The sequence below is a fragment of the Eleutherodactylus coqui genome, chromosome 6 (genome assembly GCF_035609145.1).
Source record: "Eleutherodactylus coqui strain aEleCoq1 chromosome 6, aEleCoq1.hap1, whole genome shotgun sequence".
In the NCBI taxonomy this organism is placed as follows: domain Eukaryota; kingdom Metazoa; phylum Chordata; class Amphibia; order Anura; family Eleutherodactylidae; genus Eleutherodactylus; species Eleutherodactylus coqui.
Genome location: NC_089842.1, coordinates 146,840,746 through 147,129,103, shown reverse-complemented (window position 1 = coordinate 147,129,103; position 288,358 = coordinate 146,840,746). Strand labels below are relative to the sequence as shown.

At 43.9% G+C, this 288,358-nt stretch overlaps 3 protein-coding genes across 4 annotated transcripts; 1 reads left to right on the top strand and 2 right to left on the bottom strand.

Moving 5' to 3' along the window:
• The first annotated feature begins 65,516 nt into the window (after positions 1 to 65,516).
• PPFIA3 (PTPRF interacting protein alpha 3) lies at positions 65,517 to 206,795 on the top strand. 2 transcript variants are annotated; one of them, XM_066607903.1, is made up of 30 exons: positions 65,517 to 66,018; positions 92,031 to 92,601; positions 109,876 to 109,977; positions 122,894 to 123,058; positions 129,833 to 129,907; positions 129,995 to 130,075; positions 131,214 to 131,435; positions 132,477 to 132,623; positions 134,599 to 134,733; positions 142,377 to 142,460; positions 142,799 to 142,930; positions 145,872 to 145,934; positions 148,040 to 148,119; positions 158,789 to 158,936; positions 165,670 to 165,890; positions 165,969 to 166,191; positions 167,541 to 167,698; positions 172,673 to 172,830; positions 176,135 to 176,228; positions 178,415 to 178,496; positions 180,200 to 180,400; positions 180,670 to 180,732; positions 184,499 to 184,525; positions 184,775 to 184,950; positions 186,259 to 186,356; positions 189,766 to 189,941; positions 192,133 to 192,201; positions 196,490 to 196,661; positions 198,945 to 199,018; positions 203,715 to 206,795. In XM_066607903.1, exons 2-29 carry the CDS (start codon positions 92,368 to 92,370, stop codon positions 199,001 to 199,003), a joined length of 3,645 nt encoding a protein of 1,214 aa, XP_066464000.1. In that variant the 5' UTR covers positions 65,517 to 66,018; positions 92,031 to 92,367; the 3' UTR covers positions 199,004 to 199,018; positions 203,715 to 206,795. The 2 variants fall into 2 exon arrangements, with proteins under 2 accessions (XP_066464000.1, XP_066464001.1); XM_066607904.1 differs by lacking the exons at positions 145,872 to 145,934; positions 184,499 to 184,525.
• A 12,635-nt stretch (positions 206,796 to 219,430) lies between these two features.
• Positions 219,431 to 227,612, bottom strand: LOC136631496 (G1/S-specific cyclin-D1-like). The gene is made up of 5 exons (XM_066605797.1): positions 227,389 to 227,612; positions 224,796 to 225,011; positions 223,144 to 223,303; positions 222,898 to 223,046; positions 219,431 to 221,004 (listed from the first exon to the last, which is right to left on the bottom strand). Exons 1-5 carry the CDS (start codon positions 227,584 to 227,586, stop codon positions 220,855 to 220,857), a joined length of 873 nt encoding a protein of 290 aa, XP_066461894.1. The 5' UTR covers positions 227,587 to 227,612; the 3' UTR covers positions 219,431 to 220,854.
• A 27,661-nt stretch (positions 227,613 to 255,273) lies between these two features.
• Positions 255,274 to 286,983, bottom strand: LOC136632760 (sarcoplasmic reticulum histidine-rich calcium-binding protein-like). The gene is made up of 6 exons (XM_066607902.1): positions 285,968 to 286,983; positions 266,907 to 266,995; positions 262,566 to 262,634; positions 262,271 to 262,325; positions 256,936 to 256,972; positions 255,274 to 255,917 (listed from the first exon to the last, which is right to left on the bottom strand). The coding sequence occupies exons 1-6, from the start codon at positions 286,668 to 286,670 to the stop codon at positions 255,893 to 255,895; spliced, it is 978 nt and encodes a 325-aa protein (XP_066463999.1). The 5' UTR covers positions 286,671 to 286,983; the 3' UTR covers positions 255,274 to 255,892.
• Between the last annotated feature and the right edge of the window lie 1,375 nt (positions 286,984 to 288,358).

Genomic DNA, 288,358 nt, shown 5'->3' with positions numbered 1-288,358 from the left:
GGTGCTATGTTTGGAACCCTCATCTATTGACCACAATAGAGTTTGGCTGCAAAGAGCATCTGCGTATTTTGAGAAGCAAGCATATCAGCGCATTACAGGATAGCCCAATGTGTATTATGTAATGCTTAAATTTTCCTGTGGTGGCGCTGCAGGTAAACTGAACACTTGCTGCCAGGTTTACCCACAATTTACTACTGATCTCTGGGGCTTGCAGTGGGACTCCTGTGTTCAGCTTATTAGGTGAAGACATTTTTAAAAAGAGGACTGCGCATAGCGATGGATACCCTTTGTGACAGCTGTGCCTTTAAATCTTTTGGTAATTCAGAAGTGTCACCCAAGTTCACTTTTGAACTTCCTGTTGTGTTTTTTTTTAACTGTATACACTGGATCCCAGCCATGTATTGAGAAGTGGGTGTAGGTGATTGGCTGCTAGAAAGCTGACTGATGGCAGGAAAGATGATAGCAAGCGAAACATAAACACGTTTATTATGTTTCGAGAACCAGGCAAACCTGATGTCAGAGGGAGGATGCCTGAAATGCCAGAAGCACATTATCCTGTCGACACAATAACTCTATGCTGCAGATAACTACCGTCTGCACTTCACTGAAGTCTTTCCAGTGTTTGCTTTGGTGTGGTCACTAAAAGACCACAGAAACACAGAATCAGTATTGATTTATGACATCATGATATGCACACTGACAATAACAAGTATGGAAAACGGGGCAAACACAAATGCAGGCTGTGTACAATGCATAATGGAGTATCACTGAATGATACACTGTGTCCCCAACATTTCATGTAAATACAGTTTAAAGTGGTTATTCGAGATCTCAAAAGATGAATCTGTAGCAGGGCTGCAGTGCTGTTAAACCTCCATGCTAACCCATCATTGTTGAGTTTGCTGTTTTTTAATACCATTGTATTAATCTGTGCATAATATTGGTCGCTAGTGACCTCTCACATCTCTTTTAAAAAGAAAAGCAGTTATTGGCTGGCCTGGTCATGTGGTCTGGGAGAAGTTCCTGCAGTAAGAGAGGAAGAGGATCTTTTGGGGTGTGAGGTGGCAGAGAGAAGCTGCAGCATAGCAAGGGGAGGAAAGGCAGCAGAGCTGAACAGAGGTAGAGACACAGGGAACAGCGGCAGCCTTTGACTGAGAATGCTTATTGATGCTGCCTGCAAATCTTCACCGAGATAGACAAGAGGAAGCAATAATACAGACTCACAACGCCTGCAGCTAAAGGGACCATGGCTGAGGTTGTTAGAAAGAGACACGGTCCTGGGTCTAGAACTGATCATTTCTTTCCGACTTTGAGAGATTTTTCTTTCCCTCTAAATTACCGAGTGCAGAGACATCAACCTGGGAGAGCCTTTCACAGTGTGATGAGTATGACCTTGGGAGGATGTGGCTAACATAGTTGGCGTGTCTAACCTAGAGGATCTGGCTAACCTAGAAGTCGGGTCTAACCTGGAGCAAGAGAAAGGAGGTGAAAGTAAACGAGGGGCAGAGAAAGAGTGAACAAAAGGAAGAAGTGCAGGATAAAAAAAGAGGGGGGGGGGGGGCAAGAATGAGAGAGAAAGAAAGATGGTGCTGTCAAGTTATGTTGCATAATTGGGTTGCCCATAATGCTTTGGTATACTTATTACATCTAAGTACTATTGGCAATCCATTGTATGTTATAGAAGGTTTTAGCATGTGAAACTACAACTCTGAGTGTGACGTTAACAGGGTAAGAATATGCTGAGTGTATAGTATAGCAAACTAGAATGCTGTGAACGCAGTTAGAAATAGAAAATGCAATGACACTGAGTGACTTACACATGGCGTCCTCTGGACTCTTTCCTTTTCTTCTCTATCTACTCCAGACCTTCATAACATCTTCCCACTAATTCATGCCTCCAAGACATTTTTGGCTTCTTTGAAAATATTAGGATCACACCGATCTCCTGAAAATAGTGCTACTCGCTGTGCCTCAGAAAAAAACTTATACTACAGTTGCACCCCCAAAAAATTGAAAAATACACCATTCCTTCTAGAAATATACTACACTGAGTCCCTATAAATAAACAGCAATCTACACTTTGCCCTGATATAAAATATAGTATACACTGTGACACCAAAACTAAATAATACGCTGTACCGCCAGACATAAATGATACTACACTGTGCCCCAGAAATAAATGATCTTCTTTTCTTCTGTATACGGGTCTGAAGCATCATGAAGACGTCTTTCAGACACATTTCATTTCTACACATTTTCCCCATCCTGCCGCTACCTCCAATTCCCCACACACATTAAAATTTCCTGCACTGTGCTCTCCACAAAATAATAATTTCCCCCATTTTTTGCCCCCCACAGTCAAGGTAGCTGGGATTTCCTTTTTTGCCCCACATAGTAATTCAGAGATGAACATCTGCCTGTTTTGTTTCAGTGAGTTGATAAGAAGTAAGTAATGAGTGGTTTTTCACTCAGTACGCTGTTCCATCGCATGTTTACACTGAATAACTATTCCTTAAAATCATTTGTTTGAGTAGCCACCAAGTTTTCCTTATGGAAACTTCAATTAAAATTTTACATAGGACATATTTAGTTCCACAGAGATTGCACCATCTCTACCCATCCTCCTCCCCATTATGCTCTCGGGGATACCAACAAAGGGGGGATACGTTTCACACATGGTGGACATGAGCTCGAAAGACTATGGTCACAGGTTCACAATCTTCTCAACCAACTGTTTGTGGGTCTGATTCCCAAATCACCTACAGTGTTTCTGCTGGGGGACCGCCCTCTGCGATTTAGATATCAAGCTCATGAACTGATTTAATATGTATGTATGGCTACTAGAATCCACAGCGCCTTTAAATGGAAGTCACCTACTCTCTCCTTCCCAGAGGTGCTTAATAGAATATCCTCAATAATGCTATATGAAAGGATTCATGCGATTAGAACAGACACTATGACAAATTTCCAGAAAATCTGGCAACCCTGGATTGAATGCCTAGAGATCCCAGAGCTACGCCATAATATGTTATCTACTTAAATACTATTCCAGTAACCAAGTACACACAGGTCATATAGATATTTCTAAATGATGATGTGGATTCTTGGCGACCCATTGGTTTAAACTCCCATTTTAACGCTTTTTTCTACCCCTATTTACTTGTGATTTATTAGCCAATGTAGGCACATTATTTTGTATGGCAATATTTGGCCTCCCGCGAGTGGACTTAATGTTACAAGCCTGTTTTATGTGTGAATATAAAACACAATAAAATCCTTTGAAACTAAAATCATTTGAGCATTTTTTTGGCCTGTGTAAAAGTTCTGTTACCTACCCTTTGAATAGTAATGTTACTTCAGGGTCTTTAAGTGGGTCATCAGGAGCCAAACGGTCAGTTTTGTCCATGTTCAACTTTTCAAGAGCAATATATGATGTAAACATGAAACATAGTATGCTAGGCTGAAAAAAGACAAATGTCCATCCAGTTCAGCCTGTTTCCACGCCCCTTGTTGATCGATATGAAGGCAAAAAACTCCAATGAGGTAGAAGCCTATTTACCCCATTTTGGGGGAAAAAAATTCCTTCCCAACTCCATAATGGCAGTCAGAGTACTCCCTGGATCAACACTCTTCAGAGAAAAGTTCCTTCCTGATTCCAAGGCCGGTAGTCAGAAGATCCCCGGATCAACAACCCTTTTGGTTATTTAATGTCCATATTCTGTAATATCATAGCACTCTAAAAAGACATCTAGTCCCCTCCTAAACTCCTCTATGGATTTTGCCATCACCACGTCCTCAGGCAGAGAGTTCCACAGTCCCACTGCTCTTACAGTAAAGAACCCCCTTCTATGTTGGTGATGGAACATTTGTTCCTCTAGACATAGAAGATGTCCTCTTGTTACTGTCACAGTCCTGAGTATAAACAGATCATGGAAGAGATCCTTGTATTGTCCCCTCATGTATTTATACATAGTTGTTTGGTCATCCCTTAACCGTCTTCTTTCCAGGGTGAATAATCCCTCTCTGGATATTCTAGTCCTCTCATTCCATTTATTAATTTAATTGAGTTCCTTCTTTGAATTCCCTCAAGCACTGCAAGGTCTTTCCTGAGCATCGGTGTCCAGAACTGTACACAGTATTCCATGTGAGGCCTGACAAGGGCCTTATACAATGGAAGAATAACTTTCTTGTCCCTCGCTCCTCCACCTCCTTTAATGCACCCCAAAACTTTATTTGCTTTTGCAGCAGCTGACTGGGATTGATTTCTCCAGTTAAGTCTACAGTCAACTAGTACCCCAGGTCTTTTTCCATATCACCTTTCCCTAGCAGTACCCCATTTAGTGTATATTGGTGACATCCGTTTCTCCATGTGCATAACCTTTCATTTATCAATGTTAAACTTCATTTGCCATTTTTCTACCCAAGTCCCCAGCCAGAGGCATAACTTAAAGCTCCTGGCCCCCAATGCAAAACCTGTAACAGTGCCCCCAACTATAATGCTTTATCCATAATACTGGGCTACCTATATGGAGAAGAGACGCATTACGGGTCCTCTAAGGCTTCTGCGCCCGGGTGCAACCGCATCCCCTGTTTTCCCTATAGTTACGCCAGTGCCCCCAGCTTATCTAGGTCCATTTGCAGCCATACATTATAGAAACACCTATTGCATGGATGATACAGGACCAAATGCTGTGAAGGGACACAATAACTCTGGAGCCACATAATGATGCTGCAATTTCAACTTAAATTGCCAACTCAAAAACAGTAATACCAACAGGTATGGACAGTCTGTGATAGCAGTATCACATACTCTGCATACCTGGCAGCAACATGTGCCAAGGGATACAACAGATCTGGCTTTTGGCTTGTGGATAATTCAGGGAAAAACATTGTACACTTTCCAGGGATGATGACTCTGGAATCCGTCCGGTTTGCAGAATCAATCATTAATTCAAATTACGCCACACATGGGAGCTCATTCCTCCTGCCCCTCTTGCTCTTTAGTGCTATGTATGCCTTGTAATGTCATCACCACTCAGTATCAAAAGAAATACCTTTTAAGAGCAGCCTAAAACCATCCAGGCAAGCCCTTTTACACATGCCTACTTTGTCCTACCATGCACTGTTGCCTGCCATCTATAAAACAGTCACATATTTAAAGAAAGAATAACATATAACCATTAAACATATACTAGTAATTATTAGAAAATTAGACTACCAGTGTTTCTGGTGGCGCAATGCGCCACACAGCTGTGCTACATGATACATGCATTATGATTGCCACACATCACACACACAGCTCTACTACATCTATCCTGACCCCACACATTACACACACAGCTCTGCTACATTGTACATTCATTATGATCCCCACACATCACACGCAGCTCTACTACATCCATCTTGATTCCTACACATTACGCACACAGCTCTACTACATGCATGCTGACCCAACACATCACACACACAGCTTTGCTACATTGTATATCCATCCTGGGCCCGTACATGACACACACAGCTCTGTTACATCCTGATTCATACACATCACACAGACAGCTTTGCTATTCCACACATCACCAGACTCCTGGATACAGTGATCAACCCTGGTCATGTGATTCCTGACTCCACCCACACAGGTGATCACATGACGGTGACATCAGAGGTCCTGGTAGTAGCTGCTGTCGGTTTATCCAGTATATAGTACTTTCTACCAAAATGCACAATGGCTCCTCTCACAGCAGTGATGTCACCACAAGTCCTTCAGCCCACCGGATCTCTTTTACCAAACTACACAATCGCTCCTCCCACAGCAGTGATATCAACGCAGGTCCTTCAGCCCACGGGATCTCTTTTACCAAACTGCACAATGGCTCCTCCCACAGCAGTGACATCACCACAGGTCCATCAGCCCACCGGATCTCTGTGGTGTCTTCTGTCAGGACCGCTGAGTTGTGTCTGAGATAACAGCTTAGTTGCATTCTCATTCTGTTTTTTGTGTCCTCCCCTTCCGAAAGCCCTAACTGTGTTGTTCTTCTGTCGGTCAGGCTCTGTATTTTATATATGTTGTAGCACTTTTGATGACATCACAGGGGGGAGCAATGATGTCACCAGGGACGGAGCATGAGAAGCACCAAATACTAAATGACAAGTGGTCGTTAGTAGTTTGATTAACATTAAAATAATGAAGCAATCCTACGGGTAACCAGCCTGTCTGTGCAAGCTTCTACTTAGGGACACTGTTTAGACCATACTTGTCTAATCTAAAGAAATTACACTAGGAAGAAAAAAGATGCGAAGATTGTTGCAGGAAAATGACTCTACATTAGCCGTAGCTCAAGAACTATGGCCGTATCCTCTATAATTTTTGCTCAATACCATAATAACAGTTCTGCTTTTCTTGATTGACAAAAAGTAACATATAAATTGGTGATGAATGGTCATTTCCAAATGGTGAGTTGTACGGATTAAGGTTATCTGACTGTTTGACTGCGGGAAGACTGGCCTGCTCTTCTGAGAACCTCTAGGTCTCAGTGTAATACGAAGAATAAGAAACACATTCAAAAAATTCTGAACACCCAAAATATAGTAATAAATGCCTTTAAAATGTATCACCCAGATAAACAAAAACTATACCCAGTTAGGTGAATGGTATTGAGTTGATTATAGGAGAACAAAACCATTGAAGCTGCAGGAAAAAACCCACGTGTAATGCTGCCTCCTAGTTATTTCAGGTGCCTCCTGTACATTTTGGTAGAGTAATAGGTCCTAGACCTAGACACCACATCAGCTTCCCATAAATATTATTCAACCCAAGCCAACTTCACCCACTCAGCTCATTACTCAACTGGCCCTAGCGGGAAACAGATAAAGGCTAGGTATAGGAGGATCTATAGGATGCTTATTTCACAATATATAAGAGGTGAGCTTAAAGGGGTGGTCTCGCGAAACCAAGTGGGGTTATACACTTCCGTATGGCCATATTAATGCACTTTGTAATGTACATTGTGCATTAAATATGAGCCATACAGAAGTTATTCCACTTACCTGCTCCGTTGCTAGCGTCCTCGTCTCCATGGTTCCGTCTAAATTCGCCGGCAGCTTGCTTTTTTAGACGCGCTTGCGCAGTCCGGTCTTCTCCATTCAGCACGAGCCGCTTCAGTGTGCTCCCCGCTACAGCTCTTCTGCGCATGCGCAGACGAGCTGTCACTGCTCGGGAGCGCGCTGCAGCGGCCATTCTGTACCTTCCTCTGTTAGAGGAAGGTGCAGAAACTGGAGCTGCCCAGCGGAGAAGCCCAGCCCAGCCCAGCAGCCCCGAGAAGCCTCCCAGGTAAGTGATTTGCCGGGGGGGGGGCTGCCGCTGCGCCGGGGGGGCTGCCGCTAGGCCGGGGGGGGGGCTGTCGCTGCGATGGGGGGGCTGCCGCTAGGCCGGGGGGGGCTGCCGCTGCGATGGGGGGGCTGCCGCTAGGCCGGGGGGGGGCTGTCGCTGCGATGGGGGGCTGCCGCTGCGATGGGGGGGCTGCCGCTGCGATGGGGGGGCTGTCGCTAGGCCGGGGGGGGCTGCCGCCAGGCCGGGGGGGGCTGCCGCTAGGCCGGGGGAACTAGCGCTGGGCTCCGGGGCCTTCACCTGGGCTGAGGGTCTAGCGCTGGGGAGCCGGGGGCTAGCGCCTTACCTGCTGCCTGGCGGTGGGCGTCTGGTCGGCGGCTGCGGGGCGTCTGGTCGGCGGCTGCGATGCGTCCGGTTGCCATGGAGACACAGCTGGCGGCGTCTCGGGAGCGCGCACGTCGGGCTGCAGCGAGCGACGGGGAAAGAGCCGGCGGCCATCTTGAGGAAACTTTTATAAGTTGCTGAAACGCTGGAACGGTAAGTACGAACCAGCTAGAAATGTCATTTACAGGGGGGCTTAGTAATGTGTACTTAATGGGGGGGACTGGGCAAAAAAAAAATTTAACTGCTTCCTCGAGACATCTCCTTTAATGTCAAGGTGGAGCTCCGACTGAGACATTGGCCTAAACTACACTTTGTTATGAATTCCAGTCTAATGAAACGTAGCGTGTTACTGGATTAGTAATCTGCGTGAGTCATATACTGAGAACCTCCATACCAGTGCATGAGGGACAACTACTAGATGTTTCCACTTCATACCGTAGCTAAGGTGCCCCCTTTAGGCCCAAGGCCCACGTGCGGATTTTTATTATAAAATCCGCACATGTCTCCCGCACAGGAGATCCGCAGCTCTAGGCGCCTATATGGATGCATTAGCATCTGCAAAATAATTTAGAGTATGTGGATGTGCTTTTTTCATGGCGTGCAAATCGCACGCGCTGGAAGAAATCACAGCATGCTATATTTTTCTGCAGATTGAAGTTCATGGAAGCCATCCAAACTGCGGCACAGCCACAGCTATCACTGTAGACGTGCCGCGGATCTGTGGGAAAGCAGGAGACTTTAATTTAAAAAATGCACTGCACATGCGTCTGGCACGTTGCTGGTGTGTCAGAACGCATTCGCGTGCTGAAGAAAAAAGATCCGACCGACACAGATGAGACCCGTGCTGGTTCTGGACAGGTAAGAGAATGTATTTTCCTGTCCATGTTTGCGGGAATGGCTGGATTTCACTGCGGGATTCAGCAGTGGAATCCATGTGTGCAAGTGAACATGAGGCTGTAGGCCTCATGTCCACAGGTATGCAGGGATTCTCAGTGCAGAATCCCACAGTGGTTTCCAGCCGTGCCTGCAGTCATTAGGCCTAAAATGACATTTTCTCACATGTCCGAATGCGGGTCTCCTCCATCACGGCTGCAGATAGATAGATAGATAGATAGATAGATAGATAGATAGATAGATAGATAGATAGATAGATCTACTCGGCAGAAGGGAAGAACTCTTTCATGGGCTGTCGTTTGGAGAAGGCCATTACGCCAGAAGACCTGAGCAACCAAGTTCTATTACTGTGCCATCGCAGAAGTCTGGAGGTATTTGGCATGTACCACAAATTGTATCTTTGAAGGGGATTGGGTCATGGAGTAAGAATCAAGAGCTACGTCTTATGCTGTGAACTCATCGGTTGTATCCCAGAGTTACCAAGTTAGTGTATGAAAAGATTTTTGAGCATACTTGGTGAATGTTGAATCAAGGAACATGTGACCAGGCGTATTTCAGCCATCAAGGCGTCCCTACCTTCAGAGCCTATTGAAGGCTTGTGCTGATGGGGCCACAATTTGAGCCACATCCAGTCACCGGTAAGCTGAGCCACGAAAAGCACTCACTTAGTACTTATTCTGGAACCAGAAGCCCCAGCAATGCCAGTTGGCATGGGCATGATAGATAGATAGATAGATAGATAGATAGATAGATAGATAGATAGATAGATAGATAGATAGATAGATAGATACTGTAGCTCAGCAGCAGTCAGAAAAAAACATGTATGCTAACTATAAATAAACATAAAATAATTGTAATTAAATTGCAGCCTTGTTTTTTAAGCAACATATGGTATTTTATAATTGTATATGATTTTTTTTTTAGTTGAGAAGACTTTATGGCTTTCAATAATTAACAATCCGTGTAAATACCTGGCCCGGTCATGGGATTGTCTGTGAACCCCTACTTTTCCTGAATGTGTCACAGGGCAATATAAATGGCTCCAGCGACAAATAACCTTAATGAGTCGGCTGCATAAATTGTCAGTTTCTAGGCTGTAGATTTACAAGCTGCTCCCGTGTTCACAGCCTGTGCTTTCTGGGGAGTGGGAGGCTGTAAAGACAGGTGTGACTGCGTGTTTTAACTTGCCACCTCCCCCATAACCCTGACAAATGTTAATAGCTGGAGAGCCCAGGTGGAGAGAGGGAACACGCTGTGATGGGGATGCACTGTCATCAGAGCTTCGTTCCTGAATTAGTACTTTATGGGTTTGTCAAGCAGGAATAACAAGAGCAAAAAAAGAAAGAAAATAAATGTTTGTGGTTGCTTCAGTGCATAGATGTTAGTAGGTGCACCTTCAAAGAAATATTAGCACATGCTCCTCCTGTAAGTGGGTGCTCATGCAAAGCATTGTTAGTGGGCGTTCCTGTTAAGGGGTAGGAACTTCCTTGGACCATTTTATTATGGTGTGTTGCTTTTAAACCTGTTATAACCTTTTATTCTATTGCAGTAAAGAGCTTCATGCAGACTGTTTCTTTACCCGCACCTCATCCTAATTTGTGATTTTATTGTATTGTCTGGTTTGGGTGCAGGAACTGTGGTCACATGACTATTCTGTGCAGGTCCTGTCAGTAATATGATGGTGTATGGTTCTGTGTATGGATAGACATGGCATGCTATTATTGTCAGGCGGGTGGGAGATATCCCATTTTCCCTGTTGCTGAGATGGATAGTTGATGGGTGGGAATTACAAAAGTTTATAACCAATTGCACTTAGTGCCTAGCACTGTTGGGCATTCCCTGTGGATGAGGAAAGTTTCCTTTTAAAGTCGGGTCAGAACATTGTAAGATAGTAAGTAGGGTGTGAGTTAAGGCCCATTTACACGCAAAGACAATCTTTCAAATGATTGAAAGATTGACAGTTTTAGATATCTTTTTGCATAAAACAATAATGGACACTAATGTCCATTAAAGGGGTTGTCCCACGGTGAAAGCGAAATTTTTTTTTTTTCACTTACCCCCGCATTCTGCCCTGTTAAAAAGAAAGCATAGGTTAGTTTTTAAAAATGGCATTGCGCTTACCTGCATCAGCGTTCTGCAGCTTCTTCTTTTCTTCTTGTAAAGATGGTGCCGCTGGTCTTCTCCCACGGTGCACCGCGGGTCTTCTCCCATGGTGCACCGTGGATTTTCTTCTCCTTTCTTGCGTTCCATTGCCGATTCCAGCCTCCTGATTGGCTGGAATCGGCACACGTGACGAGGCGGAGCTACGATGACGACGCGGGACCAGCTCTCCGGCACGAGCGGCCCCATTCACCAGCCAGAAGACCGCACAGCGCAAGCGCGTCTAAAAACGCCAGAAGACATCGAAATTAGACGGCACCATGGCGACGGGGACGCTAGCAACGGAGCAGGTAAGTGAATAACTTCTGTATGGCTCATATTTAATGCACAATGTACATTACAAAGTGCATTAATATGGCCATACAGAAGTGTATAACCCCACTTGCTGCCGCGGGACAACCCCTTTAACACTTAATCATCTTCATTTACATGTGAAAGGGCCTCCTGGAGCTGTTTGCAGAGCACAGCATGTGGTCTGAGCTCTGCACACAGCTCCATTTTTCTCGCAGGGGCTGTTGGCAGAATACAATGTTATCTCCAACTCCCATGGAGAACACGTGCGGTCTCTGTTACCTCTCTCCGTCTGAACGATGCTCACATTAGCAGCCTGGTTTTTAAGCTGAAGAGTGGAACGATGGCAGCATTTGACGCAACGATTACCACTCATATGCTATAATTTGAACGAATTTTGAGTGATAATCGTTGTGTGTAACCAGGCCTTTACAGGGGCTGTGGTGAGTGCTGTATGACCTGAGGGTCAGACTCATTGAAGATGAAATTCCACAACAGTGATAAGAAATTTTGAAGAGTAGGCTGCGATGGACTAATTTCAGAGGGCCACGGCACGTAAAGTGTCATGATAGCGGGTTTGAAGTCCAACAGGTGAGGCAAACCACAGAGTTTCAATCATAGTCTGATTTAATGTAAAGCAAATCTTAAAGAGAACTATGAGCACCATAAAATAAGTTGCTACATAAGCCAGGTCCTGAGGGGTCCAAAAATGTGTTTTTTTAGTTACCCAGCTCTCCGTTCCCACGCTGTCATCCATGGAAGTCGGTGGACAGACATTGCAGCAGGCTCATCTCTGCTGGCTGTGAGCGCAGATTCTCATTGTTCTCTCTTTAAGACTAGGGCTATATGACCATAGTGTTCGTTCTCTATGGAAAAAAAGCCATACAGAAACACACTATTTTTCAAGCAGCATAAACATAGGATTGATTTCTATTCCTATTATATAACAGACTTAGTAGACTGCCAGTCCTCCTCCCATATCCTCCAATCTTGCCACTGTTAACTTAAAACGGATGTCCAATTGTGAGCCTAAAAATAATATATAACTCAATATCTATAGGTGATTCCGAAGGTGCTATTTATTTTCCTGAGTATTTGCTGCTTGGCTTCGTGATAGTTCAGTTCCATTATAGCACAGCTGTGATCTGTGATTATAGCTTTGCTACTGTGTCCGCAGGAAATCTGTGGTAGTCTGGGACCACTAGCTAATCATTGGTTCAGACCACTGCTCCCTCCCCCTGCAACTCTGCCTCTTCAATACCAGTGCAGTGATACCACATGTGTGATTTTTTAAATGTTTTTTTTACATAATAAAGGGGGAAACGTGGTGTTTTGACATTTTTATTACTTTTTTTTACTATTTAATACCTTTTTAACTTTATTTTTGGACCAATAGGGGACTTGAATATCACCACACGTTATCATTCTTTTAGTACACTACTATACTTCAGGATAGCAGTGCATTAGAATTCCTATGAAGCTCCTGCCTCATAGACCACCGTAGCTGGCAGACCCAGAAGCTATATTCAAGCCTACAAGTGTCATAGCAACCCCATCGGACCCCCTTAACAGATCACAGGGGTCCGATGGGTGAGAGAGGAAGCCCCCTCCCACTGTCAGCCTTTTACATGCCACGGTTGCACTGACCACGGCATGTCAAGGATTAAACAGCAGGGATCCGTGGTTACTTTGGTCCCCACTGTTAAAGCAAGTGCTAAGCTATCATCTGACAGCCAAGCACTCACTTTAGCTGGCATGGGAGACCCACGTCAGGCTTCGTCTGAAGCTTCCGCTAAAAGACGGCATGGCAGAATAAAGACCCTTAACGGCCACTGTCAAAAGATGTATGGGTTGTTATTAAGGGATTAAGACTGCCTAGTCTAAATTTGCACTGTTTAACTTTTACACAGTACTAAGGCCCATTTACACGGGACAAGTGTCAGGCAAACAATGCCGGACACTCGTCCCTGCACAAACTCGCTCCCATGCTGCTGCACAAGAGCGACTATCATTGGCTCAAAGTGGGGCAGAAGGAGGACATCTCTCTCCTCGCTCTCCCCTGCCCCTCTCTATTCACTTAACATAGCAGCCGTTCAGTACTGAATGCTTATCGTTCAGCTCATCATCCATCATTTACGCAGCATAAACGATGGACAATGAGCTGAACGATGAACGTTCAGTGTAAATAGCAGCCGTTCAGTACTGAACAGCTTCTATGTTAAGTGAATGGAGAGGGGCAGGGGAGGGTGAGGAGAGAAATCTCCTCCTGCTACCCCGCTGTGAGCCAACGATACTCGCTCTTGTGCAGCAGCATGGGAGCGAGTGTATGCAGGGACGAGTGTCCGGCATTGTTGGCCCCACATTCTGTGATAGACATGATGATTGGTTGGTGTAAAATGTCTATCGATTTGCACTAGACGTATTATGTGTGTTTTGTGACTTCAGCCTAATGTGAAACTCTGCTGCATAAGGAAAGAGTTAAATCACAGTGTTATGTTATTGCTTATGTATTCATCTTGGGTGTTTTCCCAGTCCTCCCCATCCCCCACACAGGATCTTCTTCAACAAAGAGATATCTACTTTCACTTTCAGGTTCGAGCACATGTTTGTGAGACAAAGACTTGCTTATACATTGGACTTGAGAGAAGGTGGGCAGGAAGGAGGGGGGATTCTATATGATCCGACAAATGAGAATCCTATATGTTACTGATGTAACCTGTTGCACGCCCATTGTGTGTCTGTACAATAAAAGGCCCTGTCTGACTGTTTCTGGGCAGAGAGCCATTTTGGATATGAGGCTGATAGCTTGTGTCTAATTTGCTCCACGACGTGTGCACACGATACAATTCGGAAGCGACAAAATACCCTGAAGCCTGCTGGAGAAAATCATAATCCAGATCAGTGGAGTCCCTGGGTGAGCGAGTGGATCTGTGAGGTCACAGCCTGGAACGTACAGAGATCGGCAGATGGCACGCAGAACTCAGGGGCCCGAAAATCTACAGAACACGGTAAGATTGCTTTATGTAAATCTACCGATGTGATCTGGGTTCTGACTGCTAAATCTGCCTGTATCTGATCCAGACTGGACCTTCACTGAAAGACAGGTCTGTCCACTCGAAAAATCACCATGTTACCTGTCTAGGGGTATTTTGTATGCTGTGTATATTATGTCTGAGACGGTTAAAAATTGTGTATACAAGACCAAGAGATAAATTCTGTGAGGGTTAATGTGTCAGGAGGGCGGACTCGGCTGTTTAAGTCTGAGGGAACACGCCAGTGACACGTGCTCCTAGGTAAAACTAGTGTGAGGTTAGGAAGATTTATGATACGTATACTTACCTTTATGATTGAGCGTGTTATGTTCTCATATGTGGAAAGGTATAGCCGTGCTTTGTGACGGCTGGCTCCAGAAACTCTTGGTCATTGAAAATAATTGTCAGTCTCTGTGTATAGCTAAAATGTCCTGTCCAGACGGATTACTAGTAGAGGTTGGTTGTTATAAAGGTAGATGAGATATATACCTTGAGCCATTGTGGTTATTCTCCAGTAATCCCCTCTGTTTGGTATTATAGAAAGAATGTGCAGTGTTTATTGTTGGGGGGAGGGCTGCTGATAAGAGTGAACTGAAAGCTTTTTCCAATTAACCCTTTCTGTTGCCTTTGTCTTTGTTTTGTAGAATTAATGTGCATTGTAATCTGAGTGGGAAAGAGAGATTATATTGGAAGGATTTGAAGAAAGCAGAATTTACTGAATAATGGGAAAGGACCAGGAAAAGTTGCAGAAAGAAATGTTAGGTCATGGACAGATAAGCAGAAATGAGTATGGATAGGTAAGATAGACTGTAGAAAGTTTTCAGAAGATGAGCAGGAAGCCCAGCAGAAAGAAAGGTGTTTTTAGATTGCTAGGAGGAGGTATAACGTAGTTAAGAGATTGAAGAGGAGAAAGCATGTAGGGGGGTATGTGTATTGCTTATGAACAATGTAATGCCTTTGTGTTGACTACAGCCCCTCCCTGTAATGGCGGCCGCGCTTGCAATGTTTACAATCCAACATAGTGTGACTCTGCAGTAAATGTAGTGAGGCCTGCCCCCACCCTGAAGTTACTTCCCCCCATGTGCTCAATTTCAGGGTGTGTGATGTTACTTCCGGTCCCTCCCCATCCGGGACAGGACCTGGCCCCGCCCCTTCCTCCTCCAGCGGCCATCTTGCCTCACCTGGAAGTGCTGCTACTCCTGGGCCCGCCCATTCCTCCAGCGGCCATTTTGCCTCACCTGGGAGATCTGTAGCCACGCCCCTTTCTGCCTCTGGCGGCCATTTTGCTGCATTTGGGAGGCCTATATTCCCCAATGCCACTGTATCCAGTGCTAACATCATGATTGTCTGAAGTAAGGTTTTGTTTGACCAGACTTTGTTACGCTCCAAGATGTGGCCACTTTGGATGTGTGATAGGTTCAGGGAAACAAACCTTTGTGAAGATGCAGCTTGGGACATAGTAGATGACTAAGCTGGTTTATAGTGCATGGAAGATTGGAGTTGATGCATGGGGGGCAGAGACCAGGAATACATGACAGGGGACGCTCTCTCATGTTCCCAGGGGCTCTGTTTTCCACTGCCCGCTTCTCCAATGGATGCTCAGACAGATGATGTTATGGAAGGCTCATACAGATGAAATAATTTCCCTATAGTCACCCAGCAAACTTTTTCATGCAATTTGGTGAAGTAATTTTACTTTTTATGTGAAGAAAGAGGGACTGAATTGCCCAGAGTAGGATGTTAATTCATCCGTATTCTTTAGTTTTTCTTTAAGTCTTTTGTATATTCTAGTGTCAGTTTACACTGAAGCTATAATTATATTCCGACAGGAGAGTAAAAGCTAAACGCTGACCATACCCTGAAATACTATTACACTGGGTGACATAAAATTTGAATTGTGTGGCGCCCCCTTGTGTTAAAAAATGCTAACTGCGACCTGAAAGGAAAAAAAAAAAATCTAAAGGATATTTTCGCTCAGACTTCGCTGCATACAATGTCATCTTGACCTACAAAGTGCTTGTTTTTGTGCCTCTTGGTTTACTAGTTTGAACGCAATGACTCTTTTTCCATTGAGTATTCCGGTTCAAAAGGGGGGAGGCAGAGGTGATCTGGGTCATAGATGATCTAGGTGTTGTAGATCAGCTATTGGGTTTGAAAAAAAAAATAAATAAATGAAATAAGATAACAAGATTCCGAGCCATGTGAAATAGAACATCAGCATGATTATTTAGTACTAATACAGTAAGAAACTGCAGGTATGCAAACAGTTACCAGAACCTCTGTTGATAATGCATATGTTGAGCTTTTTGCAGATGGTACCAGGGTGAGGACTGATGACTCCACATCGGATATGCAGTGGTCACACAACAAGATGTCCTAGAAGCAGAAGCTCTGCCTCCGCATGTCACAGTACAAGAAGCGGAATTGAAGGCCCTCACTGAGGCGAGTAGAGTGGTGAGAGGTAAGACGGCAACCCTTTACACTGACTCCTGGTATGCATTTGGCATAGCTCATGATTACGGCCCAATATGGAAGGCCAGACAGTTTTTTTACCTTAGCAGGACAACCAATTGAGAATGGTGCAGCGGTACAGAGTCGCATGGAGGCCCTACTTCTACCTGACAAAGTTGAGAGTTCGCACCGATTCCTACACTGGAGAGGCGAGAGACGACACCCTCGCTGACAGCGCAGCAAAGGCAGCGGCCCTCAAGCCATGGAAGAAAGCAGAAAGATACTGACAGCATGAGTCAGTGGTAAAAAACTTTGGACATTGACAAAAATTTGGACTTTGATATGCTAAAAGACTTTTACAGTTACAAGCCAGCAAGGAAGGAAAGAATAAATGGACTAATATGGGAGCAGCAGAAACAGGACAGCGTGTGGTGAACAGTCAACAGCACTTGCCCACCACAGTTCCTGTATCCCATGATGGCCCAGCTGATGGACGGAAAGACCCACCTAGTAAACCAGCAATGACGACGAAGCTTGAAAGACGATGGGCGACTTCTGGGTTCTCTGTAGCTGCTGCATCATTTGTCCGGTTTAGCATGATCTATGCCATAGGTGAGTCAGGGCAGAAGTAAATTTGCCACATCACACTTGCCGGGACCACTCTACCCATTTCAGGGATTGCAAATTGACTACGTTCAGCTCCCACTTGTTGGGAAGTATGAATACGTGCTTGTTGTTGTTGATGTCTTTGCAGGTTGGAGGCCGACCCTGTTACCAAGGCAAACAAGTAGGTAACCGCAAAGAAGCTCATGAACGAGGTAAACTGTGAATATGGGGTACCAGAAGGGCCCTACTTCTACCTGACAAAGTTGAGAGTTCGCACCGATTCCTACACTGGAGAGGCGAGAGACGACACCCTCGCTGACAGCGCAGCAAAGGCAGCGGCCCTCAAGCCGTGGAAGAAAGCAGAAAGATACTGACAGCATGAGTCAGTGGTAAAAAACTTTGGACATTGACAAAAATTTGGACTTTGATATGCTAAAAGACTTTTACAGTTACAAGCCAGCAAGGAAGGAAAGAATAAATGGACTAATATGGGAGCAGCAGAAACAGGACAGCGTGTGGTGAACAGTCAACAGCACTTGCCCACCACAGTTCCTGTATCCCATGATGGCCCAGCTGATGGACGGAAAGACCCACCTAGTAAACCAGCAATGACGACGACGCTTGAAAGACGATGGGCGACTTCTGGGTTCTCTGTAGCTGCTGCATCATTTGTCCGGTTTAGCATGATCTATGCCATAGGTGAGTCAGGGCAGAAGTAAATTTGCCACATCACACTTGCCGGGACCACTCTACCCATTTCAGGGATTGCAAATTGACTACGTTCAGCTCCCACTTGTTGGGAAGTATGAATACGTGCTTGTTGTTGTTGATGTCTTTGCAGGTTGGAGGCCGACCCTGTTACCAAGGCAAACAAGTAGGTAACCGCAAAGAAGCTCATGAACGAGGTAAACTGTGAATATGGGGTACCAGAAGTGATTCAGAGTCAGACAGAGGTATAAACTTTGCAGGTGAATGTAGCATGTCATGTCTGCTCTGGTGTATCCCAGGCCTTTTACATACTGTACCACCTTTAGAGTAGTGGAAAGGTGGAGAGACGTAGTGGCACGCTAAAAAGTAAGACACTTAAAAATGACGCCACTTTGGAAAGACTGTCATCCAATAGCCTTATACAGTGTTAGATATGAACCCAGGGGGGATTATATATTATCTCCCTACGAGATTGTTTGGGCTAGCCCCAAGGCTAGGTCGTTACTATCCTCAGTAGTTACAATTACAATCTGATGTGTTGACTGAGTATGTGATTTCCGTTGTTAAAGAACTAACCAAAGCCTATGCACAGGTGTTCTCTTCCAGACTCAGAGGCAGACACTGGGACACATATCTTGCAGCCTGGGGATTGGGTGTGCGTCAAGAAGTTCCTCAGGAAGCACCCTCTTGAGCCCCGATTTGATGGCCCCTACCAGGTGCTTCTGACTACTGCCACAGCTGTGAAACTAGCCGAAAGACTTACATGGATCCATGCTTCATACTGTAAGAAAGCTTCAGATCCGGGAGACCAATCTTAGTTGTGCCAAAGACATTACTCTGGTTAGGGCTAGTGAGAGAGGAGGGTGGCAACTGGAATCCTTAGTCGGAAGAATATGGGGTATGGTTACCTTCTAGTATAACTCGTCCAATGCTCAAGTAGCCGCATATTCCTTCGACTATTGTACTGTGGTCCCGTGTCTAGGCGCAAGATCCCACCGCAGGCCAGATTTAGCTCAGTCCAGCTGGTTATATGACTCATATACCTGGGGAATACAATATGTTCGCGCCACTGATAACGTCTGGGGAGAAGACTGCCGTTATTGGGGATTAGTGGGATGGAACACAGGAATAGACTATTCCTATAAACCGCGAAGTGCCTTAAATAAGAAAGATAGGAGCGGGAAATCCCTAATTAGTCGTATAACCCTCCTTGAGAATAATAAGGACAGCAGGTATTGGAAGGCTGAACTTAGTATGTTGCTTGGTTTTAATGCGGTTTTTACATTAACCATGGGAGATCCAAGCCCGGGGGACGGGGAGACTTATAGTCTGGGGACATACCGGTACGGGAGGACAGATCCCTTAGGGAAGTTTAAAATAAGGGGTATGGTAGATGCAGCGGAATGGAAGCCTTCACTTAGTCCCGTGCCCATAATTAACCCCCTCCGCCGTAAGATAAAGACCTTGACGAACATGATGATCATAGCCGACCCTACTTTTGTGGACACCTTGACAGTAGCGACTGGCTACTCTGACCAGAATCTCTGGTTGGAGTTGATGAGGTACAATGCTAACAGGAGCAACAAGTCTAACTGTCGCGTGTGCGGTAGTGCCCGACCACACTCGGGGATGGTCCCCCTAAATCTCCCTGTAGATGCTGAAGAGTGGTTTATTAGTCTCTTCACGAACATTTCCGCTAATTACACTGTCCGTGAGAAATGGAAGAAGGAATACTCTATAACTACTTAAGTGTTTTGCACTGGAGAGAGTATTACTGACTACCCTGGAAACTACACCTGCCAGGCAATTAGGCAGGGTGGAGGGAGATTTTTGGGGAACTCACCAATATTTCCCTTGTTTAAAAAAGATGAAGAGCCAGTTCCGATAATGCCAACCACATACGCTACCAAAGAAAAGGAGAAATGTACTAGTACTGCGGCCGCCCCGATCTCCTAAGATGGATTGTCAGTGGAATTCCCATTTGCCTAGGGATAGTGCAGAAGACCTTAGGTTCCGGCGAGGGCACACCCTGTGGGGTGTTAACTTGTACAGATAGAGGGTATGGATGCCCGGAAATGAGCCCAGGGAATCCATGGCCTCCCTCTGAGGTGAGGTAGGGATCCCCCCCCTCCTAGGAGTAGGGACTTACGGGCAGTGGGAAAACACTGACGCAAGGGTGAGGCGACCTGGACGTGTTCACCATTAGGACTATCTCCAGGAGGGACATTGGTGTGGGTGAAGATTAGGGAGTCCCACGCCGTGCGTACCTGTGCACGCTACTAGTATTGTAACATTATGCTAGAGCGAGAAGAGAGACCCCTGGTGGTAGTTTTGATCTACACGTGTACATTGACATCATAGGATAGCCAAGGGGGGTACCTGACAAGTTTTAAAAATTAGAGACCAAGTTAAAACTAGATTCGAGTCCATTTTCCTGGTCATTATGGTAAATAAACGTTGATTGGATTAATTATGTTTTATTATAATTAACAGTGGTTTATAAATTATACTAGAGACGCCTTATAGGGACTAGTCGACCAATAGGACCTACCTCGACTATGACTTTTCAGAATAGAATGGCCTTAGATATGACTTTAGCTCAAAAGGGGAGTGTCTGTAAGATGATAGGGGAGACTTGTTGTACCTACATCCTAGACGACACGTGACCCGCGGGTAAAGACGCACTTGCCATTAAGAAGCTGACTGCACTAACTAAAAAGAGCTAACTTTTGGGACCAGCACTCGCCATGGATGAGCGGGTGGTAAAGGATCCTGGCACAGACGGGCGTCGCTGTTGTATGTGAACTGATGGTTACCTTCTCTGTTCTAGTCTGCTGTGTTATCCCCTGTGTCAGAGAGACCTGTGAAACTGATGCTGGAAAAGCCGCTCCCACCATGAGTTTGCTGGATGCATCCCCAGAAGGAATGGACAAGTCCTACACCCCCTTGAAGACTCTAAAACGAACCTTCAACGCGCTCCAGTTATAGGCTCACGCGCAGAGAACTGTGAAAATTAGATAGAGAGTTAGAGGATAGACATTTTAAGGGGGGATTGTGATAGACATGATGATTGGTTGGTGTAAAATGTCTATCGATTTGCACTAGACGTATTATGTGTGTTTTGTGACTTCAGCCTAATGTGAAACTCTGCTGCATAAGGAAAGAGTTAAATCACAGTGTTATGTTATTGCTTATGTATTCATCTTGGGTGTTTTCCCAGTCCTCCCCATCCCCCACACAGGATCTTCTTCAACAAATAGATATCTACTTTCACTTTCAGGTTCGAGCACATGTTTGTGAGACAAAGACTTGCTTATACATTGGACTTGAGAGAAGGTGGGCAGGAAGGAGGGGGGATTCTATATGATCTGACAAATGAGAATCCTATATGTTACTGATGTAACCTGTTGCACGCCCATTGTGTGTCTGTACAATAAAAGGCCCTGTCTGGCTGTTTCTGGGCAGAGAGCCATTTTGGATATGAGGCTGATAGCTTGTGTCTAATTTGCTCCACGACGTGTGCACACGATACAATTCGGAAGCGACAAAATACCCTGAAGCCTGCTGGAGAAAATCATAATCCAGATCAATTCGTCCTGTAGTAAATAAGCCCCTAGAATGCCTTGCATTAAATATTGTCAACTTCTTTAAAGGGGGAGTCTGGGAAATCTGTTCTCACCAATCTCACTGATATAAAATGACGGCAATAAATGAACTGCAGTGTGCAGCTAACGTATCACCAGCACCATTATATTATTGTCACTTTTGATTATGGTGACATGACAGGTATTAGAAACTCAATGAAATCTCAGTACTGAGATAATAAAAACACAGTAATGTCACAGTACAGAAATAATGCACATAGGGATATCACACTATAGGGAAAATAAATACAGTGATGTCAGAATGCAAGGATTATAAATAGTGATGTCACAATACTAGGTGATAAACACAATGATGTCACAGTACAGAAATAATAAATCTGCGTCACAGTACAGGGACAATAAAATCAGCAATTTCACATTATACGAATAATAAACACAGTGATGTCACAATACAAAGAATATAAATAGTGATGTCACAGTGTAGGGAAAGTAAATGCAGTGATGTTGAAAAAGAGAGATTATAAATGTTGATGTCACAGTAGGGGATAATAAACGCAATTGATGTCGCAGTACAGGCTAATAAACACAATAATTCAGAAGAGGATCCAGGATTGACACCTCAGGCAGCAGAGTTTTGCTTTCTATTGTCATGCTGATCAGCTGTCCATTAAAGGAGTATTCTGCTCATTTAATCCCTTGTTGTATTGATGATATATACTCAGTATAGGTCATCAATAGTTGATCAATGGGACCCCTGGCAATCAGTTGATCTCAGCCCCTGCACTCACTTGGAGACTGACAGCTCCATCCACATTAGGCTCAGAGCTGAAGGTGCAATAGAACAGGGGTCCCCAACTCCAGTCCTCAGGGACCACCAACAGGTCATGTTTTCAGGATATCCTATGGTAAGAACACCTGTGGCAATGTCTGAGGCACCGGCAATAATGACGTCACCTGTGCAACACTGAGGAAATCCTGAAAACATTACCTGTTGGCGGTCCTTGAGGACTGGAGTTGGGGAACACTGCAATAGCAGGTCTAGCTTCCATTGAGCTCTATCGATGTGTAGCCATGTGACCTCACACTTATGGTGAGGTCAATGGGGTTATGGTGCTAGTTGCAGGTTACAGTAACTGTGGGTCGCAACAAATCCAACCTTAGTGGATTTTTTGAAACATGTGACCTGCAGTCGTAGCATCCCGTAATCCCTATTGATCTCAATGTGAATGTGAGGTCAGAGGGGTACAAAGCAATTTTTTTTGTTGTGCAACCCCGTCGCTGTGAAAAATCACAATGTGGCCTTTGCCTTAATTGATCAGGTGCTACCATTCCCTTTGTCAAAAGCTACATACATACACAGTCAGACAGTATGAGCTAATCACTGACAGTATTCACATCCTATTTACAAGTGGGAATGGTAACACTCAGTAGTCATTTAGGCATGAGCTACTATCAAATGGCAGCTGCAGTCCACAAGAATACATGCAACTCAATGGTCTGCATTGTACTGCAGTTGTAGCTTCATTGTTCAAAATTAATTAGCTGCATTATAAAAACTCTCTGTGCACATGAGGCCTAATTCATACCTATGCAGGAGGAATAATAGAGGAACATCAGAACATTATAAGTTAAGATATTCCATAATTGTTATCTCATGAGAAAAATGTACTATGATTATATCAATGTCATTAAAAATTAAGTCGTTTTTTTAAAAAATGTATCACATTTTCCTGATTTCTGAAAAAAACCTGACGTCATACGAAATTTTGAAGGTCATTTTCGGAATCTGCATAAAAAAATCAATTCCGATACACCTCTTTAATTAAAAACAACAGACAAAAGTTCCGTGCAATAGATGATAATATAATAGATTCTATATACAGTAAATCCAGGGACTCACAAAAGATGTCTGCTCTGATTGTAGATTTTTTTTTTGCTTTTCTTCTCTATGCAGTCCAGACCACTATGATGACTTCTCCTGATGACTGCATGGTCTACTGCTGAGACATGTTTGGCTCCTCACTTCTGCAGCCACCTTCAGTCTCTATTTCAACACAAGAAAATTTAGACCGCAGACCAGTTCCTAAAATTAATCTAGACCCCAGACTAGATTCTTGAATTAATTCAGACCCCAGACAAGGGCAGGTTATAATAACAGTTCCCAGCAAGATGCAGACAAGCCACAATGATATATGAAGGAAGTTACACAGATGCAAAATACTGGTGAACACCCTCACACATACATATTATTCATGAGTAGGTGCTTCGTATTCTATTTGTACACAGAATGAGGCTACTTTTTTTGTATTGAGGTAATTATTAAAATGTATCACCACATATATGTTCTAATAATGGAAAATGATCTCACCATCTAATGATCAAATCCAAAACTGAACTAATCAATGTATATACCATTAATCAGAGTCATGCTGTTAGATGGCTGCATCTTATTGCACAATTGGCTGTAATTCAGCTCTTTATTGATCAGTTAGTAGTACTATATTTAAGGATGCCATATATTCATATTACAGGGTTGTGGAGTATGGAGTCTGGAGTGCATTCTAGAATGAATCTGTTATTTCCACTTTAGCAGAAGGGGACATGTCTTGGGTTAAAGATGTTTCCTTATCAGTCAATTAGTTCTGTTGTTAGTGCAAACTCATGTACTACAGAGGAAATGTTACACTAATTGGTGACATAAACTGAGCTTCCTGTGACAAGGCAGACCCTCAAATGCTAAAAATAGACATGCCATGCTATAAATAGTATGGAGTAGAAAAATCAGTTCTATTTTTATACACCACTAAAGATTGAATTTTCAACTTGATAGGACAAAGGCCCACAGACTATGAGCAGTCAGAGGAATGACTCTAATTACCAACATAAGCAGAGAAGTCCAACTTGGACTCAGGAGAATAAGGGCTGGTGTGGCCATAGTCAGTTACAAATCACAATTTATCAGATAGCCAAGAATATGATCAGAATTTGATGAACCAACAATTAAAATAGAAAATATCATTTTTTTCTAAGTCAACGGATTTAAACCCATTGCCTCCAATCTAATTAGTACCACAGAAAGGTGTATGTAACATAGAAGCAGCCCATATGGCTGGCATTGAGCTCTTGAGAAGGGACCAAACCTGGGTTAGTCTTGTACTTGTAGTTATTAGTTTCAAGTGATTTGATTGAATTTTAAAGGCAAACATGAGATTGGCATACAGCAATCTTAAGTCCCCTCGCAGAGGGCCAACTATGGCTTACAAGAATATTGTATGCTTAAAGTAACAGTATACTCAAGCATACAGGAGTATGGGTAAAGGCCCATTTAGACGGGATGAATGTTGGGCAAACGATGCCTAACACTCATCCCCGGAAGTGCCCGCTAACGTGATTTTACACAGGAGCGGGTATCATTGCTTCACAACGGGGAGGCTGCAGGATATTGCTCTCCTCGCTTTCCCCTGCCCCTCTCCATTCACCTAACATAGCGGCCATTCAGTACTGAACAGCTGCTATTTACACTGAACTCTCATAGTTTAGGTCATCGGTGATTTTTCTCTTGCAGCGATGGTGCAAAAAAGAAGAATTGCAGCATGTCCTATTTTTATGAGAACCGCGTACGAGAATAGTACATGCAACTGTGCGGAATCCTGCACAACAGCGGTGTCCGTGTTCTGTCCAATGCAAGTCGCACCGGAGAATCTCGGGCTCAACTCGCTATCAGCCTTGTAAATAAAGCGCCATAAAAAAGCCTGAGGGACTGTGCGACACAATGATAGCTCCATAGGTGCTAAAACCGCGTTTAGTTACACTTAGCTTCTACGTGGACTGAAAGAATAAGAGGTCAGGAACATATAACTGGCTATAACAGGAATAAACCACAGGACATAGTCATATATAACAAAGTGTTCTCAGCACAAATCTCTATTTTGATTTATGGTTACCTTGATTTATCTTTGGTTGGCCCTAAATTTCCAGAAGAGATATAAAGTTTATGTAGCAGCCACAAACCTTAGGAGCAGTAAATAAAATGTTCTAAAACTTGCAGATATTGTATCATGTTTCTATCTGTCTAAACAAGAGCCGCAATCCATAGCCAAATGCATTTAGAGTCTGTGGGTGTTCCACATGTTTATTTAAATGCAATCATTTTGTTGATTCTCTATGTAGGAGGTTTCCTGTGGTCAGATGCTTATGACAAAAAAGGGTGGATTATATTGTGGTAACCTAATCTTTAAAGTGATTAAATTGCATTGCATTTCAATCTTAAAGAGTTTTACAGCAAAGGCGGAAGGTAATAGATGCCTTTCTAGTAAAGCAGCCAGAATGGCACAATGCAACAGGAATTAGAGATGAGCGAGCACCAAAATACTCGGGTGCTCGTTACTCGGGGCGAAAATTTCGCGATGCTCGAGGGTTCGTTTCGAGTAACGAACCCCATTGAAGTCAATGGGCGACTCGAGCATTTTTGTATTTCGCCGATGCTCGCTAAGGTTTCCATTTGTGAAAATCTGGGCAATTCAAGAAAGTGATGGGAACGACACAGAAACGGATAGGGCAGGCGAGGGGCTACATGTTGGGCTGCATCTCAAGTTCCCAGGTCCCACTATTAAGCCACAATAGCGGCAAGAGTGGGCCCCCCCCTCCCAACAATTTTTACTTCTGAAAAACCCTCATTAGCAATGCATACCTTAGCTAAGCAACACACTACCCCCAACAAAGCACAATCACTACCTGCATGACACTCCGCTGCCACTTCTCCTGGGTAACATGCTGCCCCCCCCCCCGCACGACCCAGTGTCCACAGCGCACACCAAAGTGTCCCTGCGCCACCTTCAGCTGCCCTCATGCCACACCACCCTCATGTCTATTTATAAGCGCGTCTGCCATGAGGAGGAACCGCAGGCACACACTGCAGAGGGTTGGCACGGCCAGGCAGCGACCCTCTTTAAAAGGGGCGGGGCGATAGCCCATAATGCTGTACAGAAGCAATGAGAAATCCAATCCTGTGCCACCTCCATCAGGAGCTGCACACATGGGCATAGCAATGGGGAACCCATGTGCCACACACTATTCATTCTGTCAAGGTGTCTGCATGCCCCAGTCAGGCCGAGGTTTTTTATAAATAGTCACAGGCAGGTACAACTCCGCAATGGGAATTCCGTGTGCACCCACAGCATGGGTGGCTCCCTGGAACCCATCGGCGGTACATAAATAAATCCCATTGCAGTGCCCATCCCAGCTGAGGTAACGTCAGGTTTAATGCAGGTGGGCTTCGGCCAACAGTGCATGCCCCAGTCAGACTGGGGTTCTTTAGAAGTGGACACATGCAGTTACAACTCTGTGTGGACCGACATCATGGGTGCGTGCCAGGAAGCCACCGGCGGTACATAAATATATCCCATTGCAGTGCCCAGCACAGCTGAGGTAATGTCATGTTTAATGCAGGTGGGCTTCGGCCCACGCTGCATGCCCCAGTCAGACTGGGGTTCTTTAGAAGTGGACACATGCAGTTACAACTCCGTGTGGACCGACAGCATGGGTGGGTGCCAGGAAGCCACCGGCGGTACATAAATATATCCCATTGCAGTGCCCTGGACAGCAAAGCTAACGTCAGGTTTAATGCAGGTGGGCTTCGGCCCACACTGCATGCCCCAGTCAGACTGGGGTTCTTTAGAAGTGGACACATGCAGTTACAACTCCGTGTGGACCGACAGCATGGGTGGGTGCCAGGAAGCCACCGGCGGTACATAAATATATCCCATTGCAGTGCCCAGCACAGCTGAGGTAATGTCAGGTTTAATGCAGGTGGGCAAAAAATTAATTGGATTACACTGTAGGCGAGGGCCCCCAAAAATTGGTGTACTAACAGTACTAATGTACCTCAGAAAAATTGCCCATGCCCAACCAAGAGGGCAGGTGAAACCCATTAATCGCTTTGGTTAATGTGGCTTAATTTGTAACTAGGCCTGTAGGCAGCCCAGTTAAAATAAAAATTGGTTCAGGTGCAAGTTTCGACGCTTTAATGAGCATTGAAACGTATAAACATTGTTTACAAGAGTTATATGACTGAGCCTTGTGGGCCTAAGAAAAATTGCCCGTTCGGCGTGATTACGTGAGGTTTCAGGAGGAGGAGCAGGAGGAGGAGGATGAATATAATACACAGATTGATGAAGCTAAAAGGTCCCCGTTTTTGATGGTGATAGAGAACGATGCTTCCATCCATGGGTGCAGCCTACGTATTGTTTAGGTATCGCTGCTGTCCACTGGTGGAGAAGAGAAGTCTGGGGAAATCCAGGCTTTGTTCATCTTTATGAGTGTAAGCCTGTCGACACTGTCGGTTGACAGGCGGGTACGCTTATCCGTGATGATTCCCCCAGCCGCACTAAACACCCTCTCTGACAAGACGCTAGCCGCAGGACAAGCAAGCACCTCCAGGGCATACAGCGCGAGTTCAGGCCACGTGTCCAGCTTCGACACCCAGTAGTTGTAGGGGGCAGAGGCGTCACGGAGGACGGTCGTGCGATCGGCTACGTACTCCCTCACCATCCTTTTACAGTGCTCCCGCCGACTCAGCCTTGACTGGGGAGCGGTGACACAGTCTTGGTGGGGAGCCATAAAGTTGTCCAGGGCCTTAAAGAGTGTTGCACTGCCTGTGCTGAACATGCTGCTCGATCTCCGCACCTCCCCTGCTACCTGGCCCTCGGAACTGCGCCTTCTGCCACTAGCGCTGTCGGATGGGAATTTTACCATCAGTTTGTCCGCCAGGGTCCTGTGGTATAGCATCACTCTCAAACCCCTTTCCTCTTCGGGTATGAGAGTGGAAAGGCTCTCCTTATACCGTGGGTCGAGCAGTGTGTACACCCAGTAATCCGTAGTGGCCAGAATGCGTGTAATGCGAGGGTCACGAGAAAGGCATCCTAACATGAAGTCAGCCATGTGTGCCAGGGTACCTGTACGCAACACATGGCTGTGTCCTCACTAGGAAGATCACTTTCAGGATCCTCCTCCTCCTCCTCAGGCCATACACGCTGAAAGGATGACAGGCAAGCAGCATGGGTACCGTCAGCAGTGGGCCAAGCTGTCTCTTCCCCCTCCTCCTCATGCTCCTCCTCCTCCTCCTCAACGCGCTGAGATATAGACAGGAGGGTGCTCTGACTATCCAGCGACATACTGTCTTCCCCCGCCTCCGTTTCCGAGCGCAAAGCGTCTGCCTTTATGCTTTGCAGGGAACTTCTCAAGAGGCATAGCAGAGGAATGGTGACACTAATGATTGCAGCATCACCGCTCACCATCTGGGTAGACTCCTCAAAGTTTCCAAGGACCTGGCAGATGTCTGCCAACCAGGCCCACTCTTCTGTAAAGAATTGAGGAGGCTGACTCCCACTACGCCGCCCATGTTGGAGTTGGTATTCCACTATAGCTCTACGCTGCTCATAGAGCCTGGCCAACATGTGGAGCATAGAGTTCCACCGTGTGGGCACGTCGCACAGCAGTCGGTGCACTGGCAGATGAAACCGATGTTGCAGGGTGCGCAGGGTGGCAGCGTCCGTGTGGGACTTGTAGAAATGTGCGCTGGGCCGGCGCACCTTTCCGAGCAGGTCTGACAAGCATGGGTAGCTTTTCAGAAAGCGCTGAACCACCAAATTAAAGACGTGGGCCAGGCATGGCACATGCGTGAGGCTGCTGAGCTGCAGAGCCGCCACCAGGTTACGGCCGTTGTCACACACAACCATTCCCAGTTGGAGGCTCAGCGGCGCAAGCCAGCGGTCGGACCCTGTAGCAGTTCATGGGCCGTGTGCCTCTTCTCTCCTAAGCTGAGTAGTTTCAGCACGGCCTGCTGACGCTTGCCCACTGCTGTGCTGCCACGCAGCGCGACACCGACTGCTGGCGACGTGCTGCTGCTGACACATCTTGATTGCAAGACAGAGGTTGCGTAGGAGGAGGGTGGTTTAGTGGGGGAAGCATACACCGCCGCAGATACCACCACCGAGCTGGGGCCCGCAATTCTGGGGGTGGGTAGGACGTGAGCGGTCCCAGGCTCTGACTCGGTCCTAGCCTCCACTAAATTCACCCAATGTGCCGTCAGGGAGATATAGTGGCTCTGCCCGCCTGTGCTTGTCCACATGTCCGTTGTTAAGTGGACCTTGGCAGTAACCGCGTTGGTGAGGGCGCGTACAATGTTGCAGGAGACGTGGTCGTGCAGGACTGGGACGGCACATCGGGAAAAGTAGTGGCGACTGGGAACCGAGTAGCGCGGGGCCGCGGCCGCCATCATGCTTTTGAAACCCTCAGTTTCCACAAGCCTATACGGCAGTATCTCCAGGCTGATCAATTTGGCTATGTGCACGTTTAACGCTTGAGCGTGCGGGTGCGTGGCGGCGTACTTGCGTTTGCGCTCAAACACTTGCGCTAGCGACGGCTGGACGGTGCGCTGAGAGACATTGGTGGATGGGGCCGAGGACAGCGGAGGTGAGGGTGTGGGTGCAGGCCAGGAGACGGTAGTGCCTGTGTCCTGAGAGGGGTGTTGGATCTCAGTGGCAGGTTGGGGCACAGGGGGAGAGGCAGTGGTGCAAACCGGAGGCGCTGAACGGCCTTCGTCCCACCTTGTGGGGTGCTTGGCCATCATATGTCTGCGCATGCTGGTGGTGGTGAGGCTGGTGGTGGTGGCTCCCCGGCTGATCTTGGCGCGACAAAGGTTGCACACCACTGTTCGTCGGTCGTCTGCACTCTCAGAGAAAAACTGCCAGACCTTTGAGCACCTTGGCCTCTGCAGGGTGGCATAGCGCGAGGGGGCGCTTTGGGAAACAGTTGGTGGATTATTCGGTCTGGCCCTGCCTCTACCCCTGGCCACCGCACTGCCTCTTCCAACCTGCCCTGCGGCTGCACTTGCCTCCCCCTCTGAAGACCTGTCCTCAGTAGGCTTAGCAAACCAGGTGGGGTCACCTCATCGTCCTGCTGCTCTTCCTCCGAATCCTCTGTGCGCTCCTCCCTCGGACTTACTGCAATTACTACTACCTGAGTGATAGACAACTGTGTCTCATCGTCGTCGTCCTCCTCACCCACTGAAAGCTCTTGAGACAGTTGCTGGAAGTCCCCAGCCTCATCCCCCGGACCCCAGAAACTTTCCAAAGGTTGGGCATCGGTCACGACAAACTCCTCCGGTGGGATAGGAACCATTGCTGCCCATTCTGGGCAGGGGCCCGAGAACAGTTCCTGGGAGTCTGCCAGCTCCTCAGAATGTGTCATTGTAATGGAGTGAGGAGCAGCCAGAGGATTCAGAGTTGCGGCAGTGGACGGCGCAGAACTCTGGGTGGTCGATAGATTGCTGGATGCACTTTCTGCCATCCAGGACAGGACCTGCTCACACTGCTCATTTTCTAATAAAGGTCTACCGCGTGGACCCATTAATTGTGAGATTAATCTTGGGATGCCAGAAACGCGCCTCTCTCCTAATCCCGCAGCAGTCGGCTGCGATACACCTGGATCAGGAGCTCGGCCTGTGCCCACACCCTGACTTGGGCCTCCGCGTCCTCGCCCGCGTCCACGTCCTCTAGGCCTACCCCTACCCCTCAGCATGGTGTATTACCAGTAGTGCAGAAACAGAACGCTGTAATTAAATGTGCCGCTTATTGGCCTGTGGTTGGAGGCTGACTTCGCTTACAGAACGCACAGCAGAGCCAGGAAAGAATTTTGCGCAAGCCTGTAGTGAGACATAGGTGCGTATGACTGAGCTAGTGGAATTCACAGCGCAGAAGCAGTCAAGTGTCCAAAGGCCACTAGTAGGCCTTAAGTGTTTTGCTTTTATTTTTTTAAAGGCTGAGCTGAGACAGCACACAGATACTGTAGGCAGCGTATATATGTATACTGTTTCCCTCTGGACGGGATGACGGCGGTGAAGTAACGGGCAATGCAGAGTCAGGAAACACTTTTGCGCAAGCCTGCTATAACACTTAGCTGTGTATTTATTAGGACTACTACCCCCAGCAGACACGCAGTACACTGAGGACGGTCACAGGCAGCCCAAATATATTTTTTTTTCCAAAATTTTTTTGAAAAAGCCCACTGCCTATATAGACAGTATATCTCTTTCACCTTTCCCACTGTCCCTGCCTCACTACTACTGGCCCTATACTATGTAAAATTACTGCAGACTGTTTCCCTCTGAACGGGATGACGGCGGTGATGTAATGGGCAACGCAGAGCCAGGAAAGAATTTTGCGCCAGCCTGCTGTAACACTTAGCTGCGTATTAATTAGGACTACTACCCCCAGCAGAGACGCAGTACACTGAGGACGGTCACAGGCAGCCCAAATATTTTTTTTTTTCCCAAATTTTTTTGAAAAAGCCCACTGCCTATATATACAGTATATCTCTTTCACCTTTCCCACTGTCCCTGCCTCACCACTACTGGCCCTATACTATGTAAAATTACTGCAGACTGTTTCCCTCTGGACGGGATGACGGCGGTGATGTAATGGTCAACGCAGAGCCAGGAAACACTTTTGCGTAAGCCTGCTGTAACACTTAGCTGCGTATTAATTAGGACTACTACCCCCAGCAGAGACGCAGTACACTGAGGACGGTCACAGGCAGCCCAAATATATTTTGTTTTCCCAAATTTTTTTGAAAAAGCCCACTGCCTATATATACAGTATATCTCTTTCACCTTTCCCACTGTCCCTGCCTCACCACTACTGGCCCTATACTATGTAAAACTACTGCAGACTGAGGACGCAATGCTCTGCACGGCCGATATACAAAAAAAAAAAAAAATGTGCAGCACTGCTAAAAGCAACCTCAACAGTACTGCACACGGTCAGATGTGGCCCTAAGAAGGACCGTTGGGGTTCTTGTAGCCTAAAATAACTCCTAACACTCTCCCTATAGCAGCTCCGGCATCAGCAGCACTTTCCCTGATCTATGTCAGAATGCATCTGTGGCGAGCCGCGGGAGGGGCCGATTTAAATACTCGGGTGACACCTGATCTCCCCAGCCACTCACTGCAGGGGGGTGGTATAGGGCTTGAACGTCGCAGGGGGAAGTTGTAATGCCTTCCCTGTCTTTCTATTGGCCAGAAAAGCGCGCTGTCTCAGAGATGAAAGTGAAAGTAACTCGAACATCGCGTGGTGCTCGCCTCGAGTAACGAGCATCTCGAACACGCTAATACTCGAACGAGTATCAAGCTCGGACGAGTACGTTCGCTCATCTCTAACAGGAATGAATTGTGGAGCAGTGCATTGTGGGAACAGAAAGTCTATTCTTATAACATAATAGTAGTCTGACACTTTGGGTGTTTATTTCGTAGTTTTGCCTATGGATGTTTTTTCTTCTTCTAAGAATCATGCAATGATGAAAACAACAGAAATCCAAACATGATCAATGGTGCAATGTTATATGATGTTTTAGCAGGGCAGGTAATGCAGGTGTTTTACATCTTCTATTAATGATTGTCAGAATAGCAGATGTGGACTCTGTGCAACAGACTGATTGATTGTACGATAATCCAGAAGGCAGCACCTGGAGTTTCCTGGGTTTCACCCTTTAAGGCCTCATGTCCACGGGGAAAATCAGGCCCGCTACGGATTCTCCATGGAGAATCTGTAGCGGGTCCCTCCTGCCCCGCGGACATGATGCTAAAAAATCTAAATAAACTCACCTGCAGCGGTCCGTGTCTTCCTTCCGTTGTGGCCGGAAACTTCTTTCTTCGGCCCGGAGGATGTGCTTGGCACGTCGGCTGCGCGCCGCACGCATGCGCTGGGCACATCCGCCGGGCCGAAGAAAGAAGTTTCCGGCCGCGAAGGAAGGAAGACCTGCATCGCCCGGAGCAGGTGAGTTTAATTCAGGCTCGGGTCTCCCGTGGATCCGGATGGCTTCCATAGGCTTCAATAGAAGCCTGCGGGAGCCGTGCCCCCGGGAGACCCGTGCCTGAATAGAGCATGTCCGGATTTTTTCCTGCACGCGGGGCCTGTGCCTGCAGGGAAAAATGACATCCGCAGGTATTTAACTACCTGCGGGTGTCTAATGCATCCCTATGGGTCGCGGGTCCGTGTGCAGGAAAAACGCTGTGGATTTAAAATCTGAATTTGCCCGTGGACATGAGGCCTAAACCCTTCAATTGGCATATGGTATTCCCAGCAGGCACATCCAAGCCATTACCCCAAGAGTAGTCTTGGTTCTGTGGCAGCTGACACAGACAGGTCAGAAGCACCAGGTCAGGAGCAGGCAGAAATGTAGTTTCCCATTTAGTGTGGAATTGTGACATGTATTTCCTCTACCCATGTGCATAACCTTACATTTATCAGTAAAACTTCATTTGCCACTTTTTTGTCCAATCCCCCAATTTATCCAGATCCGTTTGCAACCACATTCTGTCCTCTCTTATGTTAATTAATTTGCATAGTTTTGTATAAACTGCAAATATTGATATTTTACTGTGCAATCATTCTAACAGGGTATTAATATATTAAAAAGAATAGGGTCCAATACTGCCCCCTGTGGACGCCCACTAGTAACGGTAACCTAATCAGAGTATGTACCATTAATAACCACCCTCTGCTTTCTATCGTTGAGCTACTTACCCAGACCAAGCATTCTCATTTTATATGCCAACATTTTATGCAGCACAGTATCAAACACTTGGAAAAGTCAAGATACACAAGATCCAGTGACTTTTCCCAGTCCAGTCTAGAACTTACCTCAACATTACAGCTATTTTCATTCAGGTGCTCGAGTATAGCATTTCTTAAAAAAACCTTCAAAAATTTTACCCACAATAAAAGTAAGACTTACCAGCCTGTAGTTTCTGGGTTCACTTTTCAGCCCTTTTGGAATATTGGCATTATATTTGCTATGCGGCAATCCAGTGGAACACAGACTGTCACTATATAGTCCTTAAATAAAAAAAAAGGTCTATTACATTACCTAATTCCCTTAAAACCGGGGTTTGTATGCCATCAGGACCCAGTGATTTGCCTATTTTATTCTTTTTAAGGCAGTTCTGCATTTCTCCCAGAGTTATACTGTGGACATTTAGTGGAGAGTTTACTTTATAACTCTGCATTTTACCTAAAATTTTCTTCTGTGAATACACTGGAGAAAAAATAACTTGCTTTCTCCTCATCACCCTATACAATTTGTTCTACATTAGTTTTTAAAGGGTTAACACTTTCAGTATTAATCTTTTTACTATTTGTATAGTTGAAACACAGTTTAGAGTTATAAGTCTCTCCTTCTCTCCATCTTTGCTGCTTTCAGCTGCTTTTTACATTATTTTTTTTCCTTATGGGTTTCTAGTGCTCGTACATTGCCTTCTTGTTTTAGTAGTTTAAATGCTTTCTTTTTGTTGTTCATTGTCCTTTTTACATCTTTATTGAGCCACATTGGTTTTCTCATATTCCTAATCATAGAGTTGGAAGGGACCCCCAGGGTCATCGGGTCCAACCCCCCTGCTCAATGTAAGATTCACAAAATCATCCCAGATGTTTATCCACCCTCTGTTTGAAGACTTCAATTTAAGGAGAGCTCACTACTAGAGATGAGCGAGCACCAAAATGCTCGGGTGCTCGTTACTCGGGACGAATTTATCGCCATGCTCGGGGGGTTCGTTTCGAGTAACGAACCCCATTGAAGTCCATGGGCGACCCGAGCATTTTTGTATTTCGCCAATGCTCGCTAAGGTTTTCATGTGTGAAAATCTGGGCAATTCAAGAAAGTGATGGGAACGACACAGCAACAGATAGGGCAGGCGAGGGGCTACATGTTGGGCTGCATCTCAAGTTCCCAGGTCCCACTATTAAGCCACAATAGCGGCAAGAGTGCCCCCCCCCAACAATTTTTACTTCTGAAAAGCCCTCATTAGCAATGCATACCTTAGCTAAGCACCACACTACCTCCAACAAAGCACAATAACTGCCTGCGTGACACTCCGCTGCCACTTCTCCTGGGTTACATGCTGCCCAACCCCCCCCCCCCACGACCCAGTGTCCACAGCGCACACCAAACTGTCCCTGCCCAGCCTTCAGCTGCCCTCATGCCACGCCACTCTCATGTCTATTTATAAGTGCGTCTGCCAGAGGCAAAGCAGGCACACACTGCAGAGGGTTGGCATGGCTAGGCAGCGACCCCCCCATAAAAGGGGCGGGCCGATAGTCCACAATGCTGTACAGAAGCAATGAGAAATCCAATCCTGTGCCACCTCCATCTGGAGCTGCACACGTGGGCATAGCAATGGGGAACCTATGTGCCACACACTATTCATTCTGTCAAGGTGTCTGCACGCCCCAGTCAGACCGCGGTTTTTTATAAATAGTCACAGGCAGGTACAACTCCGCAATGGGAATTCCGTGTGCACCCACAGCATGGGTGGCTCCCTGGAACCCACCCGCTGTACATAAATGTATCCCATTGCATTGCCCATCACAGCTGAGGTAATGTCGTGGTTAATGCAGGTGGGCTTCGGCCCACACTGCATGCCCCAGTCTGACTGGGGTTCTTTAGAAGTGGACAGATATAGGTTAAACTCCGTGTGCACCTACAGCATGGGTGGCTCCCTGGAACCCACCGGTGGTACATAAATATATCCCATTGCAGTGCCCTACTCAGCAGAGCTAACGTCAGATACAATACAGGTGGGCTTCGGCCCACACTGCATGCCCCAGTCAGACTGGGGTTCTTTAGAAGTGGACAGATGTAGGTTAAACTCCGTGTGCACCTACAGCATGGCTGGGTGCCAGGAAGCCACCGGCGGTACATAAATATATCCCATTGCATTGCCCAACACAGCTGAGGTAATGTCGTGCTTAATGCAGGTGGGCTTCGGCCCACACTGCATGCCGCAGTCTGACTGGGGTTCTTTAGAAGTGGACAGATGTAGGTTAAACTCCGTGTGCACCTACAGCATGGGTGGGTCCCAGGAAGCCACCGGTGGTACATAAATATATCCCATTGCATTGCCCAACACAGCTGAGGTAATGTCGTGCTTAATGCAGGTGGGCTTCGGCCCACACTGCATGCCCCAGTCTGACTGGGGTTCTTTAGAAGTGGACAGATGTAGGTTAAACTCCGTGTGCACCTACAGCATGGGTGGCTCCCTGGAACCCACCAGTGGTACATAAATATATCCCATTGCATTGCCCAACACAGCTGAGGTAATGTCGTGCTTAATGCAGGTGGGCTTCGGCCCACACTGCATGCCCCAGTCTGACTGGGGTTCTTTAGAAGTGGACAGATGTAGGTTAAACTCCGTGTGCACCTACAGCATGGGTGGCTCCCTGGAACCCACCGGTGGTACATAAATATATCCCATTGCATTGCCCAACACAGCTGAGGTAATGTCGTGCTTAATGCAGGTGGGCTTCGGCCCACACTGCATGCCCCAGTCAGACTGGGGTTCTTTAGAAGTGGACAGATGTAGGTTAAACTCCGTGTGCACCTACAGCATGGGTGGGTCCCAGGAAGCCACCGGTGGTACATAAATATATCCCATTGCATTGCCCAACACAGCTGAGGTAATGTCGTGCTTAATGCAGGTGGGCTTCGGCCCACACTGCATGCCCCAGTCTGACTGGGGTTCTTTAGAAGTGGACAGATGTAGGTTAAACTCCGTGTGCACCTACAGCATGGGTGGGTCCCAGGAAGCCACCGGTGGTACATAAATATATCCCATTGCATTGCCCAACACAGCTGAGGTAATGTCGTGGTTAATGCAGGTGGGCTTCGGCCCACACTGCATGCCCCAGTCTGACTGGGGTTCTTTAGAAGTGGACAGATGTAGGTTAAACTCCGTGTGCACCTACAGCATGGGTGGCTCCCTGGAACCCACCGGTGGTACATAAATATATCCCATTGCAGTGCCCTACTCAGCAGAGCTAACGTCAGATACAATACAGGTGGGCTTTGGCCCACACTGCATGCCCCAGTCAGACTGGTAATATGTACCTTAATAGTAACCTCGTTGGTGGTAATGTGGTGGTGACTGCGGACCTAGTAGCGCGGTTTTATGTAGTTGGTTTTCGGAATGTGGCCATGATTAAGTGGTCCGTGGCGGGGGGATGGTGGTGGTACTCTCTTGTTGTGTCGTTAAAGGTGAAATTCTTGGACTGCCACCAGACGAACCAATGCAAAGGTATTTGCCAAGAATGTTTTCATTGTTGGAGGAGGAGGGGGATGTTTTGGAGGCACTATGTGTCCTCTCCACGTGTCCGTGGTTATATGCACCTTAACAGTAACAGTGTTGGTGGGAAATGGCCTCGCCGCCATCATGTCTTTGTGAAGCCTCTGTTTCCACACCCCAGTGACATACCATTAGCTGCGGTATAGGCAGAGCCCAGAATTATTACCATTTCAGCGGTAGTATTAGGGACAGGCCTCACTAACATATCACTAGCAGCAGTATAGGGGGAGCGCAGTCTTAGTTCCATTTCAGTAATAGTAGCACTCAAGACAGGCCCCAGTAACAATTCCGAAGCAGCAGTATAGGAGGAGCGCAGTCTTAGTTCCATTTCAGTAATAGTAGCACTCAAGACAAGCCCCAGTAACAATTCCCATTGCAGCAGTTTAGGAAGATAACAGTCTCTTTCACATTTCAGTAGCTGCAGTATAGACAAGGCCCCAGTTACATTTATGTAGCAAAAGTGTAGGCCAACCCCACACACCTTTCTGTACCATGAGTGCAGGCGAAGAACATAGAAATTACAATGATTACACTGTAGGTGAGGGCCCAAAAAAATTAGTGTAGCAACAGTACTAATGTACCTCAGAAAAAATTGGCCATGCCCAACCAAGATGGCAGGTGAAACCCATTAATCGCTTTGGTTAATGTGGCTTAAGTGGTAACTAGGCCTGGAGGCAGCCCAGTTTAACGAAAAATTGGTTCAAGTTAAAGTTTCATCGCTTGTAAGAGCATTGAAACGTATAAAAATTGTTTGGAAAAATTATATGAGTGAGCCTTGTGGCCCAAAGAAAAACTGCCCGTTCGGCGTGATTACGTGAGGTTTCAGGAGGAGGAGCAGGAGGAGGAGGAGGAATATTATACACAGATTGATGAAGCAGAAATGTCACCGTTTTGGATGGTGATAGAGAACGATGCTTCCATCCGCGGGTGCAGCCTACGTATTGCTTAGGTATCGCTGCTGTCCGCTGGTGGAGAAGAGAAGTCTGGGGAGATCCAGGCTTTGTTCATCTTGATGAGTGTAAGCCTGTCGGCACTGTCGGTTGACAGGCGTGTACGCTTATCTGTGATGATTCCCCCAGCCGCACTAAACACCCTCTCTGACAAGACGCTAGCCGCAGGACAAGCAAGCACCTCCAGGGCATACAGCGCGAGTTCAGGCCACGTGTCCAGCTTCGACACCCAGTAGTTGTAGGGGGCAGAGGCGTCACGGAGGACGGTCGTGCGATCGGCTACGTACTCCCTCACCATCCTTTTACAGTGCTCCCGCCGACTCAGCCTTGACTGGGGAGCGGTGACACAGTCTTGGTGGGGAGCCATAAAGCTGTCCAGGGCCTTAAAGAGTGTTGCACTGCCTGTGCTGAACATGCTGCTCGATCTCCGCACCTCCCCTGCTACCTGGCCCTCGGAACTGCGCCTTCTGCCACTAGCGCTGTCGGATGGGAATTTTACCATCAGCTTGTCCGCCAGGGTCCTGTGGTATAGCAACACTCTCGAACCCCTTTCCTCTTCGGGAATGAGAGTGGAAAGGCTCTCCTTATACCGTGGGTCGAGCAGTGTGTACACCCAGTAATCCGTAGTGGCCAGAATGCGTGCAACACGAGGGTCACGAGAAAGGCATCCTAACATGAAGTCAGCCATGTGTGCCAGGGTACCTGTACGCAACACATGGCTGTCTTCACTAGGAAGATCACTTTCAGGATCCTCCTCCTCCTCCTCCGCCTCGTCCTCCTCAGGCCATACACGCTGAAAGGATGACAGGCAAGCAGCATGGGTACCGTCAGCAGTGGGCCAAGCTGTCTCTTCCCCCTCCTCCTCATCCTCCTCATGCTCCTCCTCCTCCTCCTCAACGCGCTGAGATATAGACAGGAGGGTGCTCTGACTATCCAGCGACATACTGTCTTCCCCCGCCTCCGTTTCCGAGCGCAAAGCATTTGCCTTTATGCTTTGCAGGGAACTTCTCAAGAGGCATAGCAGAGGAATGGTGACGCTAATGATTGCAGCATCGCCGCTCACCACCTGGGTAGACTCCTCAAACTTTCCAAGGACCTGGCAGATGTCTGCCAACCAGGCCCACTCTTCTGAAAATAATTGAGGAGGCTTACTCCCACTGCGCCGCCCATGTTGGAGTTGGTATTCCACTATAGCTCTACGCTGCTCATAGAGCCTGGCCAACATGTGGAGCGTAGAGTTCCACCGTGTGGGCACGTCGCACAGCAGTCGGTGCACTGGCAGATTAAACCGATGTTGCAGTGTCCGCAGGGTGGCAGCGTCCGTGTGGGACTTGCGGAAATGTGCGCAGACCCGGCGCGCCTTTACGAGCAGGTCTGACAAGCATGGGTAGCTTTTCAGAAAGCGCTGAACCACCAAATTAAAGACGTGCAGAGCCGCCACCAGGTTACGGCCGTTGTCACACACGACCATGCCCGGTTGGAGGCTCAGCGGCGCAAGCCAACAGTCGGTCTGCTCTGTTAGACCCCGCAGCAGTTCGTGGGCCGTGTGCCTCTTCTCTCCTAAGCTGAGTAGTTTCAGCACGGCCTGCTGACGCTTGCCCACCGCTGTGCTACCACGCCGCGCGACACCGACTGCTGGCGACGTCCTGCTGCTGCTGACACATCTTGATTGCGAGACAGAGGTTGAGGAGGAGGAGGAGGGTGCTTTAGTGGAGGAAGCATACACCGCCGAACATACCACCACCGAGCTGGGGCCCGCAATTCTGGGGGTGGGTAGGACGTGAGCGGTCCCAGGCTCTGACTCTGTCCCAGCCTCCACTAAATTCACCCAATGTGCCGTCAGGGAGATGTAGTGGCCCTGCCTGCCTGTGCTTGTCCATGTGTCCGTTGTTAAGTGGACCTTGCCACTAACCGCATTGGTGAGGGCGCGTACAATGTTGCGGGAAACGTGGTCGTGCAGGGCTGGGATGGCACATCGGGAAAAGTAGTGGCGACTGGGAACTGAGTAGCGCGGGGCCGCCGCCGCCATCATACTTTTGAAGGACTCCGTTTCCACAACCCTATACGGCAGCATCTCAAGGCTGATAAATTTGGCTATGTGCACGTTTAACGCTTGAGCGTGCGGGTGTGTGGCGCCGTACTTGCGCTTGCGCTTAAACACTTGCGCTAGTGACGGCTGGACGGTGCGGTGCGAGACATTGGTGGATGGGGCCGAGGACAGCGGAGGTGAGGGTGTGGGTGCAGGCCAGGAGACGGTAGTGCCAGTGTCCTGAGAGGGGGGTTGGATCTCAGTGGCAGGTTGGGGCACAGGGGGAGAGGCAGCGGTGCAAACCGGAGGCGGTGAACGGCCTTCGTCCCACCTTGTGGGGTGCTTGGCCATCATATGTCTGCGCATGCTGGTGGTGGTGAGGCTGTTGGTGGTGGCTCCCCGGCTGATCTTGGCGCGACAAAGGTTGCACACCACTGTTCGTCGGTCGTCAGGCGTCTCTGTGAAAAACTGCCAGACCTTAGAGCACCTCGGCCTCTGCAGGGTGGCATGGCGCGAGGGTGCGCTTTGGGAAACAGTTGGTGGATTATTCGGTCTGGCCCTGCCTCTACCCCTGGACACCGCACTGCCTCTTGCAACCTGCCCTGTTGCTGCCCTTGCCTCCCCCTCTGAAGACCTGTCCTGAGTAGGCGTTGCACACCAGGTGGGGTCAGTCACCTCATCGTCCTGCTGCTCTTCCTCCGAATCCTCTGTGCGCTCCTCCCTCGGACTTACTGCCCTTACTACTACCTCACTGCAAGACAACTGTGTCTCATCGTCATCGTCCTCCTCACCCACTGAAAGGTCTTGAGACAGTTGCCGGAAGTCCCCAGCCTCATCCCCCGGACCCCGGGAACTTTCCAATGGTTGGGCATCAGTGACGATAAACTCCTCTGGTGGGAGAGGAACCACTGCTGCCCAATCTGAGCAGGGGCCCGAGAACAGTTCCTGGGAGTCTTCCCGCTCCTGAGCATGTGTCATTGTAGTGGAGTGAGGAGGCTGGGAGGAAGAAGGAGCAGCAGCCAGAGGATTCGGATTTGCAGCACTGGACGGCGCCGAACTGTGGGTGGATGATAGCTTGCTGGAAGCACTTTCTGCCATCCACGACAGGACCTGCTCACACTGCTCATTTTCTAATAAAGGTCTCCCGCGTGGACCCATTAATTGGGCGATGAATGTGGGGACGCCAGAAACGTGCCTCTCTCCTAATCGCGCAGCAGTCGGCTGCGATACACCTGGATCAGGAGCTCGGCCTGTGCCCACACCCTCACTTGGACCTACGCGTCCTCGGCCGCGTCCACGTCCTCTAGGCCTACCCCTACCCCTCAGCATGCTGTATTACCAGTGATTTCCCTGCCAGGAAATAAATTGGCGCAAGCCTGCAGGCCAAATAGAATTTTTCCCTTTTTTTTAAAAGGAAAGGCCCACTGACTATATTCAATCAATAACAAATGTGTTCTGTGGCCCTGCTGTGTGTCACAGAACTGCAGTGTTATATTAACTGCAGCAGAGCGGTGATTTCCCAGGCAGGAAATAAATTGGCGCAAGCCTGCTGTTAAACTTAGCTGGCTGCGTATGATTTTTTTACGCTCTCCACCCACCACACACGTACCCAGAACGCTGAGGACTGTCAGAGGCAGGCCAAATAGAATTTTTCCCTTTTTTTTTTAAAGGGAAGGCCCACTGACTATATTCAATCAATAACAAATGTGTTCTGTGGCCCTGCTGTGTGTCACAGAACTGCAGTGTTATATTAACTGCAGCAGAGCGGTGATTTCCCAGGCAGGAAATAAATTGGCGCAAGCCTGCTGTTAAACTTAGCTGGCTGCGTATGATTTTTTTACGTTCTCCACCCACCACACACGTACCCAGAACGCTGAGGACTGTCAGAGGCAGGCCAAATAGAATTTTTCCCTTTTTTTTTTAAAGGGAAGGCCCACTGACTATATTCAATCAATAATATATGTCTTCTGGCCCTGCCTACACAATTCTGTCCCTGTAGTATTACTGCAGGGTGCAATGCTCTGCACAGCCGATTTTGAAAAAAAAAAAAAAGTGCAACACTGCTAACAGCAGCCTGCACAGTACTGCACACGGTTAAATGTGGCCCTAAGAAGGACCGTTGGGGTTCTTGAAGCCTACACTCACTCCTAACACTCTCCCTGCCTAACCACCACTTCTGTCCCTGTAGTATTACTGCAGGGCGCAATGCCCTGCACGGCCGATTTTGAAAAAAAAAAAAAATGTGCAACACTGCTAACAGCAGCCTCCACACTACTGCACACGGATAGATGTGGCCCTAAGAAGGACCGTTGGGGTTCTTGAAGCCTACACTCACTCCTAACACTCTCCCTACAGCAGCTCCAACACAATAGCACTTTCCCTCAGCTAACTCACAACGCATCTGAGGCGAGCCGCGGGAGGGGCCGATTTTTATACTCGGGTGACATCTGATCTCCCCAGCCACTCACAGCAGGGGGGTGGTATAGGGCTGGAACGTCACAGGGGGAAGTTGTAATGCCTTCCCTGTCTTTCAATTGGCCAGAAAAGCGCGCTAACGTCTCAGAGAGGAAAGTGAAAGTAACCCGAACATCGCGTGGTGCTTGTTAAGAGTAACGAGCATCCCGAATACCCTAATATTCGCCCGAGCATCAAGCTCGGACGAGTACGTTCGCTCATCTCTACTCACTACCTTCCGTGGCAACCTGTTCCATTCATTGATCACCCTTCACTGTCAGAAAGGTTTTTCCAATATCTAATCTTTGTATGTTCCCTTTCAGTTTTATTCTCTTTAAGTCTCCTCTCAGCCTTCTTTTTTTGCAAGCTTAACATTCCCAGATCTTTTAACTGTTCCTCATAGGACATGATTTGCAAACCGCTCACCATCTTGGTAACTCTTCTCTGAACTTGCTCCTGTTTGTCTATGTCTTTTTTAAATTGGAGTTTTCAGAACTGGACACAGTATTCCAAATGAGGTCTGACTAAGGAAGAGTAGAGGGGGATAATTACCTCATGCTTTTCTTGATAAATCCCAGAATTGTGTTTGCCTATTTTGCTACTGCATCACACGGTTGACTCATATTCAGTCTGTGATCTATTAGTATACCCAAGTCTTTTTCCCATATGCTGCTGCTTAGCTCAATTCCTCCCATTCTGTATGTGCTTTCTTCATTTTTCTTACCCAGATGTGGGACTTTGCATTTCTCCTTGTTAAATACCATTCTGTTAGTCACCACCCACTGTTCAAGTTTGTCCAGATGTTTTTGAATTCTCTCTCTTCTCCAGTGTTAGCCATCCCCCCTAGCTTTGTGTCATCCACAAGCTTGATCAGTTTACTTTCAATTCTGTCCACTATATTATTTATAAGAATGTTGAACAACACTGGGCCCGGGGAAGACCCTTGTGGTACCCCAATTGAGACATTTTTCCACCTAGATGTGCAGCCATTTATTACCCCTCTTTGAATATGATCACTCAGCCGGTTGTGAATCCACCTAACAGTTGCCTTGTCAATCCCATATTTGGTCATTTAAGGATGGTATGAGATACTTTGTCAAATGTTTTACTAAAGTCAAGATATACTATATCTACTGCATTTCTCTGATCAACCCAGTTGGTGATTCTGTCAAAGAAGGAAATTAGATTTGTCTGGCAAGACAGCCATTTCTTCCTGTAAGGTAGGAACCGCTCACACTGAGTATTTAAGATGTTTTTAAACATTTCCCTTTTATTGTCTGTTCTCTTATTTATGTAGACATTGTCCTAGTCAATAAGCTGATCAAACTTTGCCTTCCTAAAGTTTAGTATTTGTGTAGCCCACCCCCCAAATAAAAATCCCTATTGAAAGAAAAGTGAAAATTTATTATATCACGGTCACTATTTCCCAGGTGCCCCCTGACCTGCACCCCTATTATTCTGTCAGGTCTGTTGCTTAACATTAAGTCCAAAATAGCTGTCACTGGAGTTGGGTCCTGTACATGCGCTTCCAAATGCTAAACATGCCAACAGTTCTTACAGCAGTAGGACCATTGAAAAGCTGTTAAAGGAAGGGTAATTATCTTTAGTTGTTGACAAAAATTTGTTACCTTTATGAGATCCGCAGATTTCAGCTTGCCAGTTTATATCCGGATAGTTAAATTGCCCCATAATAATTACCTCATTCTGATTTGCCGCTTTATCCATTTGCCTCAGCAATAGATTTTCAGTGGCTTCTGTTATATTTTTTGGCCCTTGGAAAACCGTATGAGGTTTTTATTATTTTTCCCTCCATGTATTTCGACCCATAAGAGAATCCATATGTTCATCTCCCTCCCATATAGCTTCCTGTAGTATGGGCTTTAAAAAGGATTTTACATAAAGACAAACCCCTCCCACTTTCGGGTTTTTATGATCCCTTCTGAACAGACTATAACCCTGTAAATTACCCACACAGTCACAGCTTTCGTCTAAGCAGGTCTCAGTTATTTCCACTATCATAATTTTCCTCATTATTACTTCTAGTCTGTTACCTTTATTGGTCAGACTTCTAGCATTAGTCACCATACAGTTTAGAAAGTTTTGGTTATTTTTATATTAGTTGTATCTCTATTGACTGGTCTGCCAGTTCTAACTGTACTAACCCCTTTCACCACTTCACCCCAATTTTCATTACTTAGTCCCAGGTCACTATGTACACTGTTTTCCCCTTTATCTCTCTGGTTGCACTCCCCCTAGTCTCTAGTTTAAACACTCTAGCCATCTCCCTCCACCAGCACAGCTGCATCCTCTGCACTGAGATGCAGTCCATCCCTACAGTAGAACCTGAAGCCAACGGCAAAGTTGGACCAGTTCTCCGGTAATCCAAATCCTACAATAGTATTTTCCTCATCTACCAACTTTGCAAACTTGTTGGTCTGTGCTAGTTCAGGACTAGCCTCCCTGGCACTTTTTCCTCTACCCCTCCTTCTAACTACCACCAAGCTAGCTGTCTCATCATCCTGCACTCCCATGCTACCATTCCCCCCCACATCCAACCCAGCAAGTGTCTGCTTGGTGAGCAGCAAACTCCTTTCCATGTTGTCAATGGATCTCAGTGTTGCAAGCTGCACATTTAGATCTAGGATCTGGGCTTCCAAATGCTAAACACGCTAACATTTCTTACAGCAGTAGGACCCTTGAAAACCTGTTCAAGGACTGCATACATGACACAAGACATACACTGGACAGCATTGTCAATCATGGAGCACATTCTAAATTGGGGTCGTATAGACAGATTAAAGTACTGTATATAAAAATTAAAATAGATAAGCAGTACATAAATACAAGTGACTCTTCCAAAGTCCCTGAATCTAAAGTTGCTAACCTCAAGTCACACACTTAAGAAACAGCACACTTCGAACACAGCACGCACATTCGCTTATGTTTGCTATATATAGCTCTCAGCTGTAATATTCCTCCTTCTCTGCTTCAATATAACTTTTTAATTAGTAAATTAAAATTCATTTTAAAAAAAAGAGTTGTTTTATATGTTTTTTTAAAGTACAAAAGTTTGTGACACCATACACAATATACCTGTCAGTGAGCTTCCTGAAGAATAGATGGACAGGTAAAAGTAAGATTTAAAGTCATACTCCTCTTTAAACATATATATAATCTACATAAATTGTGTCACTTTCCAAATATGTTGCATTACTAATTGTGTTCTGATTGTGATTTATAACCTGCATTACAATCCTTTCTTATTCTCAGCTGCAATCGTAATTCTATAAGTTCCTGGGCTCACGTGTGTTTTTAGGGCTTGGTCTAGTTATTTGCATCATTCTGTGGGCAGTGTATACTCATCCAATGCAGGGGAACCTAAGAATCCTAGAATGCAGTGTAGCACTTTCCACAATTAGATGAGTGTTGATTTTAGCTTCAGCCAGCAGAATTCTGCTTACAGCTCTGGGCTATGGGTAATAAGGCTCTGTACTAAAAGACATATTATGACTCAGGAATTCAATGGAAGCTGTGCCTGTAATTACCAACGCAGGGTGCTGCAATGCAGAAGAAGCTATAAGCATCCAGCTCCATCCGGAATGACAGCTGATTGCCAGGGGTCCCAAATGATGCACCCCCGCCAATCAACTATTGATGACTTATCCTCAAAAGCCCATTTAGCCCATTAAAAAGCTCTGTGTCAAAGGAAAAAAAGGAAAAAAAAGTACACATAATTGGTATTGCCACATCCATAGTGACATCATAACTATAAAATTATCACATTATTTAGCTGCACGTAAATGCTTTAAAATAAAAGAATGCCAGAATTGCTGTTTTTGTCAATTACATCGTGCAAAAAAATAGAACAAAAAGCAATAAAAAAATTGTATGTACCCAAAATGTGGTACAAAACGGTAGCTCATCCCATAGAAAACAGATCTTCAGGCAGCTCTGTTGGTAGGAAAATAAAATAGTTATGGTCCTCACAATATGGGGACACAAAAATCATTTTTTCGTTAAAAAGTTTTTATAATGCGTAAGTAGTAAAACAAAAAAATATATATAGAAATTTGGTATTTCTGTAATCATACAGACCTGCAGAATGAAGTTAACTTGTGATTTATACTGCACAGTCAACGCCGTAAAAACAAAAGCAAAAACAGGGTGGAATTGCTGTTTTTTATTTTTATTCCCCAACAAAAAAATAATGAAAATTTTTCATTATATTGTGGTACCATTAAAAATTACAACCCGTCCCACAAAAAGAAGCTCTCATACTATTATATTGATTAAAAATAAAAAAGTTATGGCTATCAGAAGGCGGGGCTTAAAAAAAAGTAGAAAATAAAAACAAAACAATGCGTCATGAAATCTAAAACTGGTTTTGACACCAAGGGGTTAATTAGTAAAAATAAAATATAGGTGATACATCCCCTTTAAGATCTAAAAATAGCCACCCATCTTTGGCAATGGATCCATGTCATGTCCTGTTTAAAAACGAACTCTCTTAGAATGGTTTTAGGTTACAGTACACTTCTATAACTCTATCAAGAATATGGGAATATAAAGTATGAAATCCTTTTAATGGGTCTAGTTATGTTGCTCTATTTTGCCTGCGTGCACAATCAGACTCACACAATCCCTATTATATTACACTGTAAACTGAGAATTTTCACACTTTGTTATGTAAGATGCAAAATGAAGTAGATTTCTTGAATCTGTCATTAATAAGTTCTGTGATTAGATCATTATGCATATTTAGGGCGCCCACCCACTGGCGATTTTTTTTCCTTTGCGTTTTGCGTTTTTTCTCAAGAGCAATTAGTTTTGAATGTACTCCTGTCCACTGGCGTTTTTTTTTTCAGTCCGTTGCAATTTTTAACATAGGAACTGTCAGTTGCATATGTGTCCTTATTTTTCTCTTAATGCACCCATGAATGTCAATGGAAATTAATGGAAAAAGCTGCGAAAATGCCGCGAAAAACGCGCCAAAAACACTGCGTTTTTCACGCACGAAAATCGCAAATGCCAGTGGGTGGGCGCCCTTAAATGGCTAAATCTGATGATTATATGTAATTAAATGACTAAATCTGATGATTTTTTAAGCTACATTTCTTATATTACTGCGCATGTTTTAATATGGTATGTAAAGCTGAAAAAGACACATGTCCATCCAGTTTAACCTATTTTCCTGTAATGTTGATAACAAGGAAAGTAAAAAAAAAACCATGAGGTAGTGCAACGGCCAAGCTGAGTGTGCCAAAGTGGGGGATACAATGAGGATTGTAAGATTGTTGTCACGGGTGGCTCTGTAATCCCTCCCGACAGTGGCGGTAACAGTGCTCTGCTCAGCTGTCGCACTGTGGCACAAATAACGTAGGAGGGTACATTTTAAGTAAACAGTTGTTTTGTCACGGGTGACACCAGTACTTCAACCTGAACTTCCAAGTGTAGCGATGGTGAAAATAACTTGAGACTAGTCCAGTAGCTTGTATTAGTAAACTGGGAGCATGCAGTTTTACTGAAGCTTTTGAAACACACAAGTGAAATCCACTTAGACTTTGCAGTTTTACAAGGATGTAGCAGAGTTGGAAATGATACAGTGAATTAGCATGATGAAAACAGTAGATTTGCAATTTAAACAACACTTTTCTTCAATGCTGTCTTTGGCTCTAGAGGCTACTTGGTAAAGCTTTCCCCACAGGTTTGATTAGCTGATGGGTTTACTGGGAGTGTAAGATGCAGGTGTTGGATTGGAGTTGAAAATGGTCACTGCACTAATCCTGGCTTTGAATTCACTGGGTAGTTTAACTCTGTGTTTTGTAGAACGATGTCCTCCAACTGGTTTCTCCTCACTGCTAAAAGAACAAGGAAGTGGAAAAGGACCTTACTACCCCTGAAAAGCTTGTTGAATCACTGTGCTCTCGGCTGCACTGCTAATACATCTCCTCCTCCCACCATGGCTCGCTGCAAACTCTCCTCTCCACCGACTGCTCTCTGACTCCTCCTTCACTACCTCGCTCTTCCTGCACTTTCTTCTGCTCTCCTCCCCCTCTGCATAGAGACCCATACTAATGTTTCCCGCTCTGGACTCTCCCACCAATCAGGGGAGGCTTTACATATAGCCAATAGACAACCAGCTACTGCCAGAACCTGGCTCCAAGCTTAGGAAGGGGGAAACAGGATTTCTCCGACGTACAGCACCTTCTATGCCCCAGAGAAGCACATAGTTAGGTGTAACAGGACAAATGTGTGAGACTAATCTGGAGGACCCTCCGGGCCACTACAGTAGAAGCCAATTTTCCTTATTTTACTGTCACCCAGTTGTTACCCTAGGGCCTAGCCTAGGGGGGCAAGTAGGTAAGGTCAGGGGTTGCGGGTAAAACTAGGGACTTCCACCTGCCCATACTCCAGTCATGACAGTTTCTTCTGGAAAAGACTAGGGCTATTGGTTATAGTGAAGTCCACCCCCAATGACTGTGGGTACAGAGAGATTCTGGGCAATGTGGCATTACCTACCATGTGGCAATACTCTGGCACAGCTCCATGATTCTACCAACATGACTGAGCACCATGTCATACAGCACATAATGTTCAGGCTTGGTTTGAGGAGTAGAACATCTGCAAACTTCATTGGCCAGCCCAAAGTCCGGATCTCAATACCATCGAGCATCTTTGAGATGAACTAGAATGCTGTATCTGTGAATGCCCATCATCGACATCACTATCCGAAGTTCTCCTAAAGGAATAGAGGCATACATATAGCATGATTTGGTGGAAAGCATGCCTAGGAGGGTTACTGCAGTCATTGAGGCCAAACACAGCACAACACTGTATTGAAAAATGTGAATAAAATCGAATTTCATCACCATAGAATCATAGAATGGTAGAGATGGAACGGACTTTGAGGGTCATCGGGTCCAACCCCCTGCTCAGTGCAGGATTTACTAAATCATCCCAGACAGATATTTGTATAGCCTTTGTTTGAACACTTACATTGAAGGAGAACTCGCCACCTCCCGTGGTAGCCTGTTCCACTCATTGATCACCCTCACTGTCAGAAAGATTTTTCTAAAATCTAATTTGTGTCTCCTCCCTTTCAGTTTCATCCCATTGCTTCTAGTCTTTCCTTGTGCAGACGAGAATTGGGCTGATCCCTCTGCACTGTGACAGCCCTTCAGATATTTGTAGACCGCTATTAAGTCTCCTCTCAGCCTTCTTTTTTGCAAGCTAAGCATTCCCAGATCCTTTAACCATTCCTCATAGGGCATGATTTGTAGACCGCTCACCATCTTGGTAACTTTTCTCTAAAATTGCTCCAGTTTGTCTATGTCTTTTTTAAAGTTGGGTGCCCAGAACTGGACACAGTATTCCAGGTAAGGTCTGACCAAGGAAGAGTAGAGGGGGATAATTACCTCACGTGATCTAGACTCTATGCTTCTTTTAATACATCCCAGAATTGTGTTTGCCTTTTTGGCTGCTGCATCACATTGCTGACTCATGTTCGGTCTATGAACTATTAGTATATCCTTTTTCACATGTGCTGCTGCTTAGCACAATTCCTCCCATTCTGTATGTGATTTTTTCGTTTTTCTTTCCCAGATGTAGGACTTTGCATTTCTCCTTAATAAATCCCAATCTGTTAGGCCCACTGTGCAAGCTTTTCTAGATCTTTCTGAATATTCTCTCTCTTCCCTAGTGTTAGCCATCCCTCCTAGCTTTGTGTCGTCTGCAAATTTGATCAGTTTCCCATAATTCCCTCCTCCAGATCATTTATAAAAATGTTGAAAAACACTGGTCCTAGGACAGAGCCTTGTGGTACCCCACTTGATACATTCTTCTTCTTGGATGTACAACCATTTATGACCACTCTTTGAGTACGATCACTCAGCCAGTTTTGAATCCACCTAACAGTTGCCCTGTCAATCCCATATTTGTTAAAGGGGTGGTCTCGCGAAAGCAAGTGGGTCTATACACTTCTGTATGGCCATATTAATGCACTTTGTAATATACATCGTGCATTAAATATGAGCCATACAGAAGTTATTCACTTACCTGCTCCGTTGCTAGCGTCCCCGTCGCCATGGTTCCGTCTAATTTCGGTGTCTTCTTGCCTTTTTAGACGCGCTTGCGCAGATCCGTCTTCTCCCTTCTTCTCCCTTCGGCTCCGCTCGGCAGCATCGGCATTTTGGCTCCGCCCCCTTGTACGCATCATCGCGTAGCTCCGCCCCATGACGTGTGCCGGTTCCAGCCTCCTGATTGGCTGGAATCGGCACATGACGGGGGCGGAGCTACGCGATGACGCGAAAAGGGGGCGGAGCCAAAACGCCGATGCTTCCAAGACCAGCCGAAGGGAGAAGATGCATCTGCGCAAGCGCGTCTAAAAAAGCAAGAAGACACCGAAGTTAGACGGAACCATGGCAACGGGGACGCTAGCAACGGAGCAGGTAAGTGAATAACTTCTGTATGGCTCATATTTAATGCACGATGTATATTACAAAGTGCATTAATATGGCCATACAGAAGTGTATAGACCCACTTGCTTTCGCGAGACCACCCCTTTAATTGTTTTCAATAAGTATAGTATGAGATACTTTGTCAAATGCTTTACTAAGGTCACGATAAACTATATCAAGACGCTCATTGAAAATTAACCAAAATGTGGCATCATTGGGTGGAGTTCCAAAACTCTGATGACTATAAGAATCTCTCTGGACAGAACTCTAGGTAGGTTCCCGAACAGGGGTTTTTGTCCAGTTGTTTAATTCCCTCACTTCCACGTCTTATATGCCCTCTCTTAAGGAATATAGGGACCTATATTTGTTCTTTCTAGCCCATTTTTGTTTTATTTTGTCAGTCCATGTTTTTGTCTTGTTGCATTTTCCTCCCCCTCAAACCTTCTATGTTCCCTTCCCTTATCCTTGCTGCAAGTTATCTCCCCCTTCTTATTTCTTTTAGTCGGACTAATGTGCGCTAGATGACAGCTCCTTTTTCGGGGGAATATTTTGGTTTTCAATAACCTAGGGCATTAGTTTCCTGTTTACTAGGTTATTAATTTTGGGGGGGAAAAAAGAGAAAGAATTTATACCTTGATATGTTAAAGAAATATGTACACATATATTTTGTTTTTGTACTCTGTAAATGTTGAATTGCAGTTTTATATGGAAAATATATAAATAAAGAATAAACTATATCCACTGCATTTTCCTGATCAACCCAGTCAGTGATACTGTCATAGACGGAAATTAGATTCGTCTGGCATGACTTGTTTGTTACAAACCCATGCTGGCTCTCGTTATTTACTCCCAAGTACTTGCATACATGCTGTTTAATAATTTGGTCAAAGATCTTACCCGATATAGAAGTCAGGCTTACAGGCCTGTAGTTTCCTGGATCCACCTTCTTCCCTTTTTTGAAGATAGGGACAACATTTGCCCTTTTCCAATCTTCTGGAACTTCTCCTGTTCTCCATGAATTTCGAGTGGCTCAGCAATTACCTCCGCTGCTTCCTTTAGTATCCTAGGATGTAATTCATTTGGACCTTGAGACTTGAATTCATTTAAGTTAGCTAAGTGTTCCCTCACCATCTCTCTGCTTATAGATAGCCTGCATTCTTTTATTTTACCAATAGCACAGGGAAGATTAGTTGATGTTACATCTACTGTATGAGAGAAAATAGATACAAAATAGGAATTTAAAAGTTCAGCCTTCTTAACATCATTCTTAACCAATTCACCATTTTCATCTTGTAAGCATCAAATAGCATCTTTGACTTTTCTTTTGCTTTTGACATACCCCCCAAATCCTTTTGTATTGCTTTTGGCCTCTGTTGCAAGCCTCAATTCATTATTAGCTTTTCTGACACTTGCCCTACAGTTTCTGCAGACCACGTTATCATTTCTATCTATCGACTTGCCTTTCCCTATTGGACTATTTAATTATTTTTAACCCTGTGCATCACAGTGCAGGGCATTAAAGGGAAAGGTTGGATGTAGTAGGACCGCCCTTGTCAGGGAGATAGCTCCACTTAGATAGCAGCATAATTAGTGTATAATAGTGTTCTACCCTTTTTTTAATGTTAATAATAAAAGCGAAGTTTTATCTGATAAAGGGCTCATTCACATGAGCGTATGAGTACAACGCTGTGAGTCTTGCAACGTCGTATGCATCGCAGCCCATTCGCTCTGCCAGCAGAAAGCTGGCAGAGATCACGTACGGGCTGCAATTGGCACTGCGCATGCCCGGCATTCTGATGTCACAGACATACTTAGCGTGACTTTTTTTATTTTCAAATTCCCCACTTTGTGCAGAGCGGGACTACATATTACACACTGTCCATTCGCAGCCATTGTGAAGGGGCAGCAGTTCAATAGGCAGCCCTTCAAGGGCTGTGTATGAAACAAGGAGGAATAGAGCATGCTGCGATTTATTTCTCCTGCCTTTTATATGCAGTGTCCACTCGCAGTTACAATGCAGGTGTGAAGATATCTTCTTGAAAAAGGCACCTTGTAGAGTGCCAAAACGCGTTGCAGTAATTTATTTTGTCTTGGATGTCATTAAAAACTAAGTATATGTTACATTTTTGGCATTATCTGCCTGCTTCCCTATACTGAGTACATGGGTGAGTTTTATTGATAAAGGCTGTCTGGGAACAGCGCTTAGTTGAACATATGTTTTCTACCCTATTCCTCCCTATTAGACTGTTCTACAGGAGCGCCGAAGAACTGTAATTTTGTGTGTAAAATTTATGTACTATTTTTTTGGCTACATGTATATACCCATTTCTCCAGTAGAGTTATTGGGGTGAGTTCATGTGCAGCTCTCTGGATTTACAGATAATACTGTGGGACTAAGGAGCAAGGCTTGTCCGGACTTTGGGTGCCAGAGGGTGGGATCATTTCATTGGGACCCACTTTTCTGGTGCCAGGTGAGTCTGAATATACTTTTTATTGGAAATATCAAGGCGCTGCTCCTGATTTGTATTTTGTTTTCCTGTTCGCATCAGTGTCAGAGCCACTATTAGAACTAGATTTAATGGGAAAAATGATGCTGCATAAATTGAACACCTTGGTGGAACCTGACGAACCCCATTATAAGTCACTGTTGGGTACGGTTATGCAGGACACAGAGGGTGGCGTGTGATGGATCTTCCACTGCATCGTGGCTTCAATTATAAATGGAAGCCTTAATCCAGATGTGAATAGAGCATTATATCATCATTTTCATCATTTGTTGGCCCCAGTAATAATAGTGACCTCCATAGCGAACCCAGTAGTAATAGTGACCCCCATAGTGACTCCAGTAATAATAGTGACCCCTATAGTGGCCCCAGTTGTAATAGTGACCACCATAGTGACCCAGTAGTACTGTGTTTCCCCACAAATAAGACACTGTCTTATATTTATTTTTGCCTCAAAAGAGGCACAGTGTTTTATTTTCAGGGAGGTCTTACCTAGCAGCCGGTGTTTGGGTCACACACGCTGGACTGCGGCGCTGCTGTTGGCTTCCGTGTCTTCCGGCACACCGACAGAAGTAGTTCTTCCTGGTAGCGGGGCTTGACTACCCTGCCTCCAGCAAGCTAATGCTATGATTGGTTAATCGAGCGCCACGTCAGCCAATAAGAGCCAGTGCTCGATTATCCAATCACAGCCATTCATTGAATGACATTATTGATGTGGTGTGACCCGAACCCAGGCTGCTAGGCGAGCATTGTTTTGTTTTTTCTAGTGAAAATCGGTGATGGGCTTATTATCGGGGAAACTTGGTAATAGTGACCCCCATAGTGACTCCATTCATAATAGTGACCCCTATAGTTGCCCCAGTTGTGAAAGTAACCCCCATAGTTACCACAGAGGTAATAGTGACCCTCACAGTGGCCCCAGAATAAGTGTTGCCTATATTAGTCGTCCCAGTAGTCATAATGCCCCCCATGATGGGTCCAGTAGTAGTAGTGCTCCCCCATGATGGGTCCAGTAGTAATAGTGTCCCCTATATTGGCCCTAGTAGTAATAAGTGAACCCAATAATAATCCCAATAGTAATAGCGACCCCCCTATTGGCCTCTGGCCAGCCAGCATCCTTACAGGCCTTCTACTGGTGGTGGCAGTTGCTGCTGAGACTGTGACCACTGACTTCTCCTCTCGGCATGTGCGCTTAATACAGGAGGGCGCAAGCAGTGGGAGAAGTCAACAGTCATAGACTCTGCAATGCTGCCGCTGGACCACAGCTGCCTACTGGGTGGGTGGAATGCCTGTTAGTTTGCTGCACGAACGGAGATCCACGTAAAATAAGGTGGCGGGCCGGATTCAGTCCGCTGGCCTTGTGTTTGACATGTGTGCTCTGATTGGGATTGACAGTTCTTGGTGTTTGACTGCACAGAAGTGAAAAGTTTTTTATCGATTGGAGTTTTTTCTTTGAATACTATTACTCTTAAAATCCAATATCTGCTCAGTTCATGAGTACTGCTGCTGCTCAGTTATCTCAGAGCTCAGTCCTTGGAAGGATTTTAAGTGTGGTCATCAGCAGTTTTCTGTTGTCATGGAAACCAAGCAAATGTCCTGAAAACTGATTGCATGCAAATGATGTAAATAAGTCTTAAAAGACGGCTACTGTTTTCATTGAAAAGAAATCAAATACTGAACGATTCCCGCTGGTTGTGAGAACATAAGTTATAGATAAAAGTACAGGATTGAAAATGGTGCCCAGCAAATAACTGAAACCCAATTAACTAAACTAAATAATAACAAACACGAGGGGCAGGGAATTTATCAAAACTGGTTTACAGGAAAAGAGTTGTCCATGGCATACAATCAAATGTCTACTTTCAGTATCAAAAAGGCATCTGAAAAATGAGATGTGGAATCTGATTCATTGCTTTGGCCAATAGCTCCAATTTCCCTTCGCACCAGTCACTATCAAGACCTCCTGAAGTTATCCTATGGTATCTGGCACCAAGACATTTGTAGCAGCTCCTTTAAAGGACAATTTCAGCAATATCGAGCTATTCCCTATCCATAGGATAGGGAATAACTACCCGATTGATGGGTGTCCAACCAATGGGACAACCACCAATTGGACAAACGGGGATCACATGTCCCCCTATGTGGCTGGCAATGAACGGAGCAGCAGCACACATGTTCAGCCACCACTCAATTCCTGCCGGTTATGGTCGAATACAAGCACTCTGCTATTTCCAGGAGTCCCATTGAATTCAATAGGGGCTGTACCTGTAATATCAACCTGGGCTGCTGCACTACTGACAGCGCAATCTGCACTGTCTGACAGCGATGCCAGGAATCAGCTGATTCGTGTGATCCAAAGCGGCAGACCCCTGCTGGTCATCCATTGCTGAACTATTCTGAGGATAGGTCATCAACAGAAAAAAATCCCCAAAGTCCAGGACAACCTCTTTAAATCTACATCAGTTACTATGATGAATGGAGCATGGATTTGTTCTGGAGTTTCCCCATTGACTTCAATATGAAAAATCAGCTATTTCAGACGACCATATATCAGCTGGGTTTTTCACGCCGAGCCGATATACGGTGTCCTTGTCTGCATGGGGGGGGGGAGGATGGAAGAGCCAGGAGCAGGAACTGAGCTCCCGCCCCCTCTCCGCCCCTCTCAACAATTTGCTTAGCCCCGCACCCATCCTGCCCCTCCCATTGCAAATAGTGGCAAGGGGCAGGAGCTCAGTTCCTGCTCCTGGCTCTTCCATCCTCTCCCCCCCCTGCAGACAAGGACACCGTATATCGGCTCGGCGTGAAAACCGAGCCGATATACGGTTGTCTAAATAAGCCCTAAGGGTGACTACCCACTAGCGTTTTTTTTCAGCTGCGAATTCACTGCGTTTTTCTTTTCCAATTGTCAATGGGACTTTCTAATGTTAAAAACGCAACGCACCAAAAACGCAGGTTGCGTTGCATTTTTAACATTAGAAAGTTCCATTGACAATTGGAAAAAAACCGCAGCGAATTCGCAGCAGAAAAAAAAACGCTAGTGGGTAGTGACCCCTTAATTCATATTGTTGAGGATATTACGTCGAAATTACCCGAGAAAGAAAAGCATAGATTTTTCATAGAAAAATCTGGTGACACAAATCTGTACCAGAATTTGCACATTTTTGTAGATTTCCCAGCAGATTCTCTTAAATTTGCTGCAGAAAGTTTCTGTAGCAAATTCGATCAGCACATCCCACAGATGCTCAATCAGCTTTGACATCTGGGGAATTTGGAGGCCAAGTCAACACTTTGAAGTCTAATTATCCCTGAGCAATTTTTGCAGTATGGCACAGCGCTTAATCCTGCTGAAAGAGATCACTGCCACTAGGGGATATCACTGCCATGCAGTGGTGTACATGATCTGCAACAATGTTAAGGTAGGTGACACGTATCAAAATAGTATCTATCTGGATGTCAGGTCCCAAGATTCCCCAGCAGAACATTACGCAGAGCATCACACTGTATTCACCAGTTTGCCTTCTTCCAATAGAGCACCCCGGTGACATCTCGGTATTAGTGTATCTTGACTCCACTGGAAGTCCTGGTGGAGCCAAGATATGATGATTTTGACAGGGGTTGACGCCCCCTGTTACTGATTGGCTGTCCTGCATTCTCCCAGTCCTCGGGCCTCACAGGTCTTGTAGCCACCGCTGGGCGCCATGGAGGAAGGCTGAGAGGCAGCGCTCAGTAGTTAGGAGCGATTGTGGTGGTCAGCGGACAAGGCCGTGAAGGAAGGGGGGAGCAGTTGGGCTGCACTCTGAAGCGCTAACCAGTGAACTTCTGAAAGTTGTGCTGTCTGGTGCAGCGGTGACCGCTCCTGACTTCAGACGCACAGAACAGTGAGCTTTGCAGAGCGGCGACGGCACCCACGGGGGGGCCAGGTATACTCACGTTTGCGGTTGCTCTCCTCCTGCGGCTTCCCTACACTCATAGCATTGAAGGGTGAAGGAAGGGTCCACAGAGACAGGGACAGTCACAGCGGCCCCTTCCAACGCAGCCGAGCTGACAGCCGGGCCAGCAGCAAATTCTGTAACGCCGAAAAAGGGGCACCAGGGACAGTCAAAGCGTGGCTGCTTACACGCCTGCTACACCCAGCACAGGGAAAAACACCAGGACCTGTGAGCCCGAGAAAGGGGACAATGGCCTGCAGCCAATCATGAACAGGGTGCATCAACCCCCTGTCAAACCCGTTGTATCTTGGTTCCACCAGGACTTCCAGCGGCGTCAACATACACTAATACCTGCCATCTCTTCCCCAGGCAAGTGACACGTGTGCACCCAGCTGTCCACATGACGTAAAAGAAAATTTTATTCATCAAACCAGTCTGCCTTTTTCAATTGCTCCATGGTCCATGATGCTCATATGCAAATGTACAGGCGTTCTAGGGGTGTAGCTAAAGGCTCTTTGGCCCAGGTGCAAAAGTTTAGCGTGGGGCCTCCCCAACTCCACTTCATGGCCATATTTATCTTAAAAGATCCAGGGAACAAGCCTAGAGGCATATGCTATGCTCACCTCACAGAAAAAAACTCCAATACAGCATCTCAGATCTAGTATACCTCTAGAAGTGAAATTAGAATCTAATATCAGATAACAGCTCTACACAGTGATAGTGATTGCAGTGCAGTTACCTCCAGTGATCACAGGTGGCATCTCCTCTAATTGGTGTTGTTCAGTTGAGGTTTTCATCTCTTTTTAGCCCAAAGCAACATGACTATTTTTTTCCAGCCACCACTTCTGCCACTTTTCCAGCCACAGTTTCTGCAGAATTTACAATACAGACATCTTTGGCTTCATGCTTTCCCAGCACATGCCCATGTTATTCACAACCCACCTCCCACCTTTAACAGTACCAATCAGCTGTTACCCCTAATAAGTAATCTCACCCAGACTGCTCCCTAGCCTCTCCCTCAAAGACCACTGCACGTACTTGCCTTATGCCATATGTCCACGGCACACGTGGATTCCATGTAGGGAATCCCCTCGGAATACAGCCCTGCCCACGGCCAGTGAGCCCTGCTTACCTGCATTCCCCGGCAGCGGTGCCAGCGCGGATTCCAATTGCTTGGCCATTCCTTGGATTCAATAAATGACTGAGTGCTGCCTGTGATTAGCTGAGTGCTATGACCAATCACAGGCAGCACTCAGCTGTCATTGAATGAATGGCTGAGTGCTGCCTGTGATGGGCTAAGCGCTCAGCCAATCAGATACAACACTTTCAGCAGGCGGGGATTTTAAATCTCCACCTACTGAAACAGATTCAGAGCAGTGCAGGGAGAAGACAGGCTGGATGCGCCAGAGCCCCAGCACCTAAGGAGAGGTGAATATATATATTTTTTATTTTTAACACATTCTAGGGGTGATATTCAGGGAAGGACTTAGATTTAAAGCCCTTCTCCAAAAAATCGCTGCAGGCTTGCCAGCAGCCTATTGGTTTCAATGGGACTGCAGAAGCGCCGGTCCTATTGAAAGCAATAGGGGAACATCGCGATCCTCTGCCACAACTGTCACAGCTGTGGCAATGGAATTTTTCAGCCTCGCAGGGAGTCCCCTTGTCACTGAACACTGTGACAGTGCTGTCACAGTGCTCAGTGATAAGGGGACTCCCCATGGAGATGAAGAAATCGTCTGCTACAGCTGTCACAGCTGTGGCAGGGAATTCTTTACTCCCCGCGGGGAATATTTACACAGCAGCTGTGGAGAGGTGACTTCGTGTATGTATATATATATATATATATATATATATATATATATATATATATACTAGCTTACCCGTCGCGCGTTGCTGCGAAGACAGACATACATACATACATTCGTTTTTGTATATCTAGATAACAACCAATGACAGCGCAGCTTTCATGTTACCTCAGTGGTATAATAAATAACAACCAATCGCAGTGCAGCTTACATGTTACCTCAGCTTTATAATATATAACACCCAATCACAGCGCAGCTTTCATGTTACCTCAGCAGTATAATATATAACAACCAATCACAGCGCAGCTTTCATGTTACCTCAGTAGTATAAGAAGTAGCAACCAATCACAGCACAGCTTTCATGTAACCTGAGTAGTATAAGAAGTATCAACCAATCACAGCACAGCTTTCATGTTGCCTCAGCAGTATATGGCAACCAACCACAGCACAGCTTTCATGTTACCTAAGCAGTATAAGAAATAGCAACCAATCACAGCACAGCTTTCATTTTACCTCAGCATTCTCAATATCCAGCAATTGTCTTGCGAAACGTTCGTCGTTTTTGCATCATTTTGTAGTTGAACACGCTTGTTCGTAATGCCTTTTGCTTTCAAGCTTTAAATGGAAATCAAACAATCTTTGTCTGGGGGGCATAACTGTCGATGATGCTCGCACGCGCGCCACCTATCATAGGATAGTTGTACTATGCCAGTAATCTTCCCAGGAGTGTACTCAACAACTTCCCAAAGTTTCATGGCGATTGGATGAATGGTATAGTAATGCATAAAGGACAGACAGACAGACATACATTCATTTTTATATATATAGATGACATCAGGAAGTGAGAGAATTAGATTCCATACGTAAAATTTGGACGCTAATTCTTTTGAGCTTGGAATTGAATAATTGAGTTGGGACCCATTAGCTTTTCCTATTTATGACATAATCAATGCTCGTGCCAAATTTTAAGTTTCTATGCCACTGGGAAGTGAGAAAATTAGATTCCGTACGTAAAATTTGAACGCTAATTCTTTGGCGCTTAGAATTGAATAATCGAGTTGGGACCCATAAACTTTTCCTATTTATGACATAATCAATGCTCGTGCTAAATTTTAAGTTTCTATGACATTGGAAAGTGAGAGAATTAGATTCCGTACGTAAAATTTGGACGCTAATTCTTTGGTGCTTAGAATTCAATAATTGGGTTAGGACTCATTAACTTTTCCTATTTATGATATAATCAATGCTTGTGCCAAATTACATCGAGAAGTGAGAGAATTAGATTCGTACATAAAATTTGGACGCTAATCTTTTGCGCTTAGAATTGAAAAATGGAGTTGGGACCCATTAGCTTTTCCTATTTATGACATAATCAATGCTCGTGCCAAATTTCAAGTTTCTATGACATTGGGAAGTGAGAGAATTAGATTCCGTACGTAAAATTTGGACGCTAATTCTTTCGCGCTTAGAATTGAATAATCGAGTTGGGACCCATTAGCTTTTCCTTTTTATGACATAATCAATGCTCGTGCCAAATTTCAAGTTTCTATTACATTGGGAAGTGAGAGAATTATATTCTGTACATAAAATTTGGACGCTAACTGTTTTGCGCTTACAATTGAAAAATGGAGTTGGGACCCATTAGCTTTTCCTTTTTATGACATATTCAATACTCGTGCCAAATTTCAAGTTTCTATGACATTGGGAAGTGAGAAAATTAGATTCCGTACGTAAAATTTGGACACTAATTCTTTGGCGCTTAAAATTGAATAATCAGGTTGGGACTCATTAGCTTTTCCTATTTATGACATAATTAATGCTCGTGCCAAATTACATCGGGAAGTGAGAGAATTAGATTCCGTACGTAAAATTTGGACGCTAATTCTTTTGCGCTTAGAATTGAAAAATGAAGTTGGGATCCATTAACTTTTCCTATGTATGACATAATCAATGCTCGTGCCAAATTTCATGTTTCTACGACATTGGGAAGTGAAAGAATTCGTGACAATGATGGAAATCGAACGCTCTACGTGGGGGGGCGTAACTGTCGACGACGCTCGCACGCGCACCATTTATCATGGGATAGATGTACTATGCCAGTAATCTTCCCAGGAGTGTACTCAACAACTTCTCAAAGTTTCATGGCAATCGGATGAATGGTGTAGTAGCGCATAAAGGACAAACAGACAGACACACAGACAGACACACAGACATTCAATTTTATATATATAGAAGATATTTTTTTTTTAAATTTAAACACGACCATGGCTGATTTTCAGGGAAGGGCTTATATTTCAAGCCCTTTCCTGAAAATCACTCCAGGGGTGGCGGCATCCTATTGCTTGCAATGTGGTCGCTGGCAGCAGCCGCGGCCCTATTGAAAGCAATACTGCACGGACCTGCATTCACACGTGTTTATGAGCGTACATGGGTGTGCGGTTTTGTGCGCACTAATGTACACATACACACACGCTCGTGTGAATGCACTCTGACTGAGACTTGCTAAAGACATAAGAAGGTAACGTTCAGTTTTTACATCAGGTTTACTCCCACACTACAGTGATGTTGCATATTTTTGCAACGGACTGCAGTAAGGGCTGTGACATTACCACAACATGTGAATAAACCCTATAGATATAAAATATTTATAGGAACACATTACCTTGTCTTTTGGGAAACGGATCTGTGACAAGGACAAACTTTTTAAGATGTGGGCACTTATAAGGCATATATCCTAATGAGGTGACTTGCCCTACATAAGGCCTTATTCACACAAGCGTTTTTCCGTGGCTAATTTAGCTGCAATTAAAAAAAAATCGCTACCATCTGAAGCATTGGATTCCAATGCATTCATTCAGATGACCAATTTTTAGCACATAAAAACGTCACGCGCAAAAGACAGAATAGCATCTCCAAATGTATATGCGGACAAAAAAAGATAGGTCTTGCCCTATCTTTTGGCCGATAAACGCTGGCTGCTCCCATAGACTCCATGTTGCTAAAACATAACAGGTGCCTCTATTTAGGCATTAGAAGTAATTCCAAGGTTTTATGTGTATATACACCGCACCAGGCCATGTGAGTGGACGAGAAAATGCTAATTTTAGCTGTGACTCGATCGCAGCTTTTTCCTAGTCATGTGATTTTTGGCTGCGATACAACCAGCCTAAAAACACATCGCCCATATGAAAGAGGCCCAATGCTGTCTTGGCTAGTCAGATTGTGGTACTGTCTTAGGGCTATTTTAGACGACCGTATATCGGCTCGGTTTTCACGCCGAGCCGATATACGGTGTCCTTGTCTGCGGGGGGGGGGGGGGGAGGATGGAAGAGTCAGGAGCAGGAACTGAGCTCCCGCCCCTCGCCACTATTTGCAATGGGAGGGGCGGGACGGGGGTGGGGCTAAGCACTGGTACTTAGCTTCACCCCCATCTCACCCCCTCCTATTGCAAATAGTGGCAAGGGGCGGAGAGGGGGCGGGAGCTCAGTTCCTGCTCCTGGCTCTTCCATCCTCCCTCCCCCTGCAGACAAGAACACCATATATCGGCTCGGCGTGAAAACCGAGCCGATATACGGTTGTCTAAATAAGCCCTCAGGAGCACTGATATCCAAATGTCTCATTAACATATATGGACTGGCACTTTAGGGATAAATTACTGGGTGCAATTGCACTCCTTAATTAGGTTTAGTAAGGGCATCTACTTTGATCATTCCCTATAATCATTGGCATTTAAAGGGGTGCCACAAATCATGAATGGGCAATGACAAGAAACTTTGATATTTTAAAACTCTTGAGTAAATGAAGCAAAAAGAAGGCCAAAGAACCGTCAGAGGAGAGGATCTGGTGAGACGATACCCTGCAGATTCCCCACTAACACTCATTTCTATGCCTGTGTGATTTACTAATATAATGTATTTCATAATTGGGCAAATAGAAAAAAATCATTAAATGGAATCTGTCAACTGGAACTTGCTGTCCAAACTGCAGGCATCATGTTCTAGATCCGGTGGAGCTGAGCAGACTGATATACAGTTTTAAGCTGCATTCCCACGAACGTATATCGGCTCGGTTTTCACGCCAAGCCGATATACATCGTCCTCATCTGCAGGGGGGGAAAGATGGAAGAGCCAGGAGCAGGAACTGAGCTCCCGCCCCCTCTCTGCCTCCTCTCCGCCCCTCTGCACTATTTGCAATGGGGAGAGGTGGGATGGGGCGGGGCTAATTCTTGGAACTTAGCCCTGCCCCTGTCCCACCTCCTTTCATTGCAAATAGTGCAGAGGGGCGGAGAGGAGGCAGAGAGGGGGCGGGAGCTCAGTTCCTGCTCCTGGCTCTTCCATCCTCCCCCCCTGCAGAGGAGAACGACGTATATCGGCTCGGATATACGTTCGTGTGAATACAGCCTGATGGGGAAAGAGTCAATAGAATTTGTATTTTATTCATTTATATGTCTACTCATTCTGAGCTGAACAGTCCAATGGGCAGTCCTATCAGTGATTGACAGCCGCTGAAGAGTCCAATGGGCAGTCCTATCAGTGATTGGCAGCTGTGTATGATTGTATATAGAGGTAGCTGTCAATCACTGACAGCGCCGCCTATTGGACTGTTCAGCTCAGCATGAGCAGAGATATAAATAAATAAAATAGAGGTTATACTTGTTTGGATAACATGTTTTTTGCCTTCCTCTGGATCAACAAGGGAGGATGGAAACAGGCTGAACTGGATGGACATTGTCTGCTTTCAGACGAATATGCTATGTTACTACCGTATGTTACTAGGTTTGAGCTGACAGATTCCCTTTACTAGTTTTTATAGACCTGCAGCACAGAAACTGCTCCTTACTTCCTTTCTTCCTTCTTTACTCCCTTTTTTTCTTCTATTTCTTCCTTTTTCTTTCCTTCTTTCCTTTCCTTTCACTCCTTTCCTTCCTCTCTTTCTTTCTTTCTTTCTTTCCTCACTTTCATTGAAAATGTTATTATGTAGAAAATCACGCTGCTTCCAACCCTTATGATATATAACAGGTATATATTTGATAGGGGAAAATATTTTTTTAAAAATGGTAACATTTCCTTGTTGCCCATCCCGCTAATGGCAAAAATGAAGACTCAAAGCGAGATTAATGGAAAATGGTTTTCGGTCCTTCAATTATGAGGCAAGTGAAACTGGCATTAGAAATGATTTATGTTTCCTCCCTCTAATTAACAAAAAAATTAATTCCAAGTCATAAAACTACATTTTCTATATCCGGCTATGAGCACACATGGCACCATACCATGGCTATGTAGGGCACACGTTCCGACAGCTATAGCAGAAATACCCATTCATTCCCTGGGAATACCCTTCACATCCATTATAGCAATTCAAGAAAACTTGTCGCGCATCCCCGGCTTCCTCAACGTGCTGCATAGGCAGTGCCCACCTGCTAAACCCCCTGGCATCACCCCCCGCCCAGTGAAACACCTTCCCTTTAAGCAACCTCACCACGCTCGGGATGACATCATCCCTTAAATTTTATCCCGCCTCTCCCAGCTTCTGATTGGCTCATCGGCACTCCCTACACACCTCTCCAGCTATTGGTCCAGCTCCATGTCGTTCGAACGCTGTAGCCACGCCTCTGTTAGGGTTTGAGGTAGTGTCAGGTTGGTGATTGGCTGCATCACATGTCCATCACATCTCAGGGGGAGGGAACTGGGTGCCAGGGAGGTCCTGCTGCTGGGCTGGTAACAGGGGTGATCTTCTGTGCATCCCGTTGTTTGGGCGATGTGGGAGGAGCGGGGTGTCAGCTGGAAGGGATGATGGAGCTGGAAGACACCGGCTTTCCTTCCCTTGTCGCCGGCTACCAGTGCTGCTTCAGCCGGGCACCTGCATCTCCGCTCCACAGTCTGCAGCTCTGACGAGACTGGTGAGGAGGTAGGGAGCGGAGAGGAAGACAGGAGACATCATCTAGATACCCAGGGCAGAGGGAGGAGACAGCTCAGTGTAGGGGGGCACAGGTGGGGCAGGGTGGGAGAGCCAATGTAAGGGGCATCTACTGGGCGAGGTGATGAGCTGGAATGCCATACCATGTAATCTTGTAGAGCTACAGTGTGATACAAGGTGGTCATGTGATCAGGGGCTACAATGTAATATAGAAGGAGTAGGTATAATGGGGGTCCTGCTACTAAGGGCCACATAGTCCTCAGTCTGTAAGGAAGAAGTCTATACCCACAGACATCAGCATCGCCCAGCCAGAGCCAGCGGGAGAGGCCCATCTGGTGGAGAACAGGTGAGTTCAGGGTGGGGGATGATGACAGCACCTGTTCACTGATGGAGTGAATGACCCTCTCCTCCGGCTGCAGCGGGTACCACTCTCCCTGTCTGATACCCCATCACGTGGCCGGAGGCTGGATGAGCGCAGAAGAGATCTAGAATAAAGAATTGTATTTTCCAATGTCTGCCCTAACACTCCGCCATGATATTGTTAACCCTATATATGCAGCTGGCTCCTTTAACAGCTACCCCCACCCAGTAGTATAATCTGTATGTATTGGCATCTTTAAGGGAATTCGTCTAGTCTGATCTCATTCGGAAGCTTTTACATCATTCCTCGCTTCATCCCGCACCTGCTTTTTTTATTTGCTCAGCCCACCCATTTGCAGTTTGCCTGTCTCCATTCCCATGAGTGGTTTGCAGGCCCTTCCAGCAGTGAAGGGATTAATGGAGCATTATCAGCTGCCCATTTCTGCATATCTTGCTTTGCTCCTGCCTGATCACATCCTTCTCTGCCTTCCCTGACAACCAGTGTTGCAACCCTCCCCCCCATTTATCCCATTGTATCCCATCCCTTTTATGTCTGCATCATTTTCTTCCACCTTTCCAATCTTGATTGGTATTTTGTTGACATCATTAGATTTCTTTGGATTTTGTTGCCCCATCAATATATATTATATATATGTATGTATGTCCCAGTACTACAATATTTTAGTACGGTCACAGTTTTTCCCAGTCTATCATCTCTTGTTCTAGAATTTGCTGGCCATTGTATCTCTCTTCCTTAGTTTTTGTGTCATGGGAGCCACACCATGTGCACAGACTTTGTTATAGCACCAACATATTCCGTAGCGATGTACATAGGATTTTAATCGCTAAATGTCTCAATGTTATATATATATAAAATCTGTGTGTGTGTGTGTATATATATATATATATATATATATATATATATAAAATAAACTGTATGCACAGCCTAATGTACCATCTTACATTCCTCCTAGATGCTTTCCCTCACTTCCCAATTCATTACATTCCTAGATATGCCCATTAAACTAGGCTGGAGTGCCATTTGCTGCCCTGTAACCCACATCTGCCCTTCTCAGTATCAACAAATTCTGCATCCCCATGGCACTACCCTTGCACACTTGCACAGCCCCATGGCACTACCCGTACACAGCCCCATGGCACTACCCTTGCACACTTACACATCCCCACGGCACTACCCTGCACAGCCCCAAGGCACTACCCTTGCACACTTGCACGGCCCCATGGCACCACCCTTGCACACTTGCACAGCCCCATGGCACTACCCGTGCACACTTACACATCCCCACGGCACTACCCTGCACAGCCCCATGGCACTACCCTTGCACACTTGCACAGCCCCATGGCACTACCCGTGCACACTTGCACATCCCCACGGCACTACCCTGCACATCCCCATGGCACTACCCTTGCACACTTGCACAGCCCCATGGCACTGCCCTTGCACATTTCTATGCATGTATGTGTTCTTTTCCTTAAAAAGATCACAGTTTCGAAGGAACTAGTTTTTTTTCAGCCCAAAGTGATTTATAATATAAGTGGATTATTACGCGATGCAATGAACATATGGCTTTTTTCTGGACTGTATCACATAGCTGAGAATCCCTGCTTTATGTCTGTGGAGTACTGAATGAAGAAGGCCTAACATCAGCGGCGGCCTATTAGCACCATATTGCATCAATGGGCGATGCTAGAAATTGCATCTGTCCTGCTATGAAAGCGATCACCCTCTTCTTATTCCTTCACGTCATGTAAGCAGAGAGCCATCGCTGCCATTTATTTCATGTGGTTGTCATGCTCTGATCTCGTTTAGCTCTGTCTTCCATGGATGCATGGATTACCTACAATGACCCTGCGTTCCCTATAGCCGCAAGCAGTTGTATTTTCTGTAACGGTACTATGTGCAGTTTATCAGCCCCAGCAGATTAGCGGTTGGACACGGTCCTTTTGCTTCAGTGCTGTAATTTACCTGCATATATTATGTTTGCAGAATAGGAGATCTGTTCTGTATTACAATATAGACTTTGTAGCACCCATATGATCAAGCTCTGAGTAATAAGCCGCACCTACCATGATTGTAACGTGTCGTCTCTTTCTGGGAAAGTTGGGTAACGACCAGTGTGGCACGCTGATAGAGGTTGGCACCCAACTCTCCTTGAATCCTGAATGCCAAATCTTGATATGCAGTATTAAAGGAGTAGTAGAAGTACAATTAGAGGGATATGATATTGAGGAGCTGGGTGGCAACCCCTTTGGGACCTTTCATTTGGGAGGGAATTGCACTGCAGGACGCTGCCAAATCCGCAGCTGTGGAAATCCACACCAAAATCTGCAGGTCTAACTGCGGATTTTGATGCAGAATTGCAAGCAGGTTTTAAGCCATTCTCAATTCTGCATCAAAATCCACAGGTTGCCTGCATGTGGCGTGTCATGCAGCCTATTCTGTGAATGGCCCTTATGGAAGGTGTAATAGTGGCCAAGCTTAGGATGTGTCGAAACGCGTTACCTTATGACTAAATGTTTGGATTACTCCTGGTTATTCTCTGAGCATCTCTAGCAGCGCCGGTTCCAAGAGTGTATTTTGTGCCTTCTACGTCCCGAGCAGCACTTAGTGATATGACTGCCTAATTAGACTGGCTGGCAACCCCTGTGGGTGTTGTAACAGCCGTCGGACTGGTTTTCATCTATCTGGATGTGGTTGAGTAGAAATGACCTAATCTTCAGAATACACCTCCACCTTTATAGGTGCTGCTCAGGACGTAGGAGGCACAAAGTGCTCTGTGGGAACAGGTGCTGCTGGAGAGGTTTACCAGGGGTAACCGGAGTATCTCTAAAAGTTTATTCTTAAGACAACGCATTTCAATTCTGATCTGGAATCTTTATCAGGTTGTATTTCATTTTGTCTCTTCTTGGATTACGTCTGTAGCCAGCAGTAGCTGTTCAGTTAAAAAAAAACATATTTTAGGGAATTTCACTTTGACCAATTCCCTTTTATAGTCCATAAAGTGTCCCAAAGGTGAAGGTATCACTTAAAATGACCCCTACTATAGTTTTATGGACACATCTAGTTCTGGTTTACAACCATTGCATTATACTGCTCTATGGCTACAAGTAAATTAGTACTTTTCTGCTTGTATTAGTGGTGAGCAGTGGGTACCCATGTACTTTTAGAGATGGGAAGCCTGGCAAAAATGTCAAGAATGGCAGTGCCTCAGTTAAGGACCACAGTGCCTCTATAACAAGTCCAATCTCAGTGCTTCTAAAATCGTTCTGGACTGCAACATTGTTCCCTAAGGGCTCGGTCACACAGGCGTTTGTACGCGGGTCTGTCAGTTGCGTTTGCGGTCCGTATCTATATAGAACCAATGCTTTTCAATGTGAGCGGTCACAAGTTTGAATTTTACATGTGCACAAATGCATGCGGCAAAAATTATAGGACACCGGTTCGCAGAACGCATGTAATAGCGGCAAACTGGTGTTTTGTGTATTTGAAACCCCTGTTTGACCATGTGCCCAATAGGGCCGGCAGCAGCAGCGCCGACCCCACTTAGAACATATAGTGTCACAGCTGTGGAAGAGGATCGTGATGTTCTCCCATTGAATTCAATGGAGCCGGCAATACGGCCGACTCCATTAAAAGCAATGGGCTGCCGGCAAGCCCTGCATTGATTTTCGAGGAAGGGCTTAAAATATAAGCCCTTCCCTGAAAATCAATCCAAAAATGTGTAAAAAATGTTAAAAAAAATCTATACTCACCTCTCTGCAGCTGCCGGGGCTCAGCCGTATCCAGCCGGCTCTTCTCCTGCACTGCTATGAGGAGCTTTCAGCAGGCGGGGATTTAAAATCCCCGCCTGCTGAAAGGGCTGCTTCTGATTGGCTGAGCACTGTGACCAATCAGAGTCAGCTCTCAGCTATTTAATGACAGCTAAGCTCTAAGGGCTCCTTCACACTGGCAATCGCAATATCGTGGCAAAAATCACAACTTTTTTACCCCACGATTTTTGAGCATTAGCGCTGCTTTATCTTGCAAAAACATCATTTGCACTTGCGATTTTTCTCACACTTTTTTGAGCAATTTCATGCTTTGCAATGTGATAAAAAGGATGCTCTATAGGGAAACATGGGAGCTTAAAAAACGCAAAATGCAGAAAGTTAGGGCATGCTGCGATTTTTTTAAATTTTTTTTTCTTTCTCACAACATTGCATGCTTGAAAACATTGCAAATGTGAGGAAACCATTGAAAATCATTGGTTTCATAATTCTTCATTCTTACTCAAAAAAACGTGCGATTTTTCTCGCAAGTGTGAAAGAGCCCTAAAAGAGAGACAACCAAAATGCTGCCCTTAAAATGCAAACTGCAGTGCCCCCGTCATGGAGCTGGATTGCAGCAGTTGCCATATAAAGCATTATTCTCATCACCATCAGAGTTGTGTTAAAAATCGGGATGAAATAGCACAATAAGATGCCAGAAACCATATTGACCCCAATATAGTCCTTTTGGTTCTTTCCTAAGGCAATTTGGTTCAGCTACTCGGTGCTGTTTTCTTGCTATGGCCTTATGCACACGGCCGTAACGGACTCTGCAAGCGGAATACTGCAGCGGAGTCCGTCACGGCACCCCCCCAAAGACCCCATACTTACCTTCGGATCCGCTGCGCGAAGTCCTGCATGATGCTCCGGCGCCATGTGCAGTACAGTGCGTGACGCACCAACAGTGTCATATGACGCGCCAGCGGCAGGCGGGGCGCGTATTCACTCTATACTTCCGCTGTGCTGCAGCGGAAGTATAGCGTGACGGGCGGCTTCCATTGACTTCAATGGAAGCCGTCCGCGCGTACTCCCACAGCGAATAGGACATGCCGCGGGTAATTCCATGCTGTGGAATTCTGCAGCATGTACATTCAATAGCTGCAGTGAAACGCCGCAGATTTCCGCCGCGTTTTATGCGGCGGGAATTAGGCCTATAACATGGCACAAAAACAGAACCCAGAGGCGTCGATATGAACAAAAACACACTGCAACAATGTATCCATAACAGCCAATTACAGTGAATAGACCCAGACTTCAACATTACTTTCAAGAGAAGCCATCCACAGTGACCGCCAAGAGAACAACCATAGCAGAACCAGACTGGAACAGTGCCCCCGTAGCAACGGCAGCACGTATTAGTGAATACTGGAAGAAGACATTTGCACAGGAAGCATGGCTACTACCTACCTTCTAGATCTGTGGCATTTGCCTCTTAGGATGGCTTTACACAGGATGACTGTCAGGCACATAAGTGCTTTCACACAGGAGAGATAGCCAATCAGTGGATGGAGGTAGAGGGGCTGGGGATCTCTTCAGGCTGCCGGCCTCCATTCACTGTGAACAGGCAGTGGTTCAGAGATGAATGACTGCCTGTTCACACTGAATGAGAACTCATTAGTTGCTTTGTGTCAGTGAGGTGAAATGAAGCGACTAGTGATTATTGAGCGATTTCTCGCTCAGTAAGCTGTCGGGACCTGCTTTTACACAGGACAACGATCTCTAAAAATCGCTCATTTGAATGTTTTGGAAGCCGTCCGATCCACGGCCCTTCCGCATTGGCATTTTAGAAAGGCTTAGGGATCCGCATCATTGCCTAGCGACAGCACGGCATAATCTGTATTGCGCATGCGTGCCGGCTGGCACATCCACAGCACAAATCACAAGAATCCAAACAGGTAGGCAGGGGGCACCGGGCTGAATTCCGCTGCGGTATCCCGCATATGGAATCCAACCTGCCTGTGTGCATTCAGTCTAAAACCACCTGTATTCTCTGTTCCAGACACTTCTAAGGGCTCCTTCCCATGAATGTGTGGTCACAGCATATTATACACGCGGTTATTGTGTGCGGAATACACTGTACTAATTTGGCATAGACTCCCTTGTTGCCACGCACGCATATTGCGTGAAATACACACACAATAAAGATTGCGGCATGTTGTGTCTGTGTGGCATATTACACACGTATACACAGCAAGATAGTGCACGGCGATCAATGTCTCACAGCAAGTACACCATGTCATAGTGTACTTGCTGTGTGCCATGTGCATGTCTTATGCGGGTGGCACACAGCGAATTACGCTCGAGTGAAGCCGCCCTAAGACCACAAGTAAATGAGGTTTATAGAAATCTATGCACATGCTCCCAAAACAAGGCTAGTCAGATGTAGGGAATGTCCAGCTTCAGGTGTGCCTGCACCAAATCTGCCATGTGTGACCTTATAGAGTGCACCTGGAACAGACATTGGTTGCAGTCCACGAGTTGTGACTCCGCCAATGCACTGGTCACTGGGGCTGCAGGGCACAGTAGTATGCCCATCGACGCTTGGCAGAGGCTTCTAGAATTCAGGATCTTTGATTGGTGCTATGGTGGTGCAAACGGTTTACCATCCTAGCTGTTCAAAGCTACTGATTGTCTTCAATTTTCAAAGCAGGTAGAGCTCATGATTGTGTGAAAGGTCCACATTGTTTAAAGCGGTCCTCTGGGACTATATAAATGTTACTAAAATGTCAGCACATATAAGACGCGCTCTAATTAAAGAATTTGGTCCCTAAATACTGATCAGCCTGCTTTCATCTCATACGGAGACGAGGAACATACTTCGGGGTATATGTGCTGTAGGATCCTTCATCCATGGATGAGATGTATGTAAATGAATATTCAGTGACTTGTCTGGCTCTTCGCCAGGATGTATTGCTGGATTCACGAGGGTTAATAGTGATGGATTCTTTTATTATATTGTATGGACTGGAATATCTGGCAAAGGACAACTAAGACAAAAAATATGTGTGAACGTATCCCAAGGCTGGATGCAACAACCGGACTTCAGTGTTTTTGAGGACATTTTTGTTGCTATTTTTAAATAGGTTTTATTAGGTCAAAACTGCTGTGGCTGGATGTGACTGAAGTCTATGACAGGGGATGGAAAAGTCTACGTACAAAGCATTTCTGTCGCTTTTGGGGTGTTTTTGAGGTTTGTAGATTTTTTTTAATACTACATGTGGTGGCATTCTTCACGCTTCTCTATAGAAGCTAGAAAAATGCCACTGAAGACCCGTTTTAGGCTGCCTTCACACGTGTGAGAAAATCGTGCGATTTTTGGAGAGTGCGAGAAAACGCAGAATTCTGAAACCCATGACTTTCAATGGCAACGTTCCCATCTGCGATGTTTCCTTTCATGCCATGTTGCAAGATTTGGAAATTGCTGCCTTCCCCATCTTTCTGCGGTTTGTTTTTTTCTCGCCCATGTCTCTCTATGGCGCCTCCGATTTATCGCATCGCAAGAACTTGCGATGTTCCTGCGATGCGTTGTTAACATTAGCAACTTCTGCGCGCTAGCAATACGTCTTGCTGTCATCAGTGACCCAGCCTGCTGTGATCTCCCATAAATTGTCAACATGTGCGGCGTGACGCCATCCTGCGGTGCTTCTGGTACTTTCTGGGGTTGGGGGGGAAGTAGCTGAGACATGTCTTCTCATGACGAGGATGTTCTTTGGCCTTGGTTGCTGTTGCGCAGATTGGGGCAGGTACGTGAAATGGCGGACAATGTTCCTAGAAGCAGGAGGAGTGGGGTTTATCCTTCGCTGTCCAGAGTACCGGAATCTGCTTAAAGGGGTGGTCTCGCGAAACCAAGTGGGGTTATACACTTCTGTATGGCCATATTAATGCACTTTGTAATGTACATTGTGCATTAAATATGAGCCATACAGAAGTTATTCCACTTACCTGCTCCGTTGCTAGCGTCCTCGTCTCCATGGTTCCGTCTAAATTCGCTGGCAGCTTGCTTTTTTAGACGCGCTTGCGCAGTCCGGTCTTCTCCATTCAGCACGAGCCGCTTCAGTGTGCTCCCCGCTACAGCTCTTCTGCGCATGCGCAGACGAGCTGTCACTGCTCGGGAGTGCGCTGAAGCGGCCATTCTGCACCATCCTCTGTTAGAGGAAGGTGCAGAAACTGGAGCTGCCCAGCGGAGAAGCCCAGCCCAGCCCAGCCCAGCAGCCCCGAGAAGCCTCCCAGGTAAGTGATGGGTCGGGGGGGGGGCTGCCGCTCCGCCGGGGGGGCTGTCGCTAGGCCGGGCTGCGCCGGGGGGGGCTGTCGCTAGGCCGGGGGGGGGCTGTCGCTAGGCCGGGGGGGGCTGTCGCTGCGCCGGGGGGGGCTGCCGCTAGGCCGGGGGGGCTGTCGCTAGGCCGGGGGGGGGCTGTCGCTGCGCCGGGGGGGGGGGCTGCCGCTAGGCCGGGGGAACTAGCGCTGGGCTCCGGAACCTAGCGCTGGGCTCCGGGGCCTTCACCTGGGTTGAGGGTCTAGCGCTGGGGAGCCGGGGGCTAGCGCCGCTTACCTGCTGCCTGGCGGTGGGCGTCTGGTCGGCGGCTGCGGGGCGTCCGGTTGCCATGGAGACACAGCTGGCGGCGTCTCGGGAGCGCGCACGTCGGGCTGCAGCGAGCGACGGGGAAAGAGCCGGCGGCCATCTTGAGGAAACTTTTATAAGTTGCTGAAACGCTGGAACGGTAAGTACGAACCAGCTAGAAATGTCATTTACAGGGGGGCTTAGTAATGTGTGTTTAATGGGGGGGACTGGGCAAAAAAAAAAATTAACTGCTTCCTCGAGACATCTCCTTTAACTAAATTGATGAGGATCTCCATCTCCACTCGGTTGAGCTTCCAAAGTGGAATGATCCTAAACAAGCTCCAAAATGGCTGCTGTTCCTTCCCATTTATGCAGTTTTTCATGTAGAATTTGTGCACATTTGCGCACCCCTATAGATTCCTATGGGGTTTTTGGTGCACAAATGTGCACAAAAATAGAGCGTGTCGCGGAAATGTGCACAAACAAGTAATGTGAGCGAACCCATTGAAATCTATGGGTTCTATTGTTAGTGTTTGCATGAGCGCATTTCCCCGCCTAAAAACGTGCACAAATACGCCCATGTGAAAGAGCCATAAGTGTTTAAAAGTGGTGAGAATAAGCCACATGAGGCTACATTCACTCAGGGAAGCGCGACATTGGGCCGAGAAACTCTGCCCGAATTTTGCCCTTACCAACATGTGTTTTTAATGGCGAGGCAAAGCGTTTTTGATACACAATTGTATCACTTCTGTGAAATTGTGATCCTCGCGATTGTGTTTCAGGTTCGTGAATGGATCGTAAGCATTTCCCACTGATTTCAGTGGGAAGCATCACTTTGTACTGGATGCATTCGCTAGTGTGAATGAATCCATGGATTAGGTTTCATATTCGCCTGGGTTTTGTGCACATTGCATAAAACTGGCGTGAGAATATCGCTGGTGTGAATGAGCCCTTCAGGAGCTAGGCACTGTTGGCGTCTGTTGGCATAAATAGGAATGACATGAATTGAGTGCCAACAGTGTGACCTATATGCATTGGCTACATGGCATCCATGATGGGCATGAGGTAAATGTAAGGGGCAGAATTTGTACAGGGGAGTGGTATTGTGTCTTATTTAACTATTTTAGCCAAATTCAGTGGCATAACTGAGGCATTTGCTTATTAAAAAATAATAAATGAGTAAAAGTCAAATAAATGAGCAGTAAATAAATAAAATAATTATTCTTGTGATAATGTCAAAATTCTGGCTGGGATTTTCCCCCAGAAGGATTAAAGAGCTAATATAGCCATGTACCACCGCTGCTTAGCCCTTCTGTATAGTACAAGGTGGGCCACAGAAAAATAGGCCATCTTACAGAAAATCTGTTTTTGTTGCCCATAGCAACCAATCACAGAGCAGCTTTCATTTTACCTCAGCAGTATAAGAAATGGCAACCAATCAGGGTGTAGCTTTTATTTTACCTCAGCAGTATAAAAAATGGTTACAAATAGCAGCACAGCTTTTATTTTACCTCAGTGCTATAAGAAATAGCAACCAACCACAGCGCAGCTTTTATTTTACCTCAGCGCTATAAAAAATAGCAACCAATCACAGTGTAGCTTTTATTTTACTTAGCAGTATAACAAATGGTAACAAATCACAGCACAGCTTTTATTTTACCTCAGCGCTATAAGAAATAGCAACCAATCACAGTGCAGCTTTCATTTTACCTCAGCAGTAGGGATGAGCGAACGTGTCCGTTACGGACACATCCGCACCCGGACACCGGCTTTGCCGAACACTGCAGTGTTCGCGCGTAAGTGTCCGGGTGCCGCCGGGGGGCGGGGAGATGCGCGGCGGCGCGGGCAGCAGTAGCGGGGAACAGGGGGGAGCCCTCTCTCTCTCCCTCTCCCCCCCACTCCCCGCCGCACCCCCCCGCGCTGCCACGGCGGCCCCCGAACTTTTTCGCCCGAACACTGAAGTGTTCGCAAAGTTCGGTGTTCGGGCGAAAAAGGGGCGGAGCCGAACGTGTTCGCTCATCTCTACTCAGCAGTATAAGAAATAGTAACCAATCACAGTGCGGATTTCATTTTACCTCAGCAGTATAAGAAATAGCAACCAATCACAGTGCAGCTTTCATTTTACCTCAGCAGTATAAGAAATAGTAACCAATCACAGCGCAGCTTTCATTTTACCTCAGCAGTATAAGAAATGAAACCTGTGCTGTGATTGGTTGCTAGGGGCATCAAAGACATTTTCTTTTAGATTCCATAAGGGTATGGTGCCGACCTATTTTTCTGTTGCCCACCCTGTAGTACGCACTACCACACTTCCCTTTACACCTCCCCAACTCCTAATGAAGCCCCCAGTGCACAGCTCCTTCCTTCCCTGAGCAAAAGGTGGAACAGAGGGGATGGGGGGAAAACGGCTCGTCATACATTACACTTGAGATGTGAGCAGCAGAACATGGCGAGGTCACCGTGCGCTGTCAGGAGGAGGACAGAGAAAGCAGCGCTATGTAGTTACGTGTCCTCCCTCAGACATAAGGCTCACACATTGCCTGTTCCCATGATGTTGGGATCCGTCCATGCTGGATATATGTTGTGGTGTTCATTTTAACCCTCCACCTGCCAGGATGCTAGTGCATTCCTATCCAACATGGCGGCCTTGTCCATTGGTATGATGGATGGCTGTAAGATGACAATGCATGTGCTGTCCTCATTGTTAGAGGGTTAATATGACGGTGGCACAGTAGATTGTAGCAATGGCACATGTTATACGTGTGGGGATGTCTGTATGTAATTGCATTTCTTTGATGGTAAGTGAGCATTTATTGGGAGAAGCAAATGACTCCTGTTTTTATGGCAGGAATTACAGGCTTGATGGGTGTTTTTATGGAAGTGTTTGTGTATACGGTTATTGTAGAACAGATGTCCCGGCTTCCAGTAGCGTTTGCATATTATATATTCCCTGCATTTGATTTTACTAATAAACCAACCTGATGGGATTAAAGAGGGTTGGGAAGAAATCCTCCACATCCACTTAGCTCTGTTCCTGGGAAAGCTGGGTGACAACCAACATGGCCACCGCTTTGTCTCTCATAAGGGGTCTCACCCTTCTTTCCTGGAGTCCGGAATACAAATCTGCCACGTTAGGCCGGATTCACACGGTCGAGAAAACTGTGCGAGAGTTGTGCGTTGCAAGATGCACAAATATGAACCCCATTCTTTGGAACGGAGCCATACACATGAGCGATGTTTTCCCGAATCGCACGGCGATGCAGGAAACAAATCACAGCATGTTCTATCTTGTTGCGCAATCTCGCATCGCATCTCCCATTGTTTTCAATGGGGCCGGCGGCAGCATCGCACGGAATGTTAGGGCAGCTTTAAGCTCATGCTCACGACCTGAAGGTTGTGAGATCAATCCCTGCTTGGGTCAGGTAGCCGGCTCAAGGTTGACTCAGCCTTCCATCCTTACATGGTCGGTAAAATGAGTACCCAGCTTGGTGGGGGGTAATAAATACATAACCTGAAAGTGCTGCAGAATAAGTTGGCGCTATACAACTATAAGCACAACTGCGCTGGTCTCTCACTCATATCAAGAGATGGGAGCTTCAAGCCAGTGTTGTCAGCGGCAGTGATCAGTCCCGGAAGTTTCAATGGAGCCGTACATATATATAGTCCAGCGGTAAAGACTAAAGAACTGTTGCTGGCGCTACTTCAAGATTCCCCAGAGGGGTGAAAAACATCTGGTGGCAAGATGGTACCGTAGTACACAAAAGTTTGGTTCCAAAAACTGCACAATGCGTTTTGACACTTGGCTAAATGTCTTTATCAAGTACTTGCATCAACTAAAGAAAAATGACTACATAAGTAGTGAAAAATGGCTCAAATGTACGCTAGTTAATCTCAAATGTAAAGTAAGCCATAACAACAATATATCAACTGTACTTTGTAGTGTTGGACTGGGCTCCCATGGGATTATCCAACAGATGTATCTTCTGTTGGTCTTTGTGGATGGCATATACCCTCTGGCCCTCTCCTTGGTTAGCTAGACCCCTCTAGTTGAATTTCCCAAAAATAAGAAAAAAAAACATAGCATAACCCTATTGGAGTTAGTCTAAATTCTGGGCCTACAAAGCTCTATAATGAGTCAAACATTGACTTCTAAAGTAGCTACCTATAGGTGGCACTATTCTAGTTTTCTTCCTTGTGGATGAGAGTTAATTTGCTTATTATTTCCACAAGCACATTGCCTGTAAGTCTAGAAATTTTCGATTATTTTATTTAATGCTTCCAGTCTGGAATTACTCTTAAAAGCGACTCCATTTCTGGCCCATTATTTTTTGTAAGATTGCTTCTGGATTCCTCCAGACCTTTTTATACACACACTATCCTGCCAAAATTAATTGAACACATGAGCAAGAATCAATAGTGGGGCCTCCTTTGGCCCTCATGAGATCAGATACTCTCTGTGGCATATTTTCTACTAAAATCTGATACACTTTAGATGGAATTTCCCTCCACTCATCCTTCAAATGTCTGGCAAGTACTTTCAAAGAAGATGGACACTGTTCATATTTCCTGCCTCAATGTTCCAGTTCATTCTAAAGATGTTCAGGGTTCAAAACAGGACTTTGCAAGCCAGTCCAATCGAGCAACAGTGTTGGATTTATGACAAGGCGTGTTGTCTTGTCGGGAGCATTGCTGACCATTCCCAGAGTATTCGGCAGCACATTATTGTTTAGAATGTCAAGGTACACCTCCGTTTCCATGGTTGTTGCCACTACAACCAATAGACGAGACTATGCCATGTAAAACGTCCCCACACCATAATGGAACCTCCGCTATACTTAAAGGGGTTGTCCCGCGGCAGCAAGTGGGTCTATACACTTCTGTATGGCCATATTAATGCACTTTGTAATGTACATTGTGCATTAATTATGAGCCATACAGAAGTTATAAAAAGTTTTATACTTACCTGCTCCGTTGCTGGCGTCCTCGTCTCCATGGTGCCGACTAATTTTCGGCCTCCGATGGCCAAATTAGCCGCGCTTGCGCAGTCCGGGTCTTCTCCTATCTTCAATGGGGCCGCTCGTGCAGAATGCCGGCTCCGTGTAGCTCCGCCCCGTCATGTGCCGATTCCAGCCAATCAGGAGGCTGGAATCGGCAATGGACCGCACAGAAGAGCTGCGGTCCACGGAGGGAGCAGACCCCGGCGGCCATCTTCAGCAGGTGAGTATGAAGACGCCGGACCGCCGGGATTCAGGTAAGCACTCTCCGGTTTGTTTTTTTAACCCCTGCATCGGGGTTGTCTCGCGCCGAACGGGGGGGTGGGGGTGGGGTTAAAAAAAAAAAATCCGTTTCGGCGCGGGACAACCCCTTTAACTATTGGCACAATACACTCAAGCAAAAGGCATCTTTGACACCCAGGTACGTCCATCTGATTTGAAGATGAAGTACCGCGATTCGTGACTGCATAGACGGTTCTTCCATTGTTCAACTGTCCAATTACGACGCTCTCTTCACCATTGTAGACGGCCTAATGCATTTTGCTTCATGATGGATGACTTGTATGCAGTGGCATAACCCATAAATCAAATACTGTGCAGCTCCCGTCACTGTCTAACAATTCCAAGGGTCTGCATCTTTTGTTTAGTGTTTACCACATATGACATGCTAATTAGGTACGATCTATTCTACTGATAGGGCTACCTAAATACATTTGGTAGGATATTATACGTGACTATATTCCATATCACGCTGGGTACTTCAGATGAAGACCTAGAGGATATTGTTTTCAAAGTACCCTCATAATCAAAAATATGAACCAAAAGTTGTGATCAAGAAAGCAGTGTCTTTTGAAATGCGTCTGTGCGTTGACATAGTATCAGACGGTACCTATCATTTATAATTTTATGAATTTTTTTAAAATTGTAATTAAAGAAGAACAAAAGAAGTGTTTTTAAGGAGCCGGCTTTTTCTCCTTTGTTGTCACTAGTGACATACCCTGATGAACGGACCCATCTAAGATGTCCATAAGCGTCAATAGAGCTTTTTGTGGGTGGCACATGTTGTTGTGGGGGCATCTGTGGCTTCATCTCAGGAACTTTAGGGTCAGTAAAAAATATTTGTGAAAACATTTACTGTATAGATCATCATTTCGGGAGAGGTAGGGGTTTGGATTTCCAAAATGCTGCGTTATAGGATCACCCCAATAAGTGTGAACTTCTTGGGAAAATTTCATCAACATTCCTACCCAAATGTTTCTGGCGTTCCAGCAATATGTCAGAGAGATAATGGTTCAGCCTTTAAATAAATTGGACCCCATATACATTAGGGAGACAATCTCCCTAAATTCATGCTGTCAATCTGTAGTTTTGCCAGAACGTTCTAAATAATAGTTGAATCTCAAAACTGAACCCTTTTGATAAAGTGATGTCCAGCATTGATTGACCGCTTATCTGCCCAAGATTTTCTGCAGCAACTGCACCACATACTGCATTGCATTGTGGGCCGGGTTCTCTAATAATAAATCATATCTCATCAGCCTCAGAAGCAGGCGCTCTCCTCCAATCTAGGCCAAACAGGCTTTGGCAAGATAACTATTGAACTGTCTAACCATGATATGTTGAAGCGTAATTTACAGTATTTTTTTTCTTCTGCCATTAATGCTGCAGTACAATACATCATAACTTCGTCTGACGATCCATATGGAAGACTCCTTCTGACCCCCATGGGCTTCGGCTTCTCATTTGATAGATGCTGTTCCTAAATGATTTCATTGTATGTCGTTTCTGCTGTAAAGCAGGTGGAAATGTAATGCACAGATGAGGAGAAAGGCAAGACAGGGCTGAGAGCTGGCAGCTCTTTCCGAGGGCGTATGAAATACTGCCCTGATTCCCTCTATGTGTGGTAAGAAAAGAACTTTGAGCATCTCTAATTAACAATTACAGTAATTAGAACGGCTGCATTGGTGAGGAGTTAATTATATTGGAGAAGGCTGCGCCATTCCCTTGTAAATAAACGACTGCAAAAAGCCGATCTGTTCCATTTTGTATTCTGATATCACCGATATAATCACATTGTTTTATTTTTTCGTTTTTAAGTCATTAGAGGCTAGTTTCAATTAATAGAGCCGAGGAATGATAATGCAATAAAATGAACATCCTTATCTCATCTTATCATATTTTCCATTCAGTTGTGCGAAAGTAATGGTTTGCAGGAGCCTACAAGGGAAGAAGGCAACCCGTAAAAAATAAAATGGGCTCCTGTCTGGTGCTGCTGTACAACTTCATCCTAGGACATGGGATAGCATGCATCTGGCGCTGATCTTCCATACTTTGTTTCGCTAATGTTGTGATGTTAAGAAAGTGCGAGGAGCCAACTAGAGTCCTTCTCAATGTGTGTCCCATGGCAAGGCCTGTATAGTGTATGCGCTAATGTTGATACATTTTGGTCCCTAAATCTTCTGACACCTTTTTTCTGCTTGAGTAGCCAGAACTACAAAGTGGTTCTGGATTTCTTGCAGTTCGGTGTTTGTCCCACTAGTAGCAATAAGTCATTAATATAATATACATATTTATTTTCAGCTCCATCATAAAATGGCATTGTTTGGCCTGGGGATTCTGTTTATCTGCTCTTATAATGGAGCCGGAAACTGAATACCTAAGGCTGGGCTCACACGGCCGTAAATGTTAAACGCTGTGGGGGTGCCAGACGTTTGCAGGATGAATTGAGTAAACTACCAGCTGAAATGTATCAGACATTAGTAGAATGTATGCCATGAAAAGTAGCTGATGACATTAGGACCAAAGGAGGCCCCACTAAGTATTAACAGATGAATATAATTATTACTTTTGTTTCATAAGCCCCATTTACACACAATGATTATATCGTTCAATATTCTCTCAAAAGCAATTGTTTGAGTAATCATTGTTTGTAAATGCTCCCATCTTTCACTCTTCAGCTGAACAATGATTTTTAGGTGAGCATAAAATCCATCGTTCAGCCGGAGAGCCGGTAGCAGATACCGCATTCTGTGTTCTCAACAGGCAGCTCTGATTACATTGTATTTAGCTTGCACCCCCTCAGCAGAACAGAGGAAATGTATGCAGAGAACATACCACCTGCTGTTTTCCGCATACAGCTTCGGAGGCTCACTTACATGCAAACAAAGGTAATAAACTGCTAATAGGCATTAGTGCCTATTAGCAACTAATGCAAAATGATCGCTCAAACCGTCATTCTCCCTATCTTTTGAATTAATTTTGAGCAATCATCTTTGTCTGTAAATGGCCCTTTACTCGTGTGTCCCATTATTTTTGGTTAGAATAGTGTTGAATCATATCCTATCTCCTATCAACTCAAACCCAGGTTGATAAGCCTAGGAGTTGTAATAAGCCCACCTCTAACTCGGGGGCCCAGGCATATATCTGTCTTTGTCTGGTGCTAAAGTTGGCCTTGGATGTTCTGGCTCACACTGTTGGAACTCTGTAACTTCCAGAGAAACTACACCTAATGTACTTACCCAAGCTATTGCTGAAGACCTTGGTGCCCAAGATACAGCTCGTGTATGCATACTTCTTCACAGTTTCAGTGAAGACTTCATACCATTCAATTTCCTACCTCAATGTTCTTTCCCTTATAAACTTACCGAGATAAATGGAGAAATTAGTTACATAAGGTGGACAAAACATGGGTATCCTGGAAAACCCAGATGACTTGAAGCGCTGCATGTATGTTCGTTCCTATGATGGTAATTGGAAGGGTGGTGAGCTGTCAATAGACACCTCTGGTGCTTCTTTTATTATAGGAATCCCCTATAAATCTTAAACATGGCAGATCTAATTGTGTCCCAGGTCATACACATTGGTTGATTATCTTCTGACAATCTGATATTAACGTTCTTGGTCCATTTGTGTCCTGATGTCTACTTTTGGGGGAAATAAGGATTGAACAGGTTGAATTTCTACCTTTCCGATCCTTTATGTCTAGATAATGGGATAGTCGGAGAAGATGTCTTGTTCATCCAACATCTATCTTGATGGCCACTGGGGAGGGGCTAGGGACAGGTCCGCTGCATACACATGGATTCTGTCTATTGGTTTGTAGGGTGTCCACTTCTCTTTCTTTCCGTTAGTCTTGACAGATTGGACACATACCAGACGTCATGTACTGCTGGTTTGTGCACTGTGGAGACACTTGCATAATTTCCATTGAATTCTTTATCTTTTTTTTTCCTGTGGGATATCCCTGCTGATATCTGCTGACAGGACATCCTAAAACCATCACAGAGTCTGTGAAAAGGGAAATCAGAAGGGATATCAACCATAGCTTGCCCTGTATGATGACTAGAGAACACATCCCTGTAATGAGACCATACCTAGAAATATAATGTGCGTATATTCTCCTGTATAAGAGACCTTTCACACACAGATTTTTTTAAAGCGTATTTTGCAGATTTTCATGTTTTTTTTTTTTGTTTTTTTTTTTAAGAGCACATGAACAGACTTATACAGGGTGATTCTCTCACTTGGAAACCCAAATATTTCTCAATAACGTTAGAATTTTTTTTTTCTGGTTCTCAGCGAAAATTGATCTACATTTACCTTGTATGTTGCTAAACATGGTCTGCCTAGAGCATATGCTGAAAATGGCCCTCTCCATCAGCCAAGAACTTTTGTATGTAAGTCTGCATATTGGCGAAGACGTCTGCTACTGTGACATCAGTAATAGCAGCAATCGCCCGCCATATTCCATCTTTGAGTGTGCTCGCTCGTTGTTCACAGCTTATTGCTGTATATACGGTCCATCAGTAAACACCACAAGAAGAAATAAGGTGGCATCCAGTCTGGTCATCTTGGCAGCCACATCTATTATTAAAAAAAGCCTATAGGCTTTTTCTTGCACCACACTTTGACCACTCTGCATGACCTTTGGTGGATGATTCTGGTGTCATTAGATTTGTGACATCCTCACCACTGCCGTAAAATCATAAAATTTGAGTTTGATACATTTAGTGACCCGTCAGGCAAGGTCAAAGTTCCTATGTTAAGTCTAGCAGCGCTGTGGTGCTTCAGCCAACAGTGCCGCTAGGGAGAGTCAGGGCTCCTTCACAGTGGCGTGAATCACGTCCCAATATTGCCCTCTCAATCCATCCATGTGGAAAACCCCTGGATACAAGATGTTTTCACAATGGAAACAGCCTCGGATCCCTGAAGGAGTCCCCAGGTGCGGCTGCCACAGCCGCAGCAGGGGATCGCAATGTTCTCCCATTGAAAATAATGGGCAATATCGCAGACCGAAAAGACCTGCTGCGATCTTTGTGAATGAACCTATTTTATTTTCGCGTCAATCTAGTATTTTTTAATCAGTTGCTGAAATTTCCTAAATTTCAATTTCCCCCATGCTTGCACTAGATGTGTGGCACCAACTTGTTGAAGGGAACACTTCTTTTTGTCTTAAATGTTTTCACCAATTTGTGATAATAACATTTTTGCCAGTACTCTTCCTTCACCGTACTGATCTCGCAATGCACTTTGGCAGTATTCACAAACCATAAACATGCCGTTCAACTCAGTATGTTTGCGGCATAACGCGTCAAATGCCTGTTTGGTGGTCTTGTCTCAACAGTTAGGCCTCATGTCCACGGACGGATCGGATTCAACATGTGGGATCCCGCAGTGGAATCTGACCCTGCCCGCGGCCGTGGACTTTGCGTTACCTGTCCGGGTCTTCCCTTTTTTTCTGTGGTGTGCGGATGTATGTGCGCCACCACGCATGCACAGTACTTTTTCTTTTTTTTTAACCCCTGTTTTCCTGTGGAATTCGTCAATTCAATTGCAGATGGGCCGCAGATCAGACAGCTTCCATTCACTTCAATGGAAGCCGTCCATGCGGGATCTGCACAGAAATGGAGCATGCTGCAATTTGTTTTCCAGACCAAAAGGTCCGCAAAACAAATCCACGCTTTAATTCCAGTGCGGATGCCCATGTTTCTCTATGGGCGGCTTGAACTGTGGATCATCTGCGTGGGTTCCCCAATTCAATTCCGCCCATGGACATTGGGCATTATAGTCCACGTTGTTGACAGCGGTGACGTTTCGACAAATTTAGGGGGAAATTTATTAAAATGTTTAAAACAAAAACTGTCTTTGTTGTATATAGCAACCATTCACAGCTCAGCTTTCATTCCTCACAGTGCTCTTGAAATTGAAACCTGTTCTATGATTGGTTGCTTTGGGCAAAAAATACCTTTTTTCTTCAATTTTTATAAACCTGCCCCATAATCTTCAATGCATTCAATTTCCATAGGGAACCATAAAACAAAATTTAAATGCTATTAAGGAATATTTGGGTTTCCTATTCAAAGAATCACTTCGTCGTTCTGCTGGATCCACTTCTGGCTTTAGCTAAAAAAAACACTGCAAAAAAAAAAAAGTAGCTTTTTTTTTTTTTTCCTTAAAGCCGTATGCGTAACCAACCTAATACAAATGCAAAAACTTCATAGAGAAGGTGCCAAGTAGTTTTAAGATAGGAACCAGAGGGTTCAGGATGAGCGGTGCTACAGGTCCGTCCCCCACAAGTGTGCAGCACACTATAGGCACATCTTAGTTATAAACACATAGGTCCTTCATATAACTGCAGATGATTGCAGAGGTCCATCCTTCATGCCATATAAATGCATATAAAGCTGCCTTAAGTATTGCTTTGATCTGCTAGGGTTTATCGCCACTCCCAGTACACAATATATAATACTCATCATCCTTTTTATGTTCTGTTACTGCAGTGTAGCACGGCAATAATATATTTATGAGGCAAATAACTGAGTGTATGAAGGATCTGCTCTGTGCCCATTATTATCCATCCGCTTGTTGGGACAGCTAACAATAAATGTCTGATAACAGGGATCAGATGTTTGCGTTTGGCGATCAGTTAGACTTTTTTTTTTTTCTCCACGTGGCATCTGGGAATTGTAGTTCTTTAACAACTGAAGGAGACAGAGGTTGGGGAACTCTGCTTTTGATGATGCGCTGTTAAGGTACATCACGTTTAGAGGGGCGATGGGAGTAGTGAAACCTTTGGGGATATCTTCTGCGCTGCTGCGGTCCCTTGTCTTTTCTTGTGTTAGTATTAAACTGGTCAGACATTTGCAAAGCTTTGGCACCATTTGGGATTGGACTGTCATTACAGATGCGCTCTGTGTAGTCTGATGGCTTTTTCTTATACCATCGTGCGAGTTGAAGTGGCAGTGCATTGTGCTGTCTGCTTGCTTCACACAGGCTGTACATTCTGTAGAATCTGCTGCGAAAATTACGCAGCATTTGCAGTACAAGCCATGGGAGGAGATTTTAAAAAATTTCACATGGAGTGGAAAATTTCTGCAACAAATCCGCAGCATTTTTGAAAAAAAAATGCAGATTCTTAATCTGTAGCATGCCAATTTAGGCTATGTTCACACGGAGCGGAATTTTCTGCGCAGCAAAACCACGATGCAACAAGTGCATCACAATCCAGACCATTTGATGCAGATTTTAATGCGGAATTTCGTTTAAAAAAAACCTCCTTTCATTGGAGGTGGAATCTGCACCGCGAATCCGCTGCTTTAAAATTGATATGCTGCGGATTTAAATTCTGCACGATATGTCAATTTCTGCATCAATTTAGTGCAGAATTTTTTTCTGCAGTGTGTGGATTATGAAAATATCATCCACATTACTATAGAATCTTTTGCGGAGAGTTTGGAAAGAAAATCGTGGCCAATTCTCCATGTGCAAATTCACTAAGGCATATTTAGTGAAACGCACTAGCTTTCACAGACTGAAACTATGCATATTTACGCAAAAGGTGAAGGGCTTATTGATTTTATGCATAAATATCAAGTGTATTTATGTTATGTTATCCCATTGACTTCAATGGGCTATTTTCATTTATAATACAGACCAGAATAGGACATGCTGCAATTTTGTTTTCACGTGCGTGAAAAAAGCAGGTCTGAATGCCCCAATGCTGATCAGTGGAGTTTCAGCACTTCGTATTCTGTGCAATAAAAAAAATATGCGCACAATACGCAGTGCAAATACAGTGCAAATACACTGTTGTGAATGAGGCTTTATGCTGCCAATTCCATGACTTGAAATACAGGGTTACAATCAGCAGCAGATCCACTACAAAAGCTATGGCCAAATCTGCATCATTTAGGTATTTAACGAATACACATATGTTTAAAACAACATGCAGGTAGTTTCCGACTCGTTTCAATCAGAATTTGCTTTTACGGTAGTCCTAGCTAGTGCAAGTGCTTATTATTTAAGGTGGAGATATAGTAGGATTGGCTGTAGTAGTCAGAAATTTGCATCTTCTCGCCTTTGTGGTGATAACTACAGGATTGACATTACAAACCCTGCTGTTAACTCTGAGGGAAGCTGAGCATGCCGTACATGGACATCTGGTTCGGCATAGTACATGGACATTTGGTTCGGCATAGTACATGGACATTTGGTTCAGGCATAGTACATGGACATCTGGTTCAGGCATAGTACATGGACATCTGGTTCAGGCATAGTACATGGACATCTGGTTCAGGCATAGTCTATGACATCTGGTTCAGGCATAGTACATGGACATCTGGTTCAGGCATAGTACATGGACATCTGGTTCAGGCATAGTCTATGACATCTGGTTCAGGCATAGTACATGGACATCTGGTTCAGGCATAGTCTATGACATCTGGTTCAGGCATAGTCTATGACATCTGGTTCAGGCATAGTCTATGACATCTGGTTCAGGCATAGTCCATGACATCTGGTTCAGGCATAGTCCATGACATCTGGTTCAGGCATAGTCCATGACATCTGGTTCAGGCATAGTCCATGACATCTGGTTCAGGCATAGTCTATGACATCTGGTTCAGGCATAGTCTATGACATCTGGTTCAGGCATAGTCCATGACATCTGGTTCAGGCATAGTCCATGACATCTGGTTCAGGCATAGTCCATGACATCTGGTTCAGGCATAGTCCATGACATCTGGTTCAGGCATAGTCTATGACATCTGGTTCAGGCATAGTCTATGACATCTGGTTCAGGCATAGTCCATGACATCTGGTTCAGGCATAGTCCATGACATCTGGTTCAGGCATAGTCCATGACATCTGGTTCAGGCATAGTCCATGGACATCTGGTTCTGCAAGAAAGATCCGATCTTTGATCGTCTAGATAGTGGCTCTCTGCTCTGGTCCACCTTATTATCGACTTTTTATGTGATCTAATTGGGCATATGGAAAGGAGTTGTATCACTAGACAACCCCTCTAAGCTACAGCTATGCCCGATGCTTTATATTTCTGCTCTGCTTGTTTAAAATTACTGTTACTCATATATAAGCACCAGCTCTGCGAGGAGAGATATCTACTACACCAAGTGGTTCTGAACCTCAGTCAACTAAATCGCCATTATAAAACGAATTATGGCATTTGAGCCTAAAAAGAACTGGGGCTTGGGGGGCTTTTATATGGGGGGGGGGGGGGGCTTTGACAGGCTATCCCTATAGTGTATTTGTTGTCTTTTTATAGTCTTCGGTATAGTCTTTGCGTTACATAATTCTATGTTTATGTCACTTTACAATATGCAGGCAAAAGTCTATTTTATTAGACATTCACCTAATTGGTGAATAGTTAGTATTTTGCAGAGCTCATCCTGTCTTTCTACTTTTACTGCCAATACAGAATTCACATATTGTTTTTGTATTGTAACCCAGTGGGTAAAATACCGAGGGAGTGTTGTGTAAGTCTCGCATCTTCACGTGTTACTCAGAAAGAAACTTGGGGTGAGGCAAGGTGGAACCCTCCCGTCAGCCTGCTACACGGAATCAGGGTGGGGTTCTAATTACAGCAATTCCCAGGCCTCACTATTAACCCTGGTGAGGAAATATGAGCAGCAAAATAAGAAGAGCCTCAAAAGTCACATTTTTCCCATGGAAGAAAGAATTGGCTGCGAGAATTATGCACACTGTGCCTTCCAACTATCCAGCTCTTAGCATTTCTTTTAACACTTCACATAATGAAAGTATTTTCTTGTTGTGGTATTTAATAATGACTGCTCTATAAAGCCTCATCAAACCTAAAGATGGTTAATTATAGCAAGAATTGCTGTATGTAGGGCTAAAGGATCACACACATGGCAACGCTTTGGGATTGGAAATTGTATGGTGGCACAGAGAGTCTCTGTGGGCCTATTACATACCTGTTCGCATAGTGTGTTCCCCTAAATTGGCACTGTGTACTTGCCTAGAGGCAATGTTCTTCTTTGTAATATGGCATCTATAGGAATCCTTAAGAAAAAAACTATAGTGGCCCTATGAGGTCTATGTTTGTATCCTGATATCATGCTGATATTGCAACACACAAAAAGAAAGAAAAATCTAAATTCACCCTAAAGCTGGGTTCACACAGGGCGGATTTGCTGCGGAAATTCCGTCCGCAGCAAATCCGCCGGTGGCCCCTAATCTCAGGATTAGCCAGGCATGTGGATGAGATTTCTCATAAATCTCGTCCACACGGGACGGTGAATCCACCTGGCCGTAGCATGTACATTTTTTTTTTTCTTCTTCCACTGCGGCCGCGCTCTCCTCTATGGGAGCGCCGGCCGCAGTGGAAGAGCGAGCTGCCAGGCCGCTTCAAAACCCGTGGCTAAGTGCCGCGGGTCTTGAAGCAGTGCTTCTCTCGGCAGAAATCTTGCGGTAGTTCGCTGTGGCCAAACCGCGAGATTTTCCCTGGGATTCCGGTGTGTGTGAACCCAGGCTAAGGCTCTCTTCCACAGAGTCCATATTATGGATTCATCAAGGAGGCCACTGTGATTCTACTGTGGCGAATTTAAAACACCCCTGGGGTTCTGCAGTTTGTTCTGTCCCATGGAACCACACCGAGTGTTAGTATTTCAGGCGTGATATAGACCCTAACGTGTCTGCATTTCGTGCAACCTAAAATTGCAATTTCTGAAGTCATGGAACACTTCGTCCTCCCTGGCGCCTTTCTAGCGATGCCCCACTCTTCACTTCTAAGCCAAAGCTACAGATTTCTTCAATATCTGTGCACCTATAAAAGGCAACATGGCCAATTGCTCTCTGATTAGGTTCAGGATGTTTTCTGCACATTTTAATACATTACTTGAAAGTTTGGGATAATATTTCATTTTTAGTCGTAATTTTTAAAATCTAATGCTTATTATTTATTATCATGACTAGGAGATTGTCGATTTGTTTAATTTTGCCACTTAACTGCCTTTACCTATCCCAAGCAATATATACACAACAACGTAAGTGGATTTTATTGGCCACAGCAGCCCTTTTATTAAAACAAACAGCATGTAATTAAATAGAAAACCACAGTCACCTGGCTTCCGCCAGTATAACTGAGGCCAACCGTTAGAGTTGAAACCCTGGGTGACATAATGGGGGATATCCTTGAAGCCCCAAAAGGTCTGGTGCTAGTCTGCAGCTCCATACCCTGATTTACTTCTGGCTGATTATCGAAAGCCCAGAGACAAAACCACCCACTAATGAGCCACAGGCCATTAACTACGCAGACTAATGCCAGACCCTGAACATTTCCTTGTAACCGGAGAGTCCAGAGCTTTCCTGGATCCCGCACCGAACACCAGAGCTACTAACTCCACACCAACTTCATGGCCCTTCCACCACTAGACTGTCATAAAAAAAATTAAATAATCTTGTTATTTACCAATTTATTCTGCAGTGCTTTCAGGTAATTTTATTTATTACCTGCACCAAGATGAGTACTCATTTTACCGACCTCGGAAGGATGCAAGCAGGGGCGTAACTATAGAGGGTGCAGGGGATGCGGTTGCACCCTGGCTTAGGAGCCTTAGGGGGCCCATAAGGGCCTCTCTTCTCCATATAGGGAGCCCAGTACTATGAATAAAGCATTATAGATGTTACAGGTTTTGCATTGAGGCCAAGAAGCTTCAAGTTATGTCTCTGTGCAGCATGGTTTAGGTATGGGTACGGGTACAGATACCGATAGAGGGGTGGCCCCAGCTCACGTTTTGCATCAGGGCCCCTGAGCCTTTACTTACGCCCCTGGATGCAAGGCTGAGTCCACCTTAAGCCAGCTACCTGAACCAAGCAGAGATTGAACCCACAACCTGAAGAGTTTAGGACTGCATTTCTGCTGCCTTAGCACTCTGCACCACACGAGGCTCAAAAACACCTCTAAAAACACCTTCCCACTGTACCAAGCCAAAAATTCCATTCCCAACCAAAAGCCCCAATCATAAACTGAAAAAGGGAGGGTTGGTAGGAGATTGTTCCCTGGCAGAACTAAAATGGCTTCTCACCTGCCTTTTCCCCCCTTTTTTATAACTCCCCTAATCCCACCTCTCTCCCCCACTCCTCCCACAGTTCCATGAACCTCTTTCTATCCAAATTTCACATTGACTCCCTCCAAACCCATATATGCTGGCCTCCACCTATGTCTTTGGCCCTAAGTACAGTCTAACTTTAATACTATGGTACTCATAATAATAATTTTATTTCTCCTAATTGAGTTTTGCTTCACTATTCCTGGTTATGACTATGCATTCATCTAAAATCTATGTCTCTTGTTTCTAGGTGATGTTACATACTTATGTGGACATTCTTAATGGTTGGTGACTGCAGTGAGGAGAGTCCTGACTTCTTGACCTGGTCCATACGTCTCGAAGTAGTGACTTGATCTGGATTCTTCTTCTGGTCTGTGAGAAAGATGCTTCAAGCTGGACACTACACGTAGTTTTCATACACATGGTTACCCTTCCATTTTCATTTCTGATGTGAACAAGTGGATCCACTCCTGTACCGTATCTTTACCTCCCCCTACCTGTTTGCCTTGACTGGATTTGTCAGCATTTATAGCCCTCCCTGGTGCCTTCTTTTCCTGGTGTATATTTCGTGACATAAAGCTATCAAGATGATGTGTGAAGTGATGCCAACCATTAATGAGGACAACCGTCGAGGTTCGACCTACAGCTCTGACGATGCTAACTTTGAGCAGCTTATGGTAAACATGTTAAATGAGAGGGAGAGGTTGCTTGAGACTCTGCGGGAGACTCAGGAGAGCCTGGCCACTGCACAGCTACGGCTGAGAGAATTGGGTCACGAGAAGGAATCTCTTCAAAGGCAGCTGAACATCGCACTTCCGCAGGTGAGAGCCGAAGGATCTTGAATTGCATTTTTCTCAGATCTTCTATTGCATAAGTACAGTCTTTAATTATTCTTTGTGTCCACTTCTTGTATTGTCATTTTTTCAGTGGTTCCTTTTTTTTGCTTGTCTAGAGATGAGACATGCAGTTGAGGTCCTTAATATCTGAATTAAGGGCCAAACTGAAACACACATGTCAAACACAAGGCCCACGTGCCAAATCCGTCCCGCCACATCACTTCATGTGGCCGTGCAGCAACTTAACGGGTATGCCACTCACCCAGCCTGCAGCTCCGGTCTGGCTGTGGCAGTGCAACGTCTGTGACAGCTTACCTCTTCCCCCCCTGATGTCTGAGTGCGCCATCCTGTATGCAGCACAGACGCTGAGGGGTGAGGTCGGTGGTCACAGAGTCTACACTGGGGCTGTAGAATGGGTGAGTGGAATGCTTGCTGGAATGCTGCCTGGCCAGAGGCCAATAGAGGGGCGTCACCATTACTACTGAAACTACTATCGGGATCACATATTACTACTGGGGCCAATAAAGTGGTTATTATTATTACTATTGGTGCCACCAATATAGGGAACACTTACTACTGGGGCCACTATGGTGATTGCTATTATTACTGGGATACTATGTGGGAGCCTTTTACTACTGGGGTCACTATGGGGGATCCTTATTACTACTGAGGCCACTATGGTGGTCACTATTACTACTGGGGTCACTATGGGGGCCATTTTTACTACTGGGACTACTATGGGGCGCACTATTACTATAGGGGCCACCAATATTGAGGATACTTGTTACTATGGCCACTATGGGGATTACTATTACTACTGGGGTCACTACCGGTATTACTACTGGGGCCACTATAGTCGACATTGTTACTATAGGGGTCACTATGGGGAACTTATTACTACTGCAGTCACTATGGCGGTCATTATTACTACTGGGCCTACTATGGGGGGCACTATTACTATTGGGGCCACCAATATAGGGGACACTTACTAGTGGGGCCACCCTGATTTTAAGACTGATATATTTTTTGTTAGAATTCTATAAGCTAAGCCTCAAACACTACATACACTTTTGCAACCATTTTCTGGCTCAAGTCGATCTGAAATTAAAAAAAAATAGAACACCTCCGCAAAAAGTTGTGATTAAAAATGTCTTATCGTTTGGTGTTTACAGCTCCTATGCAGATTGTGTTTCCGTAGAATAGACTACAGGCAATCTGTGTGTCGTCTTCTTCATATTCTGCAGATAGTAGAAGAGAGGTCAGATAGAGCATAGTAGCGGAACAACCTTTATATGGGGCAACTATCAACTTAATAATCTCTTGAAAGAGCTAATGCAGATAATAGTCGTTCGATGTAAGCACTGCCATCTACAACTCGCTCACTAGTCGCTAGTTGTTTTGTTTTAGCTCATCTTAAAAGAACAGTCTGGTTGACCAAAAGTCCTCTCGTATAAAGTCGTTTGTATTTTAATAACCTGCAAACAAATTTGCATGGAGATCCCCCTTACAAACAATATCTTGTCAAATAACTAATGACCGACTGCCATGCACGCCCCTCGGTGACTTTTCTGAGCCCCTATCTGGATGATAGTTGCTCAGTGTAAAGATACACAAACACATGATTGTAAGATGACCAAACACCGGGTTCGTTTGTAGTCTGTAGAACGGAAGCAATCCATAAATCTGCATTGGAGCTGAAGACACACAATTGCCGGCTTTTTATACATTTGTGATGGAACCGAGCAGTGATTCCACTACTGATGTTTGTGTTATTGCTTTCCTATCTTGTGCCAAGCTGGGCAATTATCATGTAGGCAGCGCTATACAATGACAGCAGGATTCCAGTGGGAGTATGAAGAGCATTGACTGGCTGTGGCAGGAGTCCACAGACCAACGAGAATAAGTGTAAAACGGGGATACTAGCTTAAAGGAGATGTCCCGAGGCAGCAAGTGGGTCTATACACTTCTGCATGGCCATAATAATGCACTTTGTAATGTACATTGTGCATTAATTATGAGCCATACAGAAGTTATAAAAAGTTTTATACTTACCTGCTCCGTTGCTAGCGTCCTCGTCTCCATGGAGCCGACTAATTTTTGGCCTCCGATGGCCAAATTAGCCGCGCTTGCGCAGTCCGGGTCTTCAGCAGTCTTCTATGGAGCCGCTCGTGCCAGAGAGCGGCTCCGTGTAGCTCCGCCCCGTCACGTGCCGATTCCAGCCAATCAGGAGGCTGGAATCGGCAGTGGACCGCACAGAAGAGCTGCGGTCCACGAAGACAGAGGATCCCGGCGGCCATCTTCAGCAGGTGAGTATGAAGACGCCGGACCGCCGGGATTCAGGTAAGCGCTGTGCGGGTGGTTTTTTTAACCCCTGCATCGGGGTTGTCTCGCGCCGAACGGGGGGGGGGGGTTTAAAAAAAAAAAAACCCGTTTCGGCGCGGGACATCTCCTTTAAAGGCTTTGCTCTTTTATTTAGTTTTTAAATCAATGTTTTTTTGCAAATGAAGACTTTTTGTAATTGTTTTTAATTAAAACATTTCTGATTGTTTGGTTTCTATGCTTGTATTGTTTTTCAAGCTATGGCTGGCGGGAGGACTGAAATTTTAGCAAATTCTGTCAGTCAGAGTAAACTGACTGACTCCTTCCTTAGCCTGCTCCCCTGTTGTGAACCTGCATTCACTGCCTTTCAACTGAGTTATTACTGGGGGCTGTATAACAGTGCCAGGAAATGTGGAGGAGATCAGAAGTATAGAGAGCAGATAAAGCTACTATTACAGAGGGCTGTAATTCACTCCAGGTGAATTTTCTGCTCTTATCAGCAATTAGCTGTAACAGGCCAGCAGTTACTCAGAGAGAGAGAGGATGAAGAAATAGCTGTGTAGTATTGAGTGGACATGGTTATGCTACACAGCATCTGAAAGAGGAGTAGGGAGGGGGAGCTGAGCTTGTACACATTCATGAGAGAGACTGATCAGTGCTGGAAATGCCCCACTTTCCCCAGCCAGAAACTTTACAGTAAGATAGCCTGCAAATCAAATATGAGGCTTTCTAAATATATGAGAAGGAAAACTCAATGCACAAAACAGATAAGTACAGCTAAAAGGGGCTTATCTAAGCTAAAGACAAATCCTGTTCATATGCTTCAGTAGGCTGTATGGATAGCATATAATGCTCATGTATTACATGGTTTCCTAGAAAATGCAATGACCACAATATAATGCTACAATACAGCTTTCCATGCTGGCAACAGTTAATTTACAGGAGTTCCAGCAGCAAAGCTCCCCAATGATCAGCTCATTGCTGTGGAAGTTTGTCCTTACTGGACATCTTTAAGCCCAATGTTACACTGTTCTACATAGTAAAAAAATTATTGGGTGGCATTGTAATAAAACTTAGGGTAAAAATGTAGAGAGGTGTTTGAAAATGTTTTAACGTTAACCCCTTACTGACCGGCCTATAGTGTTTTTACATCCTGCAGCTCCAGGACGTCTATGGGAGGGTGATCTACCTTCATACACTACAGGCGCCGTTTCTTACAGCCTCCACCTGTTGGCAACAGCTTCGATAAGCTGCGCTGGTCATTGCACCTCTTAACCCTTTAAATCCCCCAAACGATGTGCGGGGGTCCCATACGGCCCCCTGCAATGAGATTGCAGGGAGCGTGCGAGTGTCATTGCAGCCGGGGGCCTCCTGTGTTAGCAGAATGACTGTCAAGCCATCCCCGTTGGGTGGCTTGATAGGCTGCCTGCGCGATCACAGTATCATGTAATGCTATGGCATTACATCATACTGCAAGAGCGATCAAAGTTATTGTCCCCTCTGGGGACTAAAAAAATAGTCCAGAAATCCAAAGGTACCAATGCAAACTTCAGGACGTCCTGCAGTCCTGAAATACAAGTAGTGCCGCAAAAAAAAACCTAAATAAGTTTGGTATCGTAATAATCCTACTGACCTATAGGATAAAGTTGTGTAATTTGTGTTGCAGTTTTTGCGCCATAGAAACAAGACACACTGAAAGATGGCGGAATTTAATTTTTTCAAGTTTTTCAGTACATTATATGGTACATTAAATTGTACCATTTGAAAAATACAACTCGTCTCGTAAAAAACAAGCCCTCATACAGCTATGGCGATGGATAAATAAAGGAGATATGATTTTTTTTTAAAAGAGGAAGAAAAATTTAAAAAAAAAGCGTTGTCACTAAAGGGCTAAGGTTTTATTCATACCCTATGATTGATGTTTGATGTGAAAAACGATTACTGTACTTTGATTGTAATTCATAAAATTTATATCAATTTTGATTACGTTAATTTAGGCATTTACTGATTCTAGACTCTAGGATGTTTTTAGGTTGTTTAGGGGAGAGTTATCTAAATGAAGCATCTATACAATCAGTCATGTCTGCTCTCCTCTTCCTTACAATTCTGTGAATGACAGTAGGACCACTGGCTGTAGCAGGAGCTTCCCCCTCTATCCTGTCTGTAGTAGCACCAAAAATGGTGAAGCCCCACCCACTCAGTCATTCCCCAATGAATGGTGGTATAGATCTGCAGGACATTAACATCTGTGTTCTCTGCCAAATTTCTACAACACTATTCCTTTTAGGCCGCTTCCACATGGGCAGCGTAATATTGCCGCAAGAAAATCGCAGTGATATCACATCGGTGCTGTGTGCGATATCGCTGTGTTTTCTCGTGGCAATATTGTGATTTTGAAATCTAAGCCCTACCTCGAAAATAAGCCCTAGCGGCATAAAAAAGAATACATCACCTCTCTGGCGCTGTCATCTTCCCGTGCGTCTCCCCTAAAGCTGCTCGCAGTTGCTTGACGTTCTCCTGCAGAGCTTCCTGGTCGGGACTTTGAAAATCTCTGCCTCCGGGAAGCTCTGCCTTTGATTGGTTCTCAAGTGCTAGCTCAGCCATGGCTGTGATTGGTTCCTCGAGCACTGGCTTTGACAGTAGGGTTTTCTACTGTAAAATTTGCATTGCTTCGCACGAAAATACGATGCAACACATAGGAAGGCTCTATAGGGAAACATGGGCTATAAGACAATCGCAAATCACGGCTGTATAGAGCATGCCGCATTTTTGTAGTCTCGCAGTGTCGCAGGCTACAAAACATCGCTCGTGTGGACATACCCATAGGAAAGCATGGGCTCTACATGCATCCGATTTGTAGCACTGTTGCATTGTGACAAAATCGCCCATGTGGAAGCGGCCTAGATTTTGCTATCGAATATACAGGGGGTAGACGAAAATATGGAAGCACCATACGAAATGCATGTCTTATTGAAATCTGATTTATAATCCCATGTAATTTTAAGTGAACATCTGCCCAAACAACAAGCTTCCATTCATTGGTCAGGGGTTTGAGCCACTCAGCTGCTGGTACCTGCTTGCTCCAAAAACCACCCAGAGCAGGGCAAGAGGTGAAGTAAACACAAATTTGGCTGGAAAGCTCTCTGTTAAGCAGGCGTCAAAAGGGCAGCTCAGTGCTAATAATTAAAATCCTATGCCTTTCATACGGTGTTTCCATATTTTTGTCCACGTTTTTGTGATGTGTTTTAGACTCTTTTAGAGTGAATGCACATGGGCGGAAATTCCGCAGCGAGATTTCCCGCAGAATTTCCGCCCATGCACGCTGCCATTGGATTGGTTAATGTAATCCTATGCAGACAGCCGCGATTTGACCGTGTGAAAACTCGCACGGTAAACAAATCGCAGCATGTCCTATTTCTATGTGAGGCTCGCAGAGGAACGCACAGAGATGTCACTGCTGACGCGCCAGCTTTGCTCTGCGCATGTGTGGCTGTTTGCAAGCCGGCACATCGCAGAGCAGCGAGAAGACGCTGGAGGAGGTAAGCCACGGGTCACTGCAGGAACACGGCTCGCATCCCGCTGTGAGAATTCTCGCAGCGGGATCCAACTTCTCTGCATTTACCCTTAGACACCTTTTTTTTCATATGCCTGAAAAGAGGTGTAACTTCATGTAAAAATTCTGTCAAAATATTGCTACTGAGACAACTAATAGGTGGTATAGAGTCTGACAAAATTCCCTTAAAGGGGTTTTGTCATTAGAAAAAAAATCAATACTTGCCTATTTCTCCCCAGGCAGCCTTCTTATCACATCTTCTACTCACCTATCTTCTCCTGGCTCCTCCAGTCCGCCGGGTCACCTCACCTCCAGCCGGCTGGATCCTCATCTTCCTGTTTTGGAGCGTCCATTAGCTGCAGTTCACTTCCTGCAGGGCAGTGAACGCCGAAACATTGCCCGTCTGCTTCAGCGCACGTGCGATATCTCGCCGCTCTTCTTTCATATAGTATATGAAACACTAGCGGTGAGACATCGCGCATGCGTGCTAAAGCAGGCTGCAGAAGATTCGGCATTCCTTTCTAGGCAGTGAACGCTACATCACCCGTAGCGTTCACTGCCCTGCAAGAAGTGAACAGCAGTTGATAGATGCTCCAAAACAGGAAGAAGAGAATCCGTCCGGCTGGAGCTGACGTGACCCGGGGGACTGGAGGAGCCAGGAGAAGATCAGTGAGGAGATGCATTAAGAAGACCGCCTGGGGAGGAATAGGTAGGTTTAGAATATATTTTTTTTATGCCGGAACCCCTTTAAGAAGTGGCATTATTAGACTTGCTCACATTGAGGCAGATTTACTATCTGCTGTTTTCCTTTTGTCTTTCATTTCTAGGTTTACTATTCTTTTAAGCACATTTACGTCTGCACTCCACCTACTATAGTTATACATGAAAGGTTGGGTAAATTAGTAACACATTCCAATGTTTATCTGGTATTTATGCTGAGTTATAACCCATATTAAAGTCTAGAACAGCATTCACAATCCTAGTTGTTATTGGAAACAGTCAGCAAGCTTGTCATCAAACACACCCATAGCTTTGGGTTTCTGTAATGTAATTTCCTGAGCTGCGAATCATTTTGGATGAGTTTTGTTTTTCTGCACTTGAACCTAGTGTAAAAACGATGAAACTCACAAGAGTAAACTGTGTGGACACTGAACAAGCAGGGAATGTAGATGTGGACGAGTATGGCCAAAGTACATGCTGGAGCTCCAGATCAGTGGATGCTATGTAAAGCACCGTACCTGTGTGTATGTAGTTACAGAATAAATCTTGGTTTGCATAGAGGGCTCAGCCTAAGTTTCATGAGGACTGAGGTATTTTACTCTCATTACATATTTATATGACAAGTGTGCTATGTAAACTAACGGCTAGAGAGAAGAGAGCGCGTGGCAGAATGCCTGGCAGCTGAGAGGGCACTTTATGTATTGATCCACATCAGTGATTTGGGATGTCGGATGGATTTTCACAGAAATCTGATACTCAACCGTCTCTGCAAACCTTGCGGATTGCATCTTTCTATCTGTGATGGTCATAGCAGTCTCACCTTTCTTATTCATTTTTTTTTTGTGATTTCTGTAATGGGAGATGCAAAGCAGATTAATAAATGCAGAGGTGCCGCTGCCGGAAGGAAGGGCAGCGGTTGTTATAGAATCTGGGCCCTGAAGACCACTGTGATGCCAACAGTATTATAAATGGGCTACTAAAGTATACACATACAAACTTCACTATTATATCTGTACTTTGTCAAAAAAAATCAAGCACATAGAAGTTGTTGTTTTTCTGCAAAACTGGGCATGCAGTTACATCTCAGGCAGATAGGCCAATGATTAGAGTTGTGGTGTGATTAGATGAACGCTCCTGCCACCTGAGGCCCTAAAAGTGGTACCATCCTTGGTCTACAAAAGGCTCTCAGCGGCTCCTTGTGTGTAGTGACCTCGTCTTCCGCTTGTGTAGAGCTTGTTGACCAATAGACGCCATTAAAGAGACTTCACCCGTTAATAGAGTTTAAGAGGGGGGCATTATTGGAATGTGAGAAGCTGGATGGTCATATCGACAAATTGCCACCCAACGGGGCCGATTTAGCCAGACTGTTAGGAGGTGTTGGGACCAGTGTATGCGTGAGGACACATATACAAGGTGACCGGGTCAGGATGCTCTCGAAAGACCACCAGTAGAGGATCATCTGACTTTCCGACAAGCACGAGCCCCTGCATAAACACCTTTTACAAGCAGTTATTGTAGAAGCATCCGGTAGTATCCACCAGTTACCTATCTGGGCAGGACCTCCAGCTCTGTTCATCTATATCCATATCAATAGTTGATCAGCTGCAGTCTGCCGCTCAGGACCCTGGTTGATCAGCTGATCCAGTGCCTACTGTTAGTGCCACTACACACAGAGGTATGGAGCAGAGGTTGCTGCTTCGACTCCTGTGAGGTGGCCAGTGCTTGTAACTGCAGGTACTGTTCCCATTGATTCCACTGTTACATACACTGGCCACTACTTAGGAGTTGGAGCAGCAGCTTCTGCTTCATACCTCTGTGTGTAGTGGGGCTAACAGCGGGTAGCTGATCAGCCGCGGTACCAAGTGGCGGACCTCAGCTGATTAGCTATTGATGATGGGTCATCAGTAATACTTTCCTGGAAAACCCTTATCATTTTTTAATAAATCTCTATGCTGGCTGAAGGTCCCTTTTTATGATTGAAAGGACACTAACCTTTCACAGAACCTCTGCTCATCTAACGGCCTACTATGTATGTGTATCCTCACTCTTGTAATATACTTGCATTATTTTTTTTTACCTTTTTACCACTGTAAATGAAGTTAAGTGCCTGGCACTAGGGGTTTCCTTTCCAGCAGCTTTGCAGTCCACTGCCTGTTGTTAGGCATTTGGCTTTTTTAGTAACAGGGACATGGGGACACTGCTAGTTACGACATGCAGCAGAGGGGTGCACATTCAGATAGGTCATCAATAGCTTTTCCCTGGAAAACCCCTTTAAAAAGTGAAACTCTTGCATAGACCTAGAAATGCACTAAAAAAGTCTGCCTGCCTGTGGTCAACAGTAGGGGTAGCTAAGGAACCTACTGAATTAATTTCTGCATATCATTTGTACTTTATTATCACTTTTTTTGACTTTATTTATTTATTCCATACAATTTTGATCCAGTTCAGGAAAAAACAGAAAATTGAGTATCCAACATAACTCAATTGGAAAACATACTTAAAATGTTAAAGCAGGTACTAGAATTTTATCATCAGCAAATGGAAAACTGATACATTAACCCTTTCCAATCCCCTGTCTGACGTCTGAAGACATTCTGATTGAAGGCTGTACAGCTCAGATGTTGGAAGACGTCCGGCAGGGTATACTTACTGTATATTACTGGCTGCTCTGTTGTCGGGAAGCCTCGCCAGCATGTCCCACACCGCAGTACTGGCTCTAGCCAGCAGATGGTGCCATTGTATAATGACAGAAATAGAGAGCCCCCTAGGAAACCCTGAATCCAACTTGCATTGCAAAGCGTTAATGGTAAATGGATATGATTAACATGAACTTTCCTCTCCATCTAAAGCTACATTCACATGAGCGAGCGCAATATCAGGCCAAGGAACTTTGCACGATATTGCACTTCCCAATGTGCGGTTTTTCTTTCCGATGTTTTTTTTTTTTTTTTATTTTTTTTTATTTTTTTCAATTTTTTTCAATTTTTTATTTATTTATTTTTTCATGGCGATGTAAAGTGTTTTTGATTAACAATGGCATTGCATCGCTTCTGTGAAATTGTGATCTTCATGTGCGTGTTATGATCGCAAGTGTTTAACTTCAATGGGAAACATCGCACTAGCATGCACATCACATGACATGCGAGTGCCATGTGATGTATTTCAAGGTTTTATTAAAAACAATGGGCAATGCATTCCAAGGGAGCACCTAAAAATAAAATATGATGCAATTTTATTTTTTTTAATTAATTTTTGGGGATAAATCCATTAAAAAAAATTGATTTTATATTCATGCGAAGTTTGGGCGGATCACACAAAACTCGCGCCATAATCTCAGTCATGTGAATAAGCCCTCAGAGTACTGGGGATGTCTAGGAAGATGTAGTACCATAATGTGCTAAATAGAGATGAGCGAGCATACTCGCTAAGCACATATACTCGATCGAGCGTTGTCCTTAGCGAGTATCTCCCCACTCGGCAGAGAAGGTTCGGGTGCCGGCGGGGGTGACAGGTGAGTTGCGGCAGTGAGCAGGAGGGAGCGGGGTGGGGGGTGGGGGGAGAGAGGGAGAGAGAGAGAGAGAGAGAGAGAGATCTCCCCTCCGTTCGTTCCTCCCCGCTCTCCTCCGCCGCCCGCTGCCAGCAGCCGAACCTTTTCTCTCGAGCGGGCAGGTACTCGCTAAGGGCAATGCTCGCTCAAGCAATTGCCCTTAGCGAGTATGCTCGCTCATCACTAGTGCTAAACAGTTTCATTAGAGCAGTGGATCTAAAAATATTAGGGCCAATTTATAGGGAGGAACAAAAGTAGCAAAATCCCCAGGTCCACCGCCATATGGGGGCTTCTTCTACCCTCTTTAGGGTCATCACAGCTTCTTGTCTCTGATGCTTTGCTTGAAAATCCATGACCTGAGCATAGTTATCTGGGCACTATAGGCAGCTGTTATTGTGACAGAGTATGGCGGTAGTATGAGGAGTTTTAATATTTTGATATTCTATAGTTAGATAATAATTATCAGCCCTATATTCTCCTAAGACCTTTACAGACCTTGATCTGGTCTTCTACATTTCATAGCAAAGCAGTTGAATATTCTTGACGCTTCTATCTCGCCTGATGAGGCAGGTCGGCTCTAATTTGCATTCCAGTGTAAATTATTGTAGGTATCCAGCATTTTTATATCGCTCCTTGAGACCAGCTACCACTTATACCATAGCCTTAAGTGGCAATATTTTAGTATCAGCAACCTGCAGAGAGAGACCTGATTGTCACATTTGCACCATAATAGAGTTATAATCTATGTAGCGAACGTGTTTCCACCAGTCGGATCAGTCTGAGATCCCGGACCGAAGCCCAGGTACACGGCAGGCTAAAATTAGTGCTGTAGGCACAGTCTCATTGTGTCCTCCCCAGACCTGAATATGGAGTACGTGGGAAGATTAGGTTAGCAGTCTGTGTGCTCGGAATGGTAATGACTCTGCTTACAGTTTGGCGTTCCGGCCAGGGAGATTGAATTCCCTTATCCTGCAACAGCTATTTAAATGGTGAATGAACGGCTGAGCTTGAAGAAAGCCGAGTTCTTTCACAGCTTTTATGGCAGTTCCTTAGTACAGTATTTAAATTCCTTTCACAGAGACGTGTCCTTGCGTCATTCGCTGCGTGCAAATATATGCATACAGTTTAGATAACTACTGCAACTTTTAGTCTACATGGGTTATTTCCAACCCAACTCAGCCTACCCGTCTTAGAACTTTTGTGGTTGTGATCTATGGCAGTGTTCCCCAACTCCAGTCCTCAGGGACCGCCAACAGATCATGTTTTCAGGATTTCCTCAGTGTTGCACAGGTGCTGTAATTATCATCAGTGTCTTAGACATTGCCACAGGTGTTCTTACCATAGGATACCCTGAAAACATGACTTGTTGGTGGTCCCTGAGGACTGGAGTTGGGGACCCCTGATCTATGGGATTTGTTGACCCAAAAAGCATGGGGACGCACCTAGAAGGCTAGGAGAGGCTAATGCCACCTTAAAACGCAAAACCAGTGAGAACTACTATCTACTAGATCACTTTCTTTTTAACTCTAGTTCTCAAGTACCCTAAACTGGTCAAAATTGGCTTATTCTCTCTCGATAATATTGTCAATCAATACAGCGCTGGATGAACCAATCACGGCTATCACATTGGTTTGAGTGCTGCATTGATTGGCTGAGCAGCACTCGAGAACCAATCAGAGCCACCGCTTACTGGAGGTAGGATTTAAGAATCCCGTAACCAGGAAGTGATCTTCTGTGGGCGGCCAAGGACTGCAGGCAGCCTGCCGGAGCTCCGGAGAGCAGCGGGAGGGACTTAGCCTGAGCCTGTTAGATAATGTATTGTTTTTTTTTCTATGTAATGCAGAAAGGGATTATATTTCAAACCTCCCCAAAAAATCAGGGTAGGGCTTATTTTCGGGGAAACTGGGTACATTTGTGGATTTACCAAAATTTGTAGACTGGTGAGGGGTTGTCTAGAGAGCCATGAGGTTACCAGCACCACCAGGTCAACATACACTATCTTATCAAAAGTAATTGGATACCTGAGTAAGAATAAAAGGAGTATTTATTTCCATATGTTAATACTTAGTGGAGCTGCTTTGGCCCTAATGATATCGGTTACCCTCTGTGGCATACTTTCTACTGATGTCTGATACACTTCAGCTGGTATTTCCAACAGCAGAGCTCTGAGTCATTGCTGTTGAAGCCTGGAACTGAACAGGGATTGCCCATCTAATAACTGAAGTTGCCCAGCAGGGGTTCAGTCTATGAAATATCCAGGTTTAGTGAGAAACATTCTGTTTTGCAGTTAAAGGTTCTTTAATCGAACGTTCTCTGTACATCCTCCTATACCTGTTGTGTAACTACAACTCCCAGCTTGCCTTGAGAGCCACAGGATTAAGAGCCCTAGGTTGCAGCAGACAACATGACCTAGAAACATTTAGAGTAAAACTGGGTTCTGTATGAGGCCTTAGTCAGACGGGCGTTTTTCGCGCGATTTGCGCATGCGTCCGGCGATTTTTTTCAAAACCATTGCTTTGCAATGGTATCGGACACATGAGCGCTTTTTATGCGCTCGTCCGATAAATTATAGAACAGAAATCGCAGATCGCACCTATCTGCGATCTGCGATTCCTGTTCTCTTCTCTATATGCGCTCAATGGGGCCGGCGGCAGCAGCGCCGACCCCATTGAGAACATATAGAAGACAAATCATTCTTCTCTGCCACAGCTGTAACAGCTGTGGCAGAGAAGAACGATGTTTGCCCATTGAATTCAATGGAGCCGGCAATACAGCCGGCTCCATTGAAAGCAATGGGCTGCCGGCGTGCGCGGCATGAATTGTCGGGAAGGGCTTAAATATATAAGCCCTTCCCAACAATTCATCCCACACTCGCCCGCAGCGCATTGCTTTCAATGGAGCCGGCTGTATTGCCGGCTCCATTGAATGCAATGCGCTGGACAGCTCCGGCCCGTTTCTAATGAAACGCGGCTAGGAGCAGATTTTCGGGCGATTTTCGGGCACCGGTCACGCGATTTGCGGATGCGCATCCGTCATGCGATCCGCAAATCGCGCGAAAAAACGCCCGTCTGACTAAGGCCTGATACTGTATTATCTCCCTGATCATACCATATATACGAAATTGGAGGCACAGAGCTGCAGATGGGCCTCATACATTTCACCAGGTTCTATATTATACCTCCCTACAACTGTTGTATTTCTGTAGTACCACAGTGTGCAAACACCCCAAGCACTGCTTTGCATCCATTTAATGGGGTTTTCTGGGACTCTGGAAAAACATTACAGGCTTAAAATGGTTTAAAGGGCCACTCCAATGAAAACACCTTTTTTTCCATCACTGTACCCCTCACCTGATTATCACACTCTGGAGGTCTCCCCTCTATAGTTCAGTCACTTCCATGCAGTACAGCCCTCTCTTTGCTTATCAGGCACTTTATTGATGTTGCTTTTACTTTTCTGTGCTATCAATCCCATGATAGGATCATTATATGAGCGGCTAGAGCCTTTGCTATCTCTGCCTGCTGGGAGGACACAGTCATTACACTCTGTATTCACCTTCAGAGCAAGTATACAATCGAGAGGATATGCCATGATCTCCTCTATTATAACTGTGTGACAGGGGCTGCGTGATCATTATTAGTAACAGTGATAGGGTCCATGTAATAGCATCACACAGACAGAGATACTGATTAGTTTGAGACATCAAGAACCAAAGTAAATCTTAACTATACAGAATGAGATCACATGACCCCTCTGGAGCAGACGGACTACAGGAGTTACAGATAGAAAGGAATAACTAAAGTAACACTAGCTGACTTATATATACTGGCAGATGAATAGAGAAAACAATCACTGGAATGGTCCTTTAAAATAAAGAAAAATGTATACTTGCCCACTCCAGTGGCTCCTTGTTCATTGCTGCAGCCCCAGCTACCGCCACTCAGAAACTAGAAGAAGCAGGCGGGCGGTCACATGCTGTTCATTGAGCATGTGACTGTTCAATCAGTCAGCGGCTTCAGCGGTGATTCTTCCATGGCCGCCATGCAGCATTGGTTTTACATATTTCTTTTCTTCCTTTAGTTACCATTTAGATAATAATATAACAATAATTCCAGCATTTAATTGGCTATGGTAGAAATGCACACAAACAATATTTACAAATGTAGGAGTCATTTTCACCTGAGAAATGAAACCTATCATTGTAGATATATTGTACTGTAATGCATAGTGTATAGAAGACCTCTACAGCCAGCATCCTAGCGATTACAGATTTGGAAGAGCTTAGAGCAAATTGTTCCATGTACACCGATTGGCCACTTTATTGCAGAGACCCATCTAATAGCACGTTAGACCTCTTTAATCCTTCAAAAGCACAGCAGTTGATCGTGGCATAGATTCCACTCGGTGATGAAATCGTTCTGCAGGAACATTGGCCCATGCAGACAGGATAGCTTCTTGTAGTTTCCATTACTTTGCCTCCAGCAGTTTTAACTGTTGACACCTTACTGGAAAGGTTCAGGAAGAGTTCATCAATTCATGCTGCTTGCTACAAATTCTGACCCTCCCATCAGGATAGTGCTACAAAAAATTGGATACATCTGACCAGGCAAATGTTTTTCCATTGCTCAGTTATCCAATTTTTCTGTTCTTTTGCCAACTGGAGTCTTGGCTTCCTGCTTCCCTTAGACAGCAATGGTATTCAAACTGCTTGTCTGCTGTTTTAGCCCATCAATGCTAAGGAACAACAAGTTGAACATTCGAACACATTACATCAGTATCGTATTCAACAGCAACGTGCCTCACTCTGCACTGTCTGTTCATCAGAACGATTCTTGACATCCTCCTCTGATGCTTTTTGCTGATCAGTTGTTTACATCCACTGACACCCATTTCACTGTATAGTTTTCCTTGATCACACCATGCTCAGTATACTCTCAATACCATTGCACAAGAAAAACCCACCACATTGGCAGTTTTTGAAATATTAGCCACAGCGCAGTCTAGCACCAATGATGAAACCTTATTCACTCAGATTACTCAATTTGTCCCATCCTAATGTGGATTCACACTGAAACTGATCCATGGAATACCTTCTCATTTGGTTTAGTGCTGCACTCCAGAGTCATGGGTCTAATTTTTAATCCGGGAAGCTTCAATCATGGAAGGGCAGGTGACCATTCACTGTATGGCTTGCTTAGTTCATTTTCTACTCTTCCTTAGTTATCTTTACCTTCCAGACTGTAGTTCGTCCTATTTTTCTCCTGTGTTTTGGATACTTCTCCTCCTTCAGGCTTCAGCTCTCCCTTTCTAACTCTGCCTCCCCACTTTTCTGAATTTTATTCTTCCTGTCTTTCTCCTTCCAGGCAGCTTTTCTTTTTTTTCTTTATCCTCCTTTCTTCTTCTGGCTCCTTTTCTTCTTCCCCTTACTTGCTCCAGCTCTTTCTTGTCTTCTCCTGTCTTGCTTTGGCTGCTTCTCCATTGCTCCTCCTTAGCTCCAGCTCCTCCTTTTTAGCTCTGGTTCATTTTCTTCTGCATTTTTCTTGCTCCAACTGCTCCTCTTTTCTGTCTCCAGCTCCTTGTATTCTCTTATTTCTTGATGAGTCTGACTGCTCCTCTTCTCTTTCATTCTAGCTTCGGCTTCTATTCTCTGGCTCTTTCTCCTCTCCTTTCTTGCTTCAGTTCCTAACGCTTCCCTCCTTTCTGCCCCTGACTCCTCCAGTCCTCCTTTTATTTGACTCCTCTATTCTTCCTTTCTAGCTCCAACTTTTCCTCTTCTCCAGCTCTTTCATTCCTCCTTTCTGGCCCTGACTCCTCAAGTTATCCTCCTATCTGGTTCCAGGTCCTCCTCATCTTCTAATTTCTAGCTCCTTTGCCCTCCTACTTTCTGATTCCAACGTTTCTAGTCTTCCTTTTTGACTCTAACTCTTAATTATCCTTTTTCTGACTTTGATTGTGATATTTTTCTACTCATCCAGGCTGATTCTCCTATATTGTGCCACCTTTCTGGCTATGGGTCCAGTTTTACATCTCTTCTCCTTTCCTCCTCCTTCTTGGAGGATGCTGCTTCTCCAAGCCACCTCATTATCTTCTAAGGCTCAGCTGTTTTTTTTTCCACAGAAAATGGAACCTCATTTTATTCAGTAGTGATTGACATGAAGCTCCTCTTCTTTATTTGTGGCGATGTATTATGTAATCAGCATGCCAGATGTTGAAGAGCCTCATTTTGAAAAAGTAGTCGCTTCATGGGAATCAAAGCTATTCCCCTTCTTCCCTTTCTTGACACAAAGCTCTACTTTCTCAGATTTGTAGAAAATTCTTCTTGATAATCCAGATTTCAACTGCTGCTGAAACTTATTCTAATGACCTATTCCTCATATATTTCGGGCATATTGATAGACCATTTTCTATGAGGGTTTAGGTGATGATCGTTAAGTCTGAGATCGAAGCGATCGTCCACATAGAATGTCCCTTCTTCTCCTGTGTGACATTCACCTGGGACATACAGGTTGGCCCATAGATTTCCATAGCCTATATATATCGTCATTAGCGATCAAGTTTGTATGTAACGGTGCTACTATTTTCTGTGGCGGACGACAAGTAGAGAGTTAATAATACATAATGCTGCAGAGCATTTGTTAATTGTTGACATTAAAGGTGATTGAAAATAAATAACCTAAAGAGCCATAGAAAAGGTCTAGTGAGGTGCCTGGTTACACAAAGCAGGCAGTGTGCTGAAGGGGGTCTGTGTAGGACTTGCTCCCCTGGGAGCGCTCTGAGACCAGGGCTACACAAAGCAGCCAGTGTGATCTTACTGCCGCTTTCACATCTCTTCCTCACCTTCGTGCAATTGGCAGAAAATTCACTTTTTTTTCCTCCTTCATCGGGTTCTCCATAAGACATTTTAAACCTCGTCCGCTGCATGTGGGGACACCACGTTTTCACTGTAATTCGGGATAACATACGAAATCATCTCCTACAAAACCATAGAAACTACTATAGAAGGGAATCAGATGGGTGTCTCCGAAATCTACACTTTTGTAAGGAGTTGTTTTATTTAAAAGTGTGTTTTCTTTTTTCGGTAAATGTTTTCATAAATTGCACTTTTGTTTTTCTTTTGTAGGAGTTTGCAGCCCTCACTAAGGAGTTGAACTTGTGTCGTGAACAACTCCTGGAGAGAGAAGAGGAGATTGCTGAGCTGAAAGCAGAGAGAAACAACACTCGAGTGAGTTGGGAAATGACAGTGGGAGTGTTTGGGACTGGAGGTAAAGAGGGGGTTTTTGGAAGGCCTGTCTGCCCGTAAAGGGGTTGGCTCTTCCCTCTCCTCCTATTTCACCGCCTGTCAAGTTCTGGTGCAGCCAGTAAATGAAGGAGAAATTATCTTTACCCAATTGTATAGAATGTTTATGCAAAGATATGCGTATTTATTTATGCTCATGTATCGATGGACAGATGTGTGCTAGATCTATAGCTCGAACGCACATAGACCTCGTGAAATCCTCTTCTAGGTAGTGCTTCTTAAAGAATCTACATACCTCGTCATTTAGTGTGCAAGTAAAATAACTAGAAGAGTTGTTCGTATGCAGGATTGTATATGCAAAGTCCAATATAGTGGATTCTGAAGATTTTGCACTCGCTTACGGTGGTTGTTCTGAAAGCGCAACACTTTTGAACAACTTTTTATGGATGGGATCTGCCTCCAATGATCTTATGTAGCTAGCATTTTTTGTGATCAATGGTAACACAATAGAAACTGGATCCTTTTTAGCACTGCCTTCAATGGTCATCAAATATAGTTGTGCTTCTAAGGAACGGGTCCAGGTCTCAAACTTGTTTTAATTAACCTGGATCTGCTGCATGACCCACTACTGAAATGTAAGGCGGAGTCTCGAATTTCTGCTGTGGATTTGCATTTACAGATACCATGGATCTGCAAGAGGATTGAGCGTCAAGAAGTGACATGTTTTTTTTGTTTTTTTGCAGCGCAAATATCATTTCATGTTCAGATGGCAAAACCTGTGAATCTGCTGAACCTCTGATTTTTACTATACATTTGCATTTACAGATGCCATAGACTGATAAGGATAGGCTGATGCGAATTCTGCTATTAACCCTTTGCAATCCAATTTTGGATTCAGGGTTTCCTAGGGGGCTTTCTCTTTCTGCCATTATACAATGGCACCACCTGCTGGCTAGAGCCAGTACTGCGGTATGGGACATGCAGGAGAGGCCTCCCCCCCCCCCCCCCCCCCCCCCGACAACAGAGCGGCCAGTAATATACAGTAAGAATACCCTGCCGGATGTCTTCCAACATCAGAAGCTGTACAGCCTTCAATTAGAATGTCTTTAGACGTCAGACAGTGGATTGGAAAGGGTTAAAAGTGACCTTTCCCTTTTTTTTCACAATACAGATTTCAAACTTAGACAATTCCGCAACATATAAAGTGCCGTGTTCATTCCCATTCTAATGAAGTTTTTTCTAACATGTATACAAGACCTAAAAGAAGGATTTGAAACCGTAACTCTGTTTGATGACTGATGAAAGCTCCAAAAAGGATTCAGTTGTACTTTTATTGTCAATGACCATATATTTGTACACACGGTCAGTAAAGGTGATTGCAACCAGCCAGTAAATATGGCTGTGACTGTGATTTTGAACGTAGTGATTTTCGAGTGCGTTTTGGAACGATGAAGGGGGAAGAGGGGTTGGTCCAGAATGGGGTGGTGTTGTCTAGTATTAGAGAGAAGAACTTGGAAGAGGGGGCTTCCACTGCAGATTCTCTAATGTCCTTATTACCAGTTATTCACTTAGAAGGGTTGTCCAGGATTTTTAAAACATGGCTGCTTTCTTCCAAAAATAGCGTTTCTCCTATCCATAGGTTACCTATGGTATTGCAGCGTGGTCCCATCTACTTCAGTTGAACTGAACTGAAATACTAGATACAACCCGTAGACAGGAGTGGCTCTGTTTTTAGAAGAGAGCAGCCATGTTTTTATAATCCTGGCAACCCCTTTAATGATTAAAGGGGTTGTCCCGCGGCAGCAAGTGGGTCTATACACTTCTGTATGGCCATATTAATGCACTTTGTAATATACATTGTGCATTAATTATGAGCCATACAGAAGTTATAAAAAGTTTTATACTTACCTGCTCCGTTGCTGGCGTCCTCATCTCCATGGTGCCGACTAATTTTCGCCCTCCGATGGCCAAATTAGCCGCGCTTGCGCAGTCCGGGTCTTCTCCTGTCTTCTATGGAGCCGCTCGTGCAGAATGCAGGCTCCGTGTAGCTCCGCCCCGTCACGTGCAGATTCCAGCCAATCAGGAGGCTGGGATCGGCAATGGACCGCACAGAAGAGCTGCGGTCCACGGAGACAGAGGATCCCGGCGGCCATCTTCAGCGGTAAGTATTGAAGTCACCGGAGCGCGGGGATTAAGGTAAGCGCTCCGGTAAGCTTTCTTTACCTCCCTGCATCGGGGTTGTCTCGCGCCGACCGGGGGGGGGGGTTGAAAAAAAAAAAAACCCGTTTCGGCGCGGGACAACCCCTTTAAAGTCATCTGAACCAGTGATGCACCAAAGATTGTAGAATAGTCTACCGACACAGCAAACTAATGGAAATAAATACAGTTGCATTGTAACTCACAAGTTGTGACCTGACAATTGCAAAAAAAATCTAGCAATTTTGAGATTCTTGAGATCGTTGGGTCGTGATTGCGGCAAATTTGTAGTATAGCCCTAGCCTAATAGATTAAGGGGTTAAGAGAAGTTGGGGGGAAGGGGGGGGGGGGCAAGATAAACTTTTGCACTTTAGCTACACCCCTGCTAATAATCATTGAGTCCAGTTCATTACATGTGTGATAGACCCTTAGTTTAGTTAACCTACCCACTCAAACCTTAAATCTGAGAGCATGTAGCCTCTGTTTCTATGACTCTCTGGAACTTCTTTACGGGGATAACCACAGCCTAGACCCAAACCAAGTTTTCATGATACAACCTTCCTCTTCCTTATGTGGCTCTCCTCATTTACTTCCAAATTTACTGTTAAAATTGAATATTGTTAAAAAATTCAATAATAAAAAGGGTATAGGAAAGAAACCTGGACGCTTGTCTGAGCTGAGTGAGAATGTCTGTGGTGGAGTCTGGAGAGCTCATAGTCAGCCGACAGTCATCTATTATGTATGGCCGGTATTACTCTATTCTGAATTACAACGTCGTTAGTGTCTTAAGTCTATCTCATCTCTATTTGCTGTAAACCTGAATGCCATCTGTTGTTCCCTGTTATCAGTCATTTCGGGTTTGAGATAGAATGTCTGTAATGTTCTTTAATGGGATTGCTGACAGTCCAGAAAACTCTATGGCCCCATGGCCTTTACTTTATCTCATACATCTCCGGTGCAGAGTAGCTCCATTGACATTCATATACAGATGGGTCTTTCTTTAGCTTAACTCTTAGGCCGGGCTCACACAAGCGTTTGGTCGCAGCGTATTACACGCACTTGTTTTTGCGCACATAATATACTGTGCCAATCTGCCATGAGCTGCCATTTGCCGCTCACTCGAATTGCACAAAATATGCGGGCAAGAAACATTGCAGCATGCTCCATCTTGGCGCGTATTGCGCAGGCGGCACGCAGTGAATTACGCTCATGTGAGCCTACCTGAACGCAAAGTGATATCTCGGTGTGCCGTGCAATCAAGGTGGTTTATTTACACTTTGAATGACTTTACAATGGGTTTTATTGTGCTAAGATAAGAGAACAAAAGTTTTTTTGATGATTTAAGATGACTTTCTGTGCCTTGATATCACAATCCAGGTACAATATGTCCCATCTGTAGGTGTGAGTATTGGAAGCTCTTTGCGCTTTGGGTTTAGTACTCCTTTAAATGTTCTGGACACACAGAAAACTTTTTTTTTAACACTTTAATGTTTAGTCAGTTGTGGAACACTGCGGCTTTTTCCACCCAAATATCTGCACCAGTCATGATTTAGCGCTGGCAGTACCCTCTGGGTTGACCTTTGTTTCAGATCTTTATAAGGTGTTGAAAGGTAAGCTTTAAAATATTGAGTAACTGATATGTTCCTGATTCCAGATCTTACATTATTTTGTCCACCTGGCCCATAAAAATCAGCATACCTATATAATTGTCAGGTATATCTGCGGAGCGGCTAACACCCTCATGTGAGGAGTTGAGTGGGCGTTCACAGCATAACACAAAAGATTATGTAAGAAGCCCTTAAATTGAGATTCCTTTCTTTTCCTCGGCTGAGTTGTTTGGGGCATATTTACCCTTGAGGCTTCAGTTGAAAAGCTGAAGATGAGCTGATAGTTTTTTTATGTTTTGTCTGAAGAGTTTGATCCCAGAACGATTTGTGAGGAATGCCAAATAGCTGCAATACCTTTTCTTATTTGTCTCAAGTCATCATCTTGTCATTCTGCAGAAGTCATGCGAAGGAGTCTCCTGCTCTAATCTAATGATCCAGGACCTCATTCATGGAGACGTCGAAAATCACTGACTTAACTCGCTGATACACGTGGGATTTTGGCAATTTCAGACGATCATCGTTTGAAAATGAACCACTGACAATAGTTTGTGATGGCCAACGGTAGGCTGTAGTAACAAAGATATAATCCATGTTGTTGGAAAATCTTGCTGTCATTTGCACTAGGGCAGGAGTAAGCCTTTTCCAACAAGACACTACTACTTCTAGACCTTGAACTTGCAGTTTTCAGTTTTAACCCCTGTTCTGACAACCTCTACAGAAAGCACTGACCTGTATCAACAGCTTCAGCCGTCTGCACTATTGTAGTCGAGCAGGGGCTCTGAAGCTGTCTTGTGTTAGTGGAGATGGCTGTGGCTGGTGATACAAAGATCAGGCACTACTGTGAGGGTTGCAGAACAGGGGTTAAAACTGCAAGTTCAGGGTTTAAATGTGTCTAGGGATAGTAGTCCATGGTCAATGTATGGTCATGGGCCAGCAAGACTGGGGTTCATTGGCCATTTTCATCTAGTTGCTGCTGGTGGGATCGGTTGTACAAACAATTCCACGGATGATTGATTGGCCACATTGCAGCCGATCAAATTTGATTTGTACTTCCAGTTTTAGCTAGCCAGTGGTCTTCTGGTGTAGTAGTGACTTTAAAGGGACAATATCCCCCCAAGGCTCATGCTAGTCTGCCCTAAGGCCTCATGTCCACGGGGAAAATCAGATCCGCTGCAGATTCTCCATGGAGAATCTGCAGCGGGTCCCTCCTGCCCCGCGGACATGAGCGCCGAAAATAGGAATTTAAAGTATTTACCTATCCGGCGCGGGCGGCGAAGATCAGCTGTTCCTCACGGCCGGATCTTCATTTTCGGCCGGCGGATGAATTCCTGACGCCGGCGGCACGTCGCCGGCACGTCGTCGACGTGCCGCGCGCACGCGCCGGGCACATCCGCCGAGCCGAAGCAAGGAAGATGCGGCCGTGAGGAACAGCTGACATTCCCCGCCCGCGCCGGATAGGTAAATACTTTAAATTCCTATTTTAGGTCTCCCGCGGATCCGGACGGCTTCCATAGGCTTCAATAGAAGCCCGCGGGAGCCGTCCCCGCGGGAGACCCGCATGAAAATGGAGCATGGTCCAGATTTTTCCATGCTCCATTTTTTTTAAAATCCCTTTTATTGACGATCCGCGGGTATTTATCTACCCGCGGGTGGTCAATGCATCCCTATGGGGTGCGGATCCGCGCGCGGGAGATCCGCTGCGGATATTAAATCCTATTTTCCCCGTGGACATGAGCCCTAAAGGGAAAATTTTTGCCCCCCATCCTTCAATCTAGTTCTCCAACACAGATATTTCGTCTGATGCGACTTCTGAAGGTGAAGCAAGCCCCTTCATCAGATACAGTCACTAAAATCATGAGTGGTCTAATGTCACAGAGGCCAAAAGACAGATGATGGACCTACCAGGTCACCAACAGATTTAACAGAGAGGTTGTACTGCCACAAATAGAGTTTGGAGGTAGAGAAGGCCACCTGGGTGAACATGGGCTTTTTTCATAAAGTAAAAAGTTGTGCAACAATTGCAAAAAATTCTAAGCAAGTTGCCTGCGACGTTTTTACTTATACAGTGTTCCACTTGCTGGAGGCCTGGAAGAATCAGTTATAATACCAAGGCTACTGAACACATTTCAGTGAAATTTGTAAGGTAAAAACATAACTTACTCAATGAAAATCAGGAACCCCTCATAACATGTGCTGGAGGTGTCCTCCATTTGTGGTCAAGCACCCCTGAACCGACCCTATATATTGCTGAACGCTCTTGTAAGCATGTCCCGCGTCCTTACAGCAGTATCTTGCTGTCGTCTGTCCTTAGGATGAGCACCTAGACCCCATTCCAGCCCTCTCACTAGCAAAGCCAGACTCCTACTGTACACTGATGAAGGGCAAATACCCTGAAACAGCTGTCTGTACATGGACTCTGGCTTTGCTTTTAATTCCCAGTCATTGTTACAAGGCTTGTATAAAGAGTCTGACTTTGGCTTGAAGGAATGCTGCCTTCTAATAGGTGGCACTGTGGAGGTATTATTCAATCTCACTTATTAGCAGTATCTTGCGTGATGTTCCTTTTCAATTCCCGGATAGCTCATGGCTTTTTCCAGTAAACGTTCCCCTTCAGAAGACAGCACAGGTTCCTATTAACTACTTAAGTCAAGTAAAACAGGGCCGTCGGTTTGCCAAGCAGGACAGCCAGGCTTGCCATCCTGTCTAGCCATTACTTATCTGACTTGCAGGGCACTTGCCCCTGTGGCAGTCGGGATAAGGAGTGCTTGATGTTATGAGGGGTTCCTGTCCAATTTTCATAAAAATATGTTCATTTGTCTTGAAGTTATGGCCGGTTTTTTAGGTTTCTGGTGAATGGGACGCCCTGCAGAAAAACCTTCAGGTCGTCTGTGAGATAAGGTAGTTGTTTAATGTGACTGTGACCTGTGGGCAGCAAAAGCCTTGTGAAGGCTAGCATTTCCATCAATCACAACTGGGTCCGTTGTGGTGTATTTTTTTTAGTAAATCACATTTCTAGGACAGTTCCTCTTGTGAACAGCAGTTCCCACCAGCAGGTTACACTTCCCACCTTTCAGATCTCGTTGCAAAGTGACGGCACATTTGCTGGTAGTCATAGAATTATGCAAAGCTGCCGCTTCTGGCTAAGCAATCACACCAGCAGGGATACGCCATTAATTCTGTCAGCTCTCATGCTGTGCAAGAAGCCGAACAACCTGACACGACTGGAGGAAACGTGCAGTTGGCCTCAGTAACGACTGGTACCAGCATCGTCCTCATTTTCACCGGCTGCTTGCTACTTCTCCTATTAATTAATGACAGAAACAGGGGCAGCCACGAATATGCTGTTGAGGGGCAACGGAAGATGTCACAAATCCTTGGCGTTCAGCCAGCGACTGCGATTGGCCCTCGTGTCTGACAGCGGTGTAAAGGGTTAACGACCCATATGATATCGGCTGCCCTCTTTTTTCCGTTAGGTTGGAAAGTCGCTATAAATAAACACACTTCACGGTGCGTCTTCATGCCATGGAATAGTGCCGCATCAAAGTCGAGGACACGTAGGCAGTGCCTGTCACAGTAAATGCAGATGACAGCGTGCCACAGGCAAAATTAGATGACTTGAAGGAGCTTCGTGTGTTTTCACTGTGAAATTACCTCAGCGAAGACTTATCAAAGAAGAAGACAAGGAGATTACACCCAGCGATCAGGCGGCAACGTGGATGCAGATAGCGGGCTTGTGTGGTGGGCTCCGATAAACTCCAGATCTAGTGGTGTCCGTGTAATGGAGGCTGGATGGGAGATAAGCCCTGCTTGTGTTAGGGGGAATTAAAGAGCTACAAAACCTACACTTGGCAGCTTATAAAGAGTGCGTCGAGAAGCTAATGTCTGTCATACGTATGCGTAGTAGGCAGCACGAGGGCCAAATATTGTCGCCGAGGTATTACGGTCCAGAATTCAAGTGCCAAACCCTTCACTCAGCCCCTTCCTGCTCTAAAATGACTGATAACAGGGAACAATAGAGTTGTATGCAACTGCAAATGTTCTAGAATGGCGTTGTCTTTCGTCAGGTTATGGTATGTTTAGACTGAACGATAATCGTTCCAAAAATCGTTTATATGAAAGAAAGTGAACAAATCGCTCAGTAAGGCCTCGTTCAGACGAGCGGGCTTTTAACGCAGTATAGGAGCATGAAAAGATCATGGCTATACTGCGCTAAAGATCGTGTGAACAGGTGATTACCAGCTATTTTATTTAGCTGTGAAATTACCCGTTCACACAATTGGGAGGTGCGTGTTATCCATAGACTCCCATAGGAGTCTATGGAAAGCAGGCAGCAAAGATAGGTCAGGTCCTATCTTTTCTCGCACCACGGACCTTAGATGAGAGCTTTGCAGTCGTATGTCCTACCTTTGTTAGGTGCGAGTATTTTGCACGTCTAAGATTCCTTCATCTGAACGGTTCTATGGGAACCATTGGTTCTATTAGAAGCGCTTTAAATGCGCTAAAACAGCGCTCGTGTGAACAACGACTAAACGCAAGCCAATGACTCAATGAAGAACGAGAATCCTTCACTTTTCGTTTGTCGTTCAGTTGCAGCCGACATAAAAATCATCGTCGGCTCGATCACTTCTCATTGCTTTTATACACTGATCGTTCAGTGCTTTACATAGGAATGTGAAACACTGAAGGAGAAGTGAATGATTCTCACCGATGATCTGCCTGTCTAAACAGGCGGAGACGGTGATGACGTCGCCAGCTCGTTCACTCGGGCCAATGAGAATCGCGCAGTTCTTGTTGTGTGTAAAGGGGCCATTACTAATATATTGCATTACTATAAAATACAAAGTGTTCTGTTCAAACCTCCCACATTTCAATCAAGCAATTATGATACAATAATGAGGAATGATGGATTGTAATTAGCACTAGATAAAAGATCTCAACGAATTTTGGGCCTTAAAGGGGTTGTCCCGCGCCGAAACGGGTTTTTGTTTTTTTCAATAGCCCCCCCCGTTCGGCGCGAGACAAACCCGATGCAGGGGTTTAAAAGAAAAACCGGATAGTACTTACCCGAATCCCCGCGCTGCGGCGACTTCTTACTTACCTTGCGAAGATGGCCGCCGGGATCTTCACCCACGGTGGACCGCAGGTCTTCTCCCATGGTGCACGGTGGGCTCTGTGCGTTCCATTGCCGATTCCAGCCTCCTGATTGGCTGGAATCGGCACACATGACGGGGCGGAGCTACGAGGAGCAGCTCTCCGGCACGAGCGGCCCCATTCAGAAGGGAGAAGACCGGACTGCGCAAGCGCGTCTAATCGGGAGATTAGATGCTGAAATTAGACGGCACCATGGAGACGAGGACGCCAGCAACGGAACAGGTAAGTGAATAACTTCTGTATGGCTCATAATTAATGCACAATGTACATTACAAAGTGCATTAATATGGCCATACAGAAGTGTATACCCCCACTTGCTTTCGCGGGACAACCCCTTTAAGGCCCATTTACACACAATGATTGTTGTTTGAATGAATGAACGACTCAACAACTTTTTTGCTTTCAAATGTTGAGCCTTTACACGTAAAGATAATCGTTTGATATCTTGTCATTTCCCTACACTGTATATGTTATTTGCTTGGGTGGGCGTGTGTTTATGCGAAGAATCTCCCGGCAGGAGGTTTGTAATAAGTGCGAAGAAAAAGCCATTGTTTTCTGCTGCATGAGTGATTGTGTTTAGCTGGACAAACAATCAGCCCTCCCCTCAAGGTGTTTGAAAGACTAAACAACTGCCCTTTAAACCTAAGCACAAGCGAATAAACTAATGGCTATTTTTAAGCAGGCTAAAACTCAGCGATAAACGGCAAGTGAACAAGTAGTGCCTGATGAATTTTGAGAGGTAATTGTTGCGTGTAAATGGGCCTTATTTATTAAACCTGTATAATAGTAAAAGTATCTTTGTTGCCTGTAGCAACCAATGAAAGCTCTGCTTTCATTTCACCAGAGCAGAATAAGTAAGGAGAAGCTCAGCTGTGATTGGTTGCTGTGGGCAACAAAGACACATTTACTATTACGCAGGTTTGATAAATAAGGCCCCAAATTCTTTGAGATTTTCTACATCTAGTGCTAATTACAATCCATCATTCCTCATAATTTTATCACAGGAATTGAAATGTTGAAGGTTTGAATGGAACATCTTCTTTTTGTGTTGAAGATAACCGTTTGACCACCAAGATGGCTCCACTACACTTTCCACAGAATTTGATATTCAACTTTCCTTGGGTACTGAATGACTAAGTTGTCTAGATATACGATAGCAGAATGGAAAGAAAAAGTGACTCCAGCGCTCACTGGGGAAGAATATTCCTCTAGACGATAAAAATTCTTGATTTATTTGCATCGCGTTTCGGCCTACAAAATGGCCTTTTTCAAGATGCTTGAAAAAGGCCGTTTTGTAGGCCGAAACGCGAATTTTTATCGTCTAGAAGAATATTCTCCCCAGTGAGCGCTGGGGTCACTTTTTCTTTCCATTCTGCTGGTGTAATTTTGGGTTCCCCACTTTGGGTTGACCCAAAGATCCGAGCTGCTCTCCACGAGAGGATTTGGAGGAAGAATTTCCCATATTTAAGACCTTCTTGGACCAGGAGGTACTAGTGGGGTGCCCGTCACACATGGGGCCTCACTCAGTACCGGGTAAGCCCATTTGAGTATCCACTCATTTCACTCTATGCCTGTAGGAGCGCTGGTCTGACCTCTGCATACCTTATTTTATCTAGATATACGATGGTACAGGAGCTGGTGGGAAAGCTGGATGACAACCTTTCTGTAACCGTAATGGCAGTAGCCTTATTAGTTGTTACCCAGCTTTCCCAAAATCAGACACAGCTGAAGAAAATGTCATCAATGTGATAAAACAACCCAAGAACTAACCTTTACAGGGTTGTGAAATACGCTGTAGGCCTGTGCTACACATCAAGGGTGACATGGGATTCATTGTAATATCGTTGGACTACCACTATTGCAGTGAGTTCCTATGGTACAAATAATAATCAGAAGTAGTCTTGTAACGAACCCCCAAAAATATACCATTTTTTGCCATTGGAAACCATTGTGGTTGCAATCCTACTATGATATTGGCATGTCTGGAAGTTGTTGTGTAGCCCGGGCCTTAATTATCACTTGGACTGTTTGTGTTAAACAGCAAAAGTACATGCGATAATAATTTTAACGCAATTTAGAGGAAGAACCATCTGTTTGACGTTCAAAAAAAAAAGCAACATTAGGCTTCTTTCACACGGGCGCCTGAACAGAGACGTTTTTACGCCCCAACCGATTTATATACACGGCCATCTGAGCCATTGGTTTCCACTGCATCCATTCACATGGGCAAATATGCTGCGTGTAAAAGCGGCGAACTGTGAAAAATGGAAATACGTGCCGACACATATACGCTGGGCAGAAAGATAGTTCTGGAGATATCTTTTGCCCGATATACATCAGCGGGTCCTATAGTCTCCTATGGGAGCTGGACAAAGAAAGGGAGAGGGAGGCATTATAGCAGCATCCAACACTGCGAAAAGCTTACAAGTGCCTCTATAAGGGGTAACATATTTTTTTTTGCTAAAAATGATGCTCATGGTCGTGTGAATGGGCGAGAAAACGCTGGCTGTGATCGCGGAAAAACATCCATTCGTCTCAATAACGTAAAAAACGCCTACACTCGTGTGAAAGAGCCCTTACTTGGCAAGAGTGCATAAAATGGAATCATGTGATTTCAGTGGAACATTATGGGGAAATAAAATCACATGTGATGTCATGTGACCACATAGGAACATATTATATGCTGCATATCGCACTACGCTCTCCCCATGATTGCAGTTGTCCAGTAATTGCCACAATATAATTGCCATTGGGTGCTGGCTTGAGGGCTCCTTTACAAGAGCTTATGTATTTTTGTGGTCGCCCACAAGTGCCACTAAATTGCGTAAATTAAAAAAAATGCGATCCAGTCCCGATCTTAATTAGCGTTTTCTTGTCTATTCACACGGCCGAGTGTGGCGTATTAGTGAAAAAATACACCGCAGCCTGGAAATCCCTCGCTCGGCATAAATCCTCGGAATGATTTCTAATGCCTACATAGAGGCACCTGTAAGCTTTCCCCTGCGTTGGACGCTGCTAAACTGACTCCTCCTCTCTTTTTTCCCAGCTCCCATGGGAGTCTATGGGAGCTGCTGGCGCATATCGGTTGAAAGAGAGAGCAATACCTATCTTTTCTGGCAGCGTATCATTTCGCTCGCCAATTTCGGTTGTGTATGTGCTATTTTTTTCCGGCGCAACATTTTTTTATACGCCGCAAAATCCATGTTTAATGCATGACTCTATGGAAACCACATGAAAAAAAGAAACAGAAAGGGCAGATTATTGAAAAGCATACGTGAAAAAGGGTGTAAAACCCATGCAAATCGCATGTGAAAATTGCCAAAATGCATAGCAAATGCACGAAAATCGCATTAAGATCTCGCAGAAAATGGTCAGTATTTCAGTGACAAAAATTGCAGTCGCCCATGTCATTGCCGCCTAAAGGGGAAAAAAAGCCTGGTTGGCATTCACAAAATTAGGAAAATTGTAGGCTTAGAAATCTAATGGTTTCACTCTAGAAAATGCCAGTGACCTGGGTGGCAGCAGAACTGGCGGGGGTTGCAGAAGTAGCTCCATGTTAAATCTGGTCTTCTTTGTTAGCAGTCCCTTGTGGTGCAGTCCACAGGAAGCCATTAACTATAATCCCTCAGTGCATTGTGAAGCTGTTAGTCTTTGATATCAGACTTGCAGGAGGTTAATAAAAAAAAAGTGTTTGGTCTACTGAGATTATATTTTCTTCGAGTACAAATAAGTACAGAACAGACTGTTCACTCCATAGAATCTGTTATTGCAGTGCTAAGCTTCTGGCATAGAATGATTACTAGATATTAGAAAATCTCTATGGTAAAATCTTGCAGCATAGAGCCGGCTGCCATCATTTTAATGTCCTCAGCACACCAGCAATGGATATTTTTTATGTTCTGTTTTGCTTAACTCATCATCTAACTGACTTTTGTCCATCTCCTCAGCTGCTATTGGAACACTTGGAATGCTTGGTGTCCCGGCACGAGCGCTCTCTGAGGATGACCGTGGTAAAGAGGCAGGCACAGTCGCCTGCCGGTGTCTCCAGTGAGGTTGAGGTGTTGAAAGCTCTAAAGTCCCTCTTTGAGCATCACAAGGCTCTCGATGAGAAGGTAATGGGGTCCACAATCTCAAGAAATTGACTAACTTGCTCAGGTTGTTACCTTAGGCTGCATTCGTTTCAGCGATAATTATAGCACCTACATAAAGAGTACCATTCTGAATTGCTTAAAGGGCAAATCCAGCTAAGTGATAGAAGATCACATAACTACTCAAGGGCCTTCATTGACATGTAGAATGAAAGGGCTGCGTAAGGCTTTATTCACACAAGTGTATGTCGGCTGCCGGTTTCATGGCCGGCCTATATACGCTGCCATCTGATGCATTGGATTCTAATGCATCAGATAGGACGGCGATTTTCCGGCTCGTAAAAGCGCCCAGCCAGCCAAGATAGTGCATTTTGGCCGGGTGCTTTTACGGCGGCCAGGAAAGATAGTTCAGGAACTATCTTCCTATTCGGAAGCTCCTGCCCCATCCCGCTTCCTCTTCTTCCCGAGAGCCGGCGAGGGGGAGGGAAGCAGGAGACAGTATAGCTGAGCTACACTGTCTTTCCCCGCCTGACGGCAATCTGGGCTTGGCGTATATGCACCGGGCTCGGGCCATCTGAACGGGTGCACAAACATTACATGCCAATGTGACTAAGCCCTTAAGCAAAAGGGTTGTCCCATTTGGATAACCCCTTCTTAGATTGAAGCTCTTAGCGAGCAGTTGATCGCCGTGGATCAGGCTTCTTTAATCCCTGACAATCAGTTGTTATAAGCTGAGGAAACTGTGTGGCCATTCATGGGATGTTCAGAAGAAATTTGGTATGATATTCTCTTGCTCACAGTTGGAGGGTCCAAGCAGGGGATCTTTCTTTATGAGATTCTTATTCCAAATTGGCGGACTTGTCCAGGTGTCCAAACCCCTTTAAACCAATTTGACACACAGATTTCTAGAAATATGCTATAGGATTCTAAGCACAGGGTCATTCCAAACAATGACAGCATCACCTTCTGTACAGCTCTACTAGTAATTAGTGGTGGTCCAAGACCACACACTTGACCAATATAATCTTCTCATATACTATCTATCAGTGACATATCACCATTTGGATTATATTTCTGTCATGGCACCTTTGGCTGTGTGGGTGCCAACGGAGATCAGGCGCATGCGTGGATCCAGTGTGACGTCACAGCATTAACGCCAGACCACTTCATGTGCTTGCAGGCACATGCGCATTGACATTCAGTGCTAGCAACCGAGAGAGAAATATGTCCCTTCTGTTATAGAACTGATTATCTTGCTGAGCTGACTATCGTCTCCTTCAGCCTATTAATGGCTTTCTTAGGGTATTTATTCTGGCTCCCCTTTGCAGAGGATGCCGGTAATACATTTGTACACTGGTCCTACTCAGTGGTTAGTGTTTTTCCTTTTGTTTTTCTTTCATTGCCTTCCTTTTTATGAATTTTGGATAGTGGACTATGACTGCCTGCTTCTCTCTTTGGTACTGACTTTTGTCGCTCTCTGAGTGTGACCTCGGCTTTGTTATTTGCTTATTCTGTCCTGTTCTGCCCTGTCCTCATACATTCCCTATCCTCCATATTACACCAAGGTAGATAGAGGGAATCAATTTTGGTTCCAGGCATGGGGCCACACTTTTCAAGGTGGTTACTCCTCTTAATTGGTAGTGCCAGTCGGGGCAGATGAGGGAAAGAGCCTATGCCTCACCTTAGTTTCTACTACATTCAGTTGTCTTGTCTCGGATTCTCGGATGTCTAGCAACCCAGAAAATCCCTGTGTACTACATGTAATTTAGTCTGTTCTTGTCCCCTGTTTTTAAGTCTGTTGGTTGATTTCCTTGACAGGACTGGATGGATGTGACATTTTAATTTTTTATAGCTTATGATAATGATGAGGCCAAGGTTCAATTTTTCACTCTCCAATACCTACACCCCATGTGCCACTAAAAATAAATAGGCCCCAAAAGAACACAAAGAACTACTGTTTTGACAAGATTTTCAATGATTTAAAGGATGATAAAGTGCTGGCATATCCCCAGACATTGCTGTATGGGCCTTAAACGTAAATGGTTCTGTGCTGCAATACCCTGTGTGTCAGGTGGCTGGAGTACTGCTGTACGTGGGAGAGACGGTGACAGGGTTTTTATTGTCAGGATGGTTTACAAAGTAAGGGGAAAAGGTTATGGAGAAAATTAGTAGCTCCAGTACTTTGCACTTCCTCACGCCTTTATACTTTTACTTAATTAAAAGTGTCTTTAGTAGCCACATTTCAGGTGCATGAGTAGAGAGACCACAGCCTTTACCCAAGTCCTGCCCAATTCCACCCTGTATAGGGCCAATTTTAGCTTCCTATTCAGGCTCCTTTACAGGGGCGGGTTGGACTCCACATGCGGGATTCGACCGGCAATCTATTTCCGCTCGTGGTCAGGAAATCTCATATTGCCATAACATGCTATGGGCTGGATTTGCTGCAGAATCCAGAGGCGGATGCCCACTCCAGATTCTACAATGAAAATCCGCCCGTGTGCAGGCTGCCTTACTCAGGACTGCCTTGTAAAAGTTTTGGCACATGGTGCTTGCTGCTTGTGACCTATTACAAGTAAGTGCTGTAGGATCCCTTATTTTCTTAGGTAAACCTCAACTTTTTTTTGGCAAATTAGTTTTTTCAGATTACAATGCAAGCTGTATTAGATTTTTCAGTTCTGTATACGTTGCGTTTAGATTGACATAAAGTAGATTAGTTTACCCTGTTCCCCTGAAAATAAGACAGGGTCTTATATTAACTTATACGCAAAAAGATTTTATTTGTTTACATGTATAGCTGCCTGTACACTATTTAAATTGACTTTTTAAATTAAGTTTAACCAGGGCTTATGTGCCCAACAGTCGTCCCGCGTTAAGGGACCTTAAGCAACTCAATTAATATTTTACGCGTTTACATTAAATAGCCCATCAGTTCATATATACCTGGAGAGCTCTCTTGGCCGCTCCACAGTTAGCACAGGTTCCCACTAGAGTAACAGAAGGCCTCATTGTCATGAATATTGGCTCCGAGTCTCAGCTGTAGAGCTGGTTTTCATGAATATTGGCTCAGGACACATGATGCCCATCTCTGCTATGTATGAGTGTCACTTACACTTTAAGCAGTACCCGCATTTTCAGGAGCTGGTTAAGAAGCTGTTCAGTCTTCATTACTTACTGGCACATAATGTCACCAAGCAGACTGATTTTCAGTAGGCATATTTTGTAGTCTGTTGATATTTTTTGAGTGGTTGAAACTGGTTTTGAAGTGCTTTACATCGAATATTAGAGCATTGCAAAAAAAGGCAGTTTCCTTTGTTTTCAGCTGAATTGCTCTTAGCAGGTTAGAGCCTCACAGAACTTGAATTCCTAGTGCTGCCAATTTTTCTTGTAGAAGACCTCATTCTGGCAAGCAGGAATAATTTCATTAAAAAGTCACTCTGGCAATTTTTTTTTCATTCATTAACTATTCCCTCTCAGTATATAAAGTTGGCGAGTCCCTTGTTTTTAGTCATTCCTTTTTCTCTAAAACTTCATGAAGTTTTTCTCCTCAAGTGAGTCATGTGATCTCATTATGACCACCTGAGATTTACTTGGCTGTTGTTACTATGTTCATCTCAAAAAGTCAGTTTTTCAGTCAGCATAATTCCTGTGTTATGGATCCTAACACACAGGCTCTTTAGATAGGGACACAGAAACTCCTATTACAGTTACTGCTATCACACAGTTATAATGAAGAAGGTTACAGCTTATACTCCTGACTGCCTACTTATGATTTGTAGCTTAATTAGGTGCATATATACAGAGTAGTGATAATTACACTGTTCTCCCAGCAGGCAGAGATGGTATAAGAACTAGCTGCTCATCAGATGTTTTGCTAATTCATCATTGGATTAATAACACAGTATAGTGAAAGAGAAAGTAGGGAGAAATCTTAGCATCAAGATGGTGTAGAACAACCAGTGCTCAAGAAACTGAACTATATAGTAACAATTGAGGCAGAATCTGTATGCCAAGTCTTCCTAAGGCTGCCTGTCCACGAGCAGGAGCCGGCAGATGGATCTCCGCCGGTCAGCCTATCTGACAGATAGGCTGACTGCGGAGGGCCGCGGTAAATCGCAGCATGCTGCGATTTGTCGGCTGCAAGCGGAGAATCGCAATGATTCTCCGCTCGTGGACAGGGTGGCTGCGTTTACTGCATTCCCCGTGGCCGGATTATCACCGCGGGGAATGTAATGAAAACTTGCCCTTTTGACAGGCAGCCTAACTTCAGACACGGGGTTTACTTGTACTCTTCACTTCTGACAAGGCAATATAAACATTAAATATATATGAGTGAAAGACATTTTCTTCTAATCGGTTATTCCATGGTTCGTCTACCCACTGCCAGGTGTGTGTTTTTACCAGGATGGCCCCTTAAAATCAATGTACTATGAAATTGTTGGTCAAGAACGCTATCTTTTCTTCTTAGGGAGAGTACCTAGAAGGTGAGTGAGTGAAGAAACTTAAAGAGCCATTCATGCTCCTCTGGGTAATATGCAAATAAGGGAGATGGAACAATACCTCTGCAGCGCCACCTATTGGAAGGCAGCTTCCTGCAACTCAGTGTTAGACCCTTTATACAAGCCTTGTAACAATCACTGGGAATTGAAAGACAAGCCAGAATCCATACACAGATAGTTGTTTCAGAGTGTTTGCCCCTCATCAGTGTGTAGTAGACTTCTGTCTTGGCTAGTGAGAGGCCTACGACGCTATAAAGAGAGGAGCAGGTATAAAGAGTCTAACATTGACTTGCAGGAAGCTGCCTTCCAATAGGTGCCACTGCAGAGGTGTTGTTGCTTCTCCCTTATTTGCATATTACACAGAGGAGCATGAATGGCCTTATAAGCCTCCTCACTCACCTACTAGGTGCTCTCCCTAAGAAGAAAAGATAGCATTCCTTACCCACGTCACAGACCTCCCACTAGCCAAGCCAGAAAGCTACTACACACTGATGAGGGGTAAACACCCTGAAACAGCTGTCTGTGTATGGATTCTGGTTTGGCTTTCAATTTCCAATCATTTTACAAGGTTTGTATAAAGGGTCGGACATTGACTTGCAGGAAGCTGCTTTCCAATAGGTGGCGCTGCAGAAGTATTGTTCCATCTCCCTTATTTGCATGGAATTGGTGTTCATGCAATTTTGTAATATTTTATGTAAAGCATCTCCATGAAGTATTGGTGTGTAATACTTTAACTCTTTCATGACCAAGCATCAGTGATCCTCCTGTATCCAGGTCACATTCTGCAATTCTGGTATCTGTGCTTTCAAATAATCATACCTTTTTATTTTTTCTGGCATCATAGCTACATGAGCGCTTAGCTTTTGCAGGACCAAATGTACTTTTCACTTGTACCATTTAACATACCATATAAAACAATGGAGGACTTTTAAAAATTTCCTTTTTAAAAATGTGGGGGAAAATGGAAAAAAAGCACAATTGTACCATTGTGGGGGTGGAGTTGTTTTTATGGTATTCACAGTGCATGCTATCTTTATTCTGAGGGTCAGTACTACTACAGTGATACAAAATTTCTGTAGCTTTTTATATAGTACTAAAAAAATAAAGTACCATATATACTCGAGTATAAACCTGGTTTTTCAGCACATTTTTTAATGCTGAAAAAGCCCCCCTCGGCTTATACTCAAGTGAGGTAAAAAAAACCAACAACTAAAAACCCACAATACTCACCTTCCCTCCTGCGTCTGGGTCCCCGGCGTGATGGTCTCCCTGGCGGTACGGCAAGCTGCTTGAGAATTCTTCCCACCGTCTACTTCCTGCTCAGCTTTGAATTCCCCCGCCGCCAGCGCTGTGTAGGTAGACGCTGTGATTGGATCGATTGCCAGCCAATCATAGCTGGTGCTTGATCATTCACAGCCATTCAGTGGATGACATCACTGAATGGCTGTGATTTATTTATCGAGCGCCGGCTGTGATTGGCTGGTGCTCAATCCAATCACAGCACTTACCTACACAGCGCTGACGGCGGGGGAATTCAAAGCTGAGCAGGGAGATGAAAGCGAGGAGAATTCTCAAGCAGCTTGCGTACAGCCAGGGAGACAATCGTGCCGGGGACATAGACGCTGGCTGGGAGGTGAGTATTGCATTTTCTTTTACCTAGTATATGCTTGAGTATAGCTCGGCTTATACTCGAGTCAACAAGGTTTACCAGTTTTTTGTAGTAAAACTTATTGACTCGGCTTATACTCGGGTCGGCTAATACTCGAGTATATACAGTACCTTTCTTTTTTAAAAAAAACAAATGCTTTCTGTCCCCATTTTTTGACCCCCATGTATACTGTTGATGCAGTTGTGTGAGAGCTCATTTTATGCTGGGCGACTTATAGTTTCTATTAGTACCATTTTAGGGTACATATGACTTTTTGGTCACTTTCTATTACATTTTTTCTTGGACACAAGATGGCCAAAAAAAGTGCAATTCTGGCATTGGCCAGTGTCCATGTGTGTCTGTGTCTTCTATCCAGCATGCCACCAGACCCTTTTTCTTCTTTACTGCATAAAAGGGCTGCAAGTATATGAGGGCGCTAGTTGATGCAGGCCCCTGGGCAACTGTCCTTTTTGTTCTCCAGCTTCTACATTATAATTGTAAACCATTTTTGGCAAAAAGTATCCATTTGTGCCAAGAAGCAATATGCAAACTGATCGGATTCCAGCTTATATTTTGTACTTTCACCCTCTGATTAATTTTTCATAACCCTCAAATTCTATTTAATCAACTTAAGTTTTACTTTTAATGCAACAGGTACGAGAGCGCCTCCGTGTTGCCCTTGAAAGGGTGGCAGTGCTGGAAGAAGAGCTAGAAATGTCAAGTCAGGAGGTAAGCATCTTGAGTTTGTTAGTCATCACAGAATCAGGGTGTAGTGTGTGGGAGATGTAATGTCTGCCTCTCATCCTCTTCTTCTAGTCTCTTTCACTACGAGAACAGCTTGCAAGGAGGAGGTCAGGAATTGATGACGGAAGTAAAGATGGAGACTCGCAGAGTTCTGTAAGGATTTCATAGTAATTTTTTTTTTTATTGGAAGGAATTAGGAATTTTCTAGATAATGCCAGCTTAGCAAGAGCATGGAGTTATTTATTACCTTTGCTCCCATCTAGCAGACGAACTATACTCAAATATTGATAATGGAGGGAAAAAGTAGTCACCATTTCTCTCCCTGAGTAACAATTTGGTGTCTCTGGTGAAACAAAAAAATCCATATTTGATAGGAAATTCACAGGTGATTCTATTTGAGTCCATATGATGGACAGTCAGAGGGAATAGTAAGATTGCTAATAAAGATGAGCGAACATGCTCGGTAAAGGCAGATACTCGAGCGAGCATCGCTTTTCTCAAGTAACTGCATACTCGTCCGAGAAAATGTGGGGGGAGGGGGGGGGGAGTGAGAGAGCTCTGACTCTCTCTTTTCTCACTCTCTCTCTCCCCCGCCCCCAACCCCACCCCCCGCATTTGCTTGGACGAGTATGCAGTTACTCGAGAAGAGCGATGCTCGCTCGAGTATCTGCCTTAACCGAGCGAGCTCACTCATCTCTAATTGCTATGGCTATCTAATTTGAAGACCCCATTAAGCATCATTCCAGATCCAACTTCTTGGACAGAAGAAGACTCTGGTGGAATTTGAGATTGGGTGAGGTTGAACACCATTCAGCTCAGGGTTTGTAGTTTTACTCTATCTGGACAATCTCTTGCATAAGCCCGGCAAAGACATGTGAGCATAATAGAGTGGGATTCCCAGGTTGGGACCCCCTCTATTAGGGTGTGTGGAGAGCCACTGGAAGGTGCACTGCCCTCTCTGCATGAGCAGTATGACCAGGAGTTATAGGGTAACGGCTCATCCTTAAGGGTTTCAGCAACGTAGTGATCAGGTGCTTACTGCAGGGACTGATTTTTGAAGTAGTGTCCTGTTATAAAGCATTCCCATATTTATTTGAGGCCTAAGAGGAATCCTGCCTTTAGATTCTAGATCATGGCTTACTGCAGGTTGTGCTCCCTTTTCCGATACATCCTTATATATCCTTACCTGTACTACTCTTGTTTGTTCAGTTAGTTGAATGAAAACCCCAAAGCAATATTCTTTTCCTATAGAAGTAACACATTGAAACATGTCTGTTTAATATGATTTCAGGCCATCCTGAATGGCTCCACTCACCTTGATCTTAGAGGCGGACGGGAAAATGAGCTGGAGGAAATGTTGGAGAAACAAAGGTTAGAGCTTTGTCAGCTGAAGGAACGCTTAACCATGATGTGCCGCCAAATGGCTGAACTGGAGGAAGAGCTAAACACTGCACAGAAAGATCTTATAAAATCTGAGGAGGTCAGCGCCAAACTGCAACGTGATCTCAAAGAGGTAAGGAGATGAAATTTGTACTATGTACGCCAACACATTTTGCCTCCATGCTGCAGTATGTCTTCATACTAGCAATTGATTGTATGTTACATCTATCTATAGGCAATGGAGCTTATTTACTAGTACTGTCTATAAATTAGACAATGCAAACATAAGGCCCATTTACACTGGACGGATGTCAGGCAAACAATGCCCGACACTCGACCCCAGATATACTCGCTCCCGTGCTATTACACAGGAGCGAGTATCGCTGGCTCGCTTACAGAGCGGCCAGCAGGGGGCCGGGGCGGCTGGAGGAGATTTCTCTCCTCGCTCTCCCCCGCCCCTCTCTGTTCACTTTAAGCAGCGGCCGTTCGGTACTCAACGTCTGCTGTTTATACTGAATGTTCATCGTTCAGGATTTAAAGCTGCTTAAAATCCTTAACGATGATCGTTCAGGATAAACAGCAGCAGTTCAGTACCGAACGGCCACTGCTTACAGTAAATGGAGAAGGGCGGGGGAGAGCGAGGAGAGAAATCTCCTCCAGCCGCCCCCGCCCCCTGCTGGCCGCTCTGTGAGCGATCCAGTGATACTCACTCCGTGTAGCAGCATGGGAGCGAGTATATGCAGGGACGAGGGTCGGACATTGTTTGCCTGACATCTGCCCAGTGTAAATGGACCTTCAGACTTGATAGTCTTAAAATCCGATTATTGCACTAGTATTGCTGTATGATAATCTGTCACATTTTAAGACTGTCTAATCTAAATTTACATCACCTTTTAGTTGGCTTAGTTTATGCCAAAAATTATGTCAAAACGTTGGTGCAATTTTCAGCACAATTGAGGCCACGACCCTTCCTCCCCCTTTTACTTTATACAAAGGAACTCCCCTTTGTCAAACACAGCAAAAAAAGTGTCCAAAAATGTCTAAAACACATGTTAATGTGGCTCAAAGCATGTTTCACAGATTTCTGGCACAGTTTGCACTAGAGAACTGTCACATTTTCAATAGTAAACAAGTCTCAATATTGTTCAAGACTTTCATTGATTTCTGCTTTCAGGCTTTGGCACAAAGGGAAGATATGGAAGAACGGATTACCACCTTAGAGAAACGCTACCTGAGCGCACAGAGAGAAGCCACTTCACTCCATGATGTCAATGACAAGTTGGAGAATGAACTTGCCAGTAAAGAGTCCCTCTACAGACAGGTAATGCAAAGCGGAAGTTAGATTACTTAGGTTATTAATAATCCCTTATTATAATTTCCACCATGAACTCCGCCAACTCCAGAGTCATAGTGGGGTCCTTATTTACCCCAGAAGAAAACACTGACCCACGACTTCTGCTTTTGGCCACAGACCTATGCAACAGGGGTTGGACAATCAATTTTTATGAGAAGAGCCCCGATAAAATAAACTGGTCACAGGTTATTGGGTCCACCAGCAATCTGCTGTAATCTAAGCAGGAATTTAGTAGAAAGTGTTAATTTCCCCTGTAGTACCCTCACAGGGAAAATTAGGCATTACATGGTTCTTACTGAAATTAAAGGGGTTTTGCCAAGTTATAAAGTTATTCCCTATTCACAGGATAGGGGATGACTTTATGATCAGTGTGAGTCTGACCCTGGGACTCCCACCAATCATAAGAATGGGAGTCCAATCGATCCCCGAGTACATGGAGGAAAGGTCATGCAGGTGGGCCGGTGCTCCATTCACTTCAGTGATGGCACCAAAGATTACAGAGTTAAAGCACTTCGGCAATTTCTGGTGCTGTCATTGAAGTGAATAAGCAGTGGTACGACTGACCACCGCTCCATTTACTCAGGAACTGGCTTAGCCCTAGTTCTTGGGATCAGTGGGAGACCCACAAAGATCATAAAAATATCCCCTATCCACAGGATAGCGATAACTTCCTAACTTGTCACAGACCCCTTAATGGGCTGTGCAAGTCGTGCAAAGAGAGATTGTGTCCCCCAGAGAGAGACATTTTTTGTAGCCTGTCTTTGCATCAGTTAATTGATGAAGATCTCAAATAAGGCACTCTCCTATATTCACTAAGAGTTTTGTAATAGAGTATGTGAATTTTGTTTTTCTAAATTCGAGTCAACCTGAATAGTTGGCAGGGATGTTATCTAAGTTTGCTGGGCCACTCCAGAGTTTGTCAGTTTCTTGTGATCTGATCCACTCTGGCTATTAATGGTGTTCAGAACAGCTCCATAGGTAGCTCTTAGGTCACTTCCCTTTGGCTTTCTAAAGGCCTATTTACACTCAACGATTATTGCTCAGAATTCACTCAAACGATGTTTTTGAGTGATAATCCTTGCGTGCAAATGCTAGCATCGTTTACTTTTCGTCTGAATGATGATTGTTAGATGAGCATAAAATCCATCATTCAGCTGGAGAGCTGATAGCAGGGACCGCACACTATGTTCTCCACAGGAGCGCTGATTACATTGTATTCAGCTTGCAAAGGAGCTGTATGCTGTATGCAGAGAACAGACCACCTGCTGTTCTCTGCATACAGCTCCCGGAGGCTCATTTACATGCAAATGAAGGTAATAAGCTACTAATGGGTATTAGTACTCATTAGCAGCTTATGCAAAACGATAGCTAAAACTGTCAATCTACCTATCTTTTGAACACATTTTGAGCGATTATCTTTGCGTGTAAATGGGCCTTAATATATAGAGGACACGGCTGGGTGTACTTATTTTTAATTAAATTACATATCACTTCGGAGTGTCTGTTAGCAAGACATATCATATTCCTTGTATTATGCAGTTTTATAGTCTTTGTTCCCGTTGGCTGCTGACCTATATCTCCCATTATTCCTGTTCTTTTCTAGTCTGCCAGCCAAGCATCAGGGGGGATGCAGTTTGTAAGGTTGCCCCCTGCTGATGTAGAGTCAGTGGACTTTACAAGAACTGTGTTAGATTGTGACCTTAGATTATATACAAGGTTCCAGGTCACTGGCCAGAGATTTTGACCTTTACATTATGAATCTTCAAACTTCTATTGATCTGCCTTCACTGAAAGGGAAATTACAGGCATGGTAGATTAGAAATGATTGCAATAGCATCTCTTCCAAGCAGGGTAGATTTTGGGGGCTGACAGTCCCACATCCTTGCCTTCCTAGTTATCGAAATTCACCTTTAACTTTGCTGACTTGTGACTCCCTCTGCAGAGTGAAGAAAAGAACCGGCAGCTGCAAGAGTGGCTGGAAGACGCCAAGCAGAAACTGCAACAGACCCTTCAGAAGGCGGAGACTTTACCAGAGATTGAGGCTCAGCTGGCGCAGCGAGTGGCGGCTCTCAGCAAGGTACCTATACTTACATGCTACCTAATCAGAGCAAACAGCGGGGGTGAGCAGTCGGAGCCACACAGCTCTCCTATTCAGTCCTCCACAATGTGGTAGATGCCTGGTTTCTCTTTTGGAATCAAATTAGAAGTCGGGATTGTGGATGAACTGAAAATTGTCATAATTGACACATAACTGCTGAGCAAACAGATATTGTTTTTGATAAATGCGCGACTGTAAGTATATTGCACACCTCTCAGGGGCATAGCTTTAAAGCCACTGCAATGTCTAACCCCCTAAACTGCATGTGTTGATGTAAGAGGCAACTTTGTGCTGTGCAAAATCTAGCTTTAATGATCGAAATACTTGCCCTTTTATTATTAGAGGTTCCCTTATGGAAATTAGACACATAATGCCAGAGTGCAACATAAAGTAAAATGAGAAAGTTTAATCATTCAGTCTACATGCAGCCAACAACCCAATAACAAACGATAAATCGCTCACTTTTCGTTCATCGTTAATTTTATGCAGGACTAAAAATCATCGTTGGCTCTTTCACTGATCGTTCAATTTAAATGGTTCACTGGGTATATCCCTTAAAATATAACTTTTAATAACAAATATATATAAAATGTTTAGGCCTCACAGAAAACAGACAAAACAAGACAGACAAAAACAGAGCAAGAGGTTCAATACTGGAAGAGAACCGAATGAGAATATGTGAAGCTAGCCCCTCTATGGTAGTACAAGGGTGTGCTAGAAAATGAGACACTAGTGCCTATCCTAGATAAACCACTATTAAAGATGGATATGACTTGATTCGAATGTGATTAGAGGACCGTGTCAAAGTCAATCCTCTTAAAAGAGGTGGAATGAGGCTGATAGCTCCACCGAGGTAAGTGGTTTGCAGCTAGCTTCTAATAGGGACGAGCACTTGGGTCCATATTGTGTCTCATCGAATAGACCAGGAGCATAGTAAATAAGCGACTTGATAGAAGCCACAAAACACCAATCTTTTTAATGTAATAAAGTCTCGATAGGAGACAGGTTCGGTTCCATCCAGAAAAATGCCCTGTTTTAAAAAAATAACGGGCAAAAGATGATCGGACAACAGGAGAACCACAATCAAGAATATGATGGGTTCTCAAGCATAATGTGGTTAACAAAACCAATTCAAAACTGGTTCTTGAATACAGAACGCCAGTGGATGATCCGACTGGGTTCTCTTATAGGGGAAAAAAAAAAAAATATTATAAAAATTGTTTCAAAGCTGGTTCAGACTGGTTCAAACTGGTTCAACGCGTTTCTGTCTCATACAGACTCATCAGGAACCTTAATGCACAATAGTGTCATCTGACACAGGAAAAAATAGTTGTCCTTGATAGTTATAGTACCTATCTTATCTATGGTACCATCAAGACAGGAGTTGTTGTTCTTACTCTCCTCTTCCCACTTTGCTCTTTCTCTAACCGAATTAGGGTTTACTCCTTCTTTTGATTTAGGAGCATTCTCCATGTATCGTGGGGACCCTGTTTTGAATTGGACATTGTTTCCAGCATATAACTTTATCTTGGCACCTTTAGTGGAAAATTATTGCGCCGATTCTGACGCTTAATGTTCTATAGGTGCCTTGTTTATTCTGGTTAGTTCTAATCTTGAGAGCAGACTTCCTATTTATCTAGGTTTATTCCATTATTAGGGAAGCTTAGGTTGGCATATATGTATATTTTTTTCTGGTATGGGCAATCTATTATCGGTTTATCTACCCGTACGGACAGGCACCCCCTATTGTAATATGTAACAGCATTACTTACAGTTTAGGGCATTTCTACTATCACGGGTTAATTTAACCATAGATAAGATAGGTACTATAACTATCAAGGACAACTATTTTTTCCTATGTCAGATGACACTATTGTGCATTAAGGTTCCTGATGAGTCTGTATGAGACAGAAATGCGTTGAACCAGTTTGAACCAGTCTGAACCAGCTTTGAAACAATTTTTATAAAAACATTTTTTTTTTTTCCCTATAAGAGAACCCAGTCGGATCATCCACTGGCGTTCTGTATTCAAGAACCAGTTTTGAATTGGTTTTGTTAACCACATTATGCTTGAGAACCCATCATATTCTTGATTGTGGTTCTCCTGTTGTCCGATCAGAATCTATCGTGTTTCTCGATTGGTAACCTGTGGCTTAAAATCCATCAGCAACTTTTGTATATTTCTCGGAAGAACTCAGCAGAAGCACTGATTGGTGTCCCCTCATTCAGAACAAAATTCTAACCAGTTCTGAACTCTATCATGGATAAGAACCAATCCTAAACTTCTGCTGGTTTCTGATCATTGATCATCTTTTGCCCGTTATTTTTTTAAAACAGGGCATTTTTTTGGGATGGAACCGAACCTGTCTCCTATCGAGACGTTATTACATTAAAAAGATCGGTGTTTTGTGGCTTCTATCAAGTCGCTTATTTACTATGCTCCTAGTCTATTCGATGAGACACAATATGGACCCAAGTGCTCGTCCCTATTAGAAGCTAGCTGCAAACCACTTACCTCGGTGGAGCTATCAGCCTCCTTCCACCTCTTTTAAGAGGATTGACTTTGACACGGTCCTCTAATCACATTCGAATTAAGTCATATCCATCTTTAATAGTGGTTTATCTAGGATAGGCACTAGTGTCTCATTTTCTAGCACACCCTTGTACTACCATAGAGGGGCTAGCTTCACATATTCTCATTCGGTTCTCTTCCAGTATTGAACCTCTTGCTCTGTTTTTGTCTGTCTTGTTTTGTCTGTTTTCTGTGAGGCCTAAACATTTTATATATATTTGTTATTAAAAGTTATATTTTAAGGGATATACCCAGTGAATATTTGTTAAAAAGTCTTTCTCTTGTATCCCTCTGCCTCTGTGAATTATATTTCAATTTAAATGGCGATCGTTCAGTCATTCTTAGTCATTTACACAGTCATTGTGAACGACTGAACGATTTCTCGTTTGAACGAGCCAACGATGTATCTGCTGTATAAACAGGCTGCACTGGCGAACTCTGACATCATTCGCAAAATTTCAAAAACATAAGCGGGTCATTCCGTGTCAGTTCAACCAACGCTCCCGGTCGACCATCTCAGATTTCAATGAAACTTTGCACAAAGATAGACCCTGACCCTAAACTAAGATAGCCAGAATATTAGGCTTCAAAGTGCTTTGGTTCACGAGCTACAGGTCTTAATCTAGGGGGTTGTCATGTGATTACAGCGCGCAACCTGAAAAAAGTGGCGATTTCAATCCATTGCCAAGCCAGTTCTAATGACTCTAGAGCAATGAAACTTCACACACTAGGAGAACTTTTGGTGCTGAATCCAGCTAAGCTACTCAGACTGCCACTCTTATCATCATTCTGCCACCATTGCATGTCAAAGTGGCTGAAAAATTCTATCGCGCAAAATAAAACTCATATTTTAAGCAGTAATAACTCATAATCAATGCAATCCAACTCAGCTATGAATTTATCAATGTGTACTCCATAGAAATGTTTCTCATTATTCCCATTATGGACCCAAAAGGATGCATAGCTCTTAAGATACAATGAGTCAAAAATGGCAAAAAACACTTTTTTGCTAATTTTTCCCTTTTTCAAAGGCGAAAATCGGAATGTACTCCATTTTTATTTTTTTTCATTTTTGTTCTATTTGGAAGAGAATTTTTTGCTCTACAAGATTCGATGTTTTTCATTTTGTTCCCAGACCTTCTAGATGGGAAAATATCGATGCCTGTGAAGGTCCTATGCACTCGCGAAGGTCAAATAATAAAATAAGTGTAAGTTTTGCATGGATGTATAATTAGTTTAGAAATCATGAGAAGGTAAATTATTTTTGGAATGAGAAAACTTTTTGTGCTCAAGAAACTTATGTGATCAAAAATTGCATGGTGAGTTCAGGTGAGCCACAAGCTTCGGCCTAAGATGGTCAGAATATCATTGAGTGTTGCATAATGATTGTGGTATATTACAGTGATCACTGGGCTTATTTAGCACTCTATCCAGATTGGATACTAAGATTATCTAAGGCTAGCATTTGTGTAATAAATAACTAGTTCTGAACTCGCCATGCAATTTTTGATCACATAACTAGTTATTTATTACACAAATGCTAGCCTTAGATAATCTTAGTATCCAATATGGATAGAGTGCTAAATAAGCCCAGTGATCACTGTAATATACCACAATCATTATGCAACACTCAATGATATTCTGACCATCTTAGGCCAAAGCTTGTGGCTCACCTGAACTCGCCATGCAATTTTTGATCACATAACTAGTTATTTATTACACAAATGCTAGCCTTAGATAATCTTAGTATCCAATATGGATAGAGTGCTAAATAAGCCCAGTGATCACTGTAATATACCACAATCATTATGCAACACTCAATGATATTCTGACCATCTTAGGCCAAAGCTTGTGGCTCACCTGAACTCGCCATGCAATTTTTGGTCACATAAGTTTCTTGAGCACAAAAAGTTGTCTCATTCCAAAAATAATTTACCTTCTCATGATTTCTAAACTAATTATACATCCATGCAAAAATTACACTTATTTTATTATTTGACCTTCGCGAGTGCATAGGACCTTCACAGGCATTGATATTTTCCCATCTAGAAGGTCTGGGAACAAAATGAAAAACATCGAATCTTGTAGAGCAAAAAATTCTCTTCCAAATAGAACAAAAATGAAAAAAAAGAAAAATGGAGTACATTCCGATTTTCGCCTTTGAAAAAGGGAAAAATTAGCAAAAAAGTGTTTTTTGCCATTTTTGACTCATTGTATCTTAAGAGCTATGCATCCTTTTGGGTCCATAATGGGAATAATGAGAAACATTTCTATGGAGTACACATTGATAAATTCATAGCTGAGTTGGATTGCATTGATTATGAGTTATTACTGCTTAAAATATGAGTTTTATTTTGCGCGATAGAATTTTTCAGCCACTTTGACATGCAATGGTGGCAGAATGATGATAAGAGTGGCAGTCTGAGTAGCTTAGCTGGATTCAGCACCAAAAGTTCTCCTAGAGTGTGAAGTTTCATTGCTCTAGAGTCATTAGAACTGGCTTGGCAATGGATTGAAATCGCCACTTTTTTCAGGTTGCGCGCTGTAATCACATGACAACCCCCTAGATTAAGACCTGTAGCTCGTGAACCAAAGCACTTTGAAGCCTAATATTCTGGCTATCTTAGTTTAGGGTCAGGGTCTATCTTTGTGCAAAGTTTCATTGAAATCTGAGATGGTCGACCGGGAGCGTTGGTTGAACTGACACGGAATGACCCAAGCCACACAGAAGCCTGCCACTAAATACATGTAACCTTGATGGCTCTTGCTCTTAGGCCGGGCTCACATGACCATATTGTAATTGTGTATCACGCACACATACTTTGCGCACAATACGCTGTAGCAAGTAACCATAGACTTACTTTGTGCCACTCACACATATTGCGCGAAATACACATACAAGACAGATCGCAGCATGGTCTATTTCGGTGCGCATTACATGGGTATACACACCAAGATAGTTCATGGGATTGGTGGCCCGCAGCAAACATGCAATGTTTATTGCATACTTGCTGCGTGTATTTCGCGGACAGCAAATTATGGCCGTCGGAACTGCCCTTAGGATTTATGTACGCCAGTGGTATCTACCTTGTGACTCACCGGCTGGTTAGACTTCTTTGATATTACAGGGTTCATGTCTATAATGTCTATCTATTAGTAAAAGGTCCGGAAAGTTTGCTTAGTGAGTGGTTCTTCTAGACCAGTGATGATGAACCTATGGCACGCGTGCCAGTGGCGGCACACGGGGGCCTCCCTGCTGGCACGCGCCACCATCGGCCTGCGGCTGCGAATACTGCCAGGGGCTGCGGCTTCACAGCGCTAATCCTGGCACACACTGTGACAGTGTGCAGCTGGGATCCTCCTCTCCCGACGTCTCCTACTACTTGGTTCTGCGAGAGCAGGGGGAGGAGGCGTCCGGCAGCACACTGACATCAGAGTGTGTGCCAGGATCAGCGTCAGCAGCAACGGTGAGCAGAGGAGAAGCGGAGCTTCCACGAGGGAGAGGCGGTAAGTATGTGGGTCTCGGAGAAGGGGGATGGGGATGTCACTATTACACTGGGGGCCGCTGTGGGGTGTCACTATTACACTGGGGGCCGCTGTGGGGTGTTACTATTACTACAGGGGTCCGCTGTGGGATGTCGCCATCGTACAGGGGGCCGCTGTGGGATGTCGCCATCGTACCGGGGGCCACTGTGGGATGTCGCTTTTTGAATGCGGAAATGCTGCAGATTTTTCCACAGAAATTTCCGCTGAGGACATTCTGCAGCATTTCCGCATCCAAAAAGCAGTCAAAATCTGCACGCTGTCTATTTTGAAGCGGCCCTGTCCTTTTTAGAACGACGGGGGTAAAATCATACATCGTGATAAACCCCGCCCCTGATGTGCTGGCACTTTGCAGTAAATAAGTGGGTTTTGGGTTGCAGTTTGGGCACTGTGTTTCTAAAAGGTTCGCCATCACTGGTCTAGACACTTCATCCCACATTTATTATTCACTTTAATTTTGATTTTTTTTTAATTAGTCAGCCACAAAATGTGAAAAATTTGTGAAAAAAATTGCAAGTTTTCTCAATATTCGCCAGTTTTCTAATTACTAGCCAAATTTGTAAAGTGTTGAGAATACTAGCACGTCGGACTAGTATTCGCAAGTATGCTGCTTAGCCTCCCTTCCCCACCCTTTGCCGGATGGCTCCCATAGGACTTGTTCTATGTTTTGACAGAGGGAATATCTTTTGATGGACGATTTTGGCGTGTCAAAAAATCGTTCGTCTGAAAGAACACATAGGAAGTCATAGGCTCTTTTAGACACAATTGTTTTAACGTGTGAAAAAGCCCTTAGCCATTAAAAAATAAACACAAGAAAAGCCATTTTAAAGCAATTACATGTGTAATTAACTTTCTGTGCCACAGTTTATCAAAACTCATCAAGGCTCATTAAATTATGATACATCTGTATCTACTTTACTAATGGCCCATTTACACATAACGATGATCGCTCAAAATTTGTTCGAACGAATTTGAGCGATAATTGTTCAGTGTAAATGCAAAAAATTTACTCACTACTCGTTCGCCGTTCTTTAGCGCTGACTTTCAGTCAGCAAAAAAACTCGCTAGATCGCTGGCTTCTCATTACGTGTAAATGCTCACGCTTTTTCTAGGTGAAGCACTGAGGAAGAAGTTAGCAATAACCCAACGATGTCTTTCAGTCTAGACATTCTGCACGAGTGCTGACGACCTTAGAGGTGATGTCCGCACTCGTGCAGTCGTTTAAATGCCTGTCGGCCCGTGTAAAAGGGCCATAAGACTAGCATAAGATAAGATAGTAACTATAGCCACGTGGCTGGATTTACATTGTGTCAGTTGTCTGTAGTCAATAAGCAGCTACATTTCTATCATAGTTACAAATGGACAGTTCTTGCTCACGTAACGTGAAGATAAGTTGTATAACCAAGTGTTGTCTATAGAACTGTGACTCTTATTGTGCTGCATGTTCTATAAGTGCTAATAGTTACAATGTATATTTCCTCCTTAATATTAATTTCTGTGTAATCAGGCAGAGGAGAGGCATGGGAATTTCGAAGAGCGACTCCGTCAACTTGAAGCTCAGCTTGAGGAGAAGAACCAGGAGCTACAAAGGGTAAGTGGTACTCTATGGTCAACTTTTTACTGCAGGTCCATACAGTTCTTTACCTTATGGACTGATATCCCACATTTTACTCATTTTCCACTGATTCTGTTGTCTAGCTCATGCATGTCATCATACAGTGCACACAGTAAATTATTAGGGTGTTTTAGATGTTTCAAACTACATTAGGTAGTAATGTCTCTATATTTGCAAAATTGAGTTCATTGTGGACTGTAGTTGTAAAATAAGCTTCATTCAGAATATGTCTATAGGCTAGGGTTTGTGGTCAGATTGGCCATTGCAGGTCACACTCCTACTTGTGCATGCTGAGCTTCTGCTGTCTCCTACAGGCCCGTCAAAGGGAGAAAATGAACGATGAACACAATAAACGTCTGTCGGAGACTGTCGATAAACTCCTGTCTGAATCAAATGAAAGACTGCAGTTGCATCTTAAGGAGAGGATGGGAGCCCTGGAGGAGAAGGTATGCATCCAGGCCATACATTGAGTGATCGCTCCATTCGTTATGTTCTGTTTGCTTAGCTATAGTCCGTGGCAGACATTAGCCTCCAGAAATGCTGCAAGCTGCCACATGTAGCAAGATAGTTTGTAAATGTGCACCTTATGATTGTGTCCAAGTGTCCAGAGCCCAAGAGCTTGACAACTGATTTATCTAGAAAGTGTCAGAACGTTTAAGTTGTGTTTGTTACAATATGCCTCCTTTAAATGAATGATATCGCTGTGATTCTTATTTGTTGGTTATCTTGAGTGTAGTTTAGCTGGAAACCAGACAGTGCCTATGGACAAGAGTGTTGCTGTTTCTGGCAAAAGTAGGCCCTTTTTCTAATCCTTGGCAACCCCTTTAAGGGGAATGTATTACCTATCTTTTTATTTTTTTTTGCTAGAGCCAGATACGGTTATGGCGATTTACCAATTTTGTTTTTAATTTTTTTAAATTTTACTAACTTTGCTCAAATAAAAACACACAAAAAAAATTATTTTCGTGTTGCGCCATTCTGAGAACCATAACTTTTTTTAAAGAGATTCATGGGTTTAGCTTTCATTGGTACCATTTTGGGGTTACATACAACTGATTTTGATTAATTTATTCTAGTGCTATTATTATTTCTTTTTTATGGCATTCACCACACAGCAAAAATAACATTTTTTATAGTACAGCTCATTATAGTTGTAGCAATACCAATGTGTCAGTCTTATATTTTTTTTACATAATAAATAGAGATCAGCGGGCATACTCGTCCGAGCTTGATGCTCGTTCGAGTATTAGGGTGCTCGAGATGCTCGTTACCCGAGACGAGCACCACGCGGTGCTCGTCTCGATTAAATGAGCACTGACCATTGAATTCAATGGAGCCGGCAATACAGCCGTCTCCATTGAAAGCAATGGGATGCCGGCTAGCGCGGGATGAATTTTCGGGAAGGGCTTAAAAATATAAGCCCTTACCTGAAAATCATCCTAAAATGTGTAAAAAGTAAAAAAAAAATATATACTCACCTTGTCCCGGCAGAACGATGTTAGCCCATTGAATTCAATGGAGCCGGCAATACAGCTTCCCTGCAATTCATCCAGAAATGTGTAAAAAAAAAAAAAAAAATATATATATATATATATATACTCACCTGGTCCTGGCAGACAGAGTTCAGCTGCGGCCAGCTGGCAGTTCTCCTGAACTGCTCTGAACAGCTGTGAGTAGTATTCAGCAGCAGGGGATTTAAAATCCCCGCCTGCTGAATGAGCTGCCTCTAATTGGTCACAGCCTGACCAATCAGAGGCAGATCTCACTCACACCCATTCATGAATTCATGAATGGGTGAGTGAATGCTGCCTCTGATTGGCTCAGCGCAGCACTCAGCTGAATGACAGCACCACAGTGCAGGGGACAGCAGGAGAAGACGCGGGCTGAAGGGAGGTGAGTATCTATTTTTTTTGTTTTTTAAATCACTTTTAATTCATTTCCAGGGAATGGCTTATATGTAAAGCCCTTCCCTGAAAAAGAATTTAGGTGTGCCAGCGGACCATTGTCTTCAATGGAGTCGCCGGCAGCAGCAGCGGCTCCATTAAAGAGAGAATGCCTGCATTTTTATTCTTTTTTACACTAAAATCTTTCTTTTTCAGGTAAGGGCTTCTATTTTTAAGCCCTTCCCGAAAATTCATCTCGTGGTCGCCGGCAGCCCATTGCTTTCAATGGAGCCGGCTGTATTGCCGGCTCCATTGAATTCAATGGGCTAACATCGTTCTTCTCTGCCACAGCTGTTACAGCTGTGGCAGAGGAGAACGATCTTAATGCTGACATAATTTTTTTTTTTTTTTTAACACATTTTAGGATGATTTTCAGGTAAGGGCTTATATTTTTAAGCCCTTCCCGAAAATTCATCCCGCGCTCGCTGGCAGCCCATTGCTTTCCATGGAGCCGGCTGTACTGCCGGCTCCATTGAATTCAATGGGCTAACATCATTCTTCTCTGCCACAGCTGTTACAGCCCTGCATGTTGCTCCTCGCCTGCCCTATCCATTTCTATGTTTTTTACATGACTTTGGTGATTTGCTAAGATTTTCACAAATGAAAACCTTAGCGGAGCACCAGTCATATACAAAAATGCTCGAGTCACCCATTGACTTCAATGGGGTTCGTTACTCGAAACGAACTCTCGAGCATCACTGAAAGTTCGACTCGAGTAACGAGCACTCGAGCATTTTGGTGCTCGCTCATCTCTAATAATAAAGCATCTTGTAAGGAATTTCTATATATTTTTTTTTTATTTTATTCCATGCCAAAAACTGTAACCAAAGAGAATATAGCCTCATTTTTTACATTGTGGTCAATGAAGAATGGATGAAAATGAAAGCTTTTTATTTGCATCCTTTATTTCTTCCACTTAACGGATCCGTTTTTTCTTCTATGCATGCTCAAAAGCAAAAAAAAAACACAAAAAACAACAAAACGGATCCACTACAACAGATGCAAACGGAAAATGACGTTTCTATTTCTGGATGAACCGGCCATGCGAATCTAGCAAAATAATGGCTGCCTCAGTTCCCATTTGCTTCAGTTTTTCAATTTGGCTGTTTTTGAATCCGTTTATAGTAACTCAGATGGATCCATTAAAACCGATACCCAAATATAGATGTGATCAGAACTTTAAAGAGAGTTGCACCTAAATGCTCTTCTATTGTGGCTTTTCTCTTTATACTTGGGATAATTCCATAGAGAAATATGGATTCATAGACTGAGACGCTTATACTTGATGATAGCAATTTCCTTGCCAGCAAATTTGCAACTAACCTCTCACCTTCTGTCTCAGTAACCAGCTGTCCTGGCAGTCCTCGCTATGTGTTTCCTTTGCTCACTCTATACTGACCTCTCAAGTACTGTCTTTTCCTTTTGCTTGCTTCCTCTCTCTCAGAACACTCTATCAGAAGAGATAGCTAACATGAAAAAGCTGCAGGACGAGCTCCTTCTCAATAAGGTTTGTATCATTGACAATGGCCTGCAATACCATGTGGTTTCTTCTGTATTGTAAGCATTACTGTATAGTACTCTGATGTGCACCAAGCATAATGCACTTTTCCAATCAGAATTTACATGGAGATATATATCAGTGTTCAACCTTGAAATCTACGCACCAGTATCTGTGTGTATGTATGTGTTATAATATATACATACATACATACATGTTTGTATGTATGAAAATCTTAGATAAGAGTTGAGGCTAGAGAGGTGCAGCCTACATGATATTCCTGGAGATCTGCCGGCCTGTACTTCAGTGGCTAACATTGGTGTCAGGAGTCACTATTTAGGTAATTGCTAAAGAAGGGATACCACAAAGAAGAAAGAAGTTAGCGATTCATTTTTAATGTTGTCTTATATCTATTTTCTGACTTGGACAAAGAAAGCCAGAAAGTGTGCAAGAACTCTGAAAATCCTGAAGGATTCACAAATTTTCTAGCACCATTGTGCCTTTGATCTCATAGTTTCACAAACGATGAATTCCACAGTGTTTTATCTCAAAATGTCCCTACAAATATTGTCATGTAACTTTTCTTGATGGGATAAGCATTGGCTCTTTCACATGGTGCTGTATGTCTTGTCTTTGTAGTCTTGGTCATTCATTTATTCTGCAAATGCAGGACCTGCAATACTCATTGATCTTGGCAAAACGTTAGCATTTTGCTGATGGGTTTTGAAGGACAGGCTTAGCAAATCTGCATTGTTGACCATTCTCTTTAGGTTTATTATATCATCTCACTATACAAGTGCAATAAAATCTGGCATTTGACAATCCAGCTGTTACGTCCAACTTGGACGCCCTGCTTCTGAAACCTGAAATCTTCATGAAAATGCACACACAGATCACCAAAGGGAAAAACTATGTACTGGACCCACAGACAGACATAACGTATGGACTGAATTGAAGACCTAAACATGCACCATACATACCTGCACACATAACCAGATGAAATAGCTATAAAAGTACAAGGTATAAGCTTGTGAATTGGCCAAGTCACTTAAGCCCATGAGCTCGCTTCAAGGGTCCTCATTGTCTCATGGGTCCCTACTCTCACAAGACAACTTCCACATGAAACCTGTCTGCATGCAGGGCGATCGTCCCAATATGGAAATAACTCTCTCCCAGGATGGAAAACAATCCAAAGCAGGACAGGACGCAGTTCACACCAACACACTAGGGATTGCATGCAACACAGAACAGGACTGTTCTTACCTAATGTCTGGCCACCTGCACAGACCCACAGAACATATCACTGTTCACACACCTGTCTGGCCACCTGCACAGACACACACAAAACATCATGCAAGGAAGCAAAACCCCAGTGTGTAGGAAAACCAGCTTCCTCTAGCAGAAGGGCTGGTATATATGAGCAGCAGACCAGGGGGATAGGCTGGCTGCGGAACTCCACACCCAGCCAGCATAATTGTCCCACACCTGTGGAGCTGTGCTGCTGGAAACCCATATAGAACAACATATCTCAGCAGCACAACCAAACACCAGCATGTCTAATAATCTGGCAGTTGGTTCTGACACAATTTAGCAATATAATGTGAAAATTCACAAACACAGAAGTAGAAGATTACAATCCCCCTAAATTCAAATTCAAGAGAATGAGATGTAGCGGCCATATGTCGATATTGTAGCTGTCTGACACAAGCCTAATAGTAGCAATTTATGTTAGCATGGCAGTTTGGCCTTTGTTAATGAACATTGCCTTAAAGGGGTATTCTGGGCTTTTACTACTGATGACCTATGCTTTAGATAGATCATCAAAATTTGATTTGCTGAGATCTACAGCTTGAGATTCCCACAGATTGGTCAGCTGTCAGTGATTTCATCATCGGTGGTCCTGAGGGTAGATGATCAATAGTAAATGCCTGGAACCCCTTTGAAAAGTACATTTTCCATACATTTCTATGAATCTTTAATATTTCAGATTATTTGACAATCCAGCACAGTCCCATTGATGCCGGATGAAAGGAATTTTATTCTCCAAAGTTTTGTTGAAGTTTACAAAATTTCTGGTACCTTTTTATAAATGTTCTGATGTCTTCCTCATCTAGGAGCAACTCGTGGCTGAGATTGAACGGATGCAGTTAGAGATAGACCAACTTCGAGGGCGACCCTCATCCACATATTCCAGGTGAATCATTATGTCATTTGGAAGGTTTTAGAAGCTCAATCTTAATGTAGATGCTCAAATCTGTACTACTGGAACCATTTAAAAAAACAATGAAGCAACTATATTACAGGCATATACTCACTACAGCGCACTTCCCAGTGCAGCCACTGTGAGGAGTACTTGTAAAGAATACTAAGAGAGGCAGATTGCTATATAGGAATACTTAGTCTTTTCTCGTGAGTCAATTTATGTGATTTATGAACTGTAAGGCCATTCTGCCTATCCCTTTTGTTAAAAGTAGTAGTGCCAAAATGACCGAAGAAAATCAAACCAGCTCACTCTTTATAATAGTACTCCTGGGGCACAGATCCCGCCTGGACTTGAGACCGTGAAGCCACATACAAAAATGAACTTGATGATCCAGCTCACAAGAGATGCTAATTTGTTTAAATGAAGATATGGATTTTAATTAGCATCTCTTGTGAGCTGGATCACCAAGTTCATTTTTGTTGTGCCAAGATGGCATCCACTATTCATATGCTCTTTTAAGGCATATGAACACCATAAAGTGGGGTCACCGCAATGCATGGACATCTGCGGCTTCCGCTGTGAAATCAGCTGATTGCCTGGGGTGCCAAGAGTGGGACCTGGGGAGATCAGTTGCTTGCCCTGGGCCCTGCATTCAGAGAGGGGTTGTGCATCTTGCCACAATCCATTGGGAGAACACATATGCACTGTATATCATAACCAATGTTTCATTTTTGAAGTTCTCCTTAAGTACTCATGTGGCTTCTTTTCATAATCTACCTTAATTGTGTCTTAAGAAGAAAGAGATGTGCCCATATCAAGACAATTGAAACCAAACGGATGACAATTTCTGTACAGGAATACAAAATACATTACTGCTCTATGAATAACCATAAACAAATCTTTAAGAGGACCTGTCATACCTGTTTTAGTAAATACCTGCATTCCCTATGAAATAACAGTTCTGCAGCATCTTTTCTAAGAACTCTGTGTTGTGCTGTTCCTCTGTTATTCTTCCTGGAAATGTATGACTAAATTGATAGCTGGGTGTTCCCAGTGTTGGGTGTGTCATTACTTAGTTTAAAAAGAAATAAAAAAAAACCAAAATCTTGTTACCAGATATCTTGTTAATCATTAAACGGTATTATACCTACAAGATCTTTTTTTTTGTTTCTCTTACCAAGAGCCTACACAGTCTGATGCTGTCAGCTAGTACTGCCAGTAGCAGACTGTAAAGACATAACCCTTTGGTAAGAAGAATGGTAATACCCTGTTGTTAATCTATTCTTACATTTCCAGGAGGGATAACAGAGAAACATTACAAGGCAAAGTTCTCAATAACTCCGCTCCAGAATTATTTTATAGGGAATAGAAGTGCTTATTGAATCAGACATCTCACTGAACCGTTCTCATTAATGGCTGCTTTGTATAGTCTAAGGTAAAAGTAAAGCCTGCTGTAAGACCTACCTCACACATGCACTTACGTTTTTGCGGCCGAAGCCAGCTTTTGGCTCTCCTCATCAGTGATGAGGAGCACTAAACGCTCGAAAATAGAGCAGACACCGCTCTAAAATGCGGCGCTGAAAAGCAGTGCAATCAAGCGGCTGGCTGGTAAAAGGCGACTGTGTGAGGGAGGCCTCAAATTTTTCTCTATGATACTTCCAAGAAGGTGGATATAAACCCTTCACAAAGATTTACAAGTATTTTCTGCTAACACTCATTACCCATTCTCAGGATTGGCACCCAGATGTCAAAGTCATTATAGGGTTTTAATCATCATACAATGAAAGTTTTACAACTTTCTAATATACTTTGAACTTAAGTTCCTCACAATATTTAAAATATGTGCTTGCTGTCAGTGTATGAGCACATTTCTGTTTATATTCACAACTGAAGGTCTGTTACGTTTGTGTTCCATCTAGAGCTTAACAATTCTCTATGAGCTAACAAAGCAACAGCTCAGATCTCCCCTCCCCTAGTAGTCTGCTACACAGCAACAGCGCTGATCTCTCCTCCCTTAATAGTCTGCTACACTACAACAGCTCATATCTCACCTCCCTTAATAGTCTGCTACACTACAACAGCTCAGATCTCACCTCCCTTAATAGTCTGCTACACTACAACAGCTCAGATCTCTCCTCCCCTAATAGTCTGCTACACTACAACAGCTCAGATCTCTCCTCCCCTAGCAGTCTGCTACAAAACAACAGCTCAGATCTCTCCTCCCCTAATAGTCTGCTACACTACAACAGCTCAGATCTCTCCTCCCCTAATAGCCTGCTACACTACAACAGCTCAGATCTCTCCTCCCCTAATAGCCTGCTACACAGCAACAGCTCAGATCTCTCCTCCCCTAATAGTCTGCTACACTACAACAGCTCAGATCTCTCCTCCCCTAATAGTCTGCTACACTACAACAGCTCAGATCTCTCCTCCCCTAATAGCCTGCTACACAGCAACAGCTCAGATCTCTCCTCCCCTAATAGTCTGCTACACTACAACAGCTCAGATCTCTCCTCCCCTAATAGTCTGCTACACTACAACAGCTCAGATCTCTCCTCCCCTAATAGTCTGCTACAATACAACAGCTCAGATCTCCCCTCCCCTAATAGTCTGCTACACAGCAACAACTCAGATCAGATTTCTCCTCCCCTAATAGTCTGCTACACTACAAAGGCTCAGACCTCTCCTCCCCTAATAGTCTGCTACAATACAACAGCTCAGACCTCTCCTCCCCTAATAGTCTGCTACAATACAACAGCTCAGACATCTCCTCCCCTAATAGTCTGCTACACAGCAACAGCTCAGATCTCTCCTCCCCTAATAGCGTGCTACACTACAACAGCTCAGATCAGATCTCTCCTCCCCTAATAGTCTGCTACACTACAACAGCTCAGATCTCTTCTCCCCTAATAGCCTGCTACACAGCAACAGCTCAGATCTCTCCTCCCCTAATAGCGTGCTACACTACAACAGCTCAGATCAGATCTCTCCTCCCCTAATAGTCTGCTACAATACAACAGCTCAGATCTCTGCTCCCCTAATAGTCTGCTACACTACAACAGCTCAGATCTCTCCTCCCCTAATAGCCTGCTACACTACAACAGCTCAGATCTCTCCTCCCCTAATAGTCTGCTACACTACAACAGCTCAGATCTCTCCTCCCCTAATAGTCTGCTACAATACAACAGCTCAGATCTCCCCTCCCCTAATAGTCTGCTACACAGCAACAGCTCAGATCAGATTTCTCCTCCCCTAATAGTCTGCTACACTACAAAAGCTCAGACCTCTCCTCCCCTAATAGTCTGCTACACAGCAACAGCTCAGATCTCTCCTCCCCTAATAGCGTGCTACACTACAACAGCTCAGATCAGATTTCTCCTCCCCTAATAGTCTGCTACACTACAAAAGCTCAGACCTCTCCTCCCCTAATAGTCTGCTACACAGCAACAGCTCAGATCTCTCCTCCCCTAATAGTCTGCTGCAATACAACAGATTAGATCTCTCCTCCTCAAATAGTCTGCTACACCGCAACAGCTCAGATCTCTCCTCCCCTAACAGCCTGCTACACTACAACAGCTCAGATCTCTTCTCCCCTAATAGTCTGCTACACTCCAAAGCTCAGATCAGATCTCTCCTCCCCTAATAGTCTGCTACAATACAACAGCTCAGATCTCTCCTCCCCTAATAGTCTGCTACAATACAACAGCTCAGATCTCTCCTCCCCTAATAGTCTGCTACACTACAACAGCTCCGATCTCTCCTTCCCTAATAGTCTGCTACACTACAACAGCTCAGATCTCTCCTCCCCTAATAGTCTGCTACACTACAACAGCTCCGATCTCTCCTCCCCTAATAGTCTGCTACACAGCAACAGCTCAGATCTCTCCTCCCCTAATAGTCTGCTACAATACAACAGCTCAGATCTCTCCTCTCCTAATAGTCTGCTACAATACAACAGCTCAGATCTCTCTTCCCCTAATAGTCTGCTACACAGCAACAGCTCAGATCACTCCTCCCCTAATAGCCTGCTACACTACAACAGCTCAGCTCAGATCTCTCCTCCCCTAATAGTCTGCTACACAGCAACAGCTCAGATCTCTCCTCCCCTAATAGTCTGCTACACTACAACAGCTCAGATCCCTTCTCCCCTAATAGCCTGCTACACTACAACAGCTCAGATCAGATCTCTTCTCCCCTAATAGTCTGCTACACAGCAACAGCTCAGATCCCTCCTCCTCTAATAGTCTGCTACAATACAACAGCTCAGATCTCTCCTCCCCTAATAGTCTGGTACAATACAGCAACGCAGATCTCTCCTCCCCTAATAGTCTGCTACACAGCAACAGCTCAGATCTCTCCTCCTCTAATAGTCTGCTACACAGCAACAGCTCAGATCTCTCCTCCCCTAATAGTCTGCTACAATACAACAACTCAGATCTCTCCTCCCCTAATAGTCTGGTACAATACAGCAACGCAGATCTCTCCTCCCCTAATAGTCTGCTACACAGCAACAGCTCAGATCTCTCCTCCTCTAATAGTCTGCTACACAGCAACAGCTCAGATCTCTCCTCCTCTAATAGTCTGCTACACAGCAACAGCTCGGATCTCTCCTCCCCTAATAGTCTGCTACACTCCAAAGCTCAGATCAGATCTCTCCTCCCCTAATAGTCTGCTACACAGCAACAGCTCAGATCTCTCCTCCCCTAATAGTCTGCTACACAGCAACAGCTCAGATCTCTCCTCCTCTAATAGTCTGCTACACAGCAACAGCTCAGATCTCTCCTCCCCTAATAGTCTGCTACACAGCAACAGCTCAGATCTCTCCTCCCCTAATAGTCTGCTACACAGCAACAGCTCAGATCTCTCCTCCCCTAATAGTCTGCTACACAGCAACAGCTCAGATCTCTCCTACCCTAATAGTCTGCTACATTACAACAGCTCAGTTCAGATCTCTCCTCCCCTAATAGCCTGCTACACAGCAACAGCTCAGATCTCTCCCCCCAATAGCCTGCTACACTACAACAGCTCAGATCCCTCCTCCGCTAATAGCCTGCTACACTACAACAGCTCAGATCTCTCCTCCCCTAATAGTCTGCTACACAGCAACAGCTCAGATCCCTCCTCCGCTAATAGCCTGCTACACTACAACAGCTCAGATCTCTGCTCCCCTAATAGTCTGCTACACAGCAACAGCTCAGATCTCTCCTCCCCTAGTAATCTGTTACTCTACAACAGCTCAGATCTCTTCTCCCCTAATAGTCTGCTACACTACAACAGCTCAGATCTCTCCTCCCCTAATAGTCTGCTACACTACAACAGCTCAGATCTCCCCCCCCTAATAGTCTGCTACACTACAACAGCTCAGATCAGATCTCTCCTCCCCTAATAGTCTGCTACACTACAACAGCTCAGATCTCTCCTCCCCTAATAGTCTGCTACAATACAACAGCTCAGATCTCTCCTCCCCTAATAGTCTGCTACAATACAACAGCTCAGATCTCTCCTCCCCTAATAGTCTGCTACAATACAACAGCTCAGATCTCTCCTCCCCTAATAGCCTGCTACACTACAACAGCTCAGATCTCTGCTCCCCTAATAGTCTGCTACACAGCAACAGCTCAGATCTCTCCTCCCCTAGTAATCTGTTACTCTACAACAGCTCAGATCTCTTCTCCCCTAATAGTCTGCTACACTACAACAGCTCAGATCTCTCCTCCCCTTATAGTCTGCTACACAGCAACAGCTCAGATCTCTCCTCCCCTAATAGTCTGCTACACAGCAACAGCTCAGATCTCTCCTCCCCTAATAGTCTGCTACACAGCAACAGCTCAGATCTCTCCTCCCCTAAGGCCTCATGTCCACGGGGAAAATCAGATCCGCTGCAGATTCTACATGTAGAATCTGCAGCGGGTCCCTCCTGCCCCGCGGACATGAGCGCCGAAAATAAGAATTTAAAAGTATTTACCATCCGGCGCGGGCGGAGAAGATCAGCTGTTCCTCACGGCCGGATCTTCATTTTCGGCCGGCGGATGAATTCCTGACGCCGGCGGCACGTCGCCGGCACGTCGCCGACGTGCCGCGCGCATGCGCCGGGCACATCCGCCGAGCCGAAGCAAGGAAGATGCGGCCGTGAGGAACAGCTGACCTTCCCCGCCCGCGCCGGATGGTAAATACTTTAAATTCCTATTTTAGGTCTCCCGCGGATCCGGACGGCTTCCATAGGCTTCAATAGAAGCCCGCGGGAGCCGTCCCCGCGGGAGACCCGCACGAAAATGGAGCATGGTCCGGATTTTTCCATGCTCCATTTTTTTTAAAATCCCTTTTATTGACGATCCGCGGGTATTTATCTACCCGCGGGTGGTCAATGCATCCCTATGGGATGCGGATCCGCATGCGGGAGATCCGCTGCGGATCTTAAATCATATTTTGCCCGTGGACATGAGCCCTAATAGTCTGCTACACAGCAACAGCTCAGATCTCTCCTCCCCTAATAGTCTGCTACACAGCAACAGCTCAGATCTCTCCTCCTCTAATAGTCTGCTACACTACAACAGCTCAAATCTCTCCTGCCCTAGTAGTCTGCTACAATACAACAGCTCAGATCTCTCCTCCCCTAATACTCTGCTACACTACAACAGCTCAGATCTCTGCCCCCCTAATAGTCTGCTACAATATGTCAGCGGAGATAAAATGTACCAGATTGTTTAGCTGTAGAGTGAATGCCATCATAACAAAGCTGTGGGTATAAACCTGAATGTACCCATACAATGACAGATCTTGAGAATGGTGAGGAAGTGAATCACGACATGTATTAGAAAGTTACAGAACATTTCATTATACTCGTGACTTAATAGCAGTTTTCACGTGCGCAAACGTCCCCCTGCAAACTGGTCTATTGATTTCATACATAAATACACATGTATCATGCATATTCGCTGTGTATTTGCACAATCCCATTGACTTCAATGGGCTACTTTGGTCCGTAATATGAATCAAAATAGGAAATTCTGCAATTTTTTTCACATGCGAAAATACACAGGTCAAAATAACCTATTAGAAATCAGTGAGGATTCAGCACTCTCTATTATGGTCAACGTGTTAATTTTTCAAATGATGGGCAGCTAAATTGGTCAAAATCAGCCATGTCAGACAACTTTTAGCTTGTATGCATAGTTTTAGACCCAGGCTATAGCAGCTTCATACATAAAGTAACGCCCTCTATCTGAACTTTTACCCTTTAGCGATACATTGAGTCACGCAAAGCTTTCTGACCATGGGGGGAACAAAATGTTGCAAATGATAAGATGTTGTTGTGCAACACCATAGAAGCCAGTTAAAATTACCATGTTGCATGATGGTTGCAGAAAATAACTTTCCATAGACTTTTTTTTTTTTGTAGAGAAACAAGTTGTTTGGTTTTAAATACCATAATGCTTTGCCCTACTGCTGGGATGCATTGCACAACAGAAGTTACTGTATGGCCCCTGTCCAATAACCAAACAAGTGAAAGGCTTTGAGTAGTTTTACCATGTTTTTTATTGTTTGTTTGTTTTTTTAAATGCATCTAGAATAAAAAATGAAGCAAGTCTGCAAATTAATTAGACTAATGAAACAAGGTCCTGTTATTTGTGTATGTAGTTCCTATGCATAGCTATATGTCTTCATGATTGCAGGCTACAAACATACTCTATGTTCTGTATAGCCTTATCCTGCAGTTACGTGTTGTCATCTTGCTTAAACCCTTAACGACCTTTTTACAGTGGTCATTAAGGGGCCTTATTCTGATGCATGTGCCTTTCCACGGTGCTGCATGAAAAACCTAGAACGTGACCCCTGGACAATGGGGAGCAGATGCTCTACTGTTGGATGACAAACTGGCACTTGCTCTAACAGCAGGGACTGGATAAACCTCCAATGCTTGCTGTTTAATACTTTACATGTCAATGCGACCGTGACACGTGAGAAGACGCCCTCTGTCAACTTTTGGAACCTTGCAATGTGATCCCAATAGGTTGCCGTGGCTCCTAGAGGCTTTGAAGACTGCCTACAGGTCTGCCATCTACAGTGGGCTATGAGGCTCAGGTGAGTTGCGGCGGGGAGCTCTCCCCCGCCGCTCCCCGCCCGCCGCCGACCCCCGAATCTTTAGAGACGAGCGGGGAGATACTCGGCTAAGGCACTACTCGCTCGAGTAAAGTGCCTTAGCCGAGTATACCGGTACTCGCTCATCACTAATTATGACTGTAGAAATGAGACACTAAAAAAACTGAAAAAAATAGTTGGTCATTAAGGCGAAAACAGGCTTTGGTGCTAAGGGGTTAAAAGTTATGGATATCTTTTGACATGAAAAAAATGATTTTACATAAATTAGAGCTGGTTTTGAAAAAACTCTTTAAAAAGTTGCACTAATTTTCAGGCTTTAACCTTCATCCTTTAATTCATTTTCCGACCCCCTGATATCCAGTTTACAACTTGCTTTTAGCTTCGGACTTTTCTCATGATTGGGTGTACTTCTCAGTGATATATGCTAAATATGAGGTCTGCATTACTACAGCATGTGTTCACATAAGGTCTTTAATAAAGAAACAATGTCAAACAACAAGAAAGCAAAAACAAAAAAGTTCTTTTTGTTTGACATTGTTTCTTGACCGGATCTTTATTAAAAACCTTATGTGGACACAGGCTAAATGGCAATGTGGACACGTCTCTATGTCCAGGGTACGCATATATCTATATTACACTCAAGTTCGGCACTGACAACTAATCAGGTTTAATAAGGGAACCCAAACAACCAATCAGGTTGAATCAGGTTGCTGGAATTGGGAATCAGAAGCAATGAGGTTGCTGGAATTGCTCCATAGTGCCGAACGTGAGTGTAATATAGTTATATGCCCAGGGTACTGCTTCTTTCACTAGCTTTCATGTTTCAGCACTGCTTTATTCCTAGACTAATGTCCTTTCTACAGCCCATGAGGGATATCCTCTCCCTTGTGCTGACAGACACTGATGAGTGTGCGATTTCCTTTCTCTCCTCCAGAGTTTGCTGTGTGTTTTCTACCTTTGCTCTACATTCAAAGATAGTCTGTTTGATTTACCTTCTTCCTCCAGCCTGCATTGTGTATGCTTTCCTTCCTATCTACAGCCTGTGTATTCTGCCCCTCTTGATAACTTGGATGCTCCCCCCTCTGCCATGTACAACCTCTTCTCCCTCTGCTGCTATCTCTAATATATAGACAAAGGAGGGGGAGAGCAGAGGGTGCCAACACAGCCAGGAGCAGTGTGCTGTTCCATCTGTCAGATTCAGCAGGACAATAGGCTAGGTGAACGAGTTAGGGTGGTTTCACATCTGCCAAAGGGATTCCTCTTTCCTGCTACATTCGGGTAGCCGGAAAGGGGAATCCCTGCCGCCGAATGGCTCCGTCTCTTGGTGGAACCAAACAGCACCAGACAGACCCCATTGACTATGAGTCCTCCCGCTTTCCGCCCAGCTGCCCGTCCTTTGGACGAAGTGTGCAGCGCTTTCTCTTTCAGGAATTTCAACCCGGTCTGTGATGGAACCTCTGGCCAGAGGTTCCGACACAGATGTGAAACCGGCCTTGCACTAGTGTGCGGCAGGATATGTTTAATGAAGACCATTTAGAAAGTTGTTTAATTTTGCATTTAGAAAGCAAATCGACATGAAAAAATCAATGCAAAAGTGTCATTAGAATTTAAGTACAAACAGTAGACTAATGGGGAAAAATACACGACTGCAGGCTCATACTATACAAAGGTCTTGTTTATAGCCTGTTACCATAGTGACAAATAGCTCTGCATAGGAGCTGTGCACACAAAATTGGAGGATTTTCTAAGTCATGGGTGATTGCAAAGTTGCTTCGTTATTTTATGTCAGATGCATTTTAGAAGCAATTAAAAATAATGATATCATATCTTTGCTTTATCATGTCTTTTGAATACCCTTCTATTCATTGCTGCACTCTATCTTTTCCCTTATCCCACCGCACTCTACAAGTATCTGCTACAACTGTTCATTTTGTAAGTGTGTACTTGACCAATGTTTGATTTGAGAAAAAAAAAACTATTTTGCTTGTCCAGTTATGTGGCCAGTAGAAAGGAGTCTATGTAGCCCGGAGCTCAGATGTTGGAGTCTGTGGCCTGTTTGTTTCGGTGTATATGTCTTTTATGTGTGACACATGTTGGAGGCCTCCATCACCGAACAGAGATCACTGTGAAGTGTTTTTGAAGGGAAAAACTTTACATAATTAGCACATATTCCCAGAATGCTCTGCATCATACTGTCTTCACTGTCGGCCATTTTGTTCTGGCAGTTTCACACTTGCAAAAGTCCAATATTCATTCAGTTTTTGTAATTAATTACAACTATTGAGAATTTTTTCGGTGTAGTTCTACAGGCCAATTGACCATACAACAGTGTGAGACTGCATGAACAGCTCAGAATTTAGAGGCCCAAATGGCGTACTATTTGTCTGTCATTTTACTCACTGTGTAAATTCTACAGTTATGGACTGATTGAAGCATGTGCATCACATTTTGCATGTACCATATATGTCCGAAATGCGAGGACAGAAAAAATTGAAAACTGCTGTTCATCATGTATTACAGTGATGCTCATTATTGGCATTTTATCATCTTACATTTGTAGATCTCTTCCTGGCAGTGCACTAGAGCTGCGCTACTCCCAGGCACCAACTCTACCCATGGGCAGTCACATGGATCACTACAGCAGCACAGCTGTGATTAGGCGGCCCAAAAAGGGTCGCTGGGCGGCATTGAAAGATGATCCCACCAAGGTAATGTGCATAGGCTTGATTATTTTTCAAAGGGTTCCCGCTCTATAGACCATTAGGGCATATCCACAAGACATGCCATAAATACCTAATAGGTAGGTGTCATACACCTATTGGAAAATTATGTCTCTCATCCATGCTCTGAGGGGGAAATTGGACAGAGAAGTGGCAACTAGAAATGAGCGAACGTGCTCGTTTAGGGCAATTACTCGAACGTGCATTGCTTCTTTCAAGTAACTGCCTACTCAGGCGAAAAGATTCGGGGGGCAGCGGGGTGCGGAACAGGTGGGAGCTCTCTCTCCCCCTCGCTCACTCCCGCAACCCCCATCTTCCCCCCAAATCTTTTCGCCCGATTAGGCAGTTACTCGAAAAAAGCGATACTCGCTCGAGTAACTGCTCTAAACGAGCACGTTCGCTCATCTCTAGCGGCAACGTATATGCACAACTCTCTTCATTTAACTGTATGGAAGTTACATAGGTAGCTGGGCTTGTTTATGTTACTCTGAGAGACTTGAAAAGAGTGAGAAGAGCACCTCCTTTGCCACATCTCTATCCAATCTCCCCTGAATGTGAAGGTAGAAATGGAACCTCCAGCTATTAGATACTTAGAACATATCATGTGGATGCTACTATATATCTTTTTAAAGGAAACTTGTCACCATGAAAATGCAGTCTCATACAGTTTTGTGTCAATAGATCCAATATAACGTATGATTTATTGATTGAAATCGCTTCTTATTCTGCTCTTTGGAGTCTAGTGGGCGGTCTTAATCAGTGATTGACAGGTTATCTTGTATGGGTGTGCATAAAGAGCTGTCAATCACTGATCAGGACCACCCACTGGACTCCTAAGAGTAGAATAAGCAGGGATTTCAATCAATAATCACAAGTTATACTGAACTTTTCTCCACAAAACTATTTATCATTCTCTTCAGCTCCGCCTGCTCTATATCTTAATGCTGACAGATCATACTGCTTGTTTAACCAGACAGCTTCTCTTTACTCATTATACTCTTCTCATACTGTACGTTTTTCACTACTCTTATGGATAAGCTGAAATGTGAATCCATTTTCTAATGTGTCTACATGTAAAAGCTTTATCTCCTTAAAGGCACACTGATTATCTTATTGTTACCATACAGCGCGGCACGGGATCCCGCAGTCGGCGCGCGTCGCTCCGGCGTCGGCTCCAGCAGCCTGGAGCCCTGTGTCGAGGTTATCCCAGCAGCTTGGGACGGCCGGTGGGCGGCGGCATGGGCGTGTCCACCCGTAGGGTGCCGCCCGCACTCCTCCGTTCGTCTTATACAGCAGTGGGTGGAGTTGCCTCCTCCCACTCTCCGCCCGGGGGCGGAACCTTGTGGTTAAGAGACTGGCAGTGATGTGAGCTCACTGCCAGTTATTGGTTCTGCTTTCAGCTGGTCAGTCTGTCTGCAGTTTACCTCAGCCAGTCACTAGTTGTCTGTCAGCCCTGCTATCCTTTCTCAGCCTGTTTCTGTTGGTCCTGTTAGCCCCTAGTCTGGTCTGTCCCAGTCAGCACTAGTTGCTATTCGGGTCCTGTCTATCTGCCTGTGAGCTCCATCTCCAGCCCTGCTTGTACTTGTAAGTTTTGTTGGTTTGTTACACCTGCCTCTTCTGTCGGCACTCTGTCCCCTGTTAGTAGTTCCAGCTAGGCAGTCGCCAGGTCCCTAGCCAGTGCAGGGACTGCCGTAACATAATAACTGGCCTTTAAAATACCTTTTTTTTTCATGGCGGCGATCAGCGCCCTTGCAAACCAGCTGCAAGACCTGGTGCCGGTGATCCGGGATTTGTCAGCTCGCATGGTGGCCCAGGAGCAGTGGGCGTTGTCGCAGGGGCAGAACGCCTTTACCAGTCCCGAACCCAAGTGCCCTCTCCCCGAGGTGTTCTCTGGGGAGAGGAACAAGTTTTTCGTTTTTCAACAGGCGTGTCGCCTGTTTTTTCGGATGCGTCCCCGTTCTTCGGGCTCAGAGGCCCAGAGGGTCGGGCTTATAATGTCCCTGCTGCGGGGCTCTGCCCAGACTTGGGCCTTTTCTATTCCCGAGGGTTCCCCCTCCCTGCAGTCGGTGGACTCCTTTTTTCAGGAACTCGGGGGCATCTTCGATGAGCCGGACCGAGTGGGGTTGGCGGTTTCACGGTTGCTGGCGCTGCATCAGGGGTCGCTTTGTGTGGAGGATTATTGCTCCAGTTTCAGACGCTATGCGGGCGACACTGCATGGAACGAGAGTGCCCTGAAGGACGTTTTTCTGCAGGGTCTCTCGGACGCGGTCAAAGAGCTGTTGATCTCCCATCCCATTCCCGGGTCCTTAAAGGAGGCCATGGAGCTAGCGGTGAAGGCAGATAGGAGGCTCAGGGCTGGGAAGCAGGACAGGCAGACCAGTAGAGTCAGGGAGGTCGTTTGTCCGGTTCCTTCCTCTTCCGTACCAGTCTCTGTTCCCGAACCTATGGAACTGGACCCGCTGGACCCCAAGGAGCGACGCCGAGTTCGGTTATTGCATCATCTCTGCCTCTACTGCGGGAAAGCTGGACATCGGGTGATAACCTGCCCCCTGAGGCCTCAGCGCCCACAGTCCGAATCGGCAGAAAGACTCCCAGTCCTAGGCGATTGCAGGGAGGGTCGCCTAGGACCACAGGTACGTCCTAGACTTCTAATACCCTGCCAGGTTAGATTCCGGAACTTCTCCCGCCTAGGGCAGGCATTTATTGATTCCGGAGCAGCCGCTAACCTGGTAAGCATGCGTCTTGTTGAGCCCCTGAGGGCGGAATTTTTGGCGCTGAAGACGCCAATTCGTTTTGCTAGCATTGATGCTACTCCTCTGGCTTCGGGCTTGGTACGATGGAGGACCCCAGTGTTACAACTCACTGTGGGGGGTCGCCATTCGGAAGGTCTATCATTCCTGGTAATGGAGAAAATGTCGGTAGACATGGTACTAGGGATGCCGTGGCTGGCGTTGCATAACCCCCAATTCGATTGGGCCACTGGGGAGCTAACCCAGTGGGGCCCGTTCTGCCATAGCCATCGCGCTTCCCATCCTCCCTGCTCAGTCGAGACCGCACTCAGTCCCCGAGGTCCCACTTACCTTCACACCCCGTCCGCCTGCCCTGCTGCTGATGTCGCCACCGATGCCCTGCAGGGGGGACGGAAGAAAGGGGTGGGGTCTCGTATGCAGTTGCGTTGTGAGGAGAGTCTGTCGGTGGTTGAGCCGTACAGGGCGGGACAGAAGGGGTACCGGTCCTCTGGAAATCGCAAAAGGAGGGGTCGCAGGGGGTTCCATAAGTCTGTGTCGAAACCTGTTGTCCCTTCGGTGATGCCCACCTCCGGTCCCCCGCCGCCCACCCCGGTCCGTGATGAAGTTGAATACGAGGCCCAGGAGATCCTGGATTCTCGCCGGGCTACAGGAACCTTACAATATTTGGGGGCCTGGAAGAGTTTTTTGGAGTATGATAGCTCAGATGACAGTGATTTTAAAGTTGGAGATGCCTCAGATTTTGAAGGCAGCGTCATTGGTAGCGAGGATGGGTCAAAAGACAGTGGTGAATGGTTGGACATTGACTCGGAAGACGACCTGAAACATGACGATATGTCAACGGTTGGCCCTGAAGGAAATGGGGCAGCCACAGACTACCGAAGTCATGGACCTGAGGATCAGCCCATGGTGACCGCCCAGGTGGGTCACATTCTCGGGTTGGTACAGCGTTTTCGCAGCCGCCTCCTGGATAAGCCTGGTCGAGTTTCCGGGGGCCCGGAGGTCCCCCGTCAGAGGGGGGGTAATGTTACCATACAGCGCGGCACGGGATCCCGCAGTCGGCGCGCGTCGCTCCGGCGTCGGCTCCAGCAGCCTGGAGCCCTGTGTCGAGGTTATCCCAGCAGCTTGGGACGGCCGGTGGGCGGCGGCATGGGCGTGTCCACCCGTAGGGTGCCGCCCGCACTCCTCCGTTCGTCTTATACAGCAGTGGGTGGAGTTGCCTCCTCCCACTCTCCGCCCGGGGGCGGAACCTTGTGGTTAAGAGACTGGCAGTGATGTGAGCTCACTGCCAGTTATTGGTTCTGCTTTCAGCTGGTCAGTCTGTCTGCAGTTTACCTCAGCCAGTCACTAGTTGTCTGTCAGCCCTGCTATCCTTTCTCAGCCTGTTTCTGTTGGTCCTGTTAGCCCCTAGTCTGGTCTGTCCCAGTCAGCACTAGTTGCTATTCGGGTCCTGTCTATCTGCCTGTGAGCTCCATCTCCAGCCCTGCTTGTACTTGTAAGTTTTGTTGGTTTGTTACACCTGCCTCTTCTGTCGGCACTCTGTCCCCTGTTAGTAGTTCCAGCTAGGCAGTCGCCAGGTCCCTAGCCAGTGCAGGGACTGCCGTAACACTTATCACCCAGAATATTCTGTGTTTCAAGAGGTAGTCATTCTTCTGCCATGCCATTGATCCCCCATAGTGCATGTAAAACAGGCGAGGGCCTAAAGCAAGTCTTTTACTGAGTGGGCACCTTGCTTCAGAAGAAATCCTCCTCCTTTGTTCTAACTACAGTAAAGAATAAGTTATGTACTGGATGCTCTGCTCCTTCAGAGAAGACCTATCTCATCGTTAACCTGTAGTAGAAATTGTTTTTCAATCCTTTGTAGGTTTAATGTGCCTTTAAGACTAATTTAGAGGAGCCATAGACTACACATAGTTGTTCTGGGTGAGAACTGTGTTAGCCTTGGTATAAATCATTCTTTCTTTGTTTTTCTGCTATTTCCCTGGACTCGCTGCCATGTAAGTATCCTTGTGATCCTCGTACTGCATGTTTACTATAGAATTGCACCCTAAATACACACATCTTGATAGCAGTGCACGGAGTTGGAGCAGTAAATTGCACATGATCTTGTGTTGCTAGCTTTGGGGTAATAACGGCTCACTTTCTGGGTTATTGTTGTACGGCTAGCAGAGGCATTGATTTCACCATATATTTGGTGCTATAAACATCCACTGTTTGTATGGGCTGGATACAGATGAAATAAACCTAGAGGAAGCGAGGACAACAGCAGGCCAGGAAAATGTCTGTCAGAGTTTAAGCTTGGCCAGGAATTCACTTTTCAGTACTGTTTCCAATAAGGTGTATGGCTAACAGACGTATCCTGTCCCATAATTGGCCCTGGATCCTCCTCAATTCAGAGGAAACAGCTGTACTCACACTTGGGTTTCTTTATCTACCCATAGGAAACAATAGAAAGTCTTCTAGAACTAATTGCCTACGTTAGGTTACTGCAATTCTGAACAACATATGCCCTTACACTGTAGAGGGCCTGAAATGCTGTAAAATGTGGTGGTGCTGCATCTACTAAGGGCCAGTGATGCAATGGAGGGGCTTTTCTGTGCAATAAAGTAACAGCTCACCACCAAATTCATACAATTCTGTAGCTGCCGCTGGGTGAAGCTCCTTATATACAGGTTTATAAAGGTTAGTGGGAGCACTGTATAATACATGTGCAGTAAACTATACAAAGGACCCATTTATACACGCATATGCAAGTTGCGCCCGCGATTCTCAAGTGCAACTTGTATCGGTCTGTGTGCTGACCGAGGATCAGGGGTAGAGGACATTGCATGTCCTATTCTTGACTATGATATGGACCAAAATAGGAAATGCAGTGATTTTTAAGTTTTTTTTTGTTTTTTTTTGCACGTACTAATATAAATAGCCTAATAGGCTATAATGCGCGAAAAACATAGACCGCACATGGATGGGATTTACGGCTATCTAAATGGGCCCTTAGTGGTGGCTGCAGGCAGCTAGGATTTTGTCCCATTATGAAGAGAAGCAGGGGATTTGAAACTGAATCAGGAAAACTATGTTAAAGGGACACTGTCATTACTTTGGAGCCCCATAAACTAGGTTATAGTGCTCAGGAGCTGAGGGGATAGGGATTTCGAAGCGGTGTTCCATGTTCATTTAGTGCCCCGTTCCAGCGCTCTGTCCCTGCAAAGTCAGCTTGTGCCAGCAGCTTAACTAGTACTGTGCGCAAATTTATGCGCACGCAGGAAGAGTTGAACTGTTGTCAGATGCTGACTTCGCAGGGACAGTGCTGGAATAGGGCACGAAGTAAGCATGAAATACAACTCCCCGGACTCCCTTTTCCCTTGCCTTTGAGCCACTAATGTAGTTTATGGGGCTCAAAAGTGATGTGCGTGTCCCTTTAAATTGTTAAATAAAATCAATCAGCATAGACTTTTTCATTATGCCATATAGTTGGATATTTTTGCCTCTATTGTAAGGAAAAAAAATGTTGGAAGCTGCATGATTAGTTATAGGTTCAGGGTGCTCCCTATTCTGACACAGTGGGGTCCAGCCGCAACAAAATCCTTAATGTCCAGCAGCTGATAGCCTCATGTGAAATGGACAGTAATTTAAGGAGTTTATGTCCACCCCAATAAAAGCAGAGCCTGCCGTCAATGGCTTTTGTCCTATATTGACATAATTCTCCTTTAAGACGCAGTTTCTGGCAAAATATGCCTTGGAGATCGGTCTAGATACTGTAAAGCTAGCCCCGTAGGAAAACAAATGGCTTCCTCTTCCTTGGCTCTTATTATTTAGATGTTTGATTTGCTGCTCCTGTCATTCGTCTTTCCAAGCAATTATTTTTTCCAGTAAAAATGCCATCCCAGTTGTCAGAATTCGAGCCCCACCAAGATCAGGCCGTTTCTCACCATGAAATTGCTTTTGATTCTAAATTGTTAACCCTTGTGTTGCAGATTCGAACATTGGATGAGCAGGAGTGGGAGCGGGCACAGCAAGCCAATGTGCTGGCCAATGTTGCCCAAGCATTTGAAGGTGACTTGGACGGCTCAGATGAAGACGATAGGGAAACCATCTTCAGCTCAGCGGACCTGCTGTCTCCTAGCGGCCAGACGGATGTGCAGACACTGGCTATCATGTTACAGGAGCAGCTAGAAGCGATCAACAAAGAGATCAAGTAAGCAGCGCTCTGCTACTCAGAATCCTAAAATGTTTCCCTCCATGCTTCCCTGCTGACTCTGCTTACTCCCGGCAGGTTAATACAGGAGGAGAAGGAGACCACCGAGTTACGAGCCGAGGAAATAGAAAGCCGAGTCACCAGTGGTACCCTAGATGGATCTCTTGGACGTTATCGCTCAGCCAGCTCCATCCCAACATCAGTCACCACTTCTACACTGGCCAGTCCGTCCCCACCCAGTAGTGGGCACTCCACGCCACGCATCACCCCTCACAGCCCAGCCAGGGAGGGAGAGAAATTTGTAAGAATTTGTCCTTCCTTTTCTGATTCTTGTAACAAGGTGCTGTATGTACATGTCTAATGTCACTAACATGTCAGTGGATCACCATTGGGTCACCGTTACCATCCTGCATCCTGTAGGGTGCGTATAATGTTATAATGCTACATCCTGCTATCTGCTCACACGTGCGGAACCATGTTGTAATTCTCAGCAAATAGCTGCTATTTTAGGGCACCATATTATAAAATGGACATAGATGAGCAGAAGAGCTATCCTCTGTGTGGGGAGGGATTACAATTGCATTGTATTACAGACTCGCGTATTGATGTACAGAATACATGCACTTGGCTTTCCTCTTTGCAGTAACCTTTAGGCAAACTTCCTATAATCATCCCAACCGTTTTGTTGCTTCCCCTTGACCAATTAGTTGAAATATGTTGAACCTGATGGATCTTATTTGAAGTTTGTATATGTAGTAGACAAGCACTCAAACTAAATGGGCATAGTGTAATTACATATAAATATGTGGCCATAGGACACATTAGTAGACATTTCCAGACGCCGTTATATTACCTTGTCCCTATAGCAAAGGACATAATGTACATTTTAGTGAATACCATTTAAGAATATGCAATATGAAGTGTGTTTACGGCCAACTAATGTTTATACTAGTTGGCCGTTCCATCTACAAGTAAAGTTAGGCAACCTCTCCCATACAACGTTGTACCCCCCATAATAACTTTAGTGCATTTTTCTGCTGTGTTAGGCCTCATGTCCACGGGGAAAAGATTATTTTAAATCCGCAGCGTTTTTCCTGCACGCGGATCCGCGCCCCATAGGGATGCATTGGACACCCGCAGGTAGTTAAATACCTGCGGTTGTCATTTTTCCCTTCAGGCGTAGATCCACATGCGGGAAAAAAAACGCGACATGCTCCATTTTTGTGCGGGTCTCCCACGGGGACGGCTCCCGCAGGCTTCTATTGAAGCCTATGGAAGCTGTCCGGATCCGCGGAACACCCGTACCAGAATTAAAACTCACCTGTCCGGACGCTGCGGATCTTCTCTCCGTCGCGGCCGAATCTTCTTTCTTCGGCCCGGCGGATGTGTCCGGCACATGTATGCGGCACGCTACCAGCGTGCCGAGCACATCCGCTGGGCCGAAGAAAGAAGATCCGGCCGCGGCGTAGGGAAGATCCGCAGCGTCCGGACAGGTGAATTTATTCTTATTTTTAGCCTCATGTCCGCGGGGCAGGAGGGACCTGCTGCGGGATTCTCCGTGAAGAATCCGCGGCGGGCCTGATTTTCCCCGTGGACATGAGGCCTTATACTCCAGACATTTTTCTAATTTTGTACATTTTAACTTTATAGAATCATGTTCCTAAAGAAGACAGCAGAGATGAGAAGTCCTTGATGCAATGTGAGACCACCCCTCCGTTGACCCCTCGTGCTGTACGACTGGAAAGAATGACCCAAGCACTTGCTCTACAGGCCAGCTCCTTGGAGGATGGAAGAGAATCCAGAGCCAGGTAAGTTGCAGTAGGATGCTGTTTAACATGCTTGCTTACATTTAGTAATCACATTCAGGAAGACTTAAGAGAATTGACCAGCAGGATAAATTACTTTTCTCATAATCTCAACTTTATTTTGCATATCAACAGAAAAATGTACATACTTTTGAAATATTTAATGTATAAGGGTCCTTTAAGGGAGTTCCTAATGCTGAGTTTCACTACATGCAACTAGATCTCAATTTGGAGGAAGAATATTAGAAATATGCTGAAGGGCTCTGTATACCTTTGCAATCACATTTTTTAATTGTATCAATAGATTGAAAATAAAAATGGCACAGTTTTGCAATAGATCTTAATAAAAAATGTTCTATTGTTTTGTTTGTTGTCTGTTGTCATGGAGACACAAACAAATTCCAAGTACTGTAATCCTGCAGTCTCATACTTTCTTTCTTTTATCCCCTGCTTCATGCTAATATACATTTGGTAGAATAGCCAAAAGTAGAGACAGATAGAAGGGAGTATGACTGCAGAATCAGACTACACAGAGTATGTTTGTTGTCTGTTACCATGGAGACGCATACTCTGCAGAGAAACTATAGAAACAAAACTTTCAGAATTTTTTAATTGAGAACTATTGCAAAGTTGGATTATTTTTTCTTTCATATGCATTGATATAATTTAAAAAATGTGTTTGTGAAGGCATACATATCCTTGCTGATAACCAGTGGCCCCTTGGATGATGCCTGTATTTACTCTCTGGGCACAATGGACTAGTTCACACTATTGAAATGCGGCAAATAGTACAATCTAGATCAGTAGTTTCCAACTTGTGCTTCTCTCCAGATGTTGCAAAACTACATTTCCTAGCACGCCCTGGAAGCTTGGGCATGATGGAAGCTTTAGTTCCTCCACAGCTGGAGACCCACACATTGGAAAATTATATAACTGCTAAATCATTCAAAGATCTAGTAAAGGGTGTGGGGTTTTTGCACTACTTTGATGCATTGTATAAGACCTACTGTTAATAACTTTTCCAGTGTAGCCCAAATTATTTTGTCATCTAGCTTTCTCAATGGAATGGAAAATCTGCCTAATCATAAAACGATACGGTTTCCGCTACATAACACATAGTGCTGCATACCTAGATTTGCAGTTTAGGATAGTAGATAATTTGGATTATTACCCTAGTCAGAGCTGTAATGGCAGCCGTATTGTTTGTCATCCAGCTTTCTTTAAGTAGTTGTAACTAAGAACCGGCTGGATAGAATTTTTGCCATCATCACAGAAGCAGGCAATGGCAGTAGTTTGTCCATTTTGTCCGCTTTTAGTGTGGTGAAAGGGCTAAAAGGTGCACTCATGGGTTTGTGGAGGCCTGAAGCTACTGTAGGACCCCCTCCACTTCTATCCCCCTCCTTGTACAAACAGCTTTACTTCTGCTTGATAAGTCACTATTATACGTGCAATTTGTTAAAGTCATTATCATGGTTACTTGGTCACAGTGCAGCTTTTACAGCACAATGTGTTTTCCTTCAGGAAACATCCTTTTAAAGTTCTTAACCTTCTTCCACCAGGGACAAAGATTAGGAATCATATTTGGCATCAGCTTTTCCTCTTCATGTAGCAATGTAATTCCTCTTGATTCAGTGTGAGCCTCACTAAATCCATTCACCTCCCAGTGATAGTACTCTTGCTGTAGTATTTCTGTTAGGACCTGCATCGTTGCTTGTATTGATCGAGCTCGTCATCTACTGCATATAGCCTTACAGTTGTGCTGGTCATTGTCAGACTGCTCCGTCAGAGCAGACCAGCTCAGACATACTGTAGTTGCAGGTGGTGGGAGAGAAATGGAGGCTCATAGAGATAACAGCTACAATGTGGAAACCATGCTGTAACAGCGAAAATACAAGGGACAGTTGGAGAACACATAATAATATTTATTGGTTTATAACTTTTTCAGTAAATAAAGCCTATTCTTTGCATAATGAAGAGTTATATAATTTTCCGGCATGCTCTCTGTTTCAGTTTCTCAGTTTTTAAGATCTCTGCTTGCTGTAATTCAGTAGAAACCTGTTTTGTGTATTTCAAGCAGGTAACAATCTGTTCGGGTTATATGATGATCATTCACATACATGGCTCGTTGGGGTAAATTCACATCGTCCCAGTGCATATGCATGCAAAGCTCCTGGCGCATAGTCAACCTATACGAAGGCCCCCTGTCACTTTAGTATTGACTGTCCTTTTGGTATTGTTTGGTAGTTTACTTTTTTCTCTGCAGTACAGAACAGCGCGGTCTGCTGCTTTATTCCATATAGAATCTTGTAAAGAAAAAACATACACACCATATATATATAATGTGTGTGTGTGTATAATATTTTTTAAATACACATTGAGGCCCATGGATAAAATTTTGCAGTGCAAAGCTATACAGTTGCATCCGTCGCAAACATCTGTTTTAGGTATTCATTGGGAAATCCTTCCGATGTATAACTACTATGAAACACAATGGGAATAGACCCTTAGGCCTCATGTCCACGGGATAATTGTTATTTACAATCCGCAGTGTTTTTCCCGCACGCGGATCCGCGCCCCATAGGGATGCATTGGACACCCGCGAGTAGATAAATATCCGCGGATGGTATTTAAAAGTGATTTGAAAATTGCCGGTGCATAAAAAGAAACGCGCCATGCTCCATTTAAGTGAGGATCACGCTCCGGACGGCCCCCATTAATCTCTATGGGTGCGGGAGATACGCTGCGGATATTAAATGTGAATTAAATGGGTGCGGGAGATCCGCTGCGGATTTCAAGGCTGAGAGGTGGAGAAAGTACTAGGAGGTGGGGTAAAGTGGGCAAAACACCGCCAGCGTAAATATTGCATCCGCGTACATACGCGCGTGAAAAAAAAAACGCATCTACATGTCACCCACATGCAATAAAATACAATTTTAAGCTCATCCGCACTGCATCCGCAGCCCAAATCCGCAGCGGATCTGATTTTCACTGTGGACATGAGGCCTTAGGGTAGGTCCACACGGGACGGTATTGCTGTGGATTAGCTCAGGCCCCATTTTTTTGAGAAATCCAGTGGCAGACATGTTGATTTCATTTAGTAAATCTTATCCACATGTTGAAGGCATTTTTCACACAATTAACATGCAGTGCTAATTTTAAAATACTCAGCATGTTGATTTTTGTTGCAGATTTTGTAATGTAGTGGGATCAAATCAGTGATGAATTCATAGCAAAGTCCCCAGCAAAATCCATAGGTTACACCTGTGAATTTTGCTCTGTATGAAATGAAGTTGGATTTATAGCAGAAAATGTGTACCATGTAGACAAACCTAAGGCCTCCCTCACACAGGCGTTTTTGTACAGCGTTTAGCGCTGCGTTTCCAGCGCTTCGCTAAACGCTGTACAAGGCTCCCATTCATTTCAGTGGGGCTGCTCACACAAGCGTCAAACACAGCGTCTTCAATACTATGCTTTGAAAGTGATGTATGTTCTATTTTTGGATATTTTCAGCTGTATGTCGCCCATTGAAATGAATGTGAAAACGCAGCACAACTTGGTACCGAGTTTTTGGCAGCGTTTAACGCACTTGATTTTCGGGAGGGAAGTGGGGTGGTTGAAATATAAGCCCTTCCTGTAAATCAGCCCTAGCTGCACTATATGAAAAAAAAATACTCACCTAGCAGGCACCATCCCGGTCCCTCCCACTGCTCTCTGGAGCTCCGGGCAGGCTTCCCTGCACTTGTCAGTGCCGACAAATCATCTTGCGTGATAACGGTTACTGAAATTCCCACCTCCAGCAAGAGATTCCTCTGATTGGTACATCAAGCGCTGGCTCAGCCAATCAGAGCCAACGCACGATGAACCAATCCCAGCCATTCAATGAATGGCTGTGATTACTGCATCCATGGCTGGCTCTGATTGGCTGAGCCAGTGCTCGATGAACCAGTCAGAGCAATCTCTTGCTGGAGGCGGGGTCTTCAAATCCCGTTACCAATAGAATATGCTCTGTCGGCACTAACAAGTGCAGGGAAGCCTACTCGGAACTCCAGAGAGCAGCAGAGGGATCCGGACGGTGAGTATTCCTTTTTTTATCAACTTTCTTGGCTGCATTTTCAGCTGTGCTGAAAGCGCAGCCAAAATGCATGCCAGCGCTGCTGAAAACGCAGTAAATGCAGCATTGAAAAACGTTGCATTTCTGCAAATGCCTGTGTGAGGCCTTGTAGTTACAGCACAGTTACCAGAGCCATGGACCTTTGTGTCTGTCACACCACCAGGACAGAATTTTATCTCCTAGACCTAAAAAATTAAGTTTTTTGTTGTATCACAGCAAGCAGAGCTATTGAAAAATTGAGTAATTGGTATGGATAGTATATTGGAACATTGTGTAACTTTACAGTATGCCAATAACCTTTATTTGCTGAACCCATTATATCCCCTAATAGGGAACCTGTCACATGCCTTACTTACCACAACCTAAGTTATGGTGCTTATGACAGGGGACACCAAGTCTGGTGGTATATTAGTTTATACTTTATCAGGCTTTCCCTCCTTAGGCTGTCTCCCCTTAAAGTCAGTGCTGAGTCTATGATTGTGACTCTCTTCTTCAGTCAATACACGCACATAGAGAACTGTGAGAGTACTTTCGCACTGAGTGAAGAAAAGAGTCGCGCCTATAGACCGACCCCTGACTTCCAGGGACTACAGCACAGGAACAGGAAGCCTGGTAAGTATAAAAAGCACATCCCCGGACTTCACGTCTTCCGTCATGTAAGCAGCATAACTTAGTTCATGGTGGTTATAGATTGTGACAGGGTCCCTTTAAAGAAATGATCATTTGAGAGGATGCAGTAAGAAAGAGGATGAAGTAAAAAGAAACCACACAGACTAAATTCTATTGGGTAAAGAGGAAAGTCTATAGGGTTTATTCCAAACTGGGGTGAAAGTCCGACATGCAGCTTTTTATTTGTTCCTTCTCAGTCTGGGCGCAGATGGCCTTGGCGGCACCAATAGCACCAGCCAGGACTCCCTGCATAAAGCTGCTAAAAAGAAAAGCATCAAGTCCTCAATTGGGCGTTTGTTTGGCAAGAAGGAGAAGGGACGTATGGGACAGATGGGCCGGGAATCCTCATCTCTTGGTAAGAACATGAATTTCTTGTTATCCCATCATTGTCTTATAGGGGTGTAGGTTAATGACTTCACACTATGCCTCACTACTGTCATTCACCATGGGATTGGCTATGTGGTTCCTTTCATTGTGTCCTTCTATTGCTCATGTCAGGCAAAGGGTCTTTAGAGAGTTTGTTCTTTTGAGTGATGCAGTCTTCCCGGCACTCTTAGATATGTTCACACAGTGGAATTCACCGTGTAAAAATTCCATGTGAATTCTGCCTCTAAAGTCCATGTCATAAAGACGTTGATCTTTGTATGGATTCACATGTGGAATTTCCCCCCCACTGCAGCAAATCACCTGTTACCCGCGCCGACAGCCGAACCTTTTCTTCCGAGCGGGGAGGTACTCGCTAAGGACAATGCTCGATCGAGTAATTGTCCTTAGCGAGTATTCTCGCTCATCTCTAGCTAGCACCTACCATTGGTCAAGGTCTATGCAAACGCCTATAACAGGTACCCAAGGTCAAATAAGTCTGTCCCATCATAGTTTCATATCTCTAAAGTTGACCATTGACCATTGACCTTCACTAAGTGCCTCATGATTGTCCAGCGTTCAGTCTGCATTCTTTAGAACATAGATAGCCAAAGTATCTATGGCAGATTTCTGCTTTGTATTTGATGAATTGTAATGCTGCAAGATCCACATATTCTGGGTTTTGGTTAGCATTTTCCAGTCCAATTTAATGGTGTATTATTTAGATGAGGTGGGAACCTGGCCTAAGAAATGAATTAGTGCAATAAATAGGTAATTGTGGCTGCTATCACTGTTATAGGGGCACGTTAGTATCTAAAAAAAATAAAGGGACCTGCAAAAAAACTGCAGCCATAAGTTCTTCCTCCTGTTCCACTGGGGGATCACCCTAACTCCGACTCTACAAAAGTAGATCACCTACTGAAAGGTTTGTCCACTTCTGCCCGCAGGCCTTCTCTGCCTTACAACACACTAGACAGTTTTTTGGGTTGTTAAAGTTTGACATTAACCCTTTGCAATCCAATTTTGAATTCAAGGTTTCCTAGGGGACTTTTTTTTTTTGCCATTATACAATTACGCCATCTGCTGGCTAGAAACAGTACTGCAATATGTGACATGCTGGAGAGGCCCCTGACAACAGAACGGCTAATAATATGCAGTAAGAATACCCTGCTGAACATCTGAGCTGTACAGCCTTCAATCAGAAAGTCTTCAGACGTCAAACAGTGGATTGGAAAGGGTTAAATTCAGCTCCCTTCAAAAAAGTGAACACACTAATAGTAACAGTCGGCCCATTGTCAGTGACCAGCACTAGTCGTGTTGACAAGAGGTCATTTTATAAAAACTTCTACCAATTGTGTGAAAACTGTGTTGCAGTGATATGTTATGGCCAACCTTCGTCTATTCTCTATGGCCTACGTTCGCTGACCATAAATACAGATAATAGCTGTGGATAGAGTCCTGCTCTCCGTTTCTGAAATCTGGTCATTTAGATGTCCTAGACTAGCAGTACTTACTCCCTGCACTCCCAGTATAAATGATGCTGTCAGTAACGCAGCTCCCCAGTCACTTGTCTGGAATCAACTCAGCTGGAGTGTCCTAGGTTTTAGCTTTTGACACGTTTCACCTGCGACTTTATCTGCTGTGCACGTAGCGCCTTCACCCCCGGTGGCTGCAGACGGCACAGTGTGACGTGACCTTCTATATAGATATATTCTTTTAAGGAGATGTAGACAGTCTATGGGGTGAGTCCTATTTATTCTTTGCCCCTTCTTTATCACTATGACAGTTTAAAGCACTGTCCACATCATATTATTGGCTCCCAGTTAACATTTTGGATATCTTTGTATGGAATAGCATTGTCTACTACACTATTGCATACTTTTTTGTGGTATACTGATGTATGCTGGCTATTCAGACTCCAATAAAACACTTTTGACCTCCATGGAACTCCATGTACATTGGGAGCTTTTTCGATGTATCGCAAACATGATGTTTAGTTCAGTGGGATCCTAATAGAATTGGGGCTAAAAAGTTGACCCCCATTAGCTACAGTGGAGAACGGCCCTGGGACCTCAAGGCGTTAACTTGGCACCAAGTCCATTTTATAATGCCCAATTACATTGCAGTTCCTTTGCTGATTATAGAGGCTCTAAGTAGAAAGTAGACTTGTAGTGACCTGCAGTCTGAGCCAGGGCTGTTTACACTGCTATGCTTGTGAAGGAAGCTAGGTGGCGCCCATGTACTTCTTAGAACTACTCTGTGTTGGAAAGCCAGAACTCTCCTGATGTTGGGCAAAGTAAGGAGTGTTCTGTAAGTTGTTCTTAATCGAAAATAACCCTGATCATATTACTGAAGAAGCGTCGTTTATGATTAAAAAAAAGTAACTGAGTAATTGCAGTGTGTAATGAGCATTTTCTGTTATATTGCAGTTCAAGTATAGCAGATATGAAGCATTATTAGTTCAGTATTGAAAACCTACATACGGTGGTATATACTATGGACCACTGCCACCACTCGGGTAGCCTGTTATCTTCCCTCCAAATTCCATTGACAGTAATAGATGTCAGGACATTGAGCCCGCAGAAAAACTGTGATGACAGAAACATAAATTCGGTCCATTGTATGGCACTGGGATGTTTTCTGTTCTTCATTTCTAAAAGCCCTTTAACATGCAAAGATAATCTTTCAAATGAATAAAAGATTTAGTGATCTATTTACATAAATTGTTAATGGCCATTAGCACTTTATCATCTTCATTTGCATGTAAAAGGATCTCCCGGAGTTGTTTGCAGAGCCCAGGGTGTGTTTAAACATCTGCCCAGATGTGCAAACAGCTGCTGGAACATCCCATTGTTTTCTTCATGGCTAGTGTAAACATGCTGTGGGAAGAACCTCCTGCAGTCTTTTGAAAGATGAGCGAAATACATTCAAATGGAATGTATTTGCTCAGTCTTTTAGTGGCTGACCGATGGATTTTAAGTGAACCAAAATCCATCATTCAAACGGAAAGTGCACGATGCCCACGTTTATACGGCTATTTGGACGAAATTTGAGTGATAATTGTTACGTGTAAAAGGGCCTTAACAGCACCAGACTACCTTTTTTTCAATCTAGGAGACTGGAAATCTTTGATTTAGTTTTTGGGGTGGCTTTTATTATAGAAATACAACACAGTTTGCTAAAGACACATATCAGTTTATAAGAAACAAACATAATATAAACTTGCATCAAACTGTGGCACTAACAATATACTTGCAAATAAAGTTACTTTGCTATTTTCACACACTACTTTGCAGCTGGAACTCCCTCTGATGAGACCTCCCCAGCCGATCCTATGGGCTTGTCCAAGCTGGCGGGACCTGTGGACAAAGACCGCAGAAACAAGAAGAAGTAAGTTCTCTGCTCTTACTGAGAATGCATTCATTCTGAGAAATTGTATATTTGTAGGGGCGGCTTCCATTCTGGGAAACTCAGGCTGTCTTTGTAATATATTTATTTGCATGGCCGCCATGCATTACTACAGTTCCCCCTGCAAAATACCTGGTGGTCCCTGGCAGTATGTGCTGTTTGCCAAATTATAGAATAGGACCAGGCTTCTAGTATATGTTCTCACAAAGCTCGCCATTACCATCCCACTAAATCCAACGATCAACGCTTAGAGGTAGAGAATGGGGTGTATATTAGAAGGTTGCACCCCCTACACTTGATTGTATATAACCCCGATTGTGCATGACTTCGCTTTGGGATCTGTTGACTAGTGCAATTGTTTTCTTCTAGTTTAACTAGGTCTGTTCTATAAGTGGCACAGACACATTTGGCCAGAAATTCATGCATTGTGAACAGGTGTAAATTGCATCAGTGAGTCACTGCTTGTCATCTACTGAAATATCCTCTTGTTTACCTGCAGTCTCAAATGTGTGTGAAGTCTTAAGCAGTTTATGTGTTGAATGGATCATCACGAGTTGTACCACGGCATCGTAAACGTCAGAAAGTTCAACATGTACATCATGCTTGTGGGGTCCCTCATGTTTGGCTTTTGACGTCTAGTTAATAGACTTTTAAGCCGCTCTGCTATGGCCCACTGTAGTTTGTGATCACTTGTTAATATTGTTAGTGTGATTTTCCTGCCAATACATAGGCTGTTTGCACCATTGTATATACATACATCAATAGTAGGTCATCGGCAGTCTGACTTTCCAGGCAGCTGCCATGTAAATGTTTGCTAAGCTGATGCATGCATGCCGAAGCAGACTGCTGTTATCACTGCAGTGGCCAGGTTTGGTATTACAGGTGAAGTTCCCATTGAAGTGAATGACCTGTAATACTAAGTCTCACCACTGCAGTGGGAATGGAGCTGTCTGCTTCCCGCAGGAATTAGCTTGGTGCACAAGTGCATCAGACAGCAAACAGCTGATCTGCGGGGTCCAAAGTAGCCGACCCTTGCTGATTTACTATTGATAGTCTGTCTTAAAGACAGACCATCAGTAGTTTACAACTGCACAACCTCTTTACAGAGTGAAGAATATGGCAAGGAAGCATACTCCTGCCAGTACATCGGCTGCTCACTTGAATATTGAGTTTTAAGGAGAGCACCTAGAAGGTGAGTGAGGAGACTTGTAAGGCCATCCATGCTCCTCTGGGAAATATGCAAATAAGGAAGATGGGACAATACCTCTGCAGGGCCACCTATTGGAAGTTAGCATTCTTACAGGTCAATGTTAGACTCTTTATACAAGCCTTATAACAATGACTGGGAACCAAGCTAGAAACCTAAGGCACAAAACCCCCAAAACCGCTGTGTGTGTACTGATTCTGGCTTGGTTTTCAATTTCTAGTCATTGTTATAAGGCTTGTATAAAGCGTCTAACACTGACTTGCAGGAATGCTGCCTTCCAATAGGTAGCGCTGCAGAGGTATTGTTCCATCTTCCTTATTTGCACTCCATTCAAAAGAATGGAGTTCATATTCGCGTGAGTTTTGCGCGGCTCGCAACGCACAAAACTTAGGCGAGTTTCGCACTCGTGTGAATGTAGCCTGGGTAACAGACAGTGCAAATCCATTCCCACCCAATGCTGTAGTTGTTATGCAGCTTGAGGGAATTGACACATACCCTCTCCTTATGTCCTGCATCGTTTGTGTATTTTAATGTGTGGCCCAAGACAACTGTTCTTCTTGCAACGTGGCCCAGAGAAGCCAGAAGGTTGGCCACTCCTGCTCTATGGTGACATCTGGAATCCAGTAACACAGAAACCAAGTTTTGTAACCACGCCACTGCTCCCTGATGCAGTACCTGTACTAGAGTCTCCCACAGTCACATAACATTTATAGTACTGTATGGGACGCAGTGGTCTTCGGACCCCCTCAGGCACCAGGTCTGCGGTGCTACGACATATCCTGCACTTCTTGCATTTGCACCATTGTTAGTAATCCGCAGCTAATTATTGTATGAAAATGCATTCATGATAAAAAAAAATGAAGCTGTATTTTTCTTGATTTTGCTAAAAGTGAATTAATTTTTTAGATATTAGCATATCAGAGTAAAATGACAGATATGTTTATGCTTGTGCTTCTTTTAGGCATGAACTTCTGGAAGAGGCTTGTAGACAAGGACTTCCATTTGCTGCTTGGGATGGGCCAACTGTTGTTTCTTGGTTGGAGGTATAGTACAAAAGTATACTGTATAATAGGCATGTCTTAAAGCGTTCCCACACTTTTCAGAATAATCTGCTTTGTGTGTGCATGAGGAATAATAGTATATCTAGCCAATATATAACTTGTATACTGCATGCATCACAAATTTTCCCCTCTGCAGGCTATATATCTGATTCTTAGTTATGTGTGAGCTGGTGGGTGGAGGCTGCTGTTATGATGCCTTCTATACACTGTGCATGGAGAAAACAGCAACTTCTGCTCCCTAACTCTCTGTCGCACACACAGAAATAACATCAACATTGGGACAATAGAGAAGTATTGAGTAGTGTAGATGTGATTTCAGAAGCTGTCAGACACAGTAAATGGCTCACTAGTGGGAGCAGCAGCCATGTCTGTGTGTGAGTCTCTCCCTTTGCAGCTGCCTTCTCCTCCATCTTTCTATTGGTGGCATGAGTACTGAGCCTCCCCCATTTCCTATGTTTGTGACTAAAAAAAATCAATAAAGCTTTAAGAAGAAAAATCCACTGTAAAAAAAAAAAAATCATTTTACCCCACACTATTTTTAAATAAAGAAATAAAAATAAACACACATAGGTATCTGCACTCCTAACGCCCCAAACCGTTAAAATATTTAGCTATTTATCCCACACAATGAGTGAGGTAAAGAAAAGGAAGTCAGAATTTCTACTTTATGTCAATTCACCTTGCCAAAAAATTTAAAAATGGATCAAAAAGTCTATGGTATCAATGGAAAGTACAACTCTTTCCGCAAAAAACGACCAAAATAACTGACCGGCAGAAAAATTGAAAAGTTATGGGTCTTGGAATGCGGCAATGCGAATTCAATTTTAATTTCTTTGGAAAAGTAGTAAACAATTTAAATAAATTTGGTATTTACCCCCAGAACAAAGGGAAAATGTCATTATGCTGCTCAGTGAACACTGCAAATAAAACAAAAAACTAGTCTAGAATTGCTGTTTTTTTGCTACTCCTACCTTCCAAAAAGCGGAACAAAAACTAATCAAAAAGTCATCTGTAGCGAAAATGGTACCAATAAAACTACAGGTTGTCCCATAAAAATGAGTCCTTATACGGCTCTTTTGATGAAAAAATAACATTGTTCTGGGTCTTGTAATGCAGCAAAAGAGAAACCATTTAACTTTATTTTTTGAGTGTTTTTAATCTGCAAAAGTATTAACACATAAAAATGAACTATATAAACTTGGTATCGCCGTTATTGTGCCGATCCAGAGAATAACATCGTCATTCACGGTGAGCGCCAATAAAAGAAAACCAAAGAATAAAAATGGAATTTTAGTTTGTTTTTTTTATATCCCCCCCACCAAATAAATGTAATGAGTTTTACAACACATTCTGCATACTTCACTGTGCTGCCATTAAAAAAATACAGCTTGTCCCGCAAAAAACAAGCCCTCATATATCTATATCAACTAAAAATTATAAAGTTATGGCAATTTCAATTCAATGATGAAAAAACAAAGATAATAGCTTGTCATTAAGGCGCAAAACAGGCCGGTCACTAATGGGTTAAAGAAAACTAAAACTGTGTTCAAGAGGGACATCCTCATTAAGGTCTAGAAAGGAATGAGTCTCCTGACTGTCCTTACACTTTGAAATCTCAAGTCGCTCTCATGTAAGGAAGCCATCATGCCACTATTGAACTAAAATCTCTTTTCTTCCTTTCACAGCTGTGGGTTGGAATGCCAGCCTGGTATGTGGCTGCATGCCGAGCCAATGTGAAGAGCGGAGCCATTATGGCTAACTTATCTGATACAGAAATCCAGCGTGAGATCGGTATCAGCAACCCTCTACATCGTCTGAAGCTACGCTTAGCCATCCAGGAGATGGTGTCTCTTACGAGTCCTTCAGCACCAGCCACATCACGCACGGTGAGCCTTCATGAAGCGGACATAGACTGACTATACTAGGCTGTATTTCCACATACAGATACCGACTTGCGGCTGAGAGTCCTCCCAGCCGCGACAGACAATAGGAACATGGTCTTGTCGATAAACCCGGCAAGATTGTGTGGCTATTGGCAGCCTCAGCCAAGTGGAGTCTAAGCGGCAAGCCGATACCTGTATGTGGGGTCTCTGCCATACATTTCACCATTTGATTGGTACATTAACCCACCAATCCCCTACTCTTTTCCATCTAGTCAACAGGAAATGTGTGGATGACCCATGAAGAAATGGAAACTTTAACCGCTACCACTAAACCCGTAAGTAGTATCAAGCAAGCAGAGCGGCATATTTATTAATGTGTTGTTGCTTCAGAAACACTTTTGCATGTGGCTTGCACCAGATTTATCAAGCAACGGAGGCAATTTTTGAACTGCCCCGCCTGGCCACACACCGTACTATTAGTGCCATTTGACATGTGAAACTAAACCCTTAACTAGATAGTGATGTGTTTCAGTTTCTCACCATTTTTAAGATCTGTGCATGCAGCCATCAAAAGGAAACCTTCAGAGTCTGTCTGACTCGCATTGACTCAAGGAATATGCTATAAATGTCCATTGGATTCCTGTCCTGCGTTTCGGATCCTTACCTATCAGAATAAGGGGGGTCCAGTGGCCATAATTTGCTGAAATAAAGTGGACACTTTTTATTGAAATCTATGGGATTTAGGTACTTAGGCTGATCGTTGCCACCTCTCAATTAATTTCAATGGGAAAAATGGCCGACGGAAGTCTAAGAACTCCTGTTCTGGTAAATAAAGATCCCAGAGGTGGGACCCATCCCAATCGGGTATTACCTGTGCAAATGCCCCTTTTAAATGTGTCAGATCTCTCTTGTAATGAGCCTCGTGTGGCGCAGAGTGTAAGCTCTCGCCTCCGACATGAAGGTTGCAAGTTCAATCCCCACATGATTCAGGTAGCCGTCTCAAGGTTGACTCAGCCTTCCATCCTTCCGAGGTCGGTAAAATGAGAACCCAGCCTGGTGGGGGGTAATAAGTAATAATTACCTGAAAGCGCTGCGGAATAAGTTGGCGCTATACAAATACCAAGATTTATTTTATTTATTTTGTAATGAGCCATGCACTTGTGTGAGTTGGACAAGAACAACACAGGTTTCCAGCGTCTGTATATAAACCCTGTGATTGACAGCCACCCTCCAGCACTAAGGAGCAGGATCAGAGAACTCAAATACTGTCTGTTTAACCCTTTTAACATTCTGGGCTCCCTTTATCAAGTTAATACCAGTTTTAGCATTGCACTCGCTGGGAATGACCGTTTTATATAAAGGTTCCCAGAGCTGTTTAGTATAGGTCCATGTTAGGGCAATACCTTAGATATGCCATAACGGGCTGTAATGTAATTTCATATAGACATAGAATATTACATTACAGTAAAAAGTTCCCTAACTCCTTGGTGCAAATTCCGTGATGACATCCACATCAGAACCTGTGCATTTTTTACATCCCATTGAAATGCAGCACATAGTTCAGTGCTGGGGTCCTGGGTTCAAATCCGACCAAGGACAACATCTGCATGGCATTTGTATGTTCTTCTTGTGTTTGTGTGGGTTTCTTGCAGGTACTCCGGTTTTCTCTCATATTACATAAAACATACTAATATTAAACTTAGACTGTGGTCTAGAAATAAGCGAACAAACTCAGCCACGCCCCTTTTTCGCCCCAGCGCTGCGATTTTCGAATACTTCCGTACTTGGGTGAAAAGATTCAGGGGGCGCCGTGGGTGAGTGGAGGGTTGCAGCGGGGAGTGGGGGGGGGGGAGAGCGAGAGAGAGAGGGCTCCCCCCTGTTCTCCGCTGCTACCTCCCGATCCGCCACGCCTACCCCCGCCCCCCGGGCGCTCCCTGAATCTTTTCACCCGAGTACGGAAGTACTCGAAAATCTTGTTGATCTAGAGGAAGGCAAAAAAAACCCCAATGAGGTAAAAGCCAATAATAGCAGTCAGAATAATCCCTTGATCAACATATGAAAAGTTCCTACCAGGACTCCAAGTCCAGCAGTCGGAAAAGATCCCCAGATTAACAACCCTTCTAGTTATTTAATGTCTATATCCTATAATGTCATAGCGCTCTAAAAAGACGTCTAGTCCCCTCTTAAACACCTCTATGTATTGTGCCATCACCACGTCCTCAGGCAGAGAGTTCCACAGTCTCACTGCTCTTACAGTAAAGAACCCCCTTTTATGTTGGTGATAAAACCTGCTTTCTTCTAGATGTAAAGGATGTCCTCTTGTTACCGTCGCGGTCCTTGGTATAAACAGATCATGGGAGAGATCCTTGTATTGTCCCCTCATGTATTTATACATAGTTATTTGATTGTCCTTTAACTGTCTTTTTTCCAGGGTGAATAATCCCAATTTTGATAGCCTCTCTGGGTATTCCAGTCCCTTCATTCCATGTATTAGTTTAGTTGCCCTTCTTTGAACCCCCTTAAGCACTGCAACATCTTTCCTGAGCACCGGCGTCCAGAACTGTACACAGCAGTCCATGTGAGGCCTGACAAGTGCCTTCTATAGTGGAATTAGAAAGAAATGTTAACAATAATTGAAGCTTAGAATTAAACAAAGTGACGACACAATAGAAAAAAGTACATCTTTATTTAATAATTTTTCTTGAATAAAGAGGATTTTAAGCATTTGAGAGGAAAAAAACATTCCCGTATTAGGTACTCCTGAATTCGTAATGACAAGTACAATAAAGTTATTTTGTCAACTGTAGTAGGGTAAAGGGTATAGTATTAAAACTAAAAGAACCAATAGCATTTTTTGTGCATCAACAACCAGTATAGATTAAACATTAACTTATATATAGCCCAAAATAATTTCTAAAACATCCTACAGAAAACAAGGCCCTATACAGCTATGGAAATGTAAAAAAAAAAAGTTAAGACTAATAGAAGGCTCTCACATTTCTGTGGTTCTTAAGTTCAAAATCGCCTTAATCCTTAATATTTCCAATCACCGACAGAAAGCAAAATTGAAGTAGAAAGTATATTAGAAAATTGTAGAACTTTTCTATGTACAATGATTTAACTAGAAACCGCTTAGGCTTATTTCACACGGGGGGCGAGCGCGATGTGGGGACGTGAATCCCACCCCAATATCACGCTCCCCATCCATGTGAAAATCCCCATGAATGCAAGGCATTATCATGACAAAACAGCTCTGCATCACTTCGGGGATGCAGGGAACCTCTGGCGCGGCTGTCACAGCTGCGGCAGAGGATCGCAAAGTTTCTCCCATTGCTTTTAATGGAGCCAGTGATGCTGCTGCCGGCCCCAATGAAAACACTGGGTGATGCGAGAGCATGTAGGAAGATAGAACATTTCGCGATTTGTTTCTCGCATCGTGGTTCCATGTGGGAAAACATCGCTCATGTGTATGACCCCATTTGAAAAAATGGGGTTCATATTTGTGTGGGATTTGTGTGTCTCGCAATGCACAAATCTTGTGCGATTTTATCACCCGTGTGAAGTCGGCCTTAGGGTATAGTCAGATGTAGCAGAATTGGCGTGGATTTTCCGCAGAAGAACGACCACACCATGATCTGAGTAAAATTTTGCACCATAAACCACTTCAAAATCTGCATTATTGGTACGGATTTTGGCACGGTTTGTGGTGTGGATCTGCAGCAGAATTCATCCCCTCAATTGGAAGGGTGAAATTTGATCACATCAAAACGGTGTCAAAATCCACACCAAATGGTGCATCTAATGATTTGCGCAAAATCTGCAACGTGTGAAGAATTTTTAACATCTCATCCCTACAACACTATAAGATCTAGATCTTCCCCTATGTTATCTGGTACATTTCACTCTTGAAACCGTTGTACTAGCAGACAGAGCCAGAGGTCCTGATTTACCTTGTTTGTATCTACAATTCGCTGCTTGCTGTTCCTTATACATAGGTTTATTCCTGTTGGTTGCCTATATGTGTGCTGCTTGTCTACCCTATCACTCTTCTCACCTCTTCAATTTCTGCTTTATCCTTTCTAACACTCTAACGCTTATCAGGAGACTAAGGAGATCAGTTGGGAGCAGGTAGGTAGATGTATACAAATCTGTTTATACAAATATGTAATGCATGTCAAATTGAAGCTGATCCCATTCTTCCCCACAAAGTCCTAATCATTACAAATTCAAGATCAGGTAGTTTTGTGCAGCCTGTATATCCCAATGTCACTCTGGGCCTAATATCATAACTACATATTGTACAGCCTGCTCTGTGTAAACTATCCTTTATTTGTACACAGGAGAATGACACATATCATGTTGTTCTTGTGTTGACAGATCCTAGCATACGGAGACATGAATCACGAGTGGGTTGGTAATGACTGGCTCCCTAGTCTTGGTTTGCCCCAGTATCGTAGCTACTTCATGGAATCCTTAGTCGATGCTAGAATGTTAGATCATCTGAACAAAAAGGAGCTTCGAGGACAACTCAAAATGGTAGATAGTTTCCACAGGTGAGCACAATATTTCCTCTAAGAGGTATCAGAGTATGGGATACTTTTTAAAAATAGGTGCAGATGTGTTAAAATGACAAAAGAAGCATTGTTCATTCCCCTTGCAATTCAGCACTGCAGCTCCCGTGGTCCGGCTGTTTTTTTGTTTATGAACAGCTATTAGCCAATCAAAGGCCATAGCAGTCACATTCTGTTCCCTTGACGCCACTGCTCAGATACTGAGTGGCCTCTGATTGGCTGAAGCAATCATGTAGTAGCTATTCATAAAGAAAAAAATGGTGCTTCTTCTATTTCTACAGAGACTTATTTCTAGGAAACCACATAAGGGTATATTCACACAGCAGATTTTGGCAAGGATGCCGTACTAAAATCACTCCAAATCTGTGTCCAATTCATTTGAATGGAAATCCGATTTTTTTCACTATGGATTTCAAATTTGCTTTGCTTAAAGAAAAAGAAGTGAGTTGTCACTTCTGGATGTGGATTTTGTGCCATATCTGCCCAGTTTATATTTTGGCAGTTACACACACTGATTTGCCTATCGAAAAAAAAATAGAAATTTATGTGTGGAGCTGTGGCCTTATATTTGTACGGCTGCTGCAGAAATCCACAGCTCAGTTGCCAATTTTTGCTGCATGCCCTAAGAGTAAATCCAATAACACTGAATGAGTCGGTGCTCATTTGAAAAATAAAGTAGTGACCGGGCAATACATCACTTTATAAACAAATATTATTAGTAACTAGAGATGAGCTAGCATACTCGCTAAGGGCAATTGCTCGAGCGAGAATTGTCCTTAGCGAGTACCTGCCCGCTCGGAAGAAAAGGTTCGGTGCCGGCGAGGAGCGGCGGGGGAGAGCAGGGGGGAACGGAGGGGAGATCTCTCTCTCCCTCTTTCCCCCCGCTCCCACCTGCTCACTCCCGCAACTCACCGCTCACCCGCGCCGGCACCCGAACCTTTTCTTCTGAGTGGGCAGGTACTCGCTAAGGACAATGCTCGCTCAAGTAATTGTCCTTAGCGCGTATGCTCGCTCATCTCTATTAGTAACTCTTTAAAATAAAGTACCAAATATTCCGAGGGTACAAGTAAAGACAAACTCAGACTTTATATAGTATCAAACTTCTAAACAGTTAGGAGGTCATATGTGCTGGGACCCTCTCTACAATGTCCCTATGATCTAATAAGATATATGAACAGGGCTTGTTCAGGTACACATCCGTCTCATGTAAGCTAAACTCTTTTTTTTCTAGGTAAATATAAAACTTTCTTACTGAAAAAATCCGAATGTGTTATTCTTTTATGTTATCAGGGTTAGCCTTCATTATGGTATCATGTGCCTGAAGAGACTGAACTATGACCGTAAGGAACTGGAGAGGAGGCGAGAGGAAAGCCAAAACCAACTTAAAGGTATGGTTACCACTGTGGACAAACTAATAAGAATATTTACTAAAACATAGCTAAAATATGCTCTGAGCCTACAAAAAGATGATTTTTAGGGCCATGGTACATGCCTTCCCCCATCACCAGTCTTCTGCATAGTCATGGCCATAGATGTCACACTACAAAACCATAGAAGACGGTCATGACATTGCATTCATGCTTTGTTATGAATAGCTGCTATGGTACTGTGATGTGATATCTAAATGGACATGATGGCACTACTTGGATTAAGGGGTTTTCCAAAATCCTGGATATCAGAAAAAACCTTTAAAACTTTTAAACTACATCTGGCTAAATACTCATATTTAACAACTTCATATGTTGAGCCTTCAAACTTCTCAAAATAGAGTGTAGTCTTCTTGGTCGTCGGGGCCCATTTATCCACCCATGATGTGTGATTAGAGAATGATTATATCATATCTTATTTTGATTGAGTGCTACTATAGATCCTTGTGTGTAAATCCTCCACTTATGATTGGGCCTATGGAAATCTCAGGCAATAGTGAAGGGGTCCATTCAGGTACCCAATGACAAACCTACTTCAGCAATCTTTGATATCGGTAGAAAAGACAAAAATTATTGTGATGATCAAATTCAAAAACATTATCTAAGCAAATACGACCTGAGAGTAAGGGACATATTGTCTCATAATTCAGAAGGCAATAAGTTTACATTTCTTTGTAACATCTACATCGTTGAGTTACTTATGAACAACCAAAAATTTCAGTGTTTAAAGCAGAACCACCAAAATATTCTCAATGGTAGACAATCACTGGTCTTGACAAGCATTGAGTTGTAAAACCAGTGTGGCAGTAAGTATTGTCACAGGGATACAAACGTTTTAAATTCAGCTTTGTAGAAGTATGGGATTTTTATCTAATAAAGGTTTATTTCATAATGGCTGTTAGAGCGTCACTCCAGCAAAACCAAATTTTTTTCATGCCTGCCCCCCTCATCTGATTGCCTATCATAATCAGAAGGTCTCCTATGTGTATTCTAGGTACTTCCCTGCAGTGCAGCGCCCAGTATGATGTTTATAAGGTGCCATCTTGAGAATGATATTTTTTTATTTTCTGTTTCATTCAATCCCATGATGCATCAGCACAGTATTAGTTGAGGCTATAACATTTTTGCCTGCTCGAGGGACAGCTTAATTATCATTGCATCCTATATTCACCTAAATAAGTGACAGAAGTATACAGTCAAGAGGATAAGCTGTGATCTCCTCTATTATAACTGTGTGGCAGAAGCTGTGTGATTACCCTCAGTAAGTGTGATAGGAGTGCCTGTGTAAACCTCTAGAAAGTTTCTGTGGTAGCTCGAAGCAACAGCATCACACAAACTGAGAATTTGACTAGAAAATGAACTCATAACCGCAAGTAGATCTGAGCTGGTCAGAATTGAGATCACATGACCATCTGAGGAAAAAGAGGGTGGGAGTTTCAGATAGAAAGAACTAACTAGCTAAGGTAACACTTTTTTTAAACAATTTCTTTTTATTGAAATAATGGTATAACAGTGCCAGATATAGGGACATGCATATCAGCCACGCAGGGCCAGTTTGAAAAAAACCATTCAGTTACAGACATCAGAATAAATATAACGCTTCTGTCATGTATAGCATACTTCCGGCCAGGTAACGGGGAGGACAATCAGGGGCATAGGCCGGGGGGGGGGGGGTGATGAGGGTGCGAGGTGTAATGAGAAATACACCTAGGGGAACCGGGTGTGATCAGGTGGGGTAGATTTAGGAAAAACAATTGGGGAAAACAATTTGGGAGAACAAACAGCAAGATGTTGTCCTTATATTGTGGTGTGAACATAGGCAGATCCTTTATTTTAGGTTGTGGCGAGATCTGGATTGTTCTGAGAGCAAATCCATGGGGTCCAAAGGGCCGTGAAGTCGTCCCTGGTGTTGGCCTCCCACGCCAGGATTTCCTCAAACCGGAAGATTTGCGCTATCCTGTCTAACCACTGGCGGATTTGTGGAATCTCCTTCTCTTTCCAGAAGAGGGGTGTCAGGAGCTTAGCTGCCGTTAAAAGGATTGTAGGCAAACTTTTTTTTGAGGGTTTGAAATGGTTTGTGGGGAGCCAGATAAGTATCTCCTCCGGTCTAAAGGAGTAAGAGGTATGGCATATTTTGTTGATAATGTTGGTGACTGACCGCCAGTAGGGCTTAATTTTTGAACATTCCCACCAAATATGGAGGGCTGTCCCTTTTTCTTCCTCACATCTCCAGCAAACGTCTGTGGATGTCGGGTTCATTTTGGAAGTTGTGACCGGGGTTCTATACCACCTGGTCAACAGCCTGTAAGAGTTTTCCTGTGTGCGAACGCATTTTGAGAACCCGTGGGAATTTTTCAGGACTTTTAGGGTATCTTCTCGACTGAGAGTAAGTCCCAATTCTCTTTCCCATTCCCTCAAAAACCAGGGCCTTTCTGAGGCTTTTTGCAACAGAAGTCCTTTATAAAGATGTGTAACCAACTTGTTCGGTCGAGAGGGTAGGGAAGTATATGTCTCAAACCATGTCAGGTCTCTCGAGTTCTCAAGGTGGGTGGATTGGAACTGTCTCAGTGAGCGATATAGAGTAGCCCTTTCCAAGAAGTTGCGGGGTGGTTGTGGGAGCCAGCTGTCTAGCTGCATCGGGTCTGTCAAAGTGGGGCCCTTAAGAATATCATAAATTGTGGTGGATTGGAGTTTATCCCATATTCCTTCACTTCCCCATGGTTTATTGGCTAGAATAGAGGGTATTAAAGAAGCTGGTGTCATGGGGAAGGGGGGGGGAGGGACTTTGCACTTGTCACTCCCATCCGTGCATGTTTCACTACCTTGATAGTGCATTTTGTGATGGGGTTAAGGTGCACATGTTTATCTTGTGTGAGACCATTGACCCAGAGCAGACCCTGGTTATCCTTCCCAAGTATTGTCCTTTCCATACAAAGTGTTGGGGAGGCAATTGTGTTATCTATTAAGAGGATCCATCTGGCGATGTGAATCGCCTTGTGGTATAGCTGGAGGTCTGGGAGTCCCGTACCTCCTTGGGGGCGCTTTTGGCTCAGGAATGAAAAGGACAATCTCGGGTTATGCCCTCCCCAGATATAGTCACGGAATAGTTTGTGCATTTGTGAGAAGAAGGTAATGGGTAGGTCGATTGGCACCGAGTGCAGGATATAAATAATGGGCGGGAGAATATATGTAGAAATAAGGTTTTTTCCTACCTAGCCAGGAAATAAGTGGTATTTTTAGTTGGTCGAGCTGGTTAGCTAAGGTAACACTAACCCACTTGTATATACTGGGGGATAGCTACATAATGAATGAATTAAAAATCACTAGAGTGGCACTTTAATGTTAGTCTTATTTCCCTGCTCTTTTACAGATGTCATGGTTTGGTCCAATGAACGGGTAATGTGCTGGGTGCAGTCTTTGGGGCTGAAGGAGTATGCCAATAACTTGCAGGAGAGTGGGGTCCACGGTGCTCTCGTTGCATTAGATGACACGTTCGACTGTAATGACCTGGCATTGCTGCTACAGATCCCAACACAGAACACGCAGGTCAGTCTCTTACTGGTGATGAAAAGAAAACGATCATAATTCCTGTAATTTCATTTTCTTCTCGTATTTAAAGGGACAATCTAATGTCAAAATGTCAAATTGCTTGGGGGTTAATTTGTAACGAGGTGGTTGTCACTGTGAACAGGGTGCTGTGAAGAGAACGAGATCACGTGATATATATTGACATCACATTGATGGAGCAGAATACTTGTATGAAATCGGCACCGATACCTATACGGCTTTGAGTTGTCTTCTTCCATTAGACTGGTTGTCTCATCTCAACAACCCTTTTCCATATACCCTATGGGGCTCACCGGCACAGGCAAACATCTGTAAGAGCTTTTACATGCAGCGAGAAGTCAGCGATGATTTTTATGCTGGTTGAAAGTCAGCCATAGCGAAAGTAAACAAATGGTGAACGACTTTTTTGCAGTTAGACATAACGATGATCACGCATTTTCGTTCGTTTTAATGAATTTTGAACAATCGCGTAACAATGTCCCTCAAGAGGGTTTAGAGACTAAGTTAATAGACTATTGCCATGGGAAAAAGGGATAGATCTTAAACAAAAAGCTGGTCACAACTATAATAAAATATGGTTAAAATGGTTGAGCCCTCCTGGGTTGGCACTGCTGAATCTACTTAGAAATATCCCAAGTGTCTGATCTATAGGGAAGGGGACAATCAATATACAGAAAAAGTCTTGTTTCCGGAAATAAATAGGGCGGCTATGTAAGCACAGAACACAACCACTTTGGTACATGCATTGTATTACGATCACTATCTATATTCCATCTGCAAGGGTCGAATTCCACATGTGAGTTCCCGCAGTGGATTCCGGCTGTGAGCCCTGACGGCCACCCTGCGTACCTGTGATATCTGTAATGCGGATGAGCACGGTGGCTTGCCCTTGGACATGCGCAGTACAGGTTTATTTTTTTCAATATTTGTATTTCTCACGCTGTCGCTTAGCAATGACGCGGGTACCCACAGCGTATGGGTCGGACGGCCTCCATTGACTTCAATGGAAGCTGTCTGTGCAGAATCCGCAGCAAAATAGAGCATGCCGCAATTCGTATCAGCGAGTGTGAGCAAAAAAATGAAAGTACATGCCTTTCAATGCGTCCAATTTGCTGCAGATGCCGATTGCGGACTCCGCAATAGGAATCTGTTAGTGTGAAGCCAGCGTAACACTCTGCATTATTCTGTGACAACGGTATTTACCTATGGGTACTAATAGGGATACGGCTGGCTCTGCTATCTTGTTCTAATCTCTGGAGATTGCAAAAAGAAGAAAATACCGCGACAGAAAGAACAATGTGACTCAGAAATGAAAGTATGAAAAACCTGTAAAGTCACAAATTATAAGCAAAAACAGTTTTTTTTATGCACCACAGAACTTTATATTCTCTAATGGACCATGGATGGTTTGCAAGGCGTCTATGCGAGAGAGATTTGTTATTACAAAATAACAAAACATGTTCAATAAAAACATTTTAATCCAAAAAGTAACTTTGCAGATCCATGGTTCTGTTAAAGTTGGGTTGTATTGCCATCCATAATAAAGACATCACCCAGCTTTCCAAGTAAAGGATAAAACTAGAAAAACAGCTGAATGGTATGTATAACAATGTTACAATATGGATTAGTGCCTGGACTCACATTATTCCAGCGACTATGTAGCAAATCTACAGAGGCCAAATCCGCACCTAAATGGGCTGGATTTTGGTTTGGGTTTGCTGTGGGTTTTAACATTTGCATTGGAGAGGTTGATCTTGTCTCACGGCTTGTAGTGTGGATGATGTGGCTTTTCCACAGCAAATGTCACAGAAATTTCGCAGCATTTGTGTCCTGTGTGAAGGCAGCCTTATGGGCGGTGGTTTTTATTTGGGGGATTTTAGAACAGCATTGTGAGTTTATTGGAATTGTGGGATGTAGCAATACTGCTGTTACAAGATTTGTGTCTCTTTACCAAACCAAGTCTGTCCTTTCTCTGCTGGTCCTTTGGGATGGTGCCCATACTCTTCACTTAGACTTGGCTGTGTTTATTATTTATGGAGTGTACGTCCTCCAGCATATCTTCTGTCTACTCTATCGTCTCAGGTTTGACAGTGCTACCTTAGTGCAAGCATAATAAACCCTCACTCCTTCCTCTAGGCGGCACCACTGATGCCTTGTCTTTTGTTGTTAGGCTCGGCAAGTGCTGGAAAAGGAGTACAGCAATCTCATTACTATGGGGACAGAGCGACGACTCGATGAGGTGAGCTACTGCAAATACACACCCTTTAGATATTAACACCCTGTGAAATGTAATGCACTGCACAACGCTGGTATAACAGTGGCTCGCATACTTCATATTTATGTATCAAAAGATTGAGTTTAACTTGAGCAGGTCATGGTATAAAATGTATAAAATGTCCAAAATAACACATCTATCTGTATTCTATCTCATATATATTAGCTATTTATCATTATCTATCTATCTGTCTCATATCTATCTATTTAGCTGTATTCTATCTCATATATATCTATCTATTATCTATTTATCATTATCTATCTACCTATTATCTATTTATCTATCTATCGATCTATCTCCTTTCTCATATCTATCCATCTATCTGTCTATCTATCTATCTATCTCTATCTAATATCTATGTAATATCTAGATAGATATGAGATCGGAGATAGATAAATAGATATGAGCTAGATGGATAGAAAGATAGATATTAGGTAGATATAAGATAGATAGAAAATAGATAGTTATGAGATAGATATATATAAGATAGAATACAGATAGATAGCTAGATAGGATATAGATACATAAACAGAAAGATACATAGATAGGATATAGATGGATAGACAGAGAGATACACACATATATGTGTGTATATGTATATGTATATATATATATATATATATATATATATATATACCCCGGGGCCCAGACCACTTCTCCTCTATGTGGTAGCAGCAGCTTCCGTTCACAAGGAAGCAGGGGCAGCACATGATTATAGCCTCTCTGTGCCCTGCCGGCCTATGTGACTGCCTCCCTCCTCATCTTCCCTGCTTCCTCTCAGGCTGGCCATTCTCCCTGCCGCGTGATTGGAGCCTTGCTGCAGACAGAACGGCAAGCCATTAATGCACTGAATGTGCATATGTGTATGGCAGAGGGCGGCCTTGGGGCCCCTGAGCACAGGGGCCGGGGCGCCACCGCGACCCCTGTTGCTACGCTTATGCGCAGATGAACAACAACAGATTATAGAGTGTCAATATTTATTTAACAAAATTTTTGCCAGAAGCAGTGTGTGAAAACTTAAGTACACTCTTCATTCTTCAATCGGATTTAAGAAGATAAGTAGCAGGCCGGTGCTTATTAATTGACCATCAACAAATGTGACTACCTCTATTGAAGCAGGAGTTTGGCATTTTGCAGGTGAAAAGACATCAGCAATGCTCTTAGAGAAGCAATCGTAGTTGCTCATCATTTTGAGAAGGATTATAAGGGTTACTGTCAATGATACTGGCATGGATATCAACCAACTGAAAGAAGCAGTGCAAAACCGAAAAGCAAGGAGGAAGCTCGCCTTTAGGGTCACCGAGGGTTCTGAACGACAAAACGGCTAACAACAACATAAGGCCATTTCCAAACCCTTTTGCAGTCCATCATTCTACAGTGAGAAAAATTATTCACAAATAGAAAATATTCAACACAGTTGACAATCTTCCAAGCAGTGGATGTCCCAGTAAATTCACCTCTAGGTCAGACTGTGCAATGCTCAGAGAAATTGCAAAAAACCCAAGAGCAACATCTCAGACTCTAAAGGCCTCAATTAACATGTTAAATGTTGAAGTTCACGACAGTACAATTAGAAAAACACAGAACAAGTATGGCTTGTTTGAAAGGGTTGCCAGGAGACAGCTTCTTCTTTCTAAAAAGAACATGGCAGCACGGCTAAAGTTTGCAAAGTTGCAACTGAACAAATCACAAGACCTCTGCAACAATGTCCTTTGGACAGACAAGACCAAAGTGGAGATGTTTGTACATAATGCCCAATGCTACATTTGGTGAAAACCTAAAATAACATAGCAGCACAAACACCTAATAGTAACTGTCAAGTATAGTGGTGGAGAGGAGATGATTTCTGCTTGTTTCGCAGCCGCAAGACCAGGGCACCTTGCAGTCATTGAGTCGGCTATGTACTCCTCTAAATATCAATGTATGCTAGAGTCAAATGTGAGGCCATCTATCCAAAAGCTAAAGCTCAATCAAAGCTGGGTCATTCAACAGGACAATGATCCCAAGCGCACCAGCAAATCAGAATGACTGAAAAAGAAAAGAGTTAAGGTGTTGCAATGACCCAGTCAATGTCTAGATCCCAACCCAACTGAAATGGTGGTGTCTTAAAAGAGCTGCGCATAAACGGATGCCCACAAACCTCAATGAACTGAAGCAATGTTGTAAAGAAGAGTGCGACACAATCCCTCCAGAATGATGTGAAAGACTGATTAAGTCATACAGAAAATAATTACTTCAAGTTGTTACTGCTGAAGGTGGTTCTACAAGCCATTGATTTTTTTGGGTGTACTTAATTTTTCACACACTGCTTCTGCATTTTGGCCTAGTCTATGTTAAAAAATGAAATGTGTAACTTGTTATGTGTTTATCTGAGGTTGTATTTAACTAATTTTAATACCTGATGTTTTTTCATCATGTCTTGATATGTGAAACCATAGAATTCATAGAGGATGTACTTAGTTTTTCTCCTGACTGTATGTCCCTCATGGCATCACTCAGATAGCAACTCCCTCATAAATGACAACTACAGACCCCATGTTGCTTTCCAGCTGGGAGAGAGAACAGCAGACGCATGTGGCCACCAGTTAGGCATGATTGTATTATAATACGAGCAGAACCCACCGAAATAAGTGTCCTTTACTGGTAATAATATACAATGGATCTAAAGCTGCCATGGTTAATAAAACTGGCAATACTGCATGCGGCTTCTTTCCCCATACAACATTGCAGACTGTGTTGTTGCCATTAGAATAAATAATAGAAAAAATGCTGCTAAATTGAAATTGGTGCAAACTGCACAGTGATAGAGGCAAAGCATTTCACTGCTGTAGGTCTTTAAACTATTGAAATACAGTGTACAGTATGCTGGAAATGACATACTGCAAAAAGCGATACAACAGAAGAAGGATGAAGCAGAATGATTCTCTGCAGTTATGTGCCAAGCCCTTTGTACGGCGGCGCTGCCCGCAGGGATACACTTTGAGTCACTTTCACGGCTGGCTGAGCACACTTTGAACAGTGACCCATTGCGTGTGACTTGAGTGAGCAGAATGGAGATTGTGCCCTGTAGACATTGCCCTGGATGTCGCTGGAGAACTGCAAGGATTAACCTCTTACATTCAGAAGAAACGTCTTGTTGCTTTGCCCATTTTCTGTAATAATCCTGGAGAAAAAAAAGTTTTTGCTCTGTATTATACCGCTGTTACATTTTAAGTGATTACACAACCAGTTCTTGTAAAATTACGATCTAAAGAATATATTAGGGAATTGCATAAATAGCTATTTTAACAATAACAGGCCAAGTTGGGGAAAATCCTTCATGCCTAACAGCAGAAGTAGACTGTTTTATGTGTGCAGTTTGTAGACGTGGCAGGCTGCCATAAACTGGAGACTGGTTATCACTGTGCAGGGAACTGCAACTCATTCATTTGAGTGGAGCTGTGAGTAATAACCTACACAGCAGGTGGTAAAAAAAGCCTAAAAGCTTTATGCTTCTTAAGGTGCCCATACACGTTATATGGTCGACCATCCAATGTGTATGGGGGACGTCCCGACTCTCCCCCACAGCAAAAGGGTCAGACATACTTGATTTCTACATGATCCTTTGTTCTTACAGGAGATATGCCACTGCCAGAGGTGTATGGCAGCGGCTTATACCCTTTTCCCCATTGACAACACTTACACAGTACTCTGTACCAGCCTCTGCATCTGCACCAGCCTGTATGATTGAGGGTCGAGGAATAGCTTTGGCTGAAAGCCATTCACCTTAAATGCTGTCAATCTTTAAGCTCAGTTGATCGGTGAGGGTCCCAGAGATGATCATGAAGTAAATGTATATCCTAGCAATATGCCAGTGCTACTTATGATTGGAATAACCCTTTAAAATGAGAGGGGTTCTTTTAAGCTGACCTTACGCATTAGGTATTTGTCTGAAGGCAGCTAGATTATTCTCCATCCCCTCCTACTGGGGAGAAAAATAGTTGGATGGGTTTAATGTTAACCCTACCAATAATTCATTTTCTTGAGAGATAAGCAGCAAAACACAGGTGCTCAACATTCCAACTCTTGAGACGGCATGCCCCGTTTGACCGAGCTGAATAGACATGTTTATGGTAGAGCTATAATGTTAGACTTGTTAACTGCAATGCAATACTTGTATATGAGACATCATTTTACAGTTCTTTGTTTTATGCCAGAAAGTTCATAAATTACACTAATGCATTAATTCTCTTGTGGCTTCTCATCATTTTAGGACAGTGCCAAGACATTTAGTCGGTCTCCTTCCTGGAGAAAGATGTTCCGTGAGAAGGATCTCCGAGGAGTTAGTCCAGATTCAGCTGAAATGTTGCCGGCGAACTTCCGAACTGCTGCCGTCTCCTCTATTACCTCACCCGCTGTGCAGCTACGAAAGATGCAGTCTGAAGGTAGAATTATGGTGAAGTTATATAGAAGGCTGGACTCACTGAATATTCTCTAAAAGTGGTTGTCCAAGTGTCCTAGGACCCCTGCCAACTGGCTGTTCGCTGGACCAATGCACTTGTGCACTGAGCTGATTGCTACAGAAAACGGAAACCTCAATTCTCATTGCAGTGGCCAGGCTTGGAATTACAGGGAAGTTTCAGTCACTTTTATGCCTGCAATACCAAGCCTGGCCACTGCAGTGGGAATGGAGCTGTCTGCTTCCTGCAAAAATCATCTCGGTGCAGAAGCGCACCAGCCTAGAGAACAGCTTAGCAGTAGGACTCCCAGGTGGGTAGACATGCACAGGTCTACTATTGATGAACTATCCTGAGGATAAGCCATCAATCATTTACAGTTGGACAACGGCTTTAACGTTACATTTTTATTACAGTCTTGAGTGAAGGTACAAGGAAGGACACATCTCCCACTTGCATAAAAGGGGCTTTCTGCTCATTCACTTTAAGGCACATTATATTTGCTATAAAAGTATGATCATCAATTGTCCAATCACCCCAGTGCTTCTGATAATGAGAAGGTCCTGGTCCTCATCTCAGTTGAGATACAGTATATGAGAGATAAGGAAATGGCTAAGTGAAAACTTGTTCTTTGGATTGGTGAGGCTGAACTGTTATCAATCACACTATTATGGCTTGTCTAATTGATACCACTAAAGCAAAGTAGGAACAAGCCTAAAGGCCCATTTAGACACGATTATCGCTCAAAATTTGCTCAAAAGCCATCTTTTGAGGGATAATCGCTGTGTCTAATCGTGCACTGTTCGTTTATTGCTGACTTCAAGCCAGCTTGAAAATCATTGTGTTGTCTTATCAGACCCCACGCTGAGTTCTCCACGGGATAGCGCTGATAGCCTTTCCGCTGTAGAAAAATCTTGCGTAATTTCCATGTGGACAATCTGCTGGATTTCTGTCCTGTATGAACGAAGCCTAAAGCTTGCCATACTGATTAGATATCTGTTGACTGAATGCCCATTTGAACAGCTATCTTGCTACAATGTCCCATAAACGTACACATCAGGCTTAGGGTAAAGGGCTTGTCCAGACGTTTACTATTGATGACCACCTATCCTCAGAATAGGTCTTCAGTAGCTGATCAGTTAGGGTCCTCATCTTGGGATCCACACCAATCAGCTGATTCCCAGACCAGCTGTGAGTACAGAGAGTTCTGGAAACAGCGCTGTCCATATTTTAGTAGCTCTGTTTAGAACTACAGGGACAACTTCGCTGATCTTCACCTCTGGTTGCAGAGTGATGACTGTCTAACACAGGGACTTGCAACCCCTGCAACTAATGACGGGCTGCAGATGGATTACCAGAAATGAAGACCAGCGAGGGACTAGGCATTGGTGGAACCGGAGTGGCAGGGGAATGGGGGAGTAGAGTATGACTTGTTTTATGTTGCTACAAACGTGGTGGACAGCTTTTGAAAAAAAGTTATCTCTTGATAACCCCTTTAAAGTCAGAAGGAACAGCTGGTAATCTAATGTGTATGGGGCATCCTGACAATTTCCAATACTGTGCTTTCTAAGATACTAGCCACTTCCAGAGGAATTATCATGCCCGCTACAGCCGAACATGATTTATTTGGGGCATTTGGAAGAGATAGATACCAGTGCTGCATTTAAAGGCAATGTCCAAGATTAGACAAAAGGATCTGCATTGTTTTCCAAAAACAGCTCCACATTTGTCTATAGGTTGTGTCTGATATTACGAATCACCTCCATTCAGGTGAATGTTTCACTACCAGCCATAGCCCATAGCCAGTGGCATTGTTTTTGGAATAAAAGCTCAGATCCTTTTTTTTTTACTTCATACAACCTCTTGAAGAGACAATATTTTAGTAGTTTTCTCTGTAGTTTTCTCAAAACCAGTAGAAATATATATTTCTTCTTCCGCAAATGTAAATTCCTGTGCATTACAAATGTAAAAAAGCTGGCTTCCAATTCCCAGTCATTGTTACAAGGCTTGTATAAAGAGTCTTACACTGACTTGCAGAAATGCTGCCTTCCAGTAGGTGGCGCTGCAGAGTTATTGTTCCATATTCCTTATTTGCAAATGTTAAAAAATGACTCTGAACTTATAGCTGTAGAATGGAGGTAACCCAATCCTCACTTCATTCTTTTATTCGGAAACCATGAGTTAAACCTCTAGTTTGTAGGACTTTTATAATAGAGTTGTTTTGGTGTGCATCATGCAGTACCTTAAAATAAATTCTATCTGCATTTTCAGGAAGTCCTTCCAGCAGCCAGCGAGCAGACAACGTCTCAGTCAGAACCTATTCCTGTTAATGCCGTCTTAATGCGGTGAGTGGGAATGGTGAGGGGGGTGTTTCGAAAGGTGTAAAATCCTCTTAACTTAGAACTGTGATGCAGAAGAAGTTGTCCAGAGCGTCAATTCATTGACTGTATCTCAAATATAGGTCCTTTGAATTGATCAACTTTCCCATACAATCTGAGCAGTTTGAGGTGAAGCTCCACCTTATTATTAGAAAAATACATGAAGAGCAACTCCATAATAAGATGTAACTATAATGTATCTTATATAGAAAGGTAGACGGTTGTACAGTAATTTGAATTTCTGATGGCTGCCCTGCAGGCCTGTGAGCAGTCACAGACTGTTGATTTCATGACTCTACCGACATGCTACTTGCAGCTATAAATGGTAGATGTGCTTGTTGGTCTGCAAATTGAAAATTTAATGCAACTATGCCTGTAATATACATGCTTCTGATCATAATTAGAGATGAGCGAGCATACTCGCTAAGGACAATTACTCGATCGAGCATTGTCCTTAGTGAGTATCTCCCCGCTCGTGAGAAATGGTTCGGCTGCCGACGCGGGTGACAGGTGAGTTGCGGCAGTCAGCGGGGGGGAAAGAGGGAGAGAGAGAGATCTCCCCTCCGTTCCTCCCCGCTCTCCCCCGCAGCTCCCCACCCGCCGCCGGCAGCCGAATCTTTGCTCCCGAGCGGGCAGGTACTCGCTAAGGGCAATGCTCGATCGAGCAATTGCCCTTAGCGAGTATACTCGCTCATCTCTAATCATAATACTATTGCAATACATTGCTACTTAAAGGAGTTGTCGAATCTGGCATATAATGCCATATGGAAGTGATGGAAGGGGTCCATTTGCTACCATTAACTGTTTGTTTAGATGCCACTATCATAATTGACAGCGCATCTTAGCAGCCAGCCAGAGAGGGGGTGGCTAACTTCTAGCACCCCATCTGCCCCCCCCCCCCCCCGTAACAGAATTAGAGTGTTGATGAGTCCACATGGCAGCCCAGAGCCTACTAAAGGCTTCTCTGACTATGTGATGTACACTGTGTACTAACTGGCCAGAAGCTGGTGCAGCCGTCTTTGTTCCTCCAGGCCCGGAGAGCCGCTTTAATGCCCTTTTACACACAAAGATGAAAAGATGATCACTCAAAAGATGGCTTTTGAGCGATCATTTTGCATAAACTACTAATTGGTACTAATGCCAATTAGTAGCTTATTAATGCGTGTGACCCGCCGGGAGCTATATTCAGAGAACAGCGGGTGGTCTGTTCTCTGAATACATACCCTTTGATCTGCCATGGGGCTGACAGCTGAGAAAATGTTATCAGTGCTCCCCGCGGAGAACACAGTGTGAAGTCCCTGCTATCAGCTCTTCTGCCAAATGATGGATTTTATGCCGAACATAAAATCATTGTTTGGCAGAAATGTGAAAGAGGGGCACATTTACACAAAATGATTATTGCTCAAAAGATGGCTTTTGAGCGAATTTTGAGCAATCATCGTTGTGTGTAAAAGTGCCTTTAAGCTCTGCCAGTGGCAGGGTTTTAATAGATGATTGTTAAAAATACAATGTACTGCAATACTGAAGTATTGCGGTTTACTGTAATAGCAATGAAACTCAAGTCCCCCGTGGGGACTAAAAAAAATGTTGCAGATAAGTTAAATAAAATTTTTAAAACTATGTAAAAAAATTTAAAAGTTAAAAAAGATTTTTCCCATTGCTCATATAAAAAAATATAACTAAAATAAACATATTTGGTATTGCCAATATATATATAATTTATCCTACATGGTGAACACAGTCGTAAAAAATACATGTAATCAAAATTGCACTTTTTGGACACCCCGTCTCCTAAAAAATATTGAATAAAAAAATGACCAAAAGTCTTATGTACCCCAAAAGGGTACCGATAAAAATTACAAGTCACCTTGCAAAAAACAAGCCCTCACACAGCCCCACCGATGGAAAAATTAAAAAAAGTTATCAGTGTATTTTTTTTTTTAAAGGGATCTCTTCTTTTTTAGAAGTATTACTTAAAAAACTGTATAAATTTGTTATTGCCACATTTGTACTAACCTTCAAACTAAAGTGAGCATGTAATTTTTTCGGCACCAAAATGCACCATAACCAAAATGTAATGTTTTTCAATACATTATTTTGTACATTAAATGCTACTATTAAAAGATACAGCTAGTCCCAGAGAAAAAAGAGCTACTATTAAAAAATACAGCTTCTACTATTAAAAAATACAGCTAGTGCCAGAGAAAAAAGAGCCTTCATACAACTACCGGTATTTCATCAGAAAAATAAAAAAAGTTATAGCTCTTGAAAAGTGGGGATGAAAAAGCAAAAAGGAAAATATGAGAAATTGCAGTTTCTTCAAGGGTTAAAAGTACTGACTCAACATCTTCTCTAAGGATGTCTGTCCTGGTTAGCAACCATCAGATAACAAGTCATTTCAGGTCCAGTTCCTGGAACCACTAGGGATTAACTGTTATTGCTGGGGAAAGCTCTGGCTGGCCAGACATGCAGTATTACATGCTTGCCTTGGAAATATATAACGCACCTTGTAATACAGGGATGGAATGGGTTCACCAGAGGGAGTAATTTACTTATGCTGCTGATCGGCCTCCCCCACACCAGACTCTCCCTTCTCCAATCCATCCTGAATGCGGCAGCCAGGCTCCTCTTCCTGTCCAGCCGCTACTCGGACACCTCTGCCCTGTGCCGGTCACTGCACTGGCTGCCTTTCAAATACAGAATACAATTTAAACTCACTACCCTGATCCACAAACCCTTCACAGCACTGCACCGCCCTATACTGCTTCCCTCATCTCAATTCACCACCCAGGCACTCCCTCCCCTCTGCTATTGAAATCAGACGGAGTACCACTTTAATTCCAATCTCTCATTCCCGCCTCCAAGACTTCTCCAGAGCAGCACCAGTCCTCTGGAACGCGCTACCCAAAACTATCTGGGCAATCACTGACACACAAAATTTCAGGCGTGCTCTTAAAACGCACCTCTTCAGGGAGGCATACCATATCCCCTAAACCAAACCCTCGTTACTCCCCCTGATAACATGCTCCCTGTCCTACTGACTGTAATCCCTGCTAACCGTAATTAACCGCCCCCTGCAGTCATGTCAATTCAGCCACTATACCACTATACAGCCCAATTTGACAATTGTCTGTGTGTAGAGCATCCCACACTCTCCACCTCACCATACCGTGCACATCTCCAGCCCCTTACCGTCTGTATTACCCTATTATTTGTAGTATGTAAGCTCGTTGGAGCAGGACACGCACCCCTACTGTTTCCATCAACTGATTACTACATGTAACCGTTTTTATTCCCCCTGTCTTGTAAGCGCTGCGGAATGTGTTGGCGCTATATAAATAAAGATTATTATTATGTCCTAGTAGGGAAATTGGACAGAGGGTTTTTATGACATAACACCTTTTAGGCCTTAGTCAGACGGGCGTTTTTTCGCGCGATTTGCGGATCGCATGACGGATGCGCATCCGCAAATCGCGTGACCGGTGCCCGAAAATCGCCCGAAAATCTGCTCCTAGCCGTGTTTCATTAGAAACGGGCTGGAGCTGTCCAGCGCATTGCATTCAATGGAGCCGGCAATACAGCCGACTCCATTGAAAGCAATGCGCTGCGGGCGAGTGTGGGATGAATTGTCGGGAAGGGCTTAAATATATAAGCCCTTCCCTGCAATTCATCCAGAAAAGTGTTAAAATAAAAAATATATACATACTTACCTTGTCCCGGCAGACGGAGTTCAGAGCGGCCGGCCTGCAGTGGTATGAAGGGGGTGTGAGACAGACCTGCCCCCTGATTGGCTCAGCGCTGAGCCAATCAGGGGGCAGGTCTGACTCACACCCCCTTCACACCCACTGCAGGCCGGCCGCGCGGAACTCCGGCTGCCGGGAGCAGGTGAGTATATATATATTTTTTATTTTAACACTTTTCTGGATGAATTGCAGGGAAGGGCTTATATATTTAAGCCCTTCCCGACAATTCATCCCGCGCACGCCGGCAGCCCATTGCTTTCAATGGAGTCGGCTGTATTGCCGGCTCCATTGAATTCAATGGGCAAACATCGTTCTTCTCTGCCACAGCTGTTACAGCTGTGGCAGAGAAGAATGATTTGTCTTCTATATGTTCTCAATGGGGTCGGCGCTGCTGCCGCCGGCCCCATTGAGCGCATATAGTGAAGAGAACAGGAATCGCAGATCGCAGATAGGTGCAATCTGCGATTTCTGTTCTATAATTTATCGGACGAGCGCATAAAAAGCGCTCATGTGTCCGATACCATTGCAAAGCAATGGTTTTAAAAAATCGCCGGACGCATGCGCATGCGCAAATCGCGCAAAAAAACGCCCGTCTGACTAAGGCCTTAAGCTGCAGGTTCAATTAGGGTGAGCGTACAATTATACGTAAATCTAGGAATTGCACAAATAGCAACTGGCTAATACATTGTGCTTTTATATGTTTATCTACACTATTTAAATGGTTTCCATCACAAGTGGAACAGAACTGATAATATAGCATGGAAGCCTAGAGTAAGTAAGCTCTCCAGCATTGCCCCACAAATATTAATACAGCTAGTAGTCTTCATTTGCCAACCTAGATTTAAAAGTCAGTGTTTTATATCGATTATTCCTTTTTGTGTGATTTATTAAATTTCTTGCCTATTTATTTTCTTCCACAGGAAAAATTATTAGGGCAATAAGTTCACTGAGGGCACTTTTGACATTCAATCACTTCGCCAAAGGGGCTTGACCAATCTGATTATTGTACCCTTCCAAACAAGGCACTTTCTGCACACTTGGACGATGCTTGCTGTGTGGGGGAATACAGAAGTGAACTGAACACAGATAAGCCCTGCAGAATATTTAAGCATTTTTGCAACCTCATGTTCTGCCCGTGGATCCAGGAGATAATCCGTCTTATAGGCAGAAAGGATGGAGCATGCACTGGAAACTCATCTTCATTATTTCAATTCTTTTCCAGTCCGTTGACTGCTGGAGGGTCGTTGCAGACCTTTTCAGCATTGAGGGGGTTTTGGTCAAGAAGAAATACTCTAAAATATAGAACCTTGGGTGGGACCAAAGGGGAATTGGTGAATAGTTGATATGTGACTTAGACTTTGTGTTTTGTTTTCTGTTGGGTTCATCTTGAGCTATGCAGATTGCAGTCCATTCCCACTCGAAAATACTCAAATTGACTGAAGACTCAATACAAAGCCATGTTTTATCTGGTATGTTGGATATCAAAGAGTCCTTGATGATTCGAGACTATTTGAACAATGTCCCTGAATGGACGCTGGTGCAAGAGGACCTATATAACTAAAACCATCAGAACATCACCAGGCTCTTTCCATTAATTAAGTTCTATCAACTTCTTATGGCCACGACATTGCCAGTAGAGCAAGGCAACGTTTTCGATCGTACTATCATAATTTTTTTTATTTATTATTATTTATTTGTTTTACTTTTCACTGCCAGTCAACATAGCACTGCACAAGGTAGACCATGCGCACACAACTGTCACGTGTTCTGAAGAGTTTGGCAGTTTTTCTTTTGGTACTCAGAACAAACTTAAGAACGTGTGTTCTACAGATTCAAGCTGGGACTCCTGATTCTGTGAAACATCTAGAAGTTGGTAATCTTACTAGTTTTACAACTTTTTTTGTAGAGTCTACAGATTCTTGTTTACAGGTGAAAAAAGAGCCAGTTACATTGAGTGTTTTTTCGTCTTGTATGCTATCTTGTGGGTCTGTAAGTGCTCCATATATCCACAACATTACAAGTTTTTGTGGAACCAATGCCCTCATTATTCTCCGTGCCATTTCCAAACGGGTCAGTAAAATGGCTTTTTCACCGTAGAGCACACTACAAAAACTCTGGTTCTCCAGCTGTTGTCACAAGGGGTTTTCCAACAGCTGGAGATCCACAGGCTGCTGCTAACCCTTTCCCTTATTGTGTAAAACATATCAATTAAAATATCTCAGACTGCTCTGTTGGGTCACTCTCGAAGTGGACAAATGCCTTAAGTCATTAATCAGTTTTTAGGAGGACATTTACAAAAGTTACATTACAGTATATCTATTTCATTGCAGGTATGTCATATTCTTCTACTGTCTCCGGTACTTAATGTACCCCCAAAAAATAACTTGATCCCATGAGAGGATAAGATGCAGAAGACCATTGCCAATGTCCCATATTATGAGTAGATAGTTCATGGTTACTGCCTAAACGTGTGGTCTTTTTTTGTGTCATATTTGTGCCAAATAGAGAGGAAATTATGATGGCAAATGAGGTTGAATCTCATTACTTCTCTGTGGTGGACATATTAACATATTTTATTATTTACAAGTTATAACCTGCAACCATGGAAGAAGAGATTATACATTTTAGAAAAGCTCCGGGCAGATGCGAGATGCCATTGAGATGCCTCAAGGGCCATTGTGTTCGATGGTGGTATTAAGATGGAAAGCCACTGGTCAGCCATTTGGCCCTTCACTTGAGTAAGAAGTCTGTACTTATATATCTTAGCATTACCTAGAGGGATGTTATAGAATCTTTACAGAGGAGTATATTTTATTGGGAAGTGCCTTGCTGACCCATTAGATGTTCCAGAAAGGCAGCTGCTGGTCAATGAGATGTTGGGGCCTTTCCTGCTTTTTTTGTTTTGTTTGTTTTTATACTTTCCAAAAAGGTTGTTCTCTAGTGATAAAAAAGTTACAATTCCACATTGACCATCAGATTGAAATGACTAATGTATGTTAGTTTTCTGGAGGTCTTTTAAAATGATACATGTGCTGAAATTAGAAATCAATGTACAACCCATATTATAGACATGGCAGAACATGCTGTGAATGGAGGTTGGTGGTCTCGCACCCATACCTAGTTCTAAAATGAAGGACCAGCGGCACTGTTGAGCACTGGATATCTAGGACATGGCATCTGGCACCGAGCTCTCGTAAAATCATCTATTGGTAGAGAAAGGGGTTCACTTGCCCTCATCCCTTTGCTTTGGAAATTCTGAGGCTTCTCCTGATTTTAGGTGAATTTAAAAGGATGTCTGCATATAACTACTTATTCATATCACTTAGCTTCCATTTGATCATAAAATTGCTTGCAAATTACTTTTGGTCTTATTTTAGGCTTTTTGGTAAATCAAAAATTTGTGGTGGTAAATTTTTGAAAGGATTCTAGTCCTTCTACGGTATGTAATGTAAGCCCTTTGTATTTGGTCAGCTATTAACAAAAATACAAAAATAAAAGTAGTGTAAAAAGTCTCATCAGTTGGAGACTATACTTTCTATGAGATGGGCCTGTCTTTCTGGGTTTGAATATTAAAGGAGTTATCCCAGAATTGGAATTAGGACAAGTCCATGGCATATCAGTGTGGAGGTGCCCACTTTGCACAACTCTTATTGAATTTAGTGGGGGAGGTTTTCATATGCCACCTCGTCATAGGAGAAGTCTGATTGACCTGTACAATGTAAAATTTGGGAAAATCGCTTTAAATATATTTTGTGCCAAGGAGATATCAAAACATGAGAGTTCAAAAAGCATCCATTTACTAGTTACAACTATCTCTTTTCTACTTTTTTGCTTGATTTTTTTTTTTTTCACTATAGAACAAAAAAATTCCAAAAGCCATAGCTGTGTATTTTTTCTCGAATGTTGCTATAAATAATTATTTTATTATACTTTGCACATGAAATATTTTTTTATTCCTTCTTGCTTTTTATTATGCGCCTTGTTTCATATGTTGCACTGGTTGTTCACTCGTCCTTGTTTATTGGAAGGGTTTGAGTATTAAATTGGTTGGATTTGCATCGTTTGTTGTTTGAGCAGGGCTAGGTTTACTTCCCACGTTGGTCAGATACCATTTACAGTACAGGCCCCATTCAATAGTTTTTGGAAATTGAACTAATATGAATCCCCATCATTGCACTAACTTTCAAAGTGTTTCTGATAACAGCTACATCTTATTGCCCTTGTGACATGCAGAGCCGGTGCAATTCATAGCACTGTTAGGCTCTGACCCCTTAGTCAGATGTATAGCCTACGTTGGTAGTATTGCTTGATGGTAGACTCTGATGTATGCCACGATATAGGTATACATTGCCCATTGATTCTCATATAATAAAGATGTATATCATGCCATATGCCTATGCATGGAAAAGCTTAGTCTACTATGTTTTGTTATACCATTAAAAACCGATGAAGATATACCAGCCCAATGGAGCCCTATGACTACATTCGACATATATACCAGGAGCTTTTTATAGGGCTCATTGCTCAGACGCAATGTGAACATCGCCTTAGTCTGTGAAATTAATGAATGGTTTGTACATATTACAAAACGTTGTGGCCATATCATCCTGAGGATCAATGAGGGTCTCAGAATATCCTCACTACTATTATTGTGAATTGTATGAATGGTATATCAGTTACATCTGGAACAGCAATCAATGAAAAAGCACTTTATACAAAAAAATAATGTTTTACCAAAATACCAATTTTATTGTGTTTCCCTTCTGTACTCATTGTTGCCTCTGCTGTGCAGAGCACTTTGTATTACCTTCGAAGAGGTCCATCTGAGTTCCATTAATGGCTGGTGTAACGGCTCCACTCAACACCTGAAATTTAAGTGCAGCTACATTTCACCCACATGTGCTTGGGCCCTTAAAGGGGTTGTCCCGCGGCAGCAAGTGGGTCTATACACTTCTGTATGGCCATAATAATGCACTTTGTAATGTACATTGTGCATTAATTATGAGCCATACAGAAGTTATAAAAAGTTTTTTACTTACCTGTTCCGTTGCTGGCGTCCTCGTCTCCATGGTGCCGACTAATTTTCGCCCTCCGATGGCCAAATTAGCCGCGCTTGCGCAGTCCTGGTCTTCTGCTCTCTTCAATGGAGCCGCTCGTGCAGAATGCAGGCTCCGTGTAGCTCCGCCCCGTCACGTGCCGATTCCAGCCAATCAGGAGGCTGGAATCGGCAATGGACCGCACAGAAGAGCTGCGGTCCACGGAGGAAGAGGATTCCGGCGGCCATCTTCACAGGTAAGTATAGAAGTCACCGGAGCGCGGGGATTAAGGTAAGCGCTCCGGTAAGCTTTCTGTACGTCCCTGCATCGGGGTTGTCTCACGCCGAACGGGGGGGGGGGGGGGTTTGAAAAAAAAAAAACCCGTTTCGGCGCGGGACAACCCCTTTAAGTTCACCCGTCCTGCAGAGTAACTCTCAAGTAAGTCTCTCCAAGGTCTGAATCAAGAGGGCAAAAAGTGGCAACCTTTGTAGGTTTTGATTTGTGCTGGCCTTCTAGCTGGCTGTTTAATTGTGGAGTTTTGCCAAAGTGAATCATGGTCCATGGTTCCGACCTGATCTGGGACTGTGAAAGTATCATTTTCGAACACTTTGTTCTTCTTTAAAGAGTTCTAAAACTTGTATGGAAATGTTCTTTGGATTCTGAGGGTTTGTCATGTCATCAAAGTCATAGTATATGCACAGATGCTACTGTAAATGGCACTGGGTTCAGGCTCAGGATTAAGGTGTAGTTAGATGTTCCTGCTCTGAGTCTGGGGGTGCCAGACCTAGTTCTTTTAGGCACACCGTAGTTCCTTTGTCCTGACATGTGGGCAAGGGTGCTAGAAGGTACAGGTGTCCCAGCTCTGGCTATATTGGTTCAGGAGAGGGCCGGGTTCGGAAGTAAGCATGGTTGTTGGCTGGCCGTAGAGACTCTGCAGGACTAGCAGTACTACTAAGGAGCGGACATCTTGCAGCCATCCAACTTTAATTACAAAATGAACGAATAACAATGGCACTTACAACTACCATTCCCAGGTGAAATGTACTTATATATAAATCCATATTGGCAGTCATTCAGTACAATCACTGCCCATATGCCGGGGTTAATCAAGTCCTTACCCAGGTACCTGGATTAGAGTTTCGTTTTCCGTCTTTCTGGGCAAATCGGGCTAATTAGGCAAGAGGTAAGGAAAACGAGGAGGCAGTAGTCTCCGAGGTTGTACTCAAACCAAGTCCTTACTTTGCAAGGAGTTCAGGTCTGTAGGATGGTAACTGCTCCTCTGCAGAATCTTCAGGAGACTTTCCCCAGCTCTTCTCCACAGCGTAGTTGTACCCACTCACTCCACTTCCTGTGGTTTTTCCACTCAAAGACTGCTCCTCGTACTCACCATCTCTTAAAGCTACAAGCACCATATGGTAATATAACAACAAACACATTAACACATGTACCCCCTTTACATTACATTCACTTTGCACATAGCAACTTTGTAGCTGCCCTCTTTATAATGCGCAGGCCTTGTCCACAGAAGTTCGGCCAGTGCTGAGGCAAGACATTTCTGTCCTCCTATGTACAGTATAGTGCAGGTTTTTATTTTATTATGTCAATGATAATGTTACATTACATACAGTATAGTACTATATTATGAAATCGCTGCTATTATCGTCAAATCCCAGACAATCCAGGCATATTGCCTTTGCTATTGAATATAATATGGACATAAAGGGAACTTTAAACCTGCTACACCAATTTTAATCGCATACAGATTTAACAGATGTGAGCAGATTTTTTTCTTCGGACTGCGGGTAAAATTAGCAGTGCAGCTCGGGTCGGGGGTTAGATGAAAAATTGAGCTCTGCTGCAGGAATACAGGGATACCAGACAAGAATCAAGCTCTAGTTTTTGGGACCACAGACATAGGGGAGCCCATTGTGTAACAATACCTTACTGGTTTATGAATAGTACAAGTGTAGATGATAAAAGATTGTCTTTAGACCTATGCATCTTAAAGGGACCCTGTCACCACTAAACAGAACAATAAACAAAGTCATGGTGCTGTGCCTGGAGCTGGGGAATGTGGAAGAAAAAGCGCTGCACGTAGCGCTTTTTCTTCCATCCAAAAACCGAGCACCTGAGCGGAAACCAGTTGGACCCCATTACAGTCAACTGGGTCAGTTTGGCGCTGTTTGGTTCCATTCTGAGATGGAGCCGTTTGGCCATGGGGTTTTCCCCGAATGGAGCTGGAAAGTGGAACCCCCAGGTGCAAATGTGAAATCACTCTCAGATACTGAATCGTTTTCTTCCTCTTTGTCTGATGAAAAATATTGTTTGTAGTTAAATGCGGCCCATCATTATGAACATTTTTGGATTTACACTTAGAATTTTTTTTTTAATATCTCCAGATATTCCAGGACTGATGTTAGAATAGCGCCACCTGCTGTTTCTATTAAATAGCCTTTCTTCGTCCAGTCCACCTCAGTAAATGTTCCCAGGTGGTCACAGCTACTTAGTCTTGCCTCTCTGCAGTAACACTGTCTCCTCTATTATCACTTGCTCAGCATCTCTTCTGACATCAGAGAAGATGCAGAAGCTTCAGAAGCAGCCGCTCATCACACCAGCGATCCCTCCACATTCCCAGTGGAGCAGAGAGAGGCAAGACTGAGCATGTGTGACCACCTTGAAAAAAATTACTGCGGTGGACACAGAATAGAAACAGCAGGTGGTGCTATTCTAACATCATTCTGGAATATCTGTGAATAGAAACTTCTTTTAATAAGTGTAAATGAAAAAAATTGTTTATAATTATGGGCTTCATTTATTTATAAACCATATTTTTTGTGGCACAATCCCTTTGAGGTATCCTAGGTCCTTCCAAAATAGTGTAAGGCTACTTTCATATTGCATTTTGGAGTGTCCCTAAGAGGTATATGCCTGAAAGATTTCTCAATGTATACCTCTGACGGATACCACAGCAGAGACGTACAATGGCATCCATCTTCCATTGTGGTATATGTTTCTTTGCCGAATGCTTCTGCATGGAATAGTGCGGTCTGCTGCCCTATTCAATGCAGCAAAAAAAGGATATAGTGATATAAACCAGCCCCACAGTGATCAAAAGGGGCAATCTCCGTCAGGTAAATTGGAGCCTATGGATATGTCCGAAAAAAAGAAACATACACTGAAAATGCAGTATGAAAGTAGCCTTCTAAGCAGAATGGAACACTTGGAGCCCCACCAACATTGTTGTGCGGATCCCTGAAGTATGTATGAATATCTCATTTATAACAAGCAAGGAGCGTTAGAAGAACTAGTTGCATTTAGTAATTGACCCAGGTCTTCTGACTTTAAAAACAGAGAAAAGATTACAATGGGAAGCAACATGTCTACTATGTTATCAAAATAAGGCTTTTTTATTGTATAATGAAAATTATGTATCATACATTGTGTTTCAATCCCTTATTTTTAAGATCTCTGTTTGCTGTCTGTGAATGGAAACATTAATACATATTTACAATTTAAAATACAAAAGTTTTCTGGCAAAAAATGTTTTTCATGCTTTGTGCCACATTCACTATACAAAGTAGTGTGGTTTTGTGAAAATGAGTATGACCTAAATTGTGCAAAACATTAACCAAATTTCAGCAAATTGCGCTAAATTTTAACTAAAGTTTTGTTGTAAACTAAGCCAAGTAGTTGGTATAAACTTAGACTACACAATCTTAAAATTTGTTTTCTTATGCAGAGTGAATTACTGTGATGAACCTGGTACATTTTAACACTGTCTTAAGGCCCATTTAGACACAACGATTATCGCTGAAAAGGCATCTTTTGAGGGATAATCGTTGTGTTTAAATGTGCTCATCTTTCAGTTTTCTGCCGAACAACAGTTTTCAATTCTGCTTGAAAACCATAGCTCAGCAGAACAACTGATAAGCAGGACTGCAGCTGTGTGCTGCCCAGGGAGAGCTGATTACAGCTGATAACCATGGACAGCAGAACAGCTGATAAGCAGGACTGCAAACTGTCTGCTTTCCATGGTGCTGAATTCTCTATGGGGAGCTAGAGATTACATTGTTTTCTCTTAGCAGCCCCTGGCTGAACAATGGAGCTAATTACAGAGCTCAGACCTCCTGCTGAGTTCTGCTAGAGCTTGGAGAAGCTTACTTGCATGCAAATGACGCTAATAAAGTACTAATACCAATTAGTGCCTATTAGTACTTTATACTAAACGATCGCTGATCTTTCAATCTTTTGAAAGATATCTGTGTGTGTAAATGGGCCTTTAGTTTGCACTTGCTAATTTTTAGACAGTATTAGTAAACGTGTCCTATTATTCTTCACATACAGATGCTAAAGACCCATGCTGATTGTCTCCAACTGTAACATATAAAAGGCTATGCACCCATGTGAGGTGGACACAATCAGCATGCAGATTTCAGCAGTGATTCTTTCTATTAACTCACTACAAGAAGAGATCTTAAAATGGTAAGGAATTAATGCAGAATGTATGTTTTTTCATTATAAAATGTAAGCCTTGTTTACTTCATTATGTGATGAAGGTGCTGTATAATATGCATGCGCTATCTAAATAAAGGTGATCATTATTATTACTTAAAAAGCACTTGTACTACAGTAGAAAGCTGTCCCCTATCCACAGGAGTCCATGTACGTTGCTTGAACAATGGAGGATACTGATAGGTGAGCTGACTGTGAACTATTGCCTATCCATAGGATATGGGATAATTTATAGTCGTACCCCCCAGCAATTACAATGCTTTCCCTGATCCTGTTGATAGGTGCTAACTTTCCATCTTTGTACAATCGCTTAGTCCAGGGTTAGAAAAAAAAAGTGTTTGGTTTTTTTTCTAACCAGTACCACTCTTGTCCATGGGTTGTGTCTGGTATTGCATTTTATAGGCAAACTCCAAAGTACAGGAATATTCCTATAAAACATAGCATTCATTCATTCAGCATGAAAAAAGTTGCAGACGGCGATTATAATGATATTACATGTTAGTCCCATTCATCTGAGAAGGGTTGCATAGCCAGACACTGTCCACGGACAGGAGTGGTGCTGTTTCTGAGCAAAAAGACCTTTTTTTCTAATCTTGGTCATTTCATGTTTGCAATAAAGACCTATCATCCATTTATTACATTGTCTTTTTTTTACTTTGTCCCTTTAGCCCCATAATTATGAATCTGTATCATTCTCCAAGTCCCAAAACATAACCCAAGATTCATACACGGGTAGATTGTACTCTGACAATTATTGGGTCATCTTGCATTTTTTCAGTTTTTAACTAAATATATCCAGTGGTGGACAGCTTATTTCACAAATGTAGAAGCTCAGCCGTAAAATGCAGTACTTTTTCTGGAGGCGGGCATTTCGTATGGTGATTCATAAAACTGCAATTGCACCACTTTTGTCAGTGGGATGGGTAGAGTATCGCATCTCGGCCTGGTTGACTTAGGCCACAAAATAGCTGCCTCCATTGCCTGCAGACAACAAGAGACATATAGAAACCTATAAGGGCTTTGCACAGAGGGGCCAAATCTAAATTTCTATTCTTGACAGAGAGGTCGTTTAGTAAAACCGCCAAAGGTTTTGGGAAAGGTGGCAGGGAAAAATAAACAAAAATTGTATATTCTCTTCAAATGATTGTATCTTCACAAACGAGTGTTGAAATGCCTTACATTGGTCAGATGTTTATGTGTACCATTATCTTGTGTATAATCGTGTCCATGTGTAGATACGGCAGTGTTAAAAGGACAATTCCACATATCTATATATGAATATATTGCAGTTTAGTAATGATGGTTGTCTTAAAATGAAAACATACAATATAAAAATCTTTTTCTTTTTAATGTGCAAATAATTTCCTTAGGAAAAGATGCCATAGGATTACCATGGTCTGTGACGGCTCAGTCATCTACTATGGTAATCCTTCCTGTCCTATTTTAAATCTATCTTAAAATGTGTCATTTTTATGTAATTAAAGAATATAAAGCATTAGTTTTATCTGTTGCCTACTCATTTTCTGCTCTAAGCCAGTAACATTGGCGGCCTACCATTATCTGCAGTCATTAAAGTAGTCTGGGGTATTTTTTGGAGGGCTCATTTTGAGGTTGAACCATGATATGAAAATGTATATGTAATATTCATATGGGTACAAGAAGCTGGGATATGGACAGTTGTTTGGTGTGGACTTCACATTTTAGGGTATTGAGGGAACACCTTGGTCACTAGTAACAGATTTTGACAAATTAAAGAGGTTAGTAGTTTTAAAAGATTTGGCTATACCATAAAATACCAAAAGAAGCAGTACTCCTCTCTACTCTCATCCACTAAGCAACGTAGCGGCTCCCAGTTCCCTCCCGGTCTTTCCTGACAGCAGAAGTCAGGTGATCATTGCAGCCAATCAAAGGCCGCAGCATCACTGCCCAGGAGTTCAGAACAGTGGTGCTGCAGTCTCTGACTGTCTGCAGCGATCACCTGACTTCTGCTGTCAGTACAGACCGGAAGGACCATGGGAACCGCTATGCTGTTTACAAGGGGGAAGAAGAGAGATGAGCATTGCTTCTTCTGTTATTTTATGGCATGGCCAGCTGTTTAAAAAAAAAAAAAAGCTGGACAACGCCTTTAGACCTGTTTTAGATGGCCATAATGCAGTCATCCTCAACAGGTCTAACAAAATTAGATAAAGTAATACAGTAATCTAAGTAAGTAAAACCGCAGGTGATCCAGGCATTGTGGCAGTAATACACTTTCTGACTTACAAAACAAGTATGGGCAAAAGAAAATCCCTAGTGACCACTATATTCCCTCCATGTCTTAGACAGGTACAGGGCAGATAAAGAAGCCTTGCATGTGAGGAACTCAACAAACAGCATCCCATATCTCAGCTTCCTGGACCCCTTTTAAAGTGACTAGCGAGGAGTCTTAGGTTGTGAGTAAATTGGGACTCGTAACGTGTCTATTTGTACCTCCTACAAGGTGACTTTTCTACCATGAATAAATGTTGAGCAATTCTAATGTGGAACCATGTTAGCCAGAAAAATCTATGTGTTACATATTCTTGTACAAAAAGTCAAACGTATTAATATAGAGGCGATACCTTATTGGCTAACCAGAAGAATGATAAAGGCAAGCTTTTGAAGCTGCTAAGCCCCTTCTTCAGTCAAGTTGTTATACTATACTGATAAAGGGCTTAGTAGCCTTGAAAGCTTGTATGCATCATTTTTCTGGTTAGCCAATAAAGATATCATCACTATGATAATACTTGGCCTTTTTATGCAAGATTATTTAACATGTAGGAATAGATAATATATATGGTAAAGGGGTTGTATGACAGTTGGTCTAACCCCAAAACGGCGTCAATCTCTTCCATGGGCTACAACTGGTACTGCAGCTCAGCTCCATTTACTAGAATTAGCCTGAGCTGCAATACTAGATACGATTGGTGCTGTTTCTGCAGGAAAGAGCAGATACTTTTTTTTTTCCAATCACTTGCTGATAATGGTTATTTATTACTCTGTATGGAAACATAGACTCAATAAGGTCCGGTTAGAGTAAGGCTGTCGTCAATCTGCAGTCACTTCATTGGTATTACATGCTGTGAATAATATTTAACCATTTAAATGTCTTACGTGTCATTGTCCCTTTAGTGAGTCCTCTACTACAAAAATATATATATAGGTTTATGTTTACAATGAAAAAAGTGGTTTGCAATAGCTCAAGCCTGGCAGCTTAAAATTCATACCTATTAATGGCATTCGATAATGTACAGAAGCGTAATAACCCCCTTGTCATCACTATATCAAATACCTCCTCTTATGCTTGCTGCCATCACAAATCACGCAATAAAGGTTTGGTACAGTGATGCACTGCAATGCTGTTGTATAGGTGCTGGCTTCTCACATTCCTCCCTCAGATTTTGGCACCTCCCCCTAAGTCTTTTATTGTAAAAATGAGAAGAAGAAAAAACCTAAAAAACATGAGAGTCTCCTTAATTATAGGAGCCTCCATTCATTCATCCTTTTCATAGACCCGGAAACTATGGGGTGGGGGGAGATGTGGGGATTCTGTATAAGATTCTGTATAATTGCAGTTAAGTTATTCTTGTGGAATGTTGCCTCTTACTGCAGGGCTTGGGGGTGCCACCAGTTGTATAATAAATGCTGTATTTATTTGTATATCTTTCGTCGTGTTGATATGTGTAAATGATCTTGGAATGTTTTTTTTTTCTTTTTTTGTGCATGGTTAAAATATATTTCTTAAAAAAAAAAGAAAAAAAAAAGAACAGTTGTTGCAAGGCAAGATTGTGACAAAGATGTTTTTTACATTTTATTTTTTTATTTTATTGGTGGAAGAAGGTTAATTTAACTTTTTTTTTTTACATTTCTTTGTAGTTTTCATTCTGCCAATGTCTTGCAACAAGAAAATATTAAACTCTGTATGAATGATGTGCTGGAAAAAAAAATGTTTAACAAAAAGTTGTGACAAATTTCTCATGGTCTTGTTTATTTTTTGTTTATTTTTTTATCTCGTAATTCTAAATTTCAGTTGCAATAAAGCATTCTCAGTGGATTCTGGGTGATCAAACTTTTACTTCCATTATAATAAAGTATATTTTTTTTAACTCCTGCAAAGAAGAAGCTAGTTCTATAAACTATTCCACTTATCAAATTTTCTTTTGCTCTGCTTATTTTTCTTCAAGGTGTCCTATAAAGTTCAACTCTATGGTCTAAAAAAAGTAAAACGTTCAGACACAGTACACAGTTCAGAAAAGTTTAGTACAGAGCTGGGTAAAACAAACCAGTCTGATGCTTCACACCCTTTTGGTTAGGATTAAAGCTGACCATACACTACAGAGATTGGTCAGTCGAACTGACTGATTTAGACCATTTTCTGTCAACCATTGTCACCTTCTTATAAAAAATAAACATGACAGATGCTTGGCTGATGTTAGATACCTGTAGAAAAGTTGACTTGCCATGCTAGATTTTCTGGGTTTTATTGAGGTGCTGCATTAAAAAGTTGTTCATGCTGAACAACAGATTTGCATCCTATCAATGGAAGCCCAGAACAGGCCAGGGTTGGACCAGTCGACCAGAAGATCCTATGAGTCCAGAATCTGACACAATAATGGCCCTGGTTAATACTAAGTACAGTAGGACAACTCCATTTGCAAGTGACTTTGAAGACAGTCATTTGTCACTGGTGTTTATTTTTTGTTAGTTATTCACAATTAAGCTACTAGATATTTTTATGTATATGTCTTCTGTGTACAAGGATAACAAAGAGTACTGTAGAACTGTATGTGCACATGTTCTATATAGATGGGGGTGTGGAACATCAGAATCACATTCTCTGGTGGACCAGGCCACAAAGCACAGCAGAGGTTAATTAGTGATTTCCTTAATTCAGATCATTGTCATCCAAAATGACATCCTTTACATTGATTTGCACTCTATATTGCGCTCGCTCATGTGAAGTTAGCCTTAATGAGCAGTAATTGACAGAGCACCCTAATTGGCTGTATTTGTTGCCATTTACATGCAGCAGATCATTGCTAGTAAGTAAACAAGCAACCAATAGGATTGTTCATTCCAAAACACTTTTTATTTGTTGCCATAGAGAGATGGGCGGGCATTTTTTTTTGCCTGCATAAACACTAATTCTCTGGGGATGGTATTCTATCGATTAACATGGTATGTTAGGCTTCTTTCCCACAAGCGTATATCGGCTGGCCATTTTCACTGCCAGCCGATATACGCTGTGATCTGATGCATTGGATTCCAATGCATCAGATCACATGGCCGTATTCTTCCGACATAAAAGCGCCCGGTCGGCCAATATAGTGCCCGGTGTTTTTACATCAGGACCAAAAGTTAGTCCTGGAACTATCTTTTGGGCCGGAATATGTCGGCGTGGCTGCTAAACTGCCTCTCTCTGCTCTCCTCCCGCTCGCTCTTTGCAATGGCAGGGCGGCGTGTGGGCAGAGCAGGCCCACAGCCGAGGAGATGGCGGGTAGATAAGGGCCTTTTCACAGTGACGCTACCATCCTCTCTCCTGGGGGCATAGCTCAGGACCCGTCCAAGTTACTGCTGGGGTAGGTCACAGGGAAAATGTAACCGGAGGTTAACTGCAATCTTCATGTCACTCGTGACACCACCATTCTGTACTCTGCGGTGAATCTCATTGAAGTAAATAACTTAGTCCACAAACAGTGATACTTTCTGGACAAACCGTGAATGGTTGGTAATGTTTGTTTACTGTAACTGTGCATATACGCTCAGCCAAAACATAGTTCTGGAACTATGTTTTGGCCAATATACACTGGCGGGTCCTATAGACTCCTATGGAAGCAGGGAAAGTGAAGTGGGGGGGGGGGGAGGCATTTTTGCAGCGTCCAATGTTGAGAAAAGCTTTCATGTGCCTCTACATAAGCATTGGAAGCCATCTCGATGATTGTGGCAGAGATAGGGTTTTCCGGGGTCCGGCATATTTTTTTTCTGCTGAAAACCGTGGTCGTGTAAATGGACAAGAAACCGCTTGCCGTGATCACAGAAAAACGCCCATTCAGGGAGCGGGCATGAAAAAGTAAAAATGCTGTATATCCGCTCGTGGGGAAGAGCCCTTATAGAGCACATTAGGCCTAATTTATCAAAACTGTCTAATAGTAAAACTCTTCTTGTTGCCCATAGCAACCAATCAGAGCTCAGCTTTCATTAGACCATAGCAGTTTCAAAAATGAAAGCTGAGCTCTGGTTGTTATTAGCAAGAAAGAGTCCTATTAGACAGTTTTGATAAATGAGCCCAGTGAGTACAGGGAGAAAAAGTGAATCCTTGAATTTAATAACCTGTAGAACTCCCTCTCTCACAGCAGTCACCTCCACCAAATGTTTCCTGTAGCTGTAAATAAGATTTTTATAATGATGAAGTAAATTTTTAGACTATTGATCCTTGCAAAATGAGTTTCAGTTCATCAATATTTCTGGGATGCCTCTTGTATGCAAACCTTTTCAGGTCATACCACAGCATCTCGATAGGGTTAACGTGGCCATTCTAAAACACAAAGGGACAAATTCATGAAACTGTCTTAGTTGCCCATAGCAACCAATCATAGTGCAGCTTTCACTCTACCAGAGCAGAATACAAAATCAAAGCTGCGTTGTGATTGGTTGCTATGGGAAGCTCAGACTAAGTTTCTGTTTTAGGCAATTTCATAAATCTCCCTAAAAATCCTTTAACCATTCTTTAGTTGATATACTTCTTCACTTTGTGTCCTTGTCTTGTTGCATCACCCAACATCTCTGTTCAGCAATCTAGGTACTTTTAAAGAGTTCACCTACTTTTCCTGCAACCGTAAGATACATTACGTATTTTTCTCCATTAACAGAAATGACAGAAAAGTACCTATTTCAGCATTCAGATTTTATTGAGGAAAATAAATAAAATTTAGAACAGTGAGACAAAATCCTCCATTTCAGATTGTACTTTTTATAAAACCGTTTCATGCCATATTGAAAAATACCTCCTCCTGTAAAGTGCAAAAAATATTTCCCCTTCATTAAACTAGGAGTAGAACATTTCATGTAACTGAAAACAAACAGACCAAAATAAATAGAAAAGTCGAAAGGAGGAAGAAAAACCCCTTTCACTTAAACCAAAAGTAAATGCTACATATAAAAGCATACGCTACATACAAGTCATCATTATTTCTTCCACACATGTAGGGAGAATATTTTTCCTTGCCTTCCATTTAATGATCTACCAAAATGATAGTAGAATTTCAATTTAATTCCAAGTGATTATTAGACCTAAAATCTATTATTTCTCCAATCTCAAGCTTTAGTTGTACATATATTTTCAATTGTTGCAGTAGTCTTTTATGGGATCTCATTGCATTTATATTCCTCCTCCACTCCTGCATTTGCAATTGGAGGGGGCGGGACGGGGGGGCGGAGCTAAGCTCGTCTGACCACAGCCTTTTACATTGCTCCACATATTCCCAGAGTACAACAAAGCTACCTACAAGCCTTCCACTTAATTGCAAATACAATAATTCTGTGTAGTGCAGCTTTTGCAAAAAATAAATAATTCATAATAATGCAAATTAAAATACAATTAAGCAGAATTAAATACAAAATAATCAATAACCAATAAATATTAAATAATATAAATTAACCAAAATCATATGAAAGCAACAAAAACAACTTCTGTTCTGTTCTCCCCAATCAAGACATGGTTAGAGTCTGGGGAAGTCTTGTTTGGTGTATCGAAGCACCTTTTGTATACTAAATAGAATGTACATAAAAAAAGTGCTATTTTCCTTTCTCAAATAGAGTCATCGTCATACAGACTTGGTCATCAGCTTGAACCGAAGAGCAGTGCCTGCTAGAATCTGTCAATCGGGGCTCTAGAAAAGCTGGATGACCCTAAAATGATCAACTGAATTCAGGGGCCATTGCATTTTAAAGGGCCGTTCCAGTTGTAGCAAGTCAATTATATTCCATCACTTGCTGTTTGTGGGGATCTGACTATAGAGATCTCCAATGTTCATAAGAATAAAGGGACTGAAGCCCTTTGACATTTCCACTGCCCGTCACCGCTCTGTGCAGGGAACTGCAACTCAGTTCAAGTGAAAGAGGGTGAGCTTCAGTTCCTGCCGTGACAATGTGCTTGATGGTTCAATCTAGCAAGCCTGGGATTTCCACTTGCAAGCTTGGCTAGAAGGAACGCTGGACTATTGGATGCCACACCAGTGGAATTTTATTGTACTGTGCTCCATCTTTCCGAATTTGGGCACATGTATCGTATAATACATCTCCCTATAATTGCAGTAGGAACACTGTTACAACCTATGAGAAATAAGTAATGGCCCCTTTGTCAATTCTAGGTACCATGATAAAACGTTTTGCACAGCAATCGTAAAGGGCCTTCAGCTCAAAGTTTAGCAACCGGATACTGTTCATACAAAGTATGAGTCTCTAGTACATCATAACGGGCCAGTGTGGCTACAAGTTATAGATCAAAGTCCAGAACATCAGTGGGGGTACTAGCCCGCTCAATCTCCTCTACGGCCTTGGAGTTTGTGGTTCTGTCACCTTCAGCTTGTCGGAGATTGGATTCCAAAGACAGTTCAATTTGCTCTTGACACATTCTCAGAATATTCTGAAATTAAAGAAATCAGATTATTATGTATTGACTACTTTAACAGCAAAAGTACTACCGGTATAAGACTTCTGAGGAACAGCAGTAGGGGCGGGCTGGGCCAGGGAGGCATGCACCCCCTGGGCTGTGCTCAGAGGCGAAACGTGAAGCTTCTGGGCCCCAATGCAAAACCTGTAAAGGGCTCCCAATTATAATGCTTTATTCATAGCACTGGGCTCCCTATATGGAAAAGAGAGGCCTTATGAGCGCCCTAAGGCTCCCGGGCCTGGGTGCAACTGCATCCCTTATAGTTATGACAGTGGCTGTGCTACCAGTAAACCTTTAGGGCTGCCCAGACTCCTTACTTGCATTACAGCCACTTCCTCTGAGCAGCTACCTGAGGCTTTATGGGGCCCAATTAGAACTACAGAGCCACCCTTATAACCAGGCCTGGCATCAGCACCAAACAAGTCCAGGCAGGTGCTGAGGCCCAATGAGCTAGGGAAGCCCCACATTCTTTGCTGGCCTGAGAGATGGGTTACTAGAGGCCCAGGCTGGTGGGTCAGGCACTGCATATGGGCCCCTCCAGAGTTTCAGACTGTTTAATTTAAAAGAAAAATTATTCCACTGTCCCGTTGTCTTCTGGGTTGTGTGATCACTTGCCAAACATGATTGCTGTAGTCAATTTCCAGCCTCAATGTTTGGGAGACCGGGAAATGTCTGCAGTGATCATGCGATTGTCACCCGATCGCACAATGGGAAGTCAGCAGGGAACAATGAAAACCATTACAGCTGCTGGGGAGCAACAGGGAAGGTGGGCATGTAGGATTTTTTTCTTCTGAACATACAAGGGGATGTTGATGGGACTATTTTTCAAAGAAGACAGACTGGGGCAATCCTTCTTAATAAGGTAAATGGGGGCATTCACTTTCGGAAGGGGCAAACGGGGCATTATTAGTGAATGGAACAAAAGGGGCAGTATTACTGAGTGGGGACATACAGAAGGCATTATTGCTAAGTGGGGCACAAAAATGGAGCGAGTACTACTGTATGGATTACTACAGATGGTATCATTACCAGCTTGAGTGCTATAGAAGGGGAATTGTGTAAAGGCATAGATTATGTAGGAAAGGTGTTGGAAAAGCAAGATGTCTGTGTGTCTACTTGAGGACGAGGGCTGTGTACTTGCCCAGGGCTAAAATTTGGCAACCAGCCTCTGAACAGCAGATTTCTGTATAGCAACACAAGTTTGTTTTACTTTCCCAAATATGCTTTTCCTCCTCATATATGTCACATTTTCTTTAAGGTTATCAGAAATGCACCAGAGGGCGCTCTGCCATAGCCTACAGCAAATTATTCACTTGCCACAGATTTGTTGTGGTAACTTCTTCGAAGGAATCTGTATATGTGAATTGGGTTTCTGCAGTATGGCATGAAAGTCTGTAAACCTCATACCAATGAATGGGACAGTCACAGAAATTTCTGCAACAAGTCCGCTGCCAATCCCTTAACTGATCTACAGTTAAGGGATTGGCAGATACAATACAGAGAAATTATAGGGGTTGTCCAGGAGTAGAAAAGAGGGTCTACAGTTTTTGCCAGAAACAGTGCCACACTTGCCCATGGGCCAGACCTGGAAATGCTCATCCTGAATGGGGCTGAGCTTTGCTATTAGACAGTCCATGGACAGGAGTGGCATCATTTCTGGGGAAAACAAAAAAACCAAAAACACTTCTTAAGTCTTAGGCAACTTCCATAAAGTCCTTGTACTTTTCTGAATCCCATGAACAGTATATAGTTCTAGTATATAGTCTTGAGCAGCCCTGCTCCTACTTAAATATACTCTCTTAGGAAGAGCATATCAGAAAAAGATAGAAATAGGATGTATCACAAGTTAGAATTATTTTATCTTACCGGATCACAACGAATGGCTTTGGCGAGGTAGTTAGTGACTGCCATACTGGAGCAGGCCAGACCCAGGTTCTGGGGCCGCAGGCCTGTGACTGCAGCTGCCACGCTAGCAGCAGACACCATGGAAGCAGGCAGAGCAATAAAAGTACAATCTATGAGACAGAAGAAAAAAAAAAATTAAAATTTTCATACAATAAAAGCTATTTTTTGTTTTGTTTTTCATTGTAACCGTGGGAAACATGGACTGACCTGTAGTGCACAGAGCAATGAAGGTTTCAGCGTGCTTCCTGACCTGTTGCATCTTGTTTGCTGACAGACTAAGTAGCTCTAGGAAGTGCGGGAGGAAGTCTCTAGGTGTCACTGCTTCTATGTCCCATTTTAACTTGTTCAAGATGAGCAGCTCCATTGCCTACAGAAGAGAAGGTAATACCCAATGCATCAAACAATGGACACCGTTGGCTGGGTTGACCTAACATATCACTACTGCTACCAGAATACTGGATCACAGTGAAGGTGTAATTAATAGCTCAGTCCAATCCCTGGCCTATAGGGAGTCATGGTGTAGCCGCCAATTATAAGGATTATACTGTTAGGCCATGCTTATAGGCCATTAACAAGCTGAGCCTGAGATGATCGAGTGTGACTCGCATCACACAGAACATGGACACTGATTCTGTACAGGGGACCGCACATCTGCCTGTTCTATTCTTGTTAGAAACTTACATGAAAATAGAGTATAAAAAAAACAAAAAACACTAGCCTAGTGGGGAGAGGGCATCCACCCAAATAGGGCTGGGATGATGGTAGGCAATCACCTAGGACACCACTTTGCCAAAAGTGGTAAAAAAAACCATTTTCTTGCACCACTTAACTGAAAGGTCTCATAGTTACAGGAGTCCCTGGGAGCATCTTTTGTATTGCTCACTGATAGCAACTGGAGCAGAGGAGGACCAGCCAGGAGAGACTGACACTGCACGCAGTTCTAAAACTGCCAGTGTCTGGACATATTGTATATCTTGCATTAGGATGTAACACAGCACTCACAGCAGAGGAGAATCCAGAGAACTGAAGAGATTTCAACAGCAAACTTTGACGTTTTTAGGAGAAATCGCCATGACGGTCATGGTCGAATGGAGAAGAAAAGTAAAGTGAGTTACCAGATTAAAAAATCTATTCTGTTTGTGTGTGATTCTTTTAAGATGTGGTTAAATCTCTTCCCTCTTTCATTAGAGAGCATGTTTATTTTTAATCCATTCTAAGGATTGCAGGGCAGGGGAAAATGTCACTTTTATGATCTGCCTAGGGCACTGAATCACCTTGTCCCAACCCGTAAGGCTATATGCACATGCAGCTTTCCCTTCATGAATTTTTACAAAAATAAATGAATTTCAGTTTTGTATCATCACATATTTCATCAGTGAATGTAAATAGGAATCTCTCAAATCACTGACAGCAAACAGGTCTCTAAGATAATGAGGAATGGAAACACAAAGTATATTGGAAAGCGGCAGAAGTTTCCATTATGCAATTAAGGAACCCAACTGAATGAACTTGTGCTGGGTATGATAGAATATCTGGTTGTGTTACACCAAGAACCATAGACCAGACAACACAAGCAGTGGCAAGATGAGGGGGGAATATTATATGTTGCGGATATTGCTGCTGTGAAATGCTAACCTGCAAGTCTAATATACAATACTATACTCCAGTATTGGAATCACTATTTATCTGATTTCTGTGTCCTTCAATGCTTTATAGGAATCGCCCTCAGATGTACCACAACTCTGTTCAGCCTACCGAGCACAACCTGGTTCATGTATTATACTCATAAGCAAAAAGGCGACTGTGCCCAGCTGGTAACAGCACTCGATAGACATTTCTATACAGCAGAAGATATTCACCCGCATTTCACTGTCTGTGATGGAGCAGTCAGAATACATGCAGAGGTTCTCAATGGTTACTGGTTTTGATTCCTTCAGTTTGGAGGCAAGAAGAAGACAAGTGGCACCCACAAGCTGGAACTTCCGCTTCTCTACAGGTGCCACGGACAGGAACCTGTCCAAACAATTGACGGCCAGGGGGAACACCTCTTCTTCGCATCGCTGGTCTTCACATACCTGCGGAAACAAGGGTGGGGCCATTTATAAAATATTTTGTCACAGAAGTGATGCATACGTCCTATATGTATACCCAGACTACTAGTGTGCATGTAGGAACATACAGCATCTTAACCATATACTGTAGGTCCATTTGCCATATTTGGAGATCTGATGGTGCCCAGCAGATAAAATCTATGCCATGTTTGAGGGCAGAAAACATCACTTTTCCAATTATTCGTATCAATGATCTTAATTTCCTCAAAAATAATGGGGTTCTGTGGTATCAAAGACAAATGGAAACTAGGTCAAATGGGGTCCAACTTTTGCACTTTTGGACTTAGTTTGGACTCCTTAAAAGGATTTTCCAGGCAATTTTTATTGATCATCTATGTGGGTGCTGTCACTGGCAAGACACACAGGGTGTGGAGCAGAAAGATCATCCTGACCATGTGTAGTGGCCAGCGCTGGTAATTACAGGCTGGTAATAGCCGATCAGCTATTGATGACCTATCCTGAGGAGTGGTAATCAATAAAAATTACCAGGAAAACCCCTTTTAAGGGCTCTTCCACACAAGCGCATGCGTTTTTGCCTTTTGCTTTCTCTCAGCCACGCCGGAAAATTGCATGAACGGACGTTTTTCTGCAATCACGGCCAGCGTTTTCTAATTCACGCGACTGGGAGCAATGTTTAGTGAAAAATAAGTTGCACCCCAAAAAACACTCGCTCTGCAAAAATCCTTGGGATTCCTTCCAATGCCTATATAGAGGCACCTAACATGCTATCCTAAATTTGCAGTGCATTGATACATATTTGCGGAATGAATAAAAAAAAAAAATTTGTGCGTGCATGACGACTTTTGATCAACCAGTGACTTTTTTTTGGTAAGCTGGAACGAAATAGGTAGTGACTTATCACTCCTCACCCCTCGGTGGCCCTATTCACAATGAACAGCTATCATTCGAATTTGCTCTTTCAAGTAATTATTTGGCCGATAGTCGTTCCCTGTGAAGGTACCTTAAGACTCTAATATTCAGGGTTCTGTTTGGGTTTCCAGCCTTTTTGAGAGCAAGAATTGTGCAGTCTGTAATACTATCCTTGCCGTCAAAAATACGTCCAGAAAATTCATTGCGGTTTGTCAGTAATTGCCAGTAATGGCAGGAAATTGGGTCCATCAGAGCTGTCACTGCTCTGTTATAAGTGGAAGTCCAGGAATTAGAGTGAAGAGAACCTTATACTGCAAACTTCTTTGTGCCACAGGAAATATTGTGTCACCCAAAATGTATTTCTTGTAGAGAACTGTAAAGTAAATGCTGAGATTTACTATCAACAACTCCAAAAAATGTTGATGCATGTATGATAAGGGTGCATTTACATGAGCAAGTGCAATATCGGTCTAAGAAACTTGGACTGATATTGCAGTTGTGTATGTGTGATTTTCTATGCAGGCACAATGCATTTTGTGAGAAAAATATATAGCTGAGTTTGTGATTTCCACAAATGTGAAAAATCTCCCATTGCTACCTGTGGGAGCAAAATAGAATTGCATTGCAATCGCATTAAACCTGCATGTACATCCAAGTGTGATGCGATTTCTTTTTTTGCTCTCGTGTGCAAAACTGGGTGATTCTTAGACACAAGTCACCCATAAGAGACCATTCACACTGGATGGAATTACTCCACACAGATATTTGTGCCTATGGGGCTTAAATTCTGTGCCTATTAAAATCCATGGGTCTTTACTTCAAAACCGCAAGCTTAAAAGTTCTGCTACAGAAAAGCCTTTCTACTGCGGAATTAAGGACGGTTTGCAGAATTGTTGTGGCAGATTTCTAGTATACAGTTGATGCAAGTCTGGGGGGGGGGGGGAAATCCAATCAATTCCACAGAACGCATTCTGCAGTTAAAAACACAACAAAATCTGCACCTGTGCTGCGTCCTGCGGACAATTCGGTCTCATGTGAAGGGTCCCTTAGTAGCACATGGGAAATAGAAAAATGGCAGCATGTAAGTGGACACATTTAAAATAATGGGATCTTTAAATACATCCTATTATTCTGACTGACAGAACAGATTTCCACTAATATGAGCTGATTGTTTTCAGTCCCTACATCTCAGGGAATGCTGGGATTTGTAGTTTCACAACATCTGGAGACAAAAAAAGTTGAAGATGACATGAACCTAAATGAATGTCTATCAGGAGGCATTCCTAATGTGTTGAGGTCCTGCACTAGTATATATATATTATTGCAGCTCATAGAAAAGTGGCAACAATGAAAATGCAAGACCTATATAATGTACAGCACATTAGTCTAAACTATTATTTCTTATATAGGTGCCCTGACTTCCATGCAGGGTGGGAAGGGTGCGTTTAACCCTAGGTGTGCCAGCACTCACCTCCAGCATCCAGCTGGTGAGCATCTTCCTCATGTGGGGGTGGATCTCCTTCTGCACACACTGGAAGTACGTGGGGGAGGCCAGGTACCTGTCCTGGGCGGTCAGCAGCTCCTCCAGCACCCGGCTCTGGAGCAACACGGGGTCGGCTGCAGCCCTCAGCTCCTTCTCGGTCTCCCAGCACAGCAGATTGCCCTCCATCCCGAGCTGTGTCGCCAGCTGCAGGCAGTGTCCCTTTAAACTCTCTTAACTTGTCCCTTTAAACTGCAGCCTCATATACTCCACGATAGAATAGGCCCCGCCCCCTTGCGAAGGCCCCGCCCCCATGGCTGCCTGTCATTGAGTGTCTCGAGGGGACACAGCCACATATGGCCGCAGCTGTACAGTATCTGATGGCTGTCGGAATTATTACGTTTTTTTTAATTATAGTTAAGATTTTTTTTTTAGATTTTTACATCTTATTTTTATACTAAAAAAATAAAACAAAGTAAATAGATGAACTGAGAGAAGACAAGGAGAGGCTTTAACAGAGGGCTCCCCAGCAAATATAAGGCTTCCTTCGCAGTTTTATCGTGGCTTTTTTTCTATCTTGTAACTTCCTGAGTTTTTAGACCTGAAATTCCAGAAAAATAACACCAAAGGAGAACATTCTGCTTTTTGAAAAAACACCATGGACCAAAGATAACGCACCAAAAGGAGGTCCCACCGTCCGTTTTTGTAGTTTTCAGAAATGCAGAGTTGTGTTATTGGTTTCCTTCTCTCCAGATGCTGAAACTTTTAGGAAGTCTCCTGCTTTAGAGGTGCTATTAGATGCAAGAACTATCGTTCGAATAAGCGAAAGTGAACAATACTCGTTCAGCCTAAACGCGAGCTAACGACCGAACGACAAATGATAATCAGTCGCTTTTTGTTCATCGTTCATATAATGCAGCATAAAAATCATCGTTGGCTCATTCACTAATCGTTCGGTTTAAATACAGATTGTTCAGTCGTTCTCATTCACTTGTACAGCGAATGTGAATGATTTCTCGTTAGAACGAGCCAACGATGTATCTGCCTGCATAGTCTTGTCTTCTTCGGGTGCTTTCACAAAAGTCGTTTATTTGCACAATCCACACCTAAGAGCAAAAACACATGGACATATGCGCTAACACGCTATTCAAACTCCACGCTTCGAAAAACTGACTGCGAGAATGATAGGGCAAGTCGTATCTTTTCTCGTGCGTAGTATTAGCCCCTTAAGGACGCAGACCAACTTTTCCCATTGTCGTTTTTTCCTTCCTCCTTTTGAAAAACATAACTCTTTTATTCATCCATTCACGTCGCTGTATGAGGGCTTGTTTTATGCGGGACGAGTTGTATTTTTCAATGGTGCTATTTAATGTACCATATAATGTAGTGAAAAACGTAAGAAAAATTCTAAGTGCAGTGAAATGGATAAAAACTGAACTTCTGCCATCTTTGGGAGGGTCTTATTTCTACGGTGTACACACTGCAAGAAAAATGACATGATAACTATATTTTATGGGTCAGTAGGGTTACTATGATACCAAATTTATAGAGGGTTTTTTTGCTGTGCTACTTTTATTTTTTTCAAAAGATATTTAGTTTTTTAAAATTATTTTCTACCACCATCTTCTGACAGGCAGAACTTTTTAATTTTTCCGTCAACATTGCTGGGCAAGGGTTCATCTTTTGCAGAACGTCCTGTAGTTTCTAATGGTACCATTTTGAATTACATACGACTTTTTGATCACTTTTTATAACTTTTTTTTCTTGGAGAAAAAACACCAAAAAGTGCAATTCTGGTGTTCTTATCTTTTTTTCTGACAACATTGACCGTGTGGGGTAAATAATGCGTTACTTTGATAGATTGTACTTCTGCGGATGTGAGGATATCAAATATGTTTTCCAGGTTTTATTATTTAGATTCTTTTATTATAAATGCGGCAAAATGGTTTTTATTTAAATTTTTATTACCTTTTATATTTTTTAAGCATTAAAGGAGATGTCTCGAGGAAGCAGTTAAATTTTTTTTTTGCCCAGTCCCCCCCATTAAGTACACATTACTAAGCCCCCCTGTAAATGACATTTCTAGCTGGTTTGTACTTACCGTTCCAGCGCTTCAGCAACTTATAAAAGTTTTCTCAAGATGGCCGCCGGCTCTTTCCCCGTCGCTCGCTGCAGCCCGACGTGCGCGCTCCCGAGACGCCGCCAGCTGTGTCTCCATGGCAACCGGACGCATCGCAGCCGCCGACCAGACGCCCCGCAGCCGCCGACCAGACGCCCACCGCCAGGCAGCAGGTAACCGGCGCTAGCCCCCGGCTCCCCAGCGCTAGACCCTCAGCCCAGGTGAAGGCCCCGGAGCCCAGCGCTAGGTTCCGGAGCCCAGCGCTAGTTCCCCCGGCCTAGCGGCAGCCCCCCCCGGCCTAGCGACAGCCCCCCCGGCCTAGCGCTAGTTCCCCCATCACAGCGGCAGCCCCCCCCCGGCGCAGCGCTAGTTCCCCCGGCGCAGCGCTAGTTCCCCCCCGACCCATCACTTACCTGGGACGCTTCTCGGGGCTGCTGTGCTGGGCTGGGCTGGGCTTCTCCGCTGGGCAGCTCCAGTTTCTGCACCTTCCTCTAACAGAGGAAGGTGCAGAATGGCCGCTCCAGCGCGCTCCCGAGCAGTGACAGCTCGTCTGCGCATGCGCAGAAGAGCTGTAGCGGGGAGCACACTGAAGCGGCTCGTGCTGAATAGAGAAGACCGGACTGCGCAAGCGCGTCTAAAAAAGCAAGCTGCCAGCGAATTTAGACGGAACCATGGAGACGAGGACGCTAGCAACGGAGCAGGTAAGTGGAATAACTTCTGTATGGCTCATATTTAATGCACAATGTACATTACAAAGTGCATTAATATGGCCATACGGAAGTGTATAACCCCACTTGGTTTCGCGAGACCACCCCTTTAATAAAACATTTTTAACCTATTTTTTACTCTCGATAGGGGGACAAGAACTTGCGATGGTTTGATAGCTCCTGCAGTATGATGTAATGCCATGGCATTACGTTATATGGCGATCTAACAGACAATCTATCAGAAGGCTCCCATGGCAACCATATGGCTCCGCACAATCTCAATGCGAAGGGCAGTGCAGGACCCCGAACATCGATCTGCGCATTTAAAGGGTTAACAGCTCCAGTCAGCGGCGCTGCTTATCAGAGCTGTTGCAGGCTGTTGTTGACTGTAAGAAACAGCCGAAACCCGTGTTGTATGGAGTGGGATCGACCTGTGATCCTCCTCTATACATACCCCGAACGTAAATGTACGTCCTGCAGCGTTAAAGGGTTAACAAGCGAGAATCCCGATTGTGAAAGTGAAACCATTGATATCATTGGTTTTGTTTCGTCCTATTTTGCGGCTATGATTTTCACAGCTGTAAATTGGGACAAAATCACACCCATCTGTTTAAGCCCTAAAGATGGATGTTACAAACTATAGGGGTCAATCATCTTAGAGTTCTCTATAATTCACATACATGAGGGTCCCAGTTGTGGGGTACACAAATGTTAAAGGGGTCTCTCAAAGAGCATTGAAAAAAAAATATTTGGGAACCAAATTTGACAACTGGTCTCAAACATGCACATAAGCAAATGTTATTTAAAGGCTCATGTTTTCTATTTGACATGCAAGACTGCCAGGGAACACAGGTCAGCAGTAATGTTCAGCCCCTGCTTCCCAAAATCCTTGTTATGCATGTCTTGGGGATCCAAATCCATCAGTCAGTGACGCTAATAGATCAACAGGAGACAAGAAACAAGAAAACTCATCCCTGACAGATGATTGGTTTACATAGAAATGCCAAATTCCTGCCTGTAACATTCCTTCCAGTAAGAGACATAAAGGGCTTTTTCAACATCAGGCAGCTTACTGACATCTTGTCTAGACCTCTCATGACAAGTGACACTTATTTACTAAGCAGAAAGCTCCATGCCGTGTCCCATTTTAAGAACTAGTATTAGTATCCTGTTTATTAATTTATTATCCTAATTCATTTAATTAACATAATAAAGGGGTTTGCCGGGACTGAACTATTAAGGACATATTCTCAGCATAGGTAATCAATAGGTGATTAGTAACAGTCCGCTGCTGATCAGATGAACTCCTGCCGTACGGAGCTGATATGTTGCCGGAAACACAGCTCCGTACACACTGCAGTGACTGGAAGTGGTATTGCAGGCACAGCTCCCCCTTTTTTGGAACTATGTCTGCAATACCATTCCCGGCCACTGGGATGTGTATGAAGCAATGTGTTTCTTGCACACATTGGCAACATATGCTAACCCCCCACTCACCCCATTGATCAATTATTAATAACCTGTCCAGTCTTGGAAAACCCCTTTGACCCCTTCACTCCTGAGCCAATTTTTGTTTTCTAATATTTTTTTCTTCCACACTTTCGAGAAAATCATGTCTCCTTTTTCCTTTGACACTGCTATCTGAGGGCTTGCTTTTGGCAATGAGTTGTATTTTATGAATGGTACCGTTTAATGTACCGCACAATGTACTGGAAACCTTTTAAAAAAGGTTGAAGGCCTGTGTCACACAAACATATTTCCACAGCGTTTTGTGCGCACAATACGCAGTATATAGAACCCATTGATCTCATTGGGTTCCTTCACAGGCACGTATTTTGCATGCGCATATTGTTTGTGCAAAGCAATGCACAGCATGCTCTACTTTCCTGTGCATTTGCGCACAAAAATAGCACCATATTGAACTTAATTGCACATTTTATTGAATGGAAGCAGAGTTTCGAGTTTTTGTGCGCACGATTTGCACGTGCAAAGAGTAAAGTAAAACACACTTGTGCATGCAAATTCACAATGCCTTTTGTGCAAATACGCGACGCACATGTGAGTGTAAATGTGCTTACGCCTGTGTGAAATAGGCCTGAGGGCTCTATCACATGAGCGTATATTGGCCGCCGTTTTCACGGTCGGCCAATATATGCTACGATCTGATGCATTGGATTCCAACGCATCAGATCACATTGTCGTATTCCTGTAACGTAAAAGCGCCCAGCCAGGCAAATATAGCGCTGGGCGTTTTTACATTGGGCCAAAAAGATAGTCCTGGAACTATCTTTAGGCCCGGAATAGGTTGGCCACTGCATGGGCTCCTATGGGAGCCAATGACAGCGGCCAGAAAAGGGAGGTGAGAGGGAGTTTAGTAGCGTGACTGCTAAACTCCCTCCCCCTTCTCTTCTCCCCTCTGCGCTGTTTGCAATGGAAGGGATGGGGGTGGAGCTAAGTGTCGCCTTATCCCGCCTCCTCCCATTGCTGGCTGCGGACAAGGGGCGGGAGCTTAGCTCTGCCCCCACCCGCCACTTCCCATTGCAAACAGGAGGAGGGGAGGAGAGAGGAGGTGAGCCAGCGAGGGGGAGGGAAGGGGCAACGGCATGGCGGGCTCGATGTATATACGCCGGGCCCATGCCGTCTGAAGGGGCGCACAAATGTTAAATTTCTGTGCCTGTTCACGAGTTTTTACTCCTTAGATCGTAGTGTATATCAGCCGGCCGTGAAAATGGCGGTCGATATACGATTGTGTGAAAGAGCCCTCAGGCTCTTTTGAATGGGGTCATATACATGAGCGATCTTTTTTCCCGCATCATGGAGTGGAAAAAAATTGCTGCATGTCCTATCTTTGCGTGCTCCTCGGAATACATACGCCATTGTTTTCAATGGGCCCGGCAAAGCATTGCACAGTGTGTGAGGTGCACGCAAGTGCGATGAGATTCGTGCTTTTCCATTGAAAACAATTGATAACACTCCGCGATCCTCTGCCGTGGTTAAAAAAAGCTGCGATGGAGGATCGGTATTTCCCTGAAGTGATGCGAGGTGTTTTTGGCCCAAAAACGTCACGCATCTGCAAGGCGAGCGCGATATTGGGCAGACTTTTGCACTCGCCTGTGTGAAATTAGCCTAAGTAGGATGAAATGGAAAACAATTCGACATTTTGTGCATGTGTCATGAGGCAAAAATGACATAGTGACTTTGTTCTGAGGGTCAGAGTTCCTCCATATAAACCCAACTGCTTGATGAGATTGAGTGGAGCATTAAGGGGTTAAGGATGGGTATAATGCATAGAGAGGGAGAGATAGACAAATACATTTCCAAGAAAAAAGTAAACACACCCTTTGGAATTACCTGGATTTCTGCATTGATTACTAATAGATGCTACTATATTTTATTTTGCAGAGCCATATAATACAATGTACTATAGACCTCCCTTGTAAATCTGGTTGACATGTCCCTGTGACAACGGTACAAAACAGCCATAGATGCACTTTAATCCCTAATGGGAAGCCCTGCCAGTCACATATATGACATCTGTTCTTCAGAGAATTCCTTTACATTTTGAATAGCTTACTGCTTTTCAGAGAAGTCCTGGGAAATCAAAGAATTCGGGTGCCCAGGGACCAGCTGGTCCAGCGAGACCAAGAATTCACTAAAGTTCTGCTCCTTCTTTTCGACAGAAGGTTTTTGTTTGAATCATGGAAGGAATTAGAAAAATGATGGGAGAGTTTGGTGAGGGCCAGTTTGACAAGCTGGTGATAGCTTGGGGAGGGACACAATTTAGAACTTTCTTACTTCTTTGTTCTGGGGTCCTTTCCTGGCCCTTGTGGATACATTGTTTCCATAGGGTGGACAGTAGGGGTTTTGTATTGAAAACAACCTTATTGGCCTCTATTCAGTGAATATGTTATTGCAGGGTGTAAAGAAAAGACAGGCGGATTTTTGAGTTGCTGCCCTTACACAGGTTGATCGATACAATGAACGTAAGAAGGTTCGATCCTGATGTAAACATGGATGCTTATATCGCTGATTATGTTGCGGGTGATATGGGACACAGGTTACAGAATATGATGCAGATGTTAAGATTATTATCTTGGATACACTATTGGCAAAATACAGTCTAAATAAGGTAACTAGGACAATGAATCGCACTCAAATTTGTACAATCCATAAATAATAGAATAGTTCACATCATGTGATATTCCAAAACAGTTTAACGCCGATGTATAAGAATTCAGGCTCAACCCCCACAATAGTCCATTTCAAATTGGCATAACTATGGGTAAATTCTTCTTACATGTGAAGATAGTACTCAAGTCTTTACTAGTGCACAGGAGGTCTGCTGGCTAACTAACCATCCTTACTGGTGTGCACATTGTTTAGCTTTTAACGAGGCTAGCCTCACTTACAAAATGAAGCGTGAATGTCTAAGGCCTCTTTCATACAGGCGTCCTCCCATACGTGCCAAAAAATCACATGAATGAAGAATGACCGCGATCAAGTCCCGATCTTGATTAGTATATTCTCGGCCATTCACATGGGCCACTGCTGTGTATCAGCAAAATAATACACTGCAGCGCAGAAATCCCTCGATCAACAGAAACTCTCCACCTTAAATTGGGCCAGCTGTCTTCTTTCCCCGGCGTTGGATGCAGCTAAAATCCCTCCCCCTTCCTTTTTTTCAGCTTCTATAGGAGACTATGGGAGCTTCCAGCGTATCTCAGCAAAAGATAGGGCAAGACCTATCTTTTGACGCAACGTATAAAACCGGCAACCGAAAATGGTCGCCAATGTGCTATTTTTCCAGTGCAATTTTTTTACATGGCCAAAAATCATTCATCTGAATGAATACTTTGTAACCTAATGCTTCGGATGGTCGCGATTTTTGCCTGATTTTTTGAAGCTGCTAAATAGCTGCGGATGTGTGAATAAGACCTAAAGGTCAACTAACACCCAGGAGTTGGGACCGTTCCTCAACCTCGAGTCCTGTAAATCCAGATGGTAGTCTTTATGTCCTCCTGCAGCTGGGTACTCAGCACTGATGCTCCCTCTCTCTACTGCAGACCATTGCACCCATAGAGAGCACTCCTGCAGAGTCAAGGGGCACTTGTGTAGCTCCTAGCAGTCCTGCAGTCCTCAAACAGTGGCCTGGTGGCCACAATGTCCTCCAGAACAGCTCCTGCTGCTTCTCTCACTGCCCCTGCACTTCCTGCAGGCCATCACACCCAGATTTCTTCAGGGCCACACAGTACTTCTGCACACACTGCTGTCCCTACGCCTTCACCTCTGATGTAGCATCAATTACCTTTTATATGGCGCTGGAAGTGCCAGGAAGCTTTGGGCTCATCCCCTGGGGGCAAAAGTGAGACCACTCAGCAGCACTATGACTTTTTGGTAATGAGCAGTTATATTTAACAATCATTTGGCCCCATGCTCCCAATGATTGCTTCATTTTAATGAACTAAACAAGTGTTGATTAACATGCTACTATTGATGATTGGTGGTCATTATGGGCAATAAATCTTATTGTAATAGGACCCTAAGGCAATGACTAAGGGCTTATTCACATGAATGCTTTGCACTGTGTATTACGCATGCATAATTTGCACACGCAATATGCAGTAAATAGAACCCATTGATCTCAATGGTTCGGTTGCATGTGCATTTTATGCAAGTACATTTCGATTACGCAAAAAAACCCATGGCATGTCCTATTTTTGTGTGCATTGCAAAAGAAAATAGTGCATATTAAACTAATTAAACTTAATTGCCCATTTAAATCAATGGGAGAATGCTTGCATGTTTTTTTTCTTCAGAACACAGCTATGCAGGGCATACGCACAAAAAATACTGTAAAATACGTACACACATGCACAAAAACGCAACGCCCATAGCGCAAATACGTAAAATATGCTTATGCCCATGTGAAGCCTCAGATTTATTTGTCTAGGCAAGGATTAAGGAAATGTTATGGGTGATCTCCTGAGTTCCAAGAACAAAATCTATGAAAGACCCTCTCTCTACTTACAATATTCTGCTTCTTATGGAGCAGACGGGCCTTTCAACCCCAGCAGGTACCAGGGCTGGGGTGCAACTTCTACCTCTACACCCTTTTTAGGGACATCCTTGATGCTGTAGCATCATTTAGGATTTCTTAATTAAACTGCTCTAGAAAAACATTTCAGAAACTTAGCAAAAACTAGAAGAGAGTCCTGGCCTGTGGCTTCCAGAGGACCATGTGTGAATGGGATGTCTCTCCTGTGAAGGTGGAGCTGTAAAAATACATTGCTGTACTTTAGGGTAATGTCAGGGTAGCAGGAGCAGACATGTAGCCCTTGTGGTTGAGGTGGCATCTTGGCCTACTGGTAGAATCGTAAAGTTTAATGGAGAGGAGGCGTGGGAGTCAATTTGTTATGTTTTGTGGTAATGCTTGACCAAAGGGATTCACACTACTGTTCTCTAGCATCTCGGCGAATGAGGCTCCAACCAGTGCACAGACTAGGTTGTTTCAGGTTCAGGCCATGGTCTATGCCCCAGTGGCAATATCATATATGACATACAGTTGGGAAGATGGAACGATACCTCTATAGCGCCACCTATTGGAATGCAGAATTCCTGCAAGTCAATGTCAAACTTTTTAACAAGCCTAGTAACAATAACTGGGAATGGTAAGCTAAAGCAGAATCTTCTTCAGAAGGAGAAGAAGACAACCATGCACAGACAGCTGTTTCAGGATGATTGCCCCTCATCAGTGCACAGTGGGCTTCTGGCTTGACATACCGTTGCCATATAGCCAGATATTTGTGTGTGTATGCCAGCCTAAAACTCACATCTCCTGCAAAAAAGGGGCAACAACAATGTTTATGCCCAGATAAAATTGGAACAGCAACAGTTTTTTTCATATGCCAGTCAATGGGTCTGGTGCTGCCTCCTCTTGCCTTTGTTCACAAACAGCTGCAACTTCAGCAATAACAAAGTTGTAAACTTTGAAGTTTCTCCATTCATGCAATACTGAATGAAGAGTTACTCAGAGTCCCAGTCAACGGGTTATTGTCTTGGCTGTAAACCAGTACAACAATGCTACATGCTGTCAGAAGCCCTACCCAATTATTATGTTTAGAGGGCAGGCAACCTGCTTCTGGAAAGTGAAGAATTTTTTAAAAAAAGACACACAAAATCTCCTAACATTATGATTGACATATAGACTATATTAATAATTTCATTTTGAATTAGTTGTATCTGTAGAGGGCTATTCACACTGTACACATCAGAGGTACATGTTGGAAGCATTCCCTGATCCATAACTTTGACAGATGCCTCAGAAGTATGCTGCTATATAGCCATACAATGGTATATGTTGGCCATAGACTTGGTATATGTTTCCATATAGTGGGTAAATATGGTATATCAATGTAAACCACCCACCCTTTCGAAAACTGACCCAAGGATCATGAAAAAAGCACAGGTGTCAAATGTTGGAATCAGCTACTGCTTGAAGTTCACCTTGGATAATAGTCTTCAGGATGGAGTGTGTGATACAGAAATGCTGGAACATAGGTCCAACTTCATGAAAGATGTCCATCACCACGTTCATACATAAGAATCAGAGTTTATTTGCACATGCAATAAATAAAACTCTAACTAGTTGCTTAAAATGTATCATTAGTTGCTGGGCATGTGATTTCTTTATATTTTCAAATAAACTCCTGTTCTAATGGATGAACATCAAAGAATTAAGGATCATGATGGAGGGGGAAAGAAACTCAAGCATCAAGTGTCAAACACAGCACCATGTTAGGGTCCTAAGTTTGATCATTGCTACAGTGCCCCTCTCTCCTCTATGTACGTCACTAGGTGATAGATAGCCTTCAGCCGCGCAAACATATTCTCTAAACCTGTTTTCCGTATTGCCAAATATTCAGACATTCTAATACTCAATACAGTTTTAGGGTCAAAGTCCTGTAGCCTGGAGTCCAGAGTAGCAGAGAACTGTATGGAAAGGGACCTTGCCAACGCACATGGGCCCCTAAAAACTAAAGTAATGGGCTCATAGGAAGTGGGGTGCTGATCCCAGGGAAGTCAATCTCATACCCACCTTCTTCCCTGGTCCCCTGCTTGTAAAGCCGCTGTTCGTTGTATACAGTGGACTACTTATGTATGTGCTCATAAGGAAAGGACTAGTCTTCTTCATTATAAGTGAGCGCGTAGGTAGTTCACTGTATACAATGAGCATCGGCCTTGTGAATGGACATCAGGGGAGCAGGGTGACATCCCTGGTAGTAATAATAAATAAAGGATGTATTGTGGTTTCTATTGGTACTATTCTGGAGTACATAAAACTTTTTGACTGCTTTTTATTACATTTTTTCTTGAAGATGGGGTGACCGAAAAAGTGCAATTCTGGTGTTTTATATCTTTTTTCTGATGATGGTCACAGTGCTGGATAAATAATGTGCTATTTTCATAAATCAGAAATATACAGGTCCAGCGATACCAAATATATTTTTTTCTATTTATTTTCATTATAAATCTGAGAAAACTTTTAATATCCTTTGTTTTTTTGCAGTAATAAAAAGACTTTTTACACATATTTTTGTTTTCCTTTCTGTCCTTTAAGGGGACTTGAATTTTCGATCTTTTGATCGCTTATACCATATACTGCAGTAATTCAGTATTGCAGTATTTCTAAAGGCATTCTATTAGGCCCGGCCACAGGCCCATCTTAATAAGCAGAAGTACTTGACCGCCCTGTGGTCTTCAAAAAGTCCCAGGCTGCCATGACAGCCCAAACAGCACTTTGTGATCTCATTGCGGGGGTACGTTGCCCCATTCGTCTTGCCACCTGAGGCTCTAAAAGTGGTTCCACTTGTGGTCTATAGAAGGCTCCTTGTGTGTAGTGACCTCTTTTTCCGTTTGTGTAGAGCTTGTTGACCACTAGCCCGCCTCTATGACGCAATTAAAGAGATTTCACCTAGTTAACACAGTTTGAGAGGGGGAGCATTATTGGAATGGGAGAAGATGGATGGTCGCATCAACGAATTGTCGCCACCTGGGCCGTTCCGACGAGACTGTTAGGAGGTGTTCAGACCAGTGGATGCAAGAAGGCACTACACAAGGCAATGGGCTCAGAATGCCCTCGACAAACGACCAGTAGATAGAAGCGTCTGATGATCCGGAAAGCATGAGCAGCTCCAACTTTTTCATTGTCCGCCATCCAGAGACAGGTGGTACCATCATTACACCCCTGTGTGTCTGTCAGAACAATTTCCAGGTGATTGGCTGAAAAATGTTTGGTCTCACAGCACCCATTACATGTACTGCCTTTCACACCCACCATCTCCATCGTTTGCAGTGGTGTTGTGAATGATGAAAATGGACAGCTACGGAGTGAAACAGGGTTGTCTTCAGCAACAAATCCAGGTTTAGTTTGGGCACTAATGACGGCCATGTTTGTGTCTGGAGACCTAGAGGTGAGCGCCTCAATCCTGCCTTTAGTATGGAGCGGCACACTGCCCCTGCTGCTGGTGTGATGGTCTAGGGGGCCGTCACATAAGACAGTCACCCCTAGTAGCAAAGCTTTTTTAATTCCGACAACTTCTTCTAGCTGCTTGATTTTTTTTGACAATCAGTGTAATTTAGTAGCTACATGGAGGAGAATGATTTCCATTTCTATTACTGTGGAATATTTCAACCAAGTATTGAGTAGATAAACATCCCCAACATAGTGAACGATAACTTCCTCTGGATCAACATTGGGGGGGGGGGGGGGGAATAGGCAGAACTAGATGGACATATTTTTTTTTTCGGCCTTACATACTATGTCACTAAGTTTGGAACACGTTAGAGCCCCATAAGGACATACATCAGCCCTCATTATAAAGCAGTTAAACACTCACAACCTGTGGAACATACGGTTGACCTCCTCACTTTCCTCTACGAACATATGCCTGGGAGTACCAGAAACTCCAGAGACGTATGACCTAGTCAACCCATCACAGTTGGACACAGCTCAGTGCCCTCATTGTTTAGTCCAGTGTTATTGGTTACTGGTATTCATGAGCACAATTTAGTCAAAGGGCTCTTTACTTAAACTGTCATTGTGTTAGACTATAGAAGACTGGAGCTGGGGTAAAGCGAGAGAGGGAGGGTGGAGAAGTCCGCCAGCCATGAATACTGAGAAGCTAAGCTTTGCCAGAGCCTTGTTCTGCCCCTTTCCATTCACTCATTATTTCAGGCTAGTGAACTTGAAGTAAGGAGACCCATGGAGCGCTGTCACTAGGGGCCCAAGTTTTCATCCTTGCCTGAATGCAAATTAATAAAAGAGCAACATGGATATGTAGATGGAGGGGGAGACAACTCCACACTATGTCCTCATACTACAGAAATGGAAAACTAACACAAACCAGTCAGTAACCCTTTGTATAATTTTTCTGGCATGTGGGCAGCTGTTGCGTATGGTGCGGCATTGCATTCGCATGAAAGTTAGGATGGGCAAAGATCCCTGGAGCAGACGAGGCAAGAGACAAATGTAGCAGGTGGTATTATTGTTTATCTCCGGACAATTATCATTTTTCATTGTCAAGTTTTCACTGTTTTATTCTTCTTTTTCTCTCCTTTTTACCACTTGAAGTCACAAGAATCACTAATGGAAGAAAAAAGACCATTCCATTCAACACTAAGAGGCTGTTTATAGTCATTGCTCCCCAGATGGTACTTAGAACCATATTGCTTATTGGTCATTACACCCACTCAGCTCAATCGTGCCTCTTTCAGTGTGAAGGGGCAAAATTGTAATAGGTATCGACTTCTGTAAATGATACCAAATAGGAACCTTACCTTAATAAGGGAGAAGATGTCTTCTGGGAATGTACATTTTTGTGCATTTATAAAAGAAATATTAACTTGGAATTTACATTGGAAATAGTTTCATATGCCGAACAACTTTCATGGGTAGTTTCCAAAACAGAAACGAAAAACCCTTGTAATAAAACACGATGACTTTCGACAAAGGATCTTATTTATCTCATCAAAGTATACTGAAACCACTAAAAAAATACTTTAGGAGACTATGGAAATCCCAAAAATGCAACTTGTTTAAAGACAATACCCGAGCTTATTAAAAAAATTATTCTGAACCACAGCAGATGTTGCATCAACAGTTGGTGTTCAGACTTTGAGCTGTGCATCAGCAATTTTAGAGGTACAGGTAGCAGTACACAACATAGGGCCAAAATAAGAAACCAGCTAAGGATGTGCAGAATAAGGTAAGATACCAGAAAACAAGACTCAGCAAAACTGGAGAATGAAACCAAATTAAAGTAAAAAAATAATTACAAAAAAAGTCATAAGAACCTACAGCAATGTAAGCAGGGGAAACAAAACAATGAAGTTGTCTGTATAAAATCTACTCACATCCATTACTTACATAGAATAGATGAATCTCTACTGGACATATGGGGATGTACAGCAAAAATAGCTGTATATCTTGTTTTTTATTTTTTACACAATAGTATTTATTTAACCCATGTACATTGGAGGAAAAAGACAAGAGTTCAAGGATAACACAAATTTCGTATGACCCAAACTAAAGATTACTCATGTATGTCCAGTTCCAAAACATTTACCTTCGGATTTTTATACAAGGCCACCTATAGATTTTTTTTGCACCCCTACGATAGTTAGGCCGGGCCCATACAGCGTATGCAGGCCTGGGCATTACCCTATGAACGGCCACGTAATTGTATTATATATGACCACGTACTCATGCATGCACAGTAAACTTTTTTTTTGTTTATATTTCCTGCACCGTCGCTTAAGGTTGAAGCAGGTACCTGCTACCCATACGCAATGTAATGGGCTCTATGGTCGCGAATTCCACAGGAAAATAAAATATACTGCGTTTTATTTTCCTGAGTGGATTACGTAATTCTGATCCACTAATGTGAAAAGAACTGCGTAATCCAATGTATTTGATTGAACAGCGTATTACCGTGGATCATACGATTGCTGAATTGACAATTTAAATGCAGTCAAGTGAGACCCGCCTTAAAGGGATATTACAGTCAGAAGCATTTATCACCTAGTCACTGGACAGGTGATAAATTCTAGATTGGTGGGACCACCACTGATGACTATTGTGCTTGGCCGTTTACATCAGTGTCATAGACTTTTAATGAAAAGACAGGGGGAAAACTTGGTTAAACCTCATTATGAATAAACATTAAAGGGGTATTCCTATTTCGGCTTTTCATAGTCAAGATGGGAAAGCGCTGCCATGGCTACTAGCCACCTGGCTGGAGCCTAGGGAAAGAGATGAGCACTTAGCGCTGCGCTCTTTCTGCAGCTCTCATTGAAGTGAATGGGGGCTATAGTAACAGTGTGGCACAGTACTGTTTCTGTAGCACAAGTTACGGAAACAGCACGGAGCGGTGTGCTATGCTGTTTCATTAGCTTCCATTCACTTCAAAGAGAGCTACGAAAAGAGCGGAGCATTAGGCACTCGGCTTTTTCCAACACATGGTTGTAATAGAGCTTCTGGGTTTTACCATCTCGTCCATGAAAAGCAGAGATGAGTATACCCCTTTAAACTCTGCAGACAAAGGCTAGGGGGAATGGTGGAGTACTCTGTTTTGGTGGAATCTGAGGTCTCCAGCAATCTAGCATTTATCACCTATCCAGTGGTGATCTAGGGTAGTGAAGGGATTAATGCCAGCAGACCTAAAACAGCTTTGACTTCCAGCACTGCACTAATCTTACAGGATTCAGAGGGCTATGTGAGTCTGTGCTTAGGGTAAAATCTGTCAAATCCTGGTGCATTGTGTCAGAGCTGGTGAACATCAGAATGGTACTGATGTACCTTTACACCACCGGAAGCTAGGGATCGACAGGGCTGAAATCGAGGAAGACCCCTGTCACACCCCTAGCTCCCGATTGGGTGGCGACCCAGCAGAGCTCAGAGGGCCAACAGCAGCATGGAAGGACCTTTGTCGTGGGATGGAGGGTTAGGGTTAGGGGTAGTTTCACTGTTAGGCTTACTAATAATGTAAGCCTAACTGTGAAATGACTCCTAACCCTAACCCTCCATCCCACGGCAAAAGTCTCACACCCCTTTTGCCCCCCCCAGTGGCCTCCCTTCCACACTCCCGCTACAAGTCCTGCCCATCTATACCCTGTGCTCCATCACCCTATGGACGGTGCCTTTCTGCATTGCCGGCTCTGGAGCGGGAGTGAGGGATGATGCGGCCGCTGATGGATACTTCACTCACCATGCTCCTCTCGGCAGCAGTGCCCATGACAGCTGCTGAAGGCAGTGGAGCAGAGTTGCTGTCAGTGAGCGCTTCCACTGAAGCTGGGGACAGCGCATGATGGGCTGTTCCACACTGGTGAGCACCGCTACTTCAGAGGGCAGCCCATCGCAGTACCCAGCCTTACCGCTGATGGGCCCCCAGCCAATCACACCCTCCCAGCCAATCAGAAGCTGGGGGCATTACTACTTTTGGACAGAGCTGTATTATGTTGCCACCCCTTAGTTCCGGTGGCGACATAGTACACCAGTACCCATCAGGATGGCATTCTTGAATATCATCCTACAGGAAAAGCTGTCAGTCAGAGAAAGACATAGTTCTGGAGCCCTTTGCTGATGTGATGGTGGACATTGGGGTGACAGAAGAACTGCATCACAGTGTCTATAGATGAGGCTGAGATTTCTTCATATAGTTGTGTGTTTTGGGCACCTTGTGTATATGTTAGGGAGGGTATTGTTTCTCCTTAAGGTGTGTAAGAAGACTTATAGGGCCATCCATGCTCCTCTTGGAAATATGCAAATAGAAAGATGGTACAATACCTCTGCAGCACCACATATTGGAAGGCAGCATTCCTGCAAGTCAATGTTAGACTTTTTAAACATGTCTTATAATGAGTGGGAATTGTAAGCAAGATATGTTTAAAAGAAATTATAAAATTGACTTGCAGGAATGCCACCTTCCAATAGGTGGCGCTGCAGAGGTACTGTTCCATCTTACTATTTGTACACAGTTAGGCCCCATGCCCACGGTCGTGGCGGACTCTGCACCCCATAAAGACCCCATACTCACCTTCCCAGATCCACCGCATGAGTCCCGATGAAGCATCAGTGAAGGTCTGGACCCAGTCACACACCAAGAAGCACATTGGGGGACTGAGTCAGAGGTAGAGAGAAAGTAATTGAAGCCTAAGATGGAGTGGAGCCAAAGCTACTGCCATGTGTACATGCAAGAGTGAGAGAGATAGCTTTCAGAGACTGAGAGCCCTCAGAAGTGTCACTTGTGAGAGGGATTGTTGTCCGAGGGAGCCAGTGGCTACACATTGAGCCATGAGCATCTTATTAGCCCCTAACAAGTTCAACATTAAGGAGTAGTTGCCCTACAGCCTCTTCAAAGGGGTCACTTTATAAGAGTAACCTGAACTCCTGGGCCCCAATGGATATGTAACAGGACCCCCACCTACTACCGTATGTGCTATTTATAATAATAGTGTCTTCTAATGGGGCTAAGGGGTCATCTTTGGCCTGAGACATGAGATCAACTAGTACCCCTACCTTTACAATGTAATCATGCTTAGCATGGACATCTCACTACACTATACAGATAGTCCATAGCTTCTATATAGCAGGTTATTATTAAATGCAATGCCATTTGACATCATTGTTTTTTAAGTAGAGGTCCCAGACATAGCTTCCAGGTCATCCAGGATATGCCTCTATGTTATTGAGGAAAAACTGACAATTAAACATGTATGACTCCACTACGTAGTTATTGAAATATCACCACATAAATGTGTTGTCATGTCCATATAAAACTGCTCTACCATGCCCAAGTTGTAGTGTTATACAGTCTTCATACAAGTAATATAACCATATAATAGTGGTCCACAGGTCCCACATAATAAAGTCGTCATATCACTTCCTGCGTAATAGTGTCACAGTGCCTAGGAGCAATAAATGCTGTACTGTACCTGCCATTTTTCCTCTATTAGGGTTTACACGGGATTTACACGGGATGTTATTGCGCAAAATTCACATGGGACGTTAATGTGCAAAATTCTTTCAAACGAACGAAAATGCACAATAATCGTCACATCTTGTCGCTCACTTTCAACCAGCATCAAAATTGTCACTGGTTCGCTCACTTCTCACCGCGTCTAAACGTTCCCTGCTCAGTGTTTCACATAGAATGTGAAACGCTGAGTGAAAAGTTAGCAAGAAGTGAGCGATACTCAGCGATGATCTTCCTGTCTAAACGTTCTACATGTGCGCAAACGACTAGCAGTGACATCACCCGCTCGGGCAGATCATTTAGCTGATAGTCCTCCCGTGTAATAGGGGCATTTGTGCGAGTATTTGTGTGCGTAATACGTAGAGAATAGAAACCGTTGGTTTCAATGGGTTCATTCACATTTTCTTTTTTTTGTGCACGCATATAAATAAAACATGCTCTATTTTAGAAGTCTATGGGAGATGCGCATTCATTAGGCTATGTAGCTTTTTAAATCAGGGAGTGGGGTGGGGGTGTTGTTCGCGCATATGAACATGCTCTGCGTGCGCAAAAAGTACAGTACAATGTGTTGCGCTAAAGCATGCGCATATCCGCATACACTCCTGTGAAGGAGCCCTTATTGAGGATTATTGCATAGTGCAATAATGACGACCTGTGTGTAAATGATGTGTAAATGTAATTCTTAAGTCTAACTCTCTCCACAATTGAAATGTCAAGAGTCCTTTTGAAGTCTCCAAATACACAAGGACCCACACTAAATTCATCTCTGCTCTAAACGCTTCAATGTAAAAAAGACCAAAGACAAAACCTGTGCAAAACCAAGAGTTCTGTCCACACTCCTTCCATCCATCAAGACACCTACAGGTTTCCCATGCCATCCCAAAATTGTTTCCCTGTTTTGTAAAGCAGACGGCATGTGAACTTTTACTTGTGAACTAATTGTTATTTCCCTGAGGATGGTAGGCAGCTGGATGTTGGTACTGACCTATTCACCCTTGCTGGTGTGGCACATTATGGGCCTACTCCAGAAACAGCAGGTGGCAATATTGTTCAACCCTCATTACAACCCTCTTTACAACAGGGGTAGCTATTCACGGCCAGTGGGGCGTATGATGTGCGAGAGCCGTGTGTCTGAGGGGAGCGGGTCAGAGGGGAGGCTGATTAATGTTTCATTCTTTCACTGAAAGACACACGGCTTTTCTGGTCACTGGAAAAATGCACTAGGACTTTAATTCATCCTATTTAGACAACATTTTTATAAGACAAGGGGAAGGGATTGAGGAGCTCAGTTATTCAGATAAACCCTTTATGCTTATTGTAGGATTTGACTTTACGGATGATTTTTGACTTTGATTTTTGACTTGTCGCTCCGTCCATAGAGCTTAGATCCACTGAGTTCTTCTAACAAGTGCAACAATATAAAACATGTTGAAAGAATGCAACTTCCAGGAAATAAATATGAGCAGCTAGAGATGAGCGAGCACGCTCGGTTAAGGCTATTACTCGAGCAAGCATCGCTTTTTTCGAATAACTGCCTACTCATCTAAAAAGATTCGGGGGGCGGAGGGGAGAGTGAGAGAGATCTCTCTCTCCCCCCACCCCACCCCCCGCTCCCTCCCGCAACCCCCTGCTCACCCCCACCGCCCCCCGAATCTTTTCGGGCAAGTAGGCAGTTACTCGAAAAAAGCCATGCTTGCTGGAGTAATTGCCTTAACCAAGCGTGCTCGCTCATCTCTATTGGCAGCCTAAAATTCAAATCATACTGAGCTTCAGAGAGCATTAAAGGGATATTCTGCCTTCAGCTATCTTGGTTCCAGCATGATGTCTTTTAATCATTAAATCAATAAGTAATAATAAAGGGAATACATTTATATCCATTTTCGAAAACAGTACATGGCAGAGATAACAAAATGAGGAATTCCGCTTTGAAGGGTATAGCCACCTGATAACTATTTTACAAAATGTAGTAACTTTTACAAATTGTAGCAACTTTGTAAATACGTGACTTTTCTTGTGCTGATCATAAGTTACAGTTTACATCATATTTCAGAGCTACGTTCACAATCCAGCTGGTCATTATTGGAGAAAGTTGACATGCTTTCAGTCAGCCCCCCCCCCCCCTCCCCTCCCTAATTGTGTTTTCCTACTATACATTACTGTATAGGCTACACCTCCTAGACTCCCATCAAGCTCTATACAGACATTGAGTCCAGGCAGATTTCAGCATGGATTCCCTTAGAGTTATGAGTGCAGCTATGCACTAAGATAGAGGCTTTAATTCATACCAGTACAATTTAATGTGATTGCTCTCAGTAAGAGAAACCAAGTAATCTTGTAGATATGATAACTTTTAATGGCTAGCAAAAATACATGTTGATATAGCGAGCTTTTGAACCTACTTAGGGTTCTTCCTCAGGCTGGGTAGGTTCAAAAGCTTGCTATAACATCATGTCAATCGCACAAAAATAAGACATGCAGCAATTTTTCAAACTTAGACTATCAGTCCGAGAAAAAAATCACTTGTGTGACTTAACCCACTCAAATGAATAGGCTTTTCTTGGAATCAGACAGAATTTGCACAGGAAAATCGCCAGTGTGAATACAGTCTTAGGGCTTCTACCCACTAACGTTTTTTTTAACGCTGTGATATTGTTGCGTTTTTTTCAATTAGACTTTCTAATTTTAAAATCACATTGCACAAAAATCGCTGATTTTTGTGCCATGCGATTTTAACATTTGAAAGTCCCATTGAAAAAAACACAGCGATATCAGTGTTAAAAAAACGCTAATGGGTAGAAGCCCTTATGCTGCATTTACACTGAAGAACATTCAGAAAATCGTACAAATGAGAGAAACTGAACAATAATCGTTCGGTTTAAATATGGACAACGACGAAACGACGAATGAGAATCGTTCGACATTCAGATTCAGCCGGCATAAAAATCGGCGCCGGCTCTGAGACTTATACAGGGATCATTCAGTGCTTCACATAGAAATGGGAAACACTAAACAACAAGTGAGCGAGAACTACACGGTTCTCAACAAGATTTGCGCAGTATAAACACACTGCCAGAGCGCGAATGAGTTGTTGATGATGTCACCAGCTCATTCACCCAGGCAACTGAGAATCGTCCTGCATAAAAGGGGCATTACTTAAAGGGGTGTTTCCCTCCCAGTCAGACATGGCCGTGATGGGAACACCACTGTATACAAGGTGGCTGAGTGGTCAGGATTACTGAAACAGCTGAGCATGGCATCGCTACAGGGTTTGCATTATTCCCATAGAAATTAATGGAAGTTATGGAAAAAGTAAGGACAGGAACAGGGAGCGGTAACTGAATGTCTGGGGTCTGTAAAGGATTGACCTTCCTGTATACAGATCTCATACCATTCCTTTATATAAACCTCAAACTGTTTGGGGTCTATAAAGGTCTGGTCTGTTGTCTGTATACAGGGTGGCCTCGTATCCGTAGACTGGGGTGGTTTTAGTCTTGGGCCTGTTAACAGGTGGAGATCAGCTCTGGGGTCTGTAATGAGGCTCTACTTTTGAGTCTGCTGTGGTGTCTGGAAACAGGTGGGAGTCTGGTCTGGGGTCTATATTTTTAGGAAGTGTGGTCCTGGGGTAATGGATTTATTTAGGTTGTCTAGGGACTGTATGTGTTCTGGTGCCTGGTCTGAGGTTTTGGGCATCTGGGAGAATTTGTATTTATTTATGGGTCTGTGTTATTCCGTCTTTCTGGAGTCTCCCTGATGTCTTTCTCAAAAGTTTGCAAGTCACAGCACATTTACATCTGCATATATGTACCATTTGGTCATTATAGTCATTGGCATCTCAGTGATTATGGAGACCTTCTGAACCAGGGGTCTCAAAAAGGACACACTATGCTAATCATGCTTGTGTTTCATGAACAGCAAGCAACCTAGCCATCAGTATAGCCAAACACATATGTGCCAACATGGGTACAGAGAAATTGATGGAGTCTCAAACTTGAATCTCTGCTTTTAACCACTTCTTGACCACTAAAGTCTTAAAACGTCCGTCCTATCCTCTTATGACTTTGCAAGGACTAATTGTGCAACTGTAGGAGAGAAGAGCTGGCTGTCAGAGACAGTTGGACATCCCATACGGAGGTCATAGACTGTTTAATACTGTCTCTGTTTTCTTGATTGCTGTATACATGGCGCGCAATAAGCATTGGGTGCGATCACATAACTTTACGGCGGATTCAATGTGTTCAATAAATTAAAGAAAAATCAACATACAGTCCCATAGACTTGCATGGTGGAGCGCGTGCACAGCAATGTGAGAAGAGTCAGATTTTAGTGCTGTACTCAGACTTTAGAGGGTGACAATGTGGGATCGGGAGAGTGGGGGAGTATAGAAAATACATCGATCAGCTCCCTGTAACCTCCACGAACAGCACCACAACTTAGTTTAAAGGTGACAGGTCCACTTTAATGTGTAGGTCAAAGCTCAGCTTACACACAACATGTAAATGGACCATGCTGAGATATTTTGCATGGCCTGCATATAAATATATATGTCAGGATTAGCCAATAGCAATGACTTACAAACCATAGAGGGAGACCATGAAGCTGCCATGGGGCCTTTGGAGACAGGTGCCCAACTCTGGCTGATTCTATTATCTTGGCTACTGAAAAGTAAGAACCTGTGTAGTACTCTCCTGTCCAGAGGAACTGCATTGTTGGTAAGGTGATGTGGGGGAAAGGAATCAAAGCAACCATTAGGCCCAATGTACACAGGTGGATTTTATTTGCGGAATCCGCGCGGATTCACTGCCCATAGAAATAAATAGAGCTTCCGCGATTGATTTTAGGTCCGCGGATTTGATTTTATAGTATTTATTTACTATCCGCGCGGATTTAAAATCGCAGCATGCTCCATTTTCATTGCGGATTCCGTGCGGATCTTGCTCCATTGAAGTCTATGAGAGTCGCGGATCCGCAGCGACCCGCAAATACATTTAAATGCATTTGCGCATCTGCTGCGGAGTTGAAGGCTAGAAGTAATTAGGGAGGTGGGGAAAAGGCTTGGAAGTGGTTTGGTTTCTTTTCCAATTTTTTTTCATTTAATTTCCACGCGGAATCCGCAATTCAAATCCACGTGCGTCCACGTACACCAGTGCGGAAAACACAGAATCCGCAACCACCCGCAATTATTAAAAAATCATTTTTAACACGATTCGCAGTGCACCCGATGCGGATCTAAAGCTTAGATCCGCAGCTGGTGCACTGCGGATGCACTATATGCCATGGACATTAGGCCTTAGCCTGGGTTCACACAGGGCGGACTTGCTGCGGTTCTGCCGCGGTTTGCCGTTGCATATCCGCAGTGCGGCAAAACCGCTGCGTTTGCAGTGCAATGCAGTGCAAATGTGTTTGGGCAAAAAGCTGTTCTCACAGGACGGATTTTTTCCGCACTTCTGCAGTGCGGAAATGCAGCTGCGGCGCGGTTTTTCAAGACGCAGCATGTCAATTCTTTTGACTTTTCCGCAGTGCTTTTTTGTCCATAGACTTCTATGGACGCAGCAAAATCCGCTGCAAAAGTGAAAAAAAGCACTTGTGGATTTTCCACGTGGAAAATACGCAAGAAAAAAATGTCCTTTGAAGCGGTTTGAAGAACTGCTTCTGCGGCAATACCGCAACGGAAAAACCGCGGCAAAATCGCAACAAATCTGCCCTGTGTGAACCCAGCCTTAAAGTGGTTTTTCGGGAACCCCTGACACTGGTAACAATGGGGAGACATATTGGCTGTAAAAAAAAAAACAGTAATACTTATCTCCCACTATGTACTGCTCTCCCGTTCCGCTGGCTGATCTCTGTTTACCCGCTGTAGTCAAGAGGGGGCTGGCAGGGATGTCATCAGTGACATCCCATAAACCTGCCTCAGGGGCTTCTACATGAGTGAGTATATTGATTTTGTATAGTTTTGGGCGTGGGGAGCCTAAAACTATATAAAATTACTAAGTCTGAAAACCCCATTAAGAAAGGGCACATTTTGATCTTTGCTATGGAATGTCTTCTCTTCAATGTAAGCTACTGGCCCATAGACTAATATTACCTGTGTAACATTTGATACCTATATTTATCAGCAACCCATACAGATCTTAAAGAGACACTCCAGCAAAAACACATTTTTCCATCAGTGCACCCATCACCTGTTTATCACTCTGGATGCCTTCTATGTATACTGCAGACACTTCCATACAGTGCAGCCTCCTGTCTGATACCTATCAGGCAGCATATTGATGTTTAGATTTTTTTCTACTGATGATGCATTACCACAGCATCACATGACCAGCTAGAGCCAGTACCATCTATGCCTGCTGGGAGGACACTGTAATTCTTATTACTTTCTATATTCACCTAAATAAGCTAAAGACGATAAGTGTACAGTGAGGAAGCATGAACCATCATCTCCTTCATTATAGCTCTAATCATTATCAGTAACTGTGACAGGAATTTCTGTCCTACCCCCTTCCTGTAAAGAGCTTGTGTGGTACAGTCCATGTAATATAATCAAACAGGAATTCTGCTTTCTGAAAAAGTGACTTCTTGAGAGAACATTAAGTCAAGTAAGTCTCAGACGGTCACAATGAGATGACTTGACCAACCTGAAGTAAAGAACTCCAGGAATTTTCAGATAGAAAGAAATAACCATGCCAGGTAATAATAGCCAACTTATCCAACTTATATATAAATTATATATATATGGGGGATCAGTTACTATATATAATGAATGAAAGAAATCACCAGAGTGGCCCTTTAAATTTACTTGTATACTTAAGCCCTAAGGCTAAGTGGCACTTCTGAGGTATAGCTTAGAATAGCGGGAAAAGCCGAGCAATGAATGCCAGTGTTCATGTGCCCTAACCACAAAAAAACAAGTGCCGGCTCGTGCCACAAAAGTTTTCTTGTCAGTGTATCTGGCTTTGCTTTCTTACTGAGTTAACTTTTAGAAGTAGTTGATATAATTGTCCTGGTGTTGTACAGAATGTTAAACAGCGGCCTGGAATTTCATGGTTTCTGCACCCCTGTCCACCGCACACGCCTGCTTCCCAGACACACGCTTACACCCTCCAGCCTTGAATAGTCTTCACACTCCAGCTGCTGCATAGACTGCTGCCCCTCATGCTGCCTCATTGTATGGGAGGACGGCCTGACAGACCCTTCCACACACAAGCAGGACCTGGAAGAATTGGAAACAAAAGTCTGTTTAAAGTAGCACATGAGACTGGCAGCCTCATTATACCCCATTCTGCTGCTCCACACTTGCCTGTGTGCCAAGTTCAATGGCCTGAAATAATGACTGAAGAAGTGGGAGGCAAGCTGATAGAAGGGCTGACTGACCCCTCTTTTCTTACTAGGACAATGGAGATGGGGTGAGGACTGCACAACAAAAAATAAAGTTGTTACAATGAATTCCTGTTATCTGAAACCCATTAGATGCTATTTATGTAGATCTAAGTATACAATGCCCATATAAAAAAATCATGTAAAATATAATACAAACAGTATAACAATAAGGCCACTCTCATACATACCATCGACAAAATGCTGCAATTTTACCACCATTTTCAGACGCAGTCCAGCCTCGTTTTTTACCGCACCCTATCATTGGGATGGGTGATGAGGTGTGTTAAAAGCGCAAAACACAGTAAGATAGAGCAGACAGCGCTCGAAAATTGCGGCGTTGAAGCTCATGTCTGCAGGGCCCCATTGAAAACAATGGGAGCCTTTTACCACAATTACTGCGGCGTTCAAAACATTGCGGTAAAAAGCGCAATGTGTGAGAGCGGCCTAAAATGATTTTTTTTTAAACATAGGACATTTACCATAAACATCAGATATAAGTTTGTCAAACCTGCCGATTTTGGTGGGACCCGTCGAATTTCCAATGTAAATGGGGGATTCTCTTCTCTGACAGCAGATGTTGGGAGAGATAAGGAACTGCCTTTTTGATTTCAACTTCCTGACCCTTTTCTTCTCTGCATGCATGTGTTCTCCCCTCTTCCTACAGAGAACACACGCATGCTCAAGTGTGCATGTGTGTTGGAGAGTCATAAGAGATAACTGTTGGCGGAAGGGCCAGCTATCTAATGTGCATGACCAGATTTGACTATGCAGCCTTTTGCTTGGTTATGTAGGAACTTAAAGGTATTTTCCTGACCCATGAAATCTTTTACAAACAGCTGACAATGGTATAGAATAGCTAAAGGCCCAATACTCGCTTCACTTTACCCATCCCCTGCCAATCCTGAGCCAACTCTTCCCTGATACAAAACATTTTCTTAAGCACAAGTGGTCCAACAACAAGTTTAATTTCTGGTCCTTTAGCAGAAGACCAGTCCAGTAAAGTCCATGGATCAAACACAGTCTCTTTTTGAACCACAGGTCTGGTGTCCAATGGGGCGCAGAATGCTGATGTTTAACACTGTCACTGGGCAAGGGAGCAGGATTCCGTTAGACAGAGAGGAAACTGCACTGGAGCAAGAACTTGCTGCTTTGCTTTAGAATCTGAGTCGGTAGTGTTATTCTCCTTCTCCTGGTATGTTGCTGTCAAAATAATCCGCCAGTCCCTCTTTGGAATTGCTGGTGTTACCAGGTGTGGTATGTGTTCCCCTTAGGAGTAACGCAAGGGACGTTCACCTTGTAAGCTGTTTCTTCTTATGCTTTCTTACTAAAGTTGGTGCTGCTTCCTTTTCCACCGCACACCCACAGAGCTTCCTCCCTCTTAAAGTCCCATACGCAACAGGTCAATCCTATATGTTAAGCAATGTCCAGGAGAGAATTTTATACATGTGAAGGAAGGCCAGAGGGCACCCTTTACCAAATGACTGATTGATATGTCTTCTATAGGGCACTACTATACTTCCATTTGCTTCCAATTTTACTTAGTTTTTTCAGTATGAATCTAAGAAAAAAAATCATGTGTTGCTCCATAAAATGTCATATAGCTTTATAATTTGGTGTGGTATGGACTACCATAAGCACATAGGTAGGGGTATAGATATAGTGGGTATAGAGGTAGCAGTTGTGTCCCAGTTCTGGAGCCTGAGCGGGGTCCAAAGGCACCCCCAGTATTATAAATGGCACATGGTAGGTGGGGGCCCTGTGGGGCCCCTTATTATACCTCTGCACATGATACCAACATGAGCAGAAGTAGGTCTATACTAGTTTTCATCATTTAGCAATAAAAATAAAATTTCCAATCACTTACAGCAGACAGATGTCTTGAAGATGGTGAGGTATTGAAACGAAATTTATTAGAAAATTGAGTAACTCTTCATTTTATAATGAAAATGCTTTTTTTGACAAACTGATAATAATAATCTTTATTTGTATAGCGCCAACTTATTCTGCAGCGCTTATAAAAATAAAAATTCACCGTAATTGCAAGACGTTTATTGTATTTGTTATTATGCAAAATATGCAATATTTGACTTCCAGGTAGTTCAGAACAGGAATTTGTAGGCAGAGGAAGTCCTACTGGAGTGAAGGTTGCAACCATAATCATCCAATAGACAATATCCTGAGCTATCTTTAGTCACCCCTTTGCCCAGCCCCAGCCTATATACAAATATTCATACCCTTCTCTCATCTCTTCTCCCTCTTCTCTCCATTTCTTTCAATCTTGTGTATGCTACACCAAATGTGATTTGCCTATACCTTCTGTGCCTAAGACTTGCGCTATGACTTCAGTATATTCCTGTGGAAAAAAAGTTGCAAATAACCTTGTCACCATTGTAAAAATTCTGTTGTGTTGGATATTTTTGTGTCCATGGACTTTTAACATGAGTAGTAAGCACTCTTCTGCACATCCAAACATGTAATGCAAGCAATTAGGCAAACCGTTACTTCTTTTAGAATTTCTATTCATTACAATGGAGGCAGAGTCTGGGAGAAAATACCTATAAAGTGCAATAAGACATGCTCCTCAGTATTGTGCCTTAAGGTGTATCACTAAGAAGGTCTGCAGAAATAACTGGAAATGCTCTTTAAGAGACCAGAAATACATTTATTGTTGGATTTGAGACTTGTAACACTTCACATAAAATAAATAAATATATACGTTCCTTTATCTATCATTCATCCAAAGGGAAAAGATAGGATTATGTTTGTCCCAGGGCAGGTAACATTTCTTCTTTTACATTATGGACTCTCGAATTTTGACATAAATTAACCTTATTTTGACCCATCTTGGTTTTTGATGATGATGATTGTTTAGTAATGAAACTCCTTGTAAGAGACCTAAAGAAGTTGGCATCATTAGTCTGCATTATGATGACCTTAGAAAGATTCCTTCTTGGATCTGGCATCTTCTATGACTTCCTCAGAAGGAGCCACGTTGAAGGTTATGTCTCAAAATGGTCTTCAGGAGGTAGAAATCATTAGTGGGGCAATGGAATACGGTGCTAGTCGGTGGCTCACTGGCCGTCTTCCTGGCATTCAGAAGAGTCCCACATGACCATCCCGAATGCCGGTGACTGCCGCAAAACACATAATCTTTAAACCGTGGCTAAAATGTCCTTGCGTTATAGAAATGTTACCCAATATAGAGAAGTCCAATGCTTAGCTTTCTATTCCATGATGGTTGGAAGCTGAATGTTTTCATTCTATTCAAATATGTTGGCGACAGTCCTGTAGAAATACAAACACCATAGTAAGTCCATGAAAGAATTTGCATCATAAATTACTTCTTAACGTACAGCATCTTTCCTCAACATAGATTTGTTAAAATCTCAGCTGCTCCTTGCTACGGCTAAGGGTGATCTATATCCTCTTCTATTTAGGTCCCTAAAGACGTGTACAGCCATATACAGGTTTATTTGTATTGTAAAAATGTACATAATACAGCACACAATACAAAATGGTCTACCGGTACAACAGCATAGGCTATTGTCGGTGGCTGATGGACAGCTTGGGTCCTTTTGATGTCAGGAGGATAAATAGTAAAGGATCCCTCAAACAATCCAGCATGGCCGATCTTCTTCACCCAATTAGAAAGGGCAGCTCATATGTTCTGTTGCCCGTGCTATGCATGATATTTTAGAAAAACACACCTGGTAAAACTAATACGTGATATATTATTCCTAGTGCAGGTCCTTGTATGAGAGGAATTTAAAGAATGCCAAAGAAAGAACCCCTGGGTCAGGAATCACCCCCTCAGGGCTGCACTAGGAATAACACAAGTAGTTTTATCTGGAGAGGTCCTTTACAGTTGTAATATTTACAACTCAACTTAGACTTGTGTATCCAGGCATAAATAATAAAGACAGCATGGCAGTCACTAACCACATCTTTTTAAGAGATTTTATGGGTTCATAACACTTTAAAACATATCACAGAGCAGTAGCGGGCACCTTGTACATAGTAAAGCCGCACCATCCTTTATACAGGTGTTGTAGGTGTAGCACAGGTATAGACTGCTCTGTGAACTGGGCTACATATAGCCTGAAGAGATGGAGCAGGTATTAGAATATGAGGGGTATATGCCATCAGAGGCTGAACAGACATCTGTCTGGGATGATTTAGTGAATCCTGCACTGAGCAGAGGGTTGGACTTGATGACCCTGGAGGTCCCTTCCAACTCTACCATTCTATGATTCTATGATACTATTCTTTTCTGTAAAATCAATATGACATAAGAGTCACTTACTGATACAGAGCTCCTGAGAGTTCATCTACGTAGCTCCCTGAAAAATAATACAATCATACATTTTATACATTATCCATGTACACATACATTATATCACATATACATTGTGAAGTATCATACACATGACCATAATATGGATCAGTAATACAGTCCATAGATTTCTCCAGGTCCATATTACATCTCAAATGCTCAAACTTTTATGCATAGACATACTAAGGTTTTTTGTTCCACTGGACACCACATTATGGAGGTATCACTTAGGCCACTTTAAGATTTCAAATCTGTATTTAATCCACGTTTTGTAGACCATAATATGAGCTAATGAAAATCTATAGAGCTACTCACATATGCTTTTTTTCACATCCATGTTTAAAATATGCAGCATGCATTAGCTTTTGATGAAAAACATGCCTATACATGTAGAGTCATTAAAATACACATGCATCTGTATTTAATTTGTATTTACATCCGTATTGGCATTCATTGGTATTCTGATTTTCTATTGGGCGATAAAGGGATCCGTTTTTGCCCATGAGAAAATAAACCCTTTCCAATCCACTGTCTGACAACTTCCTACATTCTGATTGAAGCTTGTACAGCTTCAATGTCAGAAGACGTCCGACAGGGTATTCTTACCGTCTATTGCCAGCCGCTGTCGGAGCCTCTCTGGCGCGCACACACTGCCTTTAGCCAGCAGATGGCACCATTGTATAACAGCAAAAAGAGAAAGCCTTTTAGGAAACCCTGAATCCAAAATTGGATGGGAAAAGTTTAAAGCAATGAAAGCAAATACAGATGAAATACTGATGCAATTTCAACTGTAGTACATCAGTATTATGGATCCCTAATACTCACGAATATAAATGTGCTCATCTAAAAGAAGCCTTAGAGGGTTGATCACTCCTGACTCGATTATTCCAATAATCACTCAACACTGCTCACTAATAACACATCCCAGCACCGCTGCCTTCTCCCTCTAGCTGTTACTGCTCTGATGGCTGTCATGTGTTGGGCAGTAGAATGTTATCTATTCATAGATAGGAGCTCATGTTTTATTCATGGACAAAATGTATAACAGTGGGTAAATGAGCAATAAAGCTGATATTCCTGGATGGTGTGTATATAGAGTATACATCTTATTCCACAGCATTGGTATTCACTGGAAAAAGATTCTGGAAGGCAAATATGTGTATTCAACTGTATTGGCAATGAACAGCTGACACTGTGCATAAATGTCTGTGTAAGGGTGCCTTCACACTTGCGATCAGACGTTCTAATGTTAAAAACGTATCACACAAAAATCGCAAAGCACAAACTTTTGATTTTTGTGCGATGCATTTTTAACATTAGAAAGTACTATTGACATTCGCGTAAAAAAAACAGCGATATCGCGATCGCAAGTGTGAAAGCACCCTAATCTGGAATAGCTGTATAGTGTCATGGCTAAGAGTTCTGCCTTGAATATATGTATCGGTCAAAAGGTTCTACAACACCTCAATTTTTCTAGTTATTTTTTTATATTAGCATAGTTTAATTCCAGCAAATAACATGAAATGTTTCAAAAGCTCGTAAGTGAGTTTAAAACATGAAATATAATAAAATTTTAACCTGAAGAGCAGCAAAAGTCTGAATTTATGATTTTAACCAAAAGGCTTTTTCAGGGAACATATCAAGGACAGCTATTCTGCAGCATGGAAAGCTAATTATGGTTTGAAATGGGATGCAAACTATTCCTATAGGTGTCTCAACCTTTGTAGATTACTTTCAAACCCTCTGATTTTATATAACCAGTGTTGGAACAGACAGCATTACACCCTCTAGGGCAGGATTTGGACAGTTTTGTTCTTCAGCATTTTGCTATTATAATTGCAAAAAAAGACTATTAACCAAAGAAGGCAGACAGGCAATTATAACCCTTAAAAGTGTAGGGTTGTCCTACAGAAAAATTGCCAAGAAAGCCAATGTGGTAGTCAATGCAGTTTCGTATCCCATCAAAAGACACTTGGAAACTGGAGGAAACTCTGACAAGAAGAGGTCTGGCAGATCAAAGGCCACTACACAATCAGATGACAAGTTTTTGAGAGTCAACAGCTTGTGTGATCGGAGCCTCACAGCACAAAATCTTCAAGCATAGCTTAATGTTAACTGTGAAGAGAAGACTTCTATCTGCAGGTTTGACAGGTAGAATATCAGTAAGAAAGACACTATTTAGATTACAAAATAAAAAAAAGACTTGCCTGGCCCAGCAGCATCTCTAGTGAACTACTGAAGAGTGGAAGAAGGTCTTATGGACTGACAAATCAAATTATGACATCTTTGACACATCCTGCTGAGTTTTTGTACACCATCAAGTAGGTGAAAGGATGGTGTCACTCAGGTTCCTGAGTGTGTGCCAGCAACTGTCAAACATGGAGGAGGCATGATGCTCTAGAGCTCTCTGCTGGTTCCACAGTTGGAAACTTCCACAGGGTGACTGGTACACTGAACAAAAAGGGTACCACAGCATTTGGATACACCATGCATGCCTTGTTCGTCAGGGGTTCATATTGTAGCAAGAGAATGATCCAAAACATACTTTCCGCTCTTGTCACTGTCCCAATCCTGCTGCCGCTGGCATTTGCTGTACACTGTCAGCGCAGGACAGCGGCGGGGTCTTGACTGACAGCAACAGAGAAGCGGAGCACATCAGCAATCGCCGGGGAGACGGAGGACTTTAAATTATGACTGTTTTGGAATTTGACTTTGGACCCAGAATAGCCAGTTAATTCTCCTATATAATGTTAGTATCAGAACTACTAGCTGCAGGAAAGATCCATCTACATTATGGCTGTGCACAGCTAATGCAATTACCCCAAGATTTTCCTGTCTATATATCTTCAAGCAGCATACTTAATTTTATGACAATATAGAGCAATGGTGGTCAGCCTACTACATATTATGCAGGCCCCTGTCCACATCTGAGGGGCCACACATAACAATGTCTCATTACACACTTCTTTCATAGCCAGCATGAACTTTTTCCGCAATTTGGGCTGCAGTAGGTCTTCTGTGTGATTGCACCAGACAGACTAGTCATCACTCCCTGTGTGCATCTGTAAACCTTTGGCGTCCATGACCCTCTCGCTGGTTCATAGTTGTCCTTCCTTGTACCATTTTGGTAGGTACTAACCACTGCATACTGGAAACGCCCCACAAGACCTAGCATTTCGGAGATATTCTGACCTAGTCATCTTACCATCACAATTTGGCCCTTGTCAAAGTTGCTCAGATCCTTATACTTGCCCATTTTTCCTGCTTCCAATACATCAACTTCAAGAACTGACTGTCCACTTACTGCTCAATATATCCCATCCTTCACAAGTGCCATTATCACAGGGTAGTCATTGTTAATTACTTCACTTGTCAGTGTTTTAACGGGTATTTCTAGGATTTAACTATTGATGACCTATGGAGATTTTAGAACCAATCTATATCTTTTGGTCTTATGTGAAATCAGAACTTTTTACGTAGCTGTTAGCGCCACCTACAGGCAGCCTGCCCACACGCATCAGCTCATGACTGGCCTAGCAGATTAGAACACATTTATTATCTGACAGAGGGATTTTGTTCATGATGAGGAGATGAAGGAGACAATTACATTAATGGATTTCTTTTTCATACTTTCCCAGGATTTGACTCCAGTAATTAGAGAAGCCTAATTATAATAACTTCTGTTGAGCAGCAAAGCAGGAATTTCTGCTAATTCATAGGCAATGTCTCCAAAGTGTTCATTTTCATGTCAAGAATATTGATATTAGCCGCTCACGGAGTGTGTGGTGTTTCAAAAGCTAAAGATAAAACATTGCTTTCATTTCCTATGAGTGGTCTGCCCTGCAGCAACCAGACAAGATGTTCGCACCGATGAAAATGCAGCAGCTGCAATCATCTTGGGCTGACATTTCTAGAAAGTTCCCTACCTTCTAGAAAATAAGGGTCAAATGACAGTGACCTAGGCAACCTCATAAATACTGTCATAAAATGTGATCCCCTGAGAGTTATTCCTGGGTAGTTGCAGAGAACTGCCCATATGTGGCAAACAAATATTTCAAATACTGCTTTTTCAGTCGCTCGGTAATAGAGGCAGCAACGATGTTAATGTATTCCAGTAATATCCCTGGTGGTCTAGAGTAGTGATTGGAGTGAACGCATAACTGGTGCCTGGTGGTTTACTGGCCCCTTCCGGTTCTGTCATTGTACCTTGCTACCTGTGGCAGGAAGCTAATTGTGATGACATACTGTACTCTCCAACTTTCAGATACACAAGAGTGGCACCAACCTGCAGCATATTTTTTTGCCCTATCTTTACAGGTTTTTTCATGGTCAGCTATATGAACCCCCCTATTTGCATGATATATGCTACCCATAAGTTTCATCCATATGTCCTCCACTAAAAGTGGTATGCCGTCATGTATAGTCTTAATCACATGCCCACCCATAAGTGCCAACTACCAGAGGCGTAACTTGAAGATTTGGGGTCCCAATGCAAAATCTGTAACAGGGACTCCCAACTATAATGCTTTATTCTTACTTCTAGGCTCCCTATATGAAGAGGAGAGGCCTTATGGGTCTTGGGCCTGGGTGCAACTGCATCCCCTCTAGATACGCCCCTGCCTACTACATTTTCTCGCCTAACCCCCATATACAGGGCCTACCAAATACCTTTCATATATAGTGCAACCACATGCTCCATATAATTGGCAGCCACATGTTCTCAATATAACACCTCAAATCACCTCCCCCTTTCTCCCATATGCAATACTCACCTGCTCCAGGCCCTTAGTCTCTCTATTAGCAGGAGGCAAAATTAATAACTGATACTGCCCCTTGCTGACATCATTGATTATGCCTCCTCCATATCCGAGGGGGCCCAATCATTACAGTTTCCATTGTTCTGAGCACCTCTCTAGGATAGTCATTCTAAATCTGCAACACTTGAGAGTTGTGCGATGGGCTGATTCAGCTTTTTCTGAACTATTAGTGTGTTTCATGATTTAGAGCTAGTCCATACATTACACAGACAGCCCCTTTTTTTTTAATGGTAGCACTGTAATGCTGTAATGCCTTATGTACCAGCTGAGCGCTCCGAGAACACACATAATTGCACGCAAGGATTATATCGCTCAAAAGATTGCCTTTGAGCGAATCTTGAGCGATAATCGTTGTGTCTTAATGGGCCTTATGTCAGCCTGATGTTAAGAAAGTTGCACAAGTCTTCTTCAAGGTTGGAATGGAAGGGTATATGGATGGGGGACCTCTGTTCCTTTAGTGGGCCAGTCTTATCCTCTGCTTTACTTACCAGGTTTGCAGGCTGTTTCACATATAACTGGGCACACATAGCAAAACTGGCAGTACTGCAAAAAAAATGAATACAATAAGGATAAATATTCACTTGTGAAAATGTTCAGTAAACTACAAATCAGTTCAGTACAAATTAGCTCTGCCATACCAACATTAACCACAAGGTGGGGGAATAGGCTTTCCTTGCTATTTCCGTGTACATGCAAGTTATTTAGCGTGTATTCATTATACTGGGGCCTATATGCATATATGAAATTGCTTCCATTAATATAGTTCCTAATATGTGAACTTACCTCGCAGTTTTTACAATGCTCGCTCTTATCTTTTTCTGCACATGGGCATTTATCACAATCTCCACAGTGCTGAGGGAATAAAAATGGTTCCATTACATGACATGGTAAGGGCAGTAAATCAACACTTGCAGAAAGAAGGAAACTTTTGAACCTATTGATAGCAATAAGGCCCCCTGTCCACGGGCGTTGCGAAGTCCCGCGGCAGATCTCAGCCACCGCCTGGGAGCAGGAGCCGCCGCCGTATCTCCGCCGGGCAGCCCTATCTGATAGATAGGCTGGCCACAGAGAATCAGGGCAATTCGCAGCATGCTGTGAATTGCCCGCCGCGAGCGAAGAATCGCAATGATTCTCTGCTCGTGGCGCTATGGAAAGCGTCGGCCGGCGAATACAGGTCCGTGGACAGGGGGCCTAAGTGTGTACACCTTTACCATATTTTATGCGCACCCAAAAAATAGAACGTGCTCCATCTTTCATATTTGCGCAACACAGGACCCCATAGAAGTCTATGGGAGGTGGGGTGAAAATGCACACAATATGCACAACAGGATGCGCAATACGACGCACATCTGTGAGAAAAAAAACACATCTGGAAATAATTAGGCTAAATAGTCATCTAAATCGGGGCGTGCTTGTCTGCCATGTGCAGATGAGCATGCCCTGCAAGCACAAAACATACAGTAAAACACGCCGATAGGTGCGCAAAAAAGACTCGTTCATAGAACAAATAGATTACGCTGAGTTGCATGTAAAAAAAAGCATCCGTTCGTTTGACGGAGCCCTAACACACTGATCCACACTTTCTTCTGTTTGCATAACTTCCATTCACTTCTATGGGAGTTGCAGAAAAAGAGCAGAACAGCCAGTTCAGCTCTTCCTGTAATCCAGACCACCCATGGTTACTACATTCAGACAGGCTATCCCATCTCAGCCATGATGGTAATGACCCTTTAAAGTGAAACTTTCTAACTAGAAAAGGGCCTTTTACACGGTCTGATTATCGGGCAAGGTTGTTTGCTGGATCATCAGGTCATGTAAATGTGCCTCCAATCAACCGCCGAACGAACAGACACTTTATTGAGTTGTTTATGCTACGGAAATAATTCCTGTAGTCAAAAGCCATCTTCTCGCATGAACGGAGGATATGCTATAGACAATGACGATACCATATTGGGGACAATTGTATTAACCACCATTCATTTCCAACACAGCTGGCATCGACCTATATAAAGCCATAAAAATGAGCACCGATCCCGTTGCTCACTGCCTGTTTAAGACCGCTGCTCTTGGCGCATGTAACAGGACCCTTTCATGGAGCTCATAGGGTTATGTAACATACCAGGGCTATCATTTTTTTTTACCTTCCGAGGGCCTCTGTACATACAACTCTTAGGCTGGGTTCACACAGGGCGGATTTGCAGCGGAAATTCCGTGCGGAATTTCACTGCGGCCGCTACTCCTGGGCTTAGCCAGCCATGTGGACGAGATTTGTCAAAAATCTTGTCCACAAGAGACAGCCAATCCGTTACGGCAAAACGGGCAGAAGCTGGTGCTGCAGCGCAAATTCCCCAACCGCAGCATTTTTATTTTTTTTCTGTTACGGTCGCTCTGCTCTCTATGGGAGCGCCGGCTGCAACGGAAAAGCATGCAGCCAAGCTGCTCCAAAACTCGCACCTAAGTGCCGCGGGTCTTGAAGCAGCGCTTTCCTGGCGGAAATCTTGCAGTTTTTCGCTGCGAGATCTCGCGGTTTTTCGATTCCGCCCTGTGATAACCCAGCCTAAGACTTTACAAATAACACTGCTGCAAATGACTGTACAGCTGAAGCTGCCAAGACGACGCCCCTTTCTCTGAATCACTTCCTGCTCTGCAGCTATTGGCTGAAGCTGTGCCCTGCAGACTTCCTGTTGTGTCCGCCCACTGCATGCCACATAATGAGAGCTCTCTGCTCCAGTACTACCAGCGTTATGGGCAGAGTGCGGCTCCAGTAGTGTACAGACCACCTTGAAAAAAGAATTGAAGGGGTTGTCCAGGCATTTCCTATTGATGTCCTATCCAACCTCTTTAATGGCCCTGGTACATAAATGACCTTAGCACTAATTCTGAAAATGCACATTAATATCAATCATGGAAATACCCATAATACAGGGTTATTACAAATGATCTTCCCGATTTGAAACCCTCATAACTCCCGTTTAATGACAATCAGATACATAAATTAATATCAACGGAAACAGAAACTGTAAAATTTTAAATTTAACAAGACTGTCTAATAGTAAGACTATTTTCCTATAGCAACCAATCACAGCGCAGCTTTCATTTTTCAAGCTGCTGAGGTAAAATGAAAGCTGCACTGTGATTGGTTGCTATGGGCAGCAAGGACAATCTTACTGTTAGACAGTTTGCTAAATGAGGCCCAAAAGGTTTTATTCTACCGTAGTCATTGCTAAGGGGATAAGAGACAAAATGGCGGCTGACGATGACAGGAGAGAGTTTTGTGTCTTTGATCTTCACGGCTACCAGTCTGTTATCAATGTGCAACATCATTTTTGAACAAAGTTTGGTGAAGATCCCCCCAGCAGGCGCACAATTCATAAGCAGTACTCCAATATTAAGGAAAAATGTTCAGTCTGTTCACAACGAAGTGTGGAATCAGAGGATAGCTTCCATGCAAGTGTCACACAAAGTCCTCGGAAATCCCCCGTCAGAGCAAGCAGAGAACTCGACATCCCGCCGCCGCCGCGGACTGTGTGAGAGATTTTGCGCAAACATTTGCGATGTTATCCCTAGCGATTGCAATTGTTACAGAGCCTGAAACCGAATGACAAGGTGAGGTGACGTTTTTTTTTTGCAAAATTATGCCAACTATAATGGAAGCCATGGTTTCATGGAGTCTTTAGTGTTTAGTGATGAAGCTGCCTTCCACCTTTCAGGCACAGTTAGCAAACGTAATGTCAGAATCTGGGGGGGAAAACCCAGCTATCTAAGTGGAGCATATGTGCGACTCCCCAAAGGTCAGTGTGTTTTGCGCTATAACCTGTAGGAAGCATACAGACCCTTCTATGCCCATGAGGAAACAATCCCGGGGATTTCGCACCTGGACGCTACAGACATGGCTTCAGCCGCAGCTGGAACAGGAAATCCCAGGTTTCATCTCCCAACAGGATGGGGCACCCCCACTCCCCCATTCTCACAATGAAGTCAGAGGGGAGCTCAACAGGGGACAGATGGATTGGCCATGCAGATCTTGAGCATAGTGAGCTTCTTCCTTGGTCTCCACGCTCCCTGGACCTTACACCTTGTGATGTTTATCTCTGGGGGAGTGTTAGAATCTACATGCCCCCTGACCACCCACCATGCATGATCTGGGGCATCACAGAAGGCATCGCATCAGTCAGTCGTGATCCGCTACAACGTGTAGGGCAGGAAAGGCTTGATGTCTGTGACAAATGGTGCTCACATTGAATACTATTGAATGTGGAAAACATTTTCAATGTTGTGCAATAAAACCTTTTTGAGTTTTTGTTTCCATTGATATCAAATTTAAGTATCCGAGTGTCATTAAATATGTGTTATGAGTGTTTCAAATTGGGAAGATTGTTTGTAATAACCCTTTATTACAGAAGATAAAATAATATCGCTTTCTATATTGTGATCCATTAATTTCCTCTTTCTTATGTGTAAAGCCAAATTTCTGAGATTCCATTCTAAAGTCTATCATTATGGAACACTAAAGGAAATAGGAGCTGCCGAATGTAACGTTAATGAAGTCCTCCAGTGATGGAATTAATTCACATCTGAAGGTTGGAAGAACTTGGGGCTTTTACCCACTAGCGTTTTTTTTTTTCGCTGCGAATTCGCCGCGTTTCCCCCCCCCAAATGTCAATACGACTTTCTAATGTTAAAAACACAGCGCACAAAAAACTCAAAAATGCGATTTTTGTGCATTGCGTTTTAAACATTAGAAAGTCCTATTGACATTTGAAAAAAAAATCACAGCAAATTCACAATGAAAAAAAAAAACGCTAGAGGGTAAAAGCCCTTGGAAAGTCTGAGAAAAAGTAGTTTTTGCCTGCTTCTCTTCTTGCTTACAGGGCCATAGCTATAGGGGGGAAGAGGTAACAGCTGCAACCAAAGGCCCCTCTCTTGCACATGTAGACACCAGTATTATAAATGGCACATTGTAGGTGTGGGAGGGGGGGGGGTTGGGGGGGCGCTGTTACTGAGTTTGCATTGGGACTCAGGAGCTTCAAATTACATTTCTGTTTGCTCACGCAGCAGTCATCTATGTTCTTTCAAATCTCATCTATCTAGCATCTGCTAGTTTACAAATATTAGATAAATTACCTTGCAGAATGCACAGTAGCGGCACAGTGACCCGTCTTTGTATTCTTCATCATCGTCATCATCATCATCGTCATCGTCGTCATCATCATCTTTAATGGCAAAAGTACAGCATTACTTGACAACTATAAGGTCTCATTATCCCAATCCTGGGCTCACGTTCTTATAGAGTATTCTGTAATATTATCAGTAATAACAATAGCTTATCTCCCAACTTGTGCATCACTATGAATATTGTTATATTCCGCCACAATCCATCTGGAAATACCAACAAATCATGCCTACTTTTATGTAAATGTGTGTAAACCACAATGGGCAACAGGTAACTGACATCATAATGGGACATATCAGGGTCTGTTCACATGATATGAACAGGCCCTAATATAGATGTAGTATAGGCAATGATGTCAATTTCTGACAGCTGATGTCGTCATTTAGCAGAATCTCAGCCTTCAGCTTTATTCCCACGAGCGTATATCGGCCAGCGTTTTCATGGCCGGCCGATATACGCTACCATCTGGGGTGTAGAAGCCTAGCTCCTCCCCCGCCCCCTCCCATCTCCCATTGCAAAGAGCCAGCGGGTAGGAGAGCAGAGGTGAGCCTGCGAACAGGGCGGAGAGCAGAGGGAGGGAGTTTAGCAGTCACCAATAGGAGCCCATGCAGCAGCCGATGTATTCGAGTCAAAAAGATAGTTCCAGGACTATCTTTTGGGCCCGACGTAAAAACACCCGGTGCTATATTGGCCTGGTCAGGTGCTTTTACGTCTCAGGAATACGGCCATGTGATTTGATGCATTGGAATCCAATGCATCAGATCACAGCGTATATAGGCCAGCGGTGAAAATGGCCGGCTGATATATGCTCATGGGAAAGAGGCCTCATTCATTAAAGTGAATATGAGATACAATAGCACATACAGCCAGTAGGCAATCAGAAAGCAGCCATGCTTTTCTAATCTTGTGCAACACCTTTAATAAATTCACTTGCACCTAAATGAGGTAGATGTATTGATTTTAACATTTTTTTATTTCAAACCAGCAATGAAAAAAAGAACTCTCAAAAGCATTATTTGGAGCGTTAACGATGTTAGTTATTTAAGCCAGTAATGGAACATGCACACAACTAGCTCTTCTATCCCCATTATGTAAGTGAATAGTGAGATAATAATAATGAAAAATAACAATATTTTGCAACATCATATTGAGGGAAATGTAAGGGGTTATATTCCATATGTACTATATATTAATATTACTGTTGTACCTTGTTTTATGGCCCTGACAGGACCTTTAGAGAGAAAGAGAGAGAGAGATTGAATGACGTTGTGCACTCTGATTTGTGTGCTGTGGACTGACAGGACCTGAGCTGCACACTGATTGGCTGGAGGGCTAGTAATAAAAGAGAAGTCCTGTTCCTGGGCTCTGATGTAACTTAACAGTTTTAGAAAGTGCAGGAAAGAGAGAGAGAGACTCAGCTAGTGGGAGCTGCAGCAGAGCTGACTTGCAGCTGGATTTTATGAGTGCCCAAGAAGGAAAGTCTCCTGTGATTGACACTGCTGCTTCTGACGAAGAGGGGCCTGTACTGGTGAGAGCTGGCAAAGCAGAATACAGGTGCCTTGTGTATGGACACTGGGTGAATCTAAAGGCAAAGAGCACGGCAGAAAAAGACTTCTAGAGTAAAATAATGGACTGGATTCCACGTAAAGACTTAAGTGACTGCTGAAGAGACTAAGGCCTCCTTCCCACGGATGGATTTCCGCCGCGTAATTCGCGGCGGAAATCCGCTGCGTTGCCCGTAGCTATTAGGCTCTATTGAACCTAATAGCTCAGGGCTCATGGTGCGGAATTCCACCGTGAAATCACCTGTCCTCCCCCGCGGCATGCTCTATTTGCCGCGGGTGTACGCGCGGACGGCTTTCATTGCAGTCAATGGAAGCCGTCCGTTCACGCTATCTTCCGCTGTAGCACATTGTTCTGCAATACCCCAACTTCTTTGACAGAGGGTGATCTCTAAAAGACAGTATTCAGTCTCAGCTGTTGTGCCTGCATATTGTTGTGTGGATGAAGACTATCTTTAGGAAAATAGTATTTACCTGCTAAGAGATAGAAATTTACTGTACATACAACATTGACAGTTATACTAGGAGCTACCCTTCAATGCAAGTTCAGATTCAGTGTGTGTTAGTACACCTGGCCAGGGTGACCTTTATATTGACCATTGTCACTTGAAGGTACATATCTATTATTGCAGGTACCTGTTCTTAAAGGGACTGTTCTATTTATCTTTATTTATATGGTGATTTCAGCTGTAATTGTAAGTGTACAAGGTCTTTTCTATATTGCTTCTTTATCCAATTTTCAATAAAGTATTTTTGTTATAAACCTGTGTGAAGCCTTTCCATCAACAGCGTCATATTCTGTACCTGCTACATTATATTAGCTTTAGCATAGGACTCCAAGTAAGCTTACTTAGTCATCCCAACTATTACTCCTGTACTTTCACACAGGAGCAATAGTTCAGTGAATGGAGGGGGAGTGCGCCGGAGATCTCTTTCGGCTGGCCGCCTCCATTCACTGCAAACAGGCAGTCATTCAAAGATTGAACTGCTGTTTAGACTGAGCGAGAAGTTACTCACTAATTGCTTAGTATCAGTAAGCTGAAACGAAGTGACTAGCAACTACTGGGAGATATGTCGCTCAGTGCCCTGTCACCGGCTGTGTGTACACGGTACGACTACCGCTGCTAATCATTGTTTCAAGCAGTTATTGGGGGATAATTGCCCCGTGGGCAGGTGCCTTTACTTAACTCACTGAATTATTGTAATGAGTAGGACAAGCTGCTATATTGCAAATTCAGCTCTTCTGCATTCTCTATTATTTTCATCCATTTCTATATTCCAATGTTATGCTTTCTACACTGAACTGTTAATATCATGTAAACTCATAGTTTCATTGGAAATAGACCTAAATGTTAACATCTTTGGACTTTTTGATCTACTTCTTTGTCGTACACGTTGTAGCACCTTTTCGATGACATAGTGTCAGGCTGTCATCATATGAACTTCTCACTTGCTGATTGTCATATGCTGCCACCTTTTGGCACTTGAAGTCTACTTTCCAATCCCCACTGTTTTAAAGAGAGTCACAGGGCTGTATTGCTCTGGAGCCAAGGACATACAAACCATAAAGGCGCCCCATGTGACTGCTATCAGGCTCCTAGCGAGTCCCATTCTAGGTTGGTCCTGTCGCTATTTTAATGGATGGTGAGTAGAGATGAGCGAGCACCAAAATGCTCGGGTGCTCGTTACTCGGGACGAAATTTTCGCGATTCTCGAGGGTTCGTTTCGAGTAACGAACCCCATTGAAGTCAATGGGCGACTCGAGCATTTTTGTATATCGCCGATGCTCGCTAAGGTTTCCATTTGTGAAAATCTGGGCAATTCAAGAAAGTGATGGGAACGACACAGCAACGGATAGGGCAGGCGAGGGGCTACATGTTGGGCTGCATCTCAAGTTCCCAGGTCCCACTATTAAGCCACAATAGCGGCAAGAGTGGGCCCCCCCCCCTCCAACAACTTTTACTTCTGAAAAGCCCTCATTAGCAATGCATACCTTAGCTAAGCACCACACTACCTCCAACAAAGCACAATCACTGCCTGCATGACACTCCGCTGCCACTTCTCCTGGGTTACATGCTGCCCAACCCCCCCCCCCCCGCACGACGCAGTGTCCACAGTGCACACCAAAGTGTCCCTGCGCAGCCTTCAGCTGCCCTCATGCCACACCACCCTCATGTCTATTTATAAGTGCGTCTGCCATGAGGAGGAACCGCAGGCACACACTGCAGAGGGTTGGCACGGCTAGGCAGCGACCCTCTTTAAAAGGGGCGGGGCGATAGCCCACAATGCTGTACAGAAGCAATGAGAAAAATAATCCTGTGCCACCGCCATCAGGAGCTGCACACGTGGGCATAGCAATGGGGAACCTATGTGCCACACACTATTCATTCTGTCAAGGTGTCTGCATGCCCCAGTCAGACCGCGGTTTTTTATAAATAGTCACAGGCAGGTACAACTCCGCAATGGGAATTCCGTGTGCACCCACAGCATGGGTGGCTCCCTGGAACCCACCGGCTGTACATAAATGTATCCCATTGCAGTGCCCATCACAGCTGAGGTAACGTCCGATTAAATGCAGGTGGGCTTCGGCCCACACTGCATGCCTCAGTCAGACTGGGGTTCTTTAGAAGTGGACACATGCAGTTACAACTCCGTGTGGACCGACAGCATGGGTGGGTGCCAGGAAGCCACCGGCGGTACATAAATATATCCCATTGCATTGCCCATCACAGCTGAGGTAATGTCATGTTTAATGCAGGTGGGCTTCGGCCCACACTGCATGCCCCAGTCAGACTGGGGTTCTTTAGAAGTGGACACATGCAGTTACAACTCCCTGTAGACCCACAGCATGGGTGGCTCCCTGGAACCCACCGGCTGTACATAAATGTATCCCATTGCAGTACCCATCACAGCTGAGGTAACGTCCGATTAAATGCAGGTGGGCTTCGGCCCACACTGCATGCCCCAGTCAGACTGGGGTTCTTTAGAAGTGGACACATGCAGTTACAACTCCCTGTGGACCCACAGCATGGGTGGCTCCCTGGAACCCACCGGCGGTACATAAATATATCCCATTGCAGTGCCCAGCACAGCTGATGTAACATCAGCTTTAATGCAGGTGGGCAAAAAATTAATTGGATTACACTGTAGGCGAGGGCCCCAAAAAATTGGTGTACCAACAGTACTAATGTACCTCAGAAAAATTGCCCATGCCCAACCAAGAGGGCAGGTGAAACCCATTAATCGCTTTGGTTAATGTGGCTTAATTTGTAACTAGGCCTGGAGGCAGCCCAGTTAAAATAAAAATTGGTTCAGGTGCAAGTTTCAACGCTTTAATGAGCATTGAAACGTATAAAAATTGTTTACAAAAATTATATGACTGAGCCTTGTGGGCCTAAGAAAAATTGCCCGTTCGCCGTGATTACGTCAGGTTTCAGGAGGAGGAGCAGGAGGAGGAGGATGAATATTATACACAGATTGATGAAGCTAAAAGGTCCACGTTTTTGATGGTGATAGAGAACAATGCTTCCATCCGCGGGTGCAGCCTACGTATTGTTTAGGTATCGCTGCTGTCCGCTGGTGGAGAAGAGAAGTCTGGGGAAATCCAGGCTTTGTTCATCTTGATGAGTGTAAGCCTGTCGGCACTGTCGGTTGACAGGCGGGTACGCTTATCCGTGATGATTCCCCCAGCCGCACTAAACACCCTCTCTGACAAGACGCTAGCCGCAGGACAAGCAAGCACCTCCAGGGCATACAGCGCGAGTTCAGGCCACGTGTCCAGCTTCGACACCCAGTAGTTGTAGGGGGCAGAGGCGTCACGGAGGACGGTCGTGTGATCGGCTACGTACTCCCTCACCATCCTTTTACAGTGCTCCCGCCAACTCAGCCTTGACTGGGGAGCGGTGGCACAGTCTTGCTGGGGAGCCAGAAAGCTGTCAAAGGCGTTAGAGAGTGTTCCCCTGCCTGTGCTGTACATGCTGCCTGATCTCTGCGCCTCCCCTGCTACCTGGCCCTCGGAACTGTGCCTTCGGCCACTAGCGCTGTCGGATGGGAAGTTTACCATCAGTTTGTCCGCCAGGGTCCTGTGGTATAGCATCACTCTCGAACCCCTTTCCTCTTCGGGTATGAGAGTGGAAAGGTTCCCCTTACACCGTGGGTCGAGCAGTGTGTACACACAGTAATCCGTAGTGGCCAGAATGCGTGTAACGCGAGGGTCACGAGAAAGGCATCCTAACATGAAGTCAGCCATGTGTGCCAGGGTACCTGTACGCAACACATGGCTGTCCTCACTAGGAATATCACTTTCAGGATCCTCCTCCTCAGGCCATACACGCTGAAAGGATGACAGGCAAGCAGCATGGGTACCCTCAGCAGTGGGCCAAGCTGTCTCTTCCCCCTCCTCCTCATCCTCCTCATACTCCTCCTCCTCCTCCTCAACACGCTGAGATATAGACAGGAGGGTGCTCTGACTATCCAGTGACATACTGTCTTCCCCCGCCTCTGTTTCCGAGCGCAAAGTGTCTGCCTTTATGCTTTGCAGGGAACTTCTCAAGAGGCATAGCAGAGGAATGGTGACGCTAATGATTGCAGCATCGCCGCTCACCATCTGGGTAGACTCCTCAAAGTTTCCAAGGACCTGGCAGATGTCTGCCAACCAGGCCCACTCTTCTGTAAAGAATTGAGGAGGCTGACTCCCACTGCGCCGCCCATGTTGGAGTTGGTATTTCACTATAGCTCTACGCTGCTCATAGAGCCTGGCCAACATGTGGAGCGTAGAGTTCCACCGTGTGGGCACGTCGCACAGCAGTCGGTGCACTGGCAGATGAAACCGATGTTGCAGGGTGCGCAGGGTGGCAGCGTCCGTGTTGGACTTGCGGAAATGTGCGCAGAGCCGGCGCACCTTTCCGAGCAGGTATGACAAGTGTGGGTAGCTTTTCAGAAAGGGCTGAACCACCAAATTAAAGACGTGGGCCAGGCATGGCACGTGCGTGAGGCTGCCGAGCTGCAGAGCCGCCACTAGGTTACAGCCGTTGTCACACACGACCATGCCCGGTTGGAGGCTCAGCGGCGCAAGCCAGCGGTCGGTCTGCTCTGTCAGACCATGCAGCAGTTCGTGGGCCGTGTGCCTCTTCTATCCTAAACTGAGTAGTTTCAGCACAGCCTGCTGACGCTTGCCCACCGCTGCGCTGCCACGATGCGCGACACCGACTGCTGGCGACGTGCTGCTGCTGACACATCTTGATTACGAGACAGAGGTTGCGTAGGAGGAGAAGGAGGAGGGTGGTTGAGTGGAGAAGCATACACCACCGCAGATACCACCACCGAGCTGGGGCCCGCAATTCTGGGGGTGGGTAGGACGTGAGCGGTCCCAGGCTCTGACTCTGTCCCAGCCTCCACTAAATTCACCCAATGTGCCGTCAGGGAGATATAGTGGCCCTGCCCGCCTGTGATTGTCCACGTGTCCGTTGTTAAGTGGACCTTGCCAGTAACCGCATTGGTGAGGGCGCGTACAATGTTGCGGGAGACGTGGTCGTGCAGGGCTGGGACGGCACATCGGGAAAAGTAGTGGCGACTGGGAACTGAGTAGCGCGGGGCCGCCGCCACCATCATACCTTTGAAAGCCTCCGTTTCCACAACCCTATACGGCAGCATCTCCAGGCTGATAAATTTGGCTATGTGCACGTTTAACGCTTGAGCGTGCGGGTGCGTGGCAGCGTACTTGCGCTTGCGCTCCAACACTTGCGCTAGCGACGGCTGGACGGTGCACTGAGAGACATTGGTGGATGGGGCCGAGCACAGCGGAGGTGAGGGTGTGGGTGCAGGCCAGGAGACGGTAGTGCCTGTGTCCTGAGAGGGGGGTTGGATCTCAGTGGCAGGTTGGGGCACAGGGGGAGAGGCAGCGGTGCAAACCGGAGGCGGTGAACGGCCTTCGTCCCACCTTGTGGGGTGCTTGGCCATCATATGTCTGCGCATGCTGGTGGTGGTGGCTCCCCGGCTGATCTTGGCGCGACAAAGGTTGCACACCACTGTTCGTCGGTCGTCTGCACTCTCAGTGAAAAACTGCCAGACCTTTGAGCACCTCGGCCTCTGCAGGGTGGCATGGCACGAGGGGGCGCTTTGGGAAACAGTTGGTGGATTATTCGGTCTGGCCCTGCCTCTACCCCTGGCCATCGCACTGCCTCTTCCAACCTGCCCTGCTGCTGCACTTGCCTGCCCCTCTAAAGACCTGTCCTCAGTAGGCATAGCAAACCAGGTGGGGTCAGTCACCTCATCGTCCTGCTGCTCTTCCTCCGAATCCTCTGTGCGCTCCTCCCTCGGACTTACTGCAATTACTACTACCTGAGTGATAGACAACTGTGTCTCATCGTCATCGTCCTCCTCACCCACTGAAAGCTCTTGGGACAGTTGCCGGAAGTCCCCAGCCTCATCCCCCGGACCCCGGGAACTTTCCAAAGGTTGGGCATCGGTCACGACAAACTCCTCCAGTGGGAGAGGATTCAGAACCATTGCTGCCCATTCTGGGCAGGGGCCCGAGAACAGTTCCTGGGAGTCTGCCTGCTCCTCAGAATGTGTCATTGTAATGGAGTGAGGAAGCTGGGAGGAAGGAGGAGCAGCAGCCAGAGGATTCAGAGTTGCAGCAGTGGACGGCGTAGAATTCTGGGTGGTTGATAGATTGCTGGATGCACTTTCTGCCATCCACGACAGGACCTGCTCACACTGCTCATTTTCTAATAAAGGTCTACCGCGTGGACCCATTAATTGTGAGATGAATGTGGGGACGCCAGAAACGTGCCTCTCTCCTAATCCCGCAGCAGTCAGCTGCGAATCAGGAGCTCGGCCTGTGCCCACACCCTGACTTGGGCCTCTGCGTTCTCGCCCGCGTCCACGTCCTCTAGGCCTACCCCTCAGCATGCTGTATTACCAGTAGTGCAGAAACAGAACGCTGTAATTAAATGTGCCGCTTATTGGCCTGTGGTTGGAGGCTGACTTCCCTTACGGAACGCACAGCAGAGCCAGGAAACTATTTTGCGCACGCCTGTAGTGAGACATAGGTGCGTATGACTGAGCTAGTGGAATTCACAGCGCAGAAGCAGTCAAGTGGCCAAAGGCCAGTAGTAGGCCTTAAGTATTTTGCTTCTATTTTTTTAAAATGCTGAGCTGATACAGCAGACAGATACTGTAGGCAGCGTATAATATTATGTATACTCTTTCCCTCTGGCGGGATGACAGCGATCATGTAACAGAGACAGCAGATCCAGGAAACAATTTTGCGCAAGCCTGTTGTAACGCTTAGCTGCGTATTAATTAGGACTACTACCCCCAGCAGACACGCAGTAAACTGAAGACAGTCACAGGCAACCCAAATATAGTATTTTTCCCCAATTTTTTGGAAAAAGCCCACTGCCTATATAGCCTGAATATCTCTTTCCCTGCCTCACCAGTACTGGCCCTATACTCTGTACAATGACTGCAGACGCAATGCTCTGCACGCCCGATATACAAAAAAAAAATTGTGCAACACTGCTAAAAGCAGCCTCAATAGTACTGCACACGGTCAGATGTGGCCCTAAGAAGGACCGTTGGGGTTCTTGAAGCCTAAAATCACTCCTAACGCTCTCCCTATAGCAGCTCCGGCACCAGCAGCACTTTCCCTGATCTCTGTCAGAATGCATCTGTGGCGAGCCGCGGGAGGGGCCGATTTATATACTCGGGTGACACCTGATCTCGCCAGCCACTCACTGCAGGGGGGTGGTATAGGGCTTGAACGTCGCAGGGGGAAGTTGTAATGCCTTCCCTGTCTTTCTATTGGCCAGAAAAGCGCGCTAACGTCTCAGAGATGAAAGTGAAAGTAACTCGAACATCGCGTGGTACTCGTCTCGAGTAACGAGCATCTCGAACACGCTAATACTGGAACGAATATCAAGCTCGGATGAGTACGTTCGCTCATCTCTAATGGTGAGACCTATACAGGAATGTGATCTCAACAAGTGCCACAATGTTAGACATCATAGTCATAAAAATGAGAAGGGGTCAGTAGGACCTTCAGTCTTGGGTGGTAAGAAGGGTGCCAGTGTCAAGTAGCACCTGAAAGGGGCCTCATTTTTTAATCTTTGCTATGCATGCCTCATTAAGAAGCAATTATGTTGTAGTTACACTGATCGACCATGACCTTAAAACTACCTGCCTAATACTGCGTAAGTCCCCCTCATGCTGATGAAACATGTAAAAGACGTCAGGGAGGCGCTTCTATGGGCTACCTTGGGGTTTAGGTTAAAAGAAATAGGTATATATAATGTAAAGGATAAAAAAAAAAATGGGTTAGGACTCATCTGGTGTTTGGTGAGGACCCCTGTGAATAAGGGTCTCACCAACACCTCCTTGTCCAGGTTTGCTTATCAGATCTCTTAAGAGATCTTCACACGGATGCCGACTGGTCCCTCTGGTGGTTGGAATCTGCTGCAGGGCTTCTGTGTCCAATTCAAGACTGGACCAATGGTGAAGTGTAAAAATCAAAGGAAAAATAAAAAATGCTCCTGCGCTGTCTCATACAATCATGCTGATGAAACAGGGAATAGTGTTGTCATAAAGTGGTGTTCTTGGTCTGCAATAATCTTCAACTAGATTGTACATGTCAAAGAAACTTCCACATGAATCCAGAACCCAATGTTTCTCAATTGGAAATTGCTCATAGCATCACACAGTCTCCATCATCTTATTCTTTCTTGCCATAGTGTATGGTGGAGCCATCTCTTCCCCGGGTAAGCAATATACACATGACTGTCCACATCATGTAAAAGAAAATGTGATTTATCTGAGCAGACTGTAAATGAGAAACGTAGTAAGATACGTGGATCCTAAATACTGAACTTTCACCCTTGTCTATACCCTCTTAAAGGAGTTGTCCATTCAGATCAGGTTTATTATGGAATATGGATATCATAGAGAAGGATTCCTCTACATTAGATAGACGGAGGAGTTACTTGCATTGGGGACATGGCACACCCATTTATTACATGGTCAAGTATTGGCTTCAGTTGGCAACATGTAAAGGTATGTTTTCCTTGTTATGTTTTCAGCTTGCGAATCAATGCAGGGTTCTTCTTCAGGCTGAAATAATTTCAGCCTGAAGAAGAACCCTGCGTTGGTTCGGAAGATCGCATTAACATTATGTATTTTTGTAAGCCATTAAAAGGTATCATATCTACAAGACTACATGGTTTCTCTTGCTGGGAATAATCCCATTTTACTCTACTAGCTAACATGGTACCAAACCTTTGTTTTCATTAAGCTCATTACAGTGATTCCAGCTGATTCCTGGGGGTTCTAACAGCCAGACCTCTTCAGATAATCATCTCACCACAAAAAAGGGAGCAGTTGGACAACTCATCTAACTAGTACAACTTTTTATGGGAGTTTATTAGTAGAATTTTTCAAGGTTTCTTCACCCCTAAATGCCATATGATCCCCAATAAGGTGTTCAATGGGCACACAAACCATAGCCACTGCTTTAGTGTTTTTTTCCTTTCCTTCAGTTAAAACATGACATCTAAATGTAGTTGTTCTCCCTTCTCATAGAACCACCTAAAGGCACAGGTCAAAAGCATTTCATGTTAATTACTGTGTTACCAAGATCAGTTGGTTTCAGTGGGCACCATGTAATTTCTCCAATATTGCAAATGCCTTTGTCCTACTGCTTCCTATTGTAGGGCACCAATGTAATTTGGTGGACTTCTACATTGGAGAAATTAGCTGGTTTCCTACAGCAGGAATCAGCAAGACAGCCTCATTACTTGGCCGTAGCCTGGTGGTCTCTCATTGCTATTGGCAGCTCACAGAGAGTGAAGGAGATCTACCATGTATGTGTGTATTGTTACTATGTGTGCTATGTCATGATGCAGACACATTTCAGAAGATAATTTACGATGGAAAACTGATTTAAGCCACCAAACCACGAAAATATAATCTGCCTGACAAAATGGTATTTGGCTTAACAAAATGTAATTTTGTGTCTGTAAATGTTCATGTGTGTCATGCATCACAGAAGGGGAAATAAAAAATTAAAAACAATCACAGAAAAATGGCTGTTATTTACTGAGTAAGGAGTGCATATAGATGCATCCTCCTCTCACCATGCAGGTAGCTGACTACCAAATGGAGGAGCCAATAATACCTGTGCAGGACACCAATAAGACAGCCACTCACACTGCCTCTTGATAATGAGCGGGGTGGATGCTTGGCGTATACCCCCACACATAGTGGATACAGGGTGCCAGACCATTCTGATATATGTAGTTCACCATGCAGACCAGCAACCTATTAATGACGACATGATAATTCGGCGGGTTGCCCTGCATTTCCATCAGTGAACCACATTGGTACTGCCACCCTGGGCTCCCCCTGGAGTCTTAATGCCACACTGCATGTGAATGATAGATAATAAATGCAAGGCATTGGTTGGATGTTGGCTAAGATACATGAGCCCACTAACCACTTCACGGTTCCTCGCGTTGTAGTGGGTCCCTACACTAATATAAATGCATCACAGAAGGGGAAATCAAGAATTAAAAACAATCACAGAAAATGGCCGTTACTTACTGACTGAGGAGTGCATATAGATGCATCCTCTCACCATGCAGTTGCCATGCAATTATCATGGCATCATTAATAGGTTGCTGGTCTGCATGGTGAACTACATATATCAGAATGGTCTGCCACCCTGTATATGCACTCCTCAGTCAGTAAGTAACGGCCATTTTTCTGTGATTGTTTTACATTTTTTTTCCCCTTCTGTGATGCATTTATATTAGTGTAGGGACCCACTACAATGCAAGGAACCGTGAAGTGGTTAGTGGGCTCATGTATCTTGGCCAACATCCAACCAATGCCTTGCATTTATTATCTATCATTCACATGCAGTGTGGCATTAAGACTCCAGGGGGAGCCCAGGGTGGCAGTACCAATGTGGTTCACTGATGGAAATGCAGGGCAACCCGCCAAATTATCATGGCGTCATTAATAGGTTGCTGGTCTGCATGGTGAACTACATATATCAGAATGGTCTGGCACCCTGTATCCACTATGTGTGGGAGTTTACGCCAAGCAGCCACCCCCCTCATTATCAGGAGGCAGTGTGAGTGGGTGTTTTATCGGTGTCCTGCACAGGTGTTATTGGCTCCTCCATTTGGTAGTCAGCTACCTGCATGGTGAGAGGAGGATGCGTCTATATGCACTCCTCAGTCAGTAAGTAAGGGCCATTTTTCTGTGATTGGTTCATGTGCGTTATAAAATATCATTTCATGAAACACAGTATCAATGGGTAAACCCGCATAAGGAATTCCAACACAAAAACAATTTTATCTGCATCCGAATTCCGTACGTGGATTTTGCCCATTAACAGGGCAAAATCTGCGCTAAAAATTGTGGCACAAAGCTGCCGATTTTGACCAGGTTTTTTTAGGTGGAATTCGCAGCAGAAAATAACCCTTGGCAAAGTCTATTGTCTGCAAATACCCTTAGGGTGCTTTCACACGAGCGGAATTATTCCAGAAGAACCTTGCGGGATTGGCATTTTTTGCTGAATATTCAGTACCAAAATTCTTACTGCTAACGTGCGGATTTCAATGTGGAATGAAAATGGCAGCAATTCTACATCAAAATCTGCATCTAACTGTGAGGATTTTTGGTGCCGAATCCCGGAACAGCATATTCCGCAAAGTTGTTCTGGAATTCTTCAGCCCGTATGCAAGCTCCTAAGATTTCTAGTTGATGAACTAGTTCTAATTTCTTCTAAGATGACTAGATGTCATGCTCTAGTTATGAAGTTTTTTTGCAGGCATTTTCCCATAGGCTTCTCTAACTGAAAAAAAAAATGCCGGAAAAACATATTTCCGAAACAAAAATCACCAACAATTATACAATCTCTTATCTATACAAAAATCTGTATAAAAAAAACCTTAGAATGCCAAGAAATGCCACATAAAAAAGCATCTGTGAAGGAAGCCTGATTCACATGGGTGTTTGATTCTGTGAGACAGTAGACCTACCGTTGGGCATAGACGCTTATCCGTAATGCAGGCACTAAAATGCGCCCATTATTTGCTCTTGTGAAATTGACCTTAGGGTCATGAAAAGGTTGTATTTTAACCCATTATACCCTGAACTGTAATCCACTACTAAATCCATGTGACTGACATCCACATACTTTGCCATGTAATATTGGACCATTGGCATACTGTGTGTTGGGGTGGGGCGCTACGGTCTATAGAGAACAGCATGCGGTTGGTATTGTGGCCTCTGTATTCTCACCTGCACGCTGGCATAAACAAGTCCATCTTAATATCATATTTCTGAACTGACTATTGTGTTTCATTAGCATGCAAACATTACTTATGTATATTCCTGCAAATAATTGTCATCATTGTTTGTGACTCTCCTTCATTCATATGTGAACTTTATTATTAAACTCCGATCTGGAGCTACATTAAAGGGGTTCTGACATAAAAAAAAAAAAATTGTACTCACCTTGCCTGGCCCGATCGCCAGGCATGTCCCCTCCAGCCGGCATCTTCTTCTGTGCCTTTAAAGCAGAGCAGGAGCGGTCAAAAAGACCGCTTCCTGCTCTGGTCTGTCCGTCAGGCACTTCCGAGGTGAACGGACGGACCGCACAGTGCTTGCTGTGGGCGGCCCGTCCGTCCGGCTGAACTCCGGAGTGCTGCGCATGCGCAGTGGAGACGCAGCCCGTTCTGACTCCTGTCAGAGGGCACCTCTCCACTGCGCATGCGCGCGATCCCGGAGCGGCGCGGCTCGTGCAGACAGAAGAGGAGGAACAGCGCCTGCCGGGAGATGACCCCCCCCCCGATGTCAACAACAACAGAAGAACAGGTAAGTGTTATCTTTTTATGCTTTAGCAGCCATTAAACCGTGGGTTCCCTGGGTCCATTAGGCACACCAGGGAACAATGGCTGCTAAAGCATAAAAACATTATTTGTGTCAGAACCCCTTTAATGCTTATATTAGCCAACTGCATAAATAACACTTCCATAATATAAAGTTGGGCTCCACACTAGGGTATTTGGGTCTGTGTGCTGTCCATGTTAATTCACAGACAGAAAATGGACCTATTATAGCCTAAGGGGTTATGCACACTGATGCTTTTTCACACATGCAAAGTGTGGGATGTCCATATATCAGACAGCACACATACAGGTGTCTATGTCGTGTATAATTCGAGTTGCACCCCAGCCTCTTGGGTGCAACTCGGACACATAGCAAGTGTTCAACCCAGTCTTATATTGCTTCAGGGCTTTAACACATGGGCGTGTTTTTATCCCTTTATGCAGCCACGAAAATCATGGCCACATTGTGGGATGAAACAAAACCATTGATTTTAATGGTTGGTTTCGTTTTCATTATCTGAATTCTCGCACGTTAATACTAAGTGCGAGAAAATATAGGACTTGCCCTATCTTTCTCACATGTAGTTTTTATACAGAAGAAAAAGATAGGACAGGACCTGTCTTTCCGCTTTTTTTTCAAACTGGCGGGTTCATGTACACTCCGTAGCGGCAAGCGTGTCAATGCATATGCCCATGTGTTTAAGTCCTCTGTCTATATCCATATAAGAGCTGCAACACTAAATGCTGCAAATTTGGAACAAACAAGCTCTCAATGCAAAGGCTGCCTTTACACCCAACCCCTGAGACACGAGGAGGCCTCTTTGCCACAAAGAAGATACCTGCATTGTAAATGGCACATGATAGGTGCAGCCACTATGATAGATTTATAATTGAAGGAATACCTCCTTAGGCTGTGTTCAAAGACTTTGCTCGGTTGTTTAAAATACTTTGGCAACTATACAAATCCATTCATCATTTACCACTGATCACATATCATATCAACAGAAGTTGAGAGTTGTAGTACCCCAAATTATAGGAAGAGATCATTAAAACAGGCACAGAGACAAAGCAGTCACCCAGGCTTCATAGGTTGTTTAGTGAAAGCATTTATTAAATGGTAAGCGAGATTTGCTGGAGCAGCTGCATGGACTGCGACCACGGTCCCACTTTATAATAAGCACACGAAACACAAGCTGCAGCAGTATTAACCTCTTCTTTGTCACTGAGGACTTTGCATTTTTGTTACTGCACTGAAAATTAGAGAGCAGGTTTAAAAATGGTTAAACTAGCCCAGTATGCAAACTGGCCTCTCAGCTTGGTTAGACTTTCTTTTACAAATCAAAGCTAGGCATTGAAATGGACAGGATCTGACATTCTTTTTTTGGATTTAGACTTTAAAGGGTTTCTATGAGATTAGAAAGAAAAGTTGTATTTTTTCCTTGAAACAGTGCCATTCATGTCTACAGGCCATGCCTGGAATTGCAGCTCTGTTAGTTTGAATATGACAGAGCTGCAATACCAGACACAGCCTATGGACAAGAGTGGTGCTGTTTAAGGAGGAAAAGCAGCCTATTTTAACCTCATACAACCCCTTTAAAACTTGTTAAAGGGGCTTTCTGGGACTTAAAAAAAACTTAAAATGACTTACAATCAATGAATACTCACTCATCTCTGTCACTCCCAGTCTAGCGCTACAGCACTTATAGGCTTCAGCGGCCATAGAAGAATCACCACTGAAGCCTGTGAGTGGCTATGCAGTCACATGTACAATGAACGGCACATGGCTGCCCACCGCTTCTTTCAGATTCTGTGCAGCGGGTACAGATGGGGAGCGGTCGGGATAGGTGAGAATTTCATTTTTATTGATAGTAAGCCCTTTTAACTGTTTTGCTAAGTCTCAGAAAACCCCTTTAATGTTCCTGTTATACAGGGTCGGCCACAGAAAAGTAGCCCAGCACCACACTCTTATGAAAGCTGTCTACAAGAAAATCTGTCCTTGCTGCCCATAGCAACCAATCACAGCATAGTTTTCATTTCTTATACTGCTGAGATAAAATGAAGTCTGTGCTGTGATTGGTTGCTATGGGCAGCAAAGGTTTTCTTTAAGACAGCATTCATAAGACTGTGGTGTTCGGTTACTTTTCTGTGCCCCCCTCCTGTACACAGGGGAATACCCATTTAATCTGATATTGAGTATACAGGATTAAATTCACAGTCTGCTACTTAGAGAAACAAATATGGTTTCTAATAAGGTCCTGAAATGGTTATTTGTGGTGGCGACTTGCCTGGGTGAAGAAGGATATATGTACAGCCATATATCCTATATATCTATAGCCTATAGACAATCTTATGTCTATAGGCCAATTTACTTAAAACGATTATCGCTCAAAATTTGTTCAAACGACCGAAAATGAGTGATAATCGTTACATGTAAACGCAGGCATCCTGCAGTTTTCACTTGAATGATGACTTTAAGGTGAATTTAAAATCCATAATTATGCTAGTGAGAGATAAAGTATCTTTCAATAGACTGCACACTGTTATCTCCACGGGAGTCGGCAGATAACATTGTAATCTGCCGGAAGCCGTTAAGAGAACAATGTAGCTGTGTGCATAGCTGAGCATGTGATTAATCACATGCTGGGCTCTCCAAACAGTTCTTGGAGGCCCTTTTACATGCAAATGAATATGATAAAGTGTTAATGGCCATTGATTGCCATTAACACTTTATGCAAATAGATTACAAAAACTTTCAATCTTTCAGTCATTTGAAAGATTATCTTTGCTTGTAAATGGGCCTTAAGGTGACCAACAGACCATTAAGGGATGCAAGGATCTGATATGATGGTCTGGAATCTGTAGATTCTATTGTTTTCTAGATAATCCGTATCTGATGCCACTTATCACAACCTCATGATAATTCAGATTGACCATACAATCATGTTATTTCTATGGTGCAAACCTGATAAGTGACATTGAATGGCATTTATGGTGACTCATTTTAGATGGTTGTTTCTCTAATGTCAATAGCATGTCTGTACCTGTATAGCTACTGATGGCAATAAATTGCTCTTTTCATTCAATGAAGGTACAGACGCTGCCATAAGCCATACACCAGACCAGATTGGTTACTTTAGTAGCAGCCTGCCTGTAAGTGGCAATAGGAGGAACCCTTAAAGTACAGAGAAACAGTGAAAAGGAGATCACATTCAATGGAAGGCATATAACAGTTTGCTAAACCTCTGTGTTTTGCATATATATTATTCACTACAAAGACTTTGCTTTTAAAGAGATAACATGACAATGTGCTTTACAGTGCCACTCTGATACAGAGCTGCTATAAGTCCTTAATGTTTCTTTAAAGGGGTTTTCCAGCTAAAGGAATATCAGCAAGAACTATCATAAAAGTCAGCTTGGTGGTGTTGGTGGGAGGTGGGCAGACTCCACTGATCTCAAGAACTAGCGGGTTCCACCAGCAGATGAGAAGTTTCCATTCATTTCAGTGGGGAGTGACTGAGCATGTCCCATCATCTGACCAAATGGGATACTGGATCCCCTTCTCAAAATTCAATGGGGTCCAGCCGGAGCTGTAACTTAATGCTTTTGGACCTCAATGTAAAGGGCTCTGAACCCATACAAGTAATTTATAGTATTGGTCTTAACATATTGAGCCTTTGTAGGCTTCAGGGCCCCATGGTCTCAGCATTCTCACTCTCTGATTGCCATGTCTTTAGCTGGAGTATCCCTTTAAATGAACATAAATATATAACACAAATACAACATTTGTATAGAGACGCAGAATGCAAAACTGTATACAGTAAATCGATCATATTTACATAATGTATGGTCTTTATCAGATCAGTGTAAGAAAAAAAGCCTCTAACAACTAAGACAGCAGTCTGCAAACTGGGTCCCTCATTGGGTTGTGAGCTACAACTCTTAATTAGCTCTTACATCTAGCTCTCCGGCTATTGTGAAACTTCAACATCCAACATGGCCCATGATTACGGGTTGTAGAGCACTGGCCAAAAATGCTATTTTATGTCATCATCACAACATAATGAGTAGGTGCAGAAACATTACGAGAGGGAAGTTGAAGCCATTTTATTTAAGTGGACTTCCTTTTTTATCTGACATCCTTTTCACTGCTTTGTTCCATAAAGGGTTACAGTAAACATTTTAACTCATTAGTAATTTGTAAGCCGCAGTTTGTAGTGTCCCAAAGTGAGCTGGTCCTCCAGTAGAACTTCAGTCCAGTCCATACCAATGTCCCAGTGATTTTGCCATAAATAAAGCAACGAAGACATAGCAAACAGCGGCAGAAGCTCAATGCTCTAAGCGCATTTGTTTTTTTAGGAATCTTGTTCATGCCGGCAGCCATAGGTTTAGTAAAGCCTGTGAGCTAACGCTGCTAGCTAACAACGGGCATTTTACATACAAGATTTTTTTCATGTAGAAAAATATTGATGACACATTTCCATTAGAGTGAATACTTAAACTTGAGATGATCCCTATTCATTTTCAAAATATATGAAACACTTTAGTCTTAGTTACCTTCATCATCATCATCATCATCATCATCATCATCGTCATCATCAGCTTTCTGTTTTTTATGCTTGTCATCATCATCGTCATCATCGTCGTCGTCATCATCATCGTCGTCGTCATCATCGTCGTCGTCATCGTCGTCGTCATCATCGTCGTCATCATCGTCGTCATCATCATCATCGTCGTCGTCATCATCATCCTCTTCATGCTTTTTTACTATTTGATCATCATCGTCGTCATCATCATCGTCGTCGTCATCATCATCGTCGTCGTCATCATCGTCGTCGTCGTCATCGTCGTCATCATCATCTTTATCATCGTCGTCATCATCATCATCGTCATCATCGTCGTCGTCATCATCGTCGTCGTCATCATCATCGTCATCATCATCGTCGTCATCATCATCGTCGTCATCATCATCATCTTTATCGTCGTCATCATCATCGTCGTCGTCATCATCATCGTCGTCATCATCATCGTCGTCGTCATCATCATCGTCGTCATCATCATCTTTATTATCTCCATCATCATCATCATCGTCATCATCATCATCATCCTTATCTACATGAGCGTGGTCATTATCATCGTCATCATCATCATCTTTCGCTGCACCTTGGGCCTGCCCTTGAACTCCAGGCAGTAAATTCACATGGAAAGAACAAATTGCTGTGATTAACAGACACAGCAGCCACACTTTCTGTGAGGCCATCTCAGCGTAAAAGAAAAATCAACTTCTGAAGTCTTCTTCCAGCAGAGTCACAGTATCCTCCCAGTCAGTGCACAGATGTGATAACCAGGCTAACAATGTTTTTAGTAGATTAAAGCAGTTCAATCCTAAGAAACAGTTCTCATTCCTCGATAATCCAACAAAAGGAAGATCTTGGGTGGAAGACAAGAAGACGTAAGCAGACAACGGCAAAACTGAAGAAGAAGAAGCCTTAGGAAAAAGAGCCCAGTGCTCAGGACAAGTGTGATTGATAGTAACAAATGCACATAAGGAACCTTCTATGTTCCAACCAATAGGTGTGGCTCCACAGTGCCGCTAATATAGAAAGAGATGATGGCACATATCCCTTCATGACCATATTTGTGATCCACTCTGTACAAAAGGTCACTGAAGGCAGCACTGAGACATGTTACTAGTGACTCTGACAAGCCTCAGTTGTGTGGCTATTCTTAGGACTTATCAGACTTTACTAGTGCCATTTATTGGGACAAGTACCTTGTTCCTGTTGCCTCTGTGTCCAAGTCCTGGTGTCATTAGGACATTACACACCCACCCGTAGGAGGTGGGGACAACGTTACAGATTTTAGAATATAGTACAGGAGATTTAAGTTACGCCTCTCTTTCTCTCTCCAAATATATACTATACAGTATATACCCCAAAGCACAATATTTTACAGAAAAATGCCACATGACTGCATATGAATGAATATCCAGTATATATATAATATTGAGGGGTGAATTTTTATTATGAGGGGCATTTTTACACCACTTTTCTGACATCTATTTTTATTTAAAAATTGAAAAATCAGTTTTGATTGTATTTAACCCCAATATCAAACTCCCCCATGTCAGACACAGCTGATCACAGCTGATTTTTATAGACACAGCTGAGATACAGAGAGCTTTTTGATGGGAACGTCACACTATAGAAATGGTTTAACCTAGTCTTGACACGGAGAGGACTCTGTGGATTACATATTTTTGGAGTCAAGAACAGAACATCACAGGTGACCATAGTGTTCCCATCACTGTCACATTCACATTCATAAGGGTCTGGAAGATGAGATATGGGGAAAAAGGAGGATATGGGACAAAATGCACCTGAGTTTTCCTTCAAGAATAGTCGTAGGGGCGCAGCTAAAGGCTCATGGGCCCGGGTGCAAAACTTTACCTTGGGGCCCCCCAACTTCTCTTATCTATCTATCTATCTATCTATCTATCTATCTATCTATCTATCTATCTATCTATCTATCTAGCCTCTATTAATCTTATCCACACACACACATATATATATATATATATATATATATATATATATAGCCTCTATTACGCCACATCGTACTTTGCACTTGGATATTGTATACTAGGCTATTGCATAGGAAGCACCCCAGGTATCTCTGTGTACAGAGTATCGGCTCACATGCTTATTTGACATATATCGGGTACAGGGCGATCTCTTCTGGTGTTTGAATAAAGGGTCTATATCTTTATCCAGGAGGTCTGGTTTGTGGTCTGTATTTGTTTAGGGAGTTTGCAGAGTAGTCTAAATTCATTTTGGAGTATAATGAAGGGGGTATATACTACTTGTCATACAAATGCTACAAAGGTTGGAGGCTTGTCCTAAATAAATGGATGGGGCTCATTAAAAAATGTTGCTCATCAAACTTGTG

What these genes read in the sequence shown, in the direction of transcription:
- LOC136631496 (XM_066605797.1), bottom strand. Translation starts at nt 227,586, where the DNA reads ATGGAGGGCAATCTGCTGTGCTGGGAGACCGAGAAGGAGCTGAGGGCT. An exon ending in TCACCAGCTGGATGCTGGAG is followed by an intron (nt 225,012 to 227,388) that starts GTGAGTGCTGGC and finishes TTGTTTCCGCAG; the next exon opens with GTATGTGAAGACCAGCGATG. An exon ending in CATTGCTCTGTGCACTACAG is followed by an intron (nt 223,047 to 223,143) that starts GTCAGTCCATGT and finishes TCTGTCTCATAG; the next exon opens with ATTGTACTTTTATTGCTCTG.
- PPFIA3 (XM_066607903.1), top strand. Translation starts at nt 92,368, where the DNA reads ATGATGTGTGAAGTGATGCCAACCATTAATGAGGACAACCGTCGAGGT. An exon ending in GCGATCAACAAAGAGATCAA is followed by an intron (nt 165,891 to 165,968) that starts GTAAGCAGCGCT and finishes TACTCCCGGCAG; the next exon opens with GTTAATACAGGAGGAGAAGG. An exon ending in ATGGTAGATAGTTTCCACAG is followed by an intron (nt 184,951 to 186,258) that starts GTGAGCACAATA and finishes TTATGTTATCAG; the next exon opens with GGTTAGCCTTCATTATGGTA.
- LOC136632760 (XM_066607902.1), bottom strand. Translation starts at nt 286,670, where the DNA reads ATGGCCTCACAGAAAGTGTGGCTGCTGTGTCTGTTAATCACAGCAATT. An exon ending in GCTACTGTGCATTCTGCAAG is followed by an intron (nt 262,635 to 266,906) that starts GTAATTTATCTA and finishes TTATTCCCTCAG; the next exon opens with CACTGTGGAGATTGTGATAA. An exon ending in TGAAACAGCCTGCAAACCTG is followed by an intron (nt 256,973 to 262,270) that starts GTAAGTAAAGCA and finishes ATTATTTTTCAG; the next exon opens with GGAGCTACGTAGATGAACTC.